This window comes from Dendrobates tinctorius, unplaced genomic scaffold (genome assembly GCF_039654945.1).
Source record: "Dendrobates tinctorius isolate UK_male_01 unplaced genomic scaffold, ASM3965494v1 ptg000020l, whole genome shotgun sequence".
Classification (NCBI taxonomy): Eukaryota; Metazoa; Chordata; class Amphibia; order Anura; family Dendrobatidae; genus Dendrobates; species Dendrobates tinctorius.
The window spans coordinates 53,601,926-53,890,283 of record NW_027361688.1 but is presented as its reverse complement, the minus strand read 5'-3'; the positions used below and the strand labels follow the sequence as shown (position 1 = coordinate 53,890,283).

Genomic DNA, 288,358 nt, shown 5'->3' with positions numbered 1-288,358 from the left:
GATCCCGATGTGACTCAGATATCTGAGGCTCACGCGGACTGTACTGTCCTGTCAGGGCAGGAAGAGGAGGAGGGTGACTCCAAGGGCGAGGAATGTGATAGCACAGAGGATGATGATGATGAGGTGTTAGATCCAAATTGGCGTGAACATAGAGGCACACAGCTGAGTAGGTCATTTGAGGAGGAAGATGAGGAGGTTACATTGTACTGTACGTCGCAGACACATAGTGATGCAGCCACAATGAGCAATGCATCCTCAGCCACAACTATGGCTGTGACCAGCAGCATCTGCGGGTCTGCAGCTCGCAGGGGTGGCAAGGGTTGCCTGGGCCTTTTTGACACTGAAAAAGATGAGCCAACTCGTGTAATCTCCCAACTTTGCAAAAAAAAACTGAGTTGAGGTAAAAAGTGCAATAATTTGACTACTACATGCATGAACCTTCATATGCGCAGTCAACATGCGTTACTGTGGGAATCCCACTGCACAAAAATGTGGACCAGCAGACCTCAACAACCATCAACAGCCTCATCAGTTGCATCTGCTGCTTCTTCCTAATCCTCTGTTACCGTGCCAACTATTGAGATGCAGTTCTTTGACCGCAGAACCTCGGCTCTTTACCCGCTCCAGGCACGCTGACTGAGAGCCCGCCGTCAGCTATAACAGAAGCGGAGAAAAAAGCCGAGACCAATAATGGTATGCACAACCACAATATAAAATGGAAAAACCTTTATTGCACCTCAAACAAAACCAAACATTAAAGCCAATTAAAAATTGCATGGCAGTCAAACTACACCCCCTACTATGAATCGACTGTATGGAAAATCCACCATCAATAAACAATAATGATTGCGCTGACTGATGCAGAGGGCACATATGAAAATCAAAAACAATGAGACCAAAAAGAATGATGTTCATAAATATGAACCATATATCAATGATAAAACCTAACAATGATTACAGATGTGCAATTTAGAGTTGAGCGACTTTGGTCGGATCGGGTTTCATGAAACAAAATTTGAGTCGGATGAAACTGGTCCGACTAGGGCAAAAAAAAGTCGGAGTTTCGTCCGAAACCCGACCCCAATGCAAGTCAATGGGGAATAAAAGTCGGCATTGAATGGATGAATGTCGTCCGCTGAATGCCGACTTTTATTTCCCATTGACTTGCATTGGGGTTGGGTTTCGGACGAAACTCCGACTTTTTTTTGCCCTAGTCAGACCAGTTTCATCCGACTCAAATTTTGCTTCATGAAACCCGATCCGACCAAAGTCGCTCAACTCTAGTGCAATTATAGCAATAATACCAAAAGTATATAAAAGCATGTAAAGGGCAATAAGTTTAAGTTCCATGGTGATGACCCCTTATACTATGGGCAAAAAGCTGACAATTGTCCCTATATATAATGAACCAGTACATGAACGCACCATCAAAGACCAAAAAATAATTTTCTTGCAAACACAAGAGAAAATAGCTATACAACCTGATAGCTGGCTGGCTGATACAGGTGGATGAAAGAGGCATGACAGCCATAGAAAGATAAGGATAATCCCAGTCACAATAGCAGCTCAAAAAGAGAAGCGGACATGCCTGCTGATTTTGACTGATATCAGAGAACAAGCACACCACCTCTTTCTCAATCAACCATAACATTTCCGCCTGCACCTCTCTCACAGTCCAGCAGTTTGTCTGGTTCACCATACTCCGTCCTCTCTCAGCACTGCAGCCAGCTCATGGTGCCACAGTTGTGGTCACGTAAAATATTGTTTCTTCCTATGTATGACCAAGCTAAGAGGTTGAACTCCACCATCTCCAATTTGTTGGTCACAGAAATGCTGCCTTTCCACATGGTAGATACAGACTGTTTCCGAAAGCTGATGGCCGTTGCAGTTATCCCATACCAATTGCCCAGTCACCATTACTTTTCTTCCTGTACCAATTGCCCAGTTGCCATTACTTTTCTAAGAAAGCTGCACTACACCAGCATGTCGCAGACAACATCACTCCTTGACTAAATCTCTGTCTGCCAGAGTGCATTTCACCACAGACACTTGGACAAGTAAGCATGGCCAAGGGCATGACATCTCGCTTACTGAGCACTGGGTGACTTTGTTGGCTGTGGGGGCAGGGACTGCTCCACAAATCTTGGAATCCTCAAGGCTTGCAGGTCAAACATCTACATGTTCGATAACGGTGTGAACCTGGTAGTGGCCCTACAGCAAGGCAAGCTGACAGACATGTCTTGTATGGTTCACGTCCTCAACCTGGTGGTACATCGTTTTCTCCGCCACTATCCTGGCCTTTGTGAGCCGCTCCAGAAAGCTCCTAAGCAGTGTGCTCATTTCCGCCGTTCGCACCCCTCAGGTTATCGACTTGCATCTGTGCAGAGGTCTTTGTCCATGTCAGTTAACAGGTTGATATGCAATGTGCCGACACGGTGGAATTCCACTCCACACATGTTGCAGCGACTGTGGCAGCAGCAATGGGCCCTGATGCAGTATGTCATGTTGTATAGCCTGGGCCAATGCAGTACGGATGTGGCGCAAATCATGTTTACAGAGTGGCCACAGATTAAGGACCTCTGCACCCTTCTGCACAATTTCTAAATGGCTATTAAGATGGTTAGCGCTGATAAAGCTGTCATCAGCATCACTATTCCGGTCATCTGTATGCTGGAGCAGACATTGAATAGCCTGCGGGAGGAGATGGTGGTCCCAGAAGAAGAGGAGGATGTGGATAGGATTTTTTCTAAGTTTCAGACTGTCATCACACACACACCTGGTGCCATGGGAGGGTGGATTACTGCGATCGAGGGGGCTGGTGATAACAGACAAACTGTTATTGAAGGTGCAAGATCCGAGGAACAAATGGAGGAGGAAGAGCTGATGGGCGGTCAACTGTCAGAAGAAAAGGATAATCCACCCCTCTCTGTTGATCATGGTTGGTGGGAGGGGATGGAGGAAACAAGCCTCATTCTTACCCAGCCATCAGCACAGCATGGGCTTGGACCTCATGGTAGAGCCCGATATATGAGTGCCTTCTTGCTGCATTATCTGCAACATAATCCCCGTATATTTATGATTAGGAATACTGCTGACTAATTACTGGGTTGCCACTCTGTTAGATCCATGTTATAAACCAAATTTTGCCAGATGCTTCCCACCCTGGAAAGGGACCCGCAAATGCTGGAGTGTCGAAACATGCTTTTACACAATCTTAAGAGAGCTTTTTTTCCCAACCTCTGGCACATCAATTTGTTAACACCAAAACATTAGCAGGAGCAGTAGCAGTGATGTAAGTGGAAGACGCAATTTCTGTGAGTCTTTTGACACTTTTTTTTAGACCAGCTCATGCACCAGCACAACAGAGTCCAAGTCTTACACATGGTGAATGAATTGAGAGGATGTTGCAGGAGTATCTAGAACTGAATATCAATATGATCCATCCAAAATGGATGAGTGGCCTGAGCTTGCCTCACATGCCTTGGAGGTTTTATTGTGCCTACCAGCCAGCATTCTCTCAGAATGTGTCTTCAGCACTGCTGGTGGTGTAGACTGCCTAACTTTCATCAAGATGAACAAGTCATGGATCTCCAAATAATTTTGCACCCAAATCACAGACTGTACAAACTAGGTGATATTGCATTTTTTAGTGTGATGCATTAATGTCACATAACTGTGCTCTGTGATATTTTTAGTGTGGCTTCTGTGCCTACTGTAGGTGCTGCTGCGGCGCCCCCAGGAGTATGGTCGCCACAGTGGCATTACCTTCCTCCTAGTGAGTGTGATGTCATGCTTGGAAGCAATGAAGGGTCTCTCTATCAGTTAAATGCAACACACAGCACAGTTCCCACTCCAGGCCAGCAGAGGGAGCTCTGAACCAAAACTGGGGGAGGAGCTGCTCTCTGGGGGCCAGGAAGGGGAAATTAGTTAGTTCGTGTGAGGAGGGAAACGTGTGTGGATGTGAGGAGAAGAGCTGGAAGATTGAGGAGAGTTGAATGCTCACTTCTAGCTATAGCGCATGATCTGGAGCTCGGTCTCCAAAGTTGTATGGATACTGATGTTCCTGCAGCAGAAACCGGAGGAATAGGAAGCTGTAAATGCTCTGTTCCCATATAAGACTCGGAGGCACAACAGCAACGGGTGTGCCAGAAGAAGGCTACAGCTGTCTGCCATACAAGGGAGTTCTAGATGAGAACAAGCAAGTGGAACTTCAGTGTAACACAGTACTGCAAGTACGTCAAATAAGCGCTAGAAAGGAGACTACACAACCCATCTGCATAGAGAGATTCCTAAGTTGCTTCCAAGCTGGCCAGCCTCTGTTCCACCTGTAATCTGGACCCTGGACTGCATTTACAAAGCACAGTAAAGGAAACAGAAACTGCACCCTGTTGTGTCATTGCATTCTTCCTGCAAACTCTCCAGCACTGCTACATCTCTGTGCCAGACACTACACCCTCTTCCTCAACACCTATCCTCACTGCCCTGGGACTACAGCCCTACCTGTGGAGGGCTACAACATCATTGCTGCCCCACACCATCTGTCCTAGAGGATCTGCACCCCAGGATCGGCTTTACACCTTGATTGCCGATCACCACAGGTGGCGTCACGTATCATCCACTTATAAACTATAATCAGCCACTCTTAACTCTTTTACATGGACGCCCAGGGCCACGGACCGGGCCACCGCTACTGTGACACTTCCCTCTGAGATATCGGCCCGGTACCGAGTACCCCACTGCCCTGTCGGGCGATCCACTGCTGTTAACACAAATTTGTGGAAACGTGAACAGTCATGGTTGGTCTATATCTGCTGGGTTAGCTCTAGTGGAAGACGTGTCGGTCCCAATTTTACTATTTATTTTCTCGTGACAGTTAGTCCACTTCTGTGGTGTAAGGTCCTCATTTGTTTAAATGTGAACACTCCTGGTTGGGTGTCCATCTGCTGGATTGGGTGTAGTGGAAGACCTTTCGGTCCCAATTACACTATTTCTACTATGGTGAAATTGATACCACTTTGGTATTGTCTGCCAATAATATTTGGAAATGTGAACACTCCTGGTTGGGTGTCGATCTGTTGGACTGGGCACAGTGGAAGACCTGTCATTCCCTATTATACTGTTTCTACTCTCGTGAAAGTTATGCCAATTCTGTGGTGTAAGGCCCTCATTTGTTTAAATGTGAACTCTCCTGGTTGGGTGTCCATCCAATGGGTTGAGCATAGTGGAAGACCTGTCGATCCCTGTTACACTATTTCTACTGTGGTGAAATTGATTTCACTTTTGTGGTGTCTGCCAATAATTTTTGGAAATGTGAACACTCGTGGTTGGGTCTCCCTCATGCGTCAGGCCTCTACTTCCTTGGACTCAACTATCCGTGATACTATCCTTAAATTTTTCTGACAATGGTAGTCTACAAATCTGATATTTGATATCACCCAGATTCTTCTCGGTTTCTGCTTGTTATCAGCGGTCACCACCATGTCTGGACGCGGCAAACAAGGAGGGAAGGTCCGCGCTAAAGCCAAGACCCGCTCATCCCGGGCAGGACTGCAGTTCCCGGTCGGCCGTGTGCACAGGCTTCTCCGCAAGGGCAACTACGCCGAGAGGGTGGGCTCCGGCGCTCCGGTCTATCTGGCCGCTGTGCTGGAGTATCTGACCGCTGAGATCCTGGAATTGGCCGGTAATGCGGCCCGGGACAACAAGAAGACCCGCATCATCCCCCGACACCTGCAGCTGGCGGTGCGCAATGACGAGGAGCTGAACAGGCTGCTGGGTGGGGTGACCATCGCCCAGGGGGGCGTCCTGCCCAACATCCAGGCCGTGCTGCTGCCCAAGAAGACCAAGAGCAGTAAGTCCGGCAAGAGCAAGTGAGCGCTACCGCCGATCCCACCTACACAACCATTATTATTATTATCATTATCATTATTATTATTACTATATTAGTGTTGTGGTCGGTGCTCGGGAAGATCTAAGCTCTCTCCCCACGGATCCTGCGGGCCAGCTGGATGTTTTTGGGCATGATGGTGACCCTCTTGGCGTGGATGGCGCAGAGGTTGGTGTCCTCAAAAAGCCCCACCAGATAGGCCTCGCTGGCCTCCTGCAGGGCCATCACCGCCGAGCTCTGGAAGCGCAGATCGGTCTTGAAGTCCTGGGCGATCTCCCTCACCAGGCGCTGGAAGGGAAGCTTACGGATCAGCAGCTCGGTGGACTTCTGGTAGCGACGGATCTCGCGGAGAGCGACTGTTCCTGGGCGATAACGATGCGGCTTCTTCACTCCGCCAGTAGCAGGAGCGCTCTTCCTGGCTGCCTTAGTGGCCAGCTGCTTGCGTGGAGCTTTCCCTCCGGTGGATTTACGGGCGGTCTGCTTGGTTCTGGCCATAGCTCTGAATAGATGTACACAGATATCTCTGTGTACACAGATATACTCCCTTCAGGACGTCGCTTCAGAGTCCCCAAATGCAGCACCAACCGCCATATGAACAGCTTCTATCCACTCTCTGTTCAACAATTAAATCGTCATGTGTAGACTATATACTGTATCTGTCTTGTTAGATGTTACTTGTTGTATCTGTTGTTATATATTATGTTGCCTCTTTGCCACAAAGAATTCCTTGTATATATGTAATATGTACTTGGCGATAATAAATTTGATTGATTGATTGATTGATTGATATTTGTGTCACCTCAGTGTGGCTCAGCATGAAAGCAGGTATAGGTGTTGCATGTGGTATCAGGGCTCCCAGCAAAGGAGGCCTACACCAATTCATCGCCCACCTCGTCTTGCTGTGACGTTCAACTGAAAGCTGTAAATGCAGAGCCACATCCCAATAACTCATGCTTGGCTGATTGCTGCAGTGCCATGCTAAATTTTGTACTGTGGGTAGTGTTGAGCATTCCGATACTGCAAATATCGGGTATCGGCCGATATTCGCTGTATCGGAATTCCGATACTGAGTACCAATATTTATTCAATATCGGATAATGGAATCGGAAGTTCCCATAATGCAATGAGCCACTTTTGTGGCTGTGATTGGCTGCTGAAATGATGTCATCATGATGCGCGGTCTGTGCGCATCATGATGCGCGGTCTGTGCTGACTGCGGGGGGTCTGTACGGGCCTGCCGGGGGTCTGTGCCAGCTTCAGGGGGTCTGTACGGGCCTGCCGGGGGCCTGTGCCGGCTGTCGGGGGTCTGTACGGGCCTGCCGGGGGCCTGTGCCGGCTGCCGGGGGTCTGTACGGGCCTGTGCCGGCTGTCGGGGGTCTGTGCCGGCTGCCGGGGGTCTGTGCGGTCTAGTGATGGTAAGAATTTTTCCATTACGCAGCATATTACCTGCAACTCAATAGGGGTAGTATACTATGCCTATTGTCCCTGCCCCAAAATTTATATAGGCTTAACATCGAGACCTTTGAAAACCAGAATTAGAGAACACTACCGTGACATCATTAATGCCATGGACATTCAGGATATTTCTTCCTTGAAACCTATACCACGTCACTTCCAACAGATTCACAACTGTAACGCTAGCTTATTGAAAGCTTTTGGTATAGATAAAATACACATTGATGTCAGGGGTGGGAATTGGAGAAAGTTGCTTGCGCAGTTAGAAGCGTGATGGATTTTCAAAATTAAATCATTGCAGACTAATGGTCTTAATGAGGTCATTAGTTTCGCCTCATTTTTGTAGCTCTGTTTTCTTTTCTTCTTTCTTTTAATTTTTTTATTGTATGTTTAGTATTGATTTTTATATTTTTCAGATGGCCTTCAATTCTATTTTAGAGGCACTGACTGGTCTTGTCCTGTTTCAAGCTTGAACTGATGTCCTTGTACTTTATGTCTTATTTATTTATTTGTCTTTGGTTCATCATTTTTTATTTTTAATTTTTATTTCCTATTTTGTATTTCAATTAATTTGTTATATTATGCACTTTATCACTTCACATATTTATTTATTTCTTGATTTATATGTTTTATCTCTTTATGCATATTTGCACATAAGTTATAAATTATTCCGTGTAATAATAGGATTTTGCACTATATGGCTTTAATGTTATATCTGTCTGAAATGTCTATATTCAGCTTCATAATAGGTACTATGTTTTATTCTATTTCATATGTGCACACTGACACTTTTTTATGCACTTTCTCGCACTTATATATTTTCTTTCTAACTCCTTAATACTATCCCATCTTGCCATCGGCCACAAGACACCTGTTTCATCTAGCTTGAACTTTGCCATTGTGATATGACATTCCCCAATGTCAGCAGGACGCGCTCCAGTGGCGTGCAGGTCGGGACGTTTCCATGGTGACGCGTCTCTATGCGGCCGCTACCTCCTTCCTGCTCTGACGCGTCGAGCGGGGGGAGGCGCGGCACAGCATGACACCGATCTATGACGCCTCTGATCTGGACCGCCCATTGGAAGCGCCATTACACGCTGGCCACCAATATCTTATTAAGATATAAAAGGACAGCTCAGCAGCCCCTCTATGCACCCCTTGAGAAATCAGCCGCGAAACGCGCGTCGGGGACTTCCTGCCCACCACTTGAGGCAATATATGCTGATTATTTTTATCTCATTCATACCCATTACTAGAGTTGAGCGAAATGGGTCGAAAAATTTCAAAAGTCACCGACTTTTGGCAAAGTCGGGTTTCATGAAACGCAACCCGACCCTAGGATGAGGTCGGCCACGAGGTCGGCGACTTACGCGCCAAAGTCGCGTTTCAAAAGTTTGTTTTGCGCTCTTTTTCAGCCAATCAGGATCCACGGACACTGTGGGCAACGTGATGACATAGGCAGGGGTCACCACCATCTGTCAGAAGGGCATGCAAGTGATTGGCTTGCTTTGGTGGGCGTCACAGGGGTTATAAAAGGGCGTGCACGCCGACCGCCATCTTACTTCTGCCGATCTTAGCATAGGGAGAGGTTGCTGATTCTGTAGGGAGAGCGTTAGGCAGGGAAGAAGAAAAAAAAACTGCTTCTGCTGCTAGCGATTTTGCCTGTACAACACACCAGTCACTGTGTGTGCAGTACAAGGGGAGGCTATATTGTGGTGGATAGAGTTGAGCGACTTTTGGTTTTTTAGGGTCGAGTTTCGTTTCGTGAAACCCGACTTTTCCAAAAGTCGGGTCGAGCAAGATCGGCCGATTATAGGGAAAAGTCGGGGTCATCCCGAAACACGAAACCCAATGTAAGTCAATGGGGAATAAAAGTCGGCAGTGAGAGGAGGACAGGAAACACACCTACAGTGCTCATTTGAATGCCAAAAGCATCAATTCTTCTTACTTAAGCTTGTCAACCTTAATTAACTTCATAATACAAGTTACGCACTGAAAAATGGGGGTTATTTGGCTAAAGCTGTGGGGGGGTAGGGCTGGCTCCAGGTTTTCATGTGCCCTGGGCGAAAGAACGCCCCTTTAACACATACCACAACTCATCATGCTCCGATACGGCAGAGAAATAGCGGTATAGTACAATGAAAAATACTTTTTACATCTCATGACGAGGCCCATCTATTTCTCCATACAGAATCATTGGTCCCATATAATGTTTGAAACAGTATATGATGAGCTCCACATAATGCTACAGTATATGTTGGTCCCCATGGATGAAGCTCCACTGTCTTATGGGCCAAAATAATGCTCCAAACATAATGGGCCCCATTTCTAATGCTCTAGTGTATAATGGGCCCTGTAAATGCTGCTCCAGTGTCTGATGTCCACCTTTGGAATGTTCCAGTGTATGGTGGGCCCCATCTATCATTCTCCAGAGTATAGTGCTCCCCAAAAATTGCTGTCCCAACATTGAAAACAATCAAATAAGTCTCCTCGCTAGGGAATCCCTGTACTAGTCTGGACTCCTCGTCGTCCCCATCTTCCATCTCACTGCACAGTATTTCAACCTTGCAAGTGCTGTGATCCTGAGCAAGCAGGAGGGGCCCACTCGTTGGCGACGGCACTGGCACAGGGCCCCTGATAGTACGGTGGTGTGTCTGATGGCGGGTGGGCCGAACCTGCACTTTCATCTGCAGCTTCCTCTTTGTCACCGTGTAAGATGGAACTGTATATGGGAAGGGTAACCTGAGTTTCATCAGGGTCAGATTCAGGCCGTGTAGCATGCGAGGGGAATGTAGTGGTCTGGGTCAATGTACCAGCAGATTCATCGAGCAGTGGCTGGGCATCAGTGCACTTGTGTCGCCCCCAGGAGTACGGTCGCCACAGTGGCATTACCTTCCTCCTAGGGAGTGTGATGTCATGCTTGGGAGCAACGAAGGATCTCTCTAGCAGGTTAACTGATTGGGCGGCGTTATTCCCACGAGTCATGACCCTCCAAACAGCGTTCATGAAGGCAAAGTGTTTGCTTTACGTGGGAAGTATGGTTGCAAAGCTGAACCTTAAAGGAATGTCCAGAAGGGCACCACCAGGAGTGGAGCCTACGGTTAAATTCGACTCCACCTGGGAAACCTCAACCATGCCAGCTACAGAACAGATGCACACATTGCAAGCTTAATTCCGTTAACGAACGAGACTCCGTCATGCCCCGCGGTCCGAGTCCGGCTTACTAGAGGGACATATGAGGCTCTGGCACATGAGATTGGCCAATAACTGGTGTGTCATGCCCTTACATGTCCGTGGCTGCATGTGCGCTACACTGAAAAGGCCAGCGTTTGTCGCTTACAGGTGCAGATAACCCGCTGAACAACGTTAGTGATGGGGATCACTGATTACAATTATTACCCGCGAACGATGATTTCCCAGTAAGTGCAGATCAACTGCAGTTCTGGAATTAGGCCTAACCGTCATTCCTGAAAAAATGAAAAACTTACGTGTGCAAACCACAGGTGCTGTAGCTTGCTTAACAGCTCGCCATCCGTTCTCACGCCCAGTATGGATTACACGTGATTGCACAAAGGTGAGAAAGGGTACCGTATCCCCGGATAACATGTATGGATAGCGTACACATTCAAAATATATGTCTATACATCAGGAGGCAGGCTCAGATGGTGTTAGGCCCAGTATGGCTTGCACGTGATTGCACAAAGGTGAGAAAGGGTACCGTATCCCCGGATAACATGTATGGATAGCGTACACATTCAAAATATATGTCTATACATCAGGAGGCAGGCTCAGACGGTGTTAGGCCCAGTATAGATTGCACGTGATTGCACAAAGGTGAGAAAGGGTACCGTATCCCCGGATAACATGTATGGATAGCGTACACATTCAAAATATATGTCTATACATCAGGAGGCAGGCTCAGACGGTGTTAGGCCCAGTATGGCTTGCACGTGATTGCACAAAGGTGAGAAAGGGTACCGTATCCCCGGATAACATGTATGGATAGCGTACACATTCAAAATATATGTCTATACATCAGGAGGCAGGCTCAGACTGTGTTAGGCCCAGTATGGCTTGCATGTGATTGCACAAAGGTGAGAAAGGGTACCGTATCCCCGGATAACATGTATGGATAGCGTACACATTCAAAATATATGTCTATACATCAGGAGGCAGGCTCAGACGGTGTTAGGCCCAGTATGGCTTGCACGTGATTGCACAAAGGTGAGAAAGGGTACCGTATCCCCGGATAACATGTATGGATAGCGTACACATTCAAAATATATGTCTATACATCAGGATGCAGGCTCAGACGGTGTTAGGCCCAGTATGGATTGCACGTGATTGCACAAAGGTGAGAAAGGGTACCGTATTCCCGGATAACATGTATGGATAGCGTACACATTCAAAATATATGTCTATACATCAGGAGGCAGGCTCAGACGGTGTTAGGCCCAGTATGGCTTGCACGTGATTGCACAAAGGTGAGAAAGGGTACCGTATCCCCGGATAACATGTATGGATAGCGTACACATTCAAAATATATGTCTATACATCAGGAGGCAGGCTCAGACGGTGTTAGGCCCAGTATGGCTTGCACGTGATTGCACAAAGGTGAGAAAGGGTACCGTATCCCCGGATAACATGTATGGATAGCGGTCACATTCAAAATATATGTCTATACATCAGGAGGCAGGCTCAGACGGTGTCAGGCACAGTATGGATTTGACGGCCCAGACTACACAGCGGAGGAGCAGGGAGAGGTAAAGATTGCAAATGCTGGGGCCCTGCCCAAGCAAGGGGGGCCCACTCGTGGGCGTCGGTACTGGCACTGGGCCCCTCATAATACGGCGGTGTGTCTGACGGCGGGTGTGCACCACCACCGTCAGAGACACTTGATTGCACTATGAGGGACCCTGTGCCAGTGCCCGCGCCCAAGAGTCGGCCTACCCAACTGTCCAGGGCAACGGCACTCGCACGGCCATGGGGGGGTGGCAGCACAGTTAGGGAGTTTTAGAAAGTGGCATATGTTGATGTTGGACATTCAGCTGATGCAAAAGGCGAAATAGGTCAAGTCCCAGGAAGAGGTGGACCAAAGCAAGCCATTTTTCTGTCACCCTATGTGTCATCAGGGGAAGGTGGGACAAAATCCTTGGAAACCCATGCATGGTTCATTTTAATGAAGGTTAGATCATCCACATTTTGGGTTGACAGACGGGTCCTTTTTTCTGTCAGGATTGATCCAGCTGCACTGAAGACTCTTTCCGATAGCATACTTGCAGCTGGGCAAGCGAGCTCCTGTAAGGCATATTGTGCCAATTCAGGCCAGGTGTCCAGTTTAGCGGCCCAATAGTCAAAGGGGAATGACCTGTGTGGGAGAACATCGATATGGGAGGAAAAGTAGTTTGTAACCATAGTTGACAACTGCTGTCTCCTGTCACTTTCCATCGATGCAGTATTACCAGTTGTGTGAGTGGTACTTGAAAAATCAGTCCACAACATTGTCATGAAACCCCTGTCTCCAACGCCACTTCTGCTGTGTGCACCATGAACACCTCTGCCAAGCTGCCCCCGGCCCGTACGGCTCGTGTGAGAACCATCACCGCTGCTGTGTGCTGGGAATGCCTCAAGCAACCGATTTACCAGAGTTGCTTGTTTATTAGCCAATATTAGGTCAAGGTTCTCCTGTGGCATGATGTTTTGTAATTTGCCTTTATAGCGTGGATCCAGGATGCTGGCCAACCAGTAGTCATCATCGTTCATCATTTTGGCAATGCGGGGGTCCCTTTTTAGGATCTGCAAGGCATAATCTGACATGTGGGCCAATGTTCCCGGTGTCAATGATGCACTGCGAGTGCTGGTTGGAGGAGCACTTTCTGGCAAATCCACATCCCTCCAGTCACGCACAAACCCTGTACCAGACCTTGCCACGCCAACATTTTCACTTGCCCCACGAGATGCATCCTCCTCCCCTAAGTAATCATCCCCATCATCATCCTCCTCCTCCTCTTCTTCCTCCACCTCGTCCAGGAGAGGTCCCTGAGCAGACAATGGCTGAATGTCATCAAGGATTCCCTCCTCCTCTTCCTCCTCATCAACATTGGCTGCAGACGCCTGCTCCTTAAGGTGCGTCAAAGTTTGCATGAGCAGACGCATAAGTGGGATGCTCATGCTTAGGATGGCGTCGTCTGCGCTTACCAGCCATGTGCATTCCTAAAAACACTGAAGGACTTTACAGAGGTTTTTCAGCTTCGACCACTGCACACCTGTCAACTCCATGTCTGCTCTCAAAGTGCCTGGCCGTGTATCCTCCCACAAATGCATTATGGCCTGCCTCTGTTCGCACAGCCGCTCCACCATGTGCAGGGTGGAGTTCCACCTTGTTGCAATGTCGATAATGAGGCGGTGGTTGGGAAGGTGGAGCAATTGCTGCAGCTTCTGCATACGAACGGAGTGTACAGGCGACCGGCGGATGTGCGCGCACAGTCTTCGCACCTTCTGGAGCAGGGCTGTTAACTCCGGATAATTTTTGAGGAAGCACTGCACCACTAGGTTCAAGGTGTGAGCCAAGCAAGGTATGTGGCTGAGTTTTGAAAGGGCTATGGCTGCCACAAAATTACGGCCGTTATCACTAACTACCTTGCCTGCCTCAAGATGTACACTGCCCAGCCATGACTCAGTTTGTCGCTTCAAGTACTCGGCCAGCACCTCGGCGGTGTGTCTGTCGCCCAAACACATCATCTGCAACCCAGCCTGCTGACGCTTTCCACTAGCTGCTCGATAGGGGGACACCTCGTGTGCAACAGTGGCAGCTGCAGATGGAGTGCTCGTACGACTGCGCTCTGTGGACGAGCTTTCGCTTCTGGAGGAGGAGGAGGAGGGTCGAACGCCTACAGCCAACTGTTTCCTATACCGTGGGCTAGGCAGCACTGTCCCACCACCGCTGTCCCCTGTGGACCCTGCATCCACCACATTAACCCAGTGCGCAGTGATGGACACGTAACGGCCCTGGCCAAGCCGACTGGATCATGCATCATTTGTGAGGTGCACCTTTCCACTCACTGACTGCTTGAGTGCATGGACAATGCGGTCTTTTACATGATGGTGGAGGGCTGGGATAGCTTTGCGAGAGAAGAAGTGGCGACTGGGTAGGTCATAGCATGGTACTGCATAGGCCATGAGTTCGCGGAAAGCTGCTCTTTCCACCAACCGATAGGGCATCATCTCAAACGAGATTAGTTTGGCAATGTGGGCGTTCAAACCCAGTGTACGCGGATGAGAGACTGAGTACTTTCTTGACCTACTCATAGTGTCTGGGAGGGTGAGCTGGACTTGAGAGCTGCATATGGTGGAAGTAGCGGTGGACAGGGCGGACTGAGAGAGGGTTGATGATGGTGATGGAGTTGGTGTTCTTTCTGATGGCCTAGATTCAGTATTTCATTGATATAACAGTGGGATTCCCTGACTGCTGTGGCCTTGCAACGACACCTCAATATTTGCTGCTGTGCTAACCGGTGGGCTTACAGTGGGGGAAACAATGTAGCGTTGCTGACTACCTTCATTGTGATCAGTTGCACATGTGGCACTTGAGGTTTGGTGTTGTGTCCACGCTTGCAAGTGCATGCTGGTTAAATGTCTAAGCATGCAACTGGTATTCAAATTTTTCAGATTTTTCCCTCGGCTAAAGGTCTTTGTGCACTTCTTACAGATAACCTTGGCCTGATCATGAGTATTTTGTTCAAAAAAGTGCCACACTGCACTCTTCCTACTTTGGCAGACATTTTGCGGCCTAGCACGCTGTGATATTTTGACCCTCTGGACAAGCTGTCCAGCAACTCTTTTGATTTTTGGAACCTGTCATTGGAGTGCTCTGGGCCTGCCAGATAACAGCTGTTGCGATGTCGATGTCTGCTGTGGATGCTCCTCATCTGAGCTATTGGAAGCAGCACCCTCTTCCCCCAATGGATGCCAATCTGGGTCAACAACTGGGTCATCCATCACCTCCTCTTCAATGTCATGTGCACCTTCCTCTGTGTCACTGTGTATGGTGGTATAGTGTGCGGGAAGGGGCACCTGAGTCTCATCAGGGTCAGAATCTGGCTCTGTACACTGCGAGGACAATGTAGTGCTCTGAGTGAATGTACCAGCAGAATCATCCATCAGTGGCTGTGCATCAGTGCACTCCATGTCAGATTCATCTTGGCCTGGGTAATTCACCATTTCACTTGATAATCCAGGCATGGTATGTGAAAACAGCTCCATGGAGTAATCAGTAGTATGGCCTGCGTCATCCTTCAATCTTGGTTGGGGTGAAGGACACAAGGAATGGTGTGGTTCATGAACATGAGCCTCCAATGACGACTCAGTGCTTTTATTTTTTACAACTTCAGAAGAGGAGGCGATAGAGCTGGAGGCTGAGTCAGCAATGTAAGACAAAACTTTTTCCTGAAGCTCTGGCTTTAAAAGCGGTTTGCCAACTCCTAGAAAACTAAGCCTTCGAGGCCTTGTGGAGCCAGACGATGACGCAGGCTCAACACCTCCTGCATTCGGTCCTATTTTGCTTTTGCCACTACCATCAGATCCACCACCAACACCATCATTACCAGCTGCCAACCCCCGCCCAATTCCACGGCCTCTTCCACCAGCCTTCCTCATTTTTGGTAGAAATGTAGACAAAATCCTACAAACTATATAGTAATATAAAACAAGGTACAAGGTGTCTATAGGACAGGAGAGATTTTGAATTTCTGCAGACACTTGTGGACACTGGACACTTTTGGATTGTGTGAGGCCCACTGAATATCACAGCGCTATGTCACAGGCTCGATGGCACAGGTGTGAAAAAAGTGACTACAGGATAAGGGAGATTTTGAATTTCTGCACACACTAGTGGACACTGGACACTTTTGGATTGTGTGAGGCCCACTGAATATCAGAGCGCTATGTCACAGGCTCGATGGCACAGGTGTGAAAAAAGTGACTACAGGATAAGGGAGATTTTGAATTTCTGCACACACTAGTGGACACTGGACACTTTTGGATTGTGTGAGGCCCACTGAATATCAGAGCGCTATGTCACAGGCTCGATGGCACAGGTGTGAAAAATGTCACTAGAGGATAACGGAGATTTTGAATTTCTGCACACACTAGTGGACACTGGACACTTTTGGATTGTGTGAGGCCCACTGAATATCAGAGCGCTATGTCACAGGCTCGATGGCACAGGTGTGAAAAATGTCACTAGAGGATAACGGAGATTTTGAATTTCTGCACACACTAGTGGACACTGGACACTTTTGGATTGTGTGAGGCCCACTGAATATCAGAGCGCTATGTCACAGGCTCGATGGCACAGGTGTGAAAAATGTCACTAGAGAATAACGGAGATTATGAATTTCTGCACACACTAGTGGACACTGGACACTTTTGGATTGTGTGAGGCCCACTGAATATCAGAGCGCTATGTCACAGGCTCGATGGCACAGGTGTGAAAAAAGTGACTATAAAGTGACTTTAGGATTTATCACCGCCATATTCCGCCACAAGCATTTACTGGCTACTTGATATCCTTCTCCTTTACTATGTTCTCATGTCAGCTTGCATACATGCACTACTGCAACTATACTTTTTTCATTAAAGGCAATGGCATCTTTCATGAATGAGTAAAACATTTATTATTCTGTATTTAGCAAAATATTTTCCACATATTTATATACCATTCTTGACCTCTTGTTGTGGTGAACTTTGCAGCACCCACATTTTAATCTTTATTGATTTTATGTGTAATTTTAACTATACCCTAATAAAGATCATATTTTTACACTTTGGATATGGCTTCCTTTTGCTATTTGGATATTCTGTTTTTGAAGCCTCCTTTTGCCTAGGCCTCTATTATTTTGACTGTTAATTATTATACTGTATTTTTTACAGTTTATTCGCCAGGATGAACTATAAAGCAAGAGACAAAAATTGGCTCTCTTGCGTTGATACCGTTTTTTGTGGGGACACTGCACAGTCAGGAACTAATGAAAGTAGTCAAAAAACAGAGCTTAAAATACGCTAAAATTCTGCCTCAAAAAAAGAACCAGGACATGGTGGAACAAGGCCTCATTGGAGACATATTTGGCAAAAAATTTGATACCGAGGGGACTTCGTGTCCGTATAATGCCCTCCTTTATTATTGATGATCCCTTATTCAGAACTAGGTGGGAAGAAGCTTGCACCACCTGTTCCAAATCATTGATGGAACTTCTTATAGGTAATAACAAAAAAACGCTAGAGAAATTAGATTTAGACATTGATTGCACAAGGCAAAAACTCTTGGAAACTTCAACTTCTTCGGAAATTGAAACCTTCAATAAGGATTTAGACAATCAATTTCTAATCTGGGAAAAAGAAGTAAAAGAGATTAAAATCAAGAAATATCAAAGAGATCTGAAAGATTTCAATAATGGCACCATATATAGATGGCCTTCTGAGAGAATATGCGAGCGATCATCTTCTCGCTCTTCCTCCATTTCTTCAGTGTCTTCAAGAGAAAGTAGTAGGGCACAACAGCGTACTTATAATCTGAGAAAGAATGATGTTGTCAGAAAGGGACATACTCCCCAGAAATCGCATTAACGTTCTTCTCATTCTTCCACAAAAATGCAGGTAATCAATCTATCTTCCATTAACCTTACCTCTTCCCAAATGGAAGTACTCAGTTTAGGCCATTCTTTTTCACCTTCTTCTAATTTTGATCCCTTTCTAGCAACCAAAGACCTCCAGCTCTTTGCACACAAACTAGTCCTCAAAAAGCTGCATGACAAACCTAGGATTGGAGAAACTTGGTCTGAGGATGAATTACATGCCATCTCTATTCTTGAGGAACTAGAAGATAACCAGCACACCACTACTGCCTCAGGTAATGACAAATTTCAACCCCCCACCCCCAAAAAATTTCCTCCTCTTAATTTGTACCCCCATATCGATCTTTTTGTCAAGCTCGTAACTAAGGAGTTTGAAAAATTAAATCATCCAGATTCTAGGGACAATTTAACCTTTGTACAAAGGAAAGCATTACGAGAATTGAGGAATCTTAAAGAAGTTGTCATAAAACAGGCGGACAAAGGGGGCAATGTAGTGGTGTGGCCGGTTCTCATGTATGAAAAAGAGGCCCTTCGGCAACTCAGAAATGAAACTTGCTATAGAAAGTTGACCTTTAATCCCACTCTTAAATTTAAGGGGGAACTACAGGATATTCTCGATCGAGCCTTTGATGAGGGCCTCATTACTAAGGATCTTAGAGACAATCTGATTCCACTCTACCTGAAAATGGCATGCATCTATTTTATACCCAAAATACACAAAAACGCCTCCATACCTCCATGGCGTCCCATTGTTTCGGGTAATGGAAATTTAACCGAAACCATCTCCAAATTTTTGGATTTCCATTTAAAACCTCTAGTATCTGATCTTCCCTCTTATGTGAAAGATTCAGGGGATATTTTGAGAAAAATAGATGGCATGCCTCTTGATGGAGATATGTGGTTGGTTACCATGGATGTGGAGGCTCTATACACATCTATTCAACATCGAGATGGAATAATGGCTGTCCAAACTTTTCTACGCATGTCTGAACATAGCCCTGATTTTGTCGAATTCCTGCTTTCACTATTGAAATTTGCCCTAGAACGCAACTTCAAGCAGAGCATTTATTTATAACAGCAAGGCACCGCAATGGGTGCGGCTTTTGCATCTGCGTATGCTAATCTTTTTATGGGCATGTGGGAACGGGAAATTTTTTTCACTAAACCTGTGGCGCATATCGAGGGGGTCCTGTTCGGGGCCCGCTATATCAATGATATCCTCATGGTATGGAAGGGCTCTGAGCAGGACCTCCTTGATTTTGTTGGGATTTTAAATAACAACAAACTGAACATCAATCTCACTTGTAAATACAGCCAAACTTCCATTGACTTTCTTGATATCAAAATCTTGATCCCTCCAAATGGATTTTTGGAAACTAACATTTTTCGTAAAGAAACTGCTGTTAAATCGCTTTTGCATGCGTCATCCTCACACCCCCTGCCTTTAATCAAAAGTATACCCAAAGGCCAATTCCTCAGAGCCAAGCGGATATGTTCTAATCCAGCAAATTTCATTGAGCAAGCAAATGATCTATCCAATACGTTCCTTGAAAGAGGATATTCACGAAGGTGCATTAAAAAAGGTCTGAAAGCAGCTGAGAGAATTGATCGTAGCGAACTATTGAAATCGCGATGCAAGCCCACACTGGAAGTAAAGGTAAGGTTTATAACCACCTATAATGCCAGTTCACAAGGCATGCAAAATATTTTGAAAGAATTCTGGCCTATTCTACAAGAGGATGCGGGATTGGCTAAATATCTATTCGATTATCCGTCCATTACATACAGGAAATCCCCTAACCTTAAAGACCACATCGTCCGTAGTTACCATCCCGGACTCCTTCCTGAAAAAGCTTTTGGATCCCAAGGCCCTACTTGGGGCTTTTTTCCTTGTGGGGACTGCATTGCTTGCCCCAATATGGTGCGGACTTCCACCTTCCACTCTAGTGATGGTAAGAATTTTTCCATTACGCAGCATATTACCTGCAACTCAATAGGGGTAGTATACTATGCCTATTGTCCCTGCCCCAAAATTTATATAGGCTTAACATCGAGACCTTTGAAAACCAGGATTAGAGAACACTACCGTGACATCATTAATGCCATGGACATTCAGGATATTTCTTCCTTGAAACCTATACCACGTCGCTTCCAACAGATTCACAACTGTAACGCTAGCTTATTGAAAGCTTTTGGTATAGATAAAATACACATTGATGTCAGGGGTGGGAATTGGAGAAAGTCGCTTGCGCAGTTAGAAGCACGATGGATTTTCAAAATTAAATCATTGCAGCCTAATGGTCTTAATGAGGTCATTAGTTTCGCCTCATTTTTGTAGCTCTGTTTTCTTTTCTTTTAATTTTTTTATTGTATGATTAATATTGATTTTTATATTTTTCAGATGGCCTTCAATTCTATTTTAGAGGCACTGACTGGTCTTGTCCTGTTTCAAGCTTGAACTGATGTCCTTGTACTTTGTCTTATTTATTTATTTGTCTTTGGTTCATCATTTTTTATTTTTATTTTTATTTTTTATTTCCTATTTTGCATTTCAATTAATTTGTTATATTATGCACTTTATCACTTCACATATTTATTTATTTCTTGATTTATATGCTTTATCTCTTTATGCATATTTGCACATAATTTATAAATTATTCCGTGTAATAATAGGATTTTGCACTATATGGCTTTAATGTTATATCTGTCTGAAATGTCTATATTCAGCTTCATAATAGGTACTATGTTTTATTCTATTTCATATGTGCACACTGACACTTTTTTATGCACTTTCTCGCACTTATATGTTTTCATTCTAACTCCTTAATGCTATCCCATCTTGCCATCGGCCACAAGACACCTGTTTCATCTAGCTTGAACTTTGCCATTGTGATATGACATTCCTCAATGTCAGCAGGACGCGCTCCAGTGGCGTGCAGATTGGGACGTTTCCATGGTGATGCGTCTCTATGCGGCTGCTACCTCCTTCCTGCTCTGACGCGTCGAGCGGGGGGGAGGCGCGGCACAGCATGACGCCGATCTATGACGCCTCTGATCTGGACCGCCCATTGGAAGCGCCATTACACGCTGGCCACCAATATCTTATTAAGATATAAAAGGACAGCTCAGCAGCCCCTCTATGCGCCCCTTGAGAAAGCAGCCGCGAAACGCGCGTTGGGGACTTCCTGCCCACCACTTGAGGTAATATATGCTGATTATTTTTATCTCATTCATACCCATTACTGCTCAGTACTGGTTTTAGGATTTATCACCGCCATATTCCGCACAAGCATATACTGGCTACTTGATATCCTTATCCTTTACTATGTTCTCATGTCAGCTTGCATACATGCACTACTGCAACTATACTTTTTTTATTAAAGGCAATGGCATCTTTCATGAATGAGTAAAACATTTATTATTCTGTATTTAGCAAAATATTTTCCACATATTTATACACCATTCTTGACCTCTTGTGGTGAACTTTGCAGTACCCACATTTTAATCTTTAATGATTTTATGTGTAATTTTAACTATACCCTAATAAAGATCATATTTTTATACTTTGGATATGGCTTCCTTTTGCTATTTGGATGTTCTGTTTTTGAAGCCTCCTTTTGCCTAGGCCTCTATTATTTTGACTGTAAACAAGAATCCAGTTTTTCGCTTTCTGAAATTCTAAGTTTCCTTCAGCAATGACAGGAGATGCCAGTAGTGGTGATGATACCGAAGATGCAACATATTTTTTAAGGAGAGATCGATTAAATACATTATGGATCCTAAAAGGGAGGAAAGCAAGGCGGAATGATACAGGAGTGACGATGGCTGCGCTCTTATGAGGCCCGATGAGCCTGGGACCCAGTTGCCAAGATGGAACCTTCAACTCAATGTTCCTAGAGGACAATCACATTAAGTCACTAACACGCAGGTCTGGACCCACCAAATGTCTCTGATCTGCCACATTCTTATATTTGGATCCCATCTGCCTTAAATTATTAGTAACCCCTTGCCACACAGATGAAATAGATAATGAAGACCATTCCCCTTCAGGCAATCCAGAAGAACAATTCTTATTAAGTGAGCTGAATCGAGGATGAAACCCATACACCACGAAAAATGGGGACTTACCTGTAGATTTATGACAACGATTATTTACTGCAAAATTGGCTAATGGTAAGTAGGTAACCCAATCCTCTTGATTTTCAGATACAAAACACCTAACATAAGTCTCCAGATTCGGGTTAACCTGTTCAGTCTGCTCATTAGACTGCGGATGAAATGCAGAAGAAAATGACAGACGGATCCCCAGATGTTCTGCGAAAAGAACTAAACAGTAAACACCATTTAAAAAGAAGGTGAAGTGCTTCTTTTCAGCGCAGGAGTAGGAGCAATCAGATGCTGTGGTCTTCTGGCTCCTCTCTGTTGTAGTAACCCAGGGACACATGAGCAAATTTTTATAAAATGGTGAAAAATCAGTAACATGCGGGAAACTATTTGCGTTGCCACTAAAGTATTTGAGCACTTTGTATAGTGGTGGTGCATGATGCGTGTGGGGCATGTGTTTGATGAGGGTAGGGGGTGGGGAGAGCTCAGAGGAGTGGCGTGCTTGTAAATTTTTTCTTCCAACTTCGTGTGTGCACATTGCGGCTAGCCAATCAGAGCACAGGAAACATCCACAATGTCCAGACACAATAGCTTGTGTCATTGGCTGATGAAATCTCATGTCCCTCTCTATATAACACTTTGTTACTATAACAACACAGAGAGGTTGAGGCTGATCCTGAGTGCTGTTAGATATTAGCTAGTTAGCTAGGCGGTTATTTCTAAGTCACATAGTTTAGATAGTTAGATAGCTATTGATCTGTGTGACTGTGAAATCGACCTTCCTGCAGATTTTTTTATGTGCCACTAGTGAGGTCAACAGACAAAGACATCAGAGCACATTTCATAGAAGTGTGATGTGCACTGCTTCTATTCTGCTTCATGCAGGAGTAGACCTTTCAAAATAGTATTTTTTCAGATGCTAAATATGATACAACATGCCATATCTCACCTTGTCATTTAGTGGCGATGAAATTGTTCTGTGATTTGAGCTGTTTCACAATAAAAAATTTTTTTTTCTGCAGTTGCATACGTGATTCAGCATGCCATATTTCACCTTGTTATTTAGTGGCAGGGAAATTCATCTTTCTGCACAGCTGTTATAGAGTAAGGCTAGTTTCACATTAGCGTTTACGGCCGCAGCGTCGGGCTGCGCACGGCCGACGCTAAGCCCCACCCCCTGCAGCACCTCCCCCGGTAGCTCCGCCTACGGGCGTATGACGCTGCATGCATCCTGTGTCCCCTATCTTTAGCACTGGGGACGCAGGCCGAGCGCAGGTATGCGCTTGGCGGCGCTGGTCGGCACACCGTCAAAAGGACGCATGCGCCGCCAAACGCATACCTGCGCTCGGCCTACATCCCCAGTGCTAAAGATAGGGGACACAGGACGCATGCAGCGTCATGCGCCCGTAGGCAGAGCTACAGCTGGAGGCGCGGCAGGGGGGCGGGGCTAAGCGGCGGCCGTGCGCAGCCTGACGCTGCGGCCGTAAACACTAATGTGAAACTAGCCTAAGAAAACATTTTTGTGATTTAGTGGTGCTGAAATTATTCTGTCTACAGAGCTGTTGCACAGTAAAAAAATATTTTTTGCATTTTTTGCAGTTGCTAAGAGTGATTTAGTACAAAATATCTCACCTTGTCATTTAGTGGTGGTGAAATTGTTCTGTGCACAGAGCTGTTGCACAGTAGCAAAAAATAATTTTTGCAGCTGCTAATGTGATTCAGCACACCATATCTCACCTTGTCATTTAGTGGCAGTGACATTCATCTTTCTGCATAGCTGTTGCATAGTAAAAAAAAATTTATTTCTTTCGCTTTTGCTAAACATGATAAAGCCCACCATATCCCACCTTGTCATTTAGTGGCAGTGAAATTGATCTGTGTGCAGAGCTGTTGCACACAGTAACAACATTTTTGCAGCTGCTAATGAGATTCAGCAAGCCATATCTCACCTTGTCATTTATTGGAGGTGAAATTATTATGTGCGCATATCTGTTGCACAGTACCAAAAATTTTTTTGCATTTGCTAACGTGATTCAGCATGCCACATCTCACCTTGTCATTTAGTGGCGGTGAAATTGTTTTGTGTGCACAGCCGTTTCAGAGTAAAATAAATATTTTTTGCCTTTGCTAACATGATTAAGTACATCATATCTGACCTTCTCATTTAGTGGTGGTGAAATTTACCTTTCTGCACAGCTGTTGCAGAGGAAAAAAACATTTGTTGCTAATGTGATTCAGCACGCCATATCTCATCTTGTCATTTAGTGGCGATAAAATTGTTCTGTGTGCAGAGCTGTTGCACAAAAAAAAATGTTTTCTGCAGTTGCTAATGTGATTCATCTCACCATATCTTACCTTCTCATTTAGTGGCAGTGAAATTCATCTTTCTGCATGGCCGTTGTGGAGTAAAAAAAACTTTTATTTTCTGCAGCAAAATGTGATACAACCCACCATATCTCACCTTGTCAATTAGTGGAGGTGAAATTGTTCTGTGTGCAGAACTGTTGCATAGTAAAAAAATGTTTTCAGTTACTAACGTGATTCAGCACAACAAATCTCACCTTGTCATTTAGTGGTTGTGAAATTCATGTTTCTGCACAGCTGTTGCAGAGTAAAAAAAAACTTTTTTGTCGTTGCTATCATGACGCAGCACGTCATATCTCACCTGGTCATTTAGTCGTGTTGAAATTGTTCTGTGAGCAGAGTTGTTGCACAGTAATAAAAAATATATTTTGTAGCTGCTAACGTGATTTAGCACACCATATCTCACTTTGTCATTTAGTGGCGGTGAAATTCATCTTTCTGCACAGCTGTTGCAGAGTAAAAAAAAATAAATTCTGTGGCTAAACGTGATACAGCACACTATATCCCACCTTGTCATTTAGTGGCGGTGACATTGTTCTGTGTGCAGAGCTGTTGCACAGTAAAAAATATTTTTTGCAGTTGCAAACATGTTTCAGCATTTCATATCTCACCTTGTTATTTAGAGGCGGTGAAATTATTCTTTCTGCACAGCTATTGCAGAATAAAAAAAACATTTTTTTATGTAGCTAAATGTGATACAGCCACCATATCCCGCCTTGTCATTTAGTAGCAGTGAAATTGCGCTTAAAAAAAGGAGGGTTTTTCCAGGCACCAAGTCACTTATTTTCTGTGTGTTAGGCCGGGGTCACACTGGCGAGGAATACGGCCGAGTGAGAGGCGCTAAAAGCACGCATTAGACACGGACAAATGATTCTCTATGGGGTCACTCGCACCAGGCGTATATTTCTCATCCGTATCCTACCCTCCGTGCCAATCGCAGCATGCTGCGATTGTCAGCGTACTACGCCCGTAGTACGCCAATGCAAGTCTATGGGTGCACAAAAAATACGGATTACACACCGACCAGACGTGTGACCTGTGAGCAATACGCAGGTCTTTTGGCTGGTGACAGGAAATGGGCCAATCCATCATCAGGAAGCCTAGACATGCAAATGAGCTCAAAAAGCGCTCCAGACATCCAGGAAGTATGCCTCCACGGAGTACAGCAGCAGCATGGCGTCCACTTACATAAATGTGGAGATGCTCATTGTCCTGGTGCAGGAGCGTCCCGAAATCTGGGACCAGCGCGATGCAAATTATGCAAACCGGGCAAGAAAGGAGGTGTCATGGAGGCGCATCTGTCACCAGATGTACCATGACTTTGGTGACCGACCACGTGAGGAGCAGCATAAAATTCGTAAATACAACGCAAAACATGAGTAACCTTAGCGCGCAACAAAAAAGGAATATAGAATCAGCACCCCCCTTCCTGTTCATGTACTTTTTGCCTCATGAGGCCGTTAGATTTGGATGTGACACGTGGCTTCACACAGCCATAATTTGGGGTTAGGCCACAAGCTCCTCATCCTCCTAGACAAAACAATTATTAAGTGTAGCTAAAGAGACCCTGTGTATCTGCCCAATTACATATGCCACCATGGGTAGAAAGCACACCCCAAAAGGCCCCATGCCTAGACTACTAGTAGCAAATGTGACCTATCAAATATGTGAATTTGACAATATTTCCAGACACATTGCAGTGGAAGATGTGATGAAACGGTGGCGAAGCATCCGGGACCAGTACCGCTGGGAACGCCAGCAGCAGTCCAGGAGTGGGGATGCTGGATATGTAAAAAGAAAATACATCTATTATGACCGGCTCTCCTTCCTCGCCCCAATTCTGGATCTGAGACCGTAAGTACATACCTCACACCACATTACACAAATACTTTACAGGGCCAAAAATATTGATGTATTTTTGCCTCTGTTCTATTTCATAACAGAACTCAATCCAACCTTACGGATCGAGGAACGGCCTCAGAGGCAGAGCCCATAATAGATCCTGTAGGGGATGAGGTGGCTGGCCCATCTTCTCCCCCTACAAGAAGGATGGCAGAAGATGAGTCATCACAGGACAACCCATTGGCTGCCCAACACACAACACCACCAGGACGGTCTGCTGCTGCCCCATCACCCAGCCCAACTGGCCAGATCAGGGCATCCCCACAGGCTGCTGTTACGTCCCGGCGAACACGAAGAAGGCGCCAGGTCACTGTTCAAGAGAGCAGGACCAATGTGGACACAGGGGTGCTATTATTTATAAAGAGTAACTACAGATAATGGGGAGGAGGTCTACTCACGTAGCCTCACCCTTTATCTCCGTGCCCTTACCCGTGAGGTCAGGCTCTGTATTAGGGGATGTTTTCAGATCCTGCTTGATGCAAGCACCCCACCCAATACCCCATATGAGCTATTCGAATATCTGGAGAGGTGGCAGCTCTCCCCCCGAAATCTAATGCGCATGAGACCATCCACACAGATGCTTGCTCAAGCAGGGTCCGAACATCCTCTAATATGTGGGCCTACACCTCAACCCCTTCCTCCCACTACCCAACCTTCTATTCAGCAGCCACAAATGTCAGCCTCTAGCCAACCCCACCAATATGGCCACTTGTACCCACCCAGTGTTGGAGGCTGGTCCCAACCTGGTTGGGGACGATCTGGCTATCTTGGTGGGTATGAGCCACGTGCCTACCACAGCCATCAAGATACCCCTCACCATCATCATTACTCTGGCCAGTATCCCCAACAGTCCCAGGAGGCAGGACAATTCCAACATCATGGGCAACAGTATGGCCCCACACAGGGCGATGTTGGCCACAGTGTCCAGCAGCACCCACAGGCTGCTCTTCCACGTTCCCCTTCCCCAACCTATGAGGATTTATAAGTCTGATGGGCGTAGATGTCCAGTGCGGTTTAACTTGTGCTCAAAATACAAATAAAAAACAGGTGTTCTCCATCACCAAACTTTGTTACCTAATTTAACATTCTAATTTTTTACCAATGTTTTCCAATCATATTAAAGAATCCATCATGACAGGCAAGGCTATCTCACGCCTTTCAAACAGATATTACATGTGTGTACAAAAGAGAATATGTAAATGCGCTATACTGTAAAGTCAAAAGATGAAAATACACTACTCACTTGCTAATGCCTAGGAAAGGCGTGCTGTCCTTAGTGAAGTAGTCACCTTTTTTGCTAGCAATCTATAGTAACAAATCAAGGCGACCAGCCTTCAGAATATCATGCTTTCTCTGTCTTAACAAGTGAGTTTTGTTTTTTCATCCGTTGAGGGTTCATAGGTGGTCTCACCCTGCGCACATTGTCCGGCCTACGCACAACACCATCAGAGGAGGAACAATCATGCATCCTGGTGAAGTTATGCAGAACAACACAGGCTTTCACAACTTCATTCACATTTTGTTCACTCAACTGAATGGCAGACTGGAGAACCCTCCATTTGGCACAAAGAATCCCAATGGAACACTCCACCAGTCGCATAGCACGTGATAGGCGCAAGTTAAAAATTCTGCGCCTGTGGTCAAGGTTGCGCTGGGGATATGGCCTCATGACATTGTGCGATAACTGAAAGGCCTCATCTGCCACAAGGACATAAGGGACTGATTCTTCAGGGGAGCCTGGTAGCTGGCGTGGTGGTGGTAGATCCAACTGGTTGGTGCGTAGCCGCCGAGCCATTATGGAAGTATTGAAGACTCTAGAGTCTCCCGTGCTTCCATAGGCCCCAATGTCAACAATTATAAACTTGTATTGAGGGTCTACCAGAGCCAACAATACAACAGAAAAGTATTGTTTATAATTGAAGAATTGGGAGCCAGAGTTCGGCGGCTTACGCACCCGGATATGTTTGCCATCCAGGGCCCCAATACAATTTGGAAACTGGCAGTCCTCCTCAAAGTCCCTTGATATCCTCAACCAGTCTTCCATCCTGGGCTCGGGCATGACCACTTGATGGAGTCTTGTCCAGATTTCTGTACATGTAGACCTCACTATGCCTGAAATGGTTGATCTTCCAATGAGAAACTCATGGTGGAGGGCGGCATAAGACAGGCCAGTGGACAGGAAGCTGTAGAACAGCATAAATTGATAAGTTTAGAATGCATAAAGTCCAAAAACATAAGTTACATGCCGACCAAACTTGGTAGGAATTGAGATAGAATAACACACACATATTTGGTTGCACAATGACTAAGTGATATGCAGGACATATTAGAGCTAACATTCTGGTGTGTAAGTTGAAACATATTTTGAGTAAGATGAGGGCATTAAACTTTGTCCAAGAAGGCAAAAAAACATACTTTAGCACACACATTATGAACATAGAGAATGTGGTTGTGTAGTACATACCGTATTGTGAGTAGAAGTCGCTCCTCTGCAGATATCGCTTTGCGCATCCTTGTGTCCTGAAAGGTTATCCCAGGGCGCACTGTCTCCAAGAGTCGATCAAATATGGAAATGCTCATGCGACAGTACTGGTAAAATTTCTCAGGATGCTCCCGCAGAGAAGAATAGAGGCGGTGAAAATGACCTCTTGTGAGTCGTTGCCTCAAAAGTGGATGGACCCACATGGGTCTCCTCCTCCGCGGATCCACTATCACTGGGTATGGTTGCCCAAAGCGCCGTGACAAAAGCCAGTTAAAGAGAACCTGCTCAGTTGTATTGAATCTCAGACCCTCTGCCATGTTGCACAAAGAACACCAACACACCTCGTGAAAGCAAGCTCACAAATGGACAGAATGGAGGCAGCCACCTGTTTCAGAGTGTATAAATAGGGTATCTTTATTCCAGGATATTTGTTTTGTTTTGTGTTTTGCTTTTGTATAAATAGGGTGCAGGCTAATTATTTAAATTGTTAGCAGGCCTCAAAACCGTTAAATGTCCATTTTGCAAGGCTGCGAGAAAATCTCGCCATACGGATTGCATACGGATGCCATACGGATTACATACGGATGCAGACATGTGCAAAATACGCGATCGCACCTGGCTTACGGATGACCTACGGAGCACTATTTAGGGGTCATTCATCCGTATTACGCATGTAAACTACGGACCGTATTTTGCGCTGGTTAGTGTGACTCCAGCCTTATTTTAACCTAAGTCCTCAGAAATAGCCTCGTTGGATCTCTTCTGGGTGGCGCATGCAAAAAAAAGATGTATTATATAAGAAAAAGTAACAAGAAAAACAGCACTCACCCAGTCCTTCTTTCAAGATGTGGATTTAATCCATAAAATTGGTTACATTGATATTTGCGGAGGTGCAGGTGACAGGGGAGTTTTTTTCATGAATAAAGTAGTAAGACCTGCCTGACTATGGCCATTTTGTAATGCTCGCACCCTGACTGGTTGGCATGAGCGTGGGGGTGTGGCCCCAATGTGCCACAGTGCCACAAACTAGACTACCCTGGTGACTAAGCAGCTGCCTTGGTGTTCACTGAAGCCTCTGATGGTGAGGTCAGGCTTGTGTGGCAGGTAGCTGCCAGGTACCACTCCAGGGTGGTGTCTGGCTGTGGCTGCTGATCCCACTGAGGAGCAGAACACTATGAGAAGTGTGGAAATTACAGACAGGCATGACTGATACTATGGCAGGCATGGCTGGTACTCTTGGCAGACAGGCAGGCACGGCTGAGACACTGGCATACAGGCGGGCACGACTGAGACACTGGCAGACAGGCCGACACGGCTGAGACACTGGCAGACAGGCAGACAAGGCTGAGACACTCTGGCAGGGCAGGCGGGCATGGCTTGCATGACTGGAACCGGTATTGGTACGACAGGAACATAGGCAGGTACGAGTGGGATACAGGAAGAGTTGAAGCTGGGACTGACTAGGGAAGGACAGAGACATGAACTGGAAGGAGTGGCTTATGGGAAAAAGTAGGAACCTGTTCAGACTGGAGGAGCAGGGACAGATAAAGAGCCCCAGGAAGCAGAACAAGAGTGGAGCAGAACCGCAAGGCTGCGGAGTGACGAGCAGAAGAGAGTTGCTGACTGCAGTGCAGCGAGCTGAACCACAAGAGTGCGGAGCAAAGGCAGAGCCACAAGAGTGCGGAGCAAAGGCAGAGCCGCAAGAGTGCGGAGCAAAGGCAAAGCCGCAAGAGTGTGGGGTAAAGGCAGAGCCGCAGGTATGCTGTTGGAATAATGCATATTGATCTGTATGTATTGCAACAACTACTACTGTACTGTTTTATATATTGTGCATATTGTGAGATTGTTAAGAAAGTTCAGTGACAAAAAAAAAACCAGACAGGATGCCCCCTCCTTCTCTTCCCTTCTTGCTGTTGTAATGCTCCCATGCTGCAAGCCACAGCAGATACCAGACTGATCACATTTCATGCTGTAAGCTGTTCAACCTGGATATGAATAAATCTACATTCTGTGTTGCTGACTCTGGATGTTACGCTGATTAATCCGCTGCTAACAGGTTATGGGCCCAGAGTCCTAGAGTCCCAGATCCCCAGAGCACAGAGAAAAGAAAAGAAAGGAAGACAGCAAAGATGGCCACCAGCAGCAGCAACTCCATGAAGTTTACAGTACCAAGTCTCACTAACCAGAATTATGAATCCTGGAAAGTCAAAGTGAAAATGCTGCTGATAAGAGAAGGTACGTGGAAATACACACAGGAGCCTAAACCTGACCCAGTATCACAGGAGTGGATAGAGATGGATCAGAAAGCACAAAGTACCATATCACTCAGTATAGATGATGATCAGATTGTGCATGTGTGTAAAAGGGAAACTGCAAGAGAAATGTGGGAGCAGCTGCAAAAAGTGCATGAGAGGATAAATTTAAGCAATAAACTTTATCTCATGAGAAAATTGTACCAGTCTAAACTACAGAATGGCCAGGATATGCAGGACTACATAACAAGCATTCTAGAGATTGTAGAAGGCCTGAGAGGCATTGGGGAAGATTTGAAGGACTTTCATGTAGCCGCATTACTGCTTAGTGGTCTTCCAGAAAACTATGACACACTTGTAACCGCACTAGATGCGCGCCCAGATGATGAGCTTACATTGGAGTATGTCAGAGGGAAGCTCATAGATGAATATAAGCGGAAAGCGGAAGGTGTAAACAGCAGGACATGCGATGCAAAATCTGCTTTACAGACACAAAATCTAAATGATAACAGAAAGCACCTAAAAGAAACATGTGAATGTTTTGTTTGCAAGAAATCAGGACATTTGAAAGCCGACTGCAGAGTCTGGAAAACTAGAATGAATCAGCTGAAAAAGCAAAGCAGTCTTCAAAGGGTTAAAAGTGCTGTGTCTGCAGAAAATGATTCTGTGAATACTGAAACTGCATTTACTGTCAGTGTAAATACATCAAAGCATGCATGGTGTATAGACTCTGGAGCAACTAGTCACATGACTAATAACAGGGACTTCTTTTCTAAGCTTAACCAAAGTAAGTCAGAGAAAGTGATTATGGCTAATGGTCAGTACATGACTTCACAAGGTATAGGAGATGGTTATATTGATTGTCAAATCTCACCAACACAAAGCAAGAAGATCCCAGTAAAAGATGTGCTCTATGTGCCTAGTCTTGAGAGTAATTTACTATCTGTGAAGAAACTCACAAAACAAGGAAATGAAGTTACATTTAAGCATGATAGCTGCATCATCTCAAAAGAGGGCCACACACTAGCAGAAGGAAAAAACATACATGTACTTTACCAGCTTAAATGCAAAGAGTGTCTGTACACTGCTCAGGAAGAAAGGCACAATAACTGCATTCATGTATGGCATAGGCGCCTAGCACACAGAGACCCAGAAGCAATAAGGAAGTTAGTTCAAAAGCAACTAGCTGAGGACATTACAATTGATCTATGTAACCAGATAATGAAATGTACTAGCTGCATCAAAGAGAAAATGTCTAGAAAAGCTTTTCCTAAGAGAAGTACTACAAGAACAGAACAGACACTAGATTTAATACATACAGATGTCTGTGGTCCAATGAGCACTCAGACTCTTGGGAAGAAGAGATATTTTCTCACATTTATTGATGATCATTCAAGATATACAGTTGTCCATCTGTTTCACAGCAAGAAAGAAGTTCCAAAGAAACTTGAAGTATATCTAGCTGAGGTATATAATAAATTTGGGAGAATGCCAAAGATTCTACGTGCAGATAATGGGACTGAATACACAAGTAATGAGACACAGAGCATTTTAAAGAAAAATGGAATCCTATTTCAGACCACTGTACTGTACAATCCTGAGCAAAATGGTGTCGCGGAAAGAAGGAACCGAACACTCTGTGAAAGTGGAAGAAGTATGTTGTTCGATGCAAATCTGCCCACAGCATATTGGGGTGAAGCAATCATGACAGCTTGCTATCTTCAGAACAGACTACCAGGTAAAGCTACAGAGAAAACTCCGTTTGAGCAATGGAACAGCAGAAAGCCAAAACTACATCATATAAGAATATTCGGAAGTAAAGCGCTAGAACATGTTCCCAAAGAAAGGCGAACTAAGTGGTAATCTCACGCTAAGGAAGGGATCCTGGTAGGCTACAGTGAAACCCAGAAAGGTTATAGGATTCTACACCCAGAAACAAACAAGGTCACAATAAGTAGAGATGTAGTGATTGATGAGAACTTTGTGTCCCCCAAGTTTTGTGACATCACGCCAGTAGTCCAGCTGAAGTCACAATTACAAGACAATAACAAGGAGGATGTAGAGGTCTGGCTGGATTCTTCAACCACTGAAGGAACAACAGAAAAATCAGGTGAATCTGAAATCAGGAGATCTTCAAGATCAAACAGAGGCGTACCAGCTAAATGTCTATCCTACATAGTCAAGACACTACCTGAATCAGAGCCGCAGTCATGGGATGAAATGCAAGAACTACCTGTCCATGAAAGAACAAAGTGGATCATTGCTGCTAATGAGGAAATCAAATCGCTTCATTAAATTCAAACTTGGAAACTCACCAAGCTGCCACAGGGCAAAAAGGCAATCAAGTGCAAGTGGGTCTTCAAAACCAAATATGACTCTGAAGGTAAAGTCCACAGATTTAAAGCAAGGTTGGTGGCAAAAGGATATTCTCAAAAGTATGGCGAAGATTACGATGCTACGTTTGCGCCAGTCGCTAAACAGACCACGTTCAGAGCTTTGTTAGCTGTAGCTGCTGTACAAAAGATGAATGTCAGACATTTGGATATAAAAACTGCCTTTTTAAATGGTGACATTGAGGAGGACTTATACATGACTCAACCTGAAGGTTATGTAAAAGGGGGTGAAGAGAATCTTGTTTGAAAACTACAAAAATCCCTTTATGGTCTTAAGCAATCAGCAAGAGCATGGAATACCAAGATGATTAAGGTCTTGTTGGAAGAAGGTTTTAAAAGAGGTCAAGTGGATCCATGCTTATACACAAAATATACAGATGGAAAGTGGATGTATATTCTCTTATATGTGGACGATGTGATTGTAGTTCATCAGGAAGACGCAGAAATTGGAAAAATGGCTGAAATTCTGAACCAGCATTTTGAAACGAAAGACCTTGGAAATGTGACATATTATCTAGGAATCCAAATCCAGAGAGAGGAAGATGGAAGTTTTCTTCTAAACCAAAGTGCAAAAATTAATTCGATTCTGAATCAGTTTGGAATGTCAGAAGCCAAAGGTATGTCAACCCCAATGGAACCATCTTACCGAATCTGGAAGGAGAAGATGACCTGTTGCCAAACAATGAGAAATATCGTCAGGCAGTGGGGGCACTTCTATACATATCAACTATGACTCGACCGGATATCACAACAACAGTTGGAATCCTTTGCAGATATGTGGAAAAACCACACCAAAGAGACTGGAATGCTGTTAAGAGACTTCTCCGATATTTAAAAGACGCGCAAGATGTAAATTTAAAGCTGTCTGCAACGGGAGATCTAGAACTCACCGGCTATATAGATGCAGATTGGGCTGGTGATTTCCATGATCGTAAATCCACAAGCGGATACTTGTTTAAAGTTGGAGAAAGTTTAATCTCCTGGTCTAGTAGGAGACAAGTGTCTGTTACCTTGTCATCTACAGAAGCGGAGTATGTGTCCGCAGCCTATGCAAAACAGGAGGTCATTTGGCTAAGGCTACTTTCACACATCAGGTTTTCGGCGTCAGGCGCGATCCGGCGTCGTGCCGGAACGCCGGATCCGGCAAATGTTTCGTAAAACCGGATGTGACGGATCCGGATTTCTGCCGGATCCATCTTTTTCTTGACAGACAAAACCGGATCCGTCTCATCCGGTTCATCCGTTTTTCTATCCGTTTTTCGACGGATTACGCCGGATCCGGTTTTTAAAATTGACCCTTGTGGCCTTCCGAACGGGATTGGCTACTGGAAAACTATATATAGCATGTTCCTACAGTCCTTCTTTGACAGGTTGTAGAGGAGAAAGTGCAGGTTGGAGAGAAGAGCAAGTTACTGGCGAAGATGGATGTTGTCATTGGAAATATTTTGAAGAATTTGGCGGATTTTACAGCGGAGGCAAATCGTTTGAGGGTGATTGTTCTGGAGAAGGAGAGAGCGAGACAGCAGCGCATCAGGCATCGTAGACGACGTTTGTGGATCCACCCCATCACAGCCAAGAGAATGACGCGTGGGGTCTATTCTACACTATGCATGGACCTTCGACGAAACCCGGATAAATTTTTTGGATATGTTAGGATGAAAATGGAGAATTTTGATTACTTGGTGGAGCGCATTGCACACCTCATAAGAAAAGCGGACACCTATTGCCGCTTCTCTGTTTCACCCGCAGAGCGTCTGATGGTGACTTTAAGGTAAGCCACATTTATTGGATATGATCGCATCAGAGCACACTTTCACTGCAATCTTGTTGGTGGTAGTTTGTATCTCCAAGTGTTATAGGTCAGTTTTGGTATGTAATGCTGTGATTTAAAACTAATTTATTGTTTTTTAATTCCCCACAGATTTCTTGCAACTGGAGAATCCCTTTCGTCACTGCATTTCCAGTACAGACTCGGGATTTCCACCATATCTGGAATTGTGAAGTACACATGCCGTGCACTGTGGGACTCCTTAGCTGAAGAGTTTTTACCAGAGCCCACAACAGAGAGGTGGATTGAAATTGCTGACAAGTTTCAACAGATATGTCAGTTTCCAAACTGCTTGGGCGCTGTGGACGGGAAACATATCCGCATTGTAAAGCCAGCTGGATCGGGATTCGAATATTTCAATTACAAGAAATATTTTTCAATTGTCCTCATGGCCATCGCTGACGCGGAATACAAATTTATTGCGGTTGATATTGGGGCCAATGGCCGCTCCAATGACTCTCAAGTTTTCAAACTGTCTGCCATGGGGCGTAAACTGTATGGAAACACCTTCCAGTTCCCACCACCTAGACCGCTGCCGCAAACATCTGGTCCACCTATGCCATTTGTCTGTGTAGGGGATGAAGCCTTCCAGCTGTCAGAACACCTTTTGAAACCGTCCTCTAGCAGAGGATTGACAAGACCAAAACGCATTTTTAATTACCGCCTCACAAGAGCAAGAAGAATGGTTGAATGTACCTTTGGTATTCTGACAGCCAAATGGCGGGTCCTATTGACTGCGATCAACCTCAAGACAGAAACTGTGGATGAGGTGATCAAAGCGTGCGTGGTACTCCACAATTTTGTTATCTGCAAGGAACCCATTTCCATTGAGGACACCTCTGAAGAAACCACCTTGCAAGATTACCATGACATTACCACTAGAAGTTCTGTGACGGTTTCAGTAATGAGGGACAATTTTGCACTATACTTTATGTCACCTCAAGGCAGAGTACACTGGCAGGATGACAGAGTGTGAAAGATTTGTGCCCAACCAAACTTGTGTACCTTCTGTACCAACAGTATATACCTTTGCCAACCAAAGTTGGCTATCTTGTCATGGTCTCTATTTTTAGCTTTAGGCCACAGGTGTGTACCTGGTTGTGTTTTATGCAAAGTATTTCACCTTTTAACAAAAGTTGTGTACATTGTTAGGAAATCACCAACAATAAACACAACTTTTTATTTGAAATACTTTGCTTCAAACACAACCAGGAACACAACTGTGGCAAAAAGCTAAAATTTACCCACAGTTATATACCTAGTTTTGAATACCATTTCACCTTTTAAATACCCTGTATTTAACCTTTTTCGCCGCAGAAAGAAATGACAGACAACCAGTGTAAAATAATTTAACTTTTATTGAAAAATGTTTTTTTTAGTAAACTTTTTTAAAATTTTAATAAACTTGTTTAATAAAACTTTGAAACTATAAAACTGAAACCATAAAACTGGTCATTTTTATTTAAATACACACATTATAAATCTGTGTAGTGTGTGGTGGAAATACTGCTGTAGGGGCTGCGGGACACTTCGACACTGGGAGTGTGGAGAGAGGACTGGGATCGTGGTGGGGAAGGAACAGTTAGAGGTGAAGGTGTGGAAAAAACTACAGAATGGGTGGACATGTGGGAAGCAGAAGAGGTGGTGGGTGGTGGAGTGGAGGGTTGGGCAGGGACTGTAGGAGCAGATGATGTTGATGGCAAGTTGTATGGGGAAGGAGTATGGTACGGGGCAGGTTGCTGGAAGTGGGGAGATGTCTGGTACGGGGCAGGTTGCTGGAAGTGGGGAGATGTCTGGTACGGGGCAGGTTGCTGGAAGTGGGGAGATGTCTGGTACTGGGGAGGTTGCTGGTACTGGGGAGTTTGCAGGTACTGTGGAGGTTGCTGGTACTGGGGAGGTTGCTGGTGCTGGGGAGGTGGATGGTGCTGGGGAGGTGGATGGTGCTGGGGAGGTGGATGGTGCTGGGGAGGTGGATGGTGCTGGGGAGGTGGATGGTATGTAATAGGAGGGGGAGGATGGAAAGTGGCTGGAGGTGGATGGTATGTAATAGGAGGGGGAGGATGGAAAGTGGCTGGAGGGGGTGTAGATGTAATAGGAGGGGGAGGATGGAAAGTGGCTGGAGGGGGTGTAGATGTAATAGGAGGGGGAGGATGGAAAGTGGCTGGAGGGGGTGCAGGTGGAGGAACTACTGTGGTGGGAGGAGGAGGTTGGGAGGTAACTTGCTGGAGAGCAGCGTGGCATGAATGCATTACATGCATCTGCTGGGCAGGAGAGAGCGTTTCCATGCGCTCCACAACAGACCTGAAAAAGGTGTGGTTTGGCGAAGATCTTGCTTCTGAATGCATGGTTTGCAGAAGTGTCTTCACCTCCAGAATGCTGGAGTTGATCTGCTGATAGCCTGCGGAGATTTGCTCTGACAAGACTTTTAGACAGTTCTGGAAAGATGCATTCAGATGCAAGAACTCTGGCGCATAAGTCTTTTCCTGACCCCTCTGCCGCTGCCGCCCAGTACCCGCAGGTGTACTAGAGGTGGCAGGGGCAGAAGGGTGGGGTAAAGGGAAAGTGATCTCCTCACCAGCAGCTTCATGTAATGTAGGCGGCCACGATGCTCCTGTGCTGGTGGATGGGACAGATGGGTCGAATGTGTGGGAAGGCTGGGAAGGTGCAGATGTACTGGGGCGGTCGAAGTGTCCCTCGGTGCCGGTCTCCTCAGGGATCGCCTCAGAAGGGTCCAATCGTGCAGGCTCCCGAGTGCTGCTCACCGTGCTGTGGAATAAAGAGAAAAAAAAAACAATTAAAATACTGACATGGTATGGCCCTGGCTGAAAAAAAATTTTACATCTAACATTTTTTTTCACATGTGGTGTGTAATATTTACCTTCTGGTGACCATTGTTTCCCGGAGGAACGACAGGGCTTCTGCGTACTTGTACTTGCTCCTGCGTCCTCCAGATCCACTCGGGGCCCGCATCTCTTTATTGAACTCCTTCTTGAAACGATCCCTCACAGACCGCCACCGATTCACAATTCTGTTCCCTGAAACGAGAAAGGAGTGGTTAGTATACAACATCAGTGTTTCCCAAACTCCAGTCCTCATGGTCCCCAGGGGTCATGTTTTCAGGATTTCCATAGTAAATAGAAATCCTGAACACATGATCCGTGGGGACCACGAGGACTGGAGTTCGGGAAACACTGGTTTACATCAAGCAACCGGTACTGTATATACTTACGCTCTGTAATCTGGGCCCGAACATCGAGGTCCTCCCAGCGGCCCACAAGGAGCGAACAGATTTCCTCCCAGAGTCGTCGGGTAACGATAAGGTCAGCGTGGCGGCGGTCAGCCATATTCCAGAGTGGCTCCCTTTCTCTGACGAGATCGATGAGGTGGTCCACATCGAGTCCTCCATCCTCACCGTCAGAGTCGGGAGCACGCTGTGAAGGCTGTTAAAGAAAAAGACAAAAATAACATAATTAGCCTCCACATAAGAAATGAAATAAAAAGTGCAAAAAAACAAAGCAAAAATATTTATACTTACACGCTGGTGACCGCCGTGTTGCTGTCGCCGACGACCCTGGGAGGCACTGCGAGGACCTCTTGGCCAAGCACCAGATTGGGAAGACTAGAGAAGAAAACAAAAAATGTTATGTCTTTGGATGTAGGCATTTGTTTGCTGTGTGTGGTCTGCAGAACATTGTTTTCTATGTGTTGTGTGTAGTGTGATGTTGTGTTTCTGCGTTTGATGCAAAAAACTTACCAATTGTGAGCCCACTCCAGGTGTCTGTCCACCCCTTCCTTCTTCTTCTGGGAGCTCCTCTTCATCTTGTGATTCCTGTTTTGAAATAAAAGGCAATGAATAGACATATATTACAGAGAAGATGGATTTTGGAAATAAAAACTTACCGTCAAACGCTGACGATGCGAGGGAGGGCTCCCAGAAGATGATGTGCTGTCTTCCTGGTGGCCACACTCCATGCCTGTGGGTGGTGTTCCAGCTGCTGCCATTGCTGCTGCTGCTGCTGCATCTATTGGGCGGCTGTTGAATAAAGAGAAACAAAGGGCCAATGAATATCTTGATATTCAATAGCCCTAGTTTGGAGGAATGGGTGATTTGATAATTACCGTCTCTCATCTGCTGCTGGCCTCCCCTCCTCAGCATGTTCTATTTGCTGCTCCATTTGGGGTGGTGGTGGTGCTGATGGTGCTGCAGTGGTCTCCTGCCTTCTCCTGCTTCGCTTGGTTGCTTTCTTGGGTGGCATGTTGGGTGTGGCTGTGGGTCCCACTATCTTGCTTTTATATATGTCTTGTGGGCAGAGCTACTGAGCATGCTCAGACCAAAAAACCGGATCCGGACGCCGGATCCGGCTTTCGCCGGATCCGGCGCATTGCGGTGCTCATAGGCTTTCATTGTGTGAAAAAGCCGGACACGCCGACACAGTAGCCATTTTTTCCAGACGCCGGATCGCGACACATTGCCGGATCCAGCGAAAACCGGATGAAACGCATGGCCATCCGGCGCGATCCGGCGCAAGTGCAAGTCAATGGGGGGGAAACCGGATCCGGCATTGCATTTCGCCGGATCCGGTTTCTGTCAAAAGCGCCGGATCGCGCCTGACGCCGAAAACCTGATGTGTGAAAGAGGCCTTAGACAATTGATGGATGATCTTGGCACACCGTCAACTCAGCCGACGGTGATTTATGAGGACAGCCAAGGATGCATTAAACTTGCATGCAGTGAAAAGATCAGTGCTAGAACCAAGCACATTGACGTCAGACATCATCATTTACATGATTTGATAGATCGTGGCATAATTCAGTTCGTCTATTGTGAAACTGATAAGATAGCAGCTGACATTATGACAAATCCATTGCCATGAGCCAAGTTCCAAGAATTGAGGACCACGCTGGGACTAAGAGGATAAGTAGTTGTTGAGTGGGGGTGTTGGAATAATGCATATTGATCTGTATGTATTGCAACAACTACTACTGTACTGTTTTATATATTGTGCATATTGTGAGATTGTTAACAAAGTTCAGTGACAAAAAAAACAAAAAAAACAGACAGGATGCCCCCTCCTTCTCTTCCCTTCTTGCTGTTGTAATGCTCCCATGCTGCAAGCCACAGCAGATACCAGACTGATCACATTTCATGCTGTAAGCTGTTCAACCTGGATATGAATAAATCTACATTCTGTGTTGCTGACTCTGGATGTTACGCTGATTAATCCGCTGCTAACATATGCAGAGCAAGACAGAACCACAGGTATGCAGAGCAGGTGCAGAGCAGAGAACTGCAGGTAGGCTGAGCAGGACGGAACACCAATTATGCGGAGCTGGTGCAGAGCAGGGAACTGCAAGTGCAAAGCAAAAAACCAGAGTAGGCAGATGGAGATGACACAAGGATAGACACAGCAGGGAAAGGAGAAACAGACAAGGAGATTAACAGACAGAGGTTAGGACTGAGTACAGACAAGGTCAGGTACAGGAACAGGATAAGATGCAAGAATAGAACACAATACACACAGGGAAGGACACAAATACAGGACAAGGACACAGGCCTGAGTATGCAGCCCTTAGGAAGGCGGAAACATAGACAAAAAGCGCATGGAAACAGATCTGTGTATGCAGCCCCCAGAGAAGGCAGAAACAGGACAGGACCTGGCACCTCAGCAGCAAGACACTAACTGAGGGAAATAATTGCTCAGGCTGCTTCCACTGGGGAGAGGCTTTAAACACCAGAGGCCTCTTGGTAATTGGCTGGAGACACCATAGGCAGGTGCACACTGATTCTATAAGAACCAGAGATTGCCAGTGCCGCCCCCTATGCACAGAGTCAGGAAGTATGCAGAGAGCAGGCAAGAGGCAAGAGGCATACAGCATGGAGCCGGCAGCAGACAGAACTCACAGCATGGCCCGGAGTAGTGAGTAAGGCTGGTGGGGGATGGGAGGCCATGCAGTGATACCGGCAGAGTTGTTACACATTTTACGCCTTGCCGTAGAAGTGCCAGCAAGGCGTGAAACGGCCGTAGTCCGGCAGGTCTTACTATTCAAGAAAAAAACTCCCCTGACACCTGCACCTCCGCAAATATCAATGTAACCAATTTTATGGATTAAAACCACATCTTGAAAAAAGGATCGGGTGAGTGCTGTTTTGCTTGTTACTTTTGCAGTGAAATTGTTCTGTGTGCAGAGCTTTTGCACAGTAAAAAAAAAATGTTTTGCAGTTGATAATATGATTCAGCACGCCATATCTCACCTTGTCATTTAGTGGCAGTGATATTAATCTTTCTGCACAGCTGTTGCAGAGTAAAAAAAACATTTTTTTTATGTTTCTAAACATGATACAGCACTCCATATCCCGCCTGTCATTTAATGGCAGTGAAATACAGCTGTGTGCAAAGCTCACGCAGAGAAAGAAAAATTTCTGTTACAAACGTGATACAGCAAAATATGTACTCTATTGTATACAGGCCTCATACACAGTAAATACATTTTTGGGTGCTGACATTTTTCTCCATACAGGGGTACACATGACAAAATCAAAATTGGTTTTCTTACTATCGTGCTCCCGAAAGAAGGCTGCATTCATCTTTTCATTCTTTGGCGGAGATATTGTTCCCCATACAGGGGTACACATGATAAAATATAAATTTATTCTGTTACTTCCTTTTTCCAAAAATTTGGCCACATCTGAGGTTGTAATTCTTTTGTGCTTAGTTTCTGCTGTATCCAAGGCTTGTCCACAGTAAAAAATCTAATTTTTACTGTTACTACTGTGCTACATAAAGCAGGCCACATTTTATCTTTTAATTATTTTGGGTTGGTATTGTGTTCCTGCCAGGAGTCAACATTTCACAATATAAATTCTTTGTGTTAATATCGTGGTCCTTAAACCATGCCACCGTCAAGCATTGGGCATGGCTTGGCGCAGTATTTCTTGCTTAAACCCTTCGCCCCAAAGCCTGTTTTCACCTTCCTGACCAGGCCAATTTATACAAATCTGACCAGTGTCACTTAATGAGGTCATAACTCTGGAACGCTTCAATAGATCCCACTGATTCCGAGAATGTTTTCTCATGACATATTGTACTTCATGATAGTGGTAAAATATATTTGATATGACTTGATTTTATTTGTGAAAAAAATGGAAATTTGGCAAAATGTTGAAAATGTTGCCATTCTCAAACTTTTAATTTTTATGTCCTTTAATCAGAGAGTCACAAAATAGTTAATAAATAAATAAAATTTCCCACATGTCTACGCACAATTTTTGAAACATAATATTTTTGTTAGGAAGTTATAAGGGTTAAAAGTTGACCAGCAATTTTTCATTTTTACAATAAAATTTGCAAAACCATTTTTTTAGAGACCACCTCACATTTTGAAGTGACTTTGAGGAGCCTATATGACACCATTCTAAAAACTGCACCCCTCAAGGTACTCAAAACCACATTCAAGAAGTTTATTAACCCTTTAGGTGCTTCACAGGAATTTTTGGAATGTGGAAGAAAAAAATAAACATTTACTTTTCTTTCACAAAAAATTTCCTTTAGACCCACATTTTTTTTTTACTTTCGCAAGGGTAACAGAAGAGAATGAACCATGCAATTTGTTGTGCAAGTTATCCTGAGCATGCTGATACCCCATATTTGGGGGAAATCTACTGTTTGGCTCAGAAGGAAAGGAGCGCTTTTTCACTTTTTGAATTTAAAATTTGATGTCATAATTAGCAGACACCATGTCATGTTTGGAGAGCTCCTGATGTGCCTAAACAGTGGAAACCCCCAACAAGTGACACCATTTTAGAAACTTGGCCCCTTAGGAAACTTATCTAGATGTGCACTGAGCACTTTGAATCCACAGGTGCTTCACAGATGTTTATAACGCAGAGCCGTGAAAATAAAAAAAAATCACATTTTTCCAGATAAATCTTATTTATCTCCAAATTTTGCATTTTTATAAGGGTAAAAGGAGAAATTGCTCCATACAATTTGTTGTGCAACTTATCCTGTGTGCACAGATTCCCAATATGTGGAGGAAAACAACTGTTTGGGTGCACGGCAGGGCTTGCAAGGGAAGAAGCGCCATTTGACTTTTAGAAAGTTTAATTTACTAGAATAATTAGTGGATGCCATGTCGCGTTTGGAGAGCCCCTGATGTGCCTAAACAGTGGAAACCCTGAACAAGTGACACCATTTTGGAAACTAAACCCCCTTGGGAACTTATCTAGATGGGTATTGAACATCTTGAACCCCCAGGTGCTTCACAGAAGCTTATAATGTTAAGCCTTGAAAATAAAAAAAAAATCACTTTTTTCCCTCAAAAATCTTTTTTAGCTGCAAATTTTGAATTTTCACAAAGGTAACAAGAGAAAATGGACCTAAAAATTTGTTGCGCAATTTCTCCTGAGTTCACTGATAGCCCATATGTCATTGAAAACTACTTTTGAGGCACAGTGCAAAGCTCAGAAGGGAAGAAACGCCATATTACAGCACAGATTGCCAAATTCAGGCAACACAAATGAAGGAGACCCAACTTGGAGCACAAAAATTTCCATAAATTGTGGGCATATACTAATAAAAAGTGGGATCAATTTCTATTGATTTCTTTTTTTTTACTCAAGTATATAGCACCAGTAATTCCACAGCGCTTTACAGACATTTACAGACATTACTGGCACTGTCACTGTTGGTTCTTACAATCTAAACTTCCTATCAGTATGTCTTTGGAGTGTGGGAAGAAAAATCAGTACTCAGATGAAACACTCGCAAACATGGGGAAAACATGCAAATTCCTTGCAGATGCTGTCTTTTGTGGGGTTGGAATCCAGGAGGACTCCAGCATTGCAAGGTTGCTAATGTTTTTGCATTGACAACACAACGTTCCTGGGGTTGGAAGCCTATTGCTGTGATGCACACTGTTTGCCTCACTGCTGTCTTGCGGAAAACCACTGTCAAGATTGTGTTCAAGCATGTTTTGATACTGCAGAATTAGCGCGTCCCTATCCAGGGGAGGGAAGCAACTGGTAAAATGTACTTTTGTATCATGGATCAAGCATACTGGCAACCCAGAAGTCAGCACTATTTCGAATTCTCACAATGCGGGCAACAATCATGTTGCAGATAGTGCTGCAAGAAGGTGCTCATGGATCGGTCTCTTTCATGAGGTACAAGTCCATAGTGTGTTGGTGAAAAGATTACACTCAAGCTTGCTTTATCTATCCCCTCCTGGCAACCACAGGCAACAGAGAGGGAATCATTATCCTCTTCATCTCCTGACTGTTGCACGTCCAATCGCCTCTTCCTCCTCATCCTTGTCCTTGTACTTCTCCACTTATTCATCACATGTGTGAGGTTGCCCCGTGTAGGGCCGCCAACAGGTTTGCACCGTTCTTGCGCATGGCCTTCCCTGGTTCCAGGTTGACTGGAGACAGCCATTGCACAAACTATCTGGCTAATCGGTGTCCAGATGCCTCCGTTTTGTGCCAGTCATTGCACTAGCTGCCCATACATTATAGAATCCAATTTAAACTGCTTGTTCTCATCTACAAAGCTCTTCACAGTCCGGCAACCCCCTACATATCTACCCTTATTTCTGTTTATCAGCCTACCTGCTCGTTACGCTCCGCAAGTGACTTTCAACTAACATCCACATTAATTGTACCTCCCGCTCCTGGCTCCATGACTTCTCATGAGTTGCACCAATCCTCTGGAATACTCAACCCCAAGAAATTAGGACTAACCACAACTTACACAGTTTTTGGCGCTCCCTAAAGCACATCTGTTCAGAGCAGCCTATCATGTTCCCTAATCGAAGTCCTTTTATATATAGTCCATTCTCTATTTCTCTGATCATAGTCCTCCATCAAACTCCATGGCTTCCAAAAGCACAGCAAATATTGGCTGGTGATTAGCTCATGCAGTCTATATCTACCCCCTATTTCCTCAAGATGGCTCGACCATCATTGTAAATAAGCACTTTTACTTTGTTACCCCCACCTCATTGCAGATTGTAAGCTCTTATAGGCAGGGTCATCATTATCTTTGCATTAATTATTGTATTATCGCTAACTTTGCTATGACTGTTGTATATGAACTGTTGAATTGCAAAGCACTGTGGAATATGTTGGTGCTATATAAATAAAGATAATTATTGTTATTATTATTAGATACAGAGGTTTGTCCTGCAAGCCCTGGGGATTCCACAACTTGGTGTCTAGTGACACCACGGTCTAGTGCTTTAGTTCTCCATCCCCTGGTGTGTAGTAGTTTAGTTTTCCAAACCAAGTTGTTTAAGAGTTTAGTTCTCCAATCACTGTTGTCTATTACTTTAGTACTCCATGTTCTCATGTGTATTTATTTTGTTTTCCAACTCTAGCAGTTTACTAGTTTAGTTCTCCAAGCCCTGTTATTTAGTAGCTTAGTCCTACATCTTATGGTGTGTAGTGCTTTTGTTAGCCAAATGTAAGTATTTAGTAGTTTATGTCACGAAGACCTGTTGTCTATTAGTTTAGTTCTCCTTCTTAAGGTGTGTAGTGCTTTAGTTCTCCATCACCAAGCTGTCTGCAAGCCTTGAGGGTTCCAAGACTTATTGAGCAGCCCCTTCCCTGACTGCCCCCACAGGCACCAGAGTCACCCAGTGCTTTTTCAGTGAGATATAATGCCCCTGTCCATGTTTGCTCGTCCAGGTGTCAGTCTTGAAATGCACCCTGGCAGACATAGAATTTTACAGGAAATGGGTGATGATGTCTGTGACATGCTGGTGTAGTGCAGGCACATCTTTCTTAGAGAAGTAATGGTGACTGGGCAACTGGTACTGGGGAGACTGCGACAGCCACCAGCTTTCAGAAACCGTCTGTATCCACAAGGCAGAAAGGCTGCATTTCCATGACTAAGGCTAGTTTCACACTTGCTTTTTTTTGCAGCGCGTTTTTCCCGCAAAAAAACGCATTGAAAAAACGCATACATAAGCATACAACTGCTGCGTTTTTTTCAAGCATTTTTATGAGCATGCATGAAAAAAACGCAGCGTTTTTATGCGTTTGTATGCGTTTTTAGCGCGTTTTTACCGCGTTTGCGTTTTTTTCCAACATTTTTAGGTGGCCCCTCACACTACCCAAACCATGACTTTACTAACCCTAACCCTGACCCTAACCCTAACCCTAACCCTGACCCTAACCCTAACCCTAACCCTGACCCTAACCCTTAACCAAATCATACTTAACCCTAACCCAAACCCTAAACCCTAACTAACCCTAACCCTAACCCTAACCCTGACCCTAACCCTAACCCTGACCCTAACCCTAACCCTAACCCTAACCCTGACCCTAACCCTAACCCTAACCCTGACCCTAACCCTTAACAAAACCATACTTAACCCTAATCCTGACCCTAACCCTAACCCTAACCCTAACCCTGACCCTAACCCTTAACCAAACCATACTTAACCCTAATCCTGACCCTAACCCTGACCCTAACCCTAACCCTAACCCTGACCCTGACCCTAACCCTTAACAAAACCATACTTAACCCTAATCCTGACCCTAACCCTGACCCTAATCCTTAACAAAACCATACTTAACCCTAACCCTGACCCTAACCCTAACCCTGACCCTAACCCTAACCCTGACCCTAACCCTAACCCTGACCCTAACCCTTAACAAAACCATACTTAACCCTAATCCTGACCCTAACCCTGACCCTAATCCTTAACAAAACCATACTTAACCCTAATCCTGACCCTAACCCTGACCCTAACCCTAACCCTAACCCTAACCCTAACCCTGACCCTAACCATAACCCTAACCCTAACCCTGACCCTAACCCTTAACAAAACCATACTTAACCCTAATCCTGACCCTAACCATGACCCTAATCCTTAACCAAACCATACTTAACCCTAACCCTGACCCTAACCCCAACCCTAACCCTGACCCTGACCCTAACCCTAACCCTAAACCCCCTTAACTAACCCTAACTCTAACCCAAACCCCTAAATTCCATGGTTTAAAAAAAAAACGCATATGCAAAAAAACGCATACATGAGCATGCCAGTGCGCACATATGCGCATCCATAGGCTATAATGGCCATTTTTAGCGCAAAACGTGCGCATATGTGCGCATGCGCTTTTTTGCAGGGCCAAAAAATGCAACATGCTGCGTCTGGAAAATCCCAACGCACACCCCAAAAAAACGCAGCGCATGAAAATCGCATACATGCGCTTACCAGCGCGCAGGTATGCGCACCCATGTTAAATATAGGGGAAAAACCGCATGCACAGGTGTGCGTTTTTTTCCAGCGCTAAAAAACGCAAATGTGAAACCAGCCTAACAGATTGGATTGGCATCCAATAATCACAGAGATCATGCGCCGTGAGTCATGCAGAACTACCCGCTATGATCTTTGGAGTGAAGAGCTATGGCCCCTATCGTACAGACAATTACACGATTGGGCGACAATCAATGGAAGAGGCTTCAGTCTGTTCACAATAATTATTTCTTGGAAAACTAATAGTAAGCACATGGCATATCTACCTCCGGATTACAATGCATGGAACTTGTGTATATACCACTGTATGATCATTGCTAACTCAACGATAACCTTACACACATCCCTGCCACCATCAATCCTGTTTTTTTAAAAAAATACAGGCCCATTGGACACCATTCTTCTTTGGCAATTCACCCCATCAAGGTCTTCCATCCCCTCTCCATCAGAGTAGTGGTCATATACTGTCCCCCCAGGCACACCCACTTACTTGACCACTTTTCTGTCTTGTTGCCATACTTCATGCCTTCAGTCAGTTGGGCGGTTGTAGAGTTGTGACATGGGGGAAAACTAGGGTAATTGGGGTGCCACCTCTGAGGACTGTACTGTATATGATGTTAAGGGGGAGGAAGAGGAGCAGAGACCACTTGATCTAATGCTTGCCATGTATTGGAGCACATTGCTCTTTCTGGTCCTCATCTACAAAGCATACTGCTGTCCGGCTGCCAAAGAAAGTGGAGTGGAGTAGCCCATCCAGTAACAGAAATTGTAAAAATGCTGCACAATTACTAACTGTATAAAAAAACCTACTTCTCATCTCTCATATCATACCTGTCTCACAACCCTATACAGCTATTCAGTGCTTTCAATTCTGTCCTCCGTCTACCAGCTCCCCCTCCCCCTCCTTTCCCCTCAGCTGAAGACTTTGCCTCATTCTTCAAGAAGAAGATTGACAACTTCGGGCAAAGCTTTTTCTTAAAGTCCCCACAGCCCCTCCTCATAAATGCTCAACTCTCCTCCTCCAAAACCATTTTCACCTTCAAAGAAGATCAACTTTCCTCTTTACTCTTCAAATCACGTCTCACTACCTGTGAACTTGGTCCATTAACATCCCACCTCATTTCAAACCTTATCACAGTCTTCATCCCAAGCCTAGCCCACCTTTTCCACTAACTCACTAACAACCACTAACAACTGGTGTCTTCCCCTCCTGATTCAAACATACCTCGATCGCACCCATCCTCAAAAAGCCCTCTCTTGACCCATCCTCTGTGTCTATCTATCGCCCCACTTCACCTCTATGCCTCCAAACTACTGGAACAACACGTCCATTTTGAACTGTCCCCACACTTCTCCTCTTGCTCCCTCTTTGACTGCTTACAATATGGCTTCTGACCACACCACTGCACTGAATCTGCTAGGACTAAAATCACCAATGACCTACTAACCGCCAAATCAAAGCAATGCTAGTTTGTCCTACTCCTTCTCCTGTCCCTTGCATCTGACTTTGACACAGAGGACCATTCTCTCTTACTACAGGCTTTCTGATATCTTGGCATTACAGACTTGGCCCTTTGTTGGATCTCCTCGTACCTAACAGACAGGACATTTGGTGTCTCTCACTCACACACCATCTCTTCATCATGCCCCCTATATGTTGGTGTCTCCCAAGGTTCAGTTGTAGGCCTAGGCACTATGCTTATTTTGTGTGCGCTCCCTCCTTTTTTAAGTGATCACGCGCTTCACTTCAAGGTATTCCCAGTCAATAGCTTGGTTAAACACCTTCTATTTAAGGCTCCTCCTCTAATATGGAGGTGCCTGAGCAATGTTGTTAATTTGCCTTGCATGCTGGCTAGTTGTCAGGTTCCCCAGGTCCGCTTGTCTGCTTGTCTACCTTGTATCTGTCTGCTTATACCTGTTGGTGCTTTTCTGACCATCAGCCAGTCCAACCTGACCTGCCTGTGCTTCTTTGTCTAACACCCAGTCCAGCCCGCAGCTGTCGGTGCCCATCTGTCAAAGACCCGGTCCAGCCTGCACCTTCCAGTGCCCATCTGTTTAACACCCGATACATTCCGCACCTGCCACTGCCCATCTGTATAACACCCGGTCCAGCCCACACCTGCCAGTCACATCTGTCTAACACCTGGTCCAGTCCACACCTGCCAGTGCTCTCCTGTTTCTCAGCCAGTCCAGCCCGCAGCTACCAGTGCTCATCTGTTTAACTGCTGGTCCAGATCGCACCTGCCAGAGCATATCTGTGTAACACCTAGTCCAGTCCACACCTTCTAGTGCCCATCTGTGTTACAACTGGTCCAGCCCACACCTGCCAGTGCTTTTATGTTCATCAGCCAGTTCCATTTGCACCTGCCAGTGCTCATCTGCTTGTCCAGATCACACCTGACAGGGCCCATCTGTCTAACATCCAGTCCAGCCCGCACCTGCCAGTGCCCATCTGTGTAACACGCAGTCCAGTCCTCACCTGCCAGTGCTCTCTTGTTCCTCAGGTCCACCCCGCACCTGCCAGTGCACATTTGTTTAACTGCCGGCCCATATCGCACCTGCCAGTACCCATCTTTCTAACACTCGCTCCATTATGTACCCACTATCATGAAGTACAATATGTCATGAGAAAACAATGTCAGAATCGCCGGGATCCTTGGAAGCATTCCAGAGTTATTACCTCATAAAGGTACAGTGGTCAGAATTGTAAAAATTGGCCTGGTCATTAACATGCAAACCACCCTTGGGGGTAAAAGGGTTAAAATTGCTCCAAAATGCTGTCCACCAGTTGTCTCTTTTCTGTCTAGCTTACTTTTTACTGCCTGCTCTCAAGCTTAATATACACCTAGAGGCCAAGTTCAGGGCAGGTGAGACATTGGACACTGAGAGGAGCAATACATGCTAGCAAGAGAGTGAACATAGTAACATAGTAACATAGTTTTGAAGGCTGAAGGAAGACCTTATGTCCATCTAGTTCAGCCTATTTTTAGTGCAGCTGTTCTGCATTGTTGATCCTGGGGAAGCCAAAAAACCCAAAGAGTAGAAGCCAATTTTCACCATAGGGAAAAAAATTCCTTCCCCTAAGCTGGGTCAACCATCTACCTATAATATTCTGTTATTTGTAACCTTCTATACTGTTACTCACAAGAAAAGCATCTATTCCTTTCTTAAATTCATTCAGTGAGTTGGCCATCACCACTTCCTCAGGAAGAGAATTCCAGAGCCTCACTGCTCTTACCATGAAGAACCCTCTTCTATGCTGGTGCAGAAATTGTCTTTCCTCCAAACGAAGAGAATGCCCCCTTGTTCTTGTCGCAGTCCTTGGTATAAACAGTTCATTGGAGAGATCTCTGTATTGCCCTCTGATATACTTGTACATATATTAGGGCTCCCCTAAGTCTTCTCTTTTCTAGAGTAAATAGACCTAATTTTGATAACCTTTCTGGGTATTGTAGTGAACCAACTCCATTTATCATTTTAGCAGCCCGCCTTTGAACCCTTTCAAGTTCAGTAATGTCTTTCTTGAGCACCGGCGTCCAAAATTGCACACAATACTCCAAGTGTGGTCTGACGAGTGATTTGTACAGAGGGAGAATTATGTTTTCATCTCGTGTCCCCAGACATCTTCTAATGCATCCCATGACCCTATTTGCTTTGGTGGCAGCTGCCTGACACTGGGCACTCCAATTTAGCTTCTTATTGACTAAGATGCCTAAGTCTTTTTCCATGTCTGATTTCCCCAGCAGTCTCCCATTTAGTAAGTAATTATAGCATCTGTTTCTCCTTCCCATGTGCATAACCTTACACTTGTCTGTGCTAAACCTCATTTGCCATTTTTCAGCCCAGTTCTCCAATTTACTCAAATCTGTCTGTAGTTGCAAACTGTCCTCCTTTGTGTTAACTACCTTACATAGTTTTGTATCATCTGCAAATACTGATATTTTACTGTGTAAGCCATCCACTAGATCATTAATAAATATATTAAATAGTGGGGGGCCCAATACAGAACCCTGTGGTACCCCACTAGTAACCCTGGCCCAATCTGAGTATGCACCATTAATAACCACTCTTTGTTTTCTATCACTAAGCCAGCTACCTACCCATCTACACACATTTTCCCCTAGCCCAAGCTTTCTCATCTTACTTACCAATCTTTTATGTGGGACAGTGTCAAAGTTTCATCTCCTATGATACTGGCAGAGTGATCACAAGGAATCACTTCCACTGAGAAAGTGGATGGCAAGTTTCAGAGAATGAGAACCAAAACAGTTCAAGGACATATTAGACTGGCATGTGCATTAAAAACAGTTTTAAATTTTGGGAAATAAGTGTAATTTCAAGCTTTCTAAAGGTTTTGAGTGAATGGACAGTCCTATAATTTAGTTTACAATATTTATTTATGTTTTTAAATTTTCAAATAGTGGGTACCCTTTGTCTCTTTCAATGCATTTCAATAAACTAGGCTAAGCAGGAAAACATTAACAAATTTCAAATAATTTAACCCCTTTGTGACATGCACCATATTAGTACTGCTCTGCGGGAGCTGCATTTGCACAAAGAGCAGTACTAGTATGACGCCACGATCGCGCGGCCTCATGCTGAGTGCCACACGATCACGTGCGGGTGTCAGCTGTATGCCTGCTTGTACCTCAGCCGTGCTCATCGGTCAGTGTCAGCTGTGTCGCCTGTTATGCCCCAGCCGGGTTCGCTGGAGTCTTACCCACCTGTCTGTGCTGCAGCCCGACCAGCTAGCCAGTGCCCCAGCCGTGCTCTCTGTGCTTCCTTGCACTCACGCTGTCGCTGCACTGTGTTTGCATGCTCCTCTCTTAGCACGCGCAGGCCCTCGCCTGCTCCGTGGCATACTTCCCCGTGCTTCTGTAAAAGTATGCGCAGGTTTTGCCATGTACCCTGTCGTGCCCTCTTGCACGCACAGGTCCTAGCCTATACCCTAGCATGCCCCTCGGCACGCGCAGGAGTCTGACTTGAACCTTGACCCTGGCATGCCCCTCTGCACGCGCAGGTCTCTGCCTTGAACTATGACCCTGGCGTGTCCCTTGGCATGCGCAGGACTCTGCCTTGTACCCTGGTGTGTCTCTATACACGCACCTTGTCTTCTATGTTGAACTTTGAACCCTGGCATGTCCCCTACACACGCACCTTGCCTTGCACCTTGCCCTGGACTCTGGTGTGCCCCTAGGACGCACCCTGCCTGGAATCTTGCCTTGGACCTCGTCATGTTCCCTAACACGCACCATGCCTGGTGATCTGTCGTGCCTCCTTGCCTGTACCCTGGTTTGCCTGCTGGATTCCCGGAACCTGCCATCACTGCCAGAGATCGTAAGCATGAAGACTACTGCCTGATGCCTTGATCCTTGCCAGCTGTCCGGAGTCTGATGTCATCGTGTCCTTGCCGGTACCGGGCTTGCCTTCTAGTATGTACTATTCCATGGACCTTGGCATGCCATGCACGCACCTTGCTGTGTTTTGCCTGTTATCACGTTTTGCACCTAATGTTATCCTGAATTTGCCTTAATGAAGATACCTTGAACTTACATCTCGTCTTGTCTTGTTTCCTGCATGTCCTTTGTCGTCAGACACTCGTACCTAGTGTCTACCTGAGCCGGCCGTCTGGTGCCAGCAGTCATGGTGGCTCACCCCCTTGGTCTTTCCCCTGACACTCCCTGTATAGGGGGTGGTTCCTCACAAGGTCAGCTCGCTCTAGGTGGGTGGGTGCCACGACCCAGAGGGTCCACCCTAAAGAAAACGACTCAGCGTAAGCTGACTCCGTCACAATTAGCATACTCAGGAGAAATTGCACAACAAATTGTATGGAGCGATTTCTCCTGTTACCCTTATGAAAATGCAAAATATGCAGCTAAAAAAGATTTAATTGGGAAAAATGTGATTTTTTTATTTTCATGGCTCTACGCTATAAACTTCTGTTACGCACTTCTGAGTTCAAGGTGCTCAATTCACATCTAGATAAGTTTCATAAGGGGTCTAGTTTCCAAATTGGTGTAAACTGTGGGGTTTCCACTGTTTAGGCGCATTAGGGGCTCTTCAAATGTGACATGGCGTCCGCTAATTATTCCATCAAATTTTGCATTCCAAAAGTCAAATGGCGATGCTTTCCTTCCAAGCCCTGTCGGGTGCCAAAACAGTTGTTTCTTCCAGATATTGGATATCAGCGTACTCAGGAGAAATTGCACAACAAAATGTATGGTCCATTTTCTCCTGTTACCCTTGCGAAAGTAAAAAAAAGTTAGGTCTAAATGAAAATTTGTGGGAAAGAAAAGTAAATGTTTATTTTTTCCTTCCAAATTCCAAAAATTCCTGTAATGCACCTGAAGGGTTAGTACATTTATTGAATGTGGTTTTGGGTACCTTGAGGGGTGCAGTTTTTAGTATGGTGTCACTTTTGGGTATTTTCGGTCATATAGGCCCCTCAAAGTCACTTCAACCATGAGGTGGTTCCTAAAAAAATGGTTTTGCAAATTTTGTTGTAAAAATGAGAAGTTGCTGGTCAACTTTTAACCCTTATAACTTCCTAACTAAAAAAGTTATGTTTCCAAAATCATGCTGATGTAAAGTAGACATGTGAAAAATTTTATTTATTAACTATTTTGTGTGATATGACTCTCTGATTTAAAAATTAAAAGTTTGAAAATTGCGAAAACTTTTGCCTAATTTCCATTTTTTTCACAAATAAATGCAAGTCATATCAAAGAAATTTTACCACTATCATAAAATACCATATGTCATGAGAAAACAGTCTCAGAATCAGTGTCAGGCTGGGGTCACATATGCGAGAAACTTGCACGAGTCTCGCATCTTAATACCCGGCACTGCCACCGGCATTCGGCATTTTATGTCTCCATAAAATCAATGACCGGAGTTCTCTACGCCCAGAGATCATTTGACTATGAACATTTGTGGGAATTTCAGTTCCAGGTGATGGCTAAAGACAGTGGATCTCCTCCTCTAAGCAGTAATATCACAGTGAGGATATGTATCATTGATAAGAATGATAATGCTCCGAAGATCCTCTACCCGTCACCAGACACTGAGGGATCAGCATTATTTGAGTTTATTCCTCACTCTGCAGAGAAAGGTTATCTAGTCACCAAAGTGATTGCAGTGGACGCTGACTCTGGAATGCCTGGCTCTCCTATCACTTACTACAAGTTCCTAATTCTTCTTTAACAATATTAGAGAAGAGCAAACCTTTCAAGATTTGCTTTGTTCGGTGAACATCCCAATATTCGACGAACAGTTTGGTGAACAGTTCGTTGAGCATATCGAAACCAGACTGAATTCAATGGGAGGCAAAACCAAATGCATAGACGACACCTTCGGGGGGGATGAAAAAGTTGCCAAAAGAGCTCAAATTAGGGGCAGACACCAGGAAAATTGGCATCAATTGACACAGAGTACAAATAGTATAATTGCGCAGTATGAATGCCGGGGACAGGGCTTGGACCAGCATTTCTAGCTTAAACATTGATCAGTAAAAGATTGATGAGTGTAGGCCTGGTGCTCTAAGAGCCTTGCCAAATTCAGGCAACACACATAAAGGAGACCCAACTTGGAGTCCAAACATTTTTCTAAAATTAGGGTCAGACATCAGGATATGTGGCATCAATTGACCCACAGTAGAAATTTGATAATGGCACACCAGCAGTCAGTCATGGGCCATACATGAGGTAACAAGGTCTGGGCCAGCATTTACAGCGTTTAACTTAAGTTTAAATTAAGACGAGGTGGCTGAGGGACCAGTGTAGGCCTTCTGTGCTTGGAGCCTTGATACTTCATGCAACAGTAACACTGGTAGTTGATTGATCAATTGACTCACAGTAGAAATTTGATAACGGCACAGCAGCAGTCAGCCATGGGCCATGCATGAGGTATCAGGGTCAGGGTCTGGGCCAGCATTTAGAGCTTTCAATTTAAGTTTAAAATTAAGATGAGGTGGATGACTGACCGGTGTAAACCTGCTGAGCTGGGAGCCCTGATACCTCTTGCAACAGCTCAAACTGCTTTTCGGCAGAGGGTCTGAATACCATGACCATGTGATATTTCTGTTTTTCATGTTTAATAAATTTGCAAAAAATTCTACATTTCTGTTTGTTTTCAGTCAAGATGGGATGCAGAGTGTACATTAATAAGAAAAAATGAACTTTTTTGAATTTACCAAATGGCTGCAATGGCCTGTTGTTCAAACAGCATCAGACATACTGGAAGCATCCGTCCGGCATAGAAAATGCAGTCTTCTCCTTGGCTTCCTGTGCCATGGGGATCTGCCTATATCCCTTTGTCAAATCCAAGGTGGTTATGTACCTTGCGGGCCCAAGTCTGTCGATTAGCTCATCGAAGCGTTGCATGGGATATGCGTCGGACTTGGAGACCTCATTCAAGTTCCGATAGAACCTCCTTTCACCATCAGGTTTTGGGACCAGAACAATTGGGCTCGACTAACTGCTCTTGGACTCAATGACCCTGAATTTTAACATTTGCTCCACCTCCTTGAAGATCACTTCTTGACGTTAAGGCTTCAAATTTACTCGCACATGTGACTCCATCAGAACTTTGTGCTCTACGACCTTCGTCTACCCTGGCAGTGCTAAGAACAGGTCCGTGTGCTTCTGGAGAAACTCCCGGCACTGCTGTTTCTGGACCTTTGACAGCGTCTCGGCTATGACAACACCTCCAACCTCACCTTCTGAATTGCCCAGCAAGCACGGTGTTTCAGCTGGCTCTCTGTTTTGACATGTGTTGATGAGGTTGACATGGTAGACCTGATATGGTTTCTGTCTTCCTGGTTGATGAATCTTAAAATATACATCACCAAGCTTCTCAACTATCTCATGCGGCCCTTTCTATTTGGCCAAGAACTTGCTCCCCATCGTCAGAAATAGCACAATTCGGTTTCCCGGATTAAACTGCCTCACTCTGGCTGACCGGTAGTAGACCCTGGCCTGAGCTTCTTGTGCCTGAAGGTGGTGTCCTTTTACTATGGGCATTACCTTCGCAATCCTCTGCTGCATCAGGGCCACATGCTCAATGATGCTTCTGTGGGGCGTGACTTCAGCTTTCAAGGTTTCCTTGGCTATATCCAGGAGACCTCGCGGATGTCGGTCTTACAGAAGCTTGAATGGCAAGAACCCCATGGAGGCCTGTGGAACTAGTCTCTACCGTCCTTTTCTATGGCTTTCCTCAGCATGCTCTTCAGCGTTTTGTTAATCCTTTCGACAAGGCTGTCTGAGAATGGTACACTGAAGTCCTCAACTGGGAGATTTGCAGGACCTTGCATAACTCCCTCATCACCTTACTCATAAAAGGTGTTCCCTGGTCGGTCAGGATCTCCTTTGGTAAACCTGTCGGGGAAAAGACATGGACCAATTCTCGGGCTATACTTTTTGTGGAGGAGTTTCCCAGGGGAATTGCTTCAGGGTAGCGTGTGGCATAGTCCAGGATGACCAATATGTATTGATGCCCATGAGCAGATTTCACTAGGGGACCGACCAAGTCCATAGCAATTCTCTCTAACGGCACTTCGATGATGGGCAATGGCATGTGGGGACTCCGAAAGTGAGAGGCGAGGGCGGTTGACTGACACGTAGGGCAGGACCTGCAAAAGTTTAAATTTTCCCAGTGACACCCAGGCCAATAGAACCTCTGCACAATCCGTTCCTGTGTTTTTTCCACTCCCAGATGTCCCCCCAAGATGTGTGAATGGGTCATGTCCAACACCTTCTGTCTATAGGGGCCCAGCACTATTAATTGTTCCACCAGCTCCTCCCTCACTTTCGTGACCGAGTACAACAACTCCCCACTTATCATAAAATAGGGAAACCTTGTGTCAGCCCCCGGCTCCTGTGCAACTCCATTAATGACAGTGACATTGTTAAAGGCTTCTTTCAGAGTTGGGTCCCTATGTTGGGCAGTCCCAAAATTCTCACTGGTCACCTCTAACTCTGGAATGTCAGACATAGGGCACATTTCCTCCTCATCCCCACAAGGACACAAAGGGAAACCTGTCTGGTGTAGTGATACCTTATTAGGGTTCACTGGTTCCCTATTCACGCTAGCGAACTCAGAACCCTTCTCCCACAGATCCCAAAATAAACAAGAGTCCCGGCCTATAATAATAGGGTGCAACAAGTCCCGAATGACGCTGACCTCATGGGACTCAGTTCCGTGGGCCGTTTCAATGTCCACATGTGTTGACTCGCCATCCCAGCTAATGAAAAGCAGAGTCTTTGATCTTAAGGGGTAAGGTAATTTGTAAACTTCCATTCTACAGCGAGAGACAACCTTGAGCATGGACAGTGATAGCGCAAAACAACCCGCTCATCTCTAGTCTTTAGTAGCACTAAGATGTCATGATGGAGACATTTTGTTATTTAATTTTAGGTTTAAAATACTTCTGTGTAATGTTTATACATTGAGACATATTTACAAATTTTAATGTTTAATAAAAGACATAAATTTATACTACCGAAGAACTACTAAATAAGTTAGCTTACCACTGTCGGTTTATATAGTCTGTCATCATTCTCATATTATCGGGTCCGTGGTCCCACTGTTGACCTACAGCAACTGATATTTGTAATCCAAAGCAATTGATAAAAGGATATTAAACTTTTTGTCCTTATCTTTTTTGATTATGCTGATGAGTAGAGTTGAGCGACTTTGCCTTTTTTCGGGTCGAGTCGGGTTTCATGAAACCCGACTTTCGCAAAAGTCGGGTCGAACGAAATCGGCCGATTATCGTGAAAAGTCGAAGGCCGACTGGAATACGAAACCCAATGCAAGTCAATGGGGAAGAAAAGTCGGCAGTGAGTGGAGGACAGGAAACACACCTACAGTGCCCATTTTAATGCCAAAAACATAAATTCTTATTACTTAAGCTTGTCAACCTTAATTTACTTTATAATAATAGTTAGGCATTGAAAACTGGGGTTTATTTGGCTAAAGTTGTGGGGGGGGGAGGGCTGGCTCCAGATTTTCGTGGGCCCAGGGCCAAAGAGTGTCAATGGGCTCCTTTAACACATGCCACAATTCATGATCCCCTGATACGGCAGAGAAATAGCGGTATAGTACAATGAAAAATACTTCACTTCTTACATCACATGACTGATATCCATTTTAAAATCTCCAATAGCTCCAAAAACGGAAAGTATATTACTCCAAACAGTATTATGGCCACCGCATAGTGCGCTATACAGAGTAATGAGGCCCATATATTTCTCCATACAGAATCATTGGTCCCATATAATGTTCCATACAGTATATGATGAGCTCCACATAATGCTACAGTATATGTTGGTCCCCATGGATGAAGCTCCACTGTCTTCTGGGCCCAAATAATGCTCCATATATAATTGGCCCCATTTCTAATGCTCTAGTGTATAATGGGCCCTGTAAATGCTGCTCCAGTGTCTGATGTCCACCTTTGGAATGCTCCAGTGTATGGTGGGCCCCATATATCATTCTCCAGAGTATAGTGCTCCCCAAAAATTGCTCCCAACCTTTAAAACAATTAAATAAGTCTCCTTGCTAGGGAATCCCTGTACTAGTCTGGACTGCTCGCCGTCCCCATCTTCCATCTCACTGCACTTGGACTGTTTAGGCAGAGGGCGTACAGACATGATGTCATTGCGCTCTCTGACCAGAATGTCACTGTCAGGAAATGCGGAAGACGTCACGGCGGTGCAGCAGGGAGAGGTAAGTATTTCAACTTTGCAAGTGCTGCGATCCTGAGCAAGTAGGGGGGGCCCACTCGTTGGCGACAGCACTGGCACATTTCCACTGTCAGAAACAGACTCTCACTTGGTCAGTTTGCATTAGACCAGAATATAACTGTCACGGCCCCCGATCCCCCTGTCACGCTCCCAGCCCTGCGCCCCCGTGCGCGCAGCGATACTCACCTCGCCCGGCAGCCGCGCTCCCTCCAGCAGCCTCGCTTCCTCCAGCCCCGGCGTCAGCCTCTCTCTTCCTCCGGCCCACGGCTGGTGACGTCACCGCGGGTCCCGCGCATGCGCAGTAGGTCGCGGCCGGTCCTCCGCCGCTAAGCTGGTCTCCGGCGTTGCCCTGCCCCAATTGCACTGCCGGACCAATGGGGGCACAGCAGCAGCCATATCAGGCCGCCCTCCCTTAGTGGAGGCGCCTGACCGTGGTTGTTTCCTTCTGCGCCTCAGGCCCTGTGTACTCCGCTGGAATCCGGCTCTCTGCCTAATCTCTGTGCTTGCTTCCAGCCCTGCTCCAGTCCTGTGTCCGTGCCTGCTCCAGTCCTGTCTCCGTGCCTGTTCCAGTCCTGTGTCCGTGCCTGCTCCAGTCCTGTCTCCGTGCCTGTTCCAGTCCTGTATCCGTGCCTGCTCCAGTCCTGTCTCCGTGCCTGCTCCAGTCCTGTCTCCGTGCCTGTTCCAGTCCTGTGTCCGCGCCTGCTCCAGTCCTGTCTCCGTGCCTGTTCCAGTCCTGTGTCCATGCCAGCTCCAGTCCTGTGTCCGTGCCTGTTCCAGTCCTGTGTCCGTGCCTGCTCCAGCCCTGTGTCCGTGCCTGCTCCAGTCCTGTCTCCGTGCCGGTTCCAGTCATGTGTCCGTGCCTGCTCCAGTCCGGTATCCGTGCCTGTTCAACTCCTGTGTCTGTTCCTGCTCACGCCCTGTGAACCATTCCGAGCCGCCCATCTTGGTTCCGGCTGCCGTGGCGTTCGAGTCTCTGGTCTTGCGCCTAACGATCCCTGTATAGGGGTCGGTCACACCTGGTTGCTCGTCCGGGGTCCCTCGGTGCCACGGTCCAGAGGGTCCACTCCAGGGTATTCCTCCTCACAGTCTGCGGCGCTAACAATAACAAGCAGTAAATGGGTAATGTATCACAAGCGTAGAGCTGTATACAATGTTGGGATAATTTTTAAATCTACATATAAATTGCAGGAGTAACCCACAGACTCTCACATGCTCAGGATGGTTCACACCACAATATAAAAAGAAGATCCACAAGAAATAATCACACATGTGGGCCAATGTTCCAGGTGTCAATGATGCACTGCGAGTGCTGGGTGGAGGAGCACTTTCTGGCAAATCAACATCCCTCCAGTCATGCACAAACCCTGTACCTGACCTTGCCACACCAACATTTTCTCTTGCCCCCTGAGAAGCATCCTCCTCCCCAAAATAATCATCCCCATCATCCTCCTCCTCCTCCTCTTCCTCTTCTTCCTCGACCTCGTCCATGAGACTTCCCTGAGCAGACAATGGCTGACTGTCATCAAGGCTTCCCTCCTCCTCTTCCTCCTTGGCTGCAGACGCCTGCTCCTTAATGTGCGTCAAAGTTTGCATGAGCAGACGCATAAGTGGGATGCTCATGCTTATGATTGCGTCGTCTGCGCTTACCAACCGTGTGCATTCCTCAAAACACTGAAGGACTTTACAGAGGTCTTTCAGCTTTGACCACTGCACACCAGACAACTCCATGTCTGTCTTCAAATTGCCTGCCCCTGTATCCTCCCACAAATGCATTACAGCCTGCCTCTATTTGCACAGCCTCTGAACCATGTGCAGGGTGGAGTTCCACCTTGTTGCAGCGTCGATAATTAGGCGGTGCTTGGGAAGGTGGAGCAATCACTGCAGCTTCTGCATACGACTGGAGTGTACGGGCGACCGGCGGATGTGCGAGCACAGTCTTCGCACCTTATGGAGCAGGGCTGTTAACTCTGGATAATTATTGAGGAAGCACTGCACCACCAGGTTCAAGGTGTGAGCCAGGCAAGGTATGTATCTGAGTTTTGAAAGGGCTATGGCTGCCACAAAATTCCGGCCGTTATCACTAACTACCTTGCCTGCCTCAAGATGTAGACTGCCCAGCCATGACTCAGTTTGTCGCTGCAAGTAGTCGGCCAGTACCTCCGCGGTGTGTCTGTTGTCGCCCAAACACATCATCTTCAACACAGCCTGCTGACGCTTACCACTAGCTGTTCGATAGTGGGACACCTCGTGTGCAACACTGGCAGCTGCGGATGGAGTGCTCGTGCGACTGCGCTCTGTGGACGAGCTTTCGCATCTGGAGGAGGAGGAGGAGGGTAGAACGCCTACAGCCAACTGTTTCCTATACCGTGGGCTAGGCAGCACTGTCCCACCGCCCCTGTTCCCTGCGGACCCTGCATCCACCATATTAACCCAGTGTGCAGTGATGGACACATAACGGCCCTGGCCATAACTACTGGACCATGCATCTGTTGTGAGGTGCACCTTTCCACTCATTCATTGCTTGAGTGCATGGACAATGCGGTCTTTCACATGCAGGTGGAGGGCTAGGATGGCTTTTCAAGAAAAGAAGTGCCGACTGGGTAGGTCATAGCGTGGTACTGCGTAGGCCATGAGCTCGCGGAAAGCTTCGCTTTCAACCAACCGGTAGGGCATCATCTCTAACGAGATTAGTTTGGCAATGTGGGCGTTCAAACACTGTGTACGCGGATGAGAGGATGAGTACTTTCTTGTCCTACTGAGAGTCTCTGGTAGGGTGAGCTGGACTTGAGAGCTGCATATGGTGGAACTAGCGGTGGACATGGCGGACTGAGAGAGGGTTGGTGATGGTGATGGTGTTGGTGGTCTTGCTGAAGGCCTAGATTCAGTCTTTCGCAGCAATAACATTGTGATTCCCTGACTGCTTTGGTCTTGCGACGACACCTCAACATTTGCTGCTGGTGGTGTGCTAACCGGTGGGCTTACAGTGGGGGAAGCGATGTAGCGTTGCTGACTACCTTCATTCGGAGCAGTTGCACATGTGGTACGTGAGGTTTGGTAGTCCGTCCACTCTTGCAAGTGCATGGTGCTTAAATGTCTAAGCATGAAACTGGTATTCAAATTTCTAAGATTTTTCCCTTGGCTAAAGGTCTTTGCGCACTTCTTACAGATAACCTTTGCCTGATCATTAGGATTTTGTTCAAAAAAGTGCCACACTGCACTCTTCCTACTATGGAAGATATTTTGAGGCCTTGCACGCTGTGCTAATTTGACCGCCTGGCAGATAACAGCTGTTGCGATGTCGATGCCTGCTGCGGATCCTCCTCCTCCTCTTCTGAGCTATTGGCAGCGGCACCCTCTTCCCCCATTGGATGCCAATCTGGGTCAACAACTGGGTCATCCATCACTTCCTCTTCAATTTCATGTGCACCTTCCTCTGTGTCACCATGTAAGGTGGTATAGTATGCGGGAAGGGGCACCTGAGTTTCATCAGGGTCAGATTCTGGCTCAGTACACTGCGAGGACAATGTAGTGCTCTGAGTGAATGTACCAGCAGAAAAATCTAGCAGTGACTGTGCATCAGTACACTCCGTGTCCAATTCATCTTGGACTGGGGAATTCACGATTTGACTTGATAACCCAGGCATGGTATATGAAAAGAGCTCCATGGAGTAATCTGTAGTGTGGCCTGCCGCATCCTTCACTTTTGGTAGGGGTGAAGGACACAAGGAAAGGTGTTGTTCCTGACCAGGAGCCTCCACTGACGACTCAGTGCTTTTATGTTTTGAAACTTCAGAAGAGGAGGCGATAGAGCTGGAGGCTGTGTCAGCAATGGAAGCCAAAACTTGTTCCTGAAGCTCCGGCTTTAAAAGCGGTTTACCTACTCCCAGAAAAGGGAGCCTTCGAGGCCTTGTGGAGCCAGATGATGACGCAGGCTCAACACCTCCTGCCTTAGGTGCTATTGTGCTTTTGCCACTACCAGCAGATGCACCACCACCCCCACCACCATCAGTACCAGCGGGCAACCCCCGCCCACTTCCACAGCCTCTTCCACCATACTTCCTCATTTTTGGAAAGATGTACCCAAAATACCACCAGCTATATGGTACTGTAAAGCAAGGTACGAGGTGTATATAGTATTGGGGAGAATTGGAAGCTCCCTAGAGATTTTAGAAGGCTGAACTATTATCTCAGGCCCACTATAGATTACACCTCAATTTAACAGGCTGAAATTGGCTGGTGTATGACAAAGTACAAGGTGTGTATATAGTATTGGGGAGAATTGGAAGCTCCCTAGAGATTTTAAGAGGCTGAACTATTATCTCAGGCCCACTATATATTACACCTCAATTTAACAGGCTGAAATTGGCTGGTGTATGACAAAGTACAAGGTGTGTATATAGTATTGGGGAGAATTGGAAGCTCCCTAGAGATCTGAGGACGCTGAACTAGTATCTCAGGGCCAGTAGAGATTACACCTCAATGTAACAGGCTGAAATTGGATGGTGTATGACAAAGTGGAGGGTGTATATAGTATTGGTGAGAATTTTAATCTCACTATAGATTTGAGGACGCTGAACTATTGTCTCAGGCCCAGTAGAGATTACATCTCAATGTAACAGGCTGAAATTGGATGGTGTATTACAAGGTGGAGGGTGTATATAGTATTGGTGAGAATTTGAATCTCACTATAGATTTGAGGATGCTGAACTATTGTCTCAGGCCCAGTAGAGATTACATCTCAATGTAACAGGCTGAAATTGGATGGTGTATTACAAGGTGGAGGGTGTATATAATATTGGTGAGAATTTGAATCTCATTAGAGATTTGAGGACGCTGAACTAGTATCTCAGGGCCCGCAGAGATTACACCTCAATGTAACAGGCTGAAATTGGATGGTGTATGACAAGGTGGAGGGTGTCTATAGGATTGGTGAGAATTTGAATCTCACTATAGATTTGAGGACGCAGAACTATTGTCTCAGGCCCAGGAGAGATTACACCTCAATGTAACAGGCTGAAATTGGATGGTGCATGACAAGGTGGAAGGTGTATATAGTATTGGTGAGAATTTGAATCTCACTAGAGATTTGAGGATGCTGAACTAGTATCTCAGGGCCAGCAGAGATTACACCTCAATGTAACAGGCTGAAATTGGATGGTGTATGACAAGGTGGAGGGTGTATATAGTATTGGTGAGAATTTGAATCTCACTATAGATTTGAGGATGCTGAACTATTGTCTCATGCCCAGTAGAGATTACATCTCAATGTAACAGGCTGAAATTGGATGGTGTATTACAAGGTGGAGGGTGTATATAGTATTGGTGAGAATTTGAATCTCACTATAGATTTGAGGATGCTGAACTATTGTCTCAGGCCCAGTAGAGATTACATCTCAATGTAACAGGCTGAAATTGGATGGTGTATTACAAGGTGGAGGGTGTATATAATATTGGTGAGAATTTGAATCTCATTAGAGATTTGAGGACGCTGAACTAGTATCTCAGGGCCCGCAGAGATTACACCTCAATGTAACAGGCTGAAATTAGATGGTGTATGACAAGGTGGAGGGTGTCTATAGGATTGGTGAGAATTTGAATCTCACTATAGATTTGAGGACGCAGAACTATTGTCTCAGGCCCAGGAGAGATTACACCTCAATGTAACAGGCTGAAATTGGATGGTGCATGACAAGGTGGAAGGTGTATATAGTATTGGTGAGAATTTGAATCTCACTAGAGATTTGAGGATGCTGAACTAGTATCTCAGGGCCAGCAGAGATTACACCTCAATGTAACAGGCTGAAATTGGATGGTGTATGACAAGGTGGAGGGTGTCTATAGTATTGGTGAGAATTTGAATCTCACTAGATATTTGAGGATGCTGAACTAGTATCTCAGGGCCAGTAGAGATTACACCTCAATGTAACAGGCTGAAATTGGATGGTGTATGACAAGGTGGAGGGTGTCTATAGGATTGGTGAGAATTTGGATCTCACTAGAGATTTTATGAGGCTGACAATGATGCACTCAGTCCAAGTATGGACGCAGGCTGCCTAATAAGCAGGACTGCTGCACACAAAAGGGTGGAAAAATGAACGCTTGGTAACTGTGCAGAAAAGAGGAGGAAAAGTATTTCTGCTTTTAAAAAAGCAGTTTGCACAGTAGTGTGTAAACAGCAATGCAGCTATCAGGGAGCCTTATAAGGCAGCCTAATAACCAACAGAGCTGATGCACAAAAATAGAGCCTCCCCGTCACTGCACACAAAGTGTTGTGTTGTAAGTGGAAATTGCTAACAGCAGAAGCAGTTTTTTGGTTCTTCTTTCCTGCCTAACGCTCTCCCTTATTCTGAATCAGCAGCAGCAACCTCCCCCTAATGCTAAGATCAGCAGAAGTAAGATGTCGGTCGGCATGCACGCCCTTTTATAGCCCTTGTGACGCCACACAAAGCCAGCCAATCACTTGCATGCCCTTCTCAAAGATGGTGGTGACCGATGCCTATGTCATCGCATTGCCCACAGTGTGCGTCCTCCATCATTGGCTGAAAAAGGGCGCTGGAAGCATAATTTGAAACGCAACTTTGGCGCTCTGGTTGCCGACCTCGTGGCCGACCTCACGCTATGGTTGGGTTTCGTTTCATGAAACCCGACTTCAGCGAAAGTCGCCAACTTTTGAATTTAACCGACCCTTTTCGCTCAACTCTACTGATGAGCTGTAATTTTGGACTGGTCAGAGACTAAGTGTTTTTTCATAGAGTAAGTGACAAGTAATACCCAGATGATCATTACAGTACTTCACATAGTTCCAGAGGATAAATACTTTAAAATTATTTTTATACATACAGTATGTGGAAAGGACTGTATAAGCTCTTTCTATCAGCTACAGTATAGATATTATATGCTTTAAACAATAAATTTAATTTTCTTTTAATTTGCTTTTAGATTTAATGTAAAATCTCTAGTACTGCCACTAGAGGATGCACGTTGAAGACAAATCAGAATTGATTACACTGATTGCATTGTAAACATTCTTAGTTTGATCAATTAGATTAAAAAAATGATCAAGATAAGAAAGTATCTGTTAGGGTACCGTTACACTAAGCGACGCACCAGCGATCCCGACAACGATACAACCTGGTAAGGATCACTGGTGCGTCGCTACATGGTCGCTACATGGCCGTCAAACAGGCAGATTTACCCAATGATGCAGCGATCCATATAACGACCTCGGCGGTCGTTGGGACCTTGTCACACAGTAGCAATTCTGACGACTCCCGCCTGCATCCATGATTTCTGAGTCGCTAACGAGGTCTCTCGTCGGTGTCAAACACAGCAATGCGCTCTGGCCAGCGGGACACCAGCAATCAAAAAATGGCCCAGGACATTCCAGCACAATCAGCGACATCGCAGCGGGGGCCTGGTCGCCGCTACGTGTCACACATAGCGAGGTCGCTGTTGTGTCACAAAATCGGTGACGCTTCAGCGATCTCGCTAATGATCTCGCTATGTGAGACGGGGCCTTTAGATTTTAAATGTATACAATTTTTAAAGCTTCCTTAGAAGCTGCCACATTGGAATCACATACTTCTTTACTGTAATTTTTGCCTTTGCAGTTCAGTAGAGTTTATAAAATCTTGAATGAATTGGTGGTAATGGTGAGAAAAGTATTAATTTTGTGATAAAGTGCAGCTACCACCCCAGAGCAGTAATGAAATAAAGCTTTATTTACATCAACTTATCACTTTATATTGATCATAAATTGACTAAATTCTACAGATGAGCAAATTACCTTAAGGCAAATCATATTTGCTTTGAATTTCACAAAATGTTTGGATTGGTTACTATCCAATTTGATTCACTGACATACAGTTGTGCTCAAAAGTTTACATGCCCCTGCAGAATTTTTGCTTTCTTGAACTTTTTTCAGAGAATATGAATGATAACCCCAAAACTTTTTCTCCACTCATGGTTAGTGGTTGTGTGAACTGAAGGCATTTATTGTCAAACTACTCTGTTTTCTCTTTTTAAACCATAATGACAACCCAAAATATCCAAATTACCCTCATCAAAAATTCACATACCCTGGTGATTTTGGCCGGATAACATGCACAGAAGTTGACACAAATGTGTTTGAATGGCTACTAAAGGTAATATCCTCACCTATGACCTGTTTGCTTGTAATCAGTGTGTGTGCATAAAAGCTGAGTGCTTTTATGGAATCTGCCGGGGTATGTAAACTTTTGAGCACAACTGTAATAGATAAGCAGATGGCTTCACACAATCAAGGTCCAGGTCAATGCTATCTTGTTCCATTGCTGAGATTGGAGATAACAGATGGTGTTTCAAAATTCTTTGTAGGAGAAGGAGGAGGGAGGAACTAGAGGCAGACACCGACATTCTGAAGCAAGTTCTCCAGTTACAGGAGAAGGACAAGGACGGAGGAACTAGAAGATGACACCAACATTCGGCAGCAAGTTCTCCTGAAATATCAGTTTCAGGAGAAGGAGGAGGACAAGGGAACTAGAAGCAGAAATGACATTCTGCAACAAGTTCTCCTGAAATGTCAGTTACAGAAGAAGGAGGAGGACGAAGGCACTAGAGGCAGACACCCACATTGTGCAGCAAGTTCTCCTGCAATAACAGTTATGGGAGAAGGAGGATGGAGGAGCTAGAGGCAGACACCAACATTCTGCAACAAGTTCTCCAGTTACAGGAGATGGACAAGTAAGGAGGAACTAGAAGAAGACACCAACATTCGGCAGCAAGTTCTCCTGAAATATCAGTTATAGGAGAAGGATGGTGGAACTACAGGCAGACATGACATTCTGCACCAAGTTCTCATGAAATGTCAGTTACTGAAAAAGGAGGAGGATAAAGTAACTAGAGGCAGACACTAATATTCTTCAGCAAGTTCTCCAGCAATATCAGTTACTGGAGAAGGAGGAGGATGGAGGAGCTAGAGGCAGACACTTACATCTTGCAACAAGTTCTCCAGTTACAGGAGAAGAACAAGGAAGGAGGATGTAACGGGGTCCACCAAGCTGGGGTACCTCTTTCAGTACCACCCCGTGTTTTTGGAGGTCCGCTCTGCGTTGGCTGGAGTCTGAATGAATGACGCTGGATGGAATTCCTTGGTTACATGGGCGCATATAAAAGATCACTGCTTCTTCATGTATTTCCAGTTTGACAACTCTTTACTCACAGGACAAAGAATATATCACACAGATACAGAGGGCCGGCCAATAGAAAAGCGGAAGGCCAGACATACATTACAAAAGCCGCAGGTGGCCGGAGCCTGCCGATGTTTACTGTGGGAATTACAAAGGTGGGGGGAGGGTGCACAAAAGGAGAATATCATGTCCCCTCTGCCCAGGGGTGCAGCCTGTGAACTGATGCATTAGGGACATGCATCTCACATGGAGCCTATTATGCATACATATAACTGCACCACATATTCTGGGTGCTGAGTGGTTCTGTAACACGTAACACGGCTCCCCTTTTCAGCGACGCGATCGGCATACACAGTCTGATCCTCAACGGATCGGTTTGGGGATGACCGAAGTTTATGGGGTTGGTACAAGTACCGTTTGTCGATTTAGTCCATCGGCGTTACCGTTTTGTTTGCTGGGTCTGTGGTGAATGGTGAAGTCCAGAGGTTGTAGGGCTAAACTCCACCGCAGCAATCTGGCGTTGTCTCCGGAGACCCGATTAAGCCAGACTAGGGGATTATGGTCCGTTAAGAGGGAAAACTGTCGTCCATACAAATTTGGTTGCAACTTCTTGAGTGCCCATACTACCGCCAGGCACTCCTTCTCGATGGGCGCATAGCTTGCTTCACGGGGCAGTAGTTTCCGACTCAGGTAAGCTACCGGGTGTTCTTGGTCGTCCGGCCCGACTTGGCTCAGTACTGCCCCCAATCCAAACATAGAAGTGTTTGTGTGAACAAGGAAACATTTAGTTGGATCGGGTGCGGCCAATACAGGGGTATTGGTGAGGGTGTCCTTTAGTTGGCGGAAGGCTTCCTCACACTCTGAGGTCCAGGTTACCTGGCGGGGTTGGTTCTTACGGGTCAGATCAGTGAGGGGCTTGGCTACACTACTGTAATTGGGAAAGAATTTCCTGTAATACCCCGCTGTCCCTAGAAATGCCATGACCAGGGTTTTAGTGCGTGGGATGGGCCACTTGGCTATGGCCTCAATCTTGGCTGGTTCTGGTAGCTGTTTCCCACTTCCCATCCAATGCCCTAAATACTGAACCTCTGCTTTGCCCACATGACACTTGTTTGGGTTCAGGGTGATTCCGGCCTGGTGGAACCTGTCCAATACTGTCTCTAGGTGATTTAGATGCTCTTCCCATGTCGCACTGTAGATGGCGATATCGTCCAGGTAGGCACAAGCATAGTCCTGAAGACCATCCAGAAGCCGGTCAGCCAGCCTTTGGAAGGTCGCCGGGGCATTCTTCATCCCGAATGGCATAACTCGAAACTGGAATAAGCCGAACGGGGTGACAAATGCCGACTTGGGAATAGCGTCAGGACTAAGGGGAATCTGCCAGTAGCCTTTGCATAGATCGATAGTGGTCAAATACTTTGCCCCCGCCAGCTGGTCTAACAACTCATCCACACACGGCATGGGGTATGCATCTGTCACTGTTTTCTCATTGAGCCTACGATAGTCTACATAAAACCGTGTAGTCCCATCCTTCTTGGGCACTAACACTACGGGGGATGCCCAGGGACTATCTGACTCTTCAATGACCCCTAAACGCAGCATCTCTTGTATCTCATGTCGCATCCCCTCTCGTACAGACTTAGGGACGCGGAAGGGGTTTTGTCGCAGGGGGGTCTGATCCTGGGTCTTAACCTTGTGTTGTGCCAGGCGAGTGTACCCTGGTCTCCCCGAAAACATCCTCTGTCGCTGCCTCAACAATTCCTCCACCTGCTGTCTCTCCCGGGGGCCTAGGTCTTTACCCAAGTGTACCTGATCCCATGTTTTAGACTGAGTCCTTTCCCCTAAGACATCCGGCAAGGTAAGTCCGGCTAAATCCTCTGCTTCAGGTGCACAGATGGCCACTACCTCTTCAGGGCGATCCCGGTAGGGCATCAGCTTATTCACGTGGAACATGTGGATAACCCTGGGATCGTCACAATTGGCGACATTATAGGTTGTGTTGGCTATTTTCCCCACTACCTGGTAGGGCCCCTGCCATGCTGCTTGAAACTTATTCTGCTTAGTGGGCTCTAACACCAGGACCTTCTGTCCTATTTCCAAAGTGCGCTCTCTGGCCCTCCGATCGTACCATATGCGCTGGCGCCGCTGGGTTGCCTGCATGTTCTCACGTACAGCCTGAGTCAACTCCTGTAGGCGGTCCCGGAATTCCAGCACATAGGGTACAATAGGTACCCCTTCTATGAGGCCCTCCCCTTCCCAGTGTTCCAGCGCTAAGTCTCGGGGTCCCCTTACCCGTCTCCCGTATACCAGCTCGAACGGGGAGAACCCCGTGGATTCTTGGGGCACCTCCCGATAGGCAAACAGGAGGTGTGGCAAGAATTTCTCCCAGTCCCTGTATGTCCTGGTAAAAGTCCCAATGAGCTGTTTTAATGTCCCATTAAAGCGTTCACATAACCCATTGGTTTGCGGGTGGTACGGGGCGCTTCTAATGGACTTTACGCCGCACAGCTTCCACAGTTGGTTGGTCACCTCTGCTGTAAACTGGGTACCCTGGTCCGAGATAATCTCCCGGGGAAATCCAACCCGTGAGAACACCTGGAGCAGGGCGGCCGCCACCGTCTCTGCTAGTATGTTAGGTAACAAAGCCGCCTCTGGATACCGTGTGGCATAATCTACCACTGTCAATATATACTTTCTCCCTGACGGACTGGGTTTGGCTAACGGCCGCTACTCGGCTAAATGGTTCCTCCACAATGGGGAGGGGGCGTAATTTGGCCTTGCATCGATCCCCCCTCTTGCCAATGTGTGCTGGCAACTGTCACAGGTCTGGCAGTACTGACGAACATCATAGGTTACCCCCGGCCAAAAGAAGGTTTGTGTCAGACGATGCCTGGTGCGACTGACGCCGAAGTGCCCGGCTAAGGGTATGTCATGAGAGATTTGCAGTAGCTCCTGCCTATACTTCTTGGGAACTACCAGCTGTCGTTTTATAGTGGGGCTCGTCCCTGTGTGGTGCTGCTCTGTGATCCGGTAGAGGAGTCCCTGCTTCCATACAAACTGTTCCCCTACCAGTACCCCTCTCCCCTCCTGTGCCTTCCCACGATATCCCTCTAATAAAGGATCCTCAAGTAACTCCCTCTTAAATTCATCTGGCGTGGCCCAAGAAATGTGTCTGGCTATGGGAATACGTGTAGGGCTGGGATGTCTTACCTGGGCCTCCTCTGAGTGTGATTTGGCCTCCGCAGCTCGAGCTTGTCTCCGGGTGGTCACAGGATATGTCTCAGCCAGAGGGGCCACCGAGAATGCAGACAACATGGGCCCCAAGTCATATCCCAGCAAGTCGTCTGCAGGCAAATCCTCCATCAAGCCGACCTCAACAAGACCATCCCCGACTCCCCAGTTCAGGTGAATCCTGGCAGTGGGCAGTCGATGTATGGCTCCCCCTGCTACACGGACTGCCACTGTCCGGTCCATCTTCTCTTGGTCCCGGAGGAGATGAGGCTTCACAAGGGTCAAAGTTGCTCCAGAATCTCTTAGTGCCTGCATACGTTTCCCATTAACCCACGCGACCTGTCGATGCTGTTGTCGATTATCTGCCGGGCTGCCTGCATGGGGTCTACTTCATGCAGCACTTCCTCCATCTCTTCCACCCCTTGGTTAGACGTAGCCCCCAATGCTGGGTCAGCTTTGCCTTGGTAGCAGTGTACAGCAGCCCGGCTGAAGGTAGCTGTTCCCGCCTTTGGCCACTGGGTATGCTGAGTCCGGTTGGGACATTGTCTTTGCAGGTGGCCCAGCTGACGGCAGGTGTGGCATCGTGCCCCAGGGGGACTGTGGTAGGCTGGGTTTTAGCTGGTCCCCTTACAATCTTTGGTGGATTGGGGCCCTCCAGGTCCATGGGCGGGCCCCTAGTGACCATCTTTGATCCGAAGGTAAGAAGGCAATTCAACATGGGTACCAAAATCATACTCAATTATATATATATACATGAAAAAATGGTGAATATGGTACTAATATCATGGACTAAAATATGGACTGATCGCAATGTGAAACCGCACAGACCAACAAAAAAATATACGATCATACAGTCCAGGAATGTTGTGAACAAATTCGTACAAAATCCTTTATTATATAAAAAAAACATGCAGGTAAGGTAAAACACCACATTTGTGCAAACAGCAAGAAAAGCTGACGGCGCTTACACGTCACACTGACACCTCATCATTATAACATATAATATAAAAAAGATCATCATGAATACACTCCCCTGTGTCTATCATGGATAATGATAATACACAAGTCACTTCACAGAATCATATGCCAAAAGGCAATTAGAAGTGAGACTCGGCTAGTATATAAGTGAGAGCCTGTGATCCGGACAACTGCGGCCTCCTGGCATCATGATGTTCATCGGCCAGACGAGCGGCTTCCTGAAGAGTCGTTGGCTGCCTGTCCCGAAGCCATTCCTGTGTCTCGGGGGTTAGACCATTAAAGAATCGTTCTAACAAGAAGAGCTGGAGGACATCCTCCTTAGTGGTTGTTTGGCTCCCTTGTACCCACTGTAGCAGTGACCGCCGTAATTTACAGGCCCATTCAGCGTGGGTATCGGTTACGCGTTTTATAAATCCGCGGAACTTTTGGCGGAATGCCTCTGGTGTCAGCGCATACCGGGCCAAGATCACTTCTTTGATCCACTCATAGTCCATACAGTCCTCATCAGGTAACGTGTGATAGGCGTCCGCTGCCCGGCCTGTCAGCTTGCTGGCCAGAATCTGAACCCGTTCCTCCGGCTTCACTTGATGAAGGGCACACTGCCGCTCAAAGTCCTGCAGAAAGCCATCAATGTCTTCCTCTGCCTCCCCCAACTGTCGGAAGGCATTATACTGTATCTTTTTGTGGCTTACTGTTGAAGGTACCTGGTCAAAGGCCAGAGCTCCCCCTGCTCACTGACTCTCCTCTCTCCGCTCTGCCATCTCCATCTTGACCAGCTCCACTTTGGTCCGCTCTGCCATCTCCATCTTGGCTAGCTCTATCCTGGTCCGCTCGGTCATCTTTTCCTTCAGATCAGTACGCACATCAGCCATCACCTCTCGCATGATCTCTTCTGCAGGGTTTGGGCCATAGAACGCCAATCTGTTCTTTACCTCCCTCTGGAATTTGGTCTCCTCCACATTCACATTGAGGGGCGCTGCACTGTCGTGTTCCATGATGACTGCTATCAAATCCGCTTTTGTTTTGTTGCTGGCGATCCACCCACGGGCTTCCACCAATGTAGTCCTCTTTAACTTAGGGTAGTTGTTTTCCATTCATTCCTTTCCTCCTGTAGAAGGGGTATCATATCCCGCCGCTGCCACCAGTGTAACGGGGTCTACCAAGCTGGGGTACCTCTTTCAGTACCACCCCGTGCTTTCGGAGGTCCGCTCTGCGTTGGCTGGAGTCTGAATGAATGACGCTGTCTGGAATACCTTGGTTACATGGGCGCATATAAAAGATCACTGCTTCTCCATGTATTTCCAGTCTGACAACACTTTACTCACAGGACACAGAATATATCACACAGATACAGAGGGCCGGCCAATAGAAAAGCGGCAGGCCAGACATACATTACAAAAGCCGCAGGTGGCCGGAGCCTGCCGATGTTTACTGAGGGAATTACAAAGGTGGGGGGAGGGTGGACAAAAGGAGAATATCGTGTCCCCTCTGCCCAGGGGCGCAGCCTGTGAACTGATGCATTAGGGACATGCATCTCACATGGAACCTATTATACATACATATAACTGCACAACATATTCTGGGTGCTGAGTGGTTCTGTAACATCTAACAGAGGAACTAGAAGAAGACACCAACATTCAGCAGCAAGTTCTACTGAAATATCAGTTACAGAAGAAGGAGGAGGATGTAGTAACTACAGGCAGACATGACATTCTACAGCAAGTTCTTATGAAATGTCAGTTACAGAAGAAGGAGGAGGATGGAGGAACTAGAGGCAGACACCGACATCCTGCAGCAAGTTTTCCTGTAATATAGTTACGGGAGAAGGAGGCGGATGGAGGAGTTAGAGGCAGACACTGACATTCCACAACAAGTTCTCCTAAAATGACAGTTGCTGGAGAAGAAGAAAGAATGAAGACATAGAGGCAAGTTCTCCTAAAACAACAGTTACAGCTCTCCATGGAACTGTTTGAGCACCTTCAGCTTGGTGATGGGAAAATCTGTTGTTACCTAATTGATAATTCATGAATAGGTAATTTTAAAAATGAATTATCAGTCCAGGAAGAGAAAGGTGCAGATTTCTTTAATAAGATATTTTGCAAATGTTGTTATTTTCATGTGTACTGTTGAGTTATGAAAATAAATTGATGGTTGTTCAAAATTATGTATCATTGAATTGGTTGCCGAAAATATTTTGGGTGATTTATTGACGACTAGGGAGGGAAGAAATTGCAATTATATCAATAAGCTATCCACCCCAAAACTGGTGCCTTTAACATTTTCAGAAGGGTGGACTTTCACTAGAGAAGACAAAGAAAGGACTCAGAAGGATCTAGACAAGCTTGAACATTGAACTGATTGAATGGTATTTGAAAGGGAGAAAGGTAAGATTTTACACCTGGGTAAGAAAAATGAAAATTGCATTTATAAAATGGGAGGAATAGAACTAAGCAACAGCACATTTGAAAAAGACTTGGGTATACTAATAGATCACAGTCTCAACAGTGTGATGCAGCAGCAAAAAAGGCAAACACAGTTCTGGGATGTATTAAGAGAAGCATAGAGTCAAGATCACGTGAAGTAATGATCCCCCTCTACTCCTCCTTGATCAGGCCTCATCTGGAACACTGTGTTCAGTACTGGGCACCACATTTTAAAAAGACATTGAAAAACTGGAGCAAGTTCAGAGAAGAGCTATCAGTATGGTGAGCGGACTGCAAAGTTTGTCCTACGACGAACGATTAAAGGATCTGGGAATGTTTAGCTTGCAAAAAGGAAGGATAAGATGAGACTTAAAAGTTGTCTACAAATATATGAAGGGATGTCATTGTGTAGATGGATCATCATTATTCTCATTTGCACATGGAAACGCAAAGCAATAGAATAAAATAGAAACTGAAATATACAAATTAGATATTAAAAACTTTTTGACAGTGAGTGTGATAAATGAGTACAACAGGCTGCGATGAGAGGTGGTGAGTTCTACTTCTATGGAAGTCTTCAAACAAGTTGGACTCATGAATCTTGCATTGAGCAAGTGGTTGGACACGATTAATCTGGAGATACCTTCCAAGTCTAACATTCTATGATTCTCTTTTAATGTTTTTATATAGCTTTAGGTGTGCACTAGGAAAAATGAAATCTGACTTACTCACCCTTTACGGGTTCAACAACGAACCTGTCTAAATTGACATTAAATCGGAGCCTCGTAATTGACTGCAATGGTCATGTCTGATTTAGTTACGACATAACTGCTGCAGCAACAAAGATCCATGAAAAAAGCAAACCTGTGGACGAAGTCTCAGATTTTATTATGTCCTGTATCAGAAGAATACTTGTGACCCTTTATCAAACATATAGACCATGAAATAAATATATGTAGACTGTAGGTATACTTTCCTCCTTTTACCTGTGTGAATAATCTGCAATATTTGACATATCACTAAATTTGTAATTATGCTTTTTGCTGCGCAAACTAGAGTTTTAGAATCGTGTTCCCTGATGATCATACTATACAATAGGGGAACACATTGGAACCTAGATATTTTACCTACTATGGTCTTGCTTCCATTTGTTACAAATAATAGCATAATAGCATTTAACTCTGCAGTAATGTGTTTACTGGCTTAGTTGGGGTTTTCATAAAGGTGGGAACACTACCTAAAAAGATTTCAACAATAGAGAATAAACATATACGCAAAAACAATCACAATGAAAAGCAAAATACTTCATATTAGTGTTTCTCTATCTCTATTAATAGCAACAGTTATACTAATATTAAGAAGTCAGCGAATAAAATTACTTCTACTTCAAGCCTAGTACTAAATTTCTTGTCTGTTATTTTTAATGCAACATTTTAAAGAATAGCCTTTTGCAAAGATTTTCCAATTTTCTAACAGTATTAATCCTGCTTTTCATTTTCTAAACTTCAATACTTTTTGAAATAATATTTTGAACATTAAGCCTGCTATAGGTAATACTCAAAGATGGAACTAGTGCAACATACGTTCTGCAACATTATAAATTTGGAAATTATTTAAACTTTTAAAACGCTTAGATTTTTCTGAAAATGATGATTGTTTAAGTTTTTTTATATATTTATAACAGTCCAGAAAGATTTTGATGAATAAAGCGGCTTTCTGAAAATATTCAAAGATGTACAAGTTAATTTTGTTAAGGTATTTAAAATATTTTTCTGTTTGCAATTTTAAATATTATTTGTAAATTAAACTGTGGAAAAAGTCAATACATATAATTTTATTTTAAAATATAAATATAATTTTTCAAATTTATGTTGTAAAATTTTTTAAAGCATAATAATATATTAAAAATCGTTCATTTTTAGATTTTTATAACAATGTAGTTTTATAAATACAAAAAATGTTAACAATAATATCAACTTAAACATGTATTTTTATTTCAGATTCAGGTTATTAAATTATATAGTTAATTATTTTGTTCTTTATGTTTAGACTTTGTATTGATATCTAGTTATATAAAATAAAATAAGCTATAATCTACAGAGTGTGAACTATAAATTAAAATACTTAACCTTTAAAATTATTACAAAATTTTGTGGCATCCAGTTTGGGAAAAAAAAGCATAATTAGAAAGTCAAAAATGTGTTATATGTCATTTGTAAGTACATATTGTATATTATAAAGACTGATACAAAGCCTACATTTAAACATTCAGTACGTCTATAAGACAAGACAAACTTTCCCCTGTTCAACATCAGGGCACTTGATGAGAAATGGAGAGGTTGTGTATTCTATTATTGATTACATTTATCTATATTGGTTACGGAGTTAACTTGATAATTAGGGTATGTATGTGTGCATCTGTTGAAAAAGTTAAGAATATTCATAAGAACCAAAATTCATTTCATTTAGTCAATAAATTTATTTAGCAAAAAGAACCTTTCATGTATGTTCATTAGAAGCATATACAGAATTATATATATACACTACCGTTCAAAAGTTTGGGGTCACCCAGACTATTTTGTGCTTTCCATGAAAACTCCTACTTTTATTAATCAAATGAGTTACCAAATGAATTTAAAATCTAGTCCAGACATTGACAAGGTTCGAAAAAAAGATTTTTATTTGAAATAATAATTTTCTCCTTCAAACTTTGCTTTCGTCAAAGAATGCTCCCTTTGCAGCAATTACAGCATTGCAGACCTTTGGCATTCTAGCAGTTAATTTGCTGAGGTAATCTGGAGAAATTTCACCCCATGCTTCCAGAAGTCCCTCCCACAAGTTGGTTTGGCATGATGGGCACTTTTTGCATACCATACGGCCAAGCTGTTCCCACAACAGTTCAATGGGGTTGAAATCTGGTGACTGCACTGGCCACTCCATTACAAATAGAATACCAGCTGCCTGCTTTTTCCCTCAATAGTTCTTGCATAATTTGGAGGTGTGTCTTGGGTCATTGTCCTGTTGTAGGATGAAATTGGCTCCAATAAAGCGCTGTCCACAGGGTATGGCATGGCATTGCAAAATGGGGTGATAGCCTTCCTTATTCAAAATCCCTTATACCTTGCACAAATCTCCCCCTTTAGCAGCACCAAAGCAACCTCAGATCATCACATTACCTCCACCATGCTTGACAGATGGCATCAGGCACTCTTCCAGCATTTTTTCAGTTGTTCTGCGTGTCACAAATGTTCTTCTGTGTCATCCAAACACCTCAAACTTGGATTCGTCTGTCCATAACACTTTTTTCCAATCTTCCTCTGTCCAATGTCTGTGTTCTTCTGCCCATATTAATCTTTTCCTTTTATTAGCCAGTCTCAGATATGGCTTTTTCTTTGCCACTCTGCCCTGAAGGCCAGCATCCCGGAGTCGCCTCTTCACTCTAGACATTGACACTGGCATTTTGCCTGTACTATTTAATGAAGCTGTACTATTTAATGAAGCTGCCAGTTGAGGACCTGTGAGGCATCGATTTCTCAAACTACAGACTCTAATGTACTTGACTTGTTGCTCAGTTGTGCAGCGGGGCCTCCCACTTCTCTTTCTACTCTGGTTAGACCCTGTTTGTGCTCTCCTCTGAAGGGAGTAGTACACACCTTTGTAGGAAATCTTACGTTTCTTGGCAATTTCTCGCATGGAATAGCCTTCATTTCTAAGAACAAGAATAGACTGTCGAGTTTCACATGAAAGTTCTTTTTTTCTGGCCATTTTGAGAGTTTAATGGAACCAACAAATGTAATGCTCCAGATTTTCAACTAGCTCAAAGGAAGGTCAGGTTTATAGTTTCTCTAATCAGCCAAACTGTTTTCAGTTGTGCTAACATACTTACACAAGGGTTTTCAAGGGTATTCTAACCAACCATTAGCGTTCTTACACAGTTAGCAAACACAAAGTACCATAAGAACACTTGAGTGATGGTTGTTGGAAATGGGCCTCTATACACCTATGAAGATATTGCATTACAACCCAGACGTTTGCAGCTAGAATAGTAATTTACCACATTAACAAAGCATAGAGTGTATTTCTGAATCATTTAATGTTAACTTCATTGGAAAAAACTGTGCTTTTCTTTCAAAAATAAGCAAATTTCTAAGTGACCCTAAACTTTTGAACGGTAGTGTATGTATAGGTATATGTCTATATGTATATAATATATATGGGTATATGGGTTCAAATCCCACCAAGGACAACATCTGCAAGGTGTTTATATGATCTCCCCGTGTTTGTGTGGGTTTCTTCAGGGTACTCCTTTTTTCTCCCACATTTCAAAGACATTCTGATAGGGAATGTAGATTGTGAGCCCCATCGGGGACAGTGCCAATAATGTCTGTAAAGCACTGTGGAATTAATGTCGCTATATAAATGAGTAAAATAAATAAATATAAATATATATATATATACACAGCTCTGGCAAAAATTAAGAGACTACTGCACAGTTTTATAAAAATCAGCTTCTCTACATGTCTGACAGCCATTCCATTCCAATGTCAGTTGAATTCCAACCAGAGTACACCTCATTCTACTTAATGTGCTTCTGATTAGGTGATCACCTGAACCAAATCTTATTTAATGAAGGAAAGTATAAAAAACCCTGTTGTGGTTTTCACAATCCTCTTGCAATGGGACAAGCTGGATGGCAAAACAAATGCTAGTAATATCCCAAAAGTAATAGAAATGAAAAAATAACTTTTAACCTTGCCAAAGGAGTTGAAAAGAAAAGTCTTGAGTGAGAAAAAGAAGGGCTCAATTCTGGCTTTACTAGCAGAGGGATACAGTGAGGGTCATGTTGCGTCCATCCTTAAAATTTCTAAAATGACAGTAATTTACAACAAGGTCAAGCAGCAGACACTGGGGACAACAAAGCTACAGACCGGCAGAGGGCGAAAATGACTCTCCACTGACCGGGATGACCATCATCTTATTCGAATGTCACTCAGCAACTGCAGGATGACATCAAGTGACCTACAAAAGGAATGGCAAATGGCAACTGGGGAGAAGTGCACGGCAAGAACAGTTCGTTACAGGCTCCTAGAGGCAGGGCTCAAGTCATATAAGGCTAGAAAAAAGCCTTTCATCAATGAGAAGCAAAGGAGAGCCAGGCTGAAGTTTGTCAAAGACCATAAGGCTGGACCATAGAGGACTGGAGTAAGATAATCTTCTTTGATGAGTATAATTTTCAGCCCAACACCTGTTGTCTAATGGTTAGACGGTGACCTGGAGAGGTGTACAAGCCGCAGTGTCTTGCACCCACTGTGAAATTTGGTGGAGGATCGGTGGTGATCTGGGGATGCTTCAGCAAGGCTGGAATTGGGCAGGTTAATCTTTGCGAAGGACGTATGAATCAAGCCGCATACAAGGTTATCCTGGAAAAACAGCTGATTCCTTCTGCTCAGGCAATGTTCCCCAACTCTGAGGACTGGATTTTCCAGCAGGAAAATGCGCCGTGCCACACAGCTAGGTCAATCATTGTGTGGACGAAGGACCACCACATCAAATCCCTGTCATGGCCAGCCCAATCTCCAGACCTGAACCCCATTGAAAACCTCTGGAATGTAATCAAGAGGAAGATGGATAGTCACAAGCCATCAAACAGAGAAGAACTGCTTAAATTTTTGTACCAGGAGTGGCAGAAGGTCACCCAAAAGCAGCGTTGAAAGACTGGTGGAAAGCATGCCAAGACACATGAAAGCTGTGATTAACAATCATGGTTATTCCACAAAATATTGATTTCTGAACTCTTCCTGAGTTAAAACATTAGTATTGTTGTTTCTAAATTATTATGAACTTGTTTTCTTAGCATTATTTGAGGTCTGCAAGCATTGCATTTTTTGTTACTTTGAACATTTCTCATTTTCTAAAAATAAATACAAAATTTAGTGTTTAGAAATTCAAAGACATGTTGTCAGTAGTTTATAGAATAAAAGAGCAATTTACATTTTACTCAAAAATATACCTAATAAAGAGAAAAATCAGACAAACTGAAAATTTTGCAGTGGTCTCTTAATTTTTGCCAGAGCTGTATATATACTGAAAAGCATGTTACCACTACTGAAGATATCTATCTATCTATCTATCTATCTATCTATTTATCCATCTACATATTGCATACATATAAAATAAAATATTGAAATATATTTATATATTGTTCTATATGGTATTTATACAAAACACAAGCTTTTATGTGAAATAAACATGAATTGCAATTCTTCATTTTCTCCACATGGTGGTGCTGTTGCCTAACACAACAAAGATGCAATTTGAACAGTGTGTGGAGTTAGTGATTTTTTTCTAGTATAATACTTGCATGTCTGGACAAGAAGCAAGGCTGTATTTTTGTATGCCTCCAATATCTTGTGTTTTGGACATCGCCTTTTATTTTTTATCGTTATTTGGATTCTAAGAATACAGCTACAAAGAATTAATCTTTTTACTATACCCAGGACATGGCTTGGCAAGTATTGTTCTTCTACTTTTGTTTCTTTTCCATGGCTGCTCCTGATCAGTTCTACTACTCAATTCTAGAGGAGCTGAAGCTAAATTCTATCATTGGGAACATTGCAGAAGATTTAGGTTTGGACAGCGGCAACCTTAAAATGAGAAAGTTAAGGATTGTTTCTCATCACAGCAGAAATTATTTCAATATCAGCGCAGAAAATGGTAATTTATATGTCAGTGACAGGATAGACCGGGAGGAGATCTGTGGGTCAGAGCAGAGCTGCTTTCTGGATCTTGAAATTTTGGCTGAAAATCCAGTAAATGTTTATTCTGTTCAAGTTGAAATCCAAGATATAAATGATAACCCTCCAAGTTTTTATAAGGATATTTTTAATATTGGGATTAGTGAATCTGCGTTTCCTGGGGCACAGTTTGCTCTTGGGAATGCTCGGGATCCAGATTTAGGCACCAATTCTTTACAGAGTTACAATTTGAGTCCCAACCAACATTTCTCATTGGTTGAAAAATCTGAATCAGGAAAAGAATATCCAGAACTTATATTATTGCATCCTCTAGATCGGGAAAAGCAACAAAATTATGAATTACATTTAGCTGCATGTGATGGCGGCAAACCTGCGAAAAGTGGAACTGCCATTGTCAAGATTTTTGTTCAGGATGTAAATGATAACTATCCAATATTCAGTCAAAAAATGTATAAAGTCAGTTTAGAAGAAAACTTGCCAATTGGATATGTAGCTTTACATTTGAATGCCAGCGATAAAGATGAAGGATCCAATGCAGAAATCTCATATTCATTTAGTCATATTTCTGAAAATGCTCTGCAAGTGTTCACTATTGATTCACAATCTGGAGCCATTACCACAATACGTGAACTGGACTTTGAGGCAACACAGATATATGAGATGATGGTGGAAGCTGCTGATGGTGGAGGACTAGTCACCCAATGCTCTGTTCTAATATACATAGTGGACCTTAATGACAATTCTCCTGAGATAACGATTGCATCACTGTCTACTTCAATTCCAGAGGATTCTAAACTTGGGACTCTTGTGTCTCTATTTAATATGAAGGATTTGGATTCTGGAAAATATGGAGAAGTGAACTGTCAAATAACTGAGCTAAAGGCATTTAAACTAGTTCCATCCTCCAATAATTATTACAAGCTTGTAACTGCAGGAGAACTTGACAGAGAGACAACGTCAGCATACAACATCACAATTATAGCAGAAGATGAAGGCTCTCCTCCAATGGTCACTAAGAAAACAGTTCACATTACTGTCTCAGATGTGAATGATAATGAGCCAGTCTTTGATAAACCCCTTTATATTTCCTACATTCCAGAGCACACTCCAGCAGGAACATCAATACAGAATATTAATGCATCTGACCTGGATGAAAATGAGAATGCTAGGGTCACTTATACTATTATCAACAGAAATATTGATGACATCCCGGTGACATCATATGTCTCCATAAACTCAATCACCGGAGTTCTCTACGCCCAGAGATCATTTGACTATGAACAGTTGCGGGAATTCCAGTTCCAGGTGATGGCTAAAGACAGTGGATCTCCTCCTCTAAGCAGTAATGTCACAGTGAGGATATGTATCATTGATAAGAATGATAATGCTCCGAAGATCCTCTACCCATCACCAGACACTGAGGGATCAGCATTATTTGAGTTTATTCCTCACTCTGCTGAAAAAGGTTATCTAGTCACCAAAGTGATTGCAGTGGATGCTGACTCTGGGCACAATGCCTGGCTCTCATATCACTTACTGCAAGTTCCTGATCCTTTATTTTTCAACATTGGTCAATATACTGGGGAAATCAGGATTGGAAGAGATCTTCCAGATACAGAGTCTTTGAGACAAAAACTTGTGGTTCTGGTGAAGGATAATGGAGTCCCATCTTTGTCATCTACAGTCACTTTGAACTTAGTTGTGGCTGACAATTTTCAACAAGTTGTGCCAGAAATAAGAAAACAACCCCATAACTCAGCAATTTCCTCCAATACCACATTCTACCTTGTAATAGCTATAGGCCTGATCTCTCTGTTATTCATTTTCACAGTATTAATCACAGTCATTGCTAAATGCAGAAAAACTCACAGTCTGCCATCCTTTGATGCTTTCAATAGAAATGTGTATCCTCAGTTCACCCTGGGATGTCCTTCTGAGATCAGTGATACAAGTTTACCTTTCCCATTCTCATATGATGTGTGTGTGACTCTGGACTCCAAGCAGAATGAAATCGCTTATCTGAAACCAGTGCAGAACGTCCCCACAGAGAATCTCATAGACACCGAAGTTGCAGCTCCTGAAACTGATTCTACAAGTGCCATCTTGTCTACAAGCAACAATGTCCAGGTAGGAAGCAATTATTTTTAAAATGATGTAAAATATTGATATAATCTTTTTTAAATTACTAGTACAATTTCATATATTTGTAAAAGAATGTTTGTATAGTTTTAGAGTTGACATGTTTCTTAAGTTCATGAAGAATGTGTAAATCCTGACTTTGTAGGTAGTAAATTAAGTCATTTTATAGTAGGAAAAATAGAGAAAATAGGTGTCCAACTTTAATGTTCCATTTACTCAGACATGTAGTATACAATAGAATGAAAATATCTTGCCAAGAGAATTTAGATAAAACATGATGCAGTTTAATAAAAGAACTACACTACTACTTACCCCTCCCGATACAAAACAAATTAAACTAGGCCCCCAACCATGGTAAAGCATTCTATTTCACTAAAACAAGACATAAATGTCTGCTGCACCCTGTTAAGTGAAGATGTATTGAGGCCCGTTCATACAGGTATCGAAAGAACACCGTGAGCACAACTGAAGATGGTGCTAAGGTTAGGTTCCCAAATCGTTAAAGCAACAAATATAAACCTAGCACTCAACTTAAAGGTATTTGCAAGGAGGTTTAGTGTAGTACACGAAAAAAGACGTTTCGGTCAGTGTGACCTTTTTCAGTTACGTGTGGTATATAGATTGTGTAGAGCTTATAGGCATCAATCAGAAAGGACGATGGTGCTTTAAGCATTGAGGAGAATAATCTCTCTAAGGTAATGAGCTTGTCAGAATGGCCGGTGGACACCGCTTCTGGAGGCACGTTTGCCCCTCTTCTATATTCTGACAAGCTCATTACCTTAGAGAGATTATTCTCCTCTATGCTTAAAGCACCATTGTCCTTTCTGATAGATGCCTATAAGCTCTACACAATCTATATACCACACATAACTGAAGAAGGTCACATTGACCGAAACGTCTTTTTTCGTGTACTACAATAAACCTCCTTGCAAATACCTTTGAGTGCTAGGTTTATATTTGTTGTTCATACAGGTAAGCATCTTTGCCTGTTTTTGGTGTTTTCATAAATGTCCAAGTAAATCATTTTAAACTCCATATTTTTGGACTGAGCACGTACCTCTCTTGTCTATGCTAGTGAGTTTAATGAGCTAAAATTTGATAATGATAGGAATCCTCAATTACAAATAACTCTCATTCATTTTTTTTAATGTTTTTACTCATTTCCAACATTTATATTTACTTTCCAAATGAGTAGATGCAGATAGTTTCATCAAAAGTTTCAGAAGTTTAGTCATCATGAACTGTTATGAACAGGTCACCGAGGAGTATGGCAGGAATAGGCTAGGCCACCAGGAAACCAGAAAGGTTGGTAACTTAGCAGATTGCAGACCCCTCATCCTAACAACACAACTAGCAGTAGCTGTGGAGTGTACCTACGATGCCCTAGACGCCTCGACACAGCCGGAGAACTAACTAGGCCTAAAGCAAGAAAGGTGAAATCTAAAATGCCCTGGAGTAGAAGACCAAAGAAATAGATAGCCACCAAACAGATATTGTCGGTGAGACAAGATGAAACAAACGCAGGCAGAAAATAGACTGAGCAAATGATGGGGCCTGAACTGACTAGATAGGATAGGAAAGGAAAGACACTGTCTGCAATCTTGCAAAAACCCTAAAAAAATCCAACACGACTGATGTACCAAAAAACACTGATGTCTCACGACCTTGCCCCCACTACATCAGCATTCTGGTATGAAATGGCAGCAAAGCAAACAAGACTAATATAACAGGGGACTGAACAAACTGACACAAGCCGCAACACATGGAGCGGGGTCCAACACTGCCCGCAGCAGGGAGCACGCTGAACCCTCACAACAAACAGAAACAGGCAAAACCAGATCAGATGCAAAGGATTAGCAAATTAACAACTTAACTGAAAAATGCAGGATCAGGGTAGGAGACATCAGACCTCAGAATGCACAGGAAAACTAATCACCAGCAGGGATTGAAGGAAGCCTGCTGTCTTAAATACTCCAATCAGTAACCCCAGATCTCCAATCATCATCATCAGGTGGCAAACCTCTGTCAATCCGGCCAGCTCCACTACCCACAGTAACCACCAGAGGGAGCCCTGACTCAGAAGTAAGAGAATTCACAACAATGAACCCTTTAAAGGGTTGGTAGCAACACAACTAATGGTTAAAATTGAAACGTGCTTATAAGACTTATTAAAAATCTTCACTCTTAAGAACAGGAGCATATTTAAAAGGAATCTGTTATGTAAAGTAACATTATGAGCCTGCAGGTATGAGATTAATCTGCTGGATAATAGCGTTATGACACCATGAAGCTGCCGCACTGAGAGCCCCACTGCCAAGAGGAAATGAACTTCACTGTTCTGTGCAAAAAGATCAGCGGCTTTAACCATGTCCCCGGCATTGACTGAAAGTTGGGTCATCATTAGAGCTGGCTTTGAGTGAAGGGGTGCAGTTACAGATGCTGCTATAAGTGCACAGAGCGATGACTGAACCCACGCCGGTGCCACCCTTATGACTAAACGCAGAATGCTGCCTGGAGGAATAAATTTAATTTCTTTCAAACAGCTGGTTTCAGAATGCTATTAACCAGCAGATTAACCCCACATCTGCAGCATTTTTTTTTTACATAACAAGTTTCCTTTAAATCCATTTTTTAATGCTGCCTGTCTTGGTTACCGACCACTGCTGCAGTCTACCAGGTGTGGCCAGGTATACAGCGTGCTTACAAGCATTTGCAAGTGCTGCTGTAATGCTGACTAGCTTGTTGAAGTGGCATCAAGTCAGCATTAATGCCTCTGTGCTCCACTAATACTACTGAAGCACTGGAGAGTGTACATTTCGGGCCAGTACTGTATCCTTGCCATTGTTCTGACCTGTCAAATGCACCAGCCCCAAAAAACCAGAAAACTAGGAGGTATTGGAGTTGAGCACTCTTAAAGATGAAAGATTCTAGTTTTAAATAAAAAAGAATAGCTGCTAATTTATATTGTAAATTTGGATTTTTTTTAAATTATTTTTTTTTAATACAAAAATGTTTCCTAAAATATTTGTTTGTTACTAAATGAAAAATAGTTGCTGAAGACTTTGATTCTCATCTTAGTGTTTGGTTTCCTAAACATAGAGATAATATTGGTACCTTGACAAACAATATGGATAGAGATCTATTCACACTATAAAGACTGCATATATTCCTAAAAGCTAAATGGAAAATGTACCAGACTAGCACCAATTTACTAACTTTCAGACAATATGAGTAATGTATACTATACAACTCCAAGTACACCTTAATGAAACCCATATAAGAAAGTGACATTATCTATATTGCAGTAATGTCCAATGCCATACATCTTTTCCTTGTATTTCCTAAAATAAGTAGTGAAGCGAATCAGACCATCCGCTTTTTATCCGAAACCATGAAAGCCCAGGATGAAAGAAATTCAATGCTACTGATTTTAGAAAGTGCAAGAAAATGATATTGGCATTGGACATTACTGCAGTGTAGATAGTATTACTTTCTTATATGGATTGTATTAAGCTATACAGCATAGCATACATTACTCTTTACTGTCTGAAAATTGGGAAAGTGCTACAAATCTGGAATGTTTTCCATTTAGTTTCTATGATTAAATGTGTGAATACAGTCTATATCTTCCTTTTGTCTCATTACAAGCCTTTGGATCGCATAGGTAGTTGGTGCGTCTGTGAACGCTGGCTGTATACGTCTAAGTGGGAATGCTAGTATATATTGAGATATAATTGTATACAATCATTATATGCACTGGGAAATACTCCTGGCTTATATGTTGAAAAAAATATAGAACTATGGACTAGAAGAATGAAAATAGAGTGTCCATCTAATATACACTAGCAAATGTACATTGGTAGACCTTTAATTATTGCACATAATGGCTGGGGAGACCACATAGGGTCTACAGGCCTCATGGCCAGGCAGGTGGGAGTGAAAGAGTTAAATAGTTAAAATAATAGTTACTTGGTAATAATATAATACGTGTTCAACTGGTCAGGAGAGGGGGCAGGTTTATAGCAGGCAATGAAAGGTGAGAGGAGAGTTTACCACCTCTTGTGAGGCTTAAGGAACAGGCAGTCCACCCATTTTTTACGGAATATATGTAAAAGCAAATATATAAATAAATACATTTTGGGAGAAAAAACAAATGTATTAGTGCTGGATGAGCATACTTTGAATATGTTATTTTTTTCTTTCACCCCAGTGGGGGATAGGTCTGGCTTAGAGGCTAATTAATTGTGATGTCCTTCGAATGGAAGGCGCTTTTTGGGAATAGTGACATCGTTTTTTGTCCAATATAACTAGCGGGTGTGGGTCCTGCAAGGTTAGGGGTATTAATTATGGGATATTAATACCTTACTCTCTGGGCTGGTGTGGTGCAGCCAGAGATATTCTAAAGGATGTGAGGTTTTGTCTCTGTCCTAGACCTAGTAGCCTGTTACATACAAAGTTTACATTATTTATAAAGTTGTGTGGTTACCACTGTTGTGGGCTGTCCGGGCTTTAAAAGTAATTAATAAAGGCTTCTGCTGCCATTTTATCCAAGTTGCAAGCAGTCATGTGTTTTATTTACATACACCAAATGTGGTGGGGAGACCAATGGGTTAATAAATAACTAAAGCAAACTATTACACCACTTTGGTCTAACAGACTCAAATATATGCTGGAGATGCAACTCTCATAAAGGAACTCTTTCACGTATTTTCTAGATTTGCCCTAAATTAAAACAATTTTGGAAGGAGATAGAATTGACTTTACGAGTTTTATAGATTATTAGACATACCCTAACTCCTACAGAAGTTCTACTATCCTGTCCCTTGAATCATTACAAACCCAAAAAGCATGACCTCTTTACACTCTTATTGGGAGCTGCTAAACTCCAGATCCCATTACACTGGAAACAGACAAGTCCTCCCATGCTTTCCAAGTGAGTATATAAAATCCGCCTTACATAACATCTAGAAGAACTATACAGGTGGGAATCCCACACCCACCCCAATTCCTCAAAATATGGTTGCCCTGGCTTTGTAAAGATTTAACGCTACCACCACACCCAACTTCACACACCTCCCCCAAAGCGCCATCTCCGCATAACCTTTTCTCCTATTCCACCGTAAGGCTCCTTATCTTATTCTATAAAACACCTTTTTGTCCTTCTCTCCTTTTTATTATTATTGGTTCCAACCTGTTCTCTTTGATCGTGACATTCCAGGTTTTTCAGTTAAAGTTATATTCTGATTATGTTTCGGTACTTTTGCTTGTCAAGGAGAGTTGTCAGTTCAGCCAATGGATGCTGTAGTGACGGTGGTTGATGTTACAGAGGACATTTTCACAACTTATAGATGGAGCACAAACATTTAATATAGTCTGAATAGATGCTTATGAGCATAAATTAATCTGGTATTCAGTGGAAATGTCTTCCTAACTTGTTCAATGTATGTAACTGGATAGATAATGAATACCTTGTAACTTTTTATGACAAGGTACAGAAGATTTGAGTGATACAGTTTAATGCTATTGTTAGGCTTCATGAAATATTTGAGCCATAAGTTAATATGTTCTTTAACAGCAACACTAATAATCTGAGACCTGCCTATTTTATTCATTATATATATATACACAATTTAATAGAGGCACAGAATGTACATGGACAAGCAATATATATAGACCAAAGTGGTACCAAAAGTGCCCATAGTGCCCATAATGGACAAAAAAGTAAAAAAAATAAACATTAGCAAAGCAAAGAAATACTGACGATCGGCCAGCCACCCACTGCCCGACGCACGTTTCACATGTTGCTTCATCTGTTTATGTATATGTATTTTTAATCATGTTTTATAAAGATAATTTTTATGCTTAATAGTTTTGAGTCTTGTACTATATATTATATTGAGTTTATGTTTTACACCGTTTTTTGCAATTTTGTGCATATTATGGTGAATACTATTGCAATTTATATAACGTCTTTGTTAATACATTATATATCGTCATTATGCAAGTGAGAAAGTAATGGCCCATCACCAGAAAATTATAATAGCCATTTGAATTTATAATTTTATTTATTACAAGTTTCACTATAAGGAATGCACAATGCAACATTAAGAAGAACTTTAGAATTAATGTGATTTCTAACATAAATATAAAAAAGTTTAGGCAGGCAAAAAGAATTAAAAAGGAAAACAAAAATAATTTAAATAGTATAATTTAATCGAATAGAGATTTTCTATATCAATTTAAAAAATGTAGCTTTGTGACATCATAATTTGATCAAAAGAAAGAAAAGGAAAGAAAGAAATGAAACTAATAATAAAAAGAATACGCTGTCAGCTATTTCTGCATTTCTTATTCCCGATACTATTAAAAACCACTAAGTACAATTTCATTTCTAATATAGGAAAATGTCTACAATTATAAAAATATGTTGCAGCGCATATAATATTTTCTACTATATATAAAAATTATTTAGAAGACATTTATTAAGTCAAATAATTTTTTTTAACAATGGAATTGCAGTTCTTACATTTAGCCTCGTGATGTCAGTGTTGGATAAGATGAAGCGGAATATTCTGTGTGGAGCTGCGGATTCTTACTATATTCATACACAGCAGATCCTAGACAAGGATAGTGACATTCCCACTCCTGCTCTTTGTATTCGGACACTTTTCTTCCTATAATTCAGGATTAAACATTACAGTTTTCCTTGGATTTTAATGAAAAGTGAAGACTCCTCTTCTATAGACAGCATGGCTTGGCAAGTATTATTTCTCTGCTTGACTTTATGTTCTGTGGCTGCTTCTAATCCACTTCACTATTCCATTCCAGAAGAGATGAAGATAAATGCCGCAGTTGGGAATTTGGTGAAAGATTTGGGATTAAAGACTAATGAATTAGAAATTAGAAAATTAAGAATCGTTTCTCATAGCAACAGGAATTATTTCAACGTGAGTTTAGAAAATGGCAATTTATATGTAAGTGATCGGATAGATAGAGAAGAGCTGTGTGGGTCAGAGCAGATCTGCGTCATGGACCTTGAGATTCTGGCTGAAAATCCTGTGAATGTTTATCCAGTCAACATTGAAATCCAAGATATTAATGACAATTCACCAACATTTTTTAAGAATTTATTTCAGCTAGGGATAAGCGAGTCCACTTCTCCGGGTTCACGTTTTATTTTGGGAAATGCACTTGACTCAGATATTGGCACTAATTCCTTACAGAGTTATACATTAGAACCTAATCCCCAGTTTTCTTTAAAAGTAAAAACTGACAGTGAAGGAAAACAACATCCTGAGCTGATCTTGGAGCAAAGTCTGGATCGTGAAAAGCAAAAACAATATACATTAATTCTGACAGCATCTGATGGCGGAAAACCTCTGAAAACTGGAACTGCATGCATTACAATTGTCGTACAAGACGCAAATGACAATTATCCTGTATTTAGTCAGGATGTCTATAGAATCCATCTAAATGAAAATTCACCACTTGGTTCTCTTGTTCATCAACTCAATGCCACAGACAAAGATGAAGGATCCAATGGAGACGTTACATATTCATTCAGTCATATGTCTGAGAAAGCCAATAATGTATTTAGTATGAACACCGAAACAGGTCTCATTCGAACTAAAGGAGAATTGGATTATGAATCAACAAAAAGTTATGAGATGACTGTGGAAGCCACAGATGGTGGAGGTCTTGGAGCCAAATGTACTGTAATAATACAGATTGAGGATGTCAATGATAATGCCCCAGAAATAATGCTCGCTTCACTATCAACACCTATTCCAGAGGATTCGGCACCCGGGACACTTGTGGCATTAATTCATATTACAGATTTAGACTCTGGGAAAAATGGGGAAGTTACGTGTCAAATATCAGAAACTATTACATTTACATTGACCCCACCATCTAACAATTATTACAAATTTGTGACAGCAACTCATTTGGATAGAGAGAAAACTTCAAGCTATAACATCACAGTTATTTGTGAAGATGAAGGATCCCCTCAAATGGTTACAGAGAAGATAATATATATTGCCATATTTGATATAAATGACAATTTCCCACTTTTTCATAAACCAATTTATATTGCTTATACTCTGGAGAATACTCAAGCAGGAACCTCACTGCACTCTGTCCACGCATCAGACCGAGACAATACTGAGAACGCTCAGATAATTTACTCAATTATTAATTCAAATATAGATAATATTCCAGTTACATCATATGTCTCCATCAACTCAATGACTGGGGTAATTTATGCACAGAGATTATTTGACTATGAACAGTTGCGGGAATTTCAGTTCCAGGTGATGGCTAAAGATAGTGGATCTCCTCCTCTAAGCAGTAATGTCACAGTGAGGATATGTATCATTGATAAGAATGATAATGCTCCGAAGATCCTCTACCCGTCACCAGACACTGAGGGATCAGCATTATTTGAGTTTATTCCTCACTCTGCTGAGAAAGGTTATCTAGTCACCAAAGTGATTGCAGTGGATGCTGACTCTGGACACAACGCCTGGCTCTCCTATCACTTACTACAAGTTCCCGATCCTTCTTTATTCACCATTGGTCAATATACTGGGGAAATCAGGATTGAAAGAGATCTTCCAGACACAGAGTCTTTGAAGCAAAAAGTTGTGGTTCTGGTTAAAGATAATGGTGTTCCATCTCTGTCATCTACAGTCTCTATAACTTTGGTTGTGGCAGAAACCTTTCAGCAAGTTTTACCAGAGATAAAGCGTCAACCAAGTACATCAAGTATTCCTTCTAGTGCCACCTTCTACCTTGTAATTGCCATAGCTCTCATTTCCTTATTGTTCCTTATAACTGTATTGATTGCACTTATTTTTAAGTGTCGGAAGTCAAGTATACCACCAACATTTGGGTCCTACAGTAGAAACGTGTATCCTCAGTTCACCCTGGGATGTCCTTCTGAGATCAGTGATACCAGTTTACCTTTCCCATTCTCATATGATGTGTGTGTGACTCTGGACTCCAAGCAGAATGAAATCGCTTATCTGAAACCAGTGCAGAACGTCCCCACAGAGAATCTCATAGACACTGGTGATTCTGTTATTGTTGGTGGAAATGTGCGTACTGAACAAGTTACACAGGTAAGTTGTTTCTCACTTTATTGTTAAAACTTAATGTTCTAATGTTTTTTAACAAATTTATGAATTGTTTTATGATTATATTTCCTTTTAATCACATTCTATAAATCTTAAGTCATTTAGAATACATATTTAGTTTATATACAGTATGTCCACTGGTGCTCTAAGACTACAGTTTGTAAAAACGTTGTACTCAACTGTTGTTGTTTGTTGAACTAATCATAGCCTGTGAAGTTTAATTCAATAGGAGCAATATATAACTAATATCATATATCACCTTATTGAATTATTCTCTCAAAAAAACTAGTTATTTCCTATCATAGGACATTGCTTTCTATTCAATGGGCGTTTTACCACTGAGATCTCCAGTGATCCTTAGATTACAGCTCTAAAACCCCAAGAACAAGACTTTGACACCTCAACTTAAATTGAGCAGAGGTTCGCATGCCCAACTTCCATTTTTTTTGTTGCTTATGGAAAAAATAGTCCAGCTGCCCATAAGCAATAAATGGAGCAAAGACTGAGCATACGTACTTTTGATCCATTTAGAATGGGGCTGCAGAGTTCCTTGTTCTTGAGGTTCCAGAGCTCAGATCTTGAGAACATTGGGGTCCCAAAAATTGGAACCCAAGCAATCAGCCAGTTTGTTTTATAGGAAATAACCCTTTTACTCTTTACAGAAAGAGCAGTGCGACTTTCTGAAGCACAATTTTGTAAATGTGGATCTATTGACCAAATTCAAAAGTGGACTAGATGGCTTTGTAAAAACTATATTATTACAAGTTGGAGTTACTAGATTGGAAGAGATTGGGTGTTGATTCAGGAATTTATTCCTGAATGTTATATTTGGAGATGGGAAGAATTTTTCCCCTATTATTATATTATCGACTTGTAATTTTTTTAAACCTTAAAGGGTTTTACAACGAACAAAGTTATTTTTAATACACATTTTAATCAATAGAATTTTGAATAATAATAAATTACACATTTAGATTTTTTTGTAACAAATATTTCTGTGCTGAGATAATCTTAGAAATATGCTGCTTTGTGCTGTGTGATGGTTGTGTCAGACCATGCAGGGACATAGTTTGTTCATACAACAGCTCCTAGGCTGGGAAGGAAAAAAAGGAGAGTATACAGACATTACAGCATGAGATTGAAATGATTTTTTTCTTTGTGGTGAAACATTGCTTAAAACACGCAGGGAAATGCTTTGACCCTCAAAAAGAATCATGTGCTATCTCATGCTGTTATGTCTGTATAGTTTTTTGAGTCCTCTCCTACCCAGCTATGGTATGTTAAGACCATATTCCTGCACAGTCAGACACAGCGTCAGACACAGCCATTACACAGTACACAGCAGAAGCACATTTATAAGATTATCTTAGCACAGGAACATTTTTTTAAACATCCAATTGTGGAATTTGTTTTTATTCCCAGATCTATTAATTAAAATATCATTTGTTCTTGGAAAAACCCCTTTACTATCCATGTAGCATAGATCAACTTGGTCACAGATTGTTAAGAAATGTGTATGTTGCTAACTAATGGTATCATGGAATTTATACTCCTTTGGGCTAGGGTATGGGACTGTCATAAAGGGAACATGCCCTATGGTCCCTCTATCTTTGAATGGTAAGAGACTTTTGGCATTCTCATCCACTATTAAGTTACAAGCTCTGTGTTGCAGGAGAGTGCTGGTGCACTGTCCAATGCAAAAGGTAAAGTTACAGGTAATACCTTTATTGGAAGTCTTCAAAGCACAAACTGGTTTTAAGCTCCAGACCTGAGCCTTCATCTGGTGAGTACCTGATGTAGGTTCCAGTTTGGAGACAAAAACTGGTTTATTCTTTCAAAACTTCTAATAAAGGTATATCCTGTAATATGGTATTTGGTTTCTTTTTGCATTGGGTTTTGCACCAGCACTTTCTTGCAATACATATCTTCTAATTCCATGCAACCCTCTCTGGTGCTAGTGTAACAAGATGGCCCGGGGTGGTAGTCCCAGCCGAGTCAACTAAGCCACAGTCAGTATATACCCCGGGACCTTGTACAGAAAAAAAGAGGAAGGACACAGCTTCCCCATGAGTTACCTCCTCTTCTCAGTCACTGCAGTCCAGGCAATCACAGTCCAGGAGCACAGGAGTAATCCAACAGGTATAACTTCTATTGTAGAGAAGAAATAAAGTGCAACACTGGCTTCCTGCTCCCTCTCTAGCAATGTTCACGGCCGTACCCACAACAGCCATGGCAGCCGAAAGAAGCAGTAGTCCATATGCCCGGATCTAGACACTTGAAGTCCCTTTGGTGGGGCCCTTACAAAGTCCTGGTACCCATGTTGCTGTCCTTAAGTCCCGGGCAACAGATTATATCCCCTCCTGGGGTCTGGCAATGCCCTGGCCGTATCTGCACACCTGCCCAGGGCAACTGTGCCTGGACAACTGACCAGGAAGGCGGAGCTTCCTGTTACTGGGGCTGCTAGCTCAGCCCACCAAAATTAACCCTTGCTATCCCTAACTCTACAATAGTCACATTAAGTCATTAACACATATAGGAACATTGCCGACTCAGCACAATAATACATGGCAAACACAGCATGGCATAATACAATAGGAACATATATTAAGAATTTTCACAGCACACAGTAAGAACACATATAAAACAATAAGTCAATACACATAAGACATACAAAAGGGGTCACATAGGTCCCATGTGGAGGAGGCGCAAACAAGGGTCTCTGTCATCTCCTGACACCCCTCTCTCCTAAAACATGGTCATCCTCGTCATTCAGGGCCTAAAGCAAGACAGTTCTTAAAACGTGGAGTCTGTAAGAACATAAGAACGGTTTGCAGTCCATAAAACACAAGTCATTCACAGTGGCCCAATGGCCCTTTAACACGAGTGGGCCCCATTCAGGCCCAGCAGCTTCCCCTCCCTCCTTTCAGCAGACCTCAAATGGTGGTGGGATGCTTTTTCATCATGGGGCTAGTTCAGGGATAGAAATGGGGACACAGTCCAGGGACACACAGTTCAATTCTGTAACAGCCACATCCAAAGTCCATCATAATTAACCCCCACGGGGTTTTGGTCCTGTGATCCAGCAAGGGGAGCACCAACAAGTGCAAACAAACTGGGAGGAGGGGAAAACAAATAACTATGGTTCGCATTTTGGGACCACACCGGGTGCCATAGTCCTTCGGCACCATTCTGGGCTCCTTGCCCCTTAAGAGATGCAGAACAGTCCCTGGTATGTATTATTTTGCCTGGGTGCAACCGACACCAACTCAATTTAAAGATGGCCACTGTAGTCCACACATTGCCGATGACTTGCATAATGGGCCATGTGCGGGCCCTGTACCACTATGTAGGTGTGGGACAAGGACCCGCTGGAGGAGTCCCCACTTTTCCTCTGGCTCTACATTCCAACCAGTGGTGGTCTCACATCTCCTGGAGCCTCTTGCTCTGCTGGCACATTGGCGGCCACATCGCCACACTGACGCATTGCTCTCTCCTGCACCTCTAGCAACTGTGGCCGTGGCAAATGGCCATTCAGTACACTGGGGCTCTGGTGGTGGGCCTGCCTCCCAGTCAGAGGCCATCCTTACTGCCACCACGTAAAGCCCCCGGGGTCCCTGCTCTTTGTTGAATGCGATGTGGTCCCCCTCCTGTAGAGGACCACGGAACATCAGGGACCCGACATTGACATTTACTTTGGTTCCAGTCTCCAGCTCCTGCAGAAAACCATAGCCCCTGTTCCTGTTGATATACCGGACCACACCACAGGTCATCCAATCTCCCACAGCTCCCCCACTGGGGGCTGCAGGTCTTTAAAGACATGGCACTCCCGCCACCATTTCTCCCGGATCATGCCTTGTATCCACTGCTGTTATGAATGGGTCACCGAGGAGAAAAAACAAAACAAGCTAAGTCACAGAAAACCAGAGAGGTTGGTAACTATGCAGATAGCAGATCCCTGATCCTAACCACACAACTAGCAGCAGCCGTGGAGCGTACCTACGATGGTCCTAGACGCTTCGTCACAGCCGGAGGACTAAATAAGCCTGAAGCAAGAAAAGGGGAAAACTACCTGCCCCAGAACAGACCCCAAAGGAAAGACAGCCACCACACATGTATTGTTGGTGAAACAAGATGAAAGCACAAACACAGGCAGGAAAATAGGCTGAGCAAATGATGGGGCCCAAACTAACTAGAAAGGATAGGAAAGGAAAGACACTGTCTGCAATTTGCAAAAAACCCTACAAAAATAAAGTCCAACACTTCTGATAGCAAAATTAACCCTGAAGTCACTAGACTTCTCCCACTATATCAGCACTCTGACTCTGAAATATTCTGAGACAGAGCAAAAAGAGGCCAATCTAATAAGGGACAAAAAGCAAATTGGCAAATACAGATAAATAAGAGTGGAAATTTAGCGCAGCCCCAGCCGGGGCTGGCTAACCACACAAAAAACTGAATAGACCAACAAAATCAAGTGTGAACATTAGCAGAAAAACTTAGCTTTAGATGACTGGAACAGAGCTGAAAACCAAGACCTGACAAGCCAGAAGGAATCACCAGCACCAGAATAGGGTGTCGGCTGTCTTAAATCCAGTCTGAGATTCCTGAGGTCCAATCGTCATCCTCATTATCAGGTGGCAGATCTCTACTGATTAAATCAGCCTCACTACCTCCTGTTACCACCAGAGGGAGCCTGGAAGGAGAACTCACAACTGGTGGACCAGAAAATGAACTCACAACACACTGCGCTTCTCTGGCTGAAAGTGTCCATGACTCCTCCACATGCACACTGCTGACACTGGACAGGACAGGACAGCTGCAGGCCAGGAGGACATGGTTGCCACCGACATAGGGGTCAATGGTGGAGATAGGAGCTTGGGTACCTCAGGCGAGGATGGCGGGGCTGCAGGCAGTAAAGGCACATCAGTCAGAGACATCTGACTCACCACTGCTGCTCCCAAAGTCAGCCCTCCTGCGCACCTGCAGAAGCCAGTTACGGTGGCTGTGAGGATCCCCCTCTTCGCAGCCTCAAAGGTCCTCCAGGCTCCTTCCGGTTCCGGCTTCGCTGGCCTCGTGGGATCGTCATTCTTCTCCAGCCGCCTGCTCAGCCGCTGGAATGGGTGTCACTCCGTTATCTCCTCTGACCATGAGGCCTTGAAACGTAGACCCGTCTCTGCCTGGGCCTTGAATCGCCTCCAATCCTAGTGGATGATGCCGCCACAGAACGACATGCTCCTGCACTGTATGATTTCAGGTAATGACATGTCTCCTTCTGGGTTCCACCCATTCATGGGTGAGGTCACTTCTTGCTGCTCCACCCGTTTCTTGTGGACAGACTGCATGGGCAGCGGCTCCTCCTTTGCTCGCACCCATTTAGGGCATTCTTTGCAAAGGGACATAGCTTTATTCTTTTCGCCACCAAAATGCTTCTTTGACGCCCATGACAGGCAGCCTCATCCTTACTTTTTGTGCCAACAGCCATCATCTTTTCTGGAGGTCAGTGCTACCTTGCATTCCTGTCAGCCACCATCTTTAATCCCTTCAGGGCGGGCAACAGGTCACAATTCTCGGGCTCAAAATAATAAGTCTTAGGCACTTCTTATCACAAGTCCCAAGTTCAAAATCACAAGTCTCAGGCATTTCTTCCATTACTCTCAGGGTTGTAGGGTTGCGGGGGTCCATCCTGCCAAACTATGCCAAGTGTAACAAGGTGGCCCTGGCTGGTAGTCCCAGCCGAGTCAACTAAGCCACAATCAGTATACACCCTGGGATCTTGTAAACAGAATGGACACAGATTCCCCCATGATTTGCCACCTCTTCTCAGTCACTGCAGTCCAGGCAATCACAGTCCAGGAACACAGGAGTAATACAAAAGGGATAACTTTTATTGTAGAGAAGAAATAAAGTGCAACACTGGTTTCCTGCTCTCTCCCTTGCAATGTCCACGGCTGTGCCAACAACAGCCACAGCAGGCAAAAAAATCAGTAATCCATATGCCGGGATCTGGATGCTTGAAGTCCCTTTGGTGGGGCCCTTACAAAGTCCTGGTACCCATGTTGCTGATCTTAAGTCCCGGGGCAACAGATTATATCCCCTCCTGGGGTCTGGCAATGCCCTGGTTGTAGCTGCACACCTGCCCAAGGCAAACGTGGCTGGGTAACTGACCAGGAAGGTGGAGCTTCCTGTTACTGGGGCTGCTAGCTCAGCCCACCAAAATTAACCCTTGCTATCCCTCACTCTACAATAGTCACATTAAGGCATTAACACATATATGAACATTGCCGACAATGCACAATAATACATGACAGACACAGCAAGGCATAATGTAATAGGAACATATATTACAAGTTTTCACAACACACAGTAAGAACACATATAATGCAATAAGTCAATACACATAAGACATACAAAAGGGGTTGCATAGGTCCCGTGTGGAGGAGGGGCAATTGAGGGTCTCTGCCATCTCCTTACACTCCCTCCTGTTTCTGAGGTGTGTTCATTCACTCCCACCACCACAGACCCATCCCTTCTACACAACAGTGTCATCATAACTTCTTTCTCTATTCTATGGTTAAGTTGTTTTTGTGCTTTATTTTCTAAAGTAAAAGTGCACTAAATTCTACTCATTAAATTTTAATTTACTTGAAATTTGAAGACCTCTCATGACCTCACTGTCACAACACCATGTGTAGATCAAAACTTTAAAACTATGCTTGCGTTCTTTATTTCTTTGTTGTATGATGGATGGGCAGTAGAGTGATAGTTCTGGTCAGGAACTCCATCCTGCTGCAACACATTTATTCCTTATTGATTGTAAGATATAAGGAATATAAAATTACATTATAATAGATATAATGTATAAAATTATTATTATAATAGTCTGTCAGTAGTTTTTTCTGAATGTGCACTATCCCTATATTTAGATATAGATATAACAGTGCATTTCAACAAGCACACAGCTCAGGAAAGTGGGTGCAATGATTAGGAGAGCAGGTCTGGAAACTGACAATATTGTGCACAGTGAGATTCTGATTCCTCAGGGCTGAATTTTAAAGCACCTTGGTCAGGAGCTGAGATTGAGGAAGGTGAACTGCTAACTACTCTATAGAAATTACTTGGCTGGAGAGAGCTGACATATTGAGAATGAATTCCTTTTGTGGAATGTAACTACTGTGCATTCTTGGCCAGGCTTTTAGTGGCCAAGTTTCAAAGAAATAAGCTGTACACTATGTAAGAGAAAAGCTCTCATTGTAGGAGAATACTTTAAAAGCAGATTGCAAAAGCTATTGCAAATGTGCTCATTTTCATGCAGGATAACTAAGTAAACTAATTTAGTATCATGAGAATACCCCTTTAAACTTTTACAATTCAAGACAGTTAAATGAATCACATTTTTCTATGTAAGCAATGTGTGTATACATTGCTTATTCATAAAGTGTGGGTTTGTGCTTGTTGTGGCTCACATGTAAGAGTTAAATGCGTGACCAATAACTACTTGTTAATTTGTGATGTCCTCATTCTTATGTTCCAAGCATTCTCTTCCATTTCATAGATACGTATGTCTTACATGAGCAAAAGGAAAATATCTATAGTATCAATTGTTGAAAATAGTAATAGTAAAATAGTAAATAGTAACTTAGTAGTTAAAGCTAAAATTCTATTTGCTATTCAATATATTTGGTTTAATAATTTTTTCTAATCATCCTCAATAAACTTTCTTCTGCCTCTGGATCTTCTTCTTCTAATAAAAAATAAAAGCATGTGTTTACCATAAAAAATACTAGCTAAAATATGTAAAAAAGCCAGAAATATATTATTAGATATCTCTAAAATGAAACCTGATTTAGGTGTCATCTAATTTAATTATTCTAGGTTATATCAATAAATCCTAATTATGTGATTTACAATAAATTGGATTCTTTGCTTAATACTGTGTTCACACTAACTTTGCGCCTTTCATTAATACTGAAGTTGTAACACTTTGCTGAATCTATTGTATAATAAGATATTATAAAAGGTTATGTCTGAGTATAGACCAATAATTATGAGGAAGAAAATACAAATAGGAAAGAAAAGCAAAGTCAGTCCTTTATATTTCAAATTACATTTTATTTTATAATAAGAAATATTTTTTTCTCTAGTGCAGCACCTATTTAACAAAATACATTTTTGTTACATATTTTATTAATATTTGTTTATAATTAGTGCAAATTGAAGAAATATGTCTAATACATATGTATTGGTTTACCTAAATCAACAGCAATTCATTAACACTATCATTGAAGATTCAAAGACTTTTAAGTAAATAAGAATTATTTTTTACTTTGATTGCTAAAAATCTATAATTAAGAACATTGTTTATAAATGTTTTCTAAATATTGCAATGTTTCCCTTTGTACAAAGTTTATTTGTAGTACCTGAATATATCCTCATGATGGTGCTGTTGTCTAACACTTCATAGAAAATTTTTAACAGTGTGTGGCGCTAGTGAAATTTTTTTTAATACACAGAAATAGCAGATCTGGACAAGAAGCAAGGCTGCGTTCTTGAAGATCTCCCTTATATTGTGTGCTGGATAATAACCTCCAATTTTTAGCTTTATTTGGAAGCTATTTGGAGTACAACTGCAAGAATTCAGCATTTGACTATACACAGGACATGGCTTGGCAAGTACTATTCTTCTACTTTTGTTTCTTTTCTGTGGCTGCTCCTAATCAGTTTTACTACTCAATTCTAGAGGAGCTGAAGCTAAATTCTATCATTGGGAACGTTGCAGAAGATTTAGGATTGGACAGAAGCAACCTTAAAATGAGAAAGTTAAGGATTGTTTCTCATCACAGCAGAAATTATTTCAATATCAGCACAGAAAATGGTAATTTATATGTCAGTGACAGGATAGACCGGGAGGAGATCTGCGGGTCAGAGCAAAGCTGCTTTCTAGATCTTGAAATCTTGGCAGAAAATCCAGTAAATGTTTTTCCTTTAAAAATTGAAATCCAAGATATAAATGATAACTCTCCAAGTTTTTCAAAGGATAGCTTTACTGTGCGGATCAGTGAATCTGCCTTGCCGGGAGCACGTTTTGTTCTAGGGAATGCCCGAGATCCCGATTTAGGATCTAATTCTTTACATAATTATAATCTTACTCCCAATCCATATTTTTCATTGGTAGAAAGATCTGAATCACAAAAGGAATATCCAGAACTCAGTTTAGTGCAATCATTAGATCGTGAGATACAGCAAAAATATGAACTGACACTGACTGCTTTTGACGGAGGAAAACCTATAAGATCTGGAACTGCAGTAGTCAGGGTTGTGGTTCAGGATGCTAATGACAATTATCCAGTATTCAGTCAAAATAATTATAAAGTGAGTTTAGATGAAAACGTACCAATTAATTATCTAGTTGTTCATCTAAATGCTACTGACAAAGATGAAGGATCCAACGCAGAAATTTTATATTCATTTAGTCATATCCCAGAAAATGCTCTGCAAGTGTTCACTATGGATTCTCAAACTGGTATCATCAAGACCAAAGGTGAACTGGACTTTGAAACAACTCAGACTTATGAGATTACAGTCGAAGCCTCTGATGGTGGAGGACTAGTTGCACAAAGTCCTGTCTTAATAACTATTATGGATGTCAATGACAATGCTCCTGAGATAACGATTGCATCACTGTCTACTCCAATTCCAGAGGATTCTGCACCTGGGACTCTTGTGGCTTTAATTAATGTAAAGGATTTGGATTTAGGAAAATATGGAGAGGTGAACTGTCAAATAACCGAAATAAAGACACTCAAACTAGTTCCATCCTCCAATAATTATTACAAGCTTGTAACTGCAGGAGAACTTGACAGAGAGACAACGTCAGCATACAACATCACAATTATAGCAGAAGATGAAGGCTCTCCTCCTATGGTCACTAAGAAAACAGTTCACATTACTGTCTCAGATGTGAATGACAATGAACCAGTCTTTGATAAACCCCTTTATATTTCCCACATTCCAGAGCACACTCCAGCAGGAACATCAATACAGAATATTCATGCATCTGACCTGGATGAAAATGAGAATGCTAGAGTCACTTATACTATTATCAACAGCAATATTGATGACATCCCAGTGACATCTTATGTCTCCATAAACTCAATCACTGGAATTCTCTACGCCCAGAGATCATTTGACTATGAACAGTTGCAAGAATTTCAGTTCCAGGTGATAGCTAAAGACAGTGGATCTCCTCCTCTAAGCAGTAATGTCACAGTGAGGATATGTATCATTGATAAGAATGATAATGCTCCAAAGATCCTCTACCCATCACCAGACACTGAGGGATCAGCATTATTTGAGTTTATTCCTCACTCTGCTGAGAAAGGTTATCTAGTCACCAAAGTGATTGCTGTGGATGCTGACTCTGGACACAACGCCTGGCTCTCCTATCACTTACTACAAGTTCCTGATCCTTCATTTTTCACTATTGGTCAATATTCTGGGGAAATCAGGATTGGAAGAGATCTTCCAGATACAGAGTCTTTAAGACAAAAGCTTGTGGTTCTGGTGAAGGATAATGGAGTCCCATCTTTGTCGTCTACAGTCACTTTGAACTTAGTTGTGGCTGAAAATTTTCAACAAGTTGTGCCAAAAATAAGAAGACAACCCCATAGCTCAGCCACTGTCTCCAATACAACATTCTACCTTGTAATAGCTATAGGCCTAATCTCTCTGTTATTCATTGTCACAGTGTTGATCACAGTCATTGCTAAATGCAGAAAAACTCACAGTCCACCGTCCTTTGATGCTTTCAATAGAAACGTGTATCCACAGTTCACCCTGGGATGTCCTTCTGAGATCAGTGATACAAGTTTACCTTTCCCATTCTCATATGATGTGTGTGTGACTCTGGACTCCAAGCAGAATGAAATCGCTTATCTGAAACCAGTGCAGAACGTCCCCACAGAGAATCTGATAGACACCGAAGTTGCAGCTCCTGGAACTGATTCTATAAATGCCAATTTGTCAAGCAACAATGTCCAGGTAGGAAGCAGAAAATTATATTTGCAAATTATATTAATTTACTCCTAGGGGACAAATCATTAAGACTGGCCTTGCGCATGTCAGTGTTAATAATGGGGCTTGCTGGAGTACAGTGCACTTAATTCATTAATCGGGGACACCTCTTTAATGAATTTTGCACATTTTATTTATTTATAGCATATTTTATTTATAGGATATCCCCAAGGCTCGGAGTACATTTCTGGAGTAACTTTTAGCTTATCATGAATCTGACTGGCGCCCATGCTACTCTTATGTTAGCATAGCTACTCAGGACTGACTTCCAAATTTCACAACATTTTTGTGGCTTATTAAGTTGATCTTATGTCGCAGACGCATTACTCAATTGACTCCGTAGTGTTTCTATATCGTCTATAGTTCCATTTGGTGTAATGGGAAAGGTCCAGAATGATAAAACTCACTGTTGGGATGGTGATGCAGAGGAAACTGAAAAGAATTGTTCCTATAGGATCAGTATACCACAGGTGGCATGAGGTATTCTTCTGCTTCGCTGAACGCTATTGACAATGCTAAGAACCATGTAGGAACATGGTCTGATCATACCACAGCTCTTGGGCAGGGGAGGAGCAAAAGTGTGTACAGACAGGACAGCACAGGATCACAGCTCATTCTTTATGTGAGGTAAAGCATTTACTGCTTGCTTTACAACAGTCATGGACATGTTTTACCTCACAGAAAGAATCAGCTGTGATCCCTTGATGTCTTGTCTGTATTCTCTTTTGCCTCCTCCCCAACCCAGGAGATGTAGTATGATCAGACCATGTCCCTGTATGATCAGACAGACATTACACAGTACACAGCAGGGGCACATTTATAAGATTATCTCAGTACAGGACCATTTTTATAACACATCCAATTGTGGAAATTATTATTTTTATTCCAACATCTATTAATAAAAATGAACGTTGTCAGTGGGAAAACTCCTTAGAGTAAACAAAAAAACTAAACATTCTTGATATCACCATAATCATTTTGACTGGGAGATTCATGTTTAACCGCTATTCTCAATTGCACATTGAACATTGTAAAAACAAAATCCGAAAATAAACTTTGCATTTTTCCTCATTTTCCAGCAGATGATATTGTAAACAAAAGGTGTATTTCAAAATTTCAACTTGAACCACAGAAAAAAAAGCATAATATGGCTATGTTGGTGAAAAAAAGCAAAAAAAGTGATGGGTCTTGAAAAAAAGGGGAAGAGAAAGATGGAAGCAAAAAAAAAAAATGAAAAATTTCCAAGGGTTAAATTCTATGGTGCCTTAGAATTACGACAATACCAATTGTAGTTTTTGTTCAATAATTTGTTCACATTTCATTGCGTTCCAAGAGGAAAAGTATTTTTGGCTCCCCTTTGAAGGTTTGTTTTTTTGTGATACACGTTATCATCTTCATTGGTACTATTTTGAGGTACATACTGTATAACTTTTTAATAATTTTTTCTTCTGTTTTATTCAGGAGATATGAATAAAGAATAGCAATTCTGATTATTTTTTTAATTACATCAGTCACTATGTGGGGTAAATAATGTGTTAATTGTATAATTACAGTCGTTATGGATGCTGCTATAAAACATTTATAGTTGATTAGATTGCTTTCATTTGATCATATGAAGCCTTGATTGTAAAGTCAACCTCTGACAGAGCCTACTTGGGGTATAAAGATGGAAGACTTATGCAGCAGAAGCCCAGTGGAATCCTGCAGTTCTGTCACTGGTGGTCAACTGGGTGATAAGTGGAGACCTCTGTCTCTGTCTAACCACATAGATGGAATTGCAGTTATCTTTGGTGGCTGCTGTTTGAATGGGGTGCTTGAAGGAGGTTGTTTGATACATCTCTGGTGCCACCACGGTGTCAATCTTTCACAGTGGTTTACAGAAACCTTAGTGGAGCTAAATAAGATCAATAAGAACAAGGACTTGGGTCCGGATGTGCTGCAGCCAAGATTTACATTATTTCTGGTACTGTACCCAGTGACTGGTTCAAAGCTAATGTGGTGGGCATCTTCTAAAAAAGGATTCCAGGACTTTCCATGGTAATTATAGACCAATAAGCTGGAGGGGCTTGTGAGGCATTATATAGAAGAATATTTGGTAGAAAATAATATTAATATTGGATAGCTAGCACATCTTTCTTAAGACAGAAGTAGTGAAACTAACTTGATAAGTTTTTATGAAGTGGTGAGTAGAAACCTAGAAAGGTTAAGAGCTGTGGATATAGTATTTTTGGACTTTGCAAAGTCATTTAGCGCTGTCCTTCATAGACACCTAATGGGTAAATATAGGCTTAGAAGTTAAGGTTTGTAGTTCCATCGAAAACTTGTTGAAACGCTGCACCCAAAGAGTTGGTAAATGACTGCTACTCTGTATGGTCTCCGGTTGTAAATGGTGCAGCCCAAGGTTTAGTGCTGAGTCTGCTGTTTTTCAACTTATTTATTTATGAGTTATGACAAACAAAACCAGATTAATATTGTTGTTCCTCTATCTGCAGTTAATGTAAAACCTATAATACTATATTGTGTAGTCTATGTAGGATGTTCATAAGTTATGTTTTAAGGTTAAAAATGTATATATTCTATGAAAGGAGTAAGTGAACTGGTGATGTATGCTTTACTAGGAAACTAAAGGGCAGATTGATGATTCACTAATCCTGAATAATGCGAAAGACATACATTGTACCTTCTGTCCCCAACTTTATACTAACACACATTCTGTAGGTTACTAAATAGTAATTTACATGGTAAAAAACAACAACCCATGATTGCAAGGTGTTGAATGAAGTTTGATGTTTAATATCATTAATCTATATATCTACATGGAATCCATATTAAAATAAGTCCTAGTGCAACATTACATTACTTTTTAATTTTAGATTTTTTTTGCAAAGATGTATAGGACGTTCTAACACTATTCTTTCACTATTAACCCCTTAATGACTGCCAATACGCCTTTTAATGGCGGTAGTTAAGGGTACTTATTTCTCAGAACCACTTTTTACCGGCACTGAGAAATAAGTGTATAGCGCCCCCCATGGTCGAAATTTCTACGAGACCCCAGAGAACATAATTCAGGTCGTTTTTACTGACCCCAGTGTTGGGATTGCTGTTATTAGCGGAGTAAAGGCTAACAAAGAAAAAATGTAATTTCTCTCTCCTCTGATGTGATCGCACATCAGGGGAGAGAGAAATGGGGTCCCCTGATTCCCCTCGGTACCTCCCTTGTCCCTGGACCTTCCTGCATCCCCCCACGGCAGCTGGCATCTTCTTCTGGGAAGAAAATGGTGGGCACATGCGCAGTGCGCCCAACAAGATCTGTGGGCTGGCACCCAAAACAGAAGGAAATTTTTCCTATTGGTTCATTTTGATCACTGTGATAGACACTATCACAGTGATCAAAATAAAAAAATAGTAAATCAAACCCCCTTTATCACCGCTTTAGTTAGGTAAAAACAATAAAGTAAAAAAATGTATTTAATTCCATGTTTCCATTAGGGATAGAGTTAGTGTTATGGTTGGGCTAATAGCTGGGGTTGGGCTAAAATTGGAGTTGGGCTGGGGTTAGGGTTGTTCTAGGGTTAGGGTTGTGGTTATGATTGGGATTATGGTTAGGGTTTGGATTAGGGTTAGGGGTGTGTTAGGGTTAGGTTTGTGGTTATTGTTATGGTTAGGGTTGGGATTAGGGTTTGGGGTATGTTGGGGTTAGGGTTGTGGTTAGGTTAGGGAAATGGTTAGAGTTGGGATAAGGGTTAAGGGTGTGTTGGAATTAGGGATGGAGTTAGAATTGGGGGTTCCACTATTTAAGTACATGAGGGGGTCTCCAAATGCAACATGGCACCACCATTGATTCCAGCCAATTTTATGTTCAAAAAGTCAAACGGTGCTCCCTCCCTTCTGTGCCCTGCCATGTACCCCTACAGTGGCTTTTCCACATATATGGGGTATTTGTATACTCAGGAGAAATTGCACAACAAATGTTGTTTTTCATTTTCTCCTGATTCCATTGTGAAAATAAAAAAAATTGGTTCCAAAGTAAACTTTTTGTGAAAAAAGTAAAATGTTCATTTTTTCCTTCCACATTGCTTTAGTTCTCTTGAAGCACCTGAAGAGTTAATAAACTTCTTGAATGTGGTTTTGCGCCCCTTGAGTGGGACAGTTTTTAGAATGGTGTCACTTTTGGGTATTTTCTGTTATATTGACCCCCCCAAACTCACTTCAAATGTGAGATGGTCCCTAAAAAAATGGTTTTATAAATTTTGTTGGAAAAATGAGAAATCGCTGGTCAACTTTTAACCCTTATAACGTCCTAACAAAAAAATTGTTTCCAAAATTGTGCTGTTGTAAAGTTGAGATATGGGAAATGTTATTTATTAACTATTTTGTGTGAAATATCTCTCTGATTTAAGGGTACAAAAATTAAGTTTGAAAATTGCAAAATTTTCCACATTTTTGCCAAATTTCAGTTTTTTTCATAAATAAAGGCAAGTCATATCAAAGAAATTTTACCACTAACATGAAGTACAATATGTCATGAGAAAACAGTCTCGGAATCAGTGGGATACATTGAAGTGTTCCAGAGTTATAACCACATAAAGTGACAGTGGTCAGAATTGTAAAAATTTGCTCTGTCTGTCACTAAGGGGTTAAATGTCCATTTTATTTATTTTATATGGATGTTAAAGCTCCAAAAATGTAAATAATTAAGTGGATTTTTTTCAGGGCATTACATTGCACAATTGTTTGTGCAGGTAGTTTTTGTTACAGAGGTAATATTTTTGTCTTTCTCCTGAAACTTGTTCTTGGTAAGTATCCTTTCTAGCCTTTTTATCCAATAGGGCATTTTAACATTTTTGAGCAATGTGTTATTATGGCGAGTTCTGAGTATTCATACATTTTTTAATATATACAATTATTTGTTTTTGTAGAGATGCAACTTTCGAATGACAATATCATTGCAATTGTCTATTTAAAAATATTTAAATAATATAGTTTTGTTCTTTGTTACGTTTTTTTCAAGGTATAAACTAACAAGTTAAAAGAGTAATCTAATAAATTAAAAGAATATATAGCTTCATAAAAATGAATTTGTAGTTCTTACATTTAGCCTCATGATGTCAGTATTGGATAAGATGGCAGAGAAGCAGAATATTCTGTGTGGAGCTGTGGATTCATACTATATTCATACACAGCAGATCCTAGACAAGGATAGTGACATTCCCACTCCTGCTCTTTGTATTCGGACACTTTTCTTCCTATAATTCAGGATTAAACATTACAGTTTTCCTTGGATTTTAATGAAAAGTGAAGACTCCTCTTCTATTGACAGCATGGCTTGGCAAGTATTTCTCTGCTTTACTTTATGTTCTGTGGCTGCTTCTAATCCACTTCACTATTCCATTCCAGAAGAGATGAAGATAAATGCCGCAGTGGGGAATTTGGTGAAAGATTTGGGATTAAATACTAATGAATTAGAAATCAGAAAATTAAGAATTGTTTCTCATAACAACAGGAATTATTTCAACGTGAGTTTAGAAAATGGCAATTTATATGTAAGTGAGCGGATAGATAGAGAAGAGCTGTGTGGGTCAGAGCAGATCTGCATCATGGACCTTGAGATTCTGGCTGAAAATCCTGTGAATGTTTTTCCAGTCAAGATTGAAATCCAAGATATTAATGACAATTCACCAACATTTTCTCACGATATGTTGGAGCTGAGAATAAGTGAGTCCTCTTCTCCGGGTTCACGTTTTATTTTGGGAAATGCACTTGATCCAGATATTGGCACTAATTCCTTACAGAGTTATACTTTGAGCTCAAATCCATATTTTTCCTTATTGGAAAAAACTGACAGTGAAGGAACAAAACATCCTGAGCTGATCTTGGAGCAAAGTCTGGATCGTGAAAAGCAAAAACAATATACATTAATTCTGACAGCATCTGATGGCGGAAAACCTCTGAAAACTGGAACTGCATGCATTACAATTGTTGTACAAGACGCAAATGACAATTATCCTGTCTTTAGTCAAGATACTTATAGAATCCATTTAAGTGAAAATTCACCACGTGGTTCTCTTGTTCTTCAACTCAATGCCACAGACAAAGATGAAGGATCCAATGGAGACGTTACATATTCATTTAATCATATTCCTGAAAAAGCACTTGATGTTTTTATTTTGGATTCTCGATCTGGAGCCATTAACACAAAAGGAGAACTGGATTATGAGATAATGAAAACTTACCAGATGACTGTCAAAGCCACAGATGGTGGAGGTCTTCTTGCCAAATGTACCATAATAATACAGATTGAGGATGTCAATGATAAAGCCCCAGAAATAATGCTCGCTTCGCTATTGACACTTATTCCAGAGGATTCGGCACCTGGGACACTTGTGGCATTAATTCATGTTAAGGATTTGGATTCAGGGAAAAATGGTGAAGTTACATGTCAGATATCAGAAACTATTACATTTACATTGATTCCATCATCTAATAATTATTACAAACTTGTGACTGCAACTTACTTAGATAGAGAGAAAAAATCTACATATAACATCACAATCATTGCTGAGGATGAAGGATCTCCTCCAATGCTCACAAAGAAAACAATACATATAATTGTTTCAGATACCAATGACAATTCACCAAATTTTGAAAAATTAGTTTATAATGCTCACATTTTGGAGCAGACCTCAGCTGGAGCTTCAGTGCTTCGTGTCCATGCATCAGACCCAGATGACGGCGAAAATGCTCGCATAATATATTCCATAATAAATATAGCTATAGATAATATTCCGGTATCTTCATATGTTTCCATAAACTCAATAACTGGAGTTCTTTATGCCCAGAGATCATTTGACTATGAACAGTTGCGGGAATTTAAGTTCCAGGTGATGGCTAAAGACAGTGGATCTCCTCCTCTAAGCAGTAATGTCACAGTGAGGATATGTATCATTGATAAGAATGATAATGCCCCGAAGATCCTCTACCCATCACCAGACACTGAGGGATCAGCATTATTTGAGTTTATTCCTCACTCTGCTGAGAAAGGTTATCTAGTCACCAAAGTGATTGCAGTGGACGCTGACTCTGGACACAACGCCTGGCTCTCCTATCACTTACTACAAGTTCCCGATCCTTCATTATTCACCATTGGTCAATATACTGGGGAAATCAGGATTGGAGGAGATCTTCCAGACTCAGAGTCTTTGAAGCAAAAAGTTGTGGTTCTGGTTAAAGATAATGGTGTTCCTTCACTGTCATCTACAGTCTCTATAACTTTGGTTGTGGCAGAAACCTTTCAGCAAGTTTTACCAGAGATAAAGCGTCAACCAAGTACATCAAGTATTCCTTCTAGTGCCACCTTCTACCTTGTAATCACCATAGCTCTGATTTCTTTATTGTTCATTATAACTGTATTGATTGCACTTATTTTTAAGTGCCGTAAGTCAAGTATACCACCAACATTTGGGTCCTACAGTAGAAACGTGTACCCTCAGTTCACCCTGGGATGTCCTTCTGAGATCAGTGATACCAGTTTACCTTTCCCATTCTCATATGATGTGTGTGTGACTCTGGACTCCAAGCAGAATGAAATTGCTTATCTGAAACCAGTGCAGAACGTCCCCACAGAGAATCTCATAGACACTGGTGATTCTGTTATTGTTGGTGGCAATATGTCTACTGAACAAGTTACACAGGTAAGATATATTTTTCACTTTGTTTGAAAAACAATAGAACTTGTTTTACTCTACATTATTTAATGTTTCTAGACAAAGAGTTTATAAAATATTATATGCACCATTAAAACAGTAAGACTACACAAAAAAAGGATGCAAAATCAAATCACAAAACGATGCTTAAATTATATTCATTACTCAGGTTCTACTTAGCAATTACATGAAAACGTGCAAGCATTTATTTTAACGTATATGTGGCTTATGTGTATGAGCAAGAGGTTTTGATCCTCCAAAACATTGCTTGACAGAGGGACTCGGTGAATGAGGCAGCAGTGCAACAGTGATACTGAAATACTGTGTACATTGGATATGGAATTAAAATATATGGAGGATAAAGTTCAGTAATTTTATAATTTCCTGTGGATGATTATGTCTGTGCTGTTTAAAGAGAGTATGGTGGACTCTAACACACAAGGCGAACTAATCACTCCCATCCCAGCCCTGTGGTCCAGGGCTATATCTATTGCTTTATGGATTATGTATATAAAAACCGTCTACAGTGGCATGAAAATGTTTGTGCACCCTTGGTCAAACCTACTGTTATTTTGAACAGTTAAGCAAATTGAAGATGAAATGATCTCTAAAAGGGCTAAAGTTAAAGATGTCACATTTCCTTTGTATTTCAGGCAAAAAATAGAGAAAAATATTCCAATTGCTTATTTTTTTAAAAATTACAAAAAGGAAATGGGCCGATGCAAATGTTTGGACACCCTTGGAGATTTGTGTGCTGAGATATCTTTGACCAAGGTTTCAGACCTTAATTAGCCTGTTAGGGTTATGGCTTGTTCACTGTCATCGCTAGGAAAGGCCAGGTGATAAAAATTTCCCAGCTTTATAAAAACTTTGCCTCCGCTAACCTTGTGCCAAAAAAAACAACAGCCATGGATTTTTCTAAGCAGCTGCCTAGCACTCTGAAAATGAAAATGGTGGAGGCCTACAAAGCAGGAGAAGGCTACAAGAAGATAGCAAAGCATTTTCAAGTTGCCCTTTCCTCAGTTTCCAAATGTGGTTAAGAAATGGAAGTTCACAGTAACAATGGAGTTCAAATCTGGAAGACCAAGCAAAATTTCAGTGAGAGCTGCTTGTAGGATTGCTGGAGATGCAAATCAGAACTGTTGTGAGTTCATTTTCCCCTTTGTCACTGAGGTCTGGTGAACTCCCTATTCTGGTAAAGGAAGGTAATGAGCCTGATTATCAGGCACCTGAGCCTAATGATGATGACTGGCTAAGTGGAGTCACGGACTGGATATAAGGCTGCCGACGCCCTTCTGCCCTGCGGGTGATTTCTCTGTGGACTTCTTGGAGACCAGTCTGATTCCTGCTCCTCTAAAGCTAAGTTTTCTGCTTTGCCTGTTAGCATTTGTGTTTTGTTTTTGTTTGCCTTGCTTTTCTGGATTCTGCCATTCCCTGCTGGGGTGAGCTGAATCTCCTTTTGCCGGTTGCTCTGTCTTCAGAATATTCCTGAGTACTGACATAGCCATTTTGAAGCCTAGCGTCTTCAGGGCCTTTTTTCACTGTCAGTTTGTTGGCTCTTATTTTCATAGGGTTTTTCACGGATTGCAGACAGCAGCCTTCCTGTCCTTTCCTATCTAGTTAGCTTGGGCCCAGTCTTTGCTCAGTCTATCTTTCTGTCTGTGTTAGTGTTCTTTCTTCTTGCCTCACCGCCATTATATGTTGGGGGCTGCCTTTTGCTTTAGGGTCTGCTCTGGGGCAGTTTAGATTTCCCTATTTCCCTTTCTGTCTTTAGGCTATATAGTCCTCCGGCTGTGATCGAGGGGTCTAGGGCATCGTAGGAACCCCCCACGGCTACTGCTAGTTGTGTTGATAGGTTCAGGGGTCTACAATCCGATAGCTGCCAACTTCTCTGGTTTTCTGGACTTAGCTAGCATTTCTGTTTTTGCCTCCTACGGTGACTCATTCATAACTGAATCACCCGCCATACCGCAGATCCTAGGGTACTCAATAGCAGGAAAGAATTGTGTTTAAAAAAAAAGAGTGTGTATATTCTTTCCTCTATATCTCTGTGGCCGTAGGGGGAATTTTTTTTTTTCTCTCAATGGAGATAAAGCAATTGTCTGATCATGTGGAGCAGCTCGCTGCGGAAGTGCGGGGAATTTCCGCCTACCTTGCTCGTTCGCATGCTGTTGAACCAAAGATCCCTACACCTGATGTATTTTTTGGGGATCGATCTAAATTTTTGAGTTTCAAAAATAATTGTAAATTAGTTTTTGCCTTGAAGCCTAACTCGTCAGGGAGCTCCGCGCAGCAGGTTAAAATTGTCATCTCTTTGCTGCGTGGCGATCCGCAGGATTGGGTGTTTTCTTTGAAACCAGATGATCCTATTCTGACTAATGTGAACGCATTCTTTCAAGCCTTGGGGTTGTTGTATGATGAACCTAATGCTATTGATCAGGCTGAAAAGACCCTGTTGGCATTGAACCAGGGTCGAGATTCTGCAAAGTTGTACTGTCAAAAGTTCCGAAAGTGGGCGGTCCTTACTACCTGGAATGATAATGCCTTGGCTGCTCTCTTTCGGAAGGGTTTGTCAGAAGCCGTAAAAGATACTATGGTGGGATTTCCTGTTCCCTCTGGTCTGGATGATTCTATGTCATTAGCCATTCAGGTTGATCGGCGTTTACGTGAACGCAGGATTGCACGAGAGGTGTTGCCACCGGTTGAACAGACGTCTGAACCTATGCAATGTGATAGAGTTTTGTCTAGGGCGCAACGTCAGGAGTTCAGAAGGCGTAATAAGCTGTGTTTTTTCTGTGGAGATGCCTCACATATTATTTCTGTTTGTTCTAAACGAGAGAAACACTTTGCACACACGTTTTCTGTTGGTGGTGTTCAACCTAAGTTTCTTCTGGCAATTACTCTGATCTGCTCCCTGTCCACATTTTCCGCCAAGGCTTTTGTGGATTCAGGAGCAGCGCTAAACCTAATGGACTTGGATTTTGCTAAACGTTGTGGATTTCCGATGACACCTCTGCAGACGCCTATCCCTTTGAGGGGGATTGATGCTACTCCTTTGGCGAAAAATAAACCTCAGTTTTGGACCCAGGTGGTCATGCGGGTCGCCCCAGACCATCAAGAAAATTGCAGATTTTTGGTGTTGCATGGTCTGCATGATGCCGTTGTTCTGGGGTTTCCCTGGTTGCAAATTCATAATCCAGTTTTGGATTGGAAATCTGTGTCTGTGGTGAGTTGGGGTTGTCGGTGTGCCTTTAGTGAGGCTCCGATTTTTTCCACCTCTCCTCAGTCGCATGATGTTCCTGACTATTTGGCGGACTTTTATGATGTATTTAGTGAGAATGAGTCTGCATCTTTGCCTCCTCATAGGAGTTATGACTGTGCAATTGAACTGAGCCCGGGGTGTAAATTTCCCAAGGGTCGGCTCTTCAATTTATCTGTACCCGAGCACGAGGCTATGCGATCCTATATTAAGGAGGCATTGGAGAAGGGTCATATTAGACCATCCTCTTTAACCCTTAGGTGCCGTTTTTTTTTTTTGTGGCCAAAAAGGATGGTTCTTTAAGGCCTTGTATTGATTATCGTGCCCTCAACAAAATTACTATTAAATATCAGTATCCGTTACCCCTGATTTCGGATCTATTATCTAGAGTTAGAGGTCCTTGCTGGTTTACAAAGCTTGACCTCAGGGGGGCGTATAATCTTATCTGCATTAAGCAGGGGGATGAATGGAAGACGGCGTTTAATACTCCGGAGGGACATTTTGAGTACCTGGTGATGCCTTTTGGGCTCACTAATGCCCCTTCTGTCTTCCAGTGCTTCATGAACGATATTTTCCGAGACTTTGTCGATAGATTTTTGATTATCTATCTGGATGATATTTTGATCTTCTCCAAGGATTGGGATTCTCATGTGGAACATATTCGGACTGTGTTCCGGATCTTGAGGGAGAATTCCCTGTATGTCAAAGGATCGAAATGCCTTTTTGGAGTACAGAGGATTTCATTTTTGGGATTTATTTTGTCTCCATCAACTATTGAAATGGACCCAGCCAAGGTACAGGCCATTTATGATTGGGTTCAGCCCACTTCTTTGAAGGCCCTCCAGAAGTTTTTGGGTTTTGCTAATTTTTATCGGAAATTTATAGCAAAATTTTCTAGTATTGCCAAGCCATTGACTGATCTGACTAAGAAGGGTGCTAATGTGTTGAATTGGTCTCCGGAGGCTGTTGCTTCCTTTCAGGAGCTGAAGCGAAGATTTACCTCCGCCCCCGGTTTTGCGGCAACCTGATGTCTCACTTCCGTTCCAGGTAGAGGTGGATGCTTCTGAGATTGGTGCAGGAGCTGTTTTGTCCCAAAAGGATCCTGTAACATCTAAAATGAATCCCTGTGCTTTCTTTTCCCGAAAGTTCTCTCCATCTGAACGTAACTATGATGTGGGGAATCGGGAACTGTTGGCCATGAAATGGGCATTTGAGGAGTGGAGACATTGGTTGGAGGGAGCTAAACATCAAGTTGTGGTCCTCACTGACCACAAGAATTTGATTTACCTAGAGTCGGCTAAACGCTTGAACCCTAGACAGGCTAGATGGGCCTTGTTTTTTACACGTTTTGATTTTGTGGTCTCTTTTCTTCCTGGAACTAAGAATGTCAAGGCAGACGCCCTCTCTAGGAGTTTCTTTGCTGATTCTCCTGTGGTGACCAAGCCTGCTACCATCTTAGGCGAAGGGGTAGTTCTTTCTGCCATCTCGCCCGATTTGAGACTTGCTCTGCAAGAGTTCCAGGAGGACAAACCTGAGCGTTGTCCCAGTGGAAAGTTGTATGTTCCTGACCAGTGGAAGAAGAGAGTGATGTCTGAGGTTCATTGCTCTGCATTGGCTGGTCATCCAGGTATTTTTGGTACTAGAGATCTGGTGAGTTGCTCTTTTTGGTGGCCCACCTTGTCTCATGATGTCAGGAATTTTGTGCAGTCCAGTGGGACTTGCTCCCGGTCTAAATCTTGTTCTTGCTCTAGTGGGTTGTTGATGCCTTTGCCGGTCGCCAGGAGGCCATGGACCCATATTTCAATGGATTTCATCTCTGATATGCCGGTCTCTCAAAGAATGACTGTTATTTGGGTGATTTGTGATAGGTTCTCTAAGATGGTTCATCTTGTACCACTCCCTAAGTTGCCGTCTTCCTCTGAGTTGGTGCCCCTGTTTTTGCAACAGGTGGTTCGCTTGCACAGGATTCCTGAGAACATAGTATCTGACAGAGGAGTTCAGTTTGTGTCTAGATTTTGGAGGACTTTCTGTTCCAAGCTGGGAATTCAGTTGTCCTTCTCCTCTGCTTTTCACCCTCAGACCAATGGGCAGACAGAGAGAACAAACCAGACCTTGGAGTCGTATTTGAGATGTTTTATTTCCGCTGATCAGGATGATTGGGTTTCATTTTTGCCCTTGGCTGAATTTGCTTTAAATTTTTTGTAACTGGGTTTCATACACGATTTTCTTCAGGGCAGGTGGAGCCTTCTGCCTGCCCAGGTGTTGACACTGTGGTGGAGAGAATGCACCAGATCTGGGACCAAGTGGTGGATAAGTTATCTCTCTCCCAGGAAAAGGCCCAGCGGTTTTCCAATCGACATAGGACCATTGGTCCCCAGTTTAAGATTGGTGATATGGTGTGGTTATCATCAAAAAATATTGCTATGAAGGTGGCTTCTCCTAAGTTTAAGCCTACATTTATTGGACCTTACAAGATTTTGGAGATTATTAATCCGGTCTCTTCGTTTGGCTCTTCCTGTCACATTTAAGATCCATAATGTGTTCCATAAGTCCTTGTTGAAGAGGTTTGTTGAACCAGTTGTTCCTGGGGTGGCACCTCCGGACCCTGTATTGGTTGAAGGTAACATGGAATATGAGGTAGAGAAAATACTGGATTCCCGTCTGACTAGACGGAGACTCCAGTATTTGGTTAAGTGGAAGGGTTATGGTCAGGAGGATAATTCCAGGGTCTCTGCCTCTAATATTCATGCCAAAAGATTGGTGCGTGCCTTTCATCGGGCTCACCCTGATCGCCCTGGTGGCGTGGTTGAGGGTTCGGTGACCCCTCCACAAGGGGGAGGTACTGTTGTGAGTTCATTTTCCCCTTCATCACTGAGGTCTGGTGAACTCCCTATTCTGGTAAAGGAAGGTAATGAGCCTGATTATCAGGCACCTGAGCCTAATGATGATGACTGGCTGAGTGGAGTCACGGACTGGATATAAGGCTGCCGACGCCCTTCTGCCCTGCGGGTGATTTCTCTGTGGACTTCTTGGAGACCAGTCTGATTCCTGCTCCTCTAAAGCTAAGTTTTCTGCTTTGCCTGTTAGCATTTGTGTTTTGTTTTTGTTTGCCTTGCTTTTCTGGATTCTGCCATTCCCTGCTGGGGTGAGCTGAATCTCCTTTTGCCGGTTGCTCTGTCTTCAGAATATTCCTGAGTGCTGACATAGCCTTTTTGAAGCCTAGCGTCTTCAGGGCCTTTTTTCACTGTCAGTTTGTTGGATCTTATTTTCATAGGGTTTTTCACAGATTGCAGACAGCAGCCTTCCTGTCCTTTCCTATCTAGTTAGCTTGGGCCCCGTCTTTGCTCAGTCTATCTTTCTGTCTGTGTTAGTGTTCTTTCTTCTTGCCTCACCGTCATTATATGTTGGGGGCTGCCTTTTGCTTTGGGGTCTGCTCTGGGGCAGTTTAGATTTCCCTTTCTGTCTTTAGGCTATATAGTCCTCCGGCTGTGATCGAGGGGTCTAGGGCATCGTAGGAACCCCCCACGGCTACTGCTAGTTGTGTTGATAGGTTCAGGGGTCTGCAATCCGATAGCTGCCAACTTCTCTGGTTTTCTGGACTTAGCTAGCATTTCTGTTTTTGCCTCCTACGGTGACTCATTCATAACACAGAACGCCTGCTTGACAGCAAAAGACCTTCATAAATATTAAGTAGATTCTGAAGTTGTCGAACATTGTTCTACTGTTCAGAGACACATGCACAAATATGGACTTCATGGAAGAGTCATCAGAAGAAAACCTCTCCTGCATCCTCACCATAAAATTCAGCATCAGAAGTATGCAAAAGAACATCTAAACAAGCCTGATTCATTTTGGAAACAAGTCCTGTGGACCGATGAGGTTAAAATAGAATTCTTTGGCCACAATGATCAAAGGTATGTGTGGAGAAAAAAGGGCACAGAATTTTAGGAAAAATATCTGGCCAATGAATAAGCATGGGTGTGGATCAATCATGCTTTGGCATTGTGTTGCAGCCAATGACACTGATAACATTTCACGTTAGAGGGAAGAATGGATTCAATGAAATTTTAACAGATTCTATATGCAAACATAACACCATCTGTAAAAAAGGTGACGTTTAAAAGGAGATGCCTTCTACAAATGGATAATGATACTAAATACACATCAGAATCCATAATAGACTAGCTCTAAAGATTCAAGTTGAAGGTTTTACAATGCAGAGCACAGTTTGTGACGGGGTATGCAACAGAGCAGAAAGAGACACCAGGCTGATAAACAAGATTTATTGGAACAGTGAACAGGAGCAACACAAATGAAAGTAATTCTGCAGCGTCCGTAATGAGTCCACAATGAGTCCACACAAAGGGACACCAGGAAAATAAAAATAGTCCTTGGGTGAATTCAATGGATCCAGCAGATGAGGGACACAACCCAGTCCCCCATGGCAGCTTCTTACAATACACACGGTCACTGGGATCTCACCTCAGCATAAGATCCCAGCCCTTCTGTCCTGGGATCAGCCCATCGATGGGGGAGGTTCACACCAACTTTTAACATGTGGCTACATTGAGAAGCTTCCTGAAGCTACCGGCTCCATTCTGTCTTACAGGTTTGTGTATTGGATAAGTCCCATGCTGAGAAGAACAAAGACAGAATGCCCCACTAGATGCAGTACAAGTGATGTGGACCTAGGCCTGATTACATTACAGTCCAGGAGCACAGACAGGGGGGAGTGGCATGCTGTTACACAGTTCCCTAATCTGAACATCATTGCAAATCTGTGGCTAGACCTCAAAATACCAGATGATGCAAGATAACCCAGGAATCTCACAAAACTGGAAGAATTTAGCAAGGAAGAATGGATTAAAATCATCATCTTTAACTTTAGGCCTCTTAGAGATCATTTCATCTTCAACTTGCTTAACTGTTCACAATAAGTTATTTTGACCAGCAGTGCCCAAACTTTTACATGCTGCAGTATGGACTAGGTTTATACACCATACGAAAACTATAAGAGGAAGTGGAATGTCTGACCACTGCATTTGTGTCAATACATTCTATGGTGTTTCCTGCCAGTTTGTGCCTCTTCTAAATGGAAGAAGCCAGGCTCTTTAGTGGAAAATATTAGGGGGTAGCCACCCTATAAGTGAATGGTGACCCTTTATCAAGCCTTCCAACAAGACTAATGATATTTAACCAAACCAGAGTTGTCTTCAAAAACTCAAAATTCAAGCTGTGTCTCCACTGAGGATAGCCAATATTGACCATTGAACACTTCTTGCCACATAACTTAGGATATTTAGCCTAATCTGATTGATTTTTCTCCATAATTATTTACCATTCATGGTCCTAAACTCTTTCGGAACTTGTTGGGATTCACATATAAGCAGCAAATAATTATGTCAATGCTCACTTGCTGGCTGAGACAGGTTGCTAATTCCTACTCTTCAGTGCATTCTACCAACTGTCAAGCATTGAACTCTTCACACTTGTACACAGAGTATTAGGACTAATTTGAGAAAAGCATTTGTATAGCTAGTTCTTAGAAGCAGTAGTAATGGCAGAACCACTAGTTTCAAAATAATTATTTGGTTACATGCAGACATAATAGTAATTCCTTGAGGCGGGTATATTCTTCAATTTAAATAAATTTGCCATTCTAGGATTCCGTGAATGTGCCTCCTACTTTATCATAGAGATGTTATTTTTAATTGAAACCCTAATCATCTAGTGAATGGACTTATATTACACTTTTCTGGACTGTACACTAAAACTGCTACACTAGCTCCAACAAATGGCAACTGTTAGTGTATAAATATGTGTTTTCAAGTTGTTAGTGTAAAACTCTTTTTATATGGATTAGGATCGTACAGTAAAAAAAATCTTTTTAAATATGGTTTTATTAAAAGATTTTTACATTGACATTTTTAAAAATGCAGATACATTTTTAAGTGTTTGGAAAAAAATACTCAATTTCTATTTTGAAAACTCAAGCTAGAAAATTAAATTAAGTTGACTTCCTTGAAAACATTTATAGTGAATAAGCTACTCTGGTTTATTCACAGGGAAGAATCTAAGCTCTATGTCATGATACCAGTGCTGGTGGACCTGCACTTCTGGGGTTAATGTTTTGATCTCAGTGCAGACTCTTACCTGCACACCTGGGACTTATTATGGTGGCCTCTCATTTGTTCTGAGAAAGCTTCTTATAGTCTCAGGTAGCTCCCATCCCCGTCAGTTATACTTTCGCCCTTGGCATAGTGTGGTGACCCCTGAGTGTGTTTGTGCTGTGTTCTGGTTGCTTGATACTCTGTGTACGACTCGGTCTGTTCTTTGGATATTGCTTGTTGGATTCTGCTTGGTACCTTCTATGTCTGTTTAGTTTTGACCCCTGCTTGGCCCCGACTATCTGTTCTGTCTCATCCCTGGTACTTTACTGCTATCTCTGTGTATGACCTCCGTTTTTCCTGACTCTGAGTATGTCTGTTTAGTATCCTGCCAACTCTGGAAGCAGGACGCTAAGCCCCGCCCCTCGCAGTCACATGACAGTAGGTCCTTCACTGCTTGCTAAACTTCAGCGTCCCCAGGTCTTGTTCATACTTTCCAGCTGTACCTGACCCCGGGCCCCCCTACAGTGTGGGTGAGTCCCTGCTCAGCGGAGGCTGCACGCCAGCGCTGACAGGACCCTGACACTATAATAATAGATTGAGTTTATACTGTGTCCTATATATAATTCCTGTAATTAAAATTTGTTACACAATTTACTTTAAAGGGAATTAGTCAGCAGGATTTCAGACCCCAAACTGTATGTATATATATATGTGTGTATATATACTTACCTTGTAATGTCTTCACATCCTGTTCCTTCCAGATGTGTCCGCATCCCAGAATTCCAAGTGGCGGGAGTTCACCGACCGCCATATTGGGACACCCAAGTGATGGGTGTCTCAATGTGGAAACGGCTGCCTCTTGTGCGGTATCACCAATGGAACACCGTCGCACCACACACAGTATACACCGTACGCACCACACACACACAGAAACACATACTGTATATGCCTGTACACACCACACACACATACACACACACACTGTATACGCCACTTGAACCACACACACACACACTCTTTATATACCATACGCACCACACACACTGTATACATCGTACGCAGCCTCTTGCGCAGTACCACCAGCGGAACACCGTCGTGAACATGCTGCCGCCAGGATCAGCCGAATGATTCACTGACCGCTGCCATCTCTGTACAGGAGGAGCACATGTGCAGTTTTAATGTGACCGCCGCTATCTGTCTGCACAAAGATGGCGGCAGTCTAATTTACTGCGTCTGCATGAATTCCGCACAGGTGCAGTGAATCATTCGACTGATCCTGGCAGCAGATGCAGGAAGAGGAAGCCAGTCACATTAAAGGGGTTTTCCCATGAACGAAAGTTTATTTTAAAAATTGTCTGTGTCTGACTGTGTATGGAGCACACCACATCTCCTGGGCAGGAGAGGAAGCAAAAGACAATACTAACATTACAGCAGGGGATCACAGAGGATTCATTTTGTGAGGTAAAATATTTCACTGACTGTTTTAAACAACATTTTACCTCACAAAATGAATCCTCTGTGATCCCCTGCTGTAATGTCAGTATTGTCTTTTGCTTCCTCCCCTGCCCAGGAGCTGTGGTACGTTCTGTACATGATCAGACACAGAAAACAACACAGTGGTGGAGAGAGAGAGCAGACAAGGGTGAGAGCACATGGGTACACAGGTCAAAGAAGAGATGACATGAGAGGAGAAGACAGCAGATGTGGTAGAGAGAAAGCGCACAGGGGTGAGAGAGACAGAGCATAGGGGGAGACAGCTCAAATGGGACAGCACATGAGGGGAGAACTCAGCACAGGATGGAGAGAGACAGCAAACAATGGGGATAGTGTAGGGAAGGTGACCTGACGGACGGACTGACTGGTCAGATTTGAAAAGGGAAAACAGCTAGGAAAGTGTAGGTGATGTGCAGTACCTTGAACTGACATTAGAGGGCAGGGAGGAGTGTGAGCATAGTACTTGAAATCAGCTTAGGGCTAAGAAACCGTTGGTCATAGGGGGCGGAGTTATAGGGAACTGGGAAAGTTATAAATTTGACAGGAGGGTTCCAGAAAGTTCCAGTCCCCAGGGGGAGCTCAAGTGACGAGGAGACTGTGACAGTTGCTGCACTGTGAGGAAAACCCAACCAGGGGGACTGAGGAGCAAGGAAGTCAGGGGGGTGGTCCTGACATCAAGTACCGCAGTATAGACGAGGCTCCGGTTGTAGGACACCGTATTTGGAAAGACGTTTGACCAGTAAAATTACTGTTGGCGTACAGGCCTACGGCAGCCACAGTGACGGAGCTGTCAGAAGCGTCGCAGAGTGTAAAAGGGGAAGGTACATACATATACGTCCCCGGAGAAAGTACAGTGTCGCAATGTGTTCTGTAACCGGAGAGCTGTGAAGAGAAGAGCGGTGTGCTGTGAGGCCGTCTGGCGGACGGCGAGAGAATAAACTTGGACCTGTTGCACCCGAAGCTTGCCTTCAGCTTGTGTCTGTATGTCTCTGCGCGGTATACAGAGGGACCACCCCCCAGCCCGGCCCACCAACTCTACAATAGTACATGGGGTAGACATGTCAAAGAAGAGAGCACAGACAGGAGAAGTCAGCACATGGGGAAAGAGAGTGGATAGATGGGTGAGCACATGGGGATTCTCAATGCTGCAAAGCCTGCCCCATCTTGATATTACCACCCTCCTGCTGTGATAGCATCGGGCCTCCATCTAGTGTATATATATATATATATATATATATATATATATATATACAAGATGCACATGCAACTTTTTCAAAGACCAGTTCAAAAGTGCCTTTACAAAACTAGTCTGTTCCTTAAAAATGGGCATTTTAATTGATATGCAAATGAGACTGAGGGTCTGCAGCCTCTGAGACTCCAGCTTTATTCACTGCCAGCACCACCTCCTTCTGCTGGACAGATGACTTCTTTGCATAAACTTACAAAGCTTACAGGATTTCAGTCAAGTAGGAGGAGGTGGCTCTTGGCAGGGAGTAGAGCTGGAGTGACAGAGACTTCAGATCTACTGCCTGATTTGCATATCAGATCAAACACTGATTTCTCAGAAATGGTGGAACAGACTGGCCATGTAAAGGTACTGTTGGACTTATCACTGAAAAAGGTACATGAGCATACAAATAGTTTTACTGGTTAAATCCTGCAGATTCCCTTTTTTAGATTTTTATGTCACAGGTACTTGGTATCTTTTAATATACTGTATAAGTTGCAAAAGTTCCTTATATTATTCTTTTGTCAAATGTGGTTTTAATTTAAAACAAGTATATAAAATATTTAAACCTAAGGCATATAAAGTTTATTCCATTCAACATGTACAACTGCAACTAAAAATGAAAGGATTTTATTAGAGAAATTATCTGTCTTTAGGTTACAAAACTGTTCTACGTTTTCCTTGAGCTCCTTTGGAAATAGTTTTCATTCAAAATCTTTTCTCTTGTGTATGATAAACTGCTAAGACCAATCTCTCTACAGACTACAAACAATTTTTGTGTAGTCTTGTTCTGCAGACATTGTCCCATTTTTACCTTGTTTCTAGCTTACTTATCAAATGTATGTTAATTTGTATGCTATTTATGTTATTAAGTACAAGAGGATAAAGATAAATGCAAGGCGATATGACCACACTAATGCTAATATATGCATTTTTGGAATAGTTATTGGATAAAATAGGCTTTCAATATTTCCAAATATTTTGAAATTAAAATATAATAGAAAAATAAATAATTGGAGATGTGTTTAAGACATTGGTAGAGATAATAATGTTTCATTGGACTATATGGTTTGTTAAGCTGCTTAATCTCATTGTGTATTTAAAACATTCAACTAAGATTCTAATTTTATATTGCAGTTTAATTTTAATCAAACTAAAATTGCAAATTTTGTTACAAACACTAGGAATAAGCAAAAATAAGCAAAAATATTTCTTGAGGAACGTTTGCTGGTAGTACCTAAATTTTTCCTCATGATGGTGCTGTTGCCTAAGAATACGCATAAGTAATTTGAACAGTGTGTGGCGCTTGTGATTCTTTAAAAAAGCACAGACATTGCAGATCAGGACAAGGAGCAAGGCTGGATTTCTATTTGTCTCTCTTTTATTGTGTGTTGGATAATAACCTTCAATTTTAGCTTTGTGTAGAAGTTATTGGGAGTACAGCTGCAAGAATTCATCTGTTTACTATACCCAGGACATGGCTTGGCAAGTACTATTCTTCTACTTCTGTTTCTTTTCTATGGCTGCTCCTAATCAGTTCTACTACTCAATTCTAGAGGAGCTGAAGCTAAATTCTATCATTGGGAACGTTGCAGAAGATTTAGGATTGGACAGCGGCAACCTTAAAATGAGAAAGTTAAGGATTGTTTCTCATCACAGCAGAAATTATTTCAATATCAGCGCAGAAAATGGTAATTTATATGTCAGTGACAGGATAGACCGGGAGGAGATCTGCGGGTCAGAGCAGAGCTGTTTTCTAGATCTTGAGATTTTAGCTGAAAATCCAATAAATGTTTATTCTGTAAAAATTGAAATACAAGACCTAAATGATAACCTTCCAAGTTTCCCAAATGAAATATTTAATCTAAGAATAAGTGAATCTGCATTACCTGGAGCTAGATTTGTTTTAGAACATGCACGAGATGCAGATTTAGGGACCAATTCTTTACAAAGTTATAGCCTAAGTCCCAATTCATACTTCTCACTGGTGGAAAAATCTGATATGGAAAATCCAGAACTTACTCTAGTGCAATCTTTGGATCGTGAAAAGCAGCAAAAATTTGAATTGATTTTAACTGCTTCTGATGGAGGAAAACCTATTAAAACTGGAACTGCCATTATCAAGATTGAAGTTCAGGATATAAATGACAATTATCCAGTATTTAGTCAAAAAAATTATAAAGTTAGTTTAAATGAAGATTTTCCAATTGGATATGTAGCTTTGCATTTGAATGCCAGCGATAAAGATGAAGGATCCAATGCAGACATTTCATATTCATTTAGTCACATTCCTGAAAGTGCCAAACAAGTGTTTACTATTGATTCTCAAACTGGAGTCATTAAGACTATAGGAAAACTAGACTATGAAACAGCACAGACCTATGAGATGACTGTGAAAGCTGCTGATGGTGGAGGTCTAGTTTCCAAATGCACTGTCTCTATACAAATTTTGGATTTAAATGACAATGCTCCTGAGATAACGATTACATCACTGTCTACTCCAATTCCAGAGGATTCTACTCCTGGGACCCTCGTAGCATTGATTAATGTAAAGGATTTGGATTCTGGGAAATATGGAGACGTGAACTGTCAAATTGCAGAAATAAAGGCATTTAAACTAGTTCCATCATCTAATAATTATTACAAGCTTGTAACTGCAGGAGAACTTGACAGAGAGACAACGTCAGCATACAACATCACAATTATAGCAGAAGATGAAGGCTCTCCTCCAATGGTCACTAAGAAAACAGTTCACATCACTGTCTCAGATGTGAATGACAATGAACCAGTTTTTGGAAAACCTTTTTATATTTCTTATATTCTAGAGCACACTCCAGCAGGAACATCAATACAAAATATTCTTGCATCTGACCTGGATGAAAATGAGAATGCTAGGGTCATGTATTCTATCATTAACCAAAATATTGATGACATCCCAGTGACATCTTATGTCTCCATAAACTCAATGACCGGAGCTCTCTATGCCCAGAGATCATTTGACTATGAACAGTTGCGGGAATTTCAGTTCCAGGTGATGGCTAAAGACAGTGGATCTCCTTCTCTAAGCAGTAATATCACAGTGAGGATATGTATCATTGATAAGAATGATAATGCTCCCAAGATCCTCTATCCATCACCAGACACCGAGGGATCAGCATTATTTGAGTTTATTCCTCACTCTGCTGAGAACGGTTACCTAGTCACCAAAGTGATTGCAGTGGATGCTGACTCTGGACACAACGCCTGGCTCTCCTATCACTTACTACAAGTTCCTGATCCTTCTATTTTAACCATTGGGCAATATAATGGTGAAATCAGAATCGGAAGAGATCTTCCAGACATAGAAACATTAAGGCAAAAAATTGTAGTTCTGGTAAAAGATAATGGCATACCATCTCTGTCATCAACAGTCACTTTCAACTTGGTTATAGCAGAAAATTTTCAGCAAGTTGTGCCGGAAATAAGAAGACAACCCAATAGCTCAGCAACTGCCTCCAATACAACATTCTACCTTGTATTAGCTATAGGCCTGATCTCTCTGTTATTCATTGTCACAGTGTTCACTGCAATGTTATATAAATGCAGAAAAACTCACAATCCAACATCTTTTGAAGCTTTTAGTAGAAATGTGTATCCTCAGTTCACCCTGGGATGTCCTTCTGAGATCAGTGATACAAGTTTACCTTTCCCATTCTCATATGATGTGTGTGTGACTCTGGACTCCAAGCAGAATGAAATCGCTTATCTGAAACCAGTGCAGAACGTCCCCACAGAGAATCTCATAGACACTGAAGTTGCAGCTCCTGGAACTGATTCTACAAGTGACATCTTGTCTACAAGCAACAATGTCCTGGTAGGAAGCAATTAATTTTAAAATGATGTAAAATATTTATATAATCTTTGTTTAGTTACTAGTACAATTTAATATATATTTTAAAAGGATGTTTGTATAGTTCTATAGTTGACACTAGCTTTGATTTTTTCAAATTTGCTACATTTAAAAAGTTATTAAGTGTTGCAGATTTTTGCGCAATGAGAGGTTGCACAAAAATATGCATACTAGTGACCTCAGATGGGGCTTTTCTATGTGGCTACAATGCCAAAAAATTATGGGATTTCAGAATATCTGCCCACTTGGAGGTCCCAGGCAGGAGATATTAATGCCATATTTCCCATCATGATTTTAGCTTTCTAAAGATAGGAAACATGGTATATATATTGTTATCCCTCTGTATGATATTATTGTGGGCTGATCAGCAGGCCACACTGCGATGTAAGTAAATGTGTTATGTTTGCCACTTCGTCATGACACCAAAAATACAATATGTCTCCCATAACTATAGGACCTATGCCTTGCACAAAAGACTCAATTTTCATAACTTTCAGGTTCAAAGAGTCTGGTTGAAGTTCTATTGAGCAGAGGAAGCCTGTAGTTCTATTGAGCAGAGGAAGCCTGTAGTTCTATTGAGCAGAGGAAGCCTTATATCCACCAGTGCTAAAAGTGTCACCTTCCAGCCTTAAGTATAGACTTCCTGGCTGCTTTCCATCAGATAACCAACTTCAGTTACTTGTTCACAACAGGAGGTCATGGACTCATGGCTGAACAGGGATCAGATGTTTAGAGTACTAGCTCTTTTTCCCTTCAGGTTATGATGAAGCCTTGCTTCAGTTTTCAATATGAGGGTGACACGTCCCCTCTCAAGTAATGGTTTTGATATCGGTCCCATTTTACCATTACATCTATTACAACTTTGTTCTCTGGTGATGTACACTACAAATCTCTGTGTGTCTGTATCGTGTGCCCAACCTCTGCACATAATTGGGGGGAGGATCTAATCTCTAATTTTTATATTTATGTATATTCATGTATGGAAAAGTAGTACTGTGCTCTCTGCTGTTATGATGGTACTTCTATAATTACTGTGCAGTGTATATTGATAGAGTATTGAATTGTATAATTTTGACATTTCTATTTCAATGGAATCATGCTGCATGGTTCTATGCTAGTATGGGTGGCATATTCTCCCTTCTATTAGAAATACAAAAACTTGATAAACTCACATATCACTGCACCACATACAGGAATAAGAGTTTCTGATGCAAAAAGACAATGAAATATCTACTGTTTACAATTAAGAGACCCATACAGATGTCACATGTTTAATGTGACACACATGCCACAATTAATCAAGATATCTAGATGTGGAAAACTAATCCAATACTCAACTTTTGCAGTGTTTGTCAAGTAACAGTTTTCTGCATTAATATATTTTTCATCTAAATGGAAAAGTTAAAGGGAAATTGTGACTTGTTTCATGCTGCCAAAACAAAGTGCAGTTAGGATTAGAGCCTGACTGCACTATTTCAGCCAGATATATTTTACACTTCATCATTTCCGAGAAAATACAGTGGGCGATTCATCAAGATCGGCGATTCTCTGGCTGATCTTGATGAGGCGGTGTTTTAAAGCAGACACTCCTGAATAATTGAGAGGCTCACACCTGTTAATCAATCAGGCACATAGTGGCGTTCACTGCTCTGTGTGGCTCACCACAAATCTTGCTGCAGCCTCTGGTGGAATATGATTTGTGGCTTAGCGAACAATACCATTTGTCATGAATTTGACAATCATTGGCCTCCTCATCCATTGATGCCTCCATTCTAACCCTCCTCCTCCCCCCACTTTGTCAGAACTTGGGCAAGAAGGACATAACGCCAGAAGTCGCATTTTTTTGTGAAACCTTTCATTGCCCAATAATGTTAGGTTGAACAATAAGAAATGTTCCCTAGTTGCCTGCTCCTGGCCCAATGGGTATTGATCAGTGAGCACTAAAAGAAATCATACCACACAATTGGATGTAACCTCTCTTGATCAATGTATGGCACAGCTCCAAGAGAGAGCAAGAGAAGAGAGCTTTATTGATTCAAACAGGTTTTTATATCCCTTGTGAAGGGGCTCAGTTAACTCTAAGATGGGAGTGTCCGGATGTATTCCATTGGTTAGTGGGTTGGGCAGTGAGCTGGTCTGGGCGGATCCATGAGGTCACCAGGCTGGGTTGGTCCTTGAGGTCATCACCGTGGGCGTTGTCGTGGGTGGATCCAGGGAGCACATGGTGGTTTGGCCGAACTGGAAATTCCAGTTCCATAACAACATGGCATGAGGCAAGCAGGAGATGGCAGCCATCTTTAGTGTCACACTTTGATCTGAAAAAGCTCATGTAAGGTGAAATAATACACTTGAGGTTAATTAAGTATTTGAACTTAAGGCTCTCCTCAACAATAACATTGACATTTTTCAAAGCTTTTTTCTCCAAAAATCTGCAAAAAAGCTTTGATAAATTACCCCCATAGTTTGAAAAGCTGGGGACAATAGGCAGACACCAGACTAGTTTGGAGCCACCCCCGGACAGATTTTCCCAGTGCCGAACAAGTTGATTGACAGATGTCTCGCTAAGTAAAAACATGGAAGCGACTTGTCAATCACTTGAAGGGTGGGGAAAAGCTGGCAAGGGCCACACCAGACTAATGATGTCTCTCCCTGTAGTCCCTGGGTGTAGTGGTTCTTCATATTATATTTTCTCTTATGTCACAGTGTTTCAGAAAAAAATATATACTTGACAGCAATTGTGCAGCCAGACTCTGATTCATACTCTCCATTAAATTGCATTTTTTGTTACTTTCTTCTGTGCTACTGTACATTTTTTCTTCTTTTATTCTTACCACATTTTTACTGTTTTTTTACCCATTCAATTGATGTATAAATCTATGTATGAAAAATGCATCAAAAACACACGTTAAGTACAAGCAGTTTTTTCTGCCAATATTCTGCTTTTTTTCCAGCAAATTCTGAAAAAAAGCACTGTGAACAAACTCTAAAAAGACATTAATATTACAAATGGCACATGATTGGTAAAAAGGCTTTATATGTAACAAAAGGCACAATTGCTGATTTGGTGTATCTCTGTTGGGCTTATATAGAACTAACATACTAACAAATAAGTATAATTAGTACTGGTCATAGACAGGGGTCTAATTTTAGTGATTACATTTATTCTCCAAGATTATAATTACACAGGTCTGCAAGGGTAATTTTTTTTTTAAGTGAGAGGGGAGTCATTTATACTTTAGATTGCTGAACTCAGTAAAAATATAAAAAAAATTCCATCACGTACAGTTTTGTTTTACAAACACTGACATTGAGCACAAAGTGATTGAGTGGTGACTCTTTATTGGTTCATCCCAAAAAAGTCTGAAAGCTGTGCTATTGCACAATGGCAGCAAGTTTGCTTCAGTGCCTGAAGGGCATTATGTGCACTTGAAGGAAAGCTATGAGAATTTAGACATTCTTCTCAAGGTCAATATGTGGTGATCTGAATGTTCTCCCTTTGCTACTTGGGCAGCAAGGAGGATACAAGAAGTAGACATGCTTTTTATGTGAATGGGAAAGCCAGGATAGGACTCATCTCTGGAGCCAAAACAGTTGGCCAGGAAGAATATCTTTGCAACCTGGACTCAAGAACATGATTGTGGAAAGTTTAGTTGACTCCACTAAAGTTCTCTTGCCACCACTCTGCATTAAGCTTGGACGGAGGAAGCAATTTGTGAAAATTCTACCAAAAGAAGGAGAGACTTTTAAGTACCTGTGTGCCAAGTTTCAGGGACTGTCTGAAGCAAAACTGAAGGGAGGCAAATTTGTGGGTTCGAATATTCGGAAACTCATGAAGGATGATGTGTTTGAAACAAAAATGAAAGCTCTTGAGAAAAGTGCTTAGGATTCTATTAAGGAAGTCTTGAAGAAATTTCTAGGTAACAACAAAGATCCAAAATAAGTCCATGATGGAGAACATACTGATACATTTCAAAACCTTAGGTTGTCTGAAGAATTTGAAGTTACATTTTTATATTCCCATTTTGGCTACCTTCCTGAAAACCTTGGTGCTGTTAGCGGAAAGCAAGGAGAAAGATTTCATCAGAATATCAAGGAGATGAACCAACAATACCAAGGTAGATGGAACGTGAACATGATGGGGAACTACTACTGGATTTTTCACCCCTTCACAGAGAAGGCCCTCAGGCCTTCTATAAGAGAAAAGATATCAAGAGAGGCTTTGAAGAGAAAAGAATAAGATATAAGAATTAATTTCCAATGAAGTTGCAGAATAAATGTTCAATACATTTTTATTTATAATATTGTGTACATTTTTGGCTGCAATAAAGATTTTTCTCGTTCGTCTCGCTTGCATGTAATTTCACACACATTTTGCTCAAAATCCATTCATGACATGACAGTTAAAAATAAATGATTTTTTAAAAATCTGGGCATAAAAAATATAAAAATTAGTTATAGGATTTGAAACAATTTTCATAAACCCAATATTTTCATACCCGTTTTATTAAAGTGTGGCTAACTCTAACTTATAGGTGTCACCGAGGACTAGTTTTTTTATCTGTGAGCCTAAGTGCTCACAGGTAGATATTTGCTAACTACTTTTCTCTTCTATAAGCCACTCAGAGTGGTCATGGACCAAACCAGCTGGTGATTCTACAGCTTCACATTAACAGAGCACCTCTACTTCTTCCGGGCGGCTGTCAACAGGGTGTGACTGCCGATGTCATGCTGATTGACAAACAGCTCCCTGAAGTTATGCCACAGGGAAGTAGTTACCAATCAGTATGACATTGGCTGTCACTCACTGTCAGCAAAGCAGCTACTCCGCCAATATGACATCAGCGGAAGTCGCAGATCATCAGCAGAAGCCATCAGAAATCAGCGGCAGGCAGAACAGGCAACACCTACTTGCCTGTTAGTTTTAAAACCTATTGCGAAAAAAATAAAATAACCCTAGCTAGCCCCTTTAAAAAATAATTATGTTTTCTGTTCTTGGATTATCAAATTTATAGATGAGTGAACTAGATTAAGCAGTTTTATTTTTTTAAGTGCTACTGAAAATGTAACATAGGTTATTTTTAGGATGTGATTAATTTTTATTAGAAAAATTTTAGTAAACCAATATTAATTGTAACATGAGTATTTCAGCCAGAATGTGAATGAAGCAGATTTACTTTGACTTCGCAGTAAAGGAACCTGCTATATATGCAATTAATTGATTTTTTTCTCATATTTAAAATCATTCAAGCATTGTTAGAAGGCACAAAAAATGAGAAATAAAACTTTTGTGTCTGAAAAATCTGCACTTCATAGAGAGCTTGCAGTTCTTTTTTTTGAACACTAAGTGGCACGAGAATACTGTGTATGAATTTTTATTCAAGCAAGAAAAAACCCCTCTAGCATTTCACTGTAGTTTAACAGTGCAGAACACAAGGAACCCTGCAATCTTTCCAGAGAGCACGGTGTTGTCTGTCCTAAAACTATCATCTTTGCAAATGATTTTTGATTTTAAAGAATTCAACTTCGCCTTCTTGTGGATTACAGTAAAGGATCATATTATATCACGGCTTTCTGAAAATGACTTATACAACAAGAAACAGAAGAAAACAATGGCAGCAGATATATCAGGTATTTTCCTTTATTTCCTTCTTTATCACTGATACCTATGGCCAGCTACAATATTCAGTACTTGAGGAAATCAAGAAAGGATCTGTAATTGGGAATGTGGCAAAAGATCTTGGATTAAATGTGGATGAAATGGAAAATAGGAAATTCCAAGTTCTGTCACAGACCAATAAACAATATTTCAGTGTTAACTTGGAAAATGGAGACTTATTTGTATCAGACAGAATTGATAGAGAAACATCATGTGGAAATAAACCAATCTGCTTTATAAACCTGGAGGCTGTAATAGAAAATCCTTTAAATTTTTACACAATCACCATAGCAATCCAGGATGTGAATGATAACTCACCGATATTTGCAGACAAATATTTTGATGTAGAAATCAGTGAAGTTACCTCTCCGGGGGCTCGTTTTCCTCTAGGAAATGCACAAGATCCAGACTTAGGCACCAACTCCATACAAAGTTATATACTGAGTGGCAATGAAAACTTTGGCCTTGGAGAAAAAATTACAACAGATGGAATTAAATATCCAGAAATTATTCTAGAAAAGTCACTGGACAGAGAGAAACAGAGTTACTATGAGTTAATATTAACAGCCTTGGATGGAGGTAACCCACAGAAATCAAGCACTGCTACAGTCAGGATTATTGTCCAAGATTTTAATGACAACCTGCCGATGTTTAATCAGGATACATATCGTGTAAGATTACATGAAGATGCAGCTATTGGGTCTCTTGTAATTCATCTAAATGCAACTGATGAAGATGAAGGGTCCAATGCAGAAATAGCTTATTCCTTTAGTCATATTTCTGACAATGCTCGACAGTTATTTACTATAGACTCATTCAATGGGGACATCAAAGTAATAGGAGGTTTGGATTATGAAACAACAGATTCCTATGAACTAACTGTTGTGGCAAAAGATGGTGGAGGATATGTAACCCATTGCAAGGTGTTAATACAAGTGATAGATGTCAATGACAATGCCCCAGATATAATGATGAAATCTTTCTTTGAGACAATTCCAGAGGACTCACCACCAGGAACTGTCATAGCGTTATTGAATATTCGTGACTTGGACTCTGGGATGAATAGTGAAGTTGTTTGTCACATCTCAGATACTTTGGCTTTTCAGCTTATTCCATCTTCTAGTACTTACTATAAACTGGTAACTGCAGCTAGTATGGACCGAGAAAGAAATCCTTCCTACAATGTTACCATACAATGTATGGATGGCGGATCTCCTCCACTGTCTACCAACAAAACCATTCAGCTCAATATCTCAGATGTGAATGACAATGCTCCAGTTTTTGAGAAGATGAAATATATTCTGTATATTGAAGAAAATAACCAACCAGGTACATCCATACACAATGTTCGAGCCTCAGATCCTGATGGTGATGAAAATGGGAAAATAAGTTACAGCATTCTAAACAGTAACGTAGACGAAATTCCTGTGACATCTTATATTTCCATCAATTCTATAAGTGGAGTTCTCTACGCCCAGAGATCATTTGACTATGAACAATTGCGAGAATTTCAGTTCCAGGTGATGGCTAAAGACAGTGGATCTCCTCCTCTAAGCAGTAATGTCACAGTGAGGATATGTATCATTGATAAGAATGATAATGCTCCGAAGATCCTCTACCCATCACCAGACACTGAGGGATCAGCATTATTTGAGTTTATTCCTCACTCTGCTGAGAAAGGTTATCTAGTCACCAAAGTGATTGCAGTGGACGCTGACTCTGGACACAACTCCTGGCTCTCCTATCACTTACTACAAGTTCCTGACCCTTCATTTTTCACCATTGGCCAATATACTGGTGAAATTAAAATTGGACGTGACATTCAGGACACCGATACCTTAAGACAAAAACTTGTTGTTCTTGTGAAGGATAATGGGGTTCCATCTTTTTCATGTACAGTTTCACTTCAATTAGTTGTTGCTGAAAACTTTCAACAAGTTGTTCCTGAGATTAAAAGGCAACCTAATATTTCTAATACTTCTTCTAATGTAACGTTCTACTTGGTGGTTTCCATCGCTCTTATTTCAATTTTGTTCATTGTGACTGTACTGATCACTGTAGTCTTAAAATGCAGAAAATCAAGTACTCCTTCAAGCTATGGGGCATACAGTAGAAATGTGTACCCTCAGTTCACCCTGGGATGTCCTTCTGAGATCAGTGATACCAGTTTACCTTTCCCATTCTCATATGATGTGTGTGTGACTCTGGACTCCAAGCAGAATGAAATCGCTTATCTGAAACCAGTGCAGAACGTCCCCACAGAGAATCTCATAGACACTGAGGAAACTACTGCTGGGAATGATCCTTCCAGTAATGATCAGAATCCTGGAAACATTGAACAGGTATGAAGCAGAACTTATTCATATATATTTTCATAGTTGCATTTTATTATTTTACATTTAGCTACAGAAGTAACATGGATTTATATTTTATATTGTAAACTTTATGTAACCGTTCTATATTTTGTCTGTCTGTCCTTGATGATTATATGTCTGGAAAACAGTTAGGCAGTGCTGTTGTGGTTAGTACGGTGAATTAGAGGGTTCCTCCACTGTCTCATCATTAGTTCGATTCTCTGGTTTGAAAACTTCACAGATAACAGTTTACTAAAGAACCACTATTGTGTTTTCCTTTTTTTTTATTTTACTTCAGCTTTGGAGTGACACCATTAATGTATGTTCCCAGTCCCTAATATTATATTTACCAACCACCATCTTCAGAGCTGTTCTTGGCAACCTCTCTGGTCCAGTGCCGTTATCTTCTGACTCACCGGAAGTCATTGGTAATGGTGACAAGCTCTCAATGTAAATCTATGAAGGCCTCTTTCTGGCTTCTTTCTGGTTCCCATAGACTTATAAAGAGTTCTGACTTCCAGATCACCCAGCAAACACTAGACTGATCTGGCAGGTGACAAGCTGTAGAAGATGACTAGAATAGCATTGAAAACAGATCAAGATGGCACCTCGTAAGTATAATACTAAAGGCAAGGAACTTTGAGTAGCGACACCTCTCCAGTGGTTAAAGAAACACTTTAAAGGAGTTGTGCACTAACTATTAATATCCTACGCAGTAATAGGGCCCCCATTCTGTAAGCATTCTCCTCAATAAAATAAACCTAGTATCCCTCAGATGAGTTTTCTAATTATTACTGGAAATAATAACAGAAAAAAGGATCTTCATAACATATATGCTGCTAAAATTTTGCTTAGTTTCTGAACTATCATGTGGAGATGTGACATCCAGTTCCTTAAATGGAATCTGCCACCAGGTTTTTTGCTTTGTAATCTGAGAGCACTATGATGGAGGAGAAGAGTCTCTGATCCCAGTGATGTGTTACTTACTGGGCTGTGGTTTCATGTTTCAATGCAATCAGTGTTTAAAAGCAGGATATTAGAGTTACAGGACAACTGGTAGTCTTGTCTGGAAGTGCAACAGGGCCCACAGCACTGATTAACTGCTCTCTCACACTGTAAAATGTATGCAGAAAGCTGTGGAGTGGCAGAGGTTATATACAGCTCAACATCTCAGCGTTTCTAATTCTGCAACAGAGAAAAATTTGATTCTATCAAAACTGCTGCACCCTGAAAACTAAGTGACACATCTCTGAAATCAGGGCCCCTGGGCTACCTCATGCTGCTGACAGATTATGGAGCAGAAATCTGCTAACATACAGTGGGTATGGGAGTTTTCACTCTTAGGTTCATTACAGCCATTTGGTAAATTCAAAAAAGTTCATGGACAGCATGTGACTTAAATATGAGTGTCTGAGCAAAGGGTCTGAATACTTATGACCATATGATATTTCAGTTTTTCTTTTTAATAAGTTTTCAAAAATTTCTACATTTCTGGGTTTTTTTCAGTCAAGATGGGGTGCAGAGTGTACATTAATAAGAAAAAATGAACTTTTTTTTAACCAAATGGCTGCAATGAAACAAAGAGTGAAAAATTTAAAGGGGTCTCAATACTTTCCGTACCCACTGTATGCAGTGGCGTATTGCTTATGGGGTGCAAGGATTCCTTTAATTTTTGCTACAGCCTATTGAAACAGAGAGTAGAAACATCCTGTCTATGCTTTAACCCCTTTGCGACATGCACCGTACTATCTCTGAATAATGATTTCCTAGAGGAGTATGGCCTCTTATCCTCAGCAACTTTACAGTAAGGGTACCGTTACACCTGGCGATGCACCAGCGATCCCGACTAGCGATATGACACGGTCAGGATCGCTGGTGCTTCGCTAGGTGGTCGCTAGTGAGCTGCCACACAGGCAGATCTCACTAGCGACATTGCTGGGGACGGGGGTCGCTACTTACCTGTCAGACGAGGCGATCCTGTGTCCTCCTGCCCAGCTCCACGCGTTGCTCGTCGGCGCCACAGGAAGCGCAGCAGGAAGTGGCCGACGAGGAATGGTCCAGGAGCTTCTCGCGCGATCAGCGATAACCAGCGGGGGAGCCGGTCCGAGGTAAGTATCACATGCAGCGATATCGCTAGCAATATCGCTGCAACGTCACAAAATCGTTGACTTTACAGCGATATTGCTAGCGATATCGCAGTGTGTAACAGGGGCTTTACTGGGGATATGCACAGGGAGAGAGAGATGGGAGCAAACAATCTTATCAAGTTGTGACCTTAATCAGAGGGGATGTTGCTGAATATTCCAAAATTCTAGATTAAATCAGAATAAATTACTACATTAGGTGAATCATTGCCCACCAGCACTGTGCCTGCCTGTGTCAGCACATGTAACAATACTGACTCCAGGAAAGTGTTAGGATAGCAAATACTAGTGAGGTGGGAGGAATGTTAAGGCCCTGTCACACTAAGCGATATCGCTAGCAATATCGCTATAATGTCACTGGTATTGTGACGCAGCAGCAATATTGCTAGTGATATTGCTATGTGTGATACTTACCTCTGACCGGCTCCCCCGCTGATTATCGCTGATCGCGCGAGAACGGCCTGGGCCATTTCTCGTCATCAGCTTCCTGCTGTGGAGACGAGCGACGCGTGGACGCGGGCAGGAGGACGTCTTCATCGCCTCGTCTGACAGGTAAGTAGTGACCGCCGACCGCTGCTATGTCACTGGTGAGATCTGCCTGTTTGGCAGCTCACTAGCGACCACTTAGCGATGCACCAGCGATCCTGACCGGGTCATATCATTGTCGGGATCGCTGGTGCATCACTAAGTGTGACGGTACCCTTCGGCAAAAGAAACTGGAGTATTTGCAATGAGTTATCCATCTTAGGACTGTATGGAAGTCTCCACATAATGCTTCGTAGTTGTAGTGTGTGAGGGGGTAGTGATGGTAGGAATATTTTAGGAGTGGGACACATTCAGCCCTAATTCTTGGGAAAAGTAGTCTACAGCTGAAATGGAGAGCTGGCAGAAAGTTTAGCAAGTGAAAAATAGCAAACCACAAGGATGGCTGTATGGGGCTGTGGGAGAGCCTATAAAGAAAAATAAAGGGTTCAAGGGCTCATTGCAGAGCTAGTGTAAGATTAATTGACACTATTGTCATATTCCATCCCATGAAGGCATCAATCACTTTGTGCTGTGCATTATAATGTGAATAGTGTCATGCGGTTTAACATGTTTTTTGCCTTGTGAAGCTCAGACTGTGTAGTGCAGTTTTTAAGTGTTAAATAAAGTGATATGGTAATACAGTATACAATGTATAATGTGGGATAAGTATTGTTAGTATAACAGGCATTGTGTACATCAGGAATATAGGGAGTGTAAAGTAAAAGATAACTGATATAATACATAGTGTTGTGAGGGTGATCTGCCAAGTTACATATTGTAGGGCCAGGCATAGATAAAATTGGACTAGCCTATAGAAGAAGGGACAAGCCCCAGTAAAAAGGGTTTACTTCCTGGTAGGAAACAGATAGGGAAGTACAGTAACTAAGGTCAAGTTCAAGTGCAGTGGGCTGCTTTTGCCAGCAAAAATTTAATGCTCAAGGCAGTGGGAAGCCTTTATGGAATCTCATTACTGCAATGTCTGCAGCTCAAGGCTTGAAACAGGTACTACGGAGATTGCAATATTATCTGGTGTACAGTTGACAATGGGAAACACGTGAAGGGAAGCTAATGGATCCCAGGTGTACTGCAGTTTGGATGGGAAATCCCTGGGGCTGACAGAAACAGTAAACGTAAGGATAGTCCATGAGGAACTGATAGTAATGTAGAAAACACACTATTTTAAGGAAACACGAAATAAGATGTGTTGCATCCAATAGTGAGTGTTACAATCTATTAATATTTGAGTCCATTAGCAGGTAGGTCTTTGGAGGCATGTGAGCTAATCCTCTAAATATGCCCTGCTGTGGACTGTTATTTGCTGCTATTTTCTGATGCAAAACATTTTCCTGCCTTAGTTAACATATTTCACTATCTATTTTATCGCAGAGTGAGTGTTTCTGCCACATCCCCAGCTTTCTGATCTTACCATAAATCAGATCAGTGATTTAGGAGATATACTGGCTTGATTTATGATAAGCTCATATGTCTGCTGATGCAGCAGAAATACTCCTGTGATTACCCCTGAGGAAGGAAGATCATTTCCGAAACGTACGTCGAGGTCAGCTGAGCTTGGGATCCAGTGTCTCTCCCCTCTCCCCTCCTGGTATGTTTACCTTACTTTTGTGTTTTTGTAATTTCACCCCTGATTATATGGCTGTCCAGCTGGGGATTTTACCCCTTATTGCTTTTCACTCGTCTGCCTGTTATATATCGGGTGTGTATACTTGAATCTTTACCACCAGGTGTTTACTTATGATAAGGGTCAGAGTGAAGTTTTTGACACTGTATACCCCTTTGCTCTGCTTCTGCTTGTGTCACCCTTTATTTGTCATTGTTTGTGCTTTTCTACCTGTGTTATCTAATAAAGATTTGTGACATAATCATGGTCTGCCAATGATAGCCAAGCCATGACAAATGGAGGTCAAATGAGGACCTTCGGGTCTGCCAGCTGGTATGGTCTGTTAGACCATGCAAGAAGCATAATCTAAAAGATGCTCTGTCAGTTAAACACTGACAGTAGTAATGCATTGCAATGCATTATACCAGTGATCAGAGTAATAAAAGTTAAAATCCCATAGAGAGACTATGTAAAAAAGTATAAAAAAGTTTAAAAAGACAAATGTAAATAAAAATGACATAGCTGAAAAGGTCATCTTGTCACGCAAAATACAATCTGCCATAGGACTTTGTCAGTTGATAAATAAAAATCTATATCTCAGAATAAAGCGATGCAAAAACAATTATTTTTTCTATAAAATAGTTTATTATAATATGTATAATCGGGCTAAAATTTTTTGGGGTGTAAAAATGTAATTATTTTTTCTTCACTTGCCCAATGGTATAAAATTCAGTGACATACCTGTTGTGTCAATATGATCACTTCACCCCTAGATAAATTCATTGAGAAGTGTAGTTTGTAATATTGGGCAACTTGTGTGGGGGTTCTGCTGTTCTAGCACCTCAAAGGCTATGCCAATGAGTTATGGCACCCAGCCATCCAGCAAAATCTGAACTCCAATTTCATGCTTCTAGCCATCTGACATTTGCACTGTGCTTCAAAAGCAGTTTTTGGCAACATACGGGGTATTGGTGTACTCAGGAGAAATAGCATAACAAATTTTGGGGTCTATTTTTCCCTGTTAACCTTGCTTAAAATGAAAAAAATTGGGGCTAATAGAACATTTTGTGGGAATTTTTTTTTATTTTCATGGCTCAACCTTATTAACTTCTGTGAAGCACCTGAGAGTTCAAGGTGCTCACCACACATCTAGATAAGTTCCTTGAGGTGTCTAGTTTCCAAAACAGGGTTACCTGAGAGATGTTTTCACTCTTTAGGAACATCAGTAGATCTCCAAACTTGACAAAAAATAAAATTTTGCTCCTTCCATTCCAAGCCCTGCCATATGCACAAACAGTTGTCTTCCTCCACATTTTGGGTGTCTGTGTACTCAGGAGTAATTGCACAACAAATGATGTGGTGCATTTTCTCCTGGTAACCTTGTGAAAGTTTAAAAATTGGGGCTGAAAGAACAATTTTGTGTGAAAAATTAGATTTTTTTATTTGACGGATCAAGATAAACTTCTGTGAAGTATTTGGGTGTTCAAGGTGCTTATCACACATCTAGATAAGTTCCCCAAAGGGTCTAGTTTCCAAAGAGGGGTCACTTTTGGGGATTTCCACTGTTTAGGCACATCAGGGGCTCTCCAAACACGACATGCCATCTGCTAATGATTTCAGAAAATTTTGCATTCAAAAAGCCAAATGTCACTCCTTCCTTCTAAACCCTACCATGCGCCAAAACAGTAGTTTTCCCCCACAAATGGGGTATCAGCATACTCAGAAGACATTGTGCAGCAAATTGTATGGTGCAATTTCTCCTGTCACACTTGTGAAACTGCAAAATTTATGGCTTAAATACATTTTTGTGTGAAATATGTGACTTTTTATTTTTACGGCTCAACATTATAAACTTATGTGAAGCACCTGAGGGTTAATGCTGCTCACCACACATCCAGATAAGTTTCCAAAATGGTGTCGTTTGTGAATGATTTCCACTGTTTAGGCACATCATTGGCTCTCCAAACATGACATGGCATCCGCTTATTTTTCCAGCAAATTTTACATTCAAAAAGTCAAATGGCGCTCCTTCCCTTCTGTGCTCTGCCGAATGCCAAAACATTAGTTTTGCCCCACGTATGGGGTATCAGCGTACTCAGTAAAAATTGGAAAACAAATTGTATGGTGCAATTTCAACTGATACCCTTGTGAAAATGCAAAATGTGATGCTAACAAACATTTTTGTGTGAAAAATGGGATGTTTTTAATTTTCAAGGCTCAAAATTATTGACTACTGTTAAGCACATGGGGGTTCATGGTGCTCACCATACATCTAGATAAGGTTCCTGATGGGTCTAGTTTCGAAAATTATGTCATATGTGAGTGTTTTCACTGTTGGGGTCCATCAGGGTCTTTCCAAATGCGATATGGTGTTAGCTAATGTTTCCAACAATTTTTACATTCAAAAAGTCAAATGGCACTACTTCCATTCTAAGCTCTGCCGTGTGCTCAAACAATGGTTTTCCCCCACATATCATGTATCGGCGTACTAAGAAGAAATTGCACAACACATTTTTTGGTCTTTTTTTTCCTGTTACCCTAGTGAAAATAAAAAATTTGGAGACTAAAGTAAAATTTTTGTGAAAAAAGTTCAATGTTCATTTTTTTCTTCCACATTCCATTAATTCCTGTGAAGCATCTGAAGGGTTAATAAGTTTCTTGAAAGTGGATTTGAACATATTGGGGGGTGATGTACTAAGAATGGTGTCACTTTTGGGTATTTTCTGTCATATGGGCCCTTCAAAGTCACTTCAAATGTGAGATGGTCCCTAAAAAATGGCATTGTAAATTTTGGAAAAATGAAAAACTGCTGTTTAACTTTTAAGCCTTATAACTTCCTAAAAAAAAAGATGTTTCAAAAGTTGTGCTGATGTTAGGTAGGCATGTAGGAAATATTGTTTATTAACTATTTTGTGTAACAAAACTCTTAGATTTAAGAGCATAAAAATTAAAAGTTTGAAAATTGCAAAATTTTCCAAATTTCCAATATTTAAACAATATAAATGCAAGTCGTATCAACATTTTTTACCACTACCATAATGAATTATATGTTATGAGAAAACAATCTCAGAGTCAGTGGGATCTGCTGAAGTGTTCCAGAGTTATTACCATTTACGGTGGCACTGGTCAGAATTGTAAAATTTGGCCTGGTCAGGAAGGTGGAAAACAGGCTTTGAGGTGAAGGGGTTAATTTTTAAACATTTGTAATAATAGGTTATCTCTACAATTCAGTATATTCACCTAATACTAATCAACTTATATCATTAACTTCTTTCACTAGTTATTTAAAAAAAGTCAATGCAAATATCGACCATAAGTATTATTATAAACTTGCAAAAAATGTCAACTTAAATATGTAATCAGTTTACCATTAAACTAGAGAGTAATGTAGTTGGTAATGGTTGTTTTTCTATTGTTGCTTTATTGTGAAATGGTTAGATCATAAAGAAAAATCTTTTGTCTGAAAATGTAAATATTTAAACAGAACTGTTACGTACTGCCATTATATTTTATTTTATTAATATTTTAAAGGAAATTTATACCTAGTTTATCCACTACTTATGATTCAATTTTTAAGATATAAATATATTTTTTTATTATATTGATATATTTTATTGCCACTCAATCATCATAAATAAATTAAGAACATAAGGTTGAAACTTACAGACCAAATGCAAAATCTTCTTGCGGAACAGTCACAGTTAGTATTTTTGAACACTAAGTGGCAGTATGGGACTGCTTATCAAATTTTCCACCTTCAAGAGACAGAAAATTAAGTAAAATCACTACAGTCTCAGAATGCCATAAGAAAACACAGAGATTTTTCTGGAGGACACACTGCAGTCTGGACTACAGTTCATATCTTCGTTGATGATTTCCCTTTTTATGAACTAATAATTCCTTATTGTGGATTACAGCAGAGGAAACTTTTATATCACGTCTTTCTGACAATGAATCATACAACAGGAAACAGAAGAAAACAATGGCAGCAGATATATCAGGTATTTTGTCTTTTTGTCTTCTTTATCACTGATACCTATGGCCAGCTACAATATTCAGTACTTGAAGAAATGAAGAAAGGATCTGTAATTGGGAATGTGGCAAAAGATCGGGGAATAAATGTGGATGAATTTGCAAATAGAAAATTTCAATTAATTTCAAAAGCAAAAAGAAAACAATATTTCAGTGTTAATTTGGAAAATGGAGACTTATTTGTATCAGACAGAATTGATAGAGAATCGTTATGCGGAAATAAACCAATCTGCTTTGTAAACCTGGAGGCTGTAATAGAAAATCCTTTGACTTTTTACACAATCACCATAGAAATCCAGGATGTGAATGATAACTCACCGATATTTGCAGACAAATATTTTGACGTAGAAATCAGTGAGCTCACCTCACCGGGGGCTCGTTTTGCTTTAGGAAATGCACAAGATCCAGACTTAGGCACCAACTCCATACAAAGTTATACACTGAGCGGTAATGAAAACTTTGGCCTTGGAGAAAAAATTACAACAGATGGAATTAAATATCCAGAAATTATTCTAGAAAAGTCACTGGACAGAGAGAAACAGAGTTACTATGAGTTAATATTAACAGCCTTGGATGGAGGTAACCCACAGAAATCAAGCACTGCTACAGTCAGGATTATTGTCCAAGATTTTAATGACAACCTGCCGATGTTTAATCAGGACACATATCGTGTAAGATTACATGAAGATGCAGCTATTGGGTCTTTTGTAATTCATCTAAATGCAACTGATGAAGATGAAGGGTCCAATGCTGAAATAGCTTATTCCTTTAGTCATATTTCTGACAATGCTCATCAGTTATTTACTATAGATTCATTAAATGGGGACATCAAAATAATAGGAGGTTTGGATTATGAAACATTGGATTCCTATGAAATGACTGTAGTAGCAAAAGATGGTGGAGGTCATGTAACCCATTGCAAAGTGTCAATACAAGTGATAGATGTCAATGACAATGCCCCAGAAATAACTATCACATCTCTCTCAGCATCAATTCCAGAGGACTCACCACCAGGAACAGTCGTAGCGTTACCGAATGTCGAGGACTTGGACTCTGGGATGAATAGTGAAGTTGTTTGTCACATCTCAGATTCTTTGGCTTTTCAGCTTATTCCAACTTCTAGTACTTACTATAAACTGGTAACTGCAGCTAGTATGGACCGAGAAAGAAATCCTTCCTACAATGTTACCATACAATGTATGGATGGCGGATCTCCTCCACTGTCTAACAACAAAACCATTCTGCTCAATATCTCAGATGTGAATGACAATGCTCCAGTTTTTGAGAAAATGAAATATATTCTGTATATTGGAGAAAACAACCAACCAGGTACATCCATACACAATGTCCGAGCTTCAGATCCTGATGGTGATGAAAATGGAAAAATTAGTTACAGCATTCTAAACAGCAACGTAGACGATATTCCTGCGACATCTTATATTTCCATAAACTCGATGTCTGGAATTCTCTACACCCAGAGATCATTTGACTATGAACAGTTGCGGGAATTTCAGTTCCATCTGATGGCTAAAGACAGTGGATCTCCTCCTCTAAGCAGTAATGTCTCAGTGAGGATATGTATCATTGATAAGAACGATAATGCTCCGAAGATCCTCTACCCATCACCAGACACCGAGGGATCAGCATTATTTGAGTTTATTCCTCACTCTGCTGAGAAAGGTTATCTAGTCACCAAAGTGATTGCAGTGGACGCTGACTCTGGACACAACGCCTGGCTCTCCTATCACTTGCTACAAGTTCCCGATCCTTCATTATTCACCATTGGCCAATATACTGGAGAAATCAAAATTGGACGTGACATTCAGGACACAGACATCTTAAGACAAAAAATTGTGATTCTGGTAAAGGATAATGGGGTCCCATCTTTGTCATGTACAGCTTCAATACAATTAGTTGTGGCGGAAAACTTTCAACAAGTTGTTCCAGAGATTAAGAAACAACCTAATGTTTCTAATAATTCTTCTAACTTAACTTTCTACTTGGTGGTTTCCATCGCTCTTATATCAATTGTGTTCATTACAACTGTATTAATTACTGTAGTCTTAAAATGCAGAAAATCAAGTACGCCAACAAGCTATGGGGCCTATAGTAGTAATGTGTATCCTCAGTTTACCTTGGGATGTCCTTCTGAGATCAGTGATACAAGTTTACCTTTCCCATTCTCATATGATGTGTGTGTGACTCTGGACTCCAAGCAGAATGAAATCGCTTATCTGAAACCAGTGCAGAACGTCCCCACAGAGAATCTCATAGACACCGAGGAAACTTCTGCTGGGAATGGTCCTTCTAGTAATGATCAGAATCCTGGAAACATTGTACAGGTATGAAGTGAACATTATTCATATATATTTTATAGTTTTATGCATTTTCATTTCTGTACCAGAATATTCCTTATATACTGGTATGTTTCACTTTTCCTTTTTTTGCCAACAGGCATGTATAAAATTCACATTTTAAAAAATTTTAATGTTCTCTAATTCATAATAGACCCATAGTTGGCAGAATATTCTGTTAGTCTACATTTATAGTACTTTGAAAAACTATTTAGTCACTGTGAACTTTTCCACATAATTTAAGGTTACATCTACAAATGTAAATGTGTATTTTTAATTTTTGTGATTTACCAACATTAAGTAGCAAGTAATTGGGATATGTAAAGGAAATGATCCACATTTTTCCAAATATATTAAAAAATATAATTTTTAAAATTGTGACTTGTATTTTTATTTGGTACCCTATAGTCTTAAACCCCCAAATAAAATCCCAAGTCAATTGTCTCCAAAAGTTTACTAGTTAGAAAGTTGAGTCCACATTTGTCTAATTTATTCTTAGCAGATCTACATCTCTTCTGTGAAGGCCTCAGAGGTTTGTTTTGGAACATTAAGTATTTAACAGCATGATGAAGACCAAGGAGTGCACGACACAGGTTAGGGATAAAGATATGGAGAACAGTAAAGCAGGGTTAGGTTATAAAAAAAATTGACCAAGCTCTGAACATTTCACAGAGCACTATTCAATTCACAATTCAAAAATGGAAGGAGTATGGAGCAACTGAAAAGCAATGAAAGCATGGTCGTTCACCTAAACTGACATCTCAAACAAAGAGAGCACTAATTAGAAAAACAGCCAGTGGGCCCATGATCACTCTAGTGGACCTGCAGAGATCCATAGCTCAGGGGGTAGAATCTGTCCACAGGACAACTGCTAGTTGTATAATCTGCAAATCTGGCCAATATTGAAAGAGTGGCAAGAAGAAAGTAATTTTTGAAAACAAGCCATAAGACATGAAATTTGTAGCTTGCAAAAAGCAGTGTAGGGGTAATAGCTAGTTAGAAGGAGTTCTTGGCAGATGAGATCAAAGTAGAACTTTTTGTTTCTTAACGCTGCACATCACCCTGAAAATACCATCTCCACCATCAAACATGGTGGTGGCAGCATCATGCAGTTTGTAGGCTTTTCTTTATCAAGGACAGTAAAGCTGGTCAGAGTTGATTGGAAGGTGGATGGAATTAAGTAAAGCACAATCCTAGAGAAAAATCTGTTACAGGCAGCAAAAGACTAGAGACTGGGCCGTAAGTTCACATTCCAGCAGGGCAACAGCACTAAAAATACTGCCAGAACAGCAATCAAATGGTTTAAATCAAAGTATATTCATGTGTGTCACTGGCCCTGTCACAGTCCAGTCCTAAATCCTATACAGAATTTGTGGTAAGATTTTAAATATTGCTGGCTGCTCACAGATGCGATCCGTCCATTCCCACTGAACTAGAGCTCTTTTGCAATGGCGAATGGGCAAAATTTTCAGCCTTTAGATGTGCAAAGCAAATAGAGACATACCCCATAACACTTACCCTGAAAGTAGTAATTGCAGCGAAAGGTGGTTCTAGAAAGTATTAACTCAGGGAGTCTGAATACTAATTCAAGTCACAATTTTCAGATTTAGATTTTTTAAATATTTAGAAAACCATCTATCATTTCCTTTACACTTCACAAATACTTGCTATGTAATGTTGGCATATTACATAAAATTCCAATGGAATACATTTGTTTGTGGGCTTAACTTGAAAAAAATGTGGAAAAGTTCACAAGGTGTGAATAATTTTTCAAGGAACTGTATTTACTGTAATCTGGATTTATATTTTACTAGCTGAAGAGCCCGGCCCTGCCCGGGCATAGTAACTAACTGTGGTTAGTTACAGCAAATTATAATTATCCTCCATCCCATAGTCCCGTGCCCATATACCCATCATACATATCCACGATCCCATAGGCCCGTGCCCATATACCCATCATACATATCCTTCGTCCCATAGTCGAGTGCCCATATACTCATCACACATCCTCCATCCCATAGTCCCATGCCCATATACCCATCATACATATTCACCATCCCATAGTCAAGTGCCCATATACCCATCACACATCCTTCATCTCATAGTCCCATGCCCATATACCCATCATACATATCCTCCATCCCATAGTCCCATGCCCATATACCCATCATACATATCCGCCATCCCATAGTCTCATGCCCATATACCCGTCATACATATCCTCCATCCCATAGTCCAGTGCCCATATACCCATCACACATCCTCCATCCCATAGTCCCGTGCCCATATACCCGTCATACATATCCTCCATCCCATAGTCCAGTGCCCATATACCCATCACACATCCTACATCCCATAGTCAACCATTATGACATCATAATGAGCGGCAGGGCTTGCAACCTATGATGACATCAGCGTCGCCATGGCAACCATTATGACATCATAATGAGGGGCAGGGCTTGATACACACACACTTTTCCCCATTATGTAGATAGGGGCAAAATTGTTTGGTGAATTGGAATGCACGGGGTTAAAATTTCACCTCACAACATAGCCTAGGACACTCTCGGGGTCTAGACGTGTGACTGTGCCAAATTTTGTGGCTGTAGCTGCGACGGTGCGGATGCCAATCCCGGACATACACACATACATACATACATACATACACACACTTGAGCTTTATATATTAGATGTGCAAATTTTATGTAACCAATTCCATATTTTGGTCTGTCTGTCCTTGATAATATGTCTGGAAAAGGATCAGGTAGTACTGTCATGGTTAGTCAATATGCTGAAAAAATATGGACGCACATCCAAAAAATCATATATTGTTCTAATGCTACTAGGCAAAAATATATGACTGAACATGAGGCTCTTAGTTTATCATTGATCAGACTGTATGAAGCCCACTGCAACATCACGGCGAACCTCTCAGTGGGTCCTAGTTTTTATTGCCTTAAAGGAGCAGCATCGTGCGCTAACAATAGCTGTGGCAACAATACACCTTCAGGACGGGCGACCTGATTCCTCATAGCGCCAAACATGAAATACAGAGACGCCATGACTCAAGACTGCACCGCCCCACAAGCACAGAACCCCAGCAACAAATGGCTGCCATAGAGCACCAACACCAAATGAAAGGATAAAACTAACGTTCCTCAACCTCTTAAATAAGAGCAAAAATATAATGCAGCGTCACTTCTGCCTTCTCACTCACCACCTCTTATGCGACATACCCACAAGGTTGAATTCCACCTCGCATATACTGGAGAGACTGTGCGAGTAGCAGCATAGTGGAGATTCAGCTGCAGCACACGTGTGTGAGTCGCTCTGTGGAACAAGACCACTTCACGAGCATGTCCTGTGTGCCTTGATGCGCTGCTTTGAGTACTCCACCACCAAAACCAGCGCTGATGAAGCCATCATCAGTGTTACAATCCCACTTCTATGCCTCCTAGAAAAAAATTTTTAAGCACTGATGGATGAGGTGTTGGCACAGGAGGAACAGGGGCCATTCACACCATTATCAGGCAAGTCATCCACACATGGCTTGTAGGGTGGGTTCCTGTACCAACAGCAGCCAGGTACACAAATGTACAGCTAGAGGACAATTTTTGAGGATGAGGAGGAGGAATCATGTTGACAGCAGGGTGGCACTTAAAGTAGCTTACAGACATCACAGGAGTATGTCTTTGGGGATAAAGAGGATACAGATGAAACACCTCCCATTGATCACAGCTTGTAGTTGCCTCTGTGCAGCATGAAACACATGAGCCAATACATAATGCTCGCACTGAGATCAGCATTAGCAGGGGACAATCTTGAGAGTTGTATTCAACTGGTAAGAACAAGAGCAGGTGGTGGATGATGTGAGCATTTATCAGACGCTGCCTGAGCTATACATAAATAAATAAAAAAAAATGACGTTGGGTTCCCCTTTATTTTTGATAACCAGCCAGGCAAAATTGACAGCTACGGGCTGCAACCCTCAGCTGTCAGCTTCAGCAAGGTTGGTTATCAAGAATAGAGGGGGTCACCATGCCATATTTTTAAATTATATAAATAAATAATTTAAAAAAATGATGTGGGGTCCCCTTCATTTTTGACAATCAGCCAAGCTAAAGCTGACATCTAGGGGCTGGTATTCTCAGGCTGGTAAGGGTCCATGGATATCGCCCCCCCGCCTAAAAATAGCAGCCAGCAGCCACCAGAAGAAAGTCCTTTAATTAAAAGAATGACACAGACTCCTTTAATGAACCTAAATTAAACCATACTCATGTCATCGTCCAGTATACAGAAGCCCTTCTTTCCTATAAGAGAATTAAAATGATAAACCACAATATTCCTTACCTGTCTGCTGAGAAAATAAAAATCCATTTATCCCACAATGAATCTAGCTCTGCAACATATAGATGGCAGGCTGCATTGTTGCATTATGTGACTATACAGCCTGCCATGCAGCAGAGACACTGAGCAGCATGTGCTAATGCTGTTCAGGATCTCGCGGTGAAGTCCTATGACCTGACTGACATCACTGTGAGTGTGAGAAAGTTCCCACACTTGTGATACGGTCATAAAGGTCCTGGAAGTTCGAACCAATTAACTTAATTCAACTCACTGGCATCAACACAAGCAACATGGGAAAAGATTTAATGGCGCTCTTGCTGATGTCAGTGAATTGAACTGAGTTAATTGGCTGTGAACTCCCAGGACCTTTCTGATAGCACCGCTAGCGTGAGAACTTTCCTGATGACATGAGTATGGTTTAATTTAGATTCATTAAAGGAGTCTGTGTGAGTCTTTCAATTAAAGGACTTTATTCTGGGTGTGTGTTTTTATACATTATAACTATAGGGTTAGTAATGGGGACGTCTTATAAATGCCACTCCATTCCTAACCTCTGGACTTGATGTCACCTGACGATACATAGCCATCTTATTGGAGACAATTTTTTTCTCTAGCAAGATGGCACTACCGGCGCCTACGCAGTAGCATCTGTCAGATTGCCAATAGCTGCTACTTCGCAGGAGTGGCCGGTGCCATTTTGACATTTTTTTATGAATTTATTTCTAGCATCAAATAAAAGGATTAAATGCACATTACACCTACAGTCATGTTGCAGTACATGCGCCACTGAAGGTGATTTTTTTGTTTTTTTCAATATCTATCACATTCATTGTGTAATATAGCCTGCATTATGAATATGTAATCAGAGCATCACATAAAGACCCCCCAACGGCCGCCCCAGAGCTCGAGCATATCATTAACTCACAACTGAAAATAAAAATTAAACAACAACCAGAAAACGGATTTAATCAACCCAGGTATCAATTTACTCAGTATAACGGAGCCAACCTGACACTGTCTGTAGGTTATGCAGCACAATCTTGCTGACAAGTTCCCTTTATTTTTTAGTTCACCGGTGATGTTTTGGCTATGTCAACCTTTGTTTTTTTGACACTTCTTTGCTCCTTTGTTTTGCTTTAAAGCTGTTTTATCTTATCATGGCTTGTTGAATAGATGATTGGAGTTCACTCAGTTTTCTTGTGAGAGGAAGTGCTAGTAGACATGGATGAGACCCTTATGACATGTGTAATCACACTCCAGGGATGATGCAATTAAAATTAATTTTATTTTTGTTGGACAGGAATTCACATGGTCCAAAGCAATTTCTCAATGCTATATAGCAACTTAATGGTATCACCATTTTTACTGTCTCGAGTCTTTGCCACGGTGATGCTACAGTAAAATTACAGTCTGTCAAAATCAAGGATATAGTGCAAAGTACAAACAAGCAAAGTTGTGTGGATTGAATCATTTACATATTCACACACACATATGTGTATATAAATGATATAGGGCTGATTATATAGTTGACATCAGTAAATTAACCCCTTAACCCTTGGAGGTATTTTTGCTTTTTCATTTTCGTTTTTTGCTCCCCTTCTTCCCAGAGCCATAATTTTTCTATTTTGCTGTCAATATGGCCGTGTGAGGGCTTGTTTTTAGCAGAACAAGTTGTTCTTTTGAATGAAACCATTGGTTTTAACATATCGTGTACTGGATAACAGGAAAACAATTCCAAGTGTGGTGAAATTGCAAAAAAAGGTCCAATCCTGCAGTTTTTCTTTTTTTACCATGTTCACTAAATGCTAAAACTGACCTGCCATTATGATTCTCCAGGTCATTCCGAGTTCATAGACATCAAACACATCTAGGTTCTTTTTTATCTAACTGGTGAAAAAAATTCAAAGTTTGTTAAAAAAAAATAAAAAATTTCCCATTTTCCGATACCCATAGCGTCTCCATTTTTTGTGATTTCAGGTTGGGTGAGGGCTTATTTTTTGCACTCCGATCTGATATTTTTAAAGATACCTTTTTTATGCAGATACAATCTTTTGATCACCCATTCTTGCATTTTAATACAATGTTGCGGCGACTAGTGATGAGCGAGTATACTCGTTGCTCGGGTTTTCCCAAGCATGCTTGGGTGATCTCTGAGTATTTGGAAGAGCTCGGAGATTTACTTTCTGTTGCCTGCAGCTGCATTATTTGTGGCTACTTGACAGCCTGAGTATATGTGTGAATTCCCTAACAGGCATTCCTCACATGCATTCAGGCTGTCAGTAGTCACAAATCATGCAGCTGCGGGACAGAAACTAAATGTCCGAGCAATTCCAAATACTCGGAGATCACCCTAGCATGCTCGGGAAAACCCGAGTAATGAGTATACTCAGTCATCACTAACCGCGACCAAAAAAAACAAAATTCTGGCATTTTGACTTTTTTTCTCATTATGCCATTTAGCGTTCGGGTTATTTTTTTTATATTGATAGATTGGGCGATTCTGAACACGGCAATACCAAATATATGTATGTTTGATTTTTTTCAATTGTTCTGTTTTGAATGGGGCAAAAGGGGAATGATATGAATTTATATATGTAACACCCCTTTAGGGCTACCACGGTGCACTGGGTGTTATGGGGGGTCTCACCTCTCTAGGGCGCTGTGCTTCCACCCGAATCTTGATTGGAGCTCTCTCTCTGGGGCTGCAGAAGGACAGTTATCTTCTGCCAGGGGCTGATTCAGGAAACCCCTACCACAGCTCAGTACACACACTCAGGGAACAGGAGTAAAACCGTTTAACAGATTTATTGCTATGCAGCAGGATTGAGGTGGGTTTAAAGGAATAACATACAATACAATTAACATTGCTCTATAAAAGTCATATATACATCATAGTCTACTTCTACTCCAACCCTGTAAATGTAACATAGCAGGTTCCCCCTCTTTTGTATTAACAGTCCAAACGTTGGGGTCCAGTTGCCGCAGATGTTGGCGCGCAAAGTAGAACCGTGGGTGCACTTAGATGAATATTACTGTCAATAGTCTGGGTTGTAGTGTACTCACTGTAAATAGTGCTGGCAGAACCACAAGTCTCAGAAGGGCACTCACTGTGTGTCTCAAATGGTCGGAGGATTCTCTGGACACCAGCTGGGGCGGCAGGATTTAGGCCTTTATGCGGTGGGAGTGCCGGCAGAACTCTCCGGATCTTTGCTCTCTCCAGCAGCGTGGGTATCTTAGTGGGGGCCGCCACACTCTGCAGCGTAGAGGAATGCAGATCCACACTGCTTTGTCTCTCATAGCAAGCTGCCATGCACTCTCTCCCCTGAACATTTACTTTCACTTTCTCCCCAGCCCCCTCCCCCAAGTCCCTCCTCCTCCAATCCACTCTCTCTCCCTCTGTCCTTCCAAGCCTTGTCATCTGACTGAAACAAGGGTCCCTGGGAATTGTAGTCCACTGCTGCTCAGGGGAAAAATGGTTAATGTCTGTAGGTTCCTGTTTAACAGCCGCTGCAAAACTCTTCTTAGTGTCTGTAAGCTCCAGTATACCGGTAGCTGCTCTGACAATTCCCTGTGCAGGTGTTACATATATATATATTTTATATGTTTTTAAAAACATTTTTTTTTCATTTTTGGCATGCTTTAATAGTCTCCATGGGAGACTAGAAGCTGCCATAACCCGATCAGCTCTGCTACATACAGGCGATGATCAGATCGCCTTTATTTAGCAGAATTGCTGACTGGCTATGAGTGCCTACCACTGGGCAGTGCTCATAGCAATCTGGCAGTGACAGCCATAGACATTTGCTGGAGACCTTTTTGTCATGCCAACCCAACAGTGACCCATGGTCATGTGACGCAGGCACTGATAGGCTGGATTTCGGGCAGTGCATGCAAAATGCCGCTGTCAGAGTTTGACAGTGGCATTTAACTAGTTACATGTTCAAAACGGCTATCATGTGCTGGAAAAGATGTGGGCTCAGCGCCGGAGCCCACATCAAAGGAACGGTGTCCGACATTGGCCTACTATTACGCCCAATGTCGGAAAGGGATTAATGTACATGAGCTCCATAAATCCTGTCTGTACAAAACCTACAGTAAATGCATTGGGATACTCATATACTGGAAGCAGTGAGCATTGAAATTAACAGGATGCATAGGATATTCATAATTCCAAAGTTAAAAAACAAAATGATAAACCATGTATACATTGGTGCCGGTAACGAATATGGAGGAATAAGACTTACGAGCATGAAAGATGTGGAATGGTTGAGGTATGGTGCTAACAGAGTCCTGGTGGAAATTAGTGCAGTGGTCACTACTACAGCAACGGGTTTGGCTGGGGAGCTGAAGAGGGGGGAGTCATTGAAATGTGTGCAGCATATGGAAGTGACATGTGTGGGGAGGCGTGTCCGGAAATGCAAGTGCTGGTTACTAGGGATGCGTCAAGCTCGTCACGAATGGGAGCAACCCCGTGAGTGATGCAAGTGTTGCATCAGCAAGGGAGGAGTATGCAGCCAGGACCTGAGTAATGCCGCAGGTGAGACATCAGAAGGCACATGCCTGCAAGAGGCATGCAATGCAGAGCAATAACAAGATGTAAATAAAACTATGGGTTGGACGGAAGCTGTTTGGGAAAGAGTCTGTTGGAGTAGTTGGAGGAACGGGAGATAAAGGAGTGGAAAAACATCTGAAAAAATATAGGTTAATATACCAATCTACTAACTCATTTATGCATATACATGTATTGGCTGACGATTAGCTCAGGTAGATTAACCTCTATTTGTCCAGATTTTTATCACATGTATTTGTGGGTTTGCATTGACAAACTTTTTTAAAAATATTTTTCAATAATGTTTTTATAGTACTAGTATGGGTTTACTTAACAATCTAGTGAAGCTACAATTCAACATGTCTAGAAGGAAGTACAAGAATATATTAAAACATAGCAATGATCTTAAGAAGTAGCATAGCACCCAATCCCATCATAGACAGTATCAAATCAGCATAAAATAAAAAGTAACAACACTGTGAAAAATGTTTTATCTACATGGTGTTAATGTTTGCCGGGTGTGTATCCGCTACAACTCTCTTTGATTAAATAGCCTTATGTGATCACCCCTCTTCTAGGTAGGTCTCTGTACCTGCTCAATAACTTGGATTCTCAGCTGAGACAGTGTTCTGCATATTAAAAGCAGGTTTGACAATAGTAAGTAGGTCTTTCAGCATCATATGAATGATTTGTGGCTGGAGATCCTGTCTGTGATATGTTGTGTGGCTTCACTCACTGTCATAACTCTATTGTCAGGTATCCCGAGACCAGGGTTCCTTCCCTGTCCCTAATGCTAGGGGTGCTCTAATTCACCCTGTATCCTGGATTACTTCAGATTGTGAAGACCCCAGGGCCACTTACCTTGCTTTAGGTCCTGAATGCGCCCTCAGTCTGTACACCTTCCCCTCAGGAAAGAAGGAAAGAAGAGAGTAGTAGTATACCATAATACATCAAACAGACTAACAAGGTAGTCTGTTTAGGGATAAAGGAAAATACTAATCATACAAATTTTCACACATAAACAACAGAGGAATACACCGGGGAGTGGAGGATAGGTTATACCAAAGTAGGAGAAGAAGGGGAATTAGCACAAACCCAAAACCTAGCTACAGTCACAGAACAATCCACAAAACACCTTCTCCAAAGATAACCAACCAACAACCTTCAGCCATGCAGCAAAAGATATCTCTGACAATGGAGGCTACCCAAGGCCCAGATTATATAGGAGATGGGAGTGACTAACAGTGCACAGCTGAGCCTTAATGCAGGAAAGCTTCCAGGAGCTCAACTAAGCAGATTAACCCCTGCACTGCTAAAAGAAATCTACACTGTTTAATATGAAGGTGAAGTGCTTCTAATCAGTGCAGGAGAGGTGTCACGTGTGTGTCAAAGGCTGCAGACAGTCGCACTGCATCTAGCCACAGAAGATCTCAGGGGTTGGCTTTTCAGACTCCTTCCTAATTCTTATGACTTTAGGACCCAGTGGCAACCTCCCCAAACTCTAGTTGACACACCTGGACTGGGGTGTTTATAACTCCCAGCTGGCTTCTCGGTGTTGCCGGTAATATTTCCATTTCCACTTCCCTGTTGAGGCTTGGAGCTATAGCAGTTGGCTATCTTCCTCCTTGATGTTTGGAAGATGTCTGTGTTTTTCTTTGAGTCTACTCAAGCTAAGTGTCCCCCTTGTGTGTGCATCCCAATTGTCTTTAGTGGTAGTGGGAATTGACTAGTGCTCATCCTGTCCTTCCCTATGCAGATCTTATCGCCAGGGTAAGGCAGGGGTTAGGTATTCTGGTTGGTGATAGGTGTGGAACCTATATAGGGACACTTAGAGCACACAGGGTGATGTTAGATCTTCCTAGGGGTCTCCACTTCACCCTTCCCTAGTGTTGGGTTCCCTTCCCCTTATCCCTTCGTGTTGCACTTAGTCTTTCCTTCACAGTGCGTGACAGCAGGAGGAATAATATGCTGTGGTCCTCTGGTTTCTCTATGTTGAGGTAAACCAGTGACACTCACGTATAACAGTCCACAGGGATATCTGATCAAATTTATTTCACAGCTGTAAAAATCTTTGATCGGATAGGCCTATCCCATATCTGGATGTAGATATCTGGAAGTGATCTGACTTGATTAAATTAGATACATAACATTGTTTTCCTGGCATGCTGACTGAGAAATTGCTGATTCCACCAACAGCATCTTAACTTTTTTTGACAGCTACATTTCTGTTAGAAGTTTTGATGTTCTAATAGATTGCATCTCAAATACTGCTGGCCCTTTGTCCAGGGAGATGCAGGGTCTTCAATCCAATAGCTCTGATTTAGGAGTAATAAAATAATATTGCTAAAATATAAATATATTATTAGATGGGTAAAATAAAGTAAAAAATGTGCACAATTAGAGTAGTGAGTGGTATGTACAAGTAGCTCAAAATATTTTAACTACAATACTATATAGTTCACTGCAAAGCTATATACTATATACAGTACTATATAAGTCATTGTGTATTGTAGTTGAAATATATTGGGTTACTTGTACATACCACACAGTGCTCTAATGCCTCTTTCACACATCAGTTTTTTGCCATCAGTTGCAATCCATCGTTTTTAGAAAAAAATGGATCCAGCGACTGATGACGCTGGATCCGTTTTTTTCTCATAGACTTGTATTAGCAACGGATTGTGACGGATGGCCTCACGTTTCGTCCGTCATTCACTGGATCCGTCAGAAATTTTATGTCTATCGGACAAAGTCTTTGTCGAAGAGTCGGACAGCAACGGATCCAGCGCCGTCCGTCGCTGGCTATAATGGAAGCCTATGGGCGCAGGATCCGTCGCTGTCCGTCAAATGACGGAATCCAGAGACGGATTCCTTTTTTTAAAACTGAGCTCCAATTATTATTACCAGGTAGGGCAGTCAGATCCAGTGAAAAAATGGATCCGTCACATCAGTTGTTCACAATCTGCGACGGATCCGTTTTTTTTCCAAAACTTCTGGATTGCGACTGACACCAAAAAACTGAATTGTGAAAATAGCCTAATTTTGTAGGTTCTTAAGTTTATTTTATCCATTTAATCATCAACTATTACAAATACAGCAACATAATGCAAGCTATAGGTATTAATTTAGAAAGTTTTGTAATATTTCTCCGCATTTGAATAAATTCAGATAATGCTAATTGTCTCTTTTCACAAGTTAAAAACTTATTTGCTTACTTTAACAATGTGTGTGCAAATATCAAAATGAGGTGTTATAAAGTTGCAAAAAATATAATTTTAAAAAATATAGTTTGCTAGAGAGCAAACTAGAAAACATTGCGGTTAGTGATGGCTCTGATTTTTTTCCTTTTGTTTCAACTGTAAAATGTTCAGATTATAAATGAAAATGTCTTAAAAATAAAAATGTAAATAATGAAGCAAAGAACTGTTTATTACATGCTGTCATTATGTTTTATCTTACTGATATTTTAAATGAAATCAATAAATATTTTACACACTTTTCATGATCTACATTTTAACAAGTATTATATATTTTTAGGCTATTTATAACATTATTATATTTTATCACTCAAGCAAGAAAATTAAGAATGTAAAGCTGAAACTTATAGACCAGTTGCAAAATCTCATGGCAGAACAGTAGCAGTTAGTATTGTTGAACACTAAGTGGCAGTACAGGACTGCTTAATCAATTTTTCCTACATAAAATAGCAAGAAAATCAACTAAAATCACTACAATCTCGCAGTGCCGGATATAGGAAAACACAACTATTTCTCCAGAGGACACACTGCAGTCTGGACTACAAAAAATATCCTCATTGATGATTTTCCTTTTTATGGAATAATAATTCCTTATTGTGGATTACAGCAGAGGAAACTTTTATATCACATCTTTCTGACAATGAATGATATAGCAGGAAACAGAAGAAAACAATGGCAGCAGATATATCAGGTATTTTGTCTTTTTATCTTCTTTATCACTGATACCTATGGCCAGCTACAATATTCAGTACTTGAAGAAATGAAGAAAGGATCTGTAATTGGGAATGTGGCAAAAGATCTGGGAATAAATGTGGATGAATTTGCAAATAGAAAATTTCAACTGATTTCAAAAGCCAAAATTAAAATTCTGAATGTTAATTTGGAAAATGGAGACTTCTTTGTATCTGACAGAATTGACAGAGAATCGTTATGTGGAAATAAACCAATCTGCTTTAGAAACCTGGAGGCTGTAATAGAAAATCCTCTGAATTTTTACACAATCACCATAGAAATCCAGGATGTGAATGATAACTCACCGACATTTGCAGAGAAATATTTTGATGTAGCAATCAGTGAGCTCACCTCACCGGGGGCTCGTTTTCCTTTAGGAAATGCACAAGATCCAGACTTAGGCACCAACTCCATACAAACTTATACACTGAGCGGTAATGAAAACTTTGGCCTTGGAGAAAAGGTTACAACAGATGGAATTAAATATCCAGAAATCATTCTAGAAAAGTCACTGGACAGAGAGAAACAGAGTTACTATGAGTTAATATTAACAGCCTTGGATGGAGGTAACCCACAGAAATCAAGCACTGCTACAGTCAGGATTATTGTCCAAGATGTTAATGACAACCTGCCGATGTTTAATCAGGACACATATCGTGTAAGATTACATGAAGATGCAGCTATTGGGTCTCTTGTAATTCATCTAAATGCAACTGATGAAGATGACGGGTCCAATGCTGAAATAGCTTATTCCTTTAGTCATATTTCTGACAATGCTCGACAGTTATTTACTATAGACTCATTCAATGGGGACATCAAAGTAATAGGAAATTTGAACTTTGAAATATCAGATTTCTATGAACTGACTGTAATGGCAAAAGATGGTGGAGGTCATGTAACTCATTGCAAGGTATCAATACAAGTGATAGATGTCAATGACAATGCCCCAGAAATAACTATTACATCTCTCTCAGCATCAATTCCAGAGGACTCACCACCAGGAACTGTGGTATCATTACTGAATGTCCAGGACTTGGACTCTGGGATGAATAGTGAAGTTGTTTGTCACATCTCAGATACTTTGGCTTTTCAGCTAATTCCATCTTCTAGTACTTACTATAAACTGGCAACTGCAGCTAGCATGGACCGAGAAAGAAATCCTTCCTACAATGTTACCGTACAATGTTTGGATGGTGGGTCTCCGCCAATGTCTACCAATAAAACCTTTCAGCTCAATATCTCAGATGTCAATGACAATGCTCCAGTGTTTGAAAAGATGAAATATATTTTGTATATTGGAGAAAATAACCAACCAGGTACATCCATACACAATGTCCGAGCCTCAGATCCTGATGGTGATGAAAATGGAAAAATAAGCTACAGCATTCTAAATAGCAATGTAGACGATATTCCTGTGAGATCTTATATTTCCATTAATTCTATAAGTGGAGTTCTCTATGCCCAGAGATCCTTTGACTATGAACAGTTGCGGGAATTTCAGTTCCAGGTGATGGCTAAAGACAGTGGATCTCCTCCTCTAAGCAGTAATGTCTCAGTGAGGATATGTATCATTGATAAGAATGATAATGCTCCGAAGATCCTCTACCCATCACCAGACACTGAGGGATCAGCATTATTTGAGTTTATTCCTCACTCTGCTGAGAAAGGTTATCTAGTCACCAAAGTGATTGCAGTGGATGCTGACTCTGGACACAACGCCTGGCTCTCCTATCACTTACTACAAGTTCCTGATCCTTCATTATTCACCATTGGCCAATATACTGGAGAAATCAAAATTGGACGTGACATTCCGGACACAGATACTTTACGACAAAAAATTGTGGTTCTGGTGAAGGATAATGGGGTCCCATCTTTGTCATGTACAGTTTTATTACAATTAGTTGTGGCTGAAAACTTTCAACAAGTTGTTCCAGAGATTAAGAAACAACCTAATATTTCTAATACTTCTTCTAATGCAACTTTCTACTTAGTGGTTTCCATCGCTCTTATATCAATTTTGTTCATTGCAACTGTAATAATTACTGCAGTCTTAAAATGCCGAAAATCAAGTACTCCTTCAAGCTATGGGGCATACAGTAGAAACGTGTACCCTCAGTTCACCCTGGGATGTCCTTCTGAGATCAGTGATACAAGTTTACCGTTCCCATTCTCATATGATGTGTGTGTGACTCTGGACTCCAAGCAGAATGAAATCGCTTATCTGAAACCAGTGCAGAACGTCCCCACAGAGAATCTCATAGACACTGAGGAAATTACTGCTGGGAATGATCCGTCAAACAATGATCAGAATCCTGGAAACATTGTACAGGTATGAAGCAAAGCTTATTCATATTTTTTTTTTATAGCTGTATTGATAGACAATATTTTCTTTTCTGCATTTATTTTATTTTCTACTGCAGCATGTCTCTTATCTAATGGAAGCTTGCATTTTACTTTTTTGGTGTAGAGGCATGAATGTTGAAAATATTTTTTGAAGAACTTTTAAGGCCTTCAAATACATTTTAGATACATAGCTGCCTCATCATTCTATTATTCTACTTTTATCTACAGAAGTCATTTGGATTCATTATTTATATATAAACTTTATGTAACCAATTATATATTTCAGTCTGTCTGTCCTTGATGATTATAAGTTTTGGAAAGCATTAGGCAGTACTGCTTTGGATTGTACAGTGAACCTGAGGGTTTACTTACTCTCTCATTAAAAAAGAGTTATTTTTTGTTATAAACCTTGCTTTTACTCAGTGGTATTCGCCAGATAAAAATGAGAAAATCAGCCTTGCTTACCCTCCACAGGTTGTTATGTCTCTGTGCTGATCCTTTCTTTATTGACAGACTGCAGCAGTGACATCACAACTAAAAAGCATGTATTTGCTGCAACTAATCAGTGGACTCAATAGTCATGCCAATGTAGTCAACACAAGACCTTTTACCTCTCTACCTGCCTTTCTTGTCTTCTTTCTTTCTACCAATGTGTTTGCTTTTTTGATGATTTACTTATAGTTTGGGTCTTCAATTGAGAAACAATCCACAATTACCTGATACTACATCTGTAGAGATTAGAGAAGAGCGAACCTTTCAAGGTTTGGTTAGATTCGGTTCGATGTTTGACGAACGTCCCGATATTCAATGAGACGCAAAACCAAACATATGGACCACACATTCGAGGGGCCAAAAAACTACCAATACAACTCAAAAAAGGGGCAGAGAGCAAAGAAAGTGGCATCCATTGACCTAGAGTACAAATATTATAATTGTGCAGTATGGATGCATGGAACAGGGCCTGCAACAGGGCTTGGACCAGCATTTCTAGCTTAAACATTTATCAGTAACAGGTGGATAAGTGACAGGTGTAGGCCTGGTGCTCTGAAAGCCCTGCAAAATTCAGTCAACACACATGAAGGAGACCCAAATTGAAGTCCAAACATTTACAAAAATGTGGAAAAGTGTCATCAATAGACCCAACAATGGCACAACAGCAGTCAGCCATGGGCCATTCATAAGGTATCAGGGTCTGGACCAACATTTGGAGCTTTGGATTTAAGTTTAAATTAAGATGAGGTGGGTGAGGCATCCCTGATACCTCATTCAACAGCTCAACGTGTTTTATTGGTCAGTCACACTCAGGATGCACAAATATGTAGCAGAGTGTATCTTCTGAGAATGACCACGGGTACATAAGAGAACTTCACTGAGCAAGTTATCTTGAGTAAACAGTATTTACTTCATATGGGTAAACATGAGATAAGAATTCAGTAGCACACACTCTGTGCTGCTGCCATAATACACTCAAAAGTGAATGTAAAAGTAACAACAGCAATAGAGAACTTCCCTCCCCACAATACAGCAAACATATAACTTCACACTATCGCCATCTGCTGTCAGGATAGTGTAAAGTCCTCTCTTCACTTATAATAAGTTCATTTCTGTTGCATATGCCAACAAAATAAAGCTTGGTAGAACACTAATTTTAGAAATATTTAAGGATAATAATACAGGTAGTTGACTGAAAGTAAGTGCAAGCCTGCCGATCTTGGAGCCTTACTGCTGCAGACAACACACATGAAGGAGACTTTCCCCTCAGTAGAAATAGTATAATGGGGCTCTGACACCCCTTCCACTACAGGCAACACACCAGTTGGAGACTCAGTTTGGAGTGTCCACATTTCAAAAAGCTATTGCCACACACCACTAAAGTGGCATTAATTTTCCCAGAGTAGAAATAGTATAATGGGGCGCTGCACTCCTTCTACTACAGGCAACTCACCAGATGGAGACCCAACTTGGAGTCTCCACATTTGAAAAAATTGCTTGTAACATCTGCAGCAGTAATAACAGCATGCACAGAAGCCACAACAAAGGTTATCTGTCAGAATATCACCAGCAGTGCTGAATACACATTGTGAGAGAACGTTGCTGCCGAGCATGACAAAACCTCCATGGCGTGACAGGAGAGCTCAGACCACTCTTTCATTTTTGAAGTTCAAAATGCAAAAGGGTCCAAATTCCCCCTTATGGCATTGATATTGAACTCGAGATACTCCTGCATCATCCTCTACAGTCGTTCACAAAATGTCAGACTTGTACTTTGTTCTGCAGGTGCATCGGCTGGTCTAAAAAATGAGTGGAATGACTCACAGAAATTGCTTCTGCCATTTACGCTGCTCCTGCTGCTAATATTTTTGCATTGATGATTGGACGTTCCTAGGGTTGGAAGTCTATAACTGCGATGTACACTGTGTGCCTCACTGCTCTCTGTGGAAAACCTCTCTTAAGATTGTCTACACGTGTGTTACAGTACTCCTGTATGAGCACGTCCTTTTCTAGTGGGAAGCATCTTTCAAAATGTACTCTTCGTGGATCTAACAGAGTGGCAACCCAGTAGACAGCACTATTTCTAATCCGAACAATGCGGGCATCAAGTGGCAGATAGTGCAGCAAGGAGATCATGTGTCAGGCGCTTCCATGAGCTGCAAGTCCATGGTTTGCTGGTGGTGGGGTAACATTTAACACTCTGCCCTCCCACCAACCATGGACAACATTATCTTCTTTATTTCCTGGCTGTTGTGCCAGGAACACCTCTTCATCCTTGTCCTCCTCCATTTGTTCCCCGGCTCCTGCACCTTCACTAACAGTTTGTCTGGTACCATGAGCCTCCCTAGATCACTGTAATCCACCCTCCCATGGTCTCCCTTTGTGATAACTGAACTTACAGATATAGTTATCCCTTCTGCATCCCCCTCTGCTTCCACCTTTTCCTCTGGAACCACCACCTACTCTCGCAGACTATTCAAAGTGTTCTCCAGCATGTAGATGACCGGATTACTGATACTGATGAAGGCATCATCAGCGCTAGCCATCTTAGTAGCCATTTCAAAACTGTGCATAAGGGTGCAGAGGTCCTTCATCTGTGTCCATTCCAGAAGTGTGATTTGCACCACATTTGTATTGTGCTGTCTTAGGCTATGCAAAAGTACATACTGCCCCATGGCTCGTTGATACTGCTACAGTTGCTGCAACATATGCAGAGTGGAATTCCACCATGGCGGCACATTGCATCTCAAACAATTAACTGTTAGGCCAAACTACCTTGGCAGCAATGCAAGTCGATGACCTGCGGAGTGCGAATGGCAGAAGTGAGCAAACAGCTTTCTGAAGTGTCCCATCCAGTGGCAGAGAAATTGCTGTACAACCAGATTGAGGATGTGAGCCATGCAAGGCAGGCATGTGTGTTAGGTTGCCCTGGCATAGGGATGCCACCAGGATCGCACCATTATCACACACAGCCTTCCCTGGCTCCAGGTTCAGTGGAGACAGCCAATCCTCAAACTCGACTGGGATAGTTGTCAATAACTCGAGCTGTGTTACTGCAGTCTCCAAGGCATAGTAATTTAAAAACTGTCTAATTGCTGTGAGCCCTGGCTGCACAGTACAGAGGTGGGGGGATTTTCTCTGCACTGTTGGAACATGTGTCTCATTAAGGGAAGGGTAGAGGGCACAGGTGGAGGCACTAGAGGAGGTGGAGGAGGCAGAAGCAGTTGAGGAAGTGTTATATACAGAGGTTTGTCCAGCAAGTCTTGGGTATTCCAAGACTTGTAAAGCAGCCCCTTGCCCATCTGCTTCACAGCCACCAGAGTCACCAAGTGCCCAGTCAGCGAGATGTAACGCCCCTGTCCATGTTGGCTCATCCAGATGTCAGACACAGATTTTTTTAAATAAATGGGTGATGTTTTCTGCAACATGCTGGTGTAGTGCAGGCACAGCTTTCTTAGAGAAGTATGATGACTGAGGAACTGATACTGAGGGACTGCGATGACCTTGAGTTTTCAGAAAGGTGAAAGGCAGCATTTCTGTGGCCAACAGATTGTAGATGGTGAAGTCCAAGCTCTTAGCTTTGGCATGTTTAGGAGGAAACATTCTTTTATGTGACCAGAACCTGGACCGAGGGCTAGTTGCTGTGCTGAGAGAGGGTGAAGTAGGGTGAACATGACAAACTGCTTTACTGTGAGTGAGGTGCAGGCGGAGATGTTATGGTGAATTGAGAAAGATGTGTGTTATGAGTTCATTTTCCCCTTCACCGTCGATGTCTGATGAACTCCCTCTTCTGGTGAAGGAAGGTAGTGAGGCTGATTACCAAACACCTGGTCTGGTAGATGATGACTGGGTAACAGGAACTTCTGACTGGATATAAGGCAGCCGACGCCCTTCTGAGTCGCTGGTGATTTCTCTGCTGGATTCTTGGAGACCAGTCTGACTCCTGCTTCCCAAAGATAAGTTTTTGCTCTGCTTTTGAACTTATTAGTTTTGTTTTGTTTCCCTTGTTTTTTTGGAGTTCAGCCATCCCCAGTCGGGGGTGTACTGAGTTCCATTTTTGTCTCTGATCAGTTTGTCTCTTTGCTCTGTCTTCAGAATTTACCTGAGTGCTGATATAGTCTTTTTGAAGTCCTAGCGACTTCAGGGCCTGTTTTTCCTATCAGACGGTTGGGACATTTTTTGGTAGGGTTTTTTACGGATTGCAGACAGCAGCTTTTCTATCCTGTCCTTTTTAGTTAGCTTGGGCCCCATCGTTTGCTCATTCATAACAGAATCACCAGCCATACCGCAGATCCTAGGGTACTCAATAGCAGGAAAGAATTGTAAAAAAAAAAAAAAAGAGTTTGTCAGAATTTTTTTATTTATGTATATTTTTTCCTCTATGTCTCTGAGGCCGTAGGGGGAATTTTTTTTCTTTCTCAATGGAGATGAAGCAATTGTCTGATCGTGTGGAGCAGCTCACTGCTGAAGTGCAGGGAATTTCTGCCTATCTTGCTCATTCACATGCTGCTGAACCAAAGATCCCTACTCCTGATGTGTTTTTTGGGGATCGATCTAAATTTTTGAATTTTAAGAATAATTGTAAATTATTTTTTGCCTTGAAGCCTAACTCGTCGGGGAGCTCCACGCAGCAGGTTAAAATTGTCATCTCTTTGCTGCGCGGCAATCCCCAGGATTGGGCGTTTTCTTTGAAACCTGATGATCCTATTCTTACTAATGTGAACGCATTTTTGCAAGCCTTGGGGTTGTTGTATGATGAACCTAATGCTATTGATCAGGCTGAAAAGGCCCTGTTGGCATTGAGCCAGGGTCGGGATTCTGCAGAGTTGTACTGTCAAAAATTCCGATAGTGGGCGGTCCTTACTACCTGGAATTATGGTGCCTTGGCAGCTCTCTTTCGGAAGGGTTTGTCAGAAACAATAAAAGATACTATGGTGGGATTTCCAGTTCCCTCTGGTCTTGACGATTCTATGTCATTAGCCATTCAGGTTGATCAGCGTTTGCGTGAACGCAAAACCGCACGAGAGGTGTTGCCACCTGTTGAACAAATGTCTGAACCTATGCAATGTGATAGAGTTTTGTCTAGGGCACAACGTCAGGAGTTCAGAAGGCGTAATAAGCTGTGTTTCTTCTGTGGTGATGCCTCGCATATTATTTCTGTCTGCCCTAAACGAGAGAAATGTTTTGCACACACATTTGCTGTGGGTGGTGTTCAACCAAAGTTTCTTCTGGCAATTACTCTGATCTGCTCCCTGTCCACATTTTGCGCTAAGGCGTTTGTGGATTCGGGAGCAGCTCTGAACCTGATGGACTTGGATTTTGCTAAACGTTGTGGATTTCCTATGACACCTCTGCGGACGCCTATCCCTTTGAGGGGTATTGATGCTACTCCTTTGGCGAAGAATAAACCTCAGTTTTGGACCCAGGTGGAAATGCGGGTCGCCCCAGACCATCAAGAGAATTGCAGATTTTTGGTGTTGCATAATCTGCATGATACCATTGTTCTGGGGTTTCCCTGGTTGCAAATCCATAATCCAGTTTTGGATTGGAAATCTGTGTCTGTGGTGAGTTGGGGTTGTCGGTGTGCCCTTAGTGATGCCCCTGTTTTCTCCACCTCTCCCCAGTCGCATGATGTTCCTGACTATTTGGCTGATTTTTATGATGTATTTAGTGAGAATGAGTCCGCGTCTTTGCCTCCTCATAGGAGTTATGACTGTGCAATTGAGCTGAGCCCTGGGTGTAAATTTCCCAAGGGTCGACTTTTCAATTTATCTGTACCCGAGCACGAGGCTATGCGATCCTATATTAAGGAGTCGTTGGAGAAGGGTCATATTAGACCATCCTCTTCACCCTTAGGTGCTGGGTTTTTTTCGTGGCGTAGAAAGATTTGTCATTAAGGCCTTGTATTGACTATCGTTCCCTCAACAAAATTACTGTTAAATATCAGTATCCGTTACCCCTGATTTCTGATATATTCTCCAGAGTTAAAGGTGCTTGCTGGTTTACAAAGCTTGACCTCAGGGGGGTGTATAATCTTATTCGCATTAAGCATGGGGATGAATGGAAGACGGCGTTTAATACTCCGGAGGGACATTTTGAGTACCTGGTGATGCCTTTTGGGCTCACTAATGCCCCTTCTGTCTTCCAGTGCTTCATGAATGATATTTTCTGAGACTTGGTGGATAAATTTTTGATCATCTATCTGGATGATATTTTGATCTTTTCCAAGGATTGGGACTCTCATGTGGAACATGTTCGGACTGTGTTCCGGATTTTGAGGGAGAATTCCCTGTATGTCAAGGGATTGAAATGCCTTTTTGGTGTACAGAGGATTTCATTTTTGGGATTTATTTTGTCTCCGTCAACTATTGAAATGGACCCGGCCAAGGTACAGGCCATTTATGATTGGGTTCAGCCCACTTCTTTGAAGGCCCTCCAGAAGATTTTGGGTTTTGCTAATTTTTATCATAAATTTATAGCTAATTTTTCTGGTATTGCCAAACCATTGACTGATTTGACTAAGAAGGGTGCTGATGTGCTGAATTGGTCTCCGGAGGCTGTTTCTTCCTTTCAGGAGCTGAAGCGAAGGTTCACTTCTGCTCCGGTTTTGTGGCAACCTGATGTCTCACTCCTGTTTCAGGTAGAGATGGACGCTTCTGAGATTGGGGCAGGAGCTGTTTTGTCCCAAAAAGATCCTGTAACATCTAAAATGAATCCCTGTGCTTTCTTTTCCCGAAAGTTCTCCCCATCCGAACGTAACTATGATGTGGGGAATCGGGAACTGTTAGCCATAAAAAATGGGCATTTGAGGAGTGGAGACATTGGTTGGAGGGAGCTAAACATCAAGTCGTGGTCCTTACTGACCACAAGAATTTGATTTACCTGGAGTCGGCCAAATGCTTGAATCCTATACACGCTAGGTGGGCCTTGTTTTTCACACGTTTTGATCTTGTGGTCTCTTTTCTTCCGGGCACTAAGAATGTCAAGGCAGACGCCCTCTCTAGGAGTTTCTTTGCTGATTCTCCTGTTGTGACCTAGCCTGCTACCATCTTAGGTGAGGGGGTAGTTCTTTCTGCCATCTCGCCCGATTTGAGACGTGCTCTGGAAGAGTTTCAGGAGGACAAACCTGAGCATTGTCCCATTGGAAAATTGTATGTTCCTGACCAGTGGAGGAAGAGAATGACGTCTGATGTTCATTGCTCTGCATTGGCTGGTCATCCAGGTATTTTTGGTACTAGAGATTTGGTGAGTCAGTCTTTTTGGTGGCTCGCCTTGTCTCGTGATGTCAGGAATTTTGTGCAGTCCTGTGGGACTTGCTCTCGGTCTAAACCTTGTTCTCGCTCTAGTGGGTTGTTGATGCCTTTGCTGGTGCCCAGGAGGCCATGGACCCATAATTCAATGGATTTTATCTCTGATATGCCTGTCTCTCAGAGAATGACTGTTATTTGGGTGATTTGTGATAGATTCTCTTAGATGGTCCATCTTGTACCACTCCCAAAGTTGCCATCTTCCTCAGAGTTGGTGCCCTTGTTTTTGCAACAGGTGGTTTGCTTGCATGGGATTCCTGAGAACATTGTATCTGACAGAGGAGTTCAGTTTGTGTCTAGATTTTGGAGGACTTTCTGTTCCAAGCTGGGAATTCAGTTGTCCTTCTCCTCTGCGTTTCACCCTCAGACCAATGAGCAGACGGAGAGAACAAACCAGACTTTGGAGTCGTATTTGAGATGTTTTATTTCTGCTGATCAGGATGATTGGGTTTCATTTTTGCCCTTGGCCGAATTTGCTTTAAACAATAGAGCTAGTTCTGCCACTTTGATGTCACCTTTTTTTTGTAACTTTGGGTTTCATCCTCGATTCTCTTCAGGGCAGGTGGAGCCTTCTGCCTGCCTAGGTGTTGACACTGTGGTGGAGAGAATGCACCAGATCTGGGACCAAGTGGTGGATAAGTTGTCTCTCTCCCAGGAAAAGGCCCAGCGGTTTTCCAACCGGCATAGGACCATTGGTCCCCAGTTTAAGGTGGGTGATATGGTTTGGTTGTCATCAAAGAATATCGCTATGAAGGTGGCTTCTCCAAAGTTTAAACCTAGATTTATTGGACCTTACAAGATTTTTGGAGATTCTTAATCCAGTCACTTTTCGATTGGCTCTTCCTGTTACATTTAAGATCCATAACGTGTTTCAAAAGTCTCTGTTAAAGAGGCTTGTTGAGCCAGTAGTTCCTGTGGTGGCACCTCCTGACCCGGTATTGGTTGAAGGTAATGTGGAATATGAGGTTGAGAAGATACTGGTTTCTCGCCTGGCTAGACGGAGACTCCAGTATTTGGTTAAATGGAAGGGTTATGGCCAGGAGGATAATTCTTGGGTCCCTGCATCCGATATTCATGCCGAAAGATTGGTTCGTGCTTTTCATCGGGCCCATCCTGATCGCCCTGGTGGCGTGGATGAGGGTTCGGTGACCCCTCCTCAAGGGGGAGGTACTGTTGTGAGTTCATTTTCCCCTTCACCGTCGATGTCTGATGAACTCCCGCTTCTGGTGAAGGAAGGTAGTGAGGCTGATTACCAAACACCTGATCTGGTAGATGATGACTGGGTAACAGGAACTTCTGACGGGGTATAAGGCAGCCGACGCCCTTCTGAGTCGCTGGTGATTTCTCTGCTGGATTCTTGGAGACCAGTCTGACTCCTGCTTCCCAAAAATAAGTTTTTGCTCTGCTTTATAACTTATTAGTTTTGCTTTGTTTCCCTTGTTTTTTTGGAGTTCAGCCATCCCCGGTCGGGGGTGTGCTGAGTTCCATTTTTGTCTCTGATCAGTTTGTCTCTTTGCTCTGTCTTCAGAATTTACCTGACTTCAGGGCCTGTTATCCTATCAGACGGTTGGGACATTTTTTGGTAGGGTTTTTTATGGATTGCAGACAGCAGCTTTTCTATCCTGTCCTATTTAGTTAGCTTGGGCCCCATCGTTTGCTCTACCTATCTTTCTATCTGTGTTAGTGTTTTCATCTTGCTTCACCGTCATTATATGTTGGGGGCTGCCTATTGCTTTGGGGTCTGCTCTGGGGCAGTTTAGATTTCCCCTTTCTTTCTTTAGGCCTATTTAGTTCTCCAGCTGTGATCAAGGGGTCTAGGGCATCGTAGGAACCCCCCACGGCTACTGTTAGTTGTTGTGGATAGGATCAGGGGTCTGCAATCCGATAGCTACCAACCTCTCCTGTTTTCTGGACTTAGCTTGTATTTTTGTTTTTTCCTCCTTCGGTGACTCATTCATAACAGATGTGGTGTGCTAGGTGAAACAAAAACAGCAGTCATATTCACTTCCAAAACAGCTGATGGGCTCTCACCTGACTGGCTGGTGGTTGGTGAAGCCCGCTAGTCCGCATTTTTGCACAGTGAGATTCCCAGACTAATGCATGTGCTGGCTCATGCATCTAGTAGTCCAGTTATTGCAATTTGTGGCTCTACTGTGTCATTGTTTGCAAAGTTGGCAGATAACATGAGTTGGGTCATCCTTTTGCGGTCTCAAAAAAAGGCCTAGGCTAGCCAACCCTTGTCACCCCTGTGAGCTGCAGATTCATGATCACTGCTGGCAACAGCCAGCATTGTGGGTGATGATGCAGTACTTGTGTTTGCATCACTTCATGTCTGTGTGGCAAGCTGCAGCACAACCTTCTAGTCTTCCTCTTCATCCATCTCCTCTGCAGAGCTACTCAACTGTGCACCTCTGGTTTTACACTAAGTGGGATCTACAACCTCATTGTCATCCTCTCTGTTCTTTTACTCCCCACCCTAACATTCACCCTCCTCCACTTGCTGCCCTAACAGCACAGTACAGTCCATGTGTGCCTCAGGTGTTTCATCAGGATCTGGTAACGAGGGTCTGGATTCTGCTCAAACCCTTCATCTTGCCCTGGATCCAACAGGAAATAATTTTGTGGTTCAGAGCAGATGCTTTCCTCCTCTGGATTCTGTGAATCTTTGGAGCAGACCTCTGATGCCCATGAAATAGAACTTGTGAACAGCTCTGCAGTCTCGCCCATCTGTGGTTCACCACAGTCAGTTGGGTGGTTGGAGAGTTGTGAAGCGGGGTGAAATAAGGATTGTACTGAGTGTAATTTTAAGGTGGAGGAAGAGGAGGAGAGGTCACTTGATGCAACACTTGCCATCCACTGGAGCACATGCTCTTTCTGGCCCTCATCTACAAGGCACACCACTGTGCGGCTGCCAAAGAAAGGGAGTCGAGTAGCCCATCCAGTAAAATCCAGATGTTGTCAGTTGTCTTTAGATAGGACAAGATGGCGTTTGTTCAGTAAAGTTTTCAGTAATATTACCACCTAACCCACGTACATGTTAAACATCAAGCCTATTCCCCCTTCCACCTCAATCTTTTATTTTCCCACTCATGTTGGATATACCATGATAGTTTGTGGTAGACTGAGATGAGGATGGAGAAGCAGAGTGGTGCTAAACCGTGGAGCGGTTGTGGGTGAGAGTGATAAGTTTATATTGAATTCTGTAGCGAATGGGCAACCAGTGCAACGACTGGCACAGGGTAGAGGCATCGGTGTAGTGCAAGGATGTCAAACTCAAATACACAGAGGGCCAAAATTTAAAACATGGACAAAGCCAACTTTGATAATTTTTGTAAAAATGTGTACAATTAAAGATGTTTTTCTTTATCATCTAATATGAAAACAAACTTAAAAGGGTTGTCCCACAAACAAAGTACATTTTAATTAACAAATCTTAGAGACAGACCATATAATGGTAGCATTGGGTATTTCCTCGTGGGCAGGAGGCCCACAAAGAAACCAAGGCATCCCATAGCAAAAGTTCTAATTGGGCCCTGCCCCTAAAAAAAAAATAACATTCGGTTGGTTCACAGAAGAGCATGTCTTGCAACTTTGCAGCCCTTACAAAGTAATTTTCCTCCTATTGAAGCCCCTATATTGCCCTTTCATTGCCCCCATAATGTACGATGCCAACAAAAGTGCCCCCAAAACACTGTATGATACACCCAGAGTGAATTCATCCACAATGCACTCCATTCGCACAGTATAATGACCCTACTGTACCCCCTCTCAAATCACCTGGCAAAGTATAGTGGCCCTAACTATGATCTCCATGCAGCCCTCCACTCAATATAAAGTGCCCCACATAGTCCTCCATTCAGAATAATAGCCCTCCATTTGACATCACAGGTCAAATATAACCACCCTGAGGTGCAGATTTGGCCCCCAGGCCAGAGTTTAACACACATTTTGTAGCGGTTGGAAAGGAATATAATTCTGGCATTGCTTTCAGGATGGATTGGAGGGGAGAGTTTAGGAAGAGGGAGACCGTTTACTAGAGAGTTACAATAGTCAATCTTAACATTTTCTCCACACTGCAGGTACCCTAAAAGTGAATAGTGTAATCTAAATTGAATTTTTTGTGCCTTGGTAGCAAATTAATTGCAATGTCATTTTCAGTATAAGTCTGATGTCATAGTCAAACATTAAATCAGTAAATAAATATATTACTACTTGAGACAATTAGCAGTTAGGTTCTTGAAGGCTTGTGAGTTCAGGCAAAATTCTGTATAGATATTAAAAGGATTGCCCCATGAACAAATTATATTTTAATCTGTAGATCATGAAATAATATGTTAATTGCTGTGTCTGTCCATGTATAAGTACAGCAGCTCATGCTCTGCCCATATCAGAGTGTCAAGGGTGCACCAGGTTCAACAGACAGTCATTTTGGGTCCAGCTGTAGAAGGCCATTGCATCTCTGTTATGGAGTAATATCCTTCTCCCTTTAGGACTTAACAGCGACCTCCACCTTCTGCTGCTTATTGACACACCCTTGCTGGATGTTTAAATACCATGAGACCCTTTGGTTCGGTGCTGGTGTTAGCTCTATTTTCCTTTGTCTGGTTGGAAGTGCTAGAAATCAACAAGTTTCTTCCTGGAGCCTTTTGGAGGATTGCTGGTGTGAGCTCTCTTGTGTCATCTGAAGCTAAGTGTATTCCCTCGTTTGTCATCCTGCTTTGTCTGTAGTGGTAGTGGGGGCTGACTAGCCCTTACACCATCCCCTCCCTACCTGACTGCCTATCGTGAGGGGCAGTCAGGTATTAGGTTCCTGCTCGGTGATAGGTGCGGAACCTATTTAGGGACGTTTAGGGCAGACATGGTGTTGTCAGATCTGCCTAGCGGTCTCCACTCCCCCTTTCCTAGTGTTTGGGCTCCCTCACCCTATTCCTGTTGTTGTGCACTTAGCTTCTCCCTCAGCCAGCATGACACATAGTTCCTGGCCATGGTGGGAAGCATAAATCATTTAAGATAAGGGAGTTTACAGATGACACAGCAGGGTTTCACAGCTGATTGTTTCAGAGGTAACACATTTTCCTGTCTATTTTATCTCAGGAGTGAGTGTTTCCAACCCTCTGAGCTCATGATAAATCAAATCAGTGATATAGGAGCTCCAGTGGCCACTGAGCATATTTTTCACTGACTCGATAAGATAAGATCACAGAACTCGTGACATACCAGAAACATTCATTCCTGTCAAACAACTGACCGGGAAATATATTACATCAGATAGGAAATTGTGTTTCCTTGGAAAGCAGCAACTGTGAATCTCTTCTGATTGTGTCTGTATACTCAATTATCATAAGTGTACTGGAGCAGCTTGGCATGGTTGGACACAGCTAGTTTTAAATATATTTGCATAATTTTTTCATTTTTTTATTGCAAAATGTTTCGAGTGTAAAGAAAACTGTTTAGTCTCAAAATGTAAGAAAATTAAAGAACTGTTTTATTGACATACTGCAATTATGTTTTATAGTATTGATATTTCAAATGAATCTACAAATATTTTATGGACTTCTCATAATTTACTTTTTAACAAGTATATATTTTTTGGGTTATATATAATATTAACATATTTTATAAAAAAACTAGAAATATAAAGCTGAAACTTCCAAACTGCAAAATCTTATTGCATTTATAATATTCATATATTTTATTATTACTCAGTCATGATAAATAAATTAGGAATGTAAAGCTGACACTTGCAAACTAATTGCAATATCTTATTGCAGAACAGTAGCAGTTGGTATTTTTGAACACTAAGTGGCAGTATAGGACAGCTTATCAATTTTTTCCACCTAGAATAGAAAGAAAATCATCTAAAATCACTACAGTCTCAGAGTGCCAGATATAAGAAAACACAGAGATTTTTCTGGAGGACACACTGCAGTCTGGACTACCACAAATATCTTCATTGGTGATTTCCATTTTCATGGAATAATATTTCCTTATTGTGGATTACAGCAGAGGAAACTTTTATATCACGTCTTTCTGACAATGAATCATACAACAAGAAACAGAAGAAAACAATGGCTGCAGATATATCAGGTATTTTCCTTTATTTCCTTCTTTATCACTGATACCTATGGCCAGCTACAATATTCAGTACCTGAAGAAATGAAGAAAGGATCTGTAATTGGGAATGTGGCAAAAGATCTGGGAAAAAATGTGGATGAACTTGCAGCTAGAAAATTTCAACTCATTTCAAAAGCAAAAAGAAAACAATATTTCAGTGTTAACTTGGAAAATGGAGACTTATCTGTATCAGACAGAATTGATAGAGAAACATTATGTGGAAATAAACCAATCTGCTTTAGAAACCTGGAGGCTGTAATAGAAAATCCTTTGACTTTTTACACAATCACCATAGAAATCCAGGATGTGAATGATAACTCACCGATATTTGCAGACAAATATTTTGAAATCGAAATCAGTGAAGTTACATCATCGGGGGCTCGTTTTGCTTTACGAAATGCACAAGATCCAGACTTAGGCACCAACTCCATACAAAGTTATACACTGAGCGGTAATGAAAACTTTGGCCTTGGAGAAAAAATTACAACAGATGGAATTAAATATCCAGAAATTATTCTAGAAAAGTCACTGGACAGAGAGAAACAGAGTTACTATGAGTTAATATTAACAGCATTGGATGGAGGTAACCCACAGAAATCAAGCACTGCTACAGTCAGGATTATTGTCCAAGATTTTAATGACAACCTGCCGATGTTTAATCAGGACACATATTGTGTAAGATTACATGAAGATGCAGCTATTGGGTCTCTTGTAATTCATCTAAATGCAACTGATGAAGATGAAGGGTCCAATGCAGAAGTAGCTTATTGTTTTGGTCATATTTCTGACAATGCTCGTCAGTTATTTACTATAGACTCTTTAAATGGGGACATCAAAGTAATAGGAAATTTGGATTATGAAACAACAGATTCCTATGAAATGACTGTAATGGCAAAAGATGGTGGAGGTCATGTAACACATTGCAAGGTGTCAATACAAGTGATAGATGTCAATGACAATGCCCCAGAAATAATTATCACATCTCTCTCAGCATCAGTTCCAGAGGACTCACCACCAGGAACTGTGGTATCATTACTGAATGTCCAGGACTTGGACTCTGGGATGAATAGTGAAGTCATTTGTCACATCTCAGATACTTTGGCTTTTCAGCTAATTCCATCTTCTAGTACTTACTATAAACTGGTAACTGCAGCTAGCATGGACCGAGAAAGAAATCCTTCCTACAATGTTACCATACAATGTATGGATGGCGGATCTCCTCCACTGTCTACCAACAAAACCATTCAGCTCAATATCTCAGATGTGAATGACAATGCTCCAGTTTTCGAGAAGATGAAATATATTCTGTACATTGGAGAAAATAACCAACCAGGTACATCCATACACAATGTCCGAGCCTCAGATCCTGATGGTGATGAAAATGGAAAAATAAATTATAGCATTCTAAATAGCAATGTAGACGATATTCCTGTGACATCTTATATTTCCATTAATTCTATTAGTGGAGTTCTCTATGCCCAGAGGTCATTTGACTATGAACAGTTGCGGGAATTTCAGTTCCAGGTGATGGCTAAAGATAGTGGATCTCCTCCTCTAAGCAGTAATGTCACAGTGAGGATATGTATCATTGATAAGAATGATAATGCTCCGAAGATCCTCTACCCATCACCAGACACTGAGGGATCAGCATTATTTGAGTTTATTCCTCACTCTGCTGAGAAAGGTTATCTAGTCACCAAAGTGATTGCAGTGGACGCTGACTCTGGACACAACGCCTGGCTCTCCTATCACTTACTACAAGTTCCTGATTCTTCATTATTCACCATTGGCCAATATACTGGGGAAATCAAAGTTGGACGAGACATTCAGGACACAGATAATTTAAGACAAAAGATCATGGTTCTGGTGAAGGATAATGGGGTCCCATCTTTGTCATGTACAGCTTCAATACAATTAGTTGTTGCTGAAAACTTTCAACAAGTTGTTCCAGAGATTAAAAGACAACCTAATGTTTCAAATACATCTTCTAATTTAACTTTTTACTTGGTAGTTTCTATTGGTCTTATTTCACTGTTGTTCTTAGTAACTGTAGTGATCACCATTTTGTTAAAATGCAGAAAATCAAGTACTCCTACAAGCTATGGGGCATATAGTAGAAATGTGTATCCTCAGTTCACCCTGGGATGTCCTTCTGAGATCAGTGATACAAGTTTACCTTTCCCATTCTCATATGATGTGTGTGTGACTCTGGACTCCAAGCAGAATGAAATCGCTTATCTGAAACCAGCGCAGAACGTCCCCACAGAGAATCTCATAGACACCGAGGAAACTACTGCTGGGAATGATCCTTCCAATAACGATGTGAATCGTGGAAACTTTGTACAGGTAGGAAGAAAAATGTCATACATATTTCCTATTTGTATGGTTTGGTAATATTTTCAATTTTGAATAAATAATTATTACTTAAGGAGACCTATCAGTTATGAGATTGCTAGGTGGTAGCAAGTTTTATTGTGACATTTCCAGAGAGAGAAAAAAATTCTGGTGATACTCTCTTCCCTAAGAAATACCAATTGTGTGAGATGGTGGGGAGATCATTTTCAATTACATATGTAAGAGGTGTGGACTGGATTGTTGCGTTCCTACCTCTGAAGATACCAATCATATTGTAACGTGTATTATGTCTTGCGCGTTTGTATATATTGTGTTGTGTGAAATGTAATATGTATGGTGTATACGTAATGTAAGGGTGATGCATAGTGTTAATTGTATAGGATAGCATAGTGGTAGCACATAGCTTAGAGATTAGGACATAAGATACAGTAGGTAGTATAGATCGTTGACTGTAGTTAGATAGTGATGTTAAAGCAAGATAGCGTTCACATTTGGGACCAGGCCCTAGTGGGGGGATCTTAGTGATAGAGAAAGAGACCACTTTGTTTAGTTAGTCAGAAAGGGAAATGTTCTAGTTTAAGTAGTAAGTGTTTGTGAACAGTGCTGTCATTGTGGGTGAACTACAGAGAAGGAGATTAAGGAACAAGTGAGTAGCGTGACTTTAAAGTGACCAAGGAAGAGACCGAGTGGCCTTCTACAGAAAAAGGGTCCCTGAATAGGATGACTTGTCATGAGAAACCCTGAGTTTGCTGAACACCGAAGGTAGCAGACCTAAACAGGACTAAGCTTGTGGGACTGGTGGGGGTCAAAAGTGGTAAATCCAGGGTTCCATTAGTTGAAGAAATCTAATGGAAAACCGCAAAGAGACCATAAAGAGACTCGTTGATTAGGACTGGAGCAACAAGCTAGGCTGTGACAAAGTAGGGTGAAACATTGTGCTTCACCAGCTCTGGAGTAGACTACATTGGAAGATAACTGTGTGTATAAAATTCTTTGTACTATGAAGGAAACGTCCATAAGACTTTGTACCTGTTTTGCCTTATATGTAACTTTTAGCAAGTTACTGTTAAGTAAAGACTGTATTCTAGAATGTGAGTCTCCTTTAATGAATTCGAAATGTATGGTCATGGCCAGCCAACCCTATTGGCCACAGGTGGCCTGCACTGGCCCAAAGCCCTCACCGCATCAACTCCAACACCCAGCCAGGACCCCCAATTTCATGCAGCGCACCAGTGCATGAAAGGAAGAGACCAGTGCCTCGCCCTTGGCTATCACACCTTGCTGTGCTATATATATGTTTGGTAAATAAAATTTTTGTACTCAGATCTGCAGGAGTCTTTTACTGAAAACTGTAGGTATACAGCCACAACACACTGAGTAGAGGGCTTTGACAGGATGTATTGGAGTTTCTAGAATTTGCCTCTTGCTGATTTCTAATGCACTGATATCCCCTCTTACATTGTTTCCCATGATTTTACATTTATCTATTTATATATGTTGATTTCTCCATCTCCATCTAGTGCTCAGTCATATTTGATAAATTAGCTCAAATTTGGCTTGGAAATTCTGCTTGCATCAAATGTATTTGTTTAGAATCGATTCTGCTTGAATGGCTATTGCTTCAGTTAAACAGCATGAAATAGGCAACTTGCATTGCCCTGCTTTATATCTGCGATCTTTCTCTTATTATGATAGCTGTTATCAAAGGCTGGATTCAAATTGCGTTAGGTGCCATCCATTTAATAGATCCGTTACTATGCGGTACTAATGCAAGGTAACGGATCCATTAATGCACCTATTGGCATTTATTATAGTAACGCATCCTAAAGCATATCCAAATCGGCATGCGTTAGCGATGATGCGTTACTTTGTGACGCACCTTTGAATGCGGTCTGTCGTGTTTTTGGGTGCGTTAGGTCTAATGCACAGCAAACGGATGCGTTCTCTGTGCATAGACCTCTATTGCTAACTCATGCTAACGCAATGCTACGATGCATTAGCGCAATCGGTCAAAAAAAGACAAAAAGGACATCAGAGTTAGCACATCCGTTTAACGCATACGTTAAAAGGATGACACTAATGCGATGTGAACCTAGCCTTACATAGTAGACAAGTTACTTCAAAGGAGCTTGGCCACCAGTGCCTGGCAAAGGCTATGATCACATGTCTACTAATGACTCATTAGGATGGATCCAGAAGCAATTCGTTTGTTAGGGTTGGCGGATTGCACTAAATTAAATAGCTAATAAAGTGCAATTGCAACTCGGGGTCCACCGTGCAGTAAACTGCTGCTAGTGTGAAACAATGATGGATAAAAAACTACTAGCAAACATTCCTTCTTAAACACACCAAGTTAACTCCACACACTGTGAATGAAATGCAGAAAGCCAACCTCAGATACTACTCAAGAATGCACAGGAAGAGGAATTCCATCTCAGCTAACCACCAAGGGATACAGGGGAAATGAGTACCAGCTCAGCTAACCACCAAGGAGTACAGGGGAAATGAGTACCAGCTCAGCTAACCACCGAGTGTAACAGAAAATATAAGTACCTAACTCAGAAAACCACTGAGCGGCACAGAAAATATGAGTACCATGCTAAGCTAACCACCGAGCGGTACAAAAAAATGAGGAGTGTGCAATACTCAGTTAAAACCATAGGGAATAAGCACGTGGGTTGACCGTGCCTTGAAACTGACCCATGCTAACTGCACACATGACCGAGAAAGGCACTAGGTCAAGCGAAAAAGCAAAATGACAAAAAAGACGCGTCATTCTGAGAATTCAGATGTGGGGTGCGCAGAAAAGGATACCAGTCCCAATTCAATACAGAAAAAGAAATCCGGCACTCCCAAATGCAGAAAAAATAGTTTAGTTTTATTCACAGCTTAACAATCCACACGGTGTACATTCTATTTGTTACGTTTCGGTCACTATCATGGACCTTCTTCAGACAATGGCAAAACCTGTTAATATTTAAAAAAAATGACACTGTGGGTCCAGAATAGCGTGTAGCAACGTAGGCAAGCTGCTCATGTGGAGCTGTGAGGAGAGCAGGGGGAGGAACAAAGTGCTGACAGAGATGTGCTGTATCGCTATGGTGCAGTGCACCATAGCGATACAGCACATCTCTGTCAGCATGTTACGGTGTGGGAAAAAATGGAGGAACCTGGAAGTGGACCCTCTGGGTCACGGCTCCAGAGCCCCTGGGGGCAAGCTGACCAGGTGGAACTACCCCCTATACAGGGAGCGTTAAGAGCAGGCCCACGAGGGATGGAACCGTAACAGCCGGAGCCAAAGGGACGACCAGGGCTAGGAATAAGAGAGTCAGTGGTGAGGAGATACAGAGCCCAGATGTACGGAGGGACAGTAGGAACTAAGGAAAATAGAGGCAAGCAGGACCGGGGGCACTAGAGGCAGACAGAGGCTGGTGACTGCGGGCGAGAGAGGAAGGTGAGCATGGTACGGACAACACACAGAGCGGCCGGACAGATAGCAGAGGGTAACGGACCAGAGAGGCACAAAGGACAAGGCAGAGACACCGGGCAAGGCAGGAGGACATGGAACAGAGAAGCTACCGGAAGCAGCGCAGACAGGACGGAAGGATAGCACAGAGGATACAGGGGCCTGAGGGTGGCGGAAACGGTAGAGCAGGAACAGCATCACCACAGAAGATAATCAGGCATCTTACCTGACAAGACGCCTTGCTGAAATAGCCGGTGGGTGCCGCCATGTTGGGGGTGGAGCCACTGCGTCACTGCTCCCAGAGGTCCGAGCGCAAAGGGGGTAGACAGGCGCAGGCACACAGGAATGACGACGGGGTGCCCGGATGTCTGGAGCGAGGATGCGACGTGGAGCAGGAGCACGCCGGGAGGCGCGCAGAAGAGCAGCGGGACCGCGCTGGTAGGTATGGCAGGCAGGGGGCATGACACAGCGCTTTGTGGTGCAGTGCACCACAGCGATACAGAACATCTCTGTCAGTGCTTTGTGGTGCAGTGCACCATAGCGATACAGCACATCTCTGTCAGCGCTTTGTTCCTCCTCCTGCTCTCCTCACAGCTCCACATGAGCAGCTTGCATATGTTGCTACATGCTATTCTGAACCCACAGTGTATTTTTTGGAATATTAACAGGTTTTGCCATTGTCTGAAGAAGGTCTATGATAGTGACCGAAGCGAAAAAGCAAAAAACTGCCAGATTAATGAAAAATAGGCACACATGCGAGCAAGCAGAGCATACAAATATATATACAGTATATATACACACACGTGATGCTAGCACACCCACGTGCTTCACTGAAAGCCCTTTATGTGCTATGCTCCACCCCAAACACTCACACCTAGTTGGACGGGGCATCATCCGTGGGCCAATCCGGAGCTGCTGCATCACCAGAGCAGTCCAAGCCCCAATAAGAAGGTGCCACATCACGGACATGCTCAGTAAGGTAACCTCTGGACTTTGACTACAGAGAGTAGGGCTGCCTCTGTATACCACTGGTTACCACAGACTTTAGCTGGGGAGCCTGCAGTAGCCACATTTATAACAGGACCCTGAGAAAGTTGCTGGCACCAACGTCTGCACTAAGCAGCAGACCCAGAGGCTGGGCCCATATGGGAGTCCTCAGCACCAGACAAGGCTTGAAATCCATCCCGCGCAATGGGAGAATCCCGACGCCTATCACCATTGGCAAAAAGTTCTGCAGATGCAATTTTTTCGTTCTTTAAAAAAACTGATTTCTGTTTGATCCATTTTTCTAACTTTGAAGTCTATGGAATAAGGATCTGTTAATCAGCCATCTGTTTTTCTTTAATTTGTAAAGGATTCATTTTTTGCTTACTGAATCAGTTACAAATGGGAGGATAATTAACGGATCTGTTTTCCACAAACTTCAGTAATAAAAAATGGAACCAGCAGAGATAATGGCATTACAGTCGATGACATGATGTTTTGAGGCCCAGTCTGATATAGAGGGGTAACAAATTTTGAGAAATTCTAAACAATAGACTTGTTTATCTCTAACCCCTTAATGACCGCCAATACATCTTTTTTACTGACTTGAGATTTAAGAGAATAGCATCCCCATACAGGTGATAATCTAGCAGATGTCAGCTGTACACTATAGCTGACAACTTGCTGCATCAGCCACGATTAGTGTTGGCACCGTCCATATCTGTTTAACCCCTTAGATGCTGCTGTTAGTAGTGACTACATCATATAAATGGTTAACAGAGTGTGGGAGGCATCCTCCTTATCCCCATTGGAACCCTGTGATCATGATTGTGCAGTCCTCATGTTTGGCATGGCAATTTACGGCCAAATAGTGGCCTTAGAATCAACCGGCTATAGTGGACTGTTCAGAAGTGAGTGACATTTAGGTGGTAAAAATACACTTTTTCATTCCTGTCATGTCAATTTGCATTAATTCCTGATAATTACCTCAAGGGTTAATAAACTGCCTGACAGTAGTTTTCAATATGCCAGAGGGTGCTGTTTTTAAAATGGTATCACTTTTGGGGGTTTTCCAATATATAGGAGCCCTAAAGTCACTTCAAAACTAGATAGATGCCTAAAAAAATAAATTTTGTAAATTTCCTTGAAAAAATGAAAAATTTCTGTTTAATTTTTAAACCTTCTAAAATGCTAACAAAATAAAAGAACATTTTACAAATAGTGCTGATTTAAAGCAGACATGAGGGAAAAGTTATTTATTAAGGTTTTTCTATGGTATGACTGTAGAAATTGCAGGAAAGTGAGATGTCGTCACAGACAGGAGACAGATCGAGAGTTAACAGGGATTTATTTACAACAGGGATACTCCACGAAGGGAGTGTAAGGACATGGGGGTATGTTAGTATGGAGGACAGAACAGGGAGTTCAGAAGGGGAAAGGCAGGAACAAACAAGAGTTTGGTAGGAGAGAGAAGGTCAAACTTCTCAGGCTGACTGATAAAATTTAACAAGGACTGGATTTCGCAACAGTATTTAAACCCTCCAGATGACAGTATCCCAACCTAGTCACCCAACACGCTTTTTTTTAAAATTGGTGCTCACATCCATCCCTTCCCATACAAGCCTCTTTTCTTCTTCTTACACATGTTGTCAAAACCTGCTTCTGACACATGTACCTCATGGTCAATAAGCTAAAAACAATGTTACGTTAATTAATATTTCCCATCTGAGGCACTTGTGATGAGAGTGAGACCCTTCTTCCTTAATCAACCATGCTATCATGCCCCTTGGGCTAATTTTTGGAGACACTTGCTATGCCTGTACACTAGGCATGGCCTCCTCTATACTCGTAGTCCTGGCTTTATCATAATGGTTTGTCACTATTATTATGCCTGGACACTGGGCAGTGGCACAACAAGGACAGTAGTCCAAGCTTTATAATTGTGAATCCCTTGTGATGATGATGATGGGTGGCTTCTTCCTGCGTTAACCATAACACAGCCCCTACCCCTAGGGCAGATTGCTCTCCTTACACCACTTACACACTTAGCTGTCAGTAGATTGCCTCCAGCATCACTCGCACTTACAGTACTTCTGATATATCACTGACTAGCACTGCGTAAGTGGCGTATGAGTCCCGCTCTTCCGGCAAAAAGCCAAAGGACTTAAAATAGTGTTTGTACATTCTAGTGACGCAGTGGTGTAAAAACAATCATGCAGCCCCTGACCAGGTGCCCCTATGTTATATACATTTGTTTACAGCATACATTTTTTAACATTTACACATTTTTTAGCGTTTTCCTCAGCCCCCAGACTGCTTTGAAGGGTCCAGCAGACAATTACTCGCATGTTCTATTGACTATCATTGGACTCTTTATTTGTACCGAATACCCGAGTATTAGGGTATACTCGGTACGAGTATAGCGAGTCCGAATACTCCAGTACGCGCTCATCCCCACACAGGATTGAAAAGAGGCGCCAAGAACTTGACAGTTGACAGGGTGGGGCAGCTGCCCTTTCTCTGTCTATAAGTGTATTGTGCCTTTTTGACCATTTCCTTGTACCCTGTGTCTTTGATTGATATTTTGATAGGTTGTTTATGGTGGAAATATGATTAACTTAAAAATATTTTTAAGTATTAAATTGGAACACAAACCAAAGTAATAAATTAAATCTGTAAATTTCTGAACTTCTCGTACAGTATATACGCTACAATGCCACATTTCAAAATGAGAAAATTGCTCTATGCAGAAAATATGTATATTCAATAGATTAATAAAAAGTACTGTGGGTTTGAGAATACAAATGTCCAGCCAATCCCAAAAAAGTGAATTCACAATCCCATTATTTCAATTTAATTTATTTTCTCATCAGTAAGAAAATGGCTGTTGGGATTTTCTTGATTGCTAACTATAAGCAATGTTTCCACATTTTCTTTTATAGAAGCTTCATTCATAATATATTTAAAGTTAAATCATTATATTATATAGTAACTAAATCACATGGGGAAATAGCAAAGAAAAAAATATTTAGTAAACTATTTTAATGTCTTAAAACAGAGCTAAACTTTTATCTAGTGATATAATACATAAATAAATGCAAAAAATTATTTTATACAAATTGGAATACTGTTACTTCTTAGTTATATTATCAAGTCCGTTGATTAAATAAGTAATATATGAATTAAATATTAATAAATTTGTACAATTTAAATTTGCAATTTTAAGTAAGACTTTTTGGGGCTGATTATTTTTGTAAAACAAATGTTAGAAATTATTTGAAAAAAGTTTTGCATTCAAATAATAACAATGAGAGTAACGTTTCAATATATCCAATATTATAAGCAAGATCATGAAATGGACATAGCTTAACATAGAACATTAAAAAATAAGCTTATCATTTCTATAATTTGGATGAAAAACTTTTTTTAAACAATTTGTAACATTTGTTTTACAAAAATAATCAGCCCAAAAAATCTTACTTAAAACTGCAATTTTATATTGTACAAATTTATTAATATTTAATTTATTAATATTTAATCAACAGACTTGATAATATAACTAAGAAATAACAGTATCTCAATCTGTATAAAATTATTTTATTTATTTATTTATTATACCACTAGAAATTGCAGCTCTGTTTTACAAAATTAAAATAGTTTGCTAAACATTTTTTTCTTTGCTATTTCCCCATGTGATTTAGTTACCATAAAATATAATAATATACTGTTAAATATATGAATGAAACTTCTATAAAAGAAAATGTGGAAACATTGTTTATAGTTAGCAATCAAGGAAATCCAAACCGCCATTTTCTTACTGATGAGAAAATAAATGAAATTGAAATAATGGGCTTCTAAATTCACTTTTGTGGGATCAGCTGGCGCATTTGTATTCTCAAACCCACAGAACTTTTTATTAATCTATTGAATATACATATTTTCTGCATAGAACGATTTTCTTATTTTGAAATGTGGCATTGTAGCGTATATACTGTATGAGAAGTTCAGAAATGTGCAGATTTAATTTATTGCTTTGGTTTGTGTTCCAATTTAATACTTAAAAATATTTTTAAGTTAATCATATTTCCACCATTAACAACCTATCAGCAACAGGCTGTTTATGTTCCCTTTATTTCTTTGAGTAGTATATATATATACATATATATATATATAAAGTGGGAAAATATGCATTTGATACATTGATTATTTTTTTATCGTAACTACACTTCAACTGTGACAGACAGAATCTTATAAAAAAAAATCCATAGAATCACATTATATGATTTTTACATAATTAATCTGCATTTTATGGCATAAACTAAGTATTGATAAACTATGCACTAAGGCCTAATAGTTACTTCCTATCAACAGCAAAGTTCAAACAAAAAAGGGGGGGAAGTATATACCATATAATTAGGATAGACATTTTATTTTTGTTAAAACCAACATTTTATTTGGTAATAAATAAAATTGAAGAAGCTTACGCGAAATGCGCGTCGGGGAGCCTTTGCCACCAGCAGGTCAGGTACCTTTATTCAGCTGCCATGTTTATTTACAGTTTTGGTTTCTCCTTGTATTAATGGGTCTTTTCTGCACAACAAGCACTATTGCTATGTATTGATATGACACAGTTAACAAAAATTAAGGCTGCATATATATACTACCACATGGTAATTTATACATATATTCTTTGCATTAATTTTTTATATGCTTAAAAGAGATATTTATTTGCATACACTTTGCACGCTGCACTTTAGGGTCTGTATACATCTGACAGCCACTTTTCAGCCTTTTTGTTTATGTTCTTGTGCAGTTTTGGACAAACATAATAGAGACCATTAATAACAAAAATACACATATTATTTTTTTCTCTGTGGCATCCTTTTCTTAGTTAGCCCTTTGTCTGGCAATCAACAAAAGACTTATGTTTACAAAATTTGGGAATAATTTTATTGATCCTTATCTTTGAGTAGTGCACAGTTATCTAAGACAAGACACATGATGTCATTATAACTGTATATTTAATGAGGATGTATATTTAGTGCACCTTATTATTGTATTCTTTTCCCAAAGTCTTGTACTGTGGTACCCTTTGCTGGTAACTATTTTGTGCACCATGTATCTCTGTTTTGTGACTTTTACAATGAGTATCAATTTTATTTATTACCAAATAAAATGTTGGTTTTAACAAAATAAAATGTCTATCCTATTTATATGGTATATACTCCCCCCTTTTTCTGTTTGAACTTAAGTATTGATAAAATAGAAAAACAGAGCTTAATATTTGGTACAGAAACTTTTGTTTGCAATTACAGAGGTCAGAGGTTTTCTATAGTTCTTGACCAAGTTTTCACACACTGCTGGCGGGCTTTTGGCCCACTCCTCCATACAGATCTTCTACAGATCTTTCAGGATTCTGGGCTGTTGCTGAGTAACATTGAGTTTTTTCTCCCTCCAAAGATTTTCCAATGGGTTCAGGTCAGGAGACTGGCTACACCACTCCTGAACCTTGAAATGTTTCTTTCAGAGCCACTCCTTTGTTGCCCTGGTGTTTTGGTTCATTATCATGTTGGAAGACCCAGCCTCTACCCATCTTCAATGCTCTTACTGAGGGAAGGAGGTTGTAAGCCAAAATCTTGTGATACATGACCCCATCCATTCTCTGTTCAATACGGTTCAGTCATCCTGTCCCCTTTGCAGAAAAGCAACACTAAAGTATGATGTTACCCCACCATGCTTCATGGTTGAAATGGTTTAATTGGGGTTGTACTCATCCTTCTCCTTCCTTCAAACACAGAGTGGAGTTAATAAGAAATATTTCTACTTTTGTCTCATCTGACCAAATGACCCTCTCCCATGCTTCCTTTAGATCATCTGGATGGTCATTGATGAACTTCAAACGGGCTTGGATATGTGCTGGCGTGAGTAAGGGGACATAGCATGCCCTGCAGGATTTTAATCCATGACTATGTAGTGTGTTACTGACGGTAATGTTTGAGATTGTGGTCCCAGCTCTATTCAGAACATTGACCAAGTCCTCGCATATAGTTATTTTAATATTATATAAACACTTATAATGAAGGGTTAACCTACATAGGTAGTAGTAGCATAAAGTTATGAAACATGACAAAGAGTGATGTTCTATTGTCACAGCCATTAGTGATTTCTGACTGGTCTGGTCAGGATGTAGTGTGCATGGCACTTTAAGCAATCTTAATAAAGGGTACTATCTTTTAACCCCTTTACTCCCAAGGGTGGTTTGCATGTTAATGCCCGGGCCAATTTTTACAATTCTGACCACTGTCCCTTTATGAGGTAATAACTCTGGAACGCTTCCATGGATCCCAGTGATTCTGACAGTTTTCTCGAGACATATTGTACTTCATGTTAGTGGTAAAATTTCATTCATATAACTTGCGTTTATTTGTGAAAAAAACGGAAATTTGGCAAAAATTTTTGAAAATTTCGCAATTTTAAAACTTTGAATTTTTATGCTCTTAAATCACAGAGATATGGCACACAAAAAACTTAATAAATAGCATTTCACACCTGTTTACTTTCAGCTTTACATCAGCACAATTTGAGAACCAACATTTTTTTTGTTAGGAAGTTATAAGGGTTAAAAGTTCACCAGCGATTTCTCATTTTTACAACACCATTTTATTTTTATTGACCACATCACATTTGAAGTCATTTTGAGGGGTCTATATGATAGAAAGTACCCAAAAGTGACACCATTCTAAAAACTGCACCCCTCATGATGCTCAAAACCACATTAAAGAAGTTTATTAACCCTTCAGGTGCTTCACAGGAATTTTTTGAAAGTTTTAAAAAAAATGAATATTTAACTTTTTTTCACAAAAGGTTCAATGTTTTTATTTTACCAAGGGTAACAATTGGACTGGAAAAGTTATTGTGCAATTTGTCCTGAGTACGCTGATACCTGATATGTGGGGGGAACCACTGTTTGGGCGCATGGCAGAGCTCGGAAGGGAAGGAGTGCCGTTTGACTTTTTCACTGCAAAATTGGCTGGAATTCAGATCGATGCCATGTCAAGTTTGGAGAGCTCCTGATGTGCCTAAAAAGTGGAAACCCCCCACAAGTGACCCCATTTTGGAAACTAGACCCCCCAAGGAACTTATCTAGATATGTGGTGAGAACTTTGAACCCACAAGGGCTTCACAGAAGTTTATAACGTACAGCAGCACAATTAAAAAATCATATTTTTTTCCACAAAAATGATCTTTTCACCCCCAATTTTTATTTTCCCAAGGGTAACAGGACCCCAGAAGTTATTGTGCAATTTGTCCTGAGTAAGCTGATACTCCATATGTGGGGATAAACCACTATTTGGGAGCATGGCAGAGCTCAGAAGGGAAGCAGCGCCATTTGACTTTTTTGGCTGGAATTGAGATCGGACGCCGTGTCGCGTTTGGAAAAGCTCTGATGTGCCAAAATAGTGGAAAGCCCCCAATTCTAACTCCAATCCTAACCCCAACACAACCCTAACCCTAGCCCAATCCCTAGCCCTAACCCTAGCCCTAACCCTAGTCCTAACTCTAGCCATAATAGGAAAATGGAAATAAATACTTTTTTTATTTTATTATTTTTCCCTAACTAATGGGGTGATAAAGGGGGGTTTGATTTACTATTTATGGCAGGTTTTTATATTTGGCAGCTGTCGCACGCTAAAAGACGCTTTTTATTGCAAAAATAGTTTATGCATCACCACATTTTGAGAGCTACAATTTTTCCATATTTTGACCCACCAAGTCATGTGAGGTCTTATTTTTTGTGGGGTGAGTTAACGTTTTTATTGGTACTATTTTCTGGCATGTGACTTTTTTATCGCTTTTTATTCCGATTTTTGGGATGCAGAATGAACAAAAACCAGCGTTTCATGAATTTCTTTTGGGGGGTGCGTTTACACCTTTCCATGTGTGGTAAAATTGATAAAGCAGTTTTATTCTTTGGGTCAGTAAGGTTACAGCGATACCTCATTTAAGTTTTTTTATGTTTTGGTGCTTTTATGCAATGAAAACAATTTTATATAAAAAATAATTATTTTTGCATTGCTTTATTCTGTGAGCTATAACTTTTTTATTTTTTTGCTGATGATGCTGTGTCATGGCTCGTTTTTTGCGGGACAAGATGACGTTTTCAGCGGTACCATGGTTATTTATATCTGTTTTTTTGATCGCACATTATTGCACTTTTTGTTCGGTGGTATGATGATAAAGCATTATTTTTTGCTTCGTTTTTTATTTTTTGTTTTAAGGGGTTCAATAAAGAGGTTAACTAATGGGACAGTTTTATAGGGCAGGTCATTACGGATGCGTCGATACCAAATATGTGTACTTTTATTGTTTTTTTATTTTCAAAAAATGAATTTATTAGGGAATATTTTTTTTTATTTATTTAGCGATTTTTTATAAATTATTCTTACACTTTTTTTTAACTTTATTACATTGTCCCAGGGGGGACATCACTGTCATGTGACATATCGGTGATCTGTCACATCACAGATCGCAGGCGCTGCACAGGCTTCCTCATGCCTGCGCTCTGCAGGCAGAGAGGAAGCTGGCTCCTTGCAGGCCCCCAAAGGTCCCCGCCACCATATTGGATCCAGGGACCTGCAGGGAAGGAGGCGCTGCTCTAGGGGTCTCAGGGAAGCAAGGAGGGAGCCCCCTCCCTGCACGCATGTCTCCTGTGCCGCTGGTACACTGCGATCATGTTTGATCGCAGTGTGCTGGGGTTAATGTGTCGGGGCGGTCCGTGATGCCCCTGACACATAGTGCTGGGTGTCAGCTGTGATAATCAGCTGACACCCGGCCACGATCAGCGGCGCTCCCCCGGTCCTTAGGTCCCAGGTCACATGGACGGAATAGTATGTCTAATGTTATAAAGGGGTTAAACTATAAATATATTACAGACACCAGTGACCGGAGGTAAGCTTTTTACATCCGATCACAGCTTAGCGCTCCCTCTGTGTTTTGACAGTGTGGGAGCTGTGGCTCTCTGACCAGCGGGGATGATTTCCCCGCTGATCAGAAGTGATGTATTTGTGCTGCCATGCACATGACAGTGCGACAAACACCCGGGGTTCGGGCAGCCAAACCCAAACAGTAACACAGACTTCCTGGTGAAGTCCGTGTTCAGTGTCCGCACCCAAACAGTAGGTGTTTATTACATACGCTGAACTTTACTGCTTGGGTTTGCCATCTCTATTTAGAACTAATAATATTGTTTACATTGTTTTATAATTAAATCATATTGAGCTACTAGTATGAAATGGAAAGAGGGAGGCATATCTAAAGAAGAATATAATGCTGTCTGCAGAACTTGCAGGGCACAAATCAGATTATCTAAAGCTGACAATGAATTGAGACTTGAAAGAGACATCAAATGAAATAATAAAGGATTTTGGGGATATGTCAAAAGCAAAAGAAAAGTCAAAGTTGCTATAGGATTTTTACAGGATGAAAATGATGAAATGGTAAGACAGGATGTTAAGAAGGCCGAACTTTTAAATTCCTATTTTGCATCTGTTTTCTCTCAGAAAGGAAATGTAACATCAACTGTTCTTCACTGTCCTATTAAGGGAATAGAAGAATCCAGGATATCTACAGTATAAACAGAAATATAGTGAGGAAACACTTAGCTAACCTAAATTAATTCAAGTCTCCAGGTTCAGATGAATTACACCCCAGAGTACTGAAGGAGATAGAAGAAATCTTTGAACCCCTCTCCATAATCTTTGAAAATTCTTGGAGAGCAGGAGAAGTCCCAGAAGACTGGAGAAGAGCAAATGTTGTTACTATCTTCAAAAAGGGGAAGAAGGTGGACCCAGGCAACTATAGTCCCGTGAGTCTGACTTCTATACCAGGAAAGATCATTGAACAAATTATTAAACAACATGTATGTAAATACCTGAATAAGAATGAAGTGATTAAACAGAGTCAGCATGGGTTTGTAACTAATAAGTCATGTCAGACTAACTTAATTTCCTTCTTCTTCCTGTCTTATGAGGAAAGGTTGCAGGATTTGGGAATGTTTAGTTTGCAAAAGAGAAGACTGAGAGGAGACTTAATAGCTGTCTACAAATATCTAAAGGGCTGTCACATTGTAGAAGGATCAACTTTATTCTCATTTGCACAAGGAAAGACTAGAAGCAATCGGATGAAACTGAATGGGAGGAGACACAGATTAAATATTAGAAAAAACTTTTTGACAGTTAGAGTGATCAATGAGTGGAACAGGCTGCCACGAGAAGTGGTGAGTTCTCCTTCAATGGAAGTCTTCAAACAGAGGCTGGACAGACATCTGACTGGGATGATTTAGCGAATCCTGCTTTGAGCAGGGGGTTGGACCAGATGGCCCAGGAGGTCCCTTCCAACTCTACGATTCTATGATTCTATGATTCTATGAAACACTGATTGGGTGGATCAGGGAAATGCTGTAGATATAGTATATCTTGACTTCAGCAAAGCATTTGACAAAGATCTCACACAATCCTTATTAAAAAATGGCTAAGTATGGAATGGACAAGGAAACTGTTAGGTGGATTCCTAACTGGCTTAGTGATAGGACCCAAAGAGTGGTCGTAAATGGCTGCACATCCAGTTGGAAGAATGTCTCAAGTGGGGTACCAAAGGGCTCTGTCCTGGGCCCTGTATTGCTCAACATCTTTATCAATGATTTAGATGAAGGAATTGAGGGTAAACTGATTAAATTTGCTGATGACACAAAGCTAGGAGGGATAGCTAATACTAGAGAAGAGAGAGAGAGGATTCAAAAAGATATAAATAAACTGGAGCAGTGGGCAGCAACTAACAGAATGGTTTTCAACAGGGAAAAATGCAAAGCACTACATCTGGGTAATAAAAATGAGAAAAGCATATACAGAATGGGAGGAATAGGGCTAAGCAACAGCACATGTGAAAAAGACTTGGGTATACTAATAGATCACAGACTGAATATGAATCAACAGTGTGATGCAGCAGCAAAAAAGGCAAATGCAATTCTAGGATGTATTAACAGAAACATACAGTCTAGATCACGTGAAGTCATTATTGCCCTCTACTCCTCTTTGGTCAGACCTCATCTGGAATACTGTGTCCAGTTTTGGGCGCCACATTTTAAAAAAGACATCAACAAACTGGAGAAAGTTCAGAAAAGAGCGACCAGAATGGTGACCGGCCTGCAAACCCTGTCTTATGAGGAAAGGTTACAGGATTTGGGAATGTTTAGCTTGCAGAAGAGAAGACTGAGAGGAGACTTAATAGCTGTCTACAAATATCTCAAGGGCTCTCACATTGTAGAAGGATCATCTTTATTCTCATTTGCACAAGGAAAGACTAGAAGCAATGGGATAAAACTGAATGGGAGGAGACACAGATTAGATATTAGAAAAAACTTTTTGACAGTTAGAGTGATCAATGATTGGAACAGGCTGCCATGAGAAGTGGTGAGTTCTCCTTCAATAGAAGTCTTCAAACAGAGGCTGGACAGACATCTGTCTGGGATGATTTAGTGAATCCTGCTTTTGAGCAGGGGGTTGGACCAAATGGCCCAGGAGGTCCCTTCCAACTCTACGATTCTATGATTCTATGATTCTATACAGTATGCTACATTATTATTACATTTTTTATTTTATTTTACCTACAGTATTTACTCACCAACTACTATCAAATACAATTACACTACACTCATTATGTTTATTACTTTAGTAATATTTATAACATTAAGGCTGTGTGCCCATGTAAGCATTTTTTTCACATTTTTGAAGTGTTTTTCCCAGTAAAAGCGCTTCAAAATCGCATACAAGAAGCATCCCGTTCATTTTAATGAATTCCACACTTTTTGTGCACATCGATGCGTTTTATTCAACGAAAAAAATGATTTGCGGGAAAAAACGCAGCATGCTCATTAATTTTGCGGAAAACTCCTTGTTTCTAGCTATTTTCTATGAGACTGAAGGCTAGTGGAAAAAAGCATAAAAAACGTGCGTTTTTTACACAAAAAACGTGCGGAAAACGAGCAAAAAACGTGCAAAAAAAACCCCTGCGTTTCCTGGGAATGAGTCCGGTTTTTAAGCAGAAATTTTCTGTATACGTGGGCTCATAGCCTCAAGTTACATCTGCAATCAAGTATATTAGTATTTCATTGATCAATTCCTTTCAATAGCTGAAAAGTGATTTGCATACTTTATCAATGGGTATGCAAATAGCGATTGGGGGTGTTATAAAATTGCAAAAAGTGTTAGCCCAAAATAAAATCAGTTTACCAATAAACTAGGGAGCGCTGTAGTTGGTAATAGTTGTTTATTTCCTTTTTCCACTTTAATTATATAAAAAAAGGTTTTGTCTCAAAAATAAAATGTATCAAGGAAAAAATGTTTTTATTTGCATACTGCCTTTATTATATTGGCATCTTAGGTGAATTGTACAAATTTTTTAAATCACTCTATAAAGCCACTACTTATTCATAATGATATTCTAGACTATAACGTTGATATATTTTAATATCACTTAAGCATGTCAAGAAAGCAAGTAATGCAAAGTTAACAAAATAGTTGAAAAATCTTACTGCCAAACAGTCGCAGTTATTATTTGTGAACACAAAGTGGCGCTGTAAGACTGTGAATGAATTTTTATTCACCTTTGAAAGAAATCGACTATATCACTATAGTCTCACAGTGCTGGATATAGGAAAACACAGATTGTTTTTTACCAAAGGACACACAGCGGTCTGGACTACAAGAAATATCGTCATTGATGATTATCCTTTTTAAGGAATTACATTCTCTTCTGGTGGATTAAAGCTAAGGAAACTTTTCTATCACAGACATCTAACAATGAATGACCCAACAAGAAACAGAGGAAAACAATGGCAGCAGATATATCAGGTAATTTCCTTTATTTCCTTCTTTATCACTGATACCTATGGCCAACTACAATATTCAGTACTTGAAGAAATGAAGAAAGGATCTGTAATTGGGAATGTGGCAAAAGATCTGGGATTAAATGTGGATGAAATGGGAAATAGGAAATTCCAAGTTCTGTCACAGACCAATAAACAATATTTCAGTGTTAATTTGGAAAATGGAGACTTGTTTGTATCAGACAGAATTGATAGAGAAACATTATGTGGAAATCAACCAAACTGTTTTATAAACCTGGAGGCTGTAATAGAAAATCCTTTGACTTTTTACACAATCACCATAGAAATCCAGGATGTGAATGATAACTCACCGATGTTTTCTAAAAATCATTTTGGTTTAGAAATCAGTGAGCTCACCTCACCGGGGGCTCGTTTTGCTTTAGGAAATGCACAAGATCCAGACTTAGGCACCAACTCCATACAAAGTTATACACTGAGCGGTAATGAAAACTTTGGCCTTGGAGAAAAGATTACAACAGATGGAATTAAATATCCAGAAATTATTCTAGAAAAGTCACTGGACAGAGAGAAACAGAGTTACTATGAGTTAATATTAACAGCCTTGGATGGAGGTGACCCACAGAAATCAAGCACTGCTACAGTCAGGATTATTGTCCAAGATTTTAATGACAACCTGCCGATGTTTAATCAGGACACATATCGTGTAAGATTACATGAAGATGCAGCTATTGGGTCTCTTGTAATTCATCTAAATGCAACTGATGAAGATGAAGGGTCCAATGCTGAAATAGCTTATTCCTTTAGTCATATTTCTGACAATGCTCGACAGTTATTTACTATAGATTCATTCAATGGGGACATCAAAGTAATAGGAAACTTGGATTATGAAGCATCAAATATCTATGACATGACTGTAGAGGCTAAAGATGGTGGAGGTCACGTAACCCATTGCAAGGTGTCACTACAAGTGATAGATATCAATGACAATGCCCCAGATATAATGATAAAATCTTTCTTGGAGAAAATTCCAGAGGACTCACCGCCAGGAACTGTCGTAGCGTTACTGAATATTCGTGACTTGGACTCTGGGATGAATAGTGAAGTTGTTTGTCACATCTCAGATACTTTGGCTTTTCAGCTTATTCCATCTTCTAGTACTTACTATAAACTGGTAACTGCAGCTAGCATGGACCGAGAAAGGAAACCGTCCTACAATGTTACCATACAATGTATGGATGGCGGATCTCCTCCACTGTCTACCAACAAAACCATTCAGCTCAATATCTCAGATGTCAATGACAATGCTCCAGTTTTTGAGAAGATGAAATATATTCTGTATATTGGAGAAAATAACCAACCAGGTACATCCATACACAGTGTCCGAGCCTCAGATCCTGATAGTGATGAAAATGGCAAAATTAGTTACAGCATTCTAAACAGCAGCGTAGACGATATTCCTGTGACATCTTATATTTCAATTAACTCTATGTCTGGAGTTCTCTACGCCCAGAGGTCATTTGACTATGAACAGTTGCGGGAATTTCAGTTCCAGGTGATGGCTAAAGACAGTGGATCTCCTCCTCTAAGCAGTAATGTCACAGTGAGGATATGTATCATTGATAAGAATGATAATGCTCCCAAGATCCTCTACCCATCACCAGACACTGAGGGATCAGCATTGTTTGAGTTTATTCCTCACTCTGCTGAGAAAGGTTATCTAGTCACCAAAGTGATTGCAGTGGACGCTGACTCTGGACACAACGCCTGGCTCTCCTATCACTTACTACAAGTTCCTGATCCTTCATTATTCACCATTGGCCAATATACTGGTGAAATCAAAATTGGACGTGACATTCAGGACACAGATACTTTAAGACAAAAAATTGTGGTTCTGGTGAAGGATAATGGGGTGCCATCTTTGTCATGTACAGCTTCAATACAATTAGTTGTGGCTGAAAATTTTCAGCAAGTTGTTCCAGAGATAAAGAGACAACCTAATATTTCTAATACTTCTTCTAATGTGACTTTCTACTTGGTGGTTTCCATTGCTTTTATATCAATTTTGTTCATTGTGACTGTACTGATCACCGTAGTCTTAAAATGCAGAAAATCAAGTACTCCCACAAGCTATGGGTCCTACAGTAGAAACGTGTATCCTCAGTTCACCCTGGGATGTCCTTCTGAGATCAGTGATACCAGTTTACCTTTCCCATTCTCATATGATGTGTGTGTGACTCTGGACTCCAAGCAAAATGAAATCGCTTATCTGAAACCAGTGCAGAACGTCCCCACAGAGAATCTCATAGACACCGAGGAAACTACTGTTGGGAATGGTCCTTCTAGCAATGATCAGAATCCTGGCATAATTTTACAGGTATGAATATGCATTTTATTGTTAAATTATAGCTATTAATAACTTTTTTTGAATTCTTTAATTTTTGAATACAGACTTTTAAAATGTGGCCTTAGGATTCAATTCTTTACCTTTTCTATAGCCTCAGGTTTTTTTTCTGTGTATACATAATTTGTAACAATATATCTGTCATCCAAGCCGCATTTGCAATACTGTAAATACCATCCACAAGGTGGACCCTAGGATGTTGCCACATGGAAAAAGAGTACTTTTTTATTCTTAGAAATTACAGTTTGGTCCATATTTATTTGGACAGAGACAACACTTTTCTAATTTTGGTTCTAGACATTACCACAATGAATTTTAAACAAAACAATTCAGATGCACTTGAAGTTCAGACTTTCAGCTTTCATTTGAGGGTATCCACATTAAAATTGGATGAAGGGTGTAGGAGTTTCAGCTCCTTAACATGTGCCATGCTGTTTTTAAAGGGACCAAAAGTAATTGGACAGATTAAATAGTTGTAAATAAAATATTCATTTCTAGTACCGTAAATACTCAAATATAAGCCAAGATTTTCAGCCCATTTTTTTGGGCTGAAAGTCCCCCTCTCAGCTTATATTCGAGTCATATACACCAGGGGGTTGGAGGAAGAGGGGGGGCAGGGGTGTCAGGTCATACTTACCCGTCCTGGCATGGTCTCTGCAGCCCCTAGCTTCTCCACGATCTCCCTTCCTTCCTCCATCGGTCACATGGTACTGCTCATTACACTCATGAAAATGCGCATATTCATGAGTATAATGAGCGGTACCACATGACCGCTGAAGGCAGGAAGGGAGATCGCAGAGAAGCTGGGGCTGCAGAGACCATGCCAGGACAGGTAAGTATAGCGATACCAGTCCGGGGTCCATCGCTGCTTGCTGCTGTCTGGCACATCATCTGTCAGTGACGTTCAGATAGCAGAGGGCACGGTGACATGGTTAGTGCACGCCGCGCCCCCTGCAGTCTGAACATCACTGACAGATGACGTGCCAGACAGCAGCAAGCAGCGATGGACCGGAGGACAGGTGAATATCTCAGGTGCCAGCAGTGACACCCTCACCTGGCCCCAGCGATGGAGAGGTGAGTAAGTCATTTTTTTTATTTTTAAATGCAGCAGCGGCTGCACATGGGGGCATAATCTATGGAGCACCTTATGAGGGCAGCATATAGGGGTATAATTTAAGGAGCATCTTATAGGGGCAGCCTATAGGGGCATAATCTATGGAGCATCTTATGGGGGCAGCATATAGGGGTATAATCTATGGAGCATCTTATAGGGGCAGCATATGGGGGAATAATCTATGGAGCATCTTATAGGGGCAGCATATGGGGGCATAATCTATGGAGCATCTTATGGGGGCAGCATATGGGGGCATAAGCTATGGAGCATCTTATGGGGGCAGCATATGGGGCCTATTCTATGGAGCATCTTATGGGGCCATAACCTTTATGGAGCAGAATATGGGGCATATTATTCTATGGAGCATCTTATGGGGCTATCATGAACTGTATGGAGCATTATGTGGGGCTCCTGATTCAATATGGATATTCAAAAACATTTAACCTACTGATGTCTCAATTAATTTTACTTTTGGTATCTATTTTTATTTTTTAAATTTACCAGTAGCTGCTGCATTTTCCACCCTAGGCTTATACTCGAGTCAATAAGTTTTCCCAGTTTTTTGTGGGTTATACTCAGGACGGCTTATACTCGAGTATATACAGTACTTGGTTGAAAACCCTTTGTTGGCAATGACTGCCTGAAGTCTTGAACTCATGGACATCACCAGATGCTGTGTTTCCTCCTTTTTGATGCTCTGCCAAGCCCTTTCAGTTGCTGTTTGTTTGTGGGCCTTTCTGCCTGAAGTTTAGTCTTTAACAAGTGAAATGCATGGTCAATTGGGTTGAGATCAGGTGACTGACTTGGCCATTCAAGAATATTCCACTTTGCTTTAATAAACTCCTGGGTTGCTTTGGCTTTATGTTTTGGGTCATTGTCCATCTGTAGTATGAAACGACGACAGTTTGGCTGCATTTGGCTGGATCTGAGCACACTGTATAGCTCTGAATACCTCAGAATTCAATCGGCTGCTTCTGTCCTGTGTCACATCATCAATAAAAACTAGTGACCCAGTGCCACTGGCAGCCATGCATGCCCAAGCCATCACACTGCCTCCGGCGTGTTTTACAGATGATGTGGTATGCTCTTTACAATGTAGATAGATTCATATGTATGATGATTTCATGGAAGACTATTTTTCATTGACATTTGATTGATGAAGCATTGAATGTCATGTGGACCCGTCTTGTGTGACACGACCCGCAGGTTGGTAACTAAAACAACAAAACTGGCATGTTTAACTGTCCTGTGTGACACGACCCGCAGGCCGGTAACTAAAACAACAAGACACAGGGGAAGGGGAAACAGTTACAATGGTGGGCCCTGTGATAGGGAAAGGGGACAGGGAGACCTCCTGCACTCCCCTGAGTCAGTGTCCCTCACAATCCTAACGTTCCCTATACAGGCTCCTCACCTGTCGCCGAGCCGGATACCTGTCACCCCAGCACACCCTACACCTATCCCTTGCTAGGGAGCTGGGTGGTGCAGGCACTGGCCCCATGGCTGAACTAATATACACCAGGGAAAAATACAAACAGGGGAAACACCAAAAACACTTATTTTGCTCTGCTGCAGCACCAGGCAGCAGAGTGCATCACTGGATTAACTTTTCACAGTGGCTCGACACGTCAGAGCCAGCTGCCTCCTTCACCATCTCACTCTGCTTTGGACACCGGGCAGACACAGTTCAACACCAGTTTCAGCAGTGGCTCCAACCTTCAAGCCAGCTGCTAACTTCACCAGGTTTCTGCAGTGGCTTAACACCTCAGCCAGCTGCTCCCTTCACCGTGGTTGGAATCCCAAGAAGATGCTATCACCAACACCTGCTCATAGACCGTGTGACCCTATATAGGAAAAGGGAATGGTTAAATGATCAGGGGCCAAAAACTGCTATAACCCCAGTGACCACCGGGGGCAAAAGGCAAAGCAAAGAAAACATCAAGTGCAATGACCCTAACGGCCACCGGGGCAAAACTAGAACTGAAACCACCAACTTAAGGAAAAAAAAGGTTACTAGTGCTTTTATCTGTCATAATCCAGCATGGATGATGACAAGCACCTTGTCCAGGCTCATGCTGCATGTGTAGTTGCTGCTGGTTCTCCAGCTAAGCCTATGGTGACTATTGGTATACACGTGCAGTGTTGTACTCTGGAGCCTAAGTCCAGATTTCATCCTACTGAGCATGTCCATGATGTGGCGTATTCTCATTGGTGCTCAGACGTCAGCTGCTCTGGTGATGTGGCAGCTTCAGATTGGTAAACAGGCAAGGTCCTGTCTGTTTGGACTTGAACTTAAGGTATAAAAGGCTTCAATGGCGCATGACTGTGCACTAGAATCATGTCTGTTTGGTGTGTTGGTGGCTGCTTTATCAACCTGTGTGCGTGTGTGTTACTAACAGCACTGTGAATGTTTGTCTAGACAGGCAGTGTAGGGTGGGAACTCCCGCTTGAACTTAGCATCTGCACGGGGTTGCGAACACACGTTATTATTATTTCTTATTTGGTGCATTCCGCCAATCCTAACAGTTTCCTAATCCTTTTTTAGGCCGGGGTCACACTTGGGAGAAACTCACACGAGTCTCGTATCTCAATACCCGACACTGCTGCCAGCACTCGGGACTGCAGTGAGCAGCTACATATATTTCTATGCAGCTGAGAAGCCCCGGTCAAAGTGCAGATGTCAGTGCAGGGTACTGCTCAGTTGTGCAGCGGGGCCTCCCACTTCTTTTTCTACTCTGGTTAGAGCCTGTTTGTGCTCTCCTCTGAAGGGAGTACTACACACCGTTGTAGGAAATCTTCAGGTTCTTGGCAAATTCTCACATAGAATAGCCTTCATTTCTAAGAACAAGAATAGACTGTCATGTTTCACATGAAAGTTCTTTTTTTCTGGCCATTTTGAGAGTTTAATGGAACCAACAAATGCAATGCTCCAGATTTTCAACTAGCTCAAAGGAAGGTCAGATTTTTGCTTCTCTAATCAGCCAAATTGTTAAAAAGCTGTGCTAACATACTTGCAAAAGGGTTTTCAAGAGTATTCTAACCATCCATTAGCCTGCCTACACAGTTAGCAAACACAAAGTACCATAAGAACACTGGAGTGATGGTAGTTGGAAATGGCTCTCTATACACCTATGAAGATGGAACACAGGGAAACACAATACAACAAACGTGAAAAAATACTCTGCTGTAAAAAACAATTCCAACAATGAACAGCAAGTGCTAGTAAAAAGATGATAACAAAACAGGGTATTTAGTTGACACTTTTTTTCAAAAAATCTACGCTATGCGGCTCCACCAGTGCCAGTATACCCCTCAGAGCAGTCCTATCCAATGTATTTAAAACCTGAGCATGTGAACAGTACCTATATGAGCACGGTTCAGAGAGGTAATGTCTGATGTGGGCATGCTGTGTGAGACGGCTTTATATGTGCATGGCCCACATGGGAGGGGTGGAAACCTCCCAAAGACTTGCAAAAGCAAAAACCAATGGAATAAAAACGAACGCTTGGGCCATACACATACAGTGAACAAGTCGGTAAGACAGTGTTCACACCACCAAGAGACTGGAACACAGAGAAACACAATGCAACAAACGTGAAAAAATACTCTGCTGTAAAAAAATTCCAACAATGAACAGCAAGTGCTAGTAAAAAGATGATAACAAAACAGGGTATTTAGTTGATACGTTTTTTGCAAAAAAGTATGCTAAGCCATTCCACCAACGCCAAGGTATATCCCTCAGAGCAGTCCTATCCAATGCATTTAAAACCTGACCATGTGAATAGTACCTATATGAGCAGGGTTCAGAGAGGTAATGTCTGATGTGGGCATGCTGTGTGAGATGGCTTTATATGTGCATGGCCCACATGGGAGGGGTGGAAACCTCCCAAAGACTTTCAAAAGCAAGAAACCAATCGAATAAAAATGAATGCATGGGTCATGCACATACAGTGAACAAGTCGGTCGGTAAGACAGTGTTCACACCACCAAGAGACTGGAACACAGAGAAACACAATACAGCAAACATGAAAAAATAGTCTGCTGTAAAAAAAATTCCAACAATGAACAGCAAGTGCTAGTAAAAAGATGATAACAAAACAGGGTATTTAGTTGATACATTTTTTGCAAAAAATGTATGCTAAGCCGCTCCACCAACGCTAAGGTATACCCCTCAGAGCAGTCCTATCCAATGTATTTAAAACCTGACCATGTGAACAGTACCTATATAAGCAGGCTTCAGAGAGGTAATGTCTGATATTGGCATGCTGTGTGTGTTTTTATTCGTTCTTACACCGATGAAGATATTGCATTACAAACCAGATGTTTGCAGCTAGAATAGTCATTTACCACACTAACAATGTATAGAGTGTATTTCTGAATCATTTAATGTTAGCTTCATTGGAAAAAATTGCTTTCTTTAAAAAATAAGGAAATTTCTAAGTAACTCTAAACTTTTGAACAGCAGTGTAGTCCCCCATACAGTATTATGTGCCCCATATATTTTTCCATACAGTGTAATGTAATGGACACCACATGGTCCTCAATACAGTATTATGGGCACTATATGGTCCTCCTTACAGTATTATGGGCACCACATAGTCCTCCTTACAGTATAACGAGACCCATATATTGCTCAACAAAGTATAATGGGCACCACATATTGCTCCATACAGTATAATGGGCCCCATATATTGCTCCACACAGTATTATGGGCCCCATATATAGCTCTATACAGTATAATGGGCACCACATAGTCCTCAATGCATTATTATAGGCCCACATAGTCCTCCATACAGTATTATGGGCATCACGTAGTCCTCCTTACAATGTTATGGACACAAAATATTTCTCCATACAGTATTATGGGCCCCATATATTGCACCATACAGTATAATGGGCCTCATGTATTGCTCCATACAGTATTGTGGGCCTTATATATTGCTCTATAGAGAATAATGGGCCTCATATAGTGCTCCATACAGTGTAATGGTACTGTATATTGTTTTATAGAGTATTTTGGGTGCCATATATTGCTCCATTCAGAATAATGGACCCCATTTATTGCTCCATATAGATTAATGGGCTCCATATAATGCTCCATACAGTATATAATGGCCCCATATCTTTGTCCATACAGTATAATGAGCCCCATATATTGTTCCATACAGTATAATGGGTCCCATATAATGTTCCATACAGTGTAATGGCCCCATATATTGCACCATACAGTATAATGGGTCATATTACTCCATACAGTACAATAGGCCCCATATAATGCTGCATACATATAAAAAATAAACATTCACCCCTTACTGTTTCCTGCAGCTCTGGTCTCTTCAGTGTAGTAGTGATGTCATTGCTCACTCTGCCCTGAGACATTACAGAGATTCAGAAGACCCTGAAGAGACTGGAGCAGCAGAGACCAGAGTAGTGGGGAACGGGTTAAAAAGATTTCTGATTGTATACCTTTTGCCTTTTACGTATACTAAAACAGCAATTTGCATCATAGCAAGCAACCAGATTAAAGAAAACTAAGTCAGAAGTGGATTTTTCTGAGCTATGAGGGCATTTTGGGAGCTTGCTAGCGCTAAAGCAGAGAGACTGAAGTAACCTGCTTCAGTAACTCCTTAATCAAATCTATGTTTTTCCTTTTATTACTACTGCTTTCCTTACATGTAGAAGGATTATACAGTATGTGGAACTGTATATATGGACATGGCTGGAATTATTCAAGTGGAATCGAATTAAACTCTCATTTTTAAGATTTTTTTTGTAATTCACTCTGTGCTAAGGTGGCAAAAATTACAGAAGGGTACCTGCCATTTTACTGAACCATAATGGGATGACAAAGAGTTAAAACAAAAATAAGAAATAATACCTTACTGCTCACATCTCCATAAGATTGTAAGGTGCACATCATGATGTTACGACAATGTAATCTTATGACATGCCTTGCCAGGGATGTCCCATGCCTGGTTGCGGCCAGATGTCTCTGCCTAATATGATGAAGCCGGAGGTTTCAGAGTCTAGCGGTGGTAAAAAGAGATGCCACGGATTGGATGGCGGGCAGTATGCAGCTGGGGCAACTGGAGAGATGTGAGATGAGGTGAGTATTATTTTTTTAAATATACTTTTTATGTATATTATGCTCTGGGCACTCTAAAGACTCCAAAGCATAAGATGACATTCAATTCACAGATGATAAACTGAAACTTGCTACAGATTAAATTTCCTAGTAAGATTTGTGCAATTTGGCAAATTTGAATTTTGGCAAATTCAATTATCTCAATGTGGAATTGGTTATATTAACTTACCCACCATAAAAGTGACAACTGAAATTTGTTTCATAGCATGCACCAGAACCTAGAAAAGCTAAGTCTGTAAATGTCTCGCAGGCAGAGTGCAGTTCGCAAGTACCAAGTCATAAGCAATAGTTATTGTGCAAAATGTAAGGTAGAAAATGTGGGACTAATCTTATAGTTCCTTTAAAAATATATAACTTAGATGAAAATAAAATACATATTATGTTGTTTAAATGCACAGTTATATATTTGGTGACTAATGAAATTTATGCAATTCAGTAGCCAAATACCACTAAAGGAGAGGAATAAATGTATTTTATCGCTGTCTGTATGTTATCATCTTCAGCCACAATCCTGTATGGATACATCTGCTAAAAGTAAGAATAAACATGTAGAATATGAAGAAGTATTAAAATATGATTGAAGATGCCCTCTAAGAAATCTGAAAGTGAAATAGATTTACGAAAAAGGAAATGATTACATACTGGTTTCATAAATTGTTAAGTTAAAACTGAAATTTTCTCATTAGCTTTTATAATGTTAGCTTTTACTCCTGAAATATTTGTTTTCATTTTGAAAAATAAATTTGTATTTAAAAATTCAGAATAATTATGATATGTCTTATTGTCATTTTAATAAGAGTTTAAGCAATGAAATTAAAAAAATCCCCTTACAATCGAGTTTAACATTTTTATTGCAAATCAACTGTAGTTTTCAAAATTGAACTCTAAGTGGCAGTATGAGACTGTGCAAAAATGTGATTCACCTAGGAAAGAAAATCTGGTGAATATTACTGTGCAGGACATTTCTCGAGAACACTCTGCAGGTTGGACTCCCAGGAACATCCTACACAAAGGATTTAGCGTCACTAAGAATTAAATTTCCCTTATTGTGGATTACATTGAAGGAGACTTTTATATCACATCTTTCTGAAAATGACTGATACAGCAAGAAACAGAAGAAAACAATGGCAGCAGCTATATCAGGTATTTTCCTTTATTTCCTTCTTTATCACTGATACCTATGGCCAGCTACAATATTCAGTACTTGAGGAAATGAAGAAAGGATCTGTAATTGGGAATGTGGCAAAAGATCTTGGATTAAATGTGGATGCATTGGCAAATAGAAAATTCCAAGTTCTGTCACAGACCAATAAACAATATTTCAGTGTTAATTTGGAAAATGGAGACTTATTTGTATCAGACAGAATTGATAGAGAAACATTATGTGGAAATAAACCAATCTGCTTTATAAACCTGGAGGCTGTAATAGAAAATCCTTTAAATTTTTACACAATCACCATAGAAATCCAGGATGTGAATGATAACTCACCAATATTTTCCAAGAACCATTTTGATGTAGAAATCAGTGAAGTTACGTCACCGGGGGCTCGTTTTGCTTTAGGAAATGCACAAGATCCAGACATAGGCAACAACTCCATACAAACTTATACACTGACCGGCAATGAAAATTTTGGCCTTGGAGAAAAAATTACAGCAGATGGATTGAAATTTCCAGAAATTATTCTTGAAAAGTCACTGGACAGAGAGAAACAGAGTTACTATGAGTTAATATTAACAGCCTTGGATGGAGGTAACCCACAGAAATCAAGCACTGCTACAGTCAGGATTATTGTCCAAGATTTTAATGACAACCTGCCGATGTTTAATCAGGACACATATCGTGTAAGATTACATGAAGATGCAGCTATTGGGTCTCTTGTAATTCATCTAAGTGCAACTGACGAAGATGAAGGGTCCAATGCTGAAATAGCTTATTCCTTAAGTCATATTTCTGACAATGCTCGACAGTTATTTACTATAGACTCCTTAAATGGGGAAATCAAAGTAATAGGAAACTTGAATTATGAAACATCAGATTCCTATGAAATGACTATAGAGGCTAAAGATGGTGGAGGATATGTAACTCACTGCCAGGTGTTAATACAAGTGATAGATGTCAATGACAATACCCCAGATATAATGATGAAATCTTTCTCAGAGACAATTCCAGAGGACTCACCACCAGGAACTGTCGTAGCGTTACTGAATATTCGTGACTTGGACTCTGGGATGAATAGTGAAGTTGTTTGTCTCATCTCAGACACTTTGGCTTTCCAGCTAATTCCATCTTCTAGTACTTACTATAAACTGGTAACTGCAGCTAGCATGGACCGAGAAAGGAAACCGTCCTACAATGTTACCATACAATGTATGGATGGTGGATCTCCTCCACTGTCTACCAACAAAACCATTCAGCTCAATATCTCAGATGTCAATGACAATGCTCCAGTTTTTGAGAAGATAAATTATATTCTGTATATTGGAGAAAATAACCAACCAGGTACATCCATACACAGTGTCCGAGCCTCAGATCCTGATGGTGATGAAAATGGAAAAATTAGTTACAGTATTCTAAATAGCAATGTAGACAATATTCCTGTAACATCTTATATTTCCATAAACTCGATGTCTGGAGTTCTCTACGCCCAGAGATCATTTGACTATGAACAGTTGCGGGAATTTCAGTTCCAGGTGATGGCTAAAGACAGTGGATCTCCTCCTCTAAGCAGTAATGTCACAGTGAGGATATGTATCATTGATAAGAATGATAATGCTCCAAAGATCCTCTACCCATCACCAGACACTGAGGGATCAGCATTATTTGAGTTTATTCCTCACACTGCTGAGGTAGGTTATCTAGTCACCAAAGTGATTGCAGTGGACGCTGACTCTGGACACAACGCCTGGCTCTCCTATCACTTACTACAAGTTCCTGATCCTTCTTTTTTCACCATTGGCCAATATACTGGTGAAATCAAAATTGGACGTGACATTCAGAACACAGATACTTTAAGACAAAAGATTGTGGTTCTGGTGAAGGATAATGGGGCCCCATCTTTGTCATGTTCAGTTTCAATACAATTAGTTGTGGCTGAAACCTTCCAACAAGTTGTTCCTGAGATTAAAAAACAACCTAATATTTCTAATACTTCTTCTAATGTAACGTTCTACTTGGTGGTTTCCATCGCTCTTATATCAATTTTGTTTATTGTGACTGTACTGATCACCGTAGTCTTGAAATGCAGAAAATCAAGTACTCCTACAAGTTATGGGGCATACAGTAGAAATGTGTATCCTCAGTTCACCCTGGGATGTCCTTCTGAGATCAGTGATACAAGTTTACCTTTCCCATTCTCATATGATGTGTGTGTGACTCTGGACTCCAAGCAGAATGAAATCGCTTATCTGAAACCAGTGCAGAACGTCCCCACAGAGAATCTCATAGACACTGAGGAAACTACTGGGAATGATCCTTTCAGCGATGATCTGAAGCCTGGAAACATTGTTCAGGTATGAACCAGAAATTAAACATTTCATATTATATTATTACTTTGTTTACATTTTTGATGCTGACGGTCACATAACTGTCCAAAACACAATATTAGAAGCATGTATGCTGATGTCTTAATTCTAATAGGCTGTGTCATCCTTTCTATTAAAACAAGATTTTAATCTGCAGCTCATCATGTGGAAATGATGCAGCAATGCTCCTATTTGACTTCACAGCTCTCTGACCATTGTAGTCTCAAATGCTTTATTCACACCTCCATGGTTATGATTGACACATTACATACAATTCCCATTGCAGTAGTATTTCTGGTACATTGTGTGCAAGTCAGAGATGTCCAACTATCATGTGATGTTGTCCAATGCAAACTTACTGTGAAACTTGACACACTTCATTAAAGTAATCAACTTAATTACCGCTATATTAGAGGTTTAGAATAATTAGGGGACCTGACAGATTTGCTTTAAACAACTTCATAAAACTTTTCTACATATGCTATTAACCTCATATTCAAGCAGCTTACTTTTCCCTCTTTCACATCTATAGTCTTAAAGGTAGAAAAATTCTCTCTTTTTGGACTTTGATGTCATGATAGACACACAGTTGTGCACAATAAACTTTAAACTATGATTATTTAAAGGACTAATTTTGATATTGATTTAATTTTGATATTTTATCTGGAAACGATAAGTAGCTATGTTTGTTTATCCTTGATATACTGTATATTTGACTAGCAAAGAATTAGATGTATCTGCTATGGTCAGGCTTGTGAGGAAGATGCAGTGTAACCAATAATTGCTGCATGGAAGACGGTAGGGTCTATGAGATTTTACATAATTATGCTTCTTAATGCAATTTGAATGAATTAATCTTTGGATGCTTTCCTAGAGATATTGATGGCACTCACTGAAAGGGATGTTAAAACATAACTTTTATTAAAAAATACAATATTAAATAATGTGTGTATCATACAACATGCTACACAGAGATATTGATGGCAACTACTAATAACTTGCATGTGGTCAGAACAATTTTCAAGGAGTCAAGAAGCACAGTTGTTCACATAGGGAGTGGCATATCTATTTCCTCTATAATACACTACCATTCAAAAGTTTGGGGTCTCCCAGACAATTTTGTGCTTTCCATGATAATTCATACTTTTATTAATCAAATGAGTTGCCAAATGAATTTAAAATCTAGTCCAGACATTGACAAGGTTCAAAAAACATTTTTATTTGAAATAATAATTTTCTCCTTCAAACTTTGCTTTCGTCAAAGAATGCTCCCTTTGTAGCAATTACAGCATTGCGGACGTTTGGTATTCTAGCAGTTAATTTGCTGAGGTAATCTGGAGACATTTCACCCCATGCTTCCAGAAGCACCTCCCACAAGTTGGTTTGGCTTGATGGGCAGTTTTTGCATACCATACGGTCAAGCTGCACCCACAACAGCTCAATGGGGTTGAGATCTGGTGACTGCACTGGCCACTCCATTGCGGATAGAATACCAGCTGCCTGCTTCTTCCCTAATTAGTTCTTGCATAATTTGGATGTGTGCTTTATGTCATTGTCCTGTTTTAGGATGAAATTGGCTCCAATCAAGCGTTGTCCACAGGGTATGGCATGGCATTGCAAAATGGAGTGATAGCCTTCCTTATTCAAAATCCCTTTTACCTTGTACAAATCTCCCACTTTACCAGCATCAAAGCAACCCCAGACCATCATATTACCTCCACCATGCTTGACAGATGGCGTCAGGCACTCTTCCAGCATCTTTTCAGTTGTTCTGCATCTCACATATGTTCATCTGTGTGATACAAACACTTCAAACTTGGATTCGTCTGTCATACCACTTTTTTCCAATCTTCCTCTGTCCAATGTCTGTGTTCTTTTGCCCATATTAATCTTTTCCTTTTATTAGCCAGTCTCAGATATGGCTTTCTCTTAGCCACTCTACCCTGTAGGCCAGCATCCCGGAGTCTCCTCTTCACTGTAGACATTGACACTGGCGTTTTGCGTGTACTATTTAATGAATCTGCCAGTTGAGGACTTGTCAGACGTCGATTTCTCAAACTGCAGAATCTAATGTACTTGTCTTGTTGCTCAGTTGTGCAGCAGGGCCTCCCACTTCTCTTTCTACTCTGGTTAGAGCCTGTTTGCTCTCCTCTGAAGGGAGTAGTACGCACCGTTGTAGGAAATCTTCAGTTTCTTGGCAATTTCTTGCATGGAATATCTTTCATTTCTAAGAACAAGACTAGTCTGTCAAGTTTTACATGAAAGTTATTTTTTTTCTGGCCATTTTGAGAGTTTAATGGAACCAACAAATGTAATGCTCCAGATTCTCAACTAACTCAAAGGAAGGTCAGGTTTACAGTTTCTCTAATCAGCCAAACTGATTTCAGCTGTGCTAACATGCTTGCACAAGAGTTTTTAAGTGTATTCTAACCATCCATTATCCTTCTTACACAGTTAGCAAAAACAAAGTACCATAACAACACTGGAGTGATGATTGTTGGAAATGGGTCTCTATACACCTATGAAGATATTGCATTACAAACCAGATGTTTGCAGCTAGAATAGTCATTTGCCACATTAACAATCTATAGAGTGTATTTCTGAATCATTTTATGTTAGCTTCATTGGAAAAAACTGTGCTTTTCTTTGAAAAGTAAGGAATTTAATAATTTGAAATATAAAACAAATGAATGAATGCAGATGTCTAAGAAATACATGGAGGAAGAGCAGCCAGCATATCGCAGAGTGTACTCTGAGCAGAGTCTGCTAAAATTACTAAATAATAGGTGGTCCCCAATAATATCATACAAATAGACAAATTTCCGTTCTAAGGATGAACGTTAAGAATGCTAAGCCAGAAGAGCAATCAGTCATAGAATTATAGAATCATAGAATGTTTCCGTTGGAAGGGACCTCAATAGTGATGAGCAAGTATACTCGTTGCTTGGGTCTCCCCAAGCATGCTCGTGTAGTCTCCGAGTATTTTGACATGCTCGGAGAATTAGTTTTTGTTGCCTCAGCTGCGTGATTTGCAACTGCTAGACAGCTTGAATACATGTGTGGAATGCCTGATTGTTAGGGTATTTCCACATGTGTTCAGCCTATCTACAAGTCGCAAATCATGCAGCTGAGACAACGAAACCTAAATCTCTGAGCACGCCAAAATACTCAGAGATCACCAGAGCATGCTCAGGGAGACCCGAGCAACGATGCTATTCGCCCATCACTAGACCTCAAGGGTCATCATGTCCAACCCACTCCTCAAAGCAGGATCCACTAAACCATCACAGACACATGTATGTCCAGCCTCTGAAGACTTCCATTGAAGGAGAACTCACCACCTCTCGTGACAGCCTGTTCCACTCATTGGTCCCCCTCACTGTCAAAAAGTTTTTTCTAATATCTAATATATATCTTCTCCCTTTCAGTTTTATTCTATTGCTTCTCATGTTTTCATGTGCAAGTGTGAATAAGGATGATCCCTCTACACTGACATCCTTACAGATATTTGTAGACAGCTATTAACCTTCATTTTTGCAAGCTAAACATTCCCAGATCCTTTAATCATTCCTCGTAGGACATACTTTGCAGTCCGCTCACCATCCTGGTAGCTCTTCTCTGAACTTGCTCCATTTTTTTATGTCTTTTTTAACATGTGGTGCCCAGAACTGGACACACTATTCCAGATGAGGTCTGACCAAGGAGGAGTAGAGGGGGATAATTACTTCACGTTAACAAGACTGTGCTTCTCATAATACATCCAAGAACTGTGTTTGACTTTTTTTCTGCTGCATCACACTGTTGACTCATGTACAGTCTGTGATCTATTAGTATGCCCAAGTCTTTTTCACACATGCTGTTCCTAAGTTCTATTCTGCCCATTAAATAGATATAATTTTCATTTTTCTCACCCAGATGTAGAATCTTGTATTTTTCCCTGTTGAATACCATTCTATTAGCCGCTGCCCATAGTTCAAGCTTATCTAGATCTTTCTGAATCCTTTCTCTCTTTCTCTAGTGTTAGCTATCCCTTATAGCTTTGCGTAGTCTGCAAATTTGATTAGTTTACCTTCAGTTCCCTTATCTACTGTAGATCATTTATGAAAATGTTGAACAACACTGGGGCCAGTACAGAGCATTGTGGTACCCCACTTGAAACATTTTTCCAATTGGATGTGCACCCATTTCTTACGACTCTTTGAGTATGATCACTGCGCTAGTTATGAATCCACCTAACCGTAGTGAAGGTCCTTTATTGGAGATACCTGATCGAGAGATGACTTATTATATTGGTCTTGTATTATGAATGTAAACCAGTGAAATTGAGAGGTCAATGATGGATGGTAGTCAGGGTCAGAGTCTCATCTAAGCGCTGAAGTGAAAAAAGCCTTTAATGGAGTTAATAGTGAGGCGGGACTTATGTACAGAATTAAGACAGATCAAGGCAGTCATGTATTCCATGAAGGGTTAATGAATGCAAAGGTAGGATTGGGATACCCAAGTGATGGGTGTTTCAATATGGAAACTGCAGCCTCTTGCGGTGTACCACCAGTGGAACACCGTTGCACCACACACACACACACACACACACTGTATACACCGTGTGCACCACACAAACACAAACACAAACTGTATATGCGTAACGCAGCACAGACACAGTATATGCCGTAAGCACCACACACACACTCTGTATATGCCATACACATCACACACACACACACTGTATACGCCGTACGCAGCCTCTTGCGCTGTACCACCAGAAGAACACCATCGCGAACACGCCGTTGCCGGGATCAGCCATATGATTCACTGACCGCCGCCATCTTTGTACAGGAGGAGCGCATGTGCAGTTTTAATGTGACTGCTGCTATCTGCGCAAAGATGGCGGCGGTCTGTTTTACTGGGTGAGCACAATGGGGAGAGATTCTCAATGCTGCAAAGGCTGCCCCCATTGTGAAATTACCTCCCTCCCGATGCAATAGCATTGAGCCTCCATCTAATTCTCAAAATATTTTTCTATTGTTAGATATTAGTGTTGTTGGACAGTGTTTATGCCAAGAGATTCAAAACACATGGCACATGCACAGAAAATGAACAGGTCACTAAGACCCTGTTCACACCACCCAAGAACTAAGACACAGAAAAGACACACAGTATGACAAACGTGCATAAATACTCTGTTGTAAAATATATGTAACAGTAAGCAGCAAGTGCTAGTAAAAGATGTATACAAAACCAGGGTATTTTGTTGATACTTTTTTTGCACATAAAAAGCCATTTTGCCCAGCGAGCCCATACCGGGCAGCACCTTTCTGATCCCTGCTCATGAAGGTATTGTTCACATGTTCAGGTTTTAAATATATTAGATAGGACTGCTCCGAGAAGGGTATACCGTGACGTGGTGGAGTGGCTTAGCGTACATTTTTTTGCATAAATACTCTGTTGTAATATATATGTAACAGTAAGCAGCAAGTGCTAGTAAAAGATGTATACAAAACCAGGGTATTTTGTTGATACTTTTTTTGCAAAAAAATGTACGCTAAGCCACTCCACTCCTGTTCATTTTCTGTGCATGTGTCATGTGTTCTGAATCTTTTGATTTCTTGCTTATGCAAGCTTTGGGAGATCCCCGCCTCTCTCTTTTGGGACATGCACATGAAAAGCCATTTTGCCCAGCGAGCCCATACCGGGCAGCACCTTTCTGAACCCTGCTCATGAAGGTATTGTTCACATGTTCAGGTTTTAAATATATTAGATAGGACTGCTCCGAGAAGGGTATACTGTGACGTGGTGGAGTGGCTTAGCGTACATTTTTTTGCAAAAAAAGTATCATCAAAATACCCTGGTTTTGTATACATCTTTTACTAGCACTTGCTGCTTACTGTTACATATATTTTACAACAGACTATTTATGCACGCTTGTCATACTGTGTGTTTTTTCTGTGTCTTAGTGTTTATGCCAACCTGCATATTTGCAATCTTCAGCCTATTAAAATTTTCATTCTTTCTTGGGATATGAATACTTCTCTTTAGTTTACAGCATGCTACCAATGATGCCGACCACCGCTGCTGTATAACTTGTAAGTAATGCACTGAAGCTAGCCAGGATTAGGAGATAACAATGCATCCAGCGATCCCATCTAGCGTCAAAGCAGTGTTTACAAACTCAATAGAAAACCGTTTGTAAGCACTGTACATGTTTGACCACCGCTACTCAATAGCAGTGGTGGTTGGTCACCAAGGAAACAAATTTTATATAAAAGAAAACAAAATCTCAAGAATGGCTCCAAATAAAAAAATACAACCCAAATCAAATGTATAACTATTTTATTCACTTTTTATGTTCCTTTATAAAGCTAATAGGCATTTTTTTGTTTATTATCTCTATTAAATTTAATATCTCTCAAACTGGATAAGAACATTTGAAGTATTAAGGTAATATATACTTAACCTTACATTTTAGTTAAAAAATACATTCCAAAACACCTGCAATTTTTATTTCTGAACACTAAGCGGCAGTATTAGACTGTGTATGAATTGTTTTCTAACCTAGAAAAATCTACTAAATTTACTGTAGTCTCACAAAGCAGAATACATTGAAACACAGTTACATTTCCGGAGGACACACTGCAGTCTGGACTACAAGAAATATCTTCATTGCTGATTTATCCTTTTTTATGGAATAAAATTCTATATTGCGGATTACAGCAGAGGAAACTTTTATTTTACGGCTTTCTGAAAATGACTGATACAGCAGGAAACAGAAGAAAACAATGGCAGCAGATATATCAGGTATTTTCCTTTATTTCCTTCTTTATCACTGATACCTATGGCCAGCTACAATATTCAGTACTTGAAGAAACGAAGAAAGGATCTATAATTGGGAATGTGGCAAAAGATCTGGGAATAAATGTGGATGAACTTGCAATTAGAAAATTTCAACTGCTTTCAAAGGCAAAAATTAAGTATTTTAATATTAATTTGGAAAATGGAGAATTGTTTGTATCAGACAGAATTGACAGAGAATCGCTTTGTGAAAATCAACCAATCTGCTTTATAAACCTGGAGGTTGTAATAGAAAATCCTCTGAATTTTTACACAATCACCATAGAAATCCAGGATGTGAATGATAACTCACCGATATTTTCTAAGAACCATTTTGAAGTAGAAATCAGTGAAGTTACATCACAGGGGGCTCGTTTTGCTTTAGGAAATGCACGAGATCCAGACTTAGGCACCAACTCCATACAAAGTTATACACTGAGCGGTAATGAAAACTTTGGCCTTGGAGAAAAAATTACAACAGATGGAATTAAATATCCAGAAATTATTCTGGAAAAGTCACTGGACAGAGAGAAACAGAGTTACTATGAGTTAATATTAACAGCCTTGGATGGAGGTAACCCACAGAAATCAAGCACTGCTACAGTCAGGATTATTGTCCAAGATTTTAATGACAACCTGCCGATGTTTAATCAGGACACATATCGTGTAAGATTACATGAAGATGCAGCTATTGGGTCTCTTGTAATTCATCTAAATGCAACAGATGAAGATGAAGGGTCCAATGCTGAAATAGCTTATTCCTTTAGTCATATTTCTGAAAAAGCACATAAATTATTTACTTTAGACTCATTAAATGGGGACATCAAAGTATTAGGAAATTTGGACTATGAAACATCGAATTCCTTTGAAATGACTGTAGAGGCTAAAGATGGTGGAGGTCATGTAACTCATTGCACAGTGTCAATACAAGTGGTAGATGTCAATGACAATGCCCCAGAAATTACTATTACATCTCTTTCGGCATCAATTCCAGAGGACTCACCACTAGGAACTGTGATATCAATACTGAATGTCCAAGACTTGGACTCTGGGATGAATAGTGAAGTTGTCTGTCACATCTCAGACACTTTGGCTTTCCAGCTAATTCCATCTTCTAGTACTTACTACAAACTGGTAACTGCAGCTAGCATGGACCGAGAAAGAAATCCTTCCTACAATGTTACCATACAATGTATGGATGGCGGATCTCCTCCACTGTCTACCAACAAAACCATTCAGCTCAATATCTCAGATGTCAATGACAATGCTCCAGTTTTTGAGAAGATCAAATATATTCTGTATATTGGAGAAGATAACCAACCAGGCACATCAATACACAAGGTCCGGGCCTCAGATCCTGATGGTGATGAAAATGGTAAAATTAGTTACAACATTCTAAACAGCAATGTAGACGATATTCCTGTGACATCTTATATTTCCATTAATTCTATAAGTGGAGTTCTCTATGCCCAGAGATCATTTGACTATGAACAATTGCGGGAATTTCAGTTCCAGGTGATGGCTAAAGACAGTGGATCTCCTCCTCTAAGCAGTAATGTCACAGTGAGGATATGTATCATTGATAAGAATGATAATGCCCCGAAGATCCTCTACCCATCACCAGACACTGAGGGATCAGCATTATTTGAGTTTATTCCTCACTCTGCTGAGGTAGGTTATCTAGTCACCAAAGTGATTGCAGTGGACGCTGACTCTGGACACAACGCCTGGCTCTCCTATCACTTACTACAAGTTCCTGATCCTTCATTTTTCACCATTGGCCAATATACTGGTGAAATCAAAATTGGACGTGACATTCAGGACACAGACACCTTAAGACAAAAGATTGTGGTTCTGGTGAAGGATAATGGGGTCCCATCTTTGTCATGTACAGTTTCAATACAATTAGTTGTGGCTGAAAACTTTCAACAAGTTGTTCCAGAGATTAAAAAACAACCTAATATTTCTAATACTTCTTCTAATGTAACGTTCTACTTGGTGGTTTCCATCGCTCTTATCTCTATTGTGTTCATTACAACTGTAATAATTACTGTAGTCTTAAAATGCAGAAAATCTAATGTTCCAACAAGCTACGGGGCATACAGTAGAAATGTGTACCCTCAGTTCACCCTGGGATGTCCTTCTGAGATCAGTGATACCAGTTTACCTTTCCCATTCTCATATGATGTGTGTGTGACTCTGGACTCCAAGCAGAATGAAATCGCTTATCTGAAACCAGTGCAGAATGTCCCCACAGACAATCTCATAGACACCGAGGAAACTACTGCTGAGAAAGATCCTTCTAGCAATAATCTGATGCCTGGAAGCTTTCTTCAGGTATGAACCAGGACTTATTCCTGTGTTTTTCATATTGTATTACTTTTAGCTCTGTATACATTTTTGATACTGAAGGTCACATAACTGTCCTAAACCCCAATAATAGATGTATTTATGCTGATTTCTTTATTCTAATAGGCTGCTTTTATGCTTTATTTTAAAACAATCTTTTAATCTGCAGCTCATCATATAGAAATTGGGCAGCATTAGACCTATTTGGCATCTCTGTCCTCTGACCAGTCCTGTCTCCAATGCTTTAATGACTTTTCCCTTTTCATAATTGACATATTATGCATAATTCCCATTACAGTAATATTTCTGATACGTTGTCCGCAAGAAATGTCCAACTATCCTATCATGTTGTTCCATGCAAGCTTACTGTGACACTAGACCACTTCTTTAGAGTAATTAGCTTATTTACCACTATATTAGAATTTTAGAATTAGGGGACATGAAAGAGTTGCTTTAAACAACTGCATAAAACTTTCCTACATATGCTTATAACCTCATATTCAAAAAGCTTAATTTTCCCTTTTTCACACCTATAGTGTTAAATGAATTATGCACAATAATCTATAAAATATGTTTATCTACAGGACTAATTTTGATTGATATTTTATCTGCAAACTATAAGTAACTATCCTTGACTTTTATTTGACTAGCAAAGAATTAGGTGTTTCTCTCATTGTCAGGCTTGTGAGCAAAGTGCCGTGTAAGCTATATTTACTGCACGTAATATGGTGGAATTTATATGATTTTGTGATTTTACATGATTATGCACCTTAATGAAACTTGAATGAATTAATCTGTTGATGCTTTCCTAGAGATATTAATGGCTACTACTAATGACTTGCTGATATATTTCTGGACAAGGATAGGAAAGTAAATATTAAAAAGGTTGTCAGAACAAATTTCCAGGCATCAAGAATCTCAATTTGCAGACACTGTGTCTCGGCATACTGCCCCTCGTCAGTGCAAAGTGTGACATCTAGTGTAGCTGTGTGAGAGGCGTTTGACCGATATCCTTGCAGAGATTGACATGCTAAACATGCCGAGATGAGGAGACTTAAAGCCGCAATGCTCTTCTGGGAAATATGCAAATTTTCTCTTCAGAGAGGAAGAGGACTAGAACTCTAGGGCCACCTATTTGAAGTAGCAATCCTAAAAGTCAATGTTGACCCTTTAAAACTACTGTGTGATGGTGTCTCCGCAGTGTCGGATGTTGATCTCCATGAGGTCAATCATCCTCATTTTTCATAGTCTTCCACTAGGCATTGCTCCTACTAGCCAGTTTCCTACTCCACACTGATGAGGGGCAATACCCCGAAACAGCTGTCTGTGGATGGATACCATGTTTTGGCATAGGTGGTTTCCTTCATTGGAGACTGCCCTTCCCGTGGTTGTTCCTTCCCGGTGAAAGACCTGGCTAGTCATTGCTTGCATTGAGAAACATGTGATGGTGTCTCCGCGGCTTCTGTTTTTGCATGTTTTACATATTTCCCATAAGGGATGGGGGCAGTGCTCTAGAATCACTGCATTGAGAAACACGTGATGGTGTCTCCGCAGTGTCGGATGTTGATCTCCATGAGGTCAATCATCCTCATTTTTCATAGATGTAAGCAGCAGACCATCAGACACATGTATTAATTTGCTCACTGAATTGCAGGAAATTAAATAGAATTGATGAGTTATATAATTTAATACAATTTATCAAGGACGAAGAGTTAACATTGTTGTAAGCAGTTAGGTAATTCAAGTCTTCCAAGCAGAATAAAAAAAGTGAAAAACAAATCACAAAAAAATAAAATAAAATTCTTTTGTCTTCAAAATAAAAAAAACAATACGTTATTGGTATAAACTGCATTTATAAAAGCACAAATAATGCAATGAGCACATTAGTTTTTCCGCGGATTAAAAAAATTAAAAATATTACTGCATAATTTTTTTTTCTTCAAGCCACTTTCGAAAAAACTGAAACTTGATTAAAAAATGAATGTGCAATAAGTAAGTTGTTAAAAAAAAGTATTTTTATTATACAAATGTAGAAAAACATAATAAAAAATATAATGTGGGCATTGCTATAATTGCAACAATATGCAGAATAAAATTACAAGCTAATTTAGACTCTAATTTGAATACATTAGAAACCAAACCCAAAAATCAATAAAGAAAAACTTCCTGTTTCTTTCTACCTTTACTCCTCATCCAAAAAGAAAATAACCAAAGTTAAGCAGAATGAATGAAGTTAAACAATAAATAGTAACAACTTTCCTAAAAAAAATTCTTTAACGTTACATTGATAGCAAAATTAAAAAAATGGCATTTATTTAACATTTGGAAATAATCAAATTAAAGCAAAAGTGCTTGGCTATTGAATATTAAACCAAACCGCATTCTTAAAGTGTTTTCTTATCCTTAGATATCAGTGTTGTTGGATAATGTTAATGTAATGCATATTTGCAATTTTCAGCCTATTCAAATTTTCATCCGTTCTCGGAATATGAATACTTCTCTTTTGTTTATAGCTCACTACTAGAGTTGAGCGAAACGGGTCGAAAAAATTCAAAAGTCGCCGACTTTTGGCAAAGTCGGGTTTCATGAAACGAAACCCGACCCTAGCATGAGGTCGGCCACGAGGTCGGCGACTTACGCGCCAAAGTCGCGTTTCAAAAGTTTGTTTTGCGCTCTTTTTCAGCCAATCAGGATCCACGGACACTGTGGGCAACGTGATGACCTAGGCACGGGTCACCACCATCTTTCAGAAGGGCATGCAAGTGATTGGCTTGCTTTGGTGGGCGTCACAGGGGGTATAAAAGGGCGTGCACGCCGACCGCCATCTTACTTCTGCCGATCTTAGTATAGGGAGAGGTTGCTGCTGATTCTGTAGGGAGAGCGTTAGGCAGGGAAGAAGACAAAAAAACTGCTTCTGCTGCTAGCGATTTGGCCTGCACAACACACAAGTCACTGTGTGTGCAGTGCAAGGGGAGGCTATATTGTGGTGTATCAGTGGTGTTGGTTGTTGGGCTGCCTTTTAAGGCTTCCTGACACGCTGGCATTGCTGTTTACCCACTGCTCCGCAAACTGCTTTTTTAAAAGCAATCCAATCTCCCTTATCCTCTAGTCACTTTTGTCACAGCTGTGCCATCGAGCCTGTCACATAGCGCTCAGATATCAGTGGGCCTCACACAATCCACAAGTGTCCAATGTCCAAAAGTGTGCGCAGAGATTCAAAATCTCCATTATCCTCTCGTCACTTTGGTCACAGGCAGCTGTGCCATCGAGCGTGTCACATAGCGCTCAGATATCAGTGGGCCTCACACAATCCACAAGTGTCCAGTGTCCAAAAGTGTGCGCAGAGATTCAAAATCTCCATTATCCTCTCGTCACTTTGGTCACAGGCAGCTGTGCCATCGAGCGTGTCACATAGCGCTCAGATATCAGTGGGCCTCACACAATCCACAAGTGTCCAGTGTCCAAAAGTGTGTGCAGAGATTCAAAATCTCCATTATCCTCTCGTCACTTTGGTCACAGGCAGCTGTGCCATTGAGCGTGTCACATAGCGCTCAGATATCAGTGGGCCTCACACAATCCACAAGTGTCCAGTGTCCAAAAGTGTGTGCAGAGATTCAAAATCTCCATTATCCTCTCGTCACTTTGGTCACAGGCAGCTGTGCCATTGAGCGTGTCACATAGCGCTCAGATATCAGTGGGCCTCACACAATCCACAAGTGTCCAGTGTCCAAAAGTGTGCACAGAGATTCAAAATCTCCATTATCCTCTCGTCACTTTGGTCACAGGCAGCTGTGCCATCGAGCGTGTCACATAGGGCTCAGATATCAGTGGGCCTCACACAATCCACAAGTGTCCAGTGTCCAAAAGTGTGCGCAGAGATTCAAAATCTCCATTATCCTCTCGTCACTTTGGTCACAGGCAGCTGTGCCATCGAGCGTGTCACATAGCGCTCAGATATCAGTGGGCCTCACACAATCCACAAGTGTCCAGTGTCCAAAAGTGTGCGCAGAGATTCAAAATCTCCATTATCCTCTCGTCACTTTGGTCACAGGCAGCTGTGCCATCGAGCGTGTCACATAGGGCTCAGATATCAGTGGGCCTCACACAATCCACAAGTGTCCAGTGTCCAAAAGTGTGCGCAGAGATTCAAAATCTCCATTATCCTCTCGTCACTTTGGTCACAGGCAGCTGTGCCATCGAGCGTGTCACATAGCGCTCAGATATCAGTGGGCCTCACACAATCCACAAGTGTCCAGTGTCCAAAAGTGTGCGCAGATTCAAAATCTCCATTATCCTCTCGTCACTTTGGTCACAGGCAGCTGTGCCATCGAGCCTGTCACATAGCGCTCAGATATCAGTGGGCCTCACACAATCCAAAAGTGTCCACTGTCCACAAGTGTGTGCAGAAATTCTAAATCTCCCCTGTCCTATAGACACCTTGTACCTTGTTTTACATTACTATATAGTTTGTTGGATTTTGTCTACATTTCTACCAAAAATGAGGAAGGCTGGTGGAAGAGGCCGTGGAATTGGGCGGGGGTTGGCAGCTGGTAATGATGGTGTTGGTGGTGGATCTGATGGTAGTGGCAAGAGCAAAATAGGACCGAATGCAGGAGGTGCTGACCCTGCGTCATCGTCTGGCTACATAAGGCCTCGAACGCTTAGTTTTCTAGGAGTTGGCAAACCGCTTTTAAAGGCAGAGCATCAGGAAAAAGTTTTGTCTTACATTGCTGACTCAGCCTCCAGCTCTATCGCCTCCTCTTCTTCAATTGTAAAAAGTAAAAGCACTGAGTCGTCATTGGAGGCTCATGTTCATGAACCACACCTTTCCTTGTGTCCTTCACCCCAACCAAGATTGAAGGATGACGCAGGCCATACTACTGATTACTCCATGGAGCTGTTTTCACATTCCATGCCTGGATTATCAAGTGAAATGGTGAATTACCCAGGCCAAGATGAATCTGACATGGAGTGCACTGATGCACAGCCGCTGATGGATGATTCTGCTGGTACATTCACTCAGAGCACTACATTGTCCTCGCAGTGTACAGAGCCAGATTTTGACCCTGATGAGACTCAGGTGCCCCTTCCCGCACACTATACCACCATACATGGTGACACAGAGAAAGGTGCACATGACATAGAAGAGGAGGTGATGGATGACCCAGTTGTTGACCCAGATTGGCATTCATTGGGGGAAGAGGGTGCTGCTTCCAATAGCTCAGATGAGGAGCATCCACAGCAGACATCGACATCGCAACAGCTGTTATCTGGCAGGCCCGGAGCACTCCAAAGACAGGTTCCAAACATCAAAAGAGTTGCTGGACAGCTTGTCCAGAGGGTCAAAAGATCACAGCATGCTAGGCCGCAAAATGTCTGCCAAAGTAGGAAGAGTGCAGTGTGGCACTTTTTTGAACAAAATCCTCATGATCAGGCCAAGGTTATCTGTAAGAAGTGCGCAAAGACCTTTAGCCGAGGGAAAAATCTGAAAAATTTTTGAATACCAGTTGCATGCTTAGACATTTAACCAGCATGCACTTGCAAGCGTGGACACAACACCAAACCTCAAGTGCCACATGTGCAACTGATCACAACGAAGGTAGTCAGCAACGCTACATTGTTTCCCCCACTGTAAGCCCACCGGTTAGCACAGCAGCAAATGTTGAGGTGTCGTTGCAAGACCACAGCAGTCAGGGAATCCCACTGTTATATCAACGAAAGACTGATTCTAGGCCATCAGAAAGAACACCAACTCCATCACCATCATCAACCCTCTCTCAGTCCGCCCTGTCCACCGCTACTTCCACCATATGCAGCTCTCAAGTCCAGCTCACCCTCCCAGACACTATGAGTAGGTCAAGAAAGTACTCAGTCTCTCATCCGCTTACACTGGGTTTGAACGCCCACTTTGCCAAACTAATCTCGTTTGAGATGATGCCCTTTCGGTTGGTGGAAAGCACAGCTTTCCGCGAACTCATGGCCTATGCAGTACCACGCTATGACCTACCCAGTCGCCACTTCTTCTCTCGCAAAGCCATCCCAGCCCTCCACCATCATGTGAAAGACCGCATTGTCCATGCACTCAAGCAGTCAGTGAGCGGAAAGATTCACCTCACAACTGATGCATGGTCCAGTCGGCATGGCCAGGGCCGTTACGTGTCCATCACTGTGCACTGGGTTAATGTGGTGGATGCAGGGTCCACAGGGGACAGCGGTGGTGGGACAGTGCTGCCTAGCCCACGGTATAGGAAACAGTTGGCTGTAGGCATTCGACCCTCCTCCTCCTCCTCCAGAAGCGAAAGCTCGTCCACAGAGCGCAGTCGTACGAGCACTCCATCTGCAGCTGCCACTGTTGCACACGATGTGTCCCCCTATCGAGCAGCTAGTGGAAAGCGTCAGCAGGCTGTGTTGCAGATGATGTGTTTGGGCGACAGACACACCGCCGAGGTGCTGGCCGAGTACTTGAAGCGACAAACTGAGTCATGGCTGGGCAGTGTACATCTTGAGGCAGGCAAGGTAGTTAGTGATAACGGCTGTAATTTTGTGGCAGCCATAGCCCTTTCAAAACTCAGCCACATACCTTGCTTGGCTCACACCTTGAACCTGGTGGTGCAGTGCTTCCTCAAAAATTATCCGGAGTTAACAGCCCTGCTCCAGAAGGTGCGAAGACTGTGCGCGCACATCCGCCGGTCGCCTGTACACTCCGTTCATATGCAGAAGCTGCAGCGATTGCTCCACCTTCCCAACCACCGCCTCATTATCGACATTGCAACAAGGTGGAACTCCACCGTGCACATGGTGGAGCGGCTGTGCGAGCAGAGGCAGGCCATAATGCATTTGTGGGAGGATACACGGCCAGGCACTTTGAGAGCAGACATGGAGTTGACAGGCGTGCAGTGGTCGAAGCTGAAAGTCCATTGTAAAGTCCTTCAGTGTTTTGAGGAATGCACACGGCTGGTAAGCGCAGACGACGCCATCCTAAGCATGAGCATCCCACTTATGCGTCTGCTCATGCAAACTTTGACGCACCTTAAGGAGCAGGCGTCTGCAGCCAATGTTGATGAGGAGGAAGAGGAGGAGGGAATCCTTGATGACATTCAGCCATTGTCTACTCAGGGACCTCTCCTGGATGAGGTGGAGGAAGAAGAGGAGGAGGAGGATGATGGGGATGATTACTTAGGGGAGGAGGATGCATCTCGTGGGGCAAGTGAAAATGTTGGCGTGGCAAGGTCTGGTACAGGGTTTGTGCGTGACTGGAGGGATGTGGATTTGCCAGAAAGTGCTCCTCCACCCAGCACTCGCAGTGCATCATTGACACCGGGAACATTGGCCCACATGTCAGATTATGCCTTGCGGATCCTAAAAAGGGACCCCCGCATTGCCAAAATGATGAACGATGACGACTACTGGTTGGCCAGCATCCTGGATCCACGCTATAAAGGCAAATTACAAAACATCATGCCACAGGAGAACCTTGACCTAATATTGGCTAATAAACAAGCAACTCTGGTAAATCGGTTGCTGAGGCATTCCCAGCACACAGCAGCGGTGATGGTTCTCACACGAGCCGTACGGGCCAGGGGCAGCTTGGCAGAGGTGTTCGTGGTGCACACAGCAGAAGTGGCGTTGGAGACAGGGGTTTCATGACAATGTTGTGGACTGATTTTTCAAATACCGCTCACACAACTGGTAATACTGCATCGATGGAAAGTGACAGGAGACAGCAGTTGTCAACTATGGTTACAAACTACTTTTCCTCCCATATCGATGTTCTCCCACACAGGTCATTCCCCTTTGACTATTGGGCCGCTAAACTGGACACCTGGCCTGAATTGGCACAATATGCCTTACAGGAGCTCGCTTGCCCAGCTGCAAGTGTGCTATCGGAAAGAGTCTTCAGTGCAGCTGGATCAATCCTGACAGAAAAAAGGACCCGTCTGTCAACCCAAAATGTGGATGATCTAACCTTCATTAAAATGAACCACACATGGGTTTCCAAGGATTTTGTCCCACCTTCCCCTGATGACACATAGGGTGACAGAAAAATGGCTTGCTTTGGTCCACCTCTTCCTGGTACTTCACCTATTTCGCCTTTTGCATTAGCTGAATGTCCAACATCAACATATGCCACTTTCTAAAACTCCCTAACTGTGCTGCCTCCCCCCCATGGCCGGGGTCACCACCTACCGCACGACACCGTGAGAGTGCCGTTGCCCTGGACAGGTGGGTAGGCCGACTCTTGGGCGCGGGCACTGGCACAGGGTCCCTCATAGTGCAATCAAGTGTCTCTGACGGTGGTGGTGCACACCCGCCGTCAGACACACCGCTGTACTATGAGGGGCCCAGTGCCAGTACCGACGCCCACGAGTGGGCCCCCCTTGCTGGGCAGGGCCCCAGCATTTGCAATCTTTACCTCTCCCTGCTACTCCGCTGTGTAATCTGGGCCGTCAAATCCATACTGTGCCTGACACCATCTGAGCCTGCCTCCTGAGACATATATTTTGAATGTGTACGCTATCCATACATGTTATCCGGGGATAAGGTACCCTTTCTAACCTTTGTGCAATCACGTGCAATCCATACTGTGCCTGACACCGTCTGAGCCTGCCTCCTGAGACATATATTTTGAATGTGTACGCTATCCATACATGTTATCCAGGGATACGGTACCCTTTCTAACCTTTGTGCAATCACGTGCAATCCATACTGGGCCTGACACCGTCTGAGCCTGCCCCTGAGACATATATTTTGAATGTGTACGCTATCCATACATGTTATCCAGGGATACGGTACCCTTTCTAACCTTTGTGCAATCACGTGCAATCCATACTGGGCCTAACACCGTCTGAGCCTGCCTCCTGAGACATATATTTTGAATGTGTACGCTATCCATACATGTTATCCGGGGATACGGTACCCTTTCTAACCTTTGTGCAATCACGTGCAATCCATACTGGGCCTGACACCGTCTGAGCCTGCCTCCTGAGACATATATTTTGAATGTGTACGCTATCCATACATGTTATCCAGGGATACGGTACCCTTTCTAATCTAATTCTCCTTTCTGATAGTTTTGCCTGAGAGAGATTCCCAACAAATGTCTGGATAGTTGAAATCTCCCATGACAACTATGACATATTATTTGGAGAACTTGGCCATTTGATGCATAAAGAGTTCATCCATATCTTCAGCTTGCACAGGCGCCCTGTAGTAAATGCCTACAATGGTGTCCTTTCCATTGTTCTGTCCTTGTATTCTTACCCAAACAGTTTCCACAGAACTCCCAGTCTCTGAAGCTTCAATCTCTGTGCAGATATACGCATTTCTAACATACAATGTGACACCCCCTCCTCGTTTATCAAGTCTGTTTCTTGCAAATAAGTTGTATCCTTCTAGTCTTTTATTCCAATCATGTGTATTGTCCCACCAAGTTTCAGTGATTCCAATGACATCATATTTCTTTTCCTGTGTTAGTAGTTCCAATTCTCCTTGTTTGTTGCCCATGCTTTGTGCATTAGTATAGAAACATTTTAGTTTGTGACTGGTTTCTCTTTCTCCAATATTTTTATTAATTACATTCTTTCGTCTTTGTTCTTCCTTTCCACTTCTAATAGCAGAGTTCTCAATAGCATTTGTCAGGTATATGGCTTTTTCTGGTCTTTTGCTTCCCTTCCCATGTTGTTCTAGTTTAAAGCTCTCCTTACAAGTGTAGCAAGGCGACTTCCAAATACATGCTTTCCAGTCTTCGTAAGGTGCACCCCATCTCTAGCAAGTAGTCCATCGTATAAGTAGTTCACTCCGTGATCCAGAAACCCAAATCGTTGCTGACGGCACCATCGACGTAGCCAGTTGTTCACCTGCAGAATCTTATTCCACCTCCTTGTTCCATGGCCATCCACTGGGAGGATGGAAGAGAAGACCACCTGCGCTCCCAGTTCTTTCACTTTCTTGCCTAAGTCTTCAAAGTCTCTGCAGATGGTTTCCAGGTCGTTTCTTGCAGTGTCATTTGTCCCCACATGTAGTAGCAGGAATGGGTAGTCATCTGTAGGTCTGAAGAGTCCTGATATCCTGTCAGACACATCTTTAACCATTCATGGTTTAAACCTAACTTTGTCAAGTCAATTTCTAAATTCCACATATTTTGCAATAATAGAAAAAAGTCTTAATTTGAAGATAGCACCTTTTTTAAATTATCATTTATTCAAAAATGTAATAAAAATGGCCCTAAAATACTTGAGTGCAAATGATGCATCAACAGGTGCACTTTAAGAAACCCATTAGCTCAATGCTGTGGTCAGCACTAGGAAGATGATAGATAGTTTCTGACTGTAATCTTTGTGCAATAATTCCGCATAACTTTTGGAAATATAACCACCCATTCATATTTGAAGATGCTTGAAAGATTCCATTCATAAAACGTTATGTAGTATTCTATACAGTTCATACAATGTATTTCTAAAGATATTCATACAATAGTGAAAAAACACTTAAATGTTTAATAAGTATTAAAAATATTGCAACGTGTTAAAAAAGAGTAAAACTAAAAATACCTATCAGATGATAAAACAAGCACACAGAAAATTCAATAACATACTGTATATTTGTGAAATTTTATGTAAATTGATGTCATATTTAATTAGTTATCTAAACTGTTGAGTCTGTGAACAAGATGATATACTTGTATATCACATCCTAAATCATTTCAGCAATTTAGAATTGCACATGTAAGTCTGATTTTAATTTGGTGATTATTATTGTAAAACTTTTAACACTTATATAACTCTAAATAAAAAGTTTTAAGAGTGCTGAAGTTTAAAAATGCTAATCATATTAAAAAAATTGTAATTTAATAACTTGTGAAGAATTTAGCCTTATGATGATGTTTTAATGAAAAAGGAAACATTTCAAATGGAATTGCAGTTACTTAACCACTTAAGGACACATCCAGTTTTCATTTTTGCATTTTCTTTTTCTCCCTCCATTTTCACAGACATAATGCTTTACATTTTTCATCAACATAGCTGTATGAGGGATTGTTTATTGCAGGGTGACTTTAAGCTTTTAATAACTCTTAATAATCTTCTGACATCACGCCTGCCTTTCTAGAAAACACCAGCGATTGTCTAAACGCTGTGTCTAACATCATGTCCTCACTATATCTGAAACTGAACCTGTCAAAGACTGAACTCCTTGTGTTTCCTCCCGCTACTAATGTACCTATACCCAACATTGCCATTTCTGTGTGTGGTTCCACTATTACTCCCCAGCAACATGCCGCTGTCTTGGGGTCATACTTGACTCCGAGCTTTCCTTTGACCCCCACATCCGATCACTGGCTCGCTCTTGTTATCTGCACCTCAAAAACATTTCTAGAATTTGACCTTTTCTTACTTTTGACTCCGCAAAAACTCTTACTGTTTCTCTTATTCATTCTCTTCTCAGCTATTGTAACTCTCTTCTAATCGGTCTCCCTCTTACCAAACTCTCACCCCTCCAATCTGTCTTGAATGCTGCTGCCAGGATCATATTCCTCGCAAATCGTTACACCGATGCCTCTACCTTGTGCCAGTCATTACACTGGCTAGCCATCCACTCCAGAATCCAGTACAAACTTATTACCCTCACCCACAAAGCTCTTCATGACTCAGCACCACCCTACATTTCCTCCCTTGTTTCAGTATACCATCCTACCCGCGCCCTCCATTCTGCTGATGACCTGAGGTTAGCATCCAAAATAATCAGAACCTCCCACTCCCATCTCCAAGACTATACACATCCTGCGCCAATTCTTTGGAATGCACTTCCCAGGTCAATATGATTAGTCCCCAATCCCCACAATTTTAAGCGTGCCCTGAAAACTCATTTATTCAGACTGGCCTATCGCCTCAACACATTAACCTAATCTATCCCTGTGTGGCACAGCCAAAACTTTTACCATAACCAGATTCCCCGCATCATGTTCCCACATGCTTTATACATCCATTAGCCCTCTGCGGCTGTACTGTTACACACTTAACATTACGGCTGGTCCATACAATCAGGGCAACTGTTACCACCCACCTTTCGTCCTCCCTTTTTTCCTCATAGATTGTAAGCTTGCAAGCAGGGCCCTCATTCCTCTTGGTAATTGTTATAATCTATGTGATTATTGTTATGCTGTAATGTCTATTGTCTGTACAAGTCCTCTCTGAAATGTAAAGTGCTGCGGAATATGTCGGCGCTATAGAAATAAAATTTATCATTATTATTAATAATAACGTTGTTCATTTTACCATATAAATAAGGGATAACGGAAAAAAATCCAACTGCAGTGGAATGGTGAAAAAAACGCAATTCAGCCATTGTTTTTTGGTTATTTGGTTATTTTGTTTTCTAGGTTATTTTAACAGCGTTAATTGTACAGTGAAAATGACTTGGCAAGATGATTTTTAATGTCAGTATAAGAACAGTCATTTCAAACATTTAAAGTTTTTTACTATTTTAATGCTTAAAAAAATCAGAAGCTTGTGAAATAAAATTTGGCTTGTGAAGTTATCTTCTGAAACCCGTAACTTTTTTATTCTTACATCAACAGGGCCAGATTTGTTTTTTGCTTGGTGAGTTGCTGTTTTTAATTGTACCATTCTATGATAGCTGTAATGTTTTGATAGCTTTATATTGAATTCATTTGCAATGCTTCTGCAATGTAAAAAAACAGTTTTAGAGTTTTAACCCCTTCACGCCGCAGCCCTTTTTCGTTTTTGCATTTCTGTTTATCATTCCCCTTCTTCCCAGCGCCATAAATTTTTTATTTTTCCATCGATGCGGCCATGTGAGGGCTTGTCTTTTGCAGGATGAGTTATAGTTTTGAACTACACTATTGGTTTTATCATGTTCTGTTCTCAAAAACAGGAAAAAATTCAATGTGCGGTGAAATTGCAAAAGAAGTGCAATTCCTCAACTGTTTTTTGGGGATTTTTTTACCATGTTCACTAAATGCTAAAAATGACCTGATGTTATGATTCTCCAGGTCATTACTAGTTCATAGGCAATAAACATGTTTATTTTTTTATTTAAGTGGTGAAAAAAATCCTACATTTGTTATAAAATGCATCATTTTCTGAGACCAGTAGTGTATGCATTTTTTGCGACCTGGGGCTGGGTGAGTGCTTATTTTTTGCGTGCCGAGCTGACATTTTAAACTATACTATTTTGGTGTGAATACAATCTTTTGATCACCCATTATTGCATTTTAATTCATTGTTGCGGCGATCAAAAAACGTAATTCTGGCCTTATGACTTTTACCAATCGGATTAATTATTTTTATAGCTTGATAGATCGGGTAATTCTGAATGTGGCGAAAACAAATATGTGCATATTTTATTTTTTTAAATTGTTTTATTTTGAATGGGGCGAATGGGAGGTGATTTGAACTCTTATATATATATTTTTATACTTTTTAAAACTTTATTTTAACTTTTTGCATGCTTCAATAGTCTCTATGGGAGACTAGAAGCTGCAATAACCCGATCACCTCTACTACACACAGGCGATGATTAGGAAGTCAGAAATGCTCACTTGCTATGAGCGCCGACCACCGGGCAATCTGGCTATGACAACCAAAACAGCTGACATGTTCCAGGAAAGATGTGGGCTCTGCACCAGAGCTGACATCAGAGGGTGGGACATGACGTGCACTTACTAATATAGCGCATGTCATGAAGTAGTTAATATTTTTCCTCTGTACAGCATTTGCCAATCAGATTGATTAATTTTACATTTTGATACATCAGATATTCATGGTTGCTACAATACCAAATATTTATAAATTTATTCATGTTTACATATCTTTAATTCTAACAGGGGATAATATGTGTGATTTGAATTTTTAAGGTTTTTTATTGTTTAAAACTTTTTTTACTTTTCTTTTATTATTTTCAGACTTTTTAAGGGACTTGAACCTGCGAACTAACCAAACTAAAGTATTGTTGCATATAGTAAAAACGACAGTCTCTTATGATGCCAAGCCACAAGCTTTATGCCACAGGAACAATCATATCACAGGCACAGGGGCCTTCAGCAAGCCCTTACCTGTCATAGCAACCCATTGGCTCCCCATAATTGAGAAAGGTGGTTCTAATAGCTCCTAATAAAGGCAGATGCCAGCTATGTAAAATCTGATTTTAGCAATAGGTTAGTTCCTGATAAAATATTCCTGTAAAGGACCCTGCCTGTAACCATGAAAATGCTGTCCAATCTATAGTCACAATGTTATAAAACTGGCAGATCTTAGTAAATTTATACATAGTTTTGTGAAAACATTTTGAGTATAACCTGTGTTTTATTCGTTTTATTCGATTTTTGGTCCAGTGGGCGGTTCTAACAGTGATTGACAGCTGTTTAGGTGTGCATTCAGAGATAGCGGTCAGTCACTTTTAGGACCGTCCAGTGGACCAAAATCCCAGAAAGAGCCAAGGTTTAAGTGACTAAAACACAGATTATGATGAACCTTTTCTCACTAAACAATATATCAATCTTCTCAATCAGCTCCCTTTGCTCTATAGCATGGTGCCTTTAGATTAGATGACATTTTCATGGTGATAGGTTCCCATTAAATTATTAATTATATGCTTACCCCATAAGCATTACAATAAGTTATCTAAAAATGCAAAAACATTTTATTAGTTTATAAAACACCTTTTACTTTAATTCAATTAAATAAAACATACGTTAAAGCTACAGATATTTACAAGCAAGTTACAAAGTCATACTATGACTTTTCACAAAACTTTACATTGATCTATTTTGGATCTATTTTATGGAACTGATTATTTATTATTCAAAGATCTATTGATTAAATTGTTGATTAAAATTAACTTTGTGATGGGAAAATCCCTATAAGATTAGCTTCTTTAGTACCCCTCTTATGTCTTTGATCATGCTTAAGATTCTTTTTCGCATAAGATTATACTAATGCTGTGTTGTATTTTAGTACCTGTCCTCAATGACTCAATGATTGCACAATTGTGTATGAGGCTTTATTATCATTAGCACATTATATTTCTTTGCTAGGGCTGGGCATAATATATTATTTCGGGGGCATCATTATTTTTGATTGCACCGTTTTTATCTGGTTTCAAATGCTTTTAGCTATACCTATTTGAATAAAAGTGATTTGTGGCCATTTTTCTCAAATCTTGGTGTGTGCCACTAATATATACACTAATATATAATATATAAGATATATAAGATTGTCACTCTTTTTCTCATCATATGTCTGCATATTTCCTAGATACACTCATTTTATGTGTTTTTAGCTTTAACCTGATTCATTGCCAACAACTATCGCATATCTCTTTGTTTTCTGCAGGCATTCGTTTCCATAAAATTATAATAGTGTGTTACCTCTGCAATACTAAAATGGAAACGGTCTTAGGAGCGCAGGAAAGAGACTCAGACAAGAGATGGGGTTAAACCACAACGCGTTTCGACGGAGGATTCGTCTTCATCAGGAGAAGTTTCCACCTGATGAAGATGAATCCTCTGTCGAAATGCGCTGTGGTTTAAACCCATCTCTTGTCTGAGTCTCTTTCCTGCGCTCCTAAGACCGTTTCCATTTTCTCATTGCTCCTATCCTCCATTGGAGGTTTTCGGCTGGAGCTGCGGTGGAGACCTGACATTTTTGTCTGCCCCTGGGTTGCTTCCTAAGCGCTCCTCCATGACCGCTTGTCACTGACTCTTACCTCTGCAATACTGACTCTTAATATAACACTGACCAACTTAGTTTAAAAGTTATTCTATTAAAAATGTGTAAGCAAATCTAATTTGAATTAAAAAGATAATGTTAATAATAAATAGCTTTTAATAAGGTAAAACAAATTTTAAGTGTAACCATAAAAATAAATTTAATTCCGAGTTGTTGGGAATACTTGATTTAGTTATTGTTTTATTATAATTAAATTGAATTAGAAATAAAAATGTCTTGAAGCAAATATAAAATGATGAAAAAAATAAACAACCCAAATCAATCTATAACTATTTTATTCACTTTTCATATTCCTCTATTAAGGAATTTATATGTTTATTACTTACATTAAATTTAATAATCTTCAAGAGGGATATAAACATTTGAAGTATTAAGGTAATATATACTTAAACTTATATTTTATTTTAAAAAATCCATTCCAAAACACCTGCAGTTATTATTTCTGAACACTAAGCGGCAGTATTAGACTGTGTATGAAATGTTTTCTAACCTAGGAAGAAAAATCTACTAAATTTACTGTATTCTCACAAACCAGGATATATTGAAACACAGTTACATTTCCAGAAGACACACTGCTGTCTGGACTACAAGAAACATCTTCATTGGTTATTTCTTTTTTTATGGAATAATATTGGATATTATTGCAGATTACAGCAGAGGAAACTTTTATATCACATCTTTTTGACAATGAACCATACAGCAGGAAACAAAAGAAAACAATGGCAGCAGATTTATCAGGTATTTTCCTTTATTTCCTTCTTTATCACTGATACCTATGGCCAGCTACAATATTCAGTACTTGAAGAAATGAAGAAAGGATCTGTAATTGGGAATGTGGCAAAAGATCTGGGATTAAATGTGGATGAATTTACAATTAGAAATTTTCAACTAATTTCAAAAGCAAAAATTAAGTATTGTAATATTAATTTGGAAAATGGAGACTTGTTTGTATCATACAGAATTGACAGAGAATCGTTATGTGAAAATCAACCAATCTGCTTTATAAACCTGGAGGCTGTAATAGAAAATCCTCTGAATTTTTACACAATCACCATAGAAATCCAGGATGTGAATGATAACTCACCGATATTTGCTGACAAGTATTTTGAAGTAGAAATCAGTGAAGTTACCTCGCCGGGGGCTCGTTTTGCTTTAGGAAATGCACAAGATCCAGACTTAGGCACCAACTCCATACAAAGTTATACACTGAGCGGTAATGAAAACTTTGGTCTTGGGGAAAAAATTACAACAGATGGAATTAAATATCCAGAAATTATTCTGGAAAAATCACTGGACAGAGAGAAACAGAGTTACTATGAGTTAATATTAACAGCCTTGGATGGAGGTAACCCACAGAAATCAAGCACTGCTACAGTCAGGATTATTGTCCAAGATTTTAATGACAACCTGCCGATGTTTAATCAGGACACATATCGTGTAAGATTACATGAAGATGCAGCTATTGGGTCTCTTGTAATTCATCTAAATGCAACTGATGAAGATGAAGGGTCCAATGCTGAAATAGCTTATTCCTTTAGTCATATTTCTGAAAAAGCACTCAAATTATTTACTATAGACTCATTAAATGGGAACATCAAAGTAATAGGAAATGTGGATTATGAAACATCAAATTCCTATGAAATGACTGTTGTGGCAAAAGATGGTGGAGGTCATGTAACTCATTGCAAGGTATCAATACAAGTGATAGATGTCAATGACAATGCCCCAGAAATAACTATTACATCTCTCTCAGCATCAATTCCAGAGGACTCACCACCAGGAACTGTAGTATCATTACTGAATGTCCAGGACTTGGACTCTGGGATGAATAGTGAAGTTGTTTGTCACATCTCAGACACTTTGGCCTTTCAGCTTATTCCATCTTCTAGTACTTACTATAAACTGGTAACTGCAGCTAGCATGGACCGAGAAAGAAATCCTTCCTACAATGTTACCATACAATGTATGGATGGCGGATCTCCTCCACTGTCTGCCAACAAAACCATTCAGCTCAATATCTCAGATGTCAATGACAATGCTCCAGTTTTTGAGAAGATCAAATATATTCTGTATATTGGAGAAAATAACCAACCAGGTACATCCATACACAATGTCCGAGCCTTAGATCCTGATGGTGATGAAAATGGGAAAATAAGTTACAGAATTGTAAATAGCAATGTAGAAGATATTCCTGTGACATCTTATATTTCCATTAATTCTATTAGTGGAGTTCTCTACGCTCAAAGATCATTTGACTATGAACAGTTGCGGGAATTTGAGTTTCGGGTGATGGCTAAAGACAGTGGATCTCCTTCTCTAAGCAGTAATGTCACAGTGAGGATATGTATCATTGATAAGAATGATAGTGCTCCAAAGATCCTCTACCCATCACCAGACACTGAGGGATCAGCATTATTTGAGTTTATTCCTCACTCTGCTGAGAAAGGTTATTTAGTCACCAAAGTGATTGCAGTGGACGCTGACTCTGGACACAACGCCTGGCTCTCCTATCACTTACTACAAGTTCCAGATCCTTCTTTTTTCAGCATTGGCCAATATACTGGTGAAATTAAAATTGGACGTGACATTCAGGACACAGACACCTTAAGACAAAAAATTGTGGTTCTGGTGAAGGATAATGGGGTCCCATCTTTGTCATGTACAGTTTCATTACAATTAGTTGTGGCTGAAAACTTTCAACAAGTTGTTCCAGAGATTAAGAAACAACCTAATATTTCTATCACTTCTTCTAATGTAACGTTCTACTTGGTGGTTTCCATCGCTCTTATATCAATTTTGTTCATCGTGACTGTACTAATCACCGTAGTCTTAAAATGCAGACAATCAAGTACTCCTACAAGCTATGGGGTATATAGTAGAAATGCGTATCCTCAGTTCACCCTGGGATGTCCTTCTGAGATCAGTGATACCAGTTTACCTTTTCCATTCTCATATGATGTGTGTGTGACTCTGGACTCCAAGCAGAATGAAATCGCCTATCTGAAACCCGTGCAGAACGTCCCCACAGAGAATCTCATAGACACTGAGGAAACTACTGCTGGCAATGATTGTTCTAGCAATGATCTGAATCCTAAAATCATTGCACAGGTATGAAGCTTATTGTTTATATTTCATAACCATATCTATTGGCATATACATTTTTGTCACTCAAAGGCAACCTTGCAAATTCCATAATTGTTCAAGATCATCACTATAGTGGTATATTACGGTAATTATTTTTTTCATCGTCTTGGTCTTCTCTCCTTGTGATTCTCCATGTTGGGTATACAGGTCACTTCTATATATACAGCAGGTGAAATAAGAATTGAACACATCACCATCATGAGAAGTTTCTTGAAATGTTTCTTTTCTGGCACCTTGGTAATGAGGCACCTTTTTATAGGCCATCAGTTGAATTAGCTGATATTTTTTGCTAAATCACAGGATTACTTTCTAAATACTGATAGATTTCAGCTGGTGTCATGACTCTCCATGGCCTTTTGCACCTTTCTTTCCTCATGTGTGTAATACTTTTCCCTGCTTCATTTCTCATTATTACATATAACAATTTATGAACATCTATGGTTTGATTTCTTTGCCTGTTGGGTGGGTTATCACCGACATCTAGTGAGAATGTTATGTCAACACCATAAAAAATATATTTACTTAGAAAATTTGCAAGGCTTCCCTGTAATGCCCTCCTGCTATCACAGCAAATGGTCTAGCACAGCCACTCAGAAGGTCTACCACAGACAGTATAAAAGATGGCACCGGCCAAGGAGCTCCATATTATGCTTGTAGAGTGTTTTCATAGCAGCTGAGATAGTGTAGAGAAAGGAAAAGGTCTAATCTGATGGTAATGTACTGCTTCATTGATGAAGCAGATTGAAAATGGGAGTAGTAGTCTTAGTCTGGGAATACTAAGCTAAAGATTCAAGTGATATATAGGGAAGTGCTGTATCTATACAGTCACTCAGTGTGACTGTGAGTTGACTGGTCTGAGATATACTGCAGTAACATCACTTTAGTAACAGCCTCTTTATTTATTCTTTACACACTTCAAACAAGGAGGGAATTATTAAATTCCTCAGTAATAACGTGGCCTTTCTCTTTCTTGAGTTTTATGGGAAATTTGGACAGACTATTGTATTTGAATTTTGAAAGATCTGCTCATCTCTAAAATGAAAATAAAAATAATAAGGCCAGATTCAAGAAAACAGCAACATTGAGCGCAGATAAAACACAATATTATATTGTATCACTTTTTAATGCAAGTGACAGGTCCTTTCTATACAAACCAAAAGACATACTGATAGGGAATTTAGATTGTGAGCCCCATCGGGGACAGTGATGATGATGTGTGCAAACTGTAAAGCGCTGCGGAATATGTTAGCGCTATATAAAAAATAAAGAAAAAAAAAAAATAAAGATTATTATTATACAAACATGAAAAAAACAATCTTCCAATGGATGCTTTGATAAATATCATTCAACAGTCATCTACCAGGCACAGCTTTGTGTGTTAAAGAATATTGTGGAGACACAAGGGTCAGTGCGTGTTTTCGTCCACTGGCCGCTGGCCCTGCTGTATTTAGATAGACTGTATGGACCAGGGATCTTCCCACTGAATGCTCGCACGCCTTCCCCATTGGCATAATACTAAGACAACACAGGGTGAGGGTAAAACAGTGTGGCAATAATTTATTGACTCATCAACAGATAATAACATAGAGTACAGTCCCAGTAAGTACATAAGATGGTGCAAATTACAGTCTTACCCTTGTGCTGGCTCACTAGGATTATAGCAGCTGCAAACCAAGGGCTTTCAAGGCAAACTACCACGATCAGTGGCACCCTGCTTTTGTCTGGCACCCACAGAGAGGAAGTAACAATATTGCAAAGCTGACAGTCCATTGAGGTACATGGCCAGGTGACCTGATTGTCCCAACTTGGCTTCTCCAAACATCTCTATGGGGCCAGGTGACCTGATTGTCCCAAACTGACTACTCTGAACATCTCCATGGGTCAGGTGACCTGATTGTCCCAATCTGGCTTCTCTGAACATCCCCATGGCATCAGTGATGGTCAATGGATCAGATCTGTATTCCTTCAGCTTGGGCCATGGCCTCTTAAGCTGGTGTCCTGTAGAGTGTCAATTCGTTTATTTTCCAGTTCAAGCCACAATGCCTTGGCTACTGTCATGTCGAGTCTCAAATCTGCATTCTTCTGGTTGTGTGCCAGAGCTCCCCGTTCTGTAGAGTTTTTCTGCAGAAGAATAGAGGTTCAGGTCAGGGGATGGTGTGATGAGGTCATCTGTTATGAACTCATTTTCTGCTCCACCAGTTGAGAGTTCTCCCTCTGGTGGTGACAGGAGGTAGTGAGGTTGGTTTAAGTGGTGGTGATCTGCCACCTGATGAGGAAGATAACGATTGGATCTCTGGAGTATCAGACTGGATATAAGACAGCCGACGCCCTATCCTAGTGCTGGTGATTCAGTCTGCTTCTCAGGTCCTGGACTTCAGCTCTCTTCTAGTCTTCTCAAATTAAGTTTGTTTTTTGCTATTGTTCACACTTGCGCTTGTTGGTCAATTCAGTTTCTTGTGTGGTCAGCCTGCCCCTGCTGGGGCTATGCGGAATTTCCACTCCTATGTATCAGTATTAGCCAATCTGCTTTTTGTCCCTTATTGGATTGGCCTCTTTTTGCTCTGTCTTAGAATATTTCAGAGTGCTGATATAGGTGTAGAAGTCTAGTGACTTCAGGGTTATTTTTGCTATCAGAAGTGTTGGACAATATTTTAGTAGGTTTTTTTTGGCAGATTGCAGACAGTGTCTTTCCTTTCCTGTCCTGTTTAGTTAGCCGGGCCCCATCGTTTGCTCAGCCTATTTTCCTGCCTTTGTTTGTAATTTCATCTTGTTTCACCGTCAATACTTGTGGGGGGCTGTCTTTCCTTTGGGGTCTGCTCTGGGGCAGTTAGTTTTCCTCTTTTCCTGCTTTAGGCTTATGTAGCTCTCTGGTTATGACGAGGCGTCTAGGACCATCGTTGGAAGGCTCCACGACTGCTGCTAGTTGTGTAGTTAAGTTCAGGGATCTGCAATCTGCATAGTTACCAACTTCTCTGGTTTTCTGAGACTTAGCTTGTTGTTTATTTTTTCCTCCTCGGTGACCCATTCATAACAGAATCACCAGCCATACCGCAGATTCTAGGGTACTCAAAAGCAGGAGAGAATTGTTTAAAAAAAAGGGAAAAAGAAAAAAAAAGTGTCAGAATTTTTTTTTTTTAATGTATTTTTTCCTCTTTTTCTCTGGGGCCGTAGGAGGATTTTTTTTTCCTCATGGAGATTAAGCAACTGTCTGATCGTGTGGAGCAGCTTGCTGCTGAAGTACAGGGAATTTCCACCTACCTTATTCAGTCACATGCTGCTGAACCCAAGATTCCTACTCCTGATGTGTTTTCTGGGGATCGGTCTAAATTTCTGAATTTTAGGAATAATTGTAAATTATTTCTTGCTTTGAAACCTAACTCATCGGGGAGCTCTGTGCAGCAGGTTAAAATTGTCATCTCCTTGCTGCGCGGCGATCCCCAAGATTGGGCTTTTTCTCTGACACCTGAAAATCCTATTCTGACTAATGTGGATGCATTTTTCAGGCCTTGGGGTTGTTGTATGATGAACCTAATGCCGTTGATCAAGCTGGGAGAACCCTGTTGGCAATAAACCAGGGTCAGGATCCTGCAGAGTTGTACTGTCAAAAATTCCGAAAGTAGGCGGTCCTTACTACATGGAATGATAGTGCATTGGCAGCTTTCTTTCGGAAAGGTTTATCAGAGACCGTAAAAGATGTTATGGTGGGATTTCCTGTTCCCTCTGGTCTGGATGGCTCTATGTCATTAGCCATTCAAGTTGATCGGCGTTCACGTGAATGTAAAACTACACAGGAGGCGCTGCCACCTTTTGAACAAATGTCTGATCCTATGCAATGTGATGGGGTTTTGTCTAGGGCGCAACGTCGGGAGTTTAGAAGGCGTAATAAGCTGTGTTTTTTCTGTGGAGACACCTCTCATACTATTTCTGTCTGCCCTAAATGAGAGAAACATTTTGCACACACATTTGCTGTGGGCAGTATACAACCTAAGTTCCTTTTGGCAATTACTCTGATCTGCTCCTTGTCCACATTTTCCACTAAGGCTTTTGTGGATTCAGGAGCAGCTCTGAATCTGATGGATTTGGACTTTACTAAACGTTGTGGTTTGTCCATGACGCCTCTGCAGACGCCTATTCCTTTGAGGGGTATTGATGCCACTCCTTTGGCGGAGAATAAACCTCAGTTTTGGACCCAGGTGATAATGCGAGTTGCCCCAGACCACCAAGAAAATTGTAAATTTTTGGTGCTGCATAATTTGCATGGTACTATTGTTCTGGGATTCCCCTAGTTGCAAACTCATAACCCAGTTTCGGATTGGAAATCTGTGTCTGTGGTGAGTTGGGGTTGTCAGTGTGTTCTTAGGGACGCTCCTGTTTTCTCCACCTCTCCTCAGTCTCATGATATTCCTGATTATCTGGCTGATTTCTCTAATGTTTTTAGTGAGGTAAGTCTGTGTCTTTGCCTCCTCATAGGAGTTATGACTGTGCAATTGAGTTGATGCCTGGGTGTAAATTTCCCAAGGGTCGGCTTTTCAACTTATCTGTACCCGAACATGATGCTATGCGATCCTATATTAAGGAGTCGTTGGAGAAGGGTCATATTAGACCATCCTCGTCACCGTTAGGAGCTATTTTTTTTGTGGCCAAGAAAGATGGTTCATTAAGACCGTGTATTGATTATCGTTCCCTTAACAAGATGACAGTTAAATATCAGTACCCCTTACCTCTGATGTCTGATTTATTCTCCAGAGTTAAGAGTGCCTGCTGGTTTACTAAGCTTGACCTCAGGGGGGTGTATAATCTTATTCGCATCAAGCATGGGGATGAATGGAAGACGGCGTTTAATACTCCGGAGGGACAATTTGAGTACCTGGTGATGCCTTTCGGGCTCTCTAATGCCCCTTCTGTCTTCCAGTACTTTATGACTGATATTTTCCGAGACTTTGTGGATAAGTTTTTGATCATCTATCTGGATGATATTTGGGTCTTTTTTAGTGATTGGGAATCCCATGTGGAACATGTCTGGACTGTGTTCCGGATTTTGAGGGAGAATTCCCTGTTTGTTAAGGGATCGAAGTGCTTCTTTGGTGTACAGAGGATTTCATTTTTGGGATTTATCTTGTCTCCATCGACTATTGAAATGGACCCGGCCAAGGTACAGGCCATTTATGATTGGGTTCAGCCTACTTCTTTGATGGCTCTCCAGAAGTTTTTGGGTTTTTCTAATTTCTATCGTAAATTTATAGGTAATTTTTCTAGTATTGTCAAACCACTGACTGATCTGACCAAGAAGGGAGCTGATGTGTTGAATTGGTCTCCTGAGGCTGTCTCAGCATTTCAGGAGCTTAAGCGGAGATTTACTTCAGCTCCAGTTTTACGGCAACCTGATGTCTCACTTCCATTTCAAGTGGAGGTGGACGCTTCTGAGATTGGTGCAGGAGCTGTTTTGTCCCAAAAAGACCCAGTGACTTCTAAGATGAATCCCTGTGCCTTCTTTTCTCGAAAGTTTTCCCCATCTGAACGCAACTATGACATGGGGAATCGGGAATTGCTGGCCATGAAATGGGCATTTGAGGAGTGGAGACATTGGTTGGAGGGAGCTAGACATCAATTTTTGGTCCTCACTGATCACAAGAATCTGATTTATCTGGAGTCGCCCAAATGCTTGAATCCTAGACAGGCTAGATGGGCCTTGTTTTTCACACGTTTTAATTTTGTGGTCTCTTTTCTTCCGGGCACTAAGAATGTTAAGGCAAATGCCCTTTCTAGGAGTTTCTTTGCTGTTTCTCTTAATGTGACCGAGCCTATTATCCTAGGTGAGGGGGTAGTTCTTTCTGCCATTTCGTCCGATTTGAGATGCGCCCTGGAGGAATTTCAGGAGGATAAACCTGAGCGTTGCCCTATGGGAAGATTGTATGTTCCTGACCAGTGGAGAAAGAGAGTGATGTCTGAAGTCCATTGCTCCGCATTGGCTGGTCATCCAGGTATTTTTGGTACCAGAGATTTGGTGAGTCGGTCGCTTTGGTGGCCTGCCTTATCTCGTGATGTCAGGAATTTTGTACAGTCCTGTGGGACTTGTTCTCGGTTGAAACCCTGTTCTCGTTCTAGTGGGTTGCTGATGCCCCTGCCGGTGCCCGAGGCCATGGACCCATATCTCAATGGATTTAATTTCTGATCTTCCTGTCTCTCAGAGAATGACTGTTATCTGGGTGATTTGTGATAGATTTTCGAAGGTGGTCTATCTTGTACCACTTCCAAAGTTGCCATCTTCCGCTGAGTTGGTGCCCTTGTTTTTACAACAGGTGGTTCGGTTACACGGGATTCCTGAGAACTTTGTGTCCGATAGAGGGGTCCAGTTTGTTTCCAGATTCTGGAAAGCCTTTTGTTCCAATCTGGGAATTCAGTTATCCTTCTTCTCTGCGTTTCATCCCCAGACCAATGGGCAGACTGAGAGAATAAACCAGACCCTGGAGTCTTATTTAAGATGTTTTATATCTGCTAATCAAGATGATTGGGTCTCATTTTTGCCCTTGGACGAATTTGCGCTGAACAATAGAGCTAGTTCTGCCACTCTGATGTCACCCTTTTTCTGTAATTTTGGGTTTCATCCTCGATTCTCTTCAGGGCAAGTGGAATCTTCATCCTGCCCAGGTGTGGACACTGTGGTTGTGAGAATGCAGCAGATATGGGACCAAGTGGTGGATAAGTTGTCACTCTCTCAGGAAAAGGCCCAGCGTTTTTCCAACCGGCGTAGGACCATTGGTCCCCAGTTTAAAGTGGGTGATATGGTTTGGTTGTCATCTAAGAATATTCCTATGAAGGTTGCATCTCCAAAATTTAAGCCAAGATTCATTGGACCTTATAAGATTTTGGAGATTCTTAATCCTGTTTCTTTTCAATTTGCTCTTCCAGTTACTTTCAAAATCCATAACGTATTTTACAAGTCACTGTTGAAGAGGTTTGTTGAGCCAGTAGTTCCTGTGGCGGCGCCTCCTGATCCTGTATTGGTTAAGGGCAATGTGGAATATGAGGTAGAGAAAATATTGGATTCTCGTTTGGTTAGACGAAGACTCCAGTATTTGGTCAAATGGAAGGGTTATGGCCAGGAGGATAATTCTTGGGTCTCTGCCTCTGATATTCATGCCAATAAATTGGTTCGTGCTTTTCACCGGGCCCATCCTGATCGGCCTGGTGGCATGGATGAGGGTTCGGTGACCCCCTCCTCAAGGGGGGGTACTGTTATGAACTCATTTTCTGCTCCACCAGTTGAGAGTTTCCCTTCCATTCTCCCTCTGGTGGTGACAGGAGGTAGTGAGGTTGGTTTAAGTGGTAGTGATCTGCCACCTGATGAGGAAGATAACGATTGGATCTCTGGAGTATCAGACTGGATATAAGACAGCCGATGCCCTATCCTAGTGCTGGTGATTCAGTCTGCTTCTCAGGTCCTGGACTTCAGCTCTCTTCCAGTCTTCTCAAGTTAAGTTTGCTTTTTGCTATTGTTCACACTTGCAGTTGTTGGTCAATTCAGTTTCTTGTGTGGTCAGCCTGCCCCTGCTGGTGCTATGCTGAATTTCCACTCCTATGTATCAGTATTTTCCAATCTGCTTTTTGTCCCTTATTGGATTGGCCTCTTTTTGCTCTGTCTCAGAATATTTCAGAGTGCTGATATAGGTGTAGAAGTCTGATGACTTCAGGGTTATTTTTGCTATCAGAAGTGTTGGACAATATTTTTGGAGGTTTTTTTTGGCAGATTGCAGACAGTGTCTTTCCTTTCCTGTCCTGTTTAGTTAGCCGGGCCCCATCGTTTGCTCAGCCTATTTTCCTGCCTTTGTTTGTAATTTCATCTTGTTTCACCATCAATATATGTGGGGGGCTGTCGTTCCTTTGGGGTCTGCTCTGGGGCAGTTAGTTTTCCTCTTTTCCTGCTTTAGGCTTATGTAGCTCTCCGGTTGTGATGAGGCATCTAGGACCATCGTAGGAACGCTCCACGACTGCTGCTAGTTGTGCGGTTAAGTTCAGGGATCTGCAATCTGCATAGTTACCAACTTCTCTGGTTTTCTGAGACTTAGCTTGTTTATTTTTTCCTCTTCGATGACCCATTCATAACAGTCATCTTTCATTGTTAAAGTATTCAATCAATCTGCATAGTTTGTCCTTAATTATTTGCAGGTCAACAAGCTGCATGGATTAGCATAATGGATGATCAACAAATTAGCAAACATTGATTGTTCAATTACCCAGCGTCCCTGTCTTCCAATGATAGCAGCACAATAAGTTGTAAAAAATATCAATGCAAGAGTCAACCTTCAGATTTATATGAACTATGGCCTATGTCTTCTGACCCACCAAATAATATGACTGGCATAACTGAGAATGAAAGTGGTGTCATCACAAATATACCTTATATATATTATGAATGCATATTTTTTTTGCTGAATGGCTATAATTGTTGACTTTGATAGCTGGCAACATCCAACCACCAGACAGATGTATAGATTTCATTATAACTGGTGCACACCTTTCTTTTGCTGAAGGATGACATTATAATAATGAACCAATCCCAAGGGCCTCTAAAAAATGTAAAGGAGTACTTATATGAATACATCACCAGTATTAAGTTTTGAGTATTTGAAAAGGATTTAGAGCAGACACCCACCAAATCCTAATCTCACAACAAAAGTTTTGGGTATTTTTCAGCTTTAACATAGCCATGAAGCATGTTTTAGATTGCTACACAATTACAAGATCAAAACCACCATCAGTAGATGAATGCAGCACCAGAACCACTCAGTACATGAATGCAGCACCAGAACCACTGTCAGTAAATGAATGCAGCGCCCAAACCAATGCCTTATACCTTATAGGTGGCATATTCTCTGATAGAAGTTGTTCCTATCCCTTTTGTCTCCATACAGTATAGTTGCAATAATGAGATTTTCCTCTCCAATCTTCTGCAGCACTTTTCGACACGATGCCCTTGAAAATGAAAGTTTCATTATACTGCTCCACAAATAAAAATATCTTCCATGTTGCATCTCTGAAAAAATAATTGCCCCTCAGTGTACTTTGTGCTCAAAATTAATATCCCCCACATTGCCCCTCTGTATAATATTCCTCACGCTGTCTTTTTGTATAGCAACCCCCCACACTGTCTCTCTCCATAATATTCCCCCTGCTCACTGCCTTTTAGTATACTGCCCTTTGTCATTTCGCCATATTGTGTGCTGATAGTAACACCCTGTCCCATACCCCCTTTCACCCCCACCCATCTATAGTAATTGTCAGGAAACAGGAAACATAATCTTCAGCTTCTTCATGGAGCGCTTACCATTCCTTATCATGTCCTTGCAACTTTTGTGCAGTATTCAGCACTGCGTTAGCAAAAGCAGTTTTGATCTAGTCAGCCGCGTGTTGACCATAACACACGGCTGCACATCAGGGCAGGGGTTGATGAGCGCTCCACTACCCCTGTTCTGGCACTCATGTATTCAAATGTATATGCATCTTAAAGATATTATGGGCAGCACAGTGGCTCAGTTCAGTGGTTAACATTGTAGCTTTGCAGCACTGGGTTTCTAGGTTCAAATACAACAAAGGACATCTACAAAGAGATTGTATGTTCTCCCTGTGTTTGTGCTGGTTTCCTCCATGTTCTACACTCTTTTTCCACACCATAAAGACATACAGATAAGAAACTTAGATTGTGAGCCCCAGTGGGGACAGCGTTGATGATGTCGGTAAAGCGCTGTGGAATAAATGGCTCTAGAGTAAAGTGAGTAAAATAAAATAAAAAATAAGTGTAAGAAGAAGAGGTGTAAGAAGAAGAGAACTGGAGTCTCCCAGCTCTCTTCAGGCTGCAAGGGAACCTTCAGCCCTGTGGAATGTATGTTGTGCAGGCCTGCTTAATAACATGACTGACAAAATACTGCTGGAGAGATCAGCGCAAAATAGGGTCTTATCTGGTGCAAATAGAATTAGTATAGTCAGATTCTACTCACCATATGAAGCAAAAGACAAAGTGTGTAAAAAATCTGCTGCAGCAGATCCATGGGTCAGCAAGTAGATAGATGAAAGGGATAATGTGGATATGGTCCGAGCTGCCGAATAATTGAAAGTCCAACGTGTTTCACATAAAGAAAGGTGGTTTATTCAATGCATTTCAAAGTCTGAGCGACTTCTTCATCAGGATATTCCACATTAATTCCAAATTCAATTATTCTGCAGCGCGGACCATATCCACATTATCCCTTTCATCTATCTGATAACATGACTGGAAATTGCATTGAATTGGTAGCATGCTGAATTATATAATTTTATGCAGTTTATCAAAAGTTAGGTACGGACACTGCTGTGAGAATTTAAAGCGTAATAGGAATAAAAAAAATACCCATCTACCCCCCAAAAATAATTAAATCATCAAAAAATTTCCCTTTATTACCTTTTAAAAAACATTATTTTTACAAAAATGCTTTAATAAATTTTTGCATATGTATAAGCATGTACCATGCAATGAACACATTTTTACTCTGCATTAAAATAAAAGTCCATTAACCCCTTCACGACTTTAGACGTATCCGCATGTCCATGTTAGTAATGACTTCCCGACCTTGGACATATAGACACGGAGGAGATGTGTGCTCGCGATCACTGCAGTGTATTAAGCTTACATGACAGCTGACATGTAGCTCTCACTGTCAGGAGTGGTGCCCCCAATGCTCCCAGCAGTTTAACCCCTTAAATGCTGCTGTTGATATCAATTGCATCATTTAGAAGGCAGGGAGATGGAGGGGCTCCTTCTCCCCTCTGACATCATTGCGAGGGTTTCATTCTCAGACTGAGAGGGGCCAATGGATTTAGGCCCTCTCCAGCCCAAAAATAGCACCCTTGAGCCACCCCAGCATTCTGGAGATTTCCCCAGCTCTTTCCACTTCCCCTGATTCAGAGGCAAGTGGGGTAACAGCTTTGGGATTGATGTCAGCTGTTTTATGCCTACTGAATCCAAGTCCTGGGGTTAGTAATGGAGAGGCATTTATAAGACACCCCCATTACTAACTCTGTAATCAAAAGTCAGAAAAATACAAACACAGGAAAAAGTCCTTTAATTATAATAAACACAAAAAAGTATTTAATTGAAATAGACACACCCCAACCCCCTTTTACCCATTTATTAATGTAAACATAAAATAGAAAAAAATCACAGTATTTCTGACCTGTCCGCCAATAATCCATATGTCCCACTACATACTCCAACTTTGCTTCATATGGATGCATTGCTGAGCAGTGGCATGATGTGACCGCTCAGCCATGCATGAAAGATACACTGAGCTGAGAGTGAGAACCACTGCCTGTGAGAAGCCAGCGGTAACCTTAATTACATCACTGACGGTCACATGCAGCTGTGTTCTCATGCTCAGCTCAGTAGAAGCCAGCTGGTGTGGCTAGAGGTCGCATCACTGATGTGACCGCTCCCCAAACCATCCAGATTGGCGTGGGATATCAGCTGTATGGAAAATCTGTGAACAAGAGAGGAATATTGTGATTTTTTTTAAATTTTTTGTTAATAAATTGGTAATAAAGGGTTATTGTGGGGAGAGTTTTTTCAATTAAAGGACTTTTCTCCGAGTATCTGCTTACTTTTGACTATAGGATTAGTAATGGGAGTGTTTTATAGATGCCTCTCCTTTACTAACCCCTGAGCTTGTTGTCAGTTGACATTACAAAGCTGACATCAACTCCAATACTATTACCCCACTTGCCTTCGCATCAGGGCAAGTGGGAAGAGTGGAGATTAGGTGCCAAACTTCACACATCTAATGGATGGGGCTTGTGTTTTTAGTCTGAGAGGGGGGCCAATATCCATGGCCCTCTCCCAGCCTATTAACATTAGCCTGCAGCTATCTGTTTAGCCTTTGCTCATTTACTAATTAATATTAGTGGGGATCCAACATCATTTTTTTGGAGGGGTCCCTCCTTTACTATCCAGTAAAGGCTACGTAGACAGCTATGAGCTGATTTTAATAGCTTGGGAAACTTCATGGATATTGGTCCTTTCCTAGAATTCTAACACCAGACCCCAGCTATCGGTTTTAGCTGGTTAGGAAAAGTAAGGGGCAAACGCGCCATTTCTTAAATTTTTTATTTGTTTATTAAAAAACATGTACAGTAAGCTCCGATGCATTAAGTGAAAAAATAAATAAGTAAAAGAAACAAAACAATGTGGGGTCTCCCCTATTCTCGCTAATCAGTGCAGCTAAGGCTGATAGCTGTAGCCCCGTGCCTGTCATCCCGGTACTCTTATTCTCCTGTGAATGCTGACTAATGGCCGGCATTCATAGGAGATCATGTTTTTTGCTATACATAGCGGTGCTAAAGCCCTGCTATGTACAGCACATGTGATCAGACGATTGCTGCTTCAAGTCTCCTGAGGCAAATATTGAATAAAGTTTTAAAAATAATTAAAAAAACACTAAAGTTCAAATCACCCTCTTTTTGCCCCATTAAAAATAAAACAATGAAAAAAATAAACATATTTGGTATTGCCGCATTCAGAAATGTCTGATCTTTCAAAGTATAACGTAAATCATTACGATCGGTAAATGACGTAGCGAGAAAAAGAAATAAAAACACCAGAATTACATTTTTTTTGCTTGTCTTAGCCTTGTAATAAAGTACAATAACTGGAGATGAAAACATTGCATCTACCCCAAAATTGTTTCAATAAAAATATCCTAAGACTTGCACAGTTTTCCATCATATGCCAGCAGAATTCCAATACACACTAATTGCTTCCTTTTAATTTTATTTTATCAGCTTAATTGCCAACTACTATTATATAACTCCATGTTTTTTCAAGCGTTCATTAAAATAAAATTAAAATTGTTTTACCTCTGCAATAAAGTTTTTTCAGCAGTCCAAAAGTTCTTAATACTTTTTTTTAAATGTTCAATTAAATCTAAATAGAATTAAATTGATAAATAGAATCATAAATAGAATTTTAAAGAGGGAAATTTTTTTTAAATCTATCCTTAAAAAATACTTAGTTCCAAATATAAATATAGAGTACTGTTGTTAGTAAGAGATTATTTAATTTATGTTTTATTGTTGTTAAAGAATTACATTATAATTGAAAATGACTTGAATCAGTCTTCATTCTAAAATTAAAAAATAGGAAATGAAAAAAATATCTTTAACAATTTTATTCAATTTCATGTTACGGTACTTAACAATTATGTATGTAAACTTTTATGTTAGTTAAAAAATCCATTCCAAAAAATTCTGCAGTTATTATCTTTGAACACTAAGCGGCAGTATTAGACTGTGCATGAAATGTTTTCTAGCCTACCAAGAAAAATCTACTAAATTTACTGTATTCTCACAAAGCAGAATATATTGAAGCACAGTTACATTTCCAGAGGACACACTGCAGTCTGGACTACAAGAAATATCTTCATTGATGATTTCGATTTTTATGGAATAATATTCCCTTATTGTGGATTACAGCAGAGGAAACTTTTAGATCACATCTATCTGAAAATGAATCATATAGCAAGAAGCAGAAGAAAACAATGGCAGCAGATATATCAGGTATTTTCCTTTATTTCCTTCTTTATCACTGATACCTATGGCCAGTTACAATATTCAGTCCATGAAGAAATGAAGAAAGGATCTGTAATTGGGAATGTGGCAAAAGATTTGGGATTAAATGTGGATGAATTTGCAAATAAAAAATTTCAACTGATTTCAAAAGCAAAAATTAAGTATTTTAATATTAACTTGGAAAATGGAGACTTATTTGTATCAGACAGAATTGATAGAGAAACATTATGTGAAAATAAACCAATCTGCTTTATAAACCTGGAGGCTGTAATAGAAAATCCATTGACTTTTTACACAATCACCATAGAAATCCAGGATGTGAATGATAACTCACCGATGTTTTCTAAGAATCATTTTGAAGTAGAAATCAGTGAGCTCACCTCACCGGGGGCTCGTTTTCCTTTAGGAAATGCACAAGATCCAGACTTAGGCACCAACTCCATACAAAGTTATACACTGAGTGGCAATGAGAACTTTGGCCTTGGAGAAAAGGTTACAACAGATGGAATTAAATATCCAGAAATTATTCTAGAAAAGTCACTGGACAGAGAGAAACAGAGTGACTATGAGTTAGTATTAACAGCCTTGGATGGAGGTAACCCACAGAAATCAAGCACTGCTACAGTCAGGATTATTGTCCATGATTTTAATGACAACCTGCCGATGTTTAATCAGGATACATATCGTGTAAGATTACATGAAGATGCAGCTATTGGGTCTCTTGTAATTCATCTAAATGCAACTGATGAAGATGAAGGGTCCAATGCTGAAATAACTTATTCCTTTAGTCATATTTCTGACAATGCTCGACAGTTATTTTCTATAGACTCATTCAATGGGGACATCAAAGTAATAGGAAACTTGGATTATGAAACATCGGACTCCTATCAAATCACTGTGGAGGCAAAAGATGGTGGAGGATATGTGACCCACTGCAAAGTGTCAATACAAGTGATAGATGTCAATGACAATGCCCCAGAAATAACTATCACATCTCTCTCAGCATCAATTCCAGAGGACTCACCACCAGGAACTGTCATATCATTACTGAATGTCCAGGACTTGGACTCTGGGATGAATAGTGAAGTCATTTGTCACATCTCAGATATTTTGGCTTTCCAGCTACTTCCATCTTCTAGTACTTACTATAAACTGGTAACTGCAGCTAGCATGGACCGAGAAAGAAATCCTTCCTACAATGTTACCATACAATGTATGGATGGCGGATCTCCTATACTGTCTACCAACAAAACCATTCAGCTCAATATCTCAGATGTCAATGACAATGCTCCAGTTTTTGAGAAGATGAAATATATTCTGTATATTGGAGAAAATAACCAACCAGGTACATCCATACATAATGTCCGGGCCTCAGATCCTGATGGTGATGAAAATGGGAAAATAAGCTATAGCATTCTAAATAGCAACGTAGACGATATTCCTGTGACATCTTATATTTCCATTAATTCTATAAGTGGAGTTCTCTACGCCCAGAGATCATTTGACTATGAACAGTTGCGGGAATTTCAGTTCCAGGTGATGGCTAAAGACAGTGGATCGCCTCCTCTAAGCAGTAATGTCACAGTGAGGATATGTATCATTGATAATAATGATAATGCTCCGAAGATCCTCTACCCATCACCAGACACTGAGGGATCAGCATTATTTGAGTTTATTCCTCACTCTGCTGAGAAAGGCTATCTAGTCACCAAAGTGATTGCAGTGGACGCTGACTCTGGACACAACGCCTGGCTCTCCTATCACTTACTACAAGTTCCTGATCCTTCATTTTTCACCATTGGCCAAAATACTGGTGAAATCAAAATTGGACGAGACATTCAGGACACAGACACCTTAAGACAAAAGATCATGGTTCTGGTGAAGGATAATGGGGTCCCATCTTTGTCAAGTACAGTTTCATTACAATTAGTTGTGGCTGAAAACTTTCAACAAGTTGTTCCAGAAATTAAGAAACAACCTAATATTTCTAATACTTCTTCTAATGCTACTTTCTACTTGGTGGTTTCCATCGCTCTTATTTCAATTTTGTTCATCGTGACTGTATTAATCACTATAGTGTTAAAGTGCAGAAAATCAAGTACTCCTACAAGCTATGGGGCATACAGTAGAAATGTGTATCCTCAGTTCACCCTGGGATGTCCTTCTGAGATCAGTGATACCAGTTTACCTTTCCCATTCTCATATGATGTGTGTGTGACTCTGGACTCCAAGCAGAATGAAATCGCTTATCTGAAACCAGTGCAGAACGTCCCCACAGAGAATCTCATAGACACCGAGGAAACTACTGCTGGCAATGATCAGAATACAGGAAACATTGTACAGGTATGAAGTGGAAATATTACATAACTATATATTTTCCTATTAATTGTATTTTTGTATATTTTTTTGCGTATAAGTGAATATATAAAGAATTCCTATATATGCAAGTTCAAGATAAACAGGGGTCCAGCTTCTAAATCTAATTGTAATTATAATTGTGATTTTATTGTTAGGTGACACGGAGGTTTCTGCTTTTTATTTTTTATTTTTTTTGCATTGTGTATCTCTTTTTAGAGACTAACAATAAAATTATGATTTTATCTGCAATTGGATCTGGAAACTGGACCTTTTTTTTCCCTTGAACTTGCGTTTACAATTTCTGAGCGGTGGCGCGGCCTTGTGCTTCCTCACTATTTGAAACAGTAAGAGTGAGATGGTGTTTTTTCTGCACATTCTTTTATATGGTCTTAGGCGCATATTCTTCATTTTAAGCAGCTTACAACTTCTTGCTTTACAGTGAGGCATGAATGTAAAAATACTCTTTTTAAATAGACATCAAACTTTTGTTTGACACATAGATGGCACCTTATTCTTTAAAGGGATATTCCCATGGTATCAATGACTGCTTAGTGGCTTAATATCAATAAATAAACTTGTCAAATGTAATTAATTTCCAAAATTGATCGCTGTATCAGATAATCTGTGTGTCAGATGCTTTTGCTTACATGGTTGCCCATGGATACGTCCTGTATTCCTTTTCAGACAGGTCGCACATGCTCAGTAAATACCTGGTATGCTTCAGCAGTTTTACTGCGCAGTAAGGAAGCACCATTCTCCCTGCACACGGTAGAGATGGGCTCCATGCATCTGCTGATATAAATGGTGGAGCAGCCATTCTCATTGACTTAACTACTGGGCTTTGTGATAGACATAGCAATGCAAATACAGAAGTACCAGGCTCTAAACCATGCATGGTTTTTCTCATTAAAAATATGAATATTTCTGTCCACATTTGTTATAATGATGCCTCCAACCTATAAATACAATATAAATTCAACCTCACCTTTTTTTGCTCTGTCTCAAAAACAAATTGTACTTTCTTCCCACAGCATCCAATCAGAGCTCAGCTTTTATTTTTAAAATAACACTGGTGAAATGAAGGCTGTGCTGTGATTAGTTCCTGTGGGTAAGGATTGAGATAACGCGCATAACAACAAAGCTACTTGTGCTTAATAAAGTTGATCGAATTGATATGACACAAATCAAATTCAAATCAAATCAATCAAATCAAATCAAATTTATTATCGCCAAGTACATATTACATATATACAAGGAATTCTTTGTGGCAAAGAGGCAACATAATATATAACAACAGATACAACAAGTAACATCTAACAAGACAGATACAGTATATAGTCTACACATGACGATTTAATTGTTGAACAGAGAGTGGATAGAAGCTGTTCATATGGCGGTTGGTGCTGCATTTGGGGACTCTGAAGCGACGTCCTGAAGGGAGTAGTTGGAATGAGGAGTGCCCCGGGTGAGAGGGATCGGATGAAATTTTCAATGCGTGGGATCGAATACTCTTATCATAAAGATCCTGGATTTTAGGCAGGGGGAACCTATAATTCTCTCTGCTGTTCTGAAAGTCCTTTGTAAGCGGAGTTTGTCATGCGCAGTGGCTCCCCCATACCAGACTATCAGAGAGGAACAAATCACAGATCTGATGACAGCATTAAAGAATAAGATCAGCAGATTCTTAGACAAACCATATCTTTTCAGCTGACGCAGGAAGAACATCCTCTGTTGTGCTTTTCTTATAACAGCATCCACGTTTTTCCCCCATTTAAGATCATGAGAGATGATAACACCAAGGAATTTGGTCTCTGTGACCCTAAGAACCACTTCGTCATGGATGTAGATTGGAAGCATCTCATGTTGATCTTTCCTAAAATCTTTCCTAAATTCGAGCCGAATCTCCTGAAATCTTCAATTTGAACAATGTATGATCGCTCAAAAATGATCGACAACATTTTACACATTGTATGATTGTTAAGGACTACATGGGCTGCCCCAAAATACCTGTCTCTCTCTCTTTCTCTGTTGCTATAATCTCTATTCAGTTTCATGTTCCCGCCTGTGATACTTTTATATTTTTTAATGCAAACTGACACTATATATATTCCAGAATCCAGAATTGAAAAGATAGATTTTATTGTACATTATCCAAATAAAATCTTCTTTTATAGCCTATCTTAAAAATGATGACTCTATCCATGATGCTCACAGATATTTTTTTTAGTTTTTGTCTTTAAGATGTTGCAAGGCATGCAAACTGCTTCAGCAAAAGCAAATAAATGTTTGTCTCACAGGTAGTCATGGTGATTATTTTTAGAATAGCTGTCTTATGAATGGCTAGTGCTACTAAGCTTAGTATCATGTGTAGTATTACATACAGTTGCATGTAAAAGTTTGGGAACCACTGGTCAAAATTACTGTTATTGTGAATGGTTAGGCAAAAAAATATATACTTTCATCATTTACATTTTAAAAATTACAAAAAGAAAACTGGAAAATGGGCCGAGGCAAACGTTTGGGCTATTTTGAGGTCTAGCCACAGATTTTCAATTATGTTCAAATCAGAGGACTGTGAGGGCTATTATAATACCTTCAGATTTTCAGATTGCGCCTTTGGGGTCGTCTATTTTGGATTTTGATGTGTGTTTAGGATCATTATCCATTTGTAGAAGCCATACTCTTTTCAGCTTTGACTTTTATTATAGATGTTGTCATTGAATCCATTCTTTCCTTTACCTGTGAAATATTCCCCATGCCATTGGCTGCAACACTATCCCAAAGCATGATTGATCCACCCTCACACTTATGGGCAGCATGGTGGCTCAGTGGTTAGCACTGCAGCCTTGCAGCGCTGGGGTCCTGGGGTCATATCCCACCATGCTAGGAGTTTGTATGTTCTCCCCATGTTTGTGTGGGTTTCCTCTGGGTACTCCGGTTTCCTCCCACATTTAAAAGACATAGTGATACGTATTCTAGATTGTGAGCCCCATCGGGGACAGTGATGATAATGTGTGAAACCTGTAGAGCGCTGCAGAATATGTTAGCTGTTATGAATGGGTCACCGAGAAGGAGAGTGCAATAGGCTATGCCACCAGAACACCAGAGAGGTTGGTCACTCAGCGGATTGCAGACCCCTGATCTTAACAACACAACTAGCAGTAGCCGTGGAGTGTTCCTACACTGCCCTAGATGCTTCGTCACAGCCGGAGGACTAACTAAGCATAAAGACAGAAAGGTGAAATCTAAACTGCCCTGGAGCAGATCCCCAAAGGAATAGACAGCCTCCAAACATATATTGTCAGTGAGACAAGATGAAGCACAGACACAGACAGAAAATAGACTGAGCAAATGATGGGGCCCTCACTGACCAGATAGGACAGGACAGAAAAGGCACTGTCTGCAATCACACAAAAACCCTAAAAATTCCAACACGACTGATGTACAAAAACACTGAGGTTTGCACAACCTCGCCCCCACTATATCAGCACTCAGGTGTGAACTGGCGGCTAGCAACAGGCTAATACAGCAGGGGACTGAACAAACAAACACAAGATATCAAAATACAGGGCAGGAGCCAGCAGCCCCAGGGGGAGCAAGCTGACCCCTGACAGCAAGGCAAAATCAGATGCACAGGTTTAACAAATGACACTTAGCTGGAAAATACAGGATCAGGCAGGAGACAGATATCCTCAATAAGCAAAGAAAGGAGTATCACCGGCAGCCACTGAGAGAAACTTGCTCACTTATGTACTCCCAATCACTACCCCCGCTCCTCCAATCATCCTCTGAAGCTGTTGGATTAACACCATGTTGACCAGCTCCACTACCAGCAGTATCCACCAGAGGGAGCCTTGCCTCAGAAGTCGGATTAAGAGAGTTCACAACAGTTAGCGCTATATAAAAATAAAGATTATTATTATTAATGAAGAACACATAATGTGGAGGAAAAATGAACCACCACAACCAGAGTATAATCCAAGTAAAATATGTATTTATTAAATCAGTTAAAGAATAAATATAAAATTCTGCTGTGTTCAAGTACATAGGGGCCAAGGTTAATAGAGTGCAATTAATGAACAAAATCCAGAACTATCAGTCCACAATTGGATACTACAATATTATATATAATGTCTGATATTAAGAAGATACCAAAAAAAGCCAATATAAAGTGCTTAATATAACAGCAACACTGTGCTAGTAGAATATCAAAAAGTGCAAATATAAATTGCTTAGTGCAAAAATTCAAAGAAAATGACGAAAAAACAAAGAAGATTTTCCTCAGGAGGCATGTGGAAGTTTACGAAATGTGCGTTGGGGCGACGGGGACACCAAGGTTACCTGCAATTTAACACTGTAAGTGCATCCTGTCCATTTATCTCTCTGTAACGTCTTGTTTGATCATTTCTAGCCTTATTTTGGTTGCATCCATCGGCTATAGTGAGAGAGTTCAATGCTTTATGGATATTAGGCTGTTATTTTTTGCACTTGCTTCAATTATAGTGCTGTTGCTATATCAGGATTTATCATCAGTGCTACTATGGAGCTATATTTGACCTTATAACCATCACTTTGGAAGCATTTCTTTGTTTTTTTCATGACTTTCTTTTAATTTTTGCACTAAGCAATTTATAACTTTCCATGCTCTTTTGTCTGAATATTAGCTCCAAGTACTTTATATTGGCATTTTTTGGTATCTTCTTAATATCAGATATTATATATAATATTGTAGCATCCAATTGTGGACTCATAGCTCTGGATTTTGTTCATTAATGGCACTTTAGTAACCTTGGCCCCTATGTACTTAAACACAGCAGAATTTTATATTTATTATTTTTAAAGTGATTTAATAAAGACATATTTTACTTGGATTATTGTCTGGTTGTGGTGGTTCATTTTTCCTCCACATTACGTGTTCTTCATGAATATTGAGTTCTCTCTGTCCTTCATTATCTATTGGACATTTGTGTGTTAAAAATATTATTATTAATGGTTGGCGAAATGTTCTTCTCCTGAAATTCTGGCCCTTTTTTCTTCACACATACCTTTGATCATTGTGGCCAAAGAGTTCTATTTTAACCTCATCAGTCCACAAGACTTGACTTGTTTCCAAAATACATCAGGCTTGTTTGAATGTTCTTCTGCATACTTCTGATGCTGAATTTTATGGTACGGATGTAAGAGAGGTTTTCTTCTGATGTATCTTCCCTAAAGGCCATGTTTGTGCAGGTGTCTCTGAACAGTAGAACAATGTACCAAAACTCCAGAGTCTACTAAATCTTTCTAAACATCTTTTGCAGTTAAGTGGGGGCTGTGATGTGTCTCTCTAGCAATCCTACTAGCAGTTCTCACTTAAATTTTGCTTGGTCTTCCACACCTTATCTTGACCTCCACTGTAAAAAATGATAATCTGTACATCTTTTTTGCCTAAAATACAAAAGAAATGTGTCATCTTTAACTTTTGGCTTTTTAGAGATCATTTCATCTTGAAATTACTTAACTGTCAGCAATAACAGTAATTTTGACCAGAGATGCCCAAACTTTTAAATGCCACTGTATATGTTAGCTATAGGGCACATAAAATGCTTGCTTTGAAGGGAAACAGTTATCAAAAAAATAAAGTAATGTAGTTACGCAGACAATTTGTTTGATTCTTATTCACCTGACCTTGAGTCACATCAGGTACATGTCAGGCAGGTCTCACATATACTCAGAGACAATAAATTAAATGTCATAAGTGTATGTTCTCAATTGAAGAGATCTCTTTCCTAGTATATGTGTTGTCATCCATTGTTTTTTGCATGGATCTGGTGAAAGTCCTGGCGGTATTGGATTGGGATCATCCTGAGAATTTGAAGGCGTTACAAAGGTTTTTAGGTTTCGCCAACTACTACCATAAGTTCTTTAAAAACTTTTTGGTAGTAGCCAAACCTCTTAGGGATATGACTAGGAAGGGGATGGACCTCTCCAAGTGGTCCAGTCCCACCAGTGAGGCATTCAATACTTTGAAGATGTGTTTTTCATCTGCACCGATTCTCATACAGCCAGGCATCTCTCTGCCTTTTATCATTGAGGTTGATGCATCTGGGGTGGGAGTGGGGGCTGCGCTGTTTCATTGTGCGTCTCCTGGTAAATGGCGTTCATGTGCTTATTTTTAGATGAAACTGTCATCTGCAGAGAAAATTTATTACATCAGTAACAGAAAACTCTTGGCAATCAAGTGCGCTTTTGAGGAATGCTGTATTTTTTTGGATGGAGCGGTTCATCCAGATATTGTGATCATGGATCATAAGAATCTGGTATATTTGGAATCGGCAAAATGTCTCATGCATTTACAGGCAAGATGGGCATTTTTCTTTACCAGGTTTAACTTTTTTGTCACATATAGGCCAGGGAACAAAAACATTAAGGCAGATGCCTTATCTCATTTTCCTGGGTGACAAAATATTTATGAGCTGGTACCCATTCTGCAAAAAGGGTGGTTATAGCATCTATATGCTCTGATCTTGAAAGAGAGGTTGTTGATGGTCAGGGGGACACCCCTGCTCCCTGTCCACTAGGTAAACTGTTTGTTACGGTTAATCTTCATCAAAGAGTCCTTAGTGAACATCAAGATTCGGTTTTGGCTGGACATCCTGATAATAAAGCCACAACTAATCTTCTTACTTAATGTTTTTGGTGGCCAGGGGTTCATCTGGATGTCCGGTAGTATATATCCACCTGCAGTGTCTCTGCGCATTCTAAGAGCTCTTATACTCGTCCGTCAGGGGCTCTCCAACCATTGGAGATTACCTGTAGACCTTGGACTCACTTGGTCGATTTTATCACGGATCTACCTGTTTTCTGGGGGGAATACTGTAATTCTAGTGGTGGTAGATAGATTCAATAAGATGTCTCATTTAATTGCATTACCAGCTTTACTGAATGCCAAGTCCTTGGTGCAAATTTTTGACATGGAAATTGTAAAATGACACAGGATAACAGCCAATATTGTTTCTGACTGGGGGTACAGTTTGTTTCAAAGCTTTGGAGGACATTTTGCACCCGTCTGAAGATCCATTTGTCATTTTCTTCTGCATTTCACCCGCAGTCTAATGGGCAGACTGAACGGGTTAACTAGAATCTGGAGACTTATCTTAGGTGTTTTGTGTCTGAGAATCAGGAGGATTGGAATACATATTTACTATTAGCGAAATTTGCAGTAACTATTTGTTGTCATGAATCTTCTGGAAAGCACCCATTTTTCTTGGCAGGGGTTACTAATAATTTGAGGGAGATGAGATCCAAATATCCAAATAAGTGTGTGGCTGATCGGAGACGTTTGGTGGGTCCGACCTGTGTGTTGGTGATTTGGTGTGGTTGTCCTCTAGGAACATTAAGTTGTAGGTTCCATCTTGGAAACTGGGTCCCAGGTTTATCGGTCCTTATAAGATTGCAGTCATCGTCAATCCCATACTATTCCACCTTTAGGATCCATAATGTGTTTAATTGATCTCTCCTCAAAAAATACATTACATCATCAATACCATCACCACTACCACCATCTCCTGTCATTGTCGATGGAAACTTGACGTTTCAGGTTGCGAAAATCATGGATTCTCTTTTAGTTCGTCAGTCGCTTCAGTATCTGGTACATTGGGGGTGGTATGGTCCTAAGGAGAAGATGTGGGTCCCAGCATCTGACATTCATGCGGTCAGACTGATCCAGTTTATTCATGTGGCATACCCCGATAAACCTGGTCCTGAGGTTCCAAAGGTCCCTCATTGAAGGGGGTACTGTCACTAGGTTACCGCAAATGAGAGGAGCCAGAATACTGCACCGTCTGATTGCTACTACTCCTGCACTGAAAGGAAGAACTTCTCCTTCTTTTTAAATGGTGTTTATTTATTTTTGCTGAACATGAATTAATCGGAAATGTTGGAAACTCTGGGAGTATGAGATCTCAGCTGAGCTCGGTTAGCCACTCCCATCCCCTTTATAATCTGGATCCTGATTCAAACCTATGTCAGAGCTAGTTTTTGCTGCATGGCTTGGAGGGGAGGTGTTTATATGGGAAGGAGTTTTTGAGGAGTTATCTATGACAGTTGCTTGGTTTGTAAGTGTGATAATTGCCTTCCATCCTCTTACTTTGGTTATTGCCCCATCTTCCACTCCCTGGTGCATTCCTCTGTTACATGTAAGTGAATATTTGTGTGCTTGGTATTTTCAATTTACCCTTTTTTGTGTTGCCTTGTTCGTTGGGTTGGTGTACTGTGATACACAGTAGCGCCCCTCTTCCCTTGGTGGGGGGAGAGAACAGACAGTGGGCTGATTCAGGAGATAAGGCAAGGGTGGCGGCCCCGGCATCTTCCCCTTCAGAAGCATCCCAGAGAATAGGGCAAGCTAGACAAAGAGAAGCTGAATCCAATGATGTATCACTTAGATTACTAAGTGCAGCAACTCTGACACATTCAGAGCTTTTAGATTTAGAATGAAGCAGAGCTGAGAAAGCTAGCCCCACCCACACCAGGCTCTGTATATATAATGTCCATAGATAGTGAGGTGCTTATTACAGTGGAGAGGAGGTATTGCAGAAAAAGTGTAGTCCAGCAATGTTAGACTCTTATTGATAAATCCTTCACAGTTAATAAACAACAGCATGCTCTTCAAATTACACAGACAAAAAACTGCTGACAGATTCCCTTTAACTCCTATGCTGTATAATATATATTAGGTACACATTTTGGCTGCACACTCCAGAAGGCAGAATATGTGAACTGACTTCATATGACCCTGATGATATCATCGCAGGTCTTTCTGCTCTTTTATGTTGCTGTCAGCTTATGATTGGTCAGCATCATACGGGAACAAAAATACACGATTGCGTGTCAAATATGGGAATTCTGTGGGTTGATATCTATATCCTTCAGTACCCTCTGATTCACTAGTGTGATAGTATTATACATGACTCATATCTGAGTCTCTGGATTATTTATATCTACGACTGTGCCCCTACTATAAACTTTGGCTATTACATCTCGAACACACCAGGAATATAATTATAGGACTTAGCCAGCCCGTACCTTGAAATTCAACCTGCGATTCGCAGCATGCTCAGATAACACTGCCTATGACAAACCGGCTATTTATGCATTACATGACGCCAGTTATGATTTATTTTGTGTAGGCTTTGAGCTACTGCTATTACAGCACCATTTGTGTAATCCAAACCTTTTTATTAATATCATGATCTCATGCAGAATCCTATCCTGAGACGTTTTTTCTGTCTGCCACCATATTTATTATCTATGTATTTTGCCATTATCCTTCAGCTGCTATTGTTATATCTACCTCACCATAAAGCACCTTGTATGTCTTGATTAAATTTATATATGTGAAATAAAATTTATATTATTTAATTAACCTCTCTATATTTTGTGACAATTTAGTCCACCCTTTAGTCACTGTACTATCTATTATATGATGAATATTGCTATAACCCTTTAGCTGGGTGTTGAGGTTTTTTGTTTTTTTTGGTTGTAGTTTGAGGCTTGAGAGGTTTATCCGTCTGGCCACGGATTTTTAGGTTGATAATGTGCTGCCATATGTCTAATTGACTATCTGTGTAAATGTATATATAGTTTCTATGTCGATGATATTGTTTTTGACCGGAATTCTTCTGTGGTTGGACTTCTCTTACGAGTAGATGGGTGTAGCGGGATCTCACTGTTTGTTGCCTGTTCAGAGCACTGATGGACATTTTCTGATTTTGAACATGATGTATTTTTCATTTGCAGCACTAAATTTCCTAGGCAGACATTCAAAATTGTTGCAAATCTTTGATCCTCTTTAAAAGTGCTTGATAAAACATAACTTGAAATCGCATTTTGCTTTGAAATATTGACCTGGTTTAGACAATGCTGATACAGTATAATTACCTTGGGTCTTGCTACTGTGCTCCAAAGATGCCAGCAGGTAGTAGATATTACAAAGAGCTCCGATCCAGCGGCCAAAGAGTAGTCACGTTTCACTGGATCTACGTCCAGCAATCCAATTGGCCTATCTCATCATAGAATCATAGAAACATAGAAGGTTAGAGATGAAAGGGACTTCAAAGGTTAACGTGTTCAACCCCCTGATCAATGCAGGATTCACTAAATCATCTCAGACAGATGTCTGTTCAGCCTCTGAAGACTTCCATTAAAGGAGAACTCACCATAGTGAGTATCTCTAATCATTCTAATAATAATAAAAAAACATAATATTGTGCCAATAGGTTTTTAAGATTTCAATACCTGGGTTTTGAAATCATAATTTGTAATGTTTATGAAGTTTGTAACCTACTTACCTTGCCAATGTTGTACTGTTTATAGCATACTTGATTATATTACAGTAGGCCTATGGAATGTGCTGTCACATTAATATGAAAACCAAATGCCTGTTGTTTTTTAACAACAAAAAAGTTTCTTTTTAACTAGAGATGAGGGCATCAATCCTTGGAGGATCAAGTTTCAGTCGAATTTCCTGAAATTCTTGGTTTCATGTGAATTTGAAAATGTTGAGGTTCAATTCATGGTTTGCAACAAAAAAACTTGAAGAGCATATTGAAAAATTGCACCAAAGAACCGAGGAGTAGAAAAGCAGTAAAAACAAACTTTATGAAATCATTTCATAAAATTTACAAAGCATAAAAGATTAGGGTGATGACTACTGATGGGCGAACTTGAGCAGTAAAGTTCAGTGTCCGTACCGAACACCTACTCTTCTGGCAAGGACCCTGAACATGGTCTTTTTAAGGAAGTCCATGTCACTGTTTGGGTTTGTCAACCCAAACATTGGGTCTTTTCCACGCTGTCATTTACATGACATGGTGAGAAACGCTGGCATCTATAATTCGCAGTAAGATTATTACTGCCAGTCATAGAGCTGTGCGATCCAGCAGCTGTTTACCACCAGTCAAAGAAGCATCGGCTGATGTAACCACTACTCTCATCAGCCTACATAAATAATAAAAAAACTGTATGGGTCCCCCTATTCTTGACAACTATCCAAGTTAATGCAGACAGCTGGGGGCGGGTATTCCCAGACTGGTAAGGGGCCATTGATACTGCCCCCCCAAGTCTAAAAATAGCAGCCTGCAGCCACCCCCGAAAAAATTCTGGCCCTTTGCCCGCCTCTTCCCACTTGCCTTGGGGGCAAGCCTGAGAATACCAGTCCACTGCTGTCTGCTTTAGCTGGGCTTGTTATTAAAACTGGGGAGATCCCATGCAATTTTTTAAAATTATTTATTTAAGTTATTAAAAAAATGGTGTAGGAACCCCTCTGTTCTTGATAGCCAGCCTTGCTAACGCTGACTGCTGAGGGTTGCAACTCGCAGCTGTCAGATTTGCCATGCTGCTTATCAAAAATAGAATAGACCCCAAGTAATTTTTTTTATTTATGTATTTATTGTACAGGTGCCAGATGATGAATACTCCCATTAGCGGTGCCTGCTCTCACTGTTATGTGACAGCAGGTGTCGGCTGATGGGAGTGTTACTCACTTAAGCAAACACCTCTGTGACCAGCGGTAATCTTCCTGCTGATCTGAGCTGTCATGCAGATGCCAGTGTGCGAAACACCTGATGTTCAGGGTGCCGAACCCAAACAATGATACAGACTTCCTAAGGAAGTCCGTGCTCTAACAGAAGGTGCTTGGTACAGACCTCAAACTTTACTGTTCAGGTTCACCCATCTCTATTTGTTAATATTTGTAGCAATTTGTATTCAGTCGTTAAAGAATTGCATGTTTTATTGTATTTTCCTGATGTTCATGGCCCTTACGTGGCATTATATGGTACATTTAAGATATGGTTTGAGGATACTGACAAAATATCTCATTGACTGACATGTGGTACCTGATCTCTCAGCTATAGTGGAAATTATACAATTTTCTATTCCAACTTCTTCTGAACATTATAACCTCAAGAGTAGCAAACTACTAATTTAAAAGGATGGGGAATCTTCAAATTAATTGTGTGTTCATAAAGTGTTCCTAAATCAGCTTAGTTGTGTGTTAAAATTAGCAACATATCTTATTTGTAAAGTTAAGAAATTTACTTAAGAAACTTGCAATCTCCTTCTTTTATATGATCACAGATCTTGGTGTCTTCTAATGTTCCCAAATATAATTTATACGGAAAATAATACTAAACATGTAAAAATCAGCTTGAACTTTATATAATAAATTACACTGTGCCTGAATTTTTCAGTTAAAAAAATCATGTTTTTTTTTATCAATCATTCAATATATAGTTAAGTATTGATTAAAAAAAGTTTTAATATCATATAAACTATGGATGTACAGTACAAAATAGATAGAGATATATGGTAACTTGTAGTACCTCAAATTGAACTCTGAGTGCCGCTATAAGACTGATGAATTTTATTTCTAGCTCGATGTAGAAACCTATAGCAGTTTCCCTGTGCAGATCCATACAAACTCCTGTATTATTGCCACACAGCAGCCTGCTTTTTGGATTGCTCAGGTCCTTGATCTCTCATTTGGCTTTTGCATTTCATCTTGAAGAAAATTTCATCAGAAATTCTTATACAAGGATCCAATTACTTTTTCTGCAAAGGATGAAACATAACACGAGATCCAAAGGGGCAAAATGGACAATGATGTGGCAAGTATTAATCTGTGTTTCTTCATTTGGTTTCAGGAATATATCAGGCCAGGTACAATATTCAATACCTGAAGAACTGAAAAAGGGATCTGTGGTTGGGAATGTGGCAAAAGATTTTGGATTAAATGCTAAAGGATTGTCAGGAAGAAAATTCCAAATTGTTTCTCATGCTACAAAGCAATATTTTAGTATTAATTTGGAAAATGGAGATTTACTTATGTCAGACCGAATTGACAGAGAAGCGTTATGCGGGGCAAAGCTCAGCTGCTTTATTAACCTAGAAACTGTGATTGAGAATCCTTTGATGTTTTACACAATCACTATAGAAATCCAGGATGTGAATGATAACTCGCCCATATTTTCCAAGAAAAAATTTGATATAGAGATTAGTGAACTCACCTTACCTGGTGCACGCTTTGCTTTAGGAAATGCGAAAGACGCAGACTTGGGCACCAACTCTATACAGGGTTATACATTAAGTAGCAATGAACACTTTACTCTTGGAGAAAAAATTACTAGAGATGGACTCAAGTATCCCGAAATAATTCTGGAAAAGACCCTAGATAGAGAAAAGCAGAGCTTTTATGATTTAATTCTCACTGCTTTTGATGGAGGTGAACCTCCTAAAACTGGCACTGCCATAATTAAGATTGTTGTACAAGATGTTAATGATAACTTGCCTATATTTACCCAGGATACTTATAATATAAAGTTGTCTGAGAATGTACCTATAGGTTTTCTGGTAGTTCGCTTGAATGCCACCGATGAGGATGAAGGGTCTAATGCATTAATAACATACGCATTTAGCCATATACCTGAAGATGCACATGAGATATTTTCTATAGATTCCTTAAATGGAGAAATAAAGATTATAGGGACTTTGGATTATGAAGCAGCAGATGCTTATGAAATGACTGTGGAGGCTAAAGATGGTGGTAGTCATGTCACACATTGTAAGGTGTCAATACAAGTGATTGATGTGAACGATAATGCTCCAGAAATAATAATCACTACTCTTGCAATGACTATTCTGGAGGATTCTCCACCAGGAACTGTTATAGTGATTATAAATTTCCATGACCGAGACTCAGGAACCAATGGTGAGGTTTATTGTATGATCTCAGATACATCCGATTTCCAACTAATACCATCATCAAGCAACTACTATAAATTAGTAACCGCAGCAAGTATGGATCGAGAAATGAGATCTACTTATAATACTACAATCAAGTGCGTGGACAATGGATCACCTCCTCTAAGCAATAGTAGGATCATTGAGTTGATCGTTTCAGACGTGAATGACAATGTTCCTGTTTTTGACAAAACAAACTACATTGTCTACATTGCAGAACATAGTCAACCAGGGATGTCAATTCAGAAAGTTCATGCTACAGATCGTGATTCTGATGAGAATGGTAAAGTCACATACAGCATCCAAAATAAGAACATAGAGGATATACCTGTAACAACGTATGTCTCCATAAACTCAATGACCGGAGTTCTCTACACCCAGAGGTCATTTGACTATGAACAGTTGCGGGAATTTCAGTTCCAGGTGATGGCTAAGGACAGTGGATCTCCTCCTCTAAGCAGTAATGTCACAGTGAGGATATGTATCATTGATAAGAATGATAATGCTCCGAAGATCCTCTACCCATCACCAGACACTGAGGGATCAGCATTATTTGAGTTTATTCCTCACTCTGCTGAGAAAGGTTATCTAGTCACCAAAGTGATTGCTGTGGACACTGACTCTGGACACAACGCCTGGCTCTCCTATCACCTACTACAAGTTCCTGATCCTTCATTATTCACCATTGGCCAATATACTGGGGAAATCAGGATTGGAAAAGATCTTCAAGACACGGATACTATAAGACAAAAGCTTGTGGTCATGGTGAAGGATAATGGAGTCCCCTCTCTGTCATCTACAGTCACCTTGACTTTAGTTATTGCAGATAATTTTCAACAAGTTGTGCCAGAAATAAGAAAACAACTGACTAATTCAGATACTAAATCTCCTGTAACTTTCTATCTAGTCATATCCATAGCTCTGATTTCTTGTCTCTTCATTATAACTGTTATCATCACAGTCATCTACAAATGCAGAAAAGACACCACCCCGACTACATATGGAGCCTACAGTAGAAACGTGTATCCTCAGTTCACCCTGGGATGTCCTTCTGAGATCAGTGATACCAGTTTACCTTTCCCATTCTCATATGATGTGTGTGTGACTCTGGACTCCAAGCAGAATGAAATCGCTTATCTGAAACCAGTGCAGAACGTCCCCACAGAGAATCTCATAGACACAGAGGAAACTACTGCTGGGAATGGTCCTTCAAATATTGATTTGCCCTCCAGCATAATTGATCAGGTATTTAGATTTATCTGTTCATTTATTTGACTAATTTTGTTTTGGATTACATTATTAATACTATTTATTTCATAAATATGTCTACATTTTGTAGTTAAAGGGAATTTGTCACCAGGTTTTTGCAACATCATCTGAGAGCAATATTAAATAGGGGCAGAGTCCCTGTTTCCAGCGATATATCACTTATTAGGCTATTTGCTCCTGTTTTGATTAAAGTCCCTTTTGTTTCTTGCAGATCTAGCAGTTTTCTGAATGCTAAACTCGCTCTAACCCCATCAACACCACTGATTGGCAGCTTTCTGAGTACACTGTCCATGGGCATAAACCTGGTGGTGACTCAGTGCTTATAAATATGGAGTAGTAGATGGCAACAGGTTTGCTAGTCATCTACTGATAATCTTCTGCTGATAAAACAATGATATTATCAAAAGTACAGCAAGCAGCCCAGTAATCATTAAAATCAGGGTATCTCTCAACATTAAATGGCAAAAACCTGATATACATTTGTTTTAAAATATGAACTAGTGAGTCTGACTTAATGCACCTTATTTTTACTGTATATTACATTTCTGGGATTCTTTTGACTTTCAGACAGGTGTAAAATAATATCCTCAAGTAAATACTAAGGTTAAAAGACCATGAATGATATCATTATTCTCTCTATAGTACAGCTTTAAACCTATGAAATAAATACCATTAGTACTTTGTGAAATTAAGCAATGGTAAATGTCATTTATAACCTTTATAATTTGCCATTTACTGCATATTTTACTATAAAATGTAATCCTTAATATATTAAAATTTGAGAATCATTTCTATGGGAAGTTCATATTATGAGACGATATAATGAAAGATATTATGATATGTAGCTTCAAATGCATTGAAGTCATGTTCATGTGAGCTTTATGGATTCACTTTGACAATGGAACTTTGGGTAATAGGACAAAGTCTCTCACCTTAAAGCGAGTCTGCCACATTTGACCTATCTAAACTATTAATATGAGCATACAGGTTAAAAAAATGCTGAAAACAGTCCCCCTGTGTGTCTCATATCAGATGTGTTATTGCTGAGAAATCATCTTTTATCACTTTATGTAAATGACCTCTTCCAGGCTCTGGGGAGGATGGTGTCTGGAGGATAACTCTGCCCCCAGAGCTTATTTTATATGAAGGAGGAGTTTCCATTGTGATGTGTAATGGTTACCAGAGCTCCAGTGTGATGTGTAATGGTTACCACTGTGATGTGTGATCTTTATCAGTGTTACTGGTGTGATGTGTAATGGCCACTCTCTGCTCTCCTGATCTCACTGCAGAGCTGTGTGTGGTTATACCTATCACATCTGCAGGTTCCCCTCAGCGTCAGCTTCCATCTCACAGGCAGACAGGGGTGCAATATTATTGCAATATAGCAGAGCTGTGAGAGAAGCAAAAAATGTTGTGTTTGCAAGAAGACAAATTTCATTTCTCCTGTTCTATGTTAGCTACTTGTCCCACTGGTAACTCCTCTTTCATGTAAAACAAGCTCTGGAGTCAGAGTTATCTCCCAGGCACCATACTCCTTGGATCCTGGAAGAGGTCTTTTATATAAAGTGATAAAAGATGATTTCTCAGAAGCAACACATCTAATATGAGACACACAGGTAGGACTGTTTTCAGCAGTCTACAGTATATGCCCATATTAATAGCTTAGATAGGTCAAATGTGGTGACATATTCCCTTTAAACGTGGCATCAGATTAGCATTTATAGGAAGTTAGACTCAATTTCTAGATCATTGACACATTTCCAGTAATCTAGTATCTTTAACCTATAGTATGGCATCTTGTTCAACAAATAAAGTATCAGAACATCTCAAGACAAGGACAATCGTCCAACTTTTCTTAGAGTAAAATATCAGGGATGTGGTGACGGTGACACCTTCCTTTTGCTATACAGTTAATACTCCATGGTAATAGGCATAAAAAACTATTAGACATATATGTGCATTATCCATTCCCGACTCCTGAGTCTTTCGCCTTTTCGATAAAAGCTTTATTTATGATTATGAAACAGTTGAGGACAGGAGATTTAGCGGTCAGGATGGGTCTTCTCATGACAAAATAGTCCGTGTTTCGTGGATATGAGAAATTGAGCTTAGAGCATGGCCAAATGGGGTGGCCTCCAGCGGCCATGGCTGTTAGCTCCTGCAGTTTGTGATTGTTTGACAACCACTTGATTTTGAGATGAACAGCTATTTTACTCATTAAACTATCCTACTGGATATATTTTACTTGCTTTTTTTGAGAGGTAAAACAGCTACTCCCATAAAAACTCAAGTACTTGTTTAAAGAATATTTTGGAAATCCATCCTTTCTATTTGGCCTTAACCTTATAACCTTATATATTGAAACAAACACAGGCAGTATAGGACGCCTTGAACATTTCAGTGATTTTAAGCCTTCATACCAAGGTCAATTTGTGTTTTCCTCCTATTCTCTCAAAAACCATAAATTTAAATTTTAATACATCTTGATTCTTGCAGTATGAATTGTAGCTTTCAATGACGCTATCACTTTACTATACAGTGTACAGAGGAAAAACACTCTTTATGGCATGAAGCGGTTAAAAAAAACAATTCCACCATTTTGGGGTCTGCTCTGAGCCACATTTCTTGTGCCTTGGACTTTGATTGATTGATTGAAATTTGATTGAAATTTGGGCAGACAAGCTTGTATGAGCTGGCTTATTGTGGGGAATATATTGATCTCTCATACTATATTTATTGATATTGCCACTTTTTAAAAGGTGCATGAACTATAAAGAATATTACATTTACAATTGCATGGCATTAGTTTTTCTGTGTATTGTGATATTTCGTACAAAGAGTGATAGGTCTTTGTCCACTTGTAGATGTACCGCTGCATTACTTTTGTGATTGGAACAATGTATTAAGAAATGTACAGTAAAGAAAAACTAAAGATCACACTTTGACAAAGAAAAGTCTTTTGGATCTGCGTTTTGAAATCATTGAATCCAAAAGAGATGAACAAACTTGTAAATTAAAACAGTTGTCCACTACCATGAAAATGGATGCCTAAAGCTGTAAAACCAGTAGATAGTCACCCTCCTTGGGTTTTAGCACTGGCTGCCTGCCACTGCTGCAATCTCAGTGGTCTGGATGTAGCAGTGACGCCACATCAAGAGCGCGTATCACTGCTGTAGCCAAACATTGAGTTCAGCATTTCATGAGGTCTACCTTGGCACAGTCCCTTAGCTTAATGATTGGTTACAGAAGTGGCGCCCCTTTAATGTTTATGTATAATCTATAATTTTTTTCTATTGTTTTGGCTCTCAGTTTGTATGCGTTCCAACCAGATTAAATGGTGTGTTTGGACTCAACACATCATATTAAAGGGAACCTGACTGTAATACTATTGTAGGAACTCGAGGATTCTGATAGCGCGGGACAATGAACAGACAGAAGCGGGTTACTTTAGTGCAAATTGTGTATTTTATAGCAGCAGTGACACCCAAAAACAATATGCTGATAACCTGAAATGAGACAAGTCCTAAAGCTATATAGCAATTCAGTAAAGTTCCTAAAACAGGGTCCTCATAAACATGTGATCCAAGGTGAGTGTAACACTCAGGTGATGTGGCGCAGTTCACAACGTAGTGATGCAGAGAGAGTCCAATCAGGTATGTAGCAAGCATAGGGAAGTCCAGAACAAGTCTATAGGTAAATCCCAGACGCAGCAAGAGCACAGGAAAGTCCAAAAGCTGATTCACAAGTTGATCCCTGGAGCGGCATGAACACAGGTGAGTCCAGAAACAGGTTCACATTAAGGCATACGGTAGGTGACAGTTCCGACTGCTCTCATTGGGGAAGAGTGAAGGGTTAAGAACCACACATAGTTCAGGAACACAGTTCTTACCAGATACCATGAACCAAGGGTTAAGTTCCAAAGATGAGTGCAGCTTTCTTACAGAGAACAGGGAATGTCCAGAGCCACAGCAGAAGCACACTCAGAAACCAGCAGCACAGCTGAAGGAAGCAGAATACTCCAGCAAGGAAAGGTAGCACCTGAGCCGGTTTTATACACATGAACAGGAAGTAGGGCACACAAAAACAGCAACCTCCATCTTAACAAAGGGCAAATTCATTCACAAGGTGATTTAGAAAACCCAGAATACTGACACTGACACATAATACATGCTGCACTATCCACGGGCAGCATGCATCAGGCACTGGCTGCATGTTCTCTGCCAGGTATATTTTAACCCCTTTCCTACAATGGACATAATATTCCATCTGTGTGACCTGGGACCTAAGTCCCATGGATGGAATATTATGTCATAGCGATCAGCGGCGCCCATGTGGTGAGCGCCGCTGATCGCGGCCGGGTGTCAGCTGATTATCACAGCTGACACCCGGCACAATGTGTCATGGGCGGTCACGGACCTCCCCCCGACACGTTAACCCCTTGCACACCGTGATCAAACACGATCGCGGTGTACCGGGGGTTAAAGGGAAGCATCGGCAGGGAGGGGGCTCCATCCGTGCTTCACTGAGCCCCCCACAGCAGCGCAATGTGCAGGGCTGCTGCAGGGGGCTCCATCCCTGCAGGTCTCCGAATCCAAGATGGCGACGGGGACCTTCAGGGGCCTGCAGGGAGCTGACTTCCTCAGTGCCTGCAAAGCGCAGGCATGAGGAAGTCTGTGTCTATGCCTATGACAGATCGCTGATCTGTCATAGTGATCTGTGATGTGACAGATCAGCGATCTGTCACAGGACAGTGATGTCCCCCCTGGGACAACCTAATAAATTTAAAAAAAAAGTCTAAAAATAATTTTAAAAAAATCGCTAAATAAATTAAAAAAAAAATATTCCTTAATAAATCCATTTTTTGGAAATAAAAAAAACAAAAACAATAAAAGTACACATATTTGGTATTGCCGCGTCCGTAACGACTCGCCTTAGAAAACTGTCCCATTAGTTAACCCCTTTAGCAAACCCCTTAAAAAATAAAAATAAAAAACGAAGCAAAAAATAATGATTTATTATCATACTGCCGAACAAAAAGTGCAACAATGCACAATCAAAAAGACGCATATAAATATCCATGGTACCGCTGAAAACATCATTTTGTCTCGCAAAAAACAGTCCGATCTCAATTCCAGCCAAAAACGTCAAATGGCGCTGCTTCCCTTCCGAGCTCTGTCATGCGCCCAATTAGTCGTTTACACCCACATATGGGGTATCAGCATACTCAGGACAAATTGCACAATAACTTTTAGGGTCCTGTTATCCTTGGAAAAATAAGAATTGAGGGTGAAAAGATCATTTTTGTGGAAAAAATTTGATTTTTTAATTGTATGGCTGTACGTTATAAACTTCTGTGAAGCCCTTGGGGGTTCAAAGTTCTCACCACACATCTAGATAAGTTCCTTGGGAGGGTCTAGTTTCCAAAATGGGGTCACTTGTGGGGGGTTTCCACTGTTTACGTACATCAGGGGCTCTCCAAACGTGACATGGCGTCCGATCTGAAGGCGTCCGATCTGAATTCCAGCCAATTTTGCATTGAAAAAGTCAAACGGCGCTCCTTCCCTTCTGAGCTCTGCCATGCACCAAAACAAATTAATAGTTTGCTCATGACAAATGTCATCCTAGTTGAGGATTACATCAATTATAAAGATCGCATAATAGGACATTCATGGATACAAATAGACCTATCACACTGATATATGAAACAAACCGTGAGCAAAGGAGCTCCAAAGAGGCGATGAATAGATCAACACATAATATGGTAAAAAAGTATAAATTTATTGACAATAATATATTAAAGAATCAAATACAGATCCATAAAAGAGGATGTTAGAACAATTGGTGTCAAATCCAAGACAAAATGGGCTAAACAGCAAAGGGAGACAGAGCTGGAGAGCCAAACTGGTTTACCAAATTGATGTAAGAAGATATAGTAGGCAAATAGTTGCCCTCAAAAATTAATAATAATAGTGCGCTCAAAAAGGGCTCAAGATCATGAGTATGTCGAGTGTCCACACTTACTCACACAACATAAAGACATCATATGTCCACAAGGGGCGCAATGCAAGAATGTGAAAAATGTGGCAGAGGACACTCACCAGCGGCTACCAGTCTGTACACCCACCCCGACGCGCGTTTCGGAGGGTCAGTCCTTCATCAGGGGGATTGACACATGAGTAGAACAGGGCCAAATAAATACCGGCAAAAACCGGAAGTGGCGGCGCCAGCTGACTGGAAGTGACGCATGCAGTCTCAGCAGCCGCGGTCACGAGCGGCGTCGGTGTCACGCCACGAGGCCGCACCATGGCAACCACAGGGGCTAGAGACGCCGAAAGCCGCGCGGGAGCGGGGGAGCCGGACGTGCATGCGTCACGTCAGTGACACAGTCACAGGGGTAATGATGAGAGAGGAATCAATCACTAATGATGAACATACAAAAAGGTGTAAACTACAGTAGATCAATGTTGATAATAACAGTTTATGTAGGACGGAAAAGGGGAGGGAAAAGGGAGGAGAGGAGGGAGGGAACGGGGAGGGAAAGGGTACCATCAAAAAATGAATAATTAAATCATTAAATATGAGCATGAGTCATTACGCATGAAAATACTTAATGCAAGTTTATCAGAGGATACAAAAAATCATATAGTACATAAATAATACACATAAAATAATATACCCCTGACAATACGCAGTAATACTTCATGCTAGTATAACGTACAATAATCATATATAAATGTAATAAATGATACATACAAAGAACAAAAAATACAAAAAAAATAATAATATACAAAAATACAGAATAATAATAATAATACAAAAATGAAAGCAGCACAAAAATAAAGACAAAAACAAAATAATAAAAATGAAAAATATAAAGTAAAAAGGGAGGGGAAAGGGGAGGGAAAGCGACCAAAGAGGGGGGGGAGGGGGGGAGGGGGAAAGGGAAGGGAGGAGGTTATGGAGGTAGTATGGTCAGCATCTCGTTGAAATCCACCAAGCCACTTGACATATACATTTGGCAGCATCAGAAATACGCAAAACTAGAATAGAATAAGAAAGAAACAATTAAAAACATAATAAAACCACACCATTCGTCATGGAAGATGACACAGATGTGCAACAGAAAAACAAGCGGTCACAGAAAGGGAGCAAAGCTAAGGTTCTCATTGAGACCATTTGGGTGGACGGTATTAAGCCTCCAAATCCAATGTGCCTCCTTTTGGGCCAGGCGCCGAGAAATTCCACCTCCCCGAATGCCTACCTCCAACACATCGATACCCCTAACCTTCAAACCACTGGCATTGCAGTGATGATGTAATTTGAAATGACGGGGTAAGGTCTTAAGAGTGGAAGCATCTTCATGTTCCATAGCAGCTTGTATCCCCAGCACATGTTCCCTCACCCGGATTTTTAATTGTCTAGTGGTCAACCCTATATATACTAGAGAGCACGGGCATGTAGCAAAGTAGATCACATTCTTAGTGGTACATGTTATATATTTGCGTATTTTGAATTCACGTGATCCCGAGGAATCTCGGAAGACAGAACTCCATTCAATATTTACACAAGCCACGCAATGACCACAAGGGATACAACCACGTCTGGTTGTAAGATGGCTAAAAAAATTTGATGGAGGAGTAGGAGCATAATGACTATGCACTAATTGGTCACGGAGATTCCTGGCACGGCGATAGGTGATAAGTGGACGGTCAGGCAAGATTTTAGATAGAATGGGGTCAGCCATCAGGATCGGCCACAATCCAGAGAGAATCCTACGTAGTCCTTCAAATTGACTATGAAAACTGGTTACAAATCTAATAGGCTGCACCGTAGTATCACGTTCAGAATGTCTGTATAGGAGTGAATTCCTAGGGTTATATTTGGCCTTATGATAGGCTTTTTTTAATAATCCGCTGACTATAACCCCGTTCCCCCAATCGCATTTTAAGTTCAAGTGACCGCTGTTCAAAATCATGATCCGTTGAACAAATACGCCTCAAACGAAGGAATTGACCAGTTGCTACTGCTCGTATCATATGGGCAGGGTGTGAAGAAGCAGCATGGAGTAACATGTTAGTTGAAGTAGGTTTTCTGTAGATATCAGTCTGTATATATCCAGATGGGTCTAGGCTTAATTTCACATCCAGAAATTCTATATTGTCTGGGTCAGATTTAACAGTAAGATGTATATTGCGATCGTTATGATTAAGCCGCAAAATAAATTGATCAAGGGCCATAGATGTGTCCTGCCAGATCAAGAGGACATCGTCGATGTAGCGCGTCCACAGCAGGACGCGCTCCATTGACGTATCCCGATCCGACAGGAAGAGGTCCCTCTCCCACAGCCCCAGGAACAGATTAGCATAGGCCGGCGCAAAGGCCGCGCCCATCGCTGTCCCGTGGAGCTGTAGGAAGAAGGACCCCTTGAAAACAAAAAAATTATGAGTCAAAGTAAATTCTAAAAGTTCAAGTATAAAGGCCCTCATATTTCTGCCAAATTTGGACATTTCCAAAAAGTATCTTGTAGCATTCAACCCATCGCTATGCCTAATGTTTGTATATAGCGACTCAAAGTCCGCAGTAACAAATAAGGTCCCCGGCTCTAATGATAGACCATCCATCCTACGGAGTAACTGATTAGTATCCTTAAGGTATGATGGAAGGTCCTCGACCAAAGGCTGTAACGTTGAGTCAATCCAGCGATTCACACATTCAAGATAATTACCCCCACCCGATACAATAGGGCGGCCGGGGGGATTAATGGTGTTCTTATGGATCTTAGGAAGTAAATAAAAGGTTGGTATAATAGGTTCAACTACAATAAGTGCTGATGCCAATTCTTTAGTGATGATGTTATTATCTACAGCCCTAGTAATAATCCCCCTGAGTTGTGTCTCATAGGCGGACAAGGGGTTGAAAGTAAGTTTTTTGTAGCAAATGGTGTTATTTAATTGCCTGTAAGCCTCCTTTTCATACATTGTCGTTGGCCACATTACAATGTTTCCCCCCTTGTCCGCCGGTTTGATCACCACATCAGGGAGATGTTGAAGATATTTTAGGCGTTGACGTTCATCACTAGTCAAATTGTCATGCACTATATGTTTTTTAAACCGTAATAACTAGAGTTGAGCGAAACGGGTCGAAAAAATTCAAAAGTTGACGACTTTTGGCAAAGTCGGGTTTCATGAAACGAAACCCGACCCTAGGATGAGGTCGGCCACGAGGTCGGCGACTTACGCGCCAAAGTCGCGTTTCAAAAGTTTGTTTTGCGCTCTTTTTCAGCCAATCAGGATCCACGGACACTGTAGGCAACGTGATGACCTAGGCACGGGTCACCACCATCTTTCAGAAGGGCATGCAAGTGATTGGCTTGCTTTGGTGGGCGTCACAGGGGGTATAAAAGGGCGTGCACGCCGACCGCCATCTTACTTCTGCCGATCTTAGTATAGGGAGATTTTGCTGCTGATTCTGTAGGGAGAGCGTTAGGCAGGGAAGAAGACAAAAAACTGCTTCTGCTGCTAGCGATTTGGCCTGCACAACACACAAGTCACTGTGTGTGCAGTGCAAGGGGAGGCTATATTGTGGTGTATCAGTGGTGTTGGTTGTTGGGCTGCCTTTTAAGGCTTCCTGACACGCTGGCATTGCTGTTTACCCACTGCTCTGCAAACTGCTTTTTTAAAAGCAATCCAATCTCCCTTATCCTCTAGTCACTTTTGTCACAGCTGTGCCATCGAGCCTGTCACATAGCGCTCAGATATCAGTGGGCCTCACACAATCCACAAGTGTCCAGTGTCCAAAAGTGTGCGCAGAGATTCAAAATCTCCATTATCCTCTCGTCACTTTGGTCACAGGCAGCTGTGCCATCGAGCCTGTCACATAGCGCTCAGATATCAGTGGGCCTCACACAATCCACAAGTGTCCAGTGTCCAAAAGTGTGCGCAGAGATTCAAAATCTCCATTATCCTCTCGTCACTTTGGTCACAGGCAGCTGTGCCATCGAGCGTGTCACATAGCGCTCAGATATCAGTGGGCCTCACACAATCCACAAGTGTCCAGTGTCCAAAAGTGTGCGCAGAGATTCAAAATCTCCATTATCCTCTCGTCACTTTGGTCACAGGCAGCTGTGCCATCGAGCCTGTCACATAGCGCTCAGATATCAGTGGGCCTCACACAATCCACAAGTGTCCAGTGTTCAAAAGTGTGCGCAGAGATTCAAAATCTCCATTATCCTCTCGTCACTTTGGTCACAGGCAGCTGTGCCATCGAGCGTGTCACATAGCGCTCAGATATCAGTGGGCCTCACACAATCCACAAGTGTCCAGTGTCCAAAAGTGTGCGCAGAGATTCAAAATCTCCATTATCCTCTCGTCACTTTGGTCACAGGCAGCTGTGCCATCGAGCCTGTCACATAGCGCTCAGATATCAGTGGGCCTCACACAATCCACAAGTGTCCAGTGTCCAAAAGTGTGCGCAGAGATTCAAAATCTCCATTATCCTCTCGTCACTTTGGTCACAGGCAGCTGTGCCATCGAGTCTGTCACATAGCGCTCAGATATCAGTGGGCCTCACACAATCCACAAGTGTCCACTGTCCACAAGTGTGTGCAGAAATTCTAAATCTCCCCTGTCCTATAGACACCTTGTACCTTGTTTTACATTACTATATAGTTTGTTGGATTTTGTCTACATTTCTACCAAAAATGAGGAAGGCTGGTGGAAGAGGCCGTGGAATTGGGCGGGGGTTGGCAGCTGGTAATGATGGTGTTGGTGGTGGATCTGATGGTAGTGGCAAGAGCAAAATAGGACCGAATGCAGGAGGTGCTGACCCTGCGTCATCGTCTGGCTACATAAGGCCTCGAACGCTTAGTTTTCTAGGAGTTGGCAAACCGCTTTTAAAGGCAGAGCATCAGGAAAAAGTTTTGTCTTACATTGCTGACTCAGCCTCCAGCTCTATCGCCTCCTCTTCTTCAGTTGTAAAAAGTAAAAGCACTGAGTCGTCATTGGAGGCTCATGTTCATGAACCACACCTTTCCTTGTGTCCTTCACCCCAACCAAGATTGAAGGATGACGCAGGCCATACTACTGATTACTCCATGGAGCTGTTTTCACATACCATGCCTGGATTATCAAGTGAAATGGTGAATTACCCAGGCCAAGATGAATCTGACATGGAGTGCACTGATGCACAGCCGCTGATGGATGATTCTGCTGGTACATTCACTCAGAGCACTACATTGTCCTCGCAGTGTACAGAGCCAGATTTTGACCCTGATGAGACTCAGGTGCCCCTTCCCGCACACTATACCACCATACACGGTGACACAGAGAAAGGTGCACATGACATAGAAGAGGAGGTGATGGATGACCCAGTTGTTGACCCAGATTGGCATCCATTGGGGGAAGAGGGTGCTGCTTCCAATAGCTCAGATGAGGAGCATCCACAGCAGACATCGACATCGCAACAGCTGTTATCTGGCAGGCCCGGAGCACTCCAAAGACAGGTTCCAAACATCAAAAGAGTTGCTGGACAGCTTGTCCAGAGGGTTAAAAGATCACAGCGTGCTAGGCCGCAAAATGTCTGCCAAAGTAGGAAGAGTGCAGTGTGGCATTTTTTTGAACAAAATCCTCATGATCAGGCCAAGGTTATCTGTAAGAAGTGCGCAAAGACCTTTAGCCGAGGGAAAAATCTGAAAAATTTGAATACCAGTTGCATGCTTAGACATTTAACCAGCATGCACTTGCAAGCATGGACACAACACCAAACCTCAAGTGCCACATGTGCAACTGATCACAACGAAGGTAGTCAGCAACGCTACATTGTTTCCCCCACTGTAAGCCCACCGGTTAGCACAGCAGCAAATGTTGAGGTGTCGTTGCAAGACCACAGCAGTCAGGGAATCCCACTGTTATATCAACGAAAGACTGATTCTAGGCCATCAGAAAGAACACCAACTCCATCACCATCATCAACCCTCTCTCAGTCCGCCCTGTCCACCGCTACTTCCACCATATGCAGCTCTCAAGTCCAGCTCACCCTCCCAGACACTATGAGTAGGTCAAGAAAGTACTCAGTCTCTCATCCGCGTACACTGGGTTTGAACGCCCACATTGCCAAACTAATCTCGTTTGAGATGATGCCCTTTCGGTTGGTGGAAAGCACAGCTTTCCGCGAACTCATGGCCTATGCAGTACCACGCTATGACCTACCCAGTTGCCACTTCTTCTCTCGCAAAGCCATCCCAGCCTCCCACCATCATGTGAAAGACCGCATTGTCCATGCACTCAAGCAGTCAGTGAGCGGAAAGGTGCACCTCACAACTGATGCATGGTCCAGTCGGCATGGCCAGGGCCGTTACGTGTCCATCACTGCGCACTGGGTTAATGTGGTGGATGCAGGGTCCACAGGGGACAGCGGTGGTGGGACAGTGCTGCCTAGCCCACGGTATAGGAAACAGTTGGCTGTAGGCGTTCGACCCTCCTCCTCCTCCTCCAGAAGCGAAAGCTCGTCCACAGAGCGCAGTCGTACGATCACTCCATCTGCAGCTGCCACTGTTGCACACGATGTGTCCCCCTATCGAGCAGCTAGTGGAAAGCGTCAGCAGGCTGTGTTGCAGATGATGTGTTTTGGCGACAGACACACCGCCGAGGTGCTGGCCGAGTACTTGAAGCGACAAACTGAGTCATGGCTGGGCAGTGTACATCTTGAGGCAGGCAAGGTAGTTAGTGATAACGGCCGTAATTTTGTGGCAGCCATAGCCCTTTCAAAACTCAGCCACATACCTTGCTTGGCTCACACCTTGAACCTGGTGGTGCAGTGCTTCCTCAAAAATTATCCGGAGTTAACAGCCCTGCTCCAGAAGGTGCGAAGACTGTGTGCGCACATCCGCCGGTCGCCTGTACACTCCGTTCGTATGCAGAAGCTGCAGCGATTGCTCCACCTTCCCAACCACCGCCTCATTATCGACATTGCAACAAGGTGGAACTCCACCCTGCACATGGTGGAGCGGCTGTGCGAGCAGAGGCAGGCCATAATGCATTTGTGGGAGGATACACGGCCAGGCACTTTGAGAGCAGACATGGAGTTGACAGGCGTGCAATGGTCGAAGCTGAAAGACCTTTGTAAAGTCCTTCAGTGTTTTGAGGAATGCACACGGCTGGTAAGCGCAGACGACGCCATCCTAAGCATGAGCATCCCACTTATGCGTCTGCTCATGCAAACTTTGACGCACCTTAAGGAGCAGGCGTCTGCAGCCAATGTTGATGAGGAGGAAGAGGAGGAGGGAATCCTTGATGACATTCAGCCATTGTCTGCTCAGGGACCTCTCCTGGACGAGGTGTAGGAAGAAGAGGAGGAGGAGGAGGATGATGGGGATGATTACTTAGGGGAGGAGGATGCATCTCGTGGGGCAAGTGAAAATGTTGGCGTGGCAAGGTCTGGTACAGGGTTTGTGCGTGACTGGAGGGATGTGGATTTGCCAGAAAGTGCTCCTCCACCCAGCACTCGCAGTGCATCATTGACACCGGGAACATTGGCCCACATGTCAGATTATGCCTTGCGGATCCTAAAAAGGGACCCCCGCATTGCCAAAATGATGAACGATGACGACTACTGGTTGGCCAGCATCCTGGATCCACGCTATAAAGGCAAATTACAAAACATCATGCCACAGGAGAACCTTGACCTAATATTGGCTAATAAACAAGCAACTCTGGTAAATCGGTTGCTTGAGGTATTCCCAGCACACAGCAGCGGTGATGGTTCTCACACGAGCCGTACGGGCCGGGGGCAGCTTGGCAGAGGTGTTCGTGGTGCACACAGCAGAAGTGGCGTTGGAGACAGGGGTTTCATGACAATGTTGTGGACTGATTTTTCAAATACCGCTCACACAACTGGTAATACTGCATCGATGGAAAGTGACAGGAGACAGCAGTTGTCAACTATGGTTACAAACTACTTTTCCTCCCATATCGATGTTCTCCCACACAGGTCATTCCCCTTTGACTATTGGGCCGCTAAACTGGACACCTGGCCTGAATTGGCCCAATATGCCTTACAGGAGCTCGCTTGCCCAGCTGCAAGTGTGCTATCGGAAAGAGTCTTCAGTGCAGCTGGATCAATCCTGACAGAAAAAAGGACCCGTCTGTCAACCCAAAATGTGGATGATCTAACCTTCATTAAAATGAACCACGCATGGGTTTCCAAGGATTTTGTCCCACCTTCCCCTGATGACACATAGGGTGACAGAAAAATGGCTTGCTTTGGTCCACCTCTTCCTGGTACTTCACCTATTTCGCCTTTTGCATCAGCTGAATGTCCAACATCAACATATGCCACTTTCTAAAACTCCCTAACTGTGCTGCCTCCCCCCCCATGGCCGGGGTCACCACCTACCGCACGACACCGTGCGAGTGCCGTTGCCCTGGACAGGTGGGTAGGCCGACTCTTGGGCGCGGGCACTGGCACAGGGTCCCTCATAGTGCAATCAAGTGTCTCTGACGGCGGTGGTGCACACCCGCCATCAGACACACCGCTGTACTATGAGGGGCCCAGTGCCAGTACCGACGCCACGAGTGGGCCCCCCTTGCTTGGGCAGGGCCCCAGCATTTGCAATCTTTACCTCTCCCTGCTCCTCCGCTGTGTAATCTGGGCCGTCAAATCCATACTGTGCCTGACACCGTCTGAGCCTGCCTCCTGAGACATATATTTTGAATGTGTACGCTATCCATACATGTTATCCGGGGATACGGTACCCTTTCTAACCTTTGTGCAATCACGTGCAATCCATACTGGGCCTAACACCGTCTGAGCCTGTGTCACGCTCGCGCCTTGGCTGAATGGCGCGAGCCGGGGGGTTGTGGCCCCACTGTGCCACAAACCAGACTACCCTGGAAGGGGCGTAACTACGGCAGCTTCCTTGGTCTTCACTGGAGCCTCTGATGGTGAGGTCAGGCTTGTGCGGCAGGTAGCTGCCGGGTGCCACTCCAGGGTGGTGTCTGGCTGTGGCTGCTGATCCCACTCGGGAACAGGACACCTTGACAGAGGCTATAGACAGGCAGGCAGGTGGATACCACAGGCACGGCTGAGACACAGGGCAGGCGGGCACGGCTTGGAGACACAGGACAGGCGGGCACGGCTTGGAGACACAGGACAGGCGGGCACGGCTTGGAGACACAGGACAGGCGGGCACGGCTTGGAGACACAGGACAGGCGGGCACGGCTTGGAGACACCGGACAGATTGGCGTGGTATGAAAAGGAGCAGGTAGGGACCTGTTCACACAGCAGGTGTAGGCAGGAGGGAGTGGTGTATGCTGGAACAGGATCTGGACCTGTTCACACAGGAGGTACAGGGATGGATCTAGGCAGGAAGGAATGGAATATGAAGGAACAGGTTTGGGCCTGTTCACACAGGAGGTGCAGGTAGACAGAGCCGCAGGAGTGCGGAGCAGGCAGAGCCACAGGAGGTGCAGGTAGACAGAGCCGCAGGAGTGCGGAGCAGGCAGAGCCGCAGGAGTGCGGAGCAGGCAGAGCCGCAGGAGTGCGGAGCAGGCAGAGCCGCAGGAGTGCGGAGCAGGCAGAGCCGCAGGAGTGCGGAGCAGGCAGAGCGGCTAGGGAGCCGTGCAGGCAGAGCGGCTAGGGAGTCGTGCAGGCAGAGCGGCTAGGGAGCCGTGCAGACAGAGCGGCTAGGGAGCCGTGCAGATGCACAGATAAAGAGGACACAAGGAAAGACACGGCAGGGAAGGAACCACAAACAAGGAGACTGACAGACAGAGGTAAGACTGAGTTCAGACAGAGGCACAGGGACAAAGACACAAGGACCAGGATATTCAGCCTCCTGGCAGGCAGACAGAGTATGGACAAGGTACAGGGAACAAGACTCAAGGGCCAGGATATTCAGCCTCCCGGCAGGCAGACAGAGTACAAAGCAGGACTAGAGTAATCCTCCAAAGAAAGAGACAGACAGAACAGGGCCTGGCTTCCTCAGCAGCGGAATACTAACTGAGTATAGACATTGCTCAGGCAATGTTTCAGTGGGAGTGGCGAAACTAAATAGTCAAGGGCTCCAGGTGGTTAGTCAGGGACAGATTACCCAGGTGCACCCAGACTGCATAAGAACCAGAGAGTTCAGGCGCCGCCCCCCTATACACACAGTCAGGAAACATGGAGAGCAAGCAGGAAAACAAGAGGCATAGCACATGGAGCTCAGGGCTGGCAACAGACAGATTTCACAGCATGGTTTGAAGGAGAAAGTAAGTTGGTGTGCGGGGGATGGGAGGCCATGTAGTGATGCCAGCAGGGTTGTTACAGTACCCCCCCTTTACGGCCCCTCTTCCTCAAGCCTGCCAGAATGACCTGAAGAAGGAGTATGGAACCACATACAGTCCAGGCTGACAGGGCATCCTTCTGGTGAGACGAAGTAGGTGTGCCATCCGGAATCACCGAGTGCCAAGTTTCTTGGTGCCCAACAGCCTCCAACACCGAAGGTATAAGGACTTGGATCTCTTCCTCCAGAGTGGAAGAAAGCAGGGACCTGGAAGCCTCAGACTTGACCCCTACATCAGCCGGCCAGCTGGAAACCGAAGAGACCTTTACCGAGTCCAACTTCAGCCCGATATCCCAAGAAAATTGGACCTCCTCCTCCAGACGGGTAAAAAACAGAGATGCATAGGCCACTGTTCTCACCTCTTCATCCACCTGCCACATGGAAGTTGGAGGCATACATACGGGGAGCCACCTCCGCCTGTTACCCGGAACAGACTGGACCACTTCTTTCAAGTAGTCGAACGAGTACTGCTTAATCCTGGGACCTTCACCCACAGACCATAGAGGAGCCGAGGGCATCCACTCAGGATCAATCTTCAGCCCATCATCCTGGGGAAGACTATCAAGTGTCAGGGATGTTCCTGAGGACTGGTCACTGGTATGGTCACTGGAGGTGTACGGAGAGGGCGCCACTGTTTTCTTTTCTTCAGTGACGTCAGTACACCATGGCTTGATAGCCGGCAGATCAGGTGGAGAAGGAGACGATACAGAAGACTGACCTTGCAGTAATGGAACTAGACACCTCTGTTGGCTAGGCAGATCCAAATACAGCACCATGCTGGGTCTTTGGACCGGAAGGGGCAATAGAGTGCCCGGCTCAAAACGACCGGTGGGCAAGTTGGTCAGCAGGTGGAAGACAAATGTCTCTGTGTATAATGCTCCGATTAGGAGCTGTAGTTGACCCCTCAATGCTGGACTGTTCACAAGTAGGGCTTGGCCATCACCAAACCCCCTGCATGGATTCTGGAGCGGTGGAGCAGGAACCATGCACAGACTTTGTCTGGCTTGTAGCTTGCATACATCTGCACGGCCGAAACTCCCACAAGGCACCGGAACAGTCACAGACTTTAGTAGCGAGGAGGTACTCTCACCAAGGGCAGTCTCTCCTACTGGCCCAAGGTTCTGGAGCTTTGGCTTCACAGGGCTGAGACCATCAGGATGTTCCTTCTCAGGACTGGCCTCTGGCGACAACCTAGCCAGCCCCTTTTTCTTAGACCTCTTGGATCTTGCATGGGGGGCTACTTTGGCAGGCTGAGGAACAGATGGGTCATGGACGGTCACAGACGGAGAAGATGAATTGGCCACAGGTCTCTTTCGTCTGATCCGTTCCTGGAAGCTAGGAGGGGAAGACTTTTCAGGAGACACTGTACCAGGCTTGTCAAAGGCTTTGCAGAAGGCCACCAGGAAGGCCGGTAAGCTCGAGGTGATGGGATCCTCTGCTTCCCAAAGGGGGTTGAGCCACTGCAACGCATCTCCTGTTAGGTAGGACATTAGTAATCCTACCTTTACCCGATCGCTGGCGAAGTAGGGAGCATGCCATTGAAAATAGCGTAGGCACTGCTCCATAAAGGCACGACAGTGCTTGGGGTTCCCATCATATCTTGGCGGGTCCGAGGGAGGTTCAACTTTAGGTATGCCAGCCTCTAGTTGAGCAAACAGTCTATTGGAGACCACAATGGTGGGTGGAGCAGTGAAGGATTGGGCTTCAGACCGGGTAAATTTATTTGGTTGCCCATACTGGCAAAAAAGTTCATCTTGGTCCGAGGGAGGTTCAACTTTAGGTATGCCAGCCTCTAGTTGAGCAAACAGTCTATTGGAGACCACAATGGTGGGTGGAGCAGTGAAGGATTGGGCTTCAGACCGGGTAAATTTATTTGGTTGCCCATACTGGCAAAAAAGTTCATCTTGCTCCGAGGGCGAAAGGACATGGGACTCAGCGGGGACCATGGCCTGAGCAAACTGTCATGCTCGTGCCTTGGCTGAATGGCGCGAGCCGGGGGGTTGTGGCCCCACTGTGCCACAAACCAGACTACCCTGGAAGGGGCGTAACTACGGCAGCTTCCTTGGTCTTCACTGGAGCCTCTGATGGTGAGGTCAGGCTTGTGCGGCAGGTAGCTGCCGGGTGCCACTCCAGGGTGGTGTCTGGCTGTGGCTGCTGATCCCACTCGGGAACAGGACACCTTGACAGAGGCTATAGACAGGCAGGCAGGTGGATACCACAGGCACGGCTGAGACACAGGGCAGGCGGGCACGGCTTGGAGACACAGGACAGGCGGGACAGCTTGGAGACACAGGACAGGCGGGCACGGCTTGGAGACACAGGACAGGCGGGCATGGCTTGGAGACACAGGACAGGCGGGCACGGCTTGGAGACACCGGACAGATTGGCATGGTATGAAAAGGAGCAGGTAGGGACCTGTTCACACAGCAGGTGTAGGCAGGAGGGAGTGGTGTATGCTGGAACAGGATCTGGACCTGTTCACACAGGAGGTACAGGGATGGATCTAGGCAGGAAGGAATGGAATATGAAGGAACAGGTTTGGGCCTGTTCACACAGGAGGTGCAGGTAGACAGAGCCGCAGGAGTGCGGAGCAGGCAGAGCCACAGGAGGTGCAGGTAGACAGAGCCGCAGGAGTGCGGAGCAGGCAGAGCCGCAGGAGTGCGGAGCAGGCAGAGCCGCAGGAGTGCGGAGCAGGCAGAGCCGCAGGAGTGCGGAGCAGGCAGAGCCGCAGGAGTGCGGAGCAGGCAGAGCGGCTAGGGAGCCGTGCAGGCAGAGCGGCTAGGGAGTCGTGCAGGCAGAGCGGCTAGGGAGCCGTGCAGACAGAGCGGCTAGGGAGCCGTGCAGATGCACAGATAAAGAGGACACAAGGAAAGACACGGCAGGGAAGGAACCACAAACAAGGAGACTGACAGACAGAGGTAAGACTGAGTTCAGACAGAGGCACAGGGACAAAGACACAAGGACCAGGATATTCAGCCTCCTGGCAGGCAGACAGAGTATGGACAAGGTACAGGGAACAAGACTCAAGGGCCAGGATATTCAGCCTCCCGGCAGGCAGACAGGGTACAAAGCAGGACTAGAGTAATCCTCCAAAGAAGGAGACAGACAGAACAGGGCCTGGCTTCCTCAGCAGCGGAATACTAACTGAGTATAGACATTGCTCAGGCAATGTTTCAGTGGGAGTGGCGAAACTAAATAGTCAAGGGCTCCAGGTGGCTGGTCAGGGACAGATTACCCAGGTGCACCCAGACTGCATAAGAACCAGAGAGTTCAGGCGCCGCCCCCCTATACACACAGTCAGGAAACATGGAGAGCAAGCAGGAAAACAAGAGGCATAGCACATGGAGCTCAGGGCTGGCAACAGACAGATTTCACAGCATGGTTTGAAGGAGAAAGTAAGTTGGTGTGCGGGGGATGGGAGGCCATGTAGTGATGCCAGCAGGGTAGTTACAGCCTGCCTCCTGAGACATATATTTTGAATGTGTACGCTATCCATACATGTTATCCGGGGATACGGTACCCTTTCTAACCTTTGTGCAATCACGTGCAATCCATACTGTGCCTGACACCGTCTGAGCCTGCCTCCTGAGACATATATTTTGAATGTGTACGCTATCCATACATTTTATCCAGGGATACGGTACCCTTTCTAACCTTTGTGCAATCACGTGCAATCCATACTGTGCCTGACACCGTCTGAGCCTGCCTCCTGAGACATATATTTTGAATGTGTACGCTATCCATACATGTTATCCAGGGATACGGTACCCTTTCTAACCTTTGTGCAATCACGTGCAATCCATACTGGGCCTAACACCGTCTGAGCCTGCCTCCTGAGACATATATTTTGAATGTGTACGCTATCCATACATGTTATCCGGGGATACGGTACCCTTTCTAACCTTTGTGCAATCACGTGCAATCCATACTGGGCCTAACACCGTCTGAGCCTGCTTCCTGAGACATATATTTTGAATGTGTACGCTATCCATACATGTTATCCGGGGATACGGTACCCTTTCTAACCTTTGTGCAATCACGTGCAATCCATACTGGGCCTAACACCGTCTGAGCCTGCCTCCTGAGACATATATTTTGAATGTGTACGCTATCCATACATGTTATCCAGGGATACGGTACCCTTTCTAACCTTTGTGCAATCACGTGCAATCCATACTGGGCCTAACACCGTCTGAGCCTGCCTCCTGAGACATATATTTTGAATGTGTACGCTATCCATACATGTTATCCGGGGATACGGTACCCTTTCTAACCTTTGTGCAATCACGTGCAATCCATACTGTGCCTGACACCGTCTGAGCCTGCCTCCTGAGACATATATTTTGAATGTGTACGCTATCCATACATG

At 41.9% G+C, this 288,358-nt stretch overlaps 3 protein-coding genes across 3 annotated transcripts; all 3 read left to right on the top strand.

Moving 5' to 3' along the window:
- Positions 1-81,644: 81,644 nt before the first annotated feature.
- Positions 81,645-84,005, top strand: LOC141083189 (protocadherin gamma-B4-like). Its single transcript, XM_073567354.1, has one exon. It carries the CDS (start codon positions 81,645-81,647, stop codon positions 84,003-84,005), a length of 2,361 nt encoding a protein of 786 aa, XP_073423455.1.
- A 49,461-nt stretch (positions 84,006-133,466) lies between these two features.
- LOC141083188 (protocadherin Fat 4-like) lies at positions 133,467-206,118 on the top strand. Its single transcript, XM_073567353.1, has 8 exons — positions 133,467-135,887; positions 144,104-146,560; positions 147,072-147,104; positions 159,333-161,786; positions 175,603-178,059; positions 188,388-188,439; positions 195,314-197,796; positions 205,951-206,118. The coding sequence occupies exons 1-8, from the start codon at positions 133,467-133,469 to the stop codon at positions 206,116-206,118; spliced, it is 12,525 nt and encodes a 4,174-aa protein (XP_073423454.1).
- Positions 206,119-206,174: 56 nt separating this feature from the next.
- Positions 206,175-267,884, top strand: LOC141083187 (protocadherin Fat 4-like). Its single transcript, XM_073567352.1, has 8 exons — positions 206,175-208,592; positions 215,313-217,766; positions 230,155-230,180; positions 234,172-236,632; positions 250,166-252,604; positions 254,861-254,916; positions 265,303-267,643; positions 267,879-267,884. The coding sequence occupies exons 1-8, from the start codon at positions 206,175-206,177 to the stop codon at positions 267,882-267,884; spliced, it is 12,201 nt and encodes a 4,066-aa protein (XP_073423453.1).
- The last annotated feature ends 20,474 nt before the right edge of the window (positions 267,885-288,358 follow it).

Bases quoted from the DNA above. Each gene is read 5' to 3' on its own strand.
- LOC141083189 (XM_073567354.1), top strand. From the start codon at position 81,645: ATGGCTGCTCCTGATCAGTTCTACTACTCAATTCTAGAGGAGCTGAAG.
- LOC141083188 (XM_073567353.1), top strand. From the start codon at position 133,467: ATGACTTATACAACAAGAAACAGAAGAAAACAATGGCAGCAGATATAT. The intron at 161,787-175,602 runs GTATGAAGCAAA...TGTGGATTACAG, and splicing joins ATCCTGGAAACATTGTACAG to CAGAGGAAACTTTTATATCA. The intron at 197,797-205,950 runs GTATGAATATGC...AATCAACTGTAG, and splicing joins ATCCTGGCATAATTTTACAG to TTTTCAAAATTGAACTCTAA.
- LOC141083187 (XM_073567352.1), top strand. From the start codon at position 206,175: ATGACTGATACAGCAAGAAACAGAAGAAAACAATGGCAGCAGCTATAT. The intron at 252,605-254,860 runs GTATGAAGTGGA...TTTGTCTTTAAG, and splicing joins ATACAGGAAACATTGTACAG to ATGTTGCAAGGCATGCAAAC. The intron at 254,917-265,302 runs GTAGTCATGGTG...ATTTGGTTTCAG, and splicing joins AATAAATGTTTGTCTCACAG to GAATATATCAGGCCAGGTAC.